We start from the raw sequence: 288,358 nt of genomic DNA on the forward strand, positions 1-288,358 counted from the left end.
TACCCACGAAAGCTCAGGACCTAATACATTTGCTAGTCTCTAAGGTGCCATAGGACTGCTCATTGTTTTTACAGGTACAGACTAACATGGCTACCCCCCTGAGACTTTTTCCCTTTCCTGTCAGCCCTAGTAAAATACCCTTTCACTTAGCCCTGAGAGTGGTTCCGGGTAAGAATGTTATATCGTGTATTTATGTAAATGTGTAACTGCTGAATTTTTTTAGTGGTTACATTTTTACACACAGAAGGGTGGGTGGGAGCTGGTGTTGCCTGCTCCCCCACTTCCCCACCCCGCTGCCTCTGATTGAGAGGCAGCAGCATGGAGGGCAAGTGGCTCCATGGGAGACAGTATGAACCTTTCAAGCTGGCTTCTGTGGGAGGCTGTGGAGAAGGGAGAGGACAGGCAGGTTCAAGGAGCTGGCATGCATGCAGAGCCAGTTGAAAAGACAGCTCCCCACGCATACCAGTTCCCACCTACCCACCTGCACTGCTGCCTCTGATAGAGAGGCAGCAGGGTGGGAGAGGCAGCAGGCTCTGCAGGAGCTGGCATATGCAGGGAGCCAGTTTGAAAGCTGACTTCCTGTGTATACTTCCTCCCGCCTTCTCCTCCCACCTCCGCGCTGCTGTCTCTATCAGAGGCAGCAATGTGGAGGGGCAGGCAGCTCCATGGGAGCCAGCATACGGAGAAAAGCCAGCTCCCCATAGACACTGGCTTCCATTTCCTGCCTCTTTGCTGCCTCTGATACAGAGGCAGACAGGGCAGGAGGGGGAGTAAGTATAACTGTTAGGATTAACTGATAAACCTGAGCTTATTGGTTAATAATTTAAATGAGTACATGCTAACATCCCTAGTTACAGGAACCACCAAGGCTGGATCCTAGAACAAGGCCTAATTGCAAAACACCCACAGCGCTTACCTGCTGGTCATGGTACACCTGGTATCTTAGAGATTTGGTGTGTTCCAGCACAAAGTATATAATAGTAATTCTAAGAGAAATGAGAGCTAGCCTTTGAGAAAGCAGTAGGGAGGTTTCCTAAAAGAAGTTTTTACCAAGCAAACATTAGGATTGCCAGAATAAACAAAGTTCTGACTGCAAAGCTGAGTCATATGGTTAAAAGTGTAACAGACAGAGTAGAATCTCAGAGTTATAAACACCTTGGCAATGGAGTTGGTTCGTAAATGTAAAATGTTTGTAACTCTGAACAAAATGTTGTGGTTCTTTCAACGGTTTACCACTGAACATTGATTGAATATACCTCAGAAACATTAGCGTGCAGAAGAAAAATGTCATTTCTAACTAGGGATATTGGTGGTTAGCCAGTTAACTGTTTAAACAATAAGATACTGCTTATCAGTTAAAAGTCCTGGTTAACTACAACAACATCCTCTCCATTTCCTGCGGGCTCAGCATTCAAAACTCGGACTGGCAGGAAAGCATGCAGGGAAGCTGTCTGACACCCACTGCTGCTGCCTCTGATACAGAGGCAGACGTGCAGGGCAGCAGGAGGGAGCTGGTCCATGCAGGGAGCTGGTTTTAAAACAGGGGCTGCTACTGCCTCTGCACTGGAAGCAGATTTTTAAACCGGCTCCCCTCAAAGACTTGCTCGTGCCTGGCATCCTGCACTGCTGCCTCTGATACAGAGGCAGCAACACAGGGCTTCAGGGGGCTCCGTGGGAGTGAAGCCGGGAAGCGCGCTGGCTACCTATTCTGCCCCCAGGGGTCAGTGAATAATCATGTAAACCCTAAGAATTGGTGCAGTTACATTATTATTATTAAACAATTTCTAACATCCCTATTTTTAACTATCTTAATTTAAATGAAACAAGCACAGAAATACTTTCTTTGTTGTGTCAAATCTTTGTTTTTAAACCTTCCCTTTATTATTTTAGTACTTTACATTTAACATAGTAGTGCGCTGTATTTGCTTGTTTTTCTTGGTTTCCGCTGCTACTTAATTGTGTACTTCTGGTTCCAGATTAGATTTGTGGTTGACTATCAGTTCATAACTCTAGTGTTTGTAACTTTGAGGTTCTACTGCACCACACTCCTATCCTCCTCCCTCTGCCCCCTCCCCTGCCATCTCTGTGTAGTGGAAATGCATTGTTCTCCTGATAAGGAGGGTTTAGCATTTGCAGAGCCACTGTATCCAAGTAAAGTAAATCCAGTAAATCCAAATTTAAATCAGTAAGGTTACTCTGAATTTACACAGGTATAAATGAGAATTTGGCCATTAAAGCTTTCTTTGGATATTTCAGTTACCATGATGATGAGCATCATGAAAAACATAGGCAAAAAGGAAAAGATTAAAACTGAAATACCCATCTGATAATAAAGTCTTTACAATTCAGAGCTTTCTATTCCTTTCTAATTTTTACTTTGCTTTCATCAAAATAAAGTAGCTATTTGAAAAAGTCAGCAGTTTCACAACTAACCTTGGATGAGCTAATCTTTGACCAGCATATCCAGAATAGACAGCCATGTTTCCAATAACTACTGCTGTCATTGTTCTTCATTTCAGTCTACTTGCTGGAATCTTATACTTAAACCAAGTGATTTCTGAAAAATCTGCAGCTAAGTGGTTTATAATGGCTACCTTACCCATCAATAGTAAATTTTTAGATATCAAAAATATAAGTGTGAGATTCATCTACTTCTTCTTGCTGTTAGCTTATCTAACATTGTTCAGCTTGTTCACACAGGGATATTTGAACTTTGCCACATATACGTCATCATAAATAACTATAGAGTTGGGTAGATTAATAAGATGGAGGAAAAAAGTCTTTCAAATGTTTAATACAAGCAATGACGACTTTGGATCAGTAATTTATTATAGTCCAGACTCCAAGAAGTGATTCTTTGAATTCCATTAATTTCAAGGGGGAGTTGCAGCTGCTCAGCACATGCTATACACTTATGATATTAAAACTCATGGTCATGGGGATAGGGATGGAATACTCTTTCAAAAGTATTTTAGCAGCAGCCTTGACAGGACTGTAATCACTTATAATCCTTTTGCACAGGGGCAGCCTGTGAGCCTAGGTGAACTAGGCAGTTGCCTAGAACGCCGCTGGCCCGGGCGCCCCGTGATGACGTCATGACCATTGACGGACGTGCGGGAGGGGGGGGACAATTGTGCCGTCCACCTGGGGCACCAGCTACCTCAGGCCACTCCTGCTTTTTCGCATGATACTATCACAAGTGCAGAATAAAAACACTAGACATTCTATTTATGCAACATCTCTTTCAAGCATTATCATTATTTTATTTGAAAGTGTGGGAAGGAATGTCTAACTCTACAATCCTGAAGAAGAAGAAGCAGTTTTGGCCACAATACTTATGTGTCTCACAAGATTTGTGTGGATTTCAGGAGATCAGTAGCAGGCATAACACTCACTGCCTTCTTCTCCGTATTTCTCAGATCCTCTGGCTATGTCTACGGTGGCGCGTTCTCACACAAAAACTCTTTTGTGGAAGAGTTCTTCTGAAAAAACTCTTCCACAAGAGCGTGTCTACACTGGCATGTGCTTTTGTGCAAGAGCATCCGTGCCAGTGTAGATACTCTCTTGCGCAAGAAAGCTCTGATGGCCATTTTAACCATAGGGCTTTCTTGTGCAAGAAATTCATGTTGCCTGTCTACACTAGCTTCTTGCGCAAGAACAGTTGCACAAAAGGGCTTAGTCCTGAGTGGGAGCGTCAGAGTTCTGGCACAAGAAGCCGTGATTTCATACATTAGAACATCAGTTTACTTGCGCAAGAACTCCCCGCCAGTGTAGACAGACAGCAAGTTTTTGCGCAAGAGAGGCCACTTTTGCATAAGATCATGCCAGTGTAAACACAGCCTCTCCGAACAGTTTTCTGTGGAATTTGACAGAGAGAATGGGGAATCCATTACTCACATTGCTTTTAGTAATCTAATAATCATTGCCAAGCCCGAATGCAGGGGAGAAACTAAGAATGCAAAAGCACCCCCCATGACCTCTCAAATAAGCATGCTCCGGCTGGTCAGGAGAAGGCAGGAGCCGCACGCTGCCTGAGATTCCCACCCCCATGCTCTGACGAGCCCAGGGAAGGCTGGGGCTGATTTCCCAGCTTACTTGGAGAATCATGGGGCATGCATTCACACTCTTGCGGTCCACGTTTACAAAAAAAGCATACACCCCCCACAGAAATTCCTGCGTACGGGCCTGATTGCAGTGAATATGGGCATTTTTTTTCCTTTTTAAATTTCAGTACTCTCTAGGATTTTTCTTTTAATTGTTGTTTTTGATGTTTTGTTTTGTTTAAGATTTGAGTTAAAGGCAGTTTTAAAGTCAAACACTAATATTTTCTAACGGCATTCATTGTCCTTTCTCAAACATAACTCTGCACCCCCTACTATATCCCTGCTCCAGGTCACAACCCCACCCCCACCCCAAGTCCTGGACCCCTCCTCACCTGTCCTCCAGGTCAGAATCCTTTCCCACACCCATACTCCCTCCCAGACACTACATCACCTTCTGCACCCCAATACTTTACCCCAGGTCACAACCCCCTCCTTCACACAAACTCCTTCCTGTATTGTCCCTGCCCTACTCCAAACCCAAGCTTCCTTCTGCACCCTATCTCCATCCCAGCCCCCATGCCTCCTCCAGTAATATCACAGAATATTAATGTCATGACCCCTTACTAAATTCTTGGAGTGCCCCCCATCAAAAATTATTGCTCACCCCGAGCTAGTCCCTTACTGCCATGTATCACCTCATGGGACTCAGGATAAGTCTACACTTAAAAAGCTAAAGTAGCACTTTAGTGAAGATACACCTAAGCTGACATGACAGGAGAGCTTCTTCCATCATCGTAATTAAGCTTCTGTCTTGAGCATTGTAGTTTTACTTACATTTGTAATAAGACCAGCCCTCAATATTGCTGTCAATTCAGAATTTCATCAAAAGTCATGTGTGATTTGGCATTTTTCTGAAAGCCTCAGCAACTGGAATCAAAACACTCACTAATAAATAACAACATTCATTAATAAAACATAGTAATAAAATAATAATATTATTGTGCCCTCTTTGCTTCAAAGGTCAAAAATGTGAGGTTAGTGCATCTACGGGTTCAGAAACCGGAAAGCACCCCACTATACATGGTTTCTTTTAATCCCACGATTTGCCAACGAGGCTCTTGACCAGGGGGTGGACAAAAGAGCCTCTGCAGGCCTGCCAAACGGGTTAATAGAACCATAGAGCTGGAAGAGATCTCAGGAGGTCATCAAGTCCAGCCCCCTGTTCAAGGCAGGACTAATCCCAACTAAATCAACCCAGCCAGAGCTTTGTCAAGCCCAGACTTAAACACCTCTAGGGATGGAGATTCCACCACCTCCCTAGGTAACCCATTCCAGTGCTTCACCACCCTCCTAGTGAATAGCTTTTTCTAATATCCAACCTAGACCTCCCCCACCATAACTTGAGACCACTGCTCCTTGTTCTGCCATCCATCACTACTGAGAACAGCCTCTCTCCACCCTCTGTGGAACCTCCCTTGGGGCAGTTGAAAGCTGCTATCAAATCCCCCCCCTTACTCTTCTCTTCTGCAGACTAAATAAGCCCAAATCCCTCAGGGTGTGTCTAGACTACATGCCTCCTTCGACGGAGGCATGTAGATTAGCCAGATCGGAAGAGGGAAATGAAGCCGCGATTAAAATAATCGCGGCTTCATTTAAATTTAAATGGCTGCCCCGATCTGCCGATCAGCTGTTTGTCGGCAGATCGGGAGAGTCTGGACGCGATGCCCCGACAAAGAAGCCTTTCTTCATCGACACAGGTAAACCTGGTTTCACGAGGCTTACCTGTGTCGATGAAGAAAGGCTTCTTTGTCGGGGCATCGCGTCCAGACTCTCCCGATCTGCCGACAAACAGCTGATCGGCAGATCGGGGCAGCCATTTAAATTTAAATGAAGCCGCGATTATTTTAATCGCGGCTTCATTTCCCTCTTCCGATCTGGCTAATCTACATGCCTCCGTCGAAGGAGGCATGTAGTCTAGACACACCCTCAGTCTCTCCTCATAGGTGATGCGCTCCAGCCCCCTTATCATTTTGGTCACCCTCCGCTGGACCCTCTCCAACGTGTCCACATATTTTCTATAGTGGGGGGAGCCCAGAATTGGACACAATACTCCAAATGTGGCCTCGCCAGAGCCAAATAAAGGGGAATAATCACTTCTCTGGATTTGCTGGCAGTGCTCCTTCTAATGCACCTAAAATGCCATTAGCGCACTTGGCTACAAGGGCACACTGTTGACTCATATACAGCTTCTCAGCCACTGTAATCCCCAGATCCTTTTCTGCAGAACTGCTGCTTAGGGTTGATGTGGCTTGTGGAGGCCCTGCCTCTCCCCTAACCCCAGATCAATCAGGACCTAGGGACCAGGGAGCACACAGAGCCTAGAGTCAACCCTGGTGGGTGATTCTAAGCATGGTGAGGACCGGGAGCGGGAGATTTCACAAGCAGCGAAGAGTCCTGTGGCACCTTATAGACTAACTGAAGTGTTGGAGCCTAAGCTTTCCTGGGCAAAGATCCACTTCGTCAGATGCATGTAGTGGAAATTTCCAGATGCAGGTATAAATATGCAGGCCAGAATCAGGCTGGAGATGACGAGGTGGATCCAATCAGGGAGGATGAGGCTCACTTCTAGTAGCTGATATGGAAGTGTGAATTCAAGAGAGCAGAAGCTGCTTTTGTAGTTAGCGAGCCATTCACAGTCTTTGTTTAATCCAGAGTTGATTGTGTCAAACTTGAAGATGAACTGTAGCTCAGCAGTTTCTCTTTGAAGTCTGGTCCTGAAGTTTTTTCGCTGCAGGATGGCTACCTTTAGACCTGCAATTGTGTGTCAGGGAGATTGAAGTGTTCCCCTACAGGTTTTTGTATGTTGCCATTCCTAATATCTGATTTGTGTCCATTGATTCTTTTACCTAGATTTCAGGGGTTTCCCATCCCCAGGACAATCAGAGCCTGGGAGCAGGGAAATATACAAAGTCTCCTCCCACAGACAGCGGTATGGGCACCTAGAGGGAACCACCAGCAGTTCGCAACAGCTGGGGAGAGGGGGACAAAGGGTGGGGAAGCACTGCAGAATCCTGGCCCCACCCCTTCCTTCTAGGACACCTGGGGCCACTTCAAAAAATTCTGCAGTGCCCCTCCCCGTCAAACATGATTGCCCACCCCTGCCCTTGGCCTGAACCATGATTTTAAGCGCTGCCGGGGGGAGCTGCAAACTTCAGGATGAATTCTCCTGCGCTCTCCACCCCTAGATGCAACTTTCCAGCCCGGCCCGCCAGCTACACTGCGTTGGCATTTTGCCCCTGCAGAGAGTCGTCTCTGTCCCCACCCCCCGCCGGGAGCTCGCCAGGGCCTGGCTGCCCTGCAGCAGCAGCAGCAGCAGCAGCGCGCGGCGCCTCCCCCCGCCGAGCACCCGGCTCCTCCCCGCGGGCGGCGCCGCTATAAAGCCGCGCCGCGCCTCGCCCCCTAGCCGGGCGTGGCGGACTCCGGGCGCCGCTTCCCCGTCGCTGCGGCCATGGCGCTGAACCCGGTGATCGGGAAGCTGGTGAGCAAGAGGGTGGTGCTGGCCAGCGCCTCCCCGCGCCGCCAGGAGATCCTCAGCAACGCGGTGAGTGCGGGGCCCGCTCGCTGCCAGGCCGGAGGGGGGCTGCGGGCGCTGAGCTCGCTCAGAGACAGGAGCTGCCCGCACGGCGCTTGCAAACCGGGGCTGGAGCCGCTGCTGCCCCCGAGGCGCCAGGATCCCGGGAGGTGCCAGAGGTGCAGCTTGGAGAGGCCGGCGGCAGCCTGCACAGCAGCTGGCCAGGCCCTCTTGTCGTCTTGCGGGGGAGACGCACCCGGCCAAGGCTCTTGCAAGGCGGCCCTCTCTCCGTTTGCCTTGCTCCCTGCGCCTGTCGCTGAAAGTGGCCCTGCAGCAGCCCAGCTCCTCTGTGCGCGCCCAAGAGTGAGGCTTCACAGTTTGCCAAGTGACCCTTCTCTCTCCTCCCCCCCCTCCCTCCTTTTCCTGTTGCTGTTTCCACATTTTTCAAGGGTCAGCACCTGTGCTTGTGGGTTGATAGGTAATGTAACGATCAGAACATACATGCCCCACCCAATGTTTCAGCATTGCCATTATTTATGGGAGAGGCGGGGAACCTGGTTTTGGTCGGGGCCACTGACCACAGAAAAATCAGTCAGGTAATCCACAAGTGAGATACAAAAAAAACCCCCAAGCCTCACTGATGTCCCAGCTGAGACACCTCATTCCCCTGCAAAAGCAACAAGGTGTCCTATGGCACTTTATAGACTAACAGATTTATTAGAGCATAAGCTTGTGTGGGCAAAGACCCACTTCGTCCAATGCATGTGGGTCTTTGTCCATGAAAGCTTATGCTCCAATAAATCTGTTAGTCTATAAGGTGCCATAGGACTCCTTGTCACTTTTGCAGATTCAGACTAATAGGGCTACCCTGCTGATACATAACCCCTTCCCATTGGGCTGGAGTGCCAGGGAAATGAGTAAGACTAAGGCTCAAGGTCTCAGGCCAGAAATTCCTCTGGGGTTCCTGGGTTAGTGGATTTTGTAGGCCCCACTACGCTCTTGAGGTAGGGCCAAAAATGAGGGATCTAGCATTTAAGTCAGGGCTGCCACTGAGTGGGATAGGGATGGGTATGGAATCTGGGTAGAAAGTAAGGAACAAGAGCAAGCTGGGAGTAGGTGTCGGGCCAGGAGGAAGGGGCAAAGTGCTGGTGGGTGTCTGGCCAGGGGGGCAGTTCCAGGCTGCTGGGGTGGGGGGGGGGGAGATTGGACTAGGGAAGAGGGACCAGGGTGCTGTGGGGGGAGGGTTTGGTCAGGAGAGGGGGTAGGAACAGTTCGTCCAGTGCTTGGGACTCTCCAGGGACAATGACCTCTGGGGCAGGAGCTGCAGGGAGCACTGGAAGAAGCACACATGTGGTGTCTTTAAGAAATCCAGCCACTCCGGATCCTGCACTGCCATCTTAAAACCCCTCCCTCTCACGTCCACAGAGCAGGGGAAAAGAAGGGAAGACAAGAAAGCACATGCGCTGTTGTTGGCATGGGAAGACCATGTGCTTCCTTGTCTTCCCTTCCTTCCCAGTGCTGCCTGCCTTCCTTCCTGCAGCATGGGGAGGAGAGGGAGAAGCTGGATTTGGCACAAAGCCAGAGGACTCCCCCGCCCCGGTCCCCTTCCCCTGCAGGAAGCCAGAGCTAGCTCCATTTTTGTGGGAGGCTGTCGTGCCAGTGTGGGCTCCTTGTTGGGGACAGGGGGGAGCAAGGAGAGGCTGGGAACACTGCCTTGTGGTCAACTGGCAGTGCCCCCACAATCGACCAGTTGATTGCGATCGACTGGTTGGTGACCACAGGCCTAGGCTTATCCAGTAGTTGAGTTGACTACTCGCATTCCACTGCTCCCTTGCTGCCTGCCCATAGCAAGCCCAGACTGCTCTGGAAGCAGCCCCTGTCTGCAGGGGTCTCAACTCCCTGCTGGGACCACCCGTGGACAGGGGTTGGTGGTGGTTGGGCAGACAGCCCGGCTCAGTTCTGGCTTGTGCTAGTTCTGAGACCAAACCCCGCTGCTGCTCTGCAATTTAAAATGCGGAGACAGGCAATCACTGGTGAAACAAGATTGAATGTGTAGTTTTGAGGCAGGAATTGAGGGGGATCCAGAAAACTAGACAGGTTGCTATCACAAAACTAATATGTATATTTCTAGCTACATTTGAATGTTTGTATCTAAGCATACATTTGATGGATGTGTTTCAGTTAAATGTTGTGTTGTTTTATAGCCCAAGTAAATGCCAATATATCCACCAAAGATTTCACCATATAGCTTTAATTTACCTAGAACCACAGGATTCAACAATGATAAATGTTACAGACAACCCTGAAGGGGAGAGTCATCATGCATTTGTGGTTAGGTTAAGTGCATAACCAATAAGAGTAAAATAAGTATTCAAAGTCTTCAAATTTTGTTTTCTGTGTATTTTTTTTTTTTTTTTTGCATTTGACTTGAGATGTATGCAAATGAAGAGTAAATTCAAAACAACTCCATGTAACAGGGTTCTTCCTTTTCAGATGAAATGCACACAATGGGAATTTAGCTTTGGTCTTCTGTTAATGTTGATTGCATGCTGCTGATGGAATGATTAAATTTTGAAATGTTTGCACTAGATTGTAATGTTTGCAATAGACTTGTAGTTCTGCAGTTTGTTTATATGTTACTAATATTTATCTTTATTTTTTTTCTCGTGAGGACACCTGGCATTTTTTAGTAGGCTAATTTTAAAAAAAATCTAGATTAGCTTCCTTTCTATTCTAATTTACTATTTGCATGAATAAATATAAATTACACAATACAGGAAATGAGACCTAAAAATTATAGTAATAAAAGAGCAAAATCCACTTAATATTTTTTTACAGGTTCTTTTCAAAACATCTGATCATGCTCACAATATTACCTTTCCTTTGTATATTACAGGGTCTCCGATTTGAGGTAGTTCCATCCTGGTTTAAAGAAACACTTGAGAAGTCATCTTTTGCCGCCCCTTATGAATATGCGATAGAAACAGCAAAGCAGAAGGCCCTTGAAGTGGCAAATAGAATGCATATAGTGAGTCTAATAGCTATTTCATAGTCAAATCTTGTATTTGTGGGGTATGGCGGTTTGACTATTATTACTGTTATATACATTTGTACAGTAGTAAGTATATAGATATCTTTGAATTCTTTAAGTAAACAGCCACATTTCTCCCTCCCCCCCCCCCCATATCCCTATTAGGGATTTAAAAAAGATTTTAAAAAGTGACTGTGTGCTGTTAGGATTTTTTAACAGTTACATGCACTGTAAGTGCAGTATAAGCCGGCTCCTGCCTGCAGCATGGGGCTGCAGCCTGCTCCCTGGGAGTGGGTTTGGCAGCCAGAGCCGGTTAGATGCCCTGGCTCCCAACTGCTAGCCATACTCCCAGGGAGCCAGCTGCCATGTACCAGTGAAGAGTTTAACTATAATGGATAAGCTGATAGCTGTTTAAATGGTTAAGCTCTTAGATCCTAAATTACTGTTGTGGCAACTACTTGTTGAGATGGACTAGATTTGCTAAAAGCAACTCCAGTGTCTACAGTTTATGGAAGGCAAAACAGTGGTTACAAACAGCTCCAACAGCAAACAGATGCTCTAAATTGAGGTATAACCACCAAGTACTGCCAAAAGCTACCTATCCCAATTGAGTCTGAGATAGTTAGACTTTGTACAGGATTTCCAGGCATTCAGAGATGCAATTCCATTTAGATCCTATGAGGAGATACAGAACTGTCGTTGGCATGCTAATGACAGAGTAACTCATAATGCCTTGCAGTCTGAGTGGCTTCAACTATTGACTGAACAAGAAGCCTCACTGAAGTGAGGAGTGTGGGTCTTCATAAATAAAACCAAAAATAAAATAGCTGCTGAGCACAAAGTCCTCTAACCTCTTTCTGAAAACAATGAGCTAAGATAACTTAATAGTTTAAAGCACAGCTGTGGCAGTGCTTCAGACTGAAAATGTGGCCATGGCACAAGTGCTGGGAGCAAACTCTCCCAGTGCTCCATGTAAACCACCTATGCAAGGGAAGTAGCTACAGTGCTGGGAGTAGTTGTAGTCTGGTTCACATTAGCATTTAATAGTGCTGTAACTTGCTGCACTTGGGGGGGGGGGGGAGAGTGTTTTTTCACACCCCTGACCCAGAAAGTTACAGTGCTGTAAAGTGTCAGTTTAGACTTGGCCTTGGTCTGCTTCTTCACTAGTACCATAGTCAGGCCGACAGCTTTGTGATCAAAGTTGTTGAAATCCAATGATACAGTAAAATCTGTGCTATCCGGCACTTAACTAGCCGGAAAACTTTAGAAACCAGCACATTTTGGAGCTGGGGAAAAAACTCATTAAAAGTGTGTGTGTGGGTGGGGGGGGGGGGGGGGGGCGGGCGAAGGCAACTGGCACTTTAAGCTGGGCCGCTCCTCAAAGCACCTCCCTGCCCCTGCCTGACGTGCGTGCAACAGGTACCTGGGGGAGGGGCAAACGGCTGCTCCAGCTGCCTGACTCCAGGCTGCATCCCAGCTCCCCTGTGGCTCGTGGCCAGGTGGCCTCCCCCCTTCCTGCGCGTGGCTCCCCTTCCCCCCAGTGCGCTCCTGGCCTTCTCCCTGGCAGGTCCAGCCCCCCTCTGCTTCCAGCACCCCTGTGGCTTGTGGCTGCCCTGGAAGCCTGTGCCTCCTGCCCCCATCCCCAGGTCAGCCCCCTCCCCCCTGCCATCTCCACCCCTGGCTTCTACGCCCCCCCCCCTTCCCACCAGGCTGCATCCTTCCTTTCTCTCCTTCTCCCCCCTTCTTGGTGGCTCATGGCCCCCCCCCCAGCATGCCACATCCCAGCCCCTGCACTGCTCCTGCCCCCTTCGTAGGCCCCACATGTCTCCTGCCCCCCTCACCCCTGCCACTCAGAATTTTTAGAAAACAGGAATGACCTAATCCCCAGGAGTGCCAGATAACAGTTTTTACTGTAGATGTATTGGCATTAGTATAGATATTAGCCTTCTGCCTAATGTGCTCTGCCACAACCAAGTTTGAAGCCCAACTGATTACGTTAACAAAAAAAACCCCCAACTTATCCTTTTTTTCTGCTGGTATGGACCTGCAAACATTTCCTTAATAACTTTCCTCTAGAAGGGAGGTAATAGGGACTAATCGTCTTTGGTGATCAATTCACGTATTCTGTCACATCAGTGCAATTGCCAAATGAGACTGCCAGAACAAATATTGAATTATTTCATATGCAAATGGTTACACAAATAATATCTATTTGTCACTTTCTTTTTCAGAATATGATGATATGATTTGAAATTCACTTCTTTAATAACAAGAATATAGCAGATTTTAAGTGTTGAATAGAATTAATTTTTCATGGTACTTCATATTTTTCTTAAGTTCATCCATAAGGATTTTGAATACTTGTCTATATAGGATTTAGTTAAGTAGCATATGGATGTAGCATACAGTTTAAAACTCATTTGGTAGCGCTGTCATTTTCTATTGTATCACATCTTACACTAGTTGACAATGGAGTTCCTTTGCTATATTAACTCTTACCTAATATATTATGAAGCTTCAGGGGGTAGCTGAGTTAGTCTGTACAGGATAAACTTAAACAACAAATGGTCTGGTAGCACTTTATAGACTAACAAAACGTGTTAGTCTATAAAGTGCTACCAAACCATTTGTTTGTTATCCTAATACAGGTATATTAAGTCTAGAGTGTTTTCATGAATAGAGAAGAATCTGCCTTAAGAAGCAGTAAGTGTATATCAACAGTTTATTCCATCACAAACAACGAATAATTTTAAGTCCTAACTGTGCTGCTTTGTAACATGAGAAACTATAGGTTTAGCATCTGAAATCATTCAAATTAAATGTAGGCATGCAAAAACACTCGAACAAAAAAAGAGTATGCTGTTTGAGAGCAGGGAGGGGGGGAGGAAGGAAAAGGCTGAGAGAATTCTATAAAACCAAACCTTAGAACTTCTGTTAATGGCTGGATGTGTTTAAATTCAGGTGTTTGAGGAGTATGTAATTACACTTAACTTAAGGAGCCATGTGCCTTTAAATAGTAACTCTCTAAAATGTCATTGTGGGACTTATGTTTAATCTGTCCCAATGATTTCCATAGCCAATATTCTTGGCTTTTAACAAAAATTGTTCTAAATTATTTGTTTTGTAACTAGCAGCCTTGAAACACAGCTTGTGCTTGGAGAATGGAGTTAATTATTTCCTGGCTGCACTTCATCACCAATATAAGTTTTGCAGGTGAAAACAATACCTTCAGTTATTTTACCCATAATCCTTGCTTTCTCTGTTTTTTCATTGTGGTAACTGGTCACAATTCTGTTAAGGATGCATAAATTTCACCTCCCTCTTACATAAATTTGGATTAGTACCTTTTTGAATGGTAAAGCTACAGTGTTTTTGGTTGAATAATCTTGATTTTTTCTTTGTGTTTTACTTTTTTGTCTTCTCATCTTTCCAGAAACATTTTAGAACTCCAGATATTGTTATAGGAGCAGACACTATTGTGGTAAGATTTCTTATGCACTTTAGCAGTAGCTTGAATCATATCTGACCAGTGTCTTAACTCTGGGGATGTAACTTCATAGACATTTAAAGATAGAAAAGACATCTAGTCCAGTGTTTTTCAACCAGTGGTACGACTACTCTTAGTGGTACTTGAGAGAAGTCAGGGTGGAGGGGGCTTACATCAACACAACTGAAATTTGGAGAACTGATTTTTTTTTTAAGTTTTACAGCATTTTATTATTTTTGTACTTTTTTATACCCAAAAATGTCATTGCTTGCCCACCTATGATTAAGTTGTTTAAACAAATGTGTTGCTGCAGTAGGAAAAAAGTGTCTGAGAACTGGAGGTACATTTTCCTTTTTAAAGGGGGTACTTTATTTAAAAAAAAAAAGTTGAGAAACTCTGATCTAGTCCATTCTCCTATCTATGAAGAATTGTCCCTACTACAATATGTTTTTGCAGGCTGGTTTGAAATGTCTCAAATGACAGGGTTTCCCTCCTTGCCTTTTTTCTAAGACCTACTCCATAATCCGTATTGGGATCTCTTAATACGTTATAAGACACTCATTTGACAGCTGTTAGTTTCAGGAAAGGTGCATTACTTAAGCAATTCCGTTTAAGACATTTTTAACAGCCAATAAAAATAGCACTTGAGGGCTATGTCTACACTGTAGGCTCCTTGCACAAGAACTTTTTGCGGAAGAGATCTTTCGTTAAAAAGTACTTGCGCAAGAGTGTGTCCACACTGCCATGTGCTTTTGCGCAAGAGAGCATCCACACTGTCTTAGATGCTCTTGTGCAAGAAAGCTGATTAACAGAATGGCAATGGCAATTATAGCACCTGTGCTTTTTCCAATAGGGGTTTCTTGCATAAGAAACCCCTGTTGTCCATCCACACACACCTTTTTTGCGCACAAGCTCTTGCGCAAAAAGGCTTATTCCTTGTAGAAAGAGGACTAACTCTTGCGCAAAAAGCCCTGTCTTCTGACGATCTATTGTACTTTTTCTTGTGCAAAACTGTGCTTGTTGTGTGGATGCCCTGAGTTTTTGTGCAAAATCAGCCGTTTTTGTGCAAAAACGCTGCAGTGTAGACATAGCCCCACTGAATGAATGAATTATGATATACTGAATTAGCCACTCACCTTTGCAGATCCTTCTGGCAGCCTCAGAGTGGAGGGGACACTTACACTGATGGTATGTGCTGTCTTAATAAATAGAAGGCTCATGTCTCCAAGGTTTTTAATACTATCTATCTCTCATTTAGTGCTTTTTATCCATGGGTCTCAAAGCTTTACGGAGGAGATCAGAATCATTATATGATACTTAACACAGTACTTTTTCAATAGACTGATATTGAATGGAATGATTTGAAAAGCCTGTGCAAAAGATTTCAAATTCAGCATATTAGGGATATTTTTCTCTTTCCATTTCAGACTTTGGGGAAACACATTCTGGAGAAACCAGTTGATAAACAAGATGCATATAAGATGTTATCAAGGTTTGTAGTTGTAAATAAGATTAACTTACGTAATTGGGCAACTCTACATAGAGGCAATATTTACTGCAGTAACTGGAACTGCGGAATTCTATAACACTCACACACAGATGTTTGTACAGTGTTTAGCACAGTGGGGGCTTGGTCCATGATTGGTACTCTTAGACAGTGAAATAATACAAGATTATAAATAAATATTACAAATTACTAATGTGTACAAGGGATGTGAAGTATGGTGTGTTTTGAACCTGTTGCTTTGAATTTCCTGACTTGTGTCCTTGCAAAGTCACAATCATAATTTTGCATTAGTATCATTTGGATAACATCTATGGCATTGGGATTGCAATTGTTTTATTACTGACTTCATAATAAATTTCAACAGCACAGGCATTTGGTAGACGTCCTTTGCCTCTCCTGAGATGTGTTGTGCCTGATGTGTGTGGTAGGAGAAAACTAATGAGGAATTCCTTTGTTTGTAACCATATTGTCCTCTCCTTTACACAAGCAATGTTTTTGATAGAAGTACTCTGAATTTACATTTGTGTAACCAATAGCAAAGTTTTGGCCTTGGTTTACTATCCTACCTTATTCCCCTGTCATAGATTGGGGTCCTTAAATCACCGCAGGCTTCAGTTTCTCTCCTTTGAATGTAGTTAATCCATTTGAGTTTAATGATACTCACTTCCCCATGTTTCAGACTCTTTCCATTCCTTAATGTATGTGAGCTTTCTTTTTTTCTATAGCTCATCATTTTTAATAAGTGCCAGTTATACAGTACTGTGGTCTGTTACCAGGCTAAGACACTTGAATTGATTGCCTTGTCACTTGATCTCAAAGGGTATGTCTAAACAACAGTGTTATTTTGGAATAATGTCTGTCATAAACTGACATTATCCTGAAATAACAGTACGTATCTACGCCACAAGTCTTTATTTTGAAATTGTCAAAGTGGAGGACTTCTTACTCCAATTCCTGGTAATCCTCATTTCAAGAGGAGTAAGGGAAATTGAAGGAAGTGTGTTCTTCCTTCCACTTCCTGCTGTGTAGACAGCGCCAAAAGCCAAATTAAGCTATTTTTGACTTAAGCTACGTCAATTGCGTAGCTTGAGTTGCATAGCTTTATTTGACTTTAGTTCTGCTACGTTGATATACCCTAAAGCTGCAAGTCTGTTAAGCCTGTTACCCTGTCCTGTGGGTTGAAGGAGGAAACAAGATTGTGTATCAATCTACAGGAATCATGTTTGCCTTCCAAGGGCAACTCAGTCACCTACTTTTTTTCCTTTAAAGGTTTGCAGTTCTGAGACCATGCCAACAAACATTTATGTAATGTAGTAGAAAAATATCATAAACAAATGTGTGCCAGTTTTGTCAGATGAAAGCTTTAGGTATCAGGCAAATATCAAGATAAGACATCAGGTAATAATTCATAAACTATGACATACTTGCATGAAAGGAGTACAGTTCTGGGTTATTTGGGTGGGACCAGTAAGTAGGAGGTTACGTGGCCATATTTCCTCAAGGCTGCTGTTTTACAATTTTTAAATAAAATGATGCCTTTGTTAAAGAATATGTGGAAAAGTCTGCTGATCATTCTTCTATTGTGTGGCAAACTGCCAGTACCAAAAGACTTATTGAATATGAGTTGATAGAGACAAACTAATTTAGGAAAAATTTATTGGACAGCATATGGCTTTCTGAAATCGGTTTTGTGGCTCTAAGTTAGATTTTGTGCTGATGAATTAGGTTTCTATGTTTGGTGAAGCCATAAAACAGAATGGTTCGTTAGAGTGAATGAGTAAGAACGGAATGTGACATTATCAGGACACCAAACATATACTGCCAAACTCATGAAGGAGATTGACTGACTGGAAAGGATCTCCTCGTTTGGTACGTAATTTTGCTTGAAATTATACGTTTGGTGACTTCCAGAAAATACTCTCTTGCACTTAAACTTACAAAAATATTTGTGTCAGAATTAATATAAACTTGTCTTATGTTACGTTACTCAGTCATTCCAAAATGTTTAAAACAAGCATGGATGTGCGATATATTTTCAGTTGTCCCCTGGAGCTGCAAAATAATAAAATAAATCCCTCTAATTTTACCTCCATAAAAATGAACAAATTTTAGGACACTGAACAGTCAGGACATGTTAATATTGTGGAGACCTGAAGTACTGAAAGTGTACCATTCCTCCTGCATTATTTTGTCTTTTAGTGCTTAACTTTTCTGAAAGAAAAATCAAAACGCAGTATCTGGTGTACAAGGATATGAGCCAGAGCTGGTATTTTTTCAGTGGTATCCTGTGGCTTATGTGTGGAACAGTTTGCAAACCTCTGAAATAGTAATGCAGTGTGCATTCATTAAGAAGAAAGTAGTAAAACTTTTGTAGTAACGTTTCATTTTGTGCTTATAGGTTAAGTGGAAAGGAACACAGTGTCTTTACGGGAGTGGCCATTGTTCACTGTAGCAGTAAAGGTAATTGTAGAAAACTGTACAGATAGCTATGTGACCAAATAGTACATTCTTACAGACATCTGTTATCTAATTCTATTATAATTATGAAAATGGAGATTAATACAAAATCTGTCATCCTGTCCCACACTGAATTCTCTATAATTAGATAAACTGTCCTACAAACAAAACACAATGCTATATATAAAGGATGAGAAAAGAATGGGCCACATGTTACAAATGTTAGTCATATCTCCTAATGCACTGCTGATAGGTGCTTAGATATTGCAGTGGTGTAACATTGAAATAGGGGACTACTCCAAGAGCACCTGATGTAATAACCAATGAAAGTACCTCTGTGCTCACTTCAGTGAACATTGGATCAGGGAGGGAGAGGGGGCTCAATCTGATTCATAGTCACTTTTTGGTGGGGCTTTATCCTGGTGAGAATGAAGGGGCTATTACTGTTCAAGTATGATGAAAACTATCACATGTGTGAGTCCTTCTTAGTTTTAGTATCTATGTGGTGGAGAGAATGGATTTCTAGAAAATTACTTTTCCATTGTTAATAGCAGTTCTAAAAATGCTGTTGGGTAAAATAATGGCTTGTTCATTAACTTTTAACAGTGCTGGCCTGAGTTCAAGATAGGGATGTTAAATACAGATTAATTAACTAATCAACTAGTTGATGGATTTTCCATTGACTAATCAATAAGCCAAAAAGCAGGAGAGCCCGAGGAGCTAACTCTGCCTCTTAAATGTATTAAGAGTCTAAGGACTCTTAGTACATTTAAAAGGCTCATGTGCAGCAGGGGGAACCCAACACAAGCTGGGCCACTTGGTTCCTGGCTTATACTGGGTACCCCCCACTGTGCTTCTGATTTTTTTTTTTTTTTTTTAAATGTATTAAGACCTGGAAGGCCTCTTTTAATACGTTTAAAAAGCAGAGTTGCAGCATCTGGGACTGGGTGCGAGCTGGAAATCAGCTGATTCCCAGTTCACACCTTGTCCTCGCTATTCCCCTGCTGCCTGTAGAGATTCCTCTCCCTCGGGCAGCTTCTATCCTGCAGCCAGATGGTAGGCCTCACTTGAGCCTCTGCCACGAAGTGACAGCAGGACAGGCAAGAAGCAGCAGCAGACCAAGGACTGAAGAATCAAGCAGCAAGGTTGTTCAGGAGGAGCCCCACCCCTCAGACTGACAGTCCTTTTAAAGTTCCTTAGGTGGGAAAAGCAGCAAGGGGGCTGAGTGCACTGTCTCTGTGCCATGTGCAAAATGTCCCATGCTGTGTGCAGTGTAGTGCACCCCTGAGGTAATTTCCGCTTTGGCGGGAAAAACCGGATGGAGCTGGTTTTCCAATGCACGGCACAATCCAAGATGGAGTTGTTTGGAACAAGATGGAGTCCAGCATAACAAAATGGAGTCCATTATAATATACGGATCCTTACACAGGAGAGGGATCACGTGAGGATAACCTGTTGTGTTCTCTCCCTCTGGGGCATCTGGTATTGGCTATTGTTGGTAGACAGGATACTGGGCTAGATGGTCTGACCCAGTATGGCTTTTCTTATGTTCTTATGTTATTTCATAGATGATTCAATCAAATGAGTTGATTTCTGACTAATAGATCTCTTCATCAAATTATGCTGACTGGTATGGTCTCATTATTTTCTTGTAATCCCCCACTGGGCCACCTGTTGTCTCTTCTGTTGTCCTTACACTGTAAAGTCTTTAAGGGAGGAACTGTCTTTATTCTGTGTCTGTAGAACCAGCACAATAGCACTCTGGTTCATGAGGATGGTGGTATAACAGCAGTTCTACACATGGTATAAAATCCCAGCCCCATGGAACTTGATGGCAAAACTCGGACTTCAGTCAAGTTAAGATTTCACTCAGGGAATGCCCAGAAGTATCAATTATCTGAAACTTGTGCAAACCTCTTCCTCTTCTTTCTCTTTGTATGTAGATCTCCTACAACTCATGTGAAAAACGGGCATATGCAGTTGTCAGAAAGTTGTCAAGGGGTTCAGATAAACAGTATTTAAAAAAAAAATACTTATTGACTCTTTTGAGTTTTACAAACAAGTAAACAGGAGTGATCCAATACTATTGACAGTGTGACAACGGATTCCATTTTTGTTTGAGGGGAGCCAAAGCCGCATTAGATAAATAAAAATATTCCCCAGAATACTGCAACTAACAGAACAGCTTCTGGCATGCACTATTTTTCAGTTGACAGATTATTAAAAAGCCTATTACTGAGTATTGTGTTCCTGAATGACTACGTTGTCATCTTATAAGCTATTGAAGATAAATTGACAATATCTTTGCGTTATTGATTTTGAGTGTTTTTTAACTATCTAGTTGAATCAATACATTTTCATGAGATGTGGATTTTTTTCCATCACTCATACTGTAATATTTGAATCAAACTCTTATTTCTGTTCTATACTGCAGTTCTCTAGCATATTTTGCCAGGAAACTTCCACTGCTGTCAGAATGTTAACGAGTGATCTGCAGTGCAGATAAGAGGAGAATATTGTCCTTGGTTTGGTAGAAAGGGGGAAGGAGACGTGATGCTCTATCATTGAGTGCAGACTGGTTTGTTACCAGTATATGTAGGGTAGTAGTATGCTGAAGATCCTTTAGCACAGTGGTCCCCAACCTTTAGAGGCTGCCGGGTGCCAGGGGGCGTGGCCGTTTGCCTGCCAGGAGCCAGAGGGCGGGGACACATGCACACCCGGGGGGCGGGCCCCCCATAGCTGCGTGCTCGGGGGTGCGGGCCCCTCCCCCGCAAGCACCACATGCCCGGGGCCGGTACCCCCCCCCCCAAGCGCCGCGCGCCCAGGGGGCGAGCAGCCAATTCATGGCACTCCCGGCACAGCGCATGCACCTCATGCCCGGGGCCAGGCCAGCCCCGAGCATTTGGCGGGCACACACAAATGGCGCCCGCAGGCACTGTGTTGGGGACCACTGCTTTAGCACAAGGCTACTCAACTTTGGAAGCCCCAGGGGCCACAATGATACTCTCTACACATACAGAGGGCTTCAACTTAAGTCTGGTTGCATATATGCAAATAGCTTCTTTCACACTGATGGGTACAAATACAAAGGTTAAACCTTAGCTGTGGCACCAGACCCAAGCATGACCAGTGTGAGCCAGTCAGCACCTTTCATGCTCTGCTCACAAGGCTAAACAGCCTGCACTTCCCACAATGCACCTGTGCTCCCAGTACCACCTCCTTGGGGGCTTGAAATGCCAACACCCTGTATCTGTTCCAGCCAGCCCATCTGCTTGCATCTTTCAGTGCTCACCCTGCCTGGGAGACACCTTGCCGTTGAGACCATGTTCAAAGGAACCCACCCATGGACCATGTGTTGAGGCCCATGTAAACCCAAACCGCGGGGCTGCAAATGAATGGGCTGCAGGCCGCATGTGGCCAGCAGGCTGCATGTTGAGTAGCCCTGCCTTAGAACAGTCCACATGGGCTCTAATTCCCCACACTAAAGCTTTTTTCCCTGCAGGCAAAATGCGCACAGAGTTTAGCATAACTCTGTATTGCAGGTTGCTTACAATCAGCTTCCCTCTACAGACTCAGAAGCCAAAAATGCTTGTCAGAGCATGTTACAGCTTTGCAGAGGAAATGTTAGGATAGTAGGGAATTGCTGCTGGATGACAGACTGCTGCTTCCAGCTATTGTATGTGTTATATTCATTGCTGCAGTTTTATGCTGTAACACATTGCTAGATATAATGGTAATTCACAGTGTTGGGGGAATGTCTCTGGCATATCTTTTACTCTGTTTTTGATTGCATGTCCACTAAATTTTATTTTGAGCTAGGCAGATATACTGCCAGTGCAGGCAATCTATGGTAGTCACTGACAGTTAATTTAGAGAGCATTCCTTAAAAGGGAATAAGGTCCTGCTATACCAATTTTATCCTACTACGATTTCTGTCTCTCTCTCTCTCCTCTCTTCTTCACTCCCCCCCCCCCCCCCCCCTTGGGCAGGTAGTCATGTGCTGTAACTCTGGAGAACCAGGGCTTGCCTATAATGACAGGAGGAGCTCTGGAGATTGACCTTCTGGTGTTTGATTTCGCACCGTGCTGTCCAACCAGTTCTGAAGTGCTACAGCGAACTAACCAATGCTCAACCGGCCAAATAAGCACAGGTGGCCAGTGGGTAGCATGTTGGACTCTGTGGCTTTAGTAAAGAACTGCTAAATCGAATGCTGAGGGCACTCCCGTCAACTGCAGTACTCCTCACAACTACAAGGAGTAAGGGAAATCAACAGGAGAGTTTCTCTGGTGGACCTCCCGTTGTGGGGGCCCCCCCAGGAAATTGATGTATTCCAGCTACACAATTGTTGTAGCTGGAATTGCATATTTTGCATTGATTTGTTTTTTGGTTTGTTTGTTTGTTTGTATTTTTTCCTCCACCAGTGTAGAGCTGACCTTAGCAATGTGACTTTTTACTTGCTTTGGCTTTCTTGAATTGATTTGTCACCTCAATTAGGAGTCAGCCCTTGTCTTGCACATACAGGAATCTGGACTTTTTACGGACTCAGGCCATGAATGAAGGCAAGGAAGTAGGTCAGATTTTTGAGACCTTTTAATTTTAAAAACATAACACTTTTTAAAAATAAAAGTCTGTATAGCAATTTTGTCTGATGGACAATGTCAGGTGTAGTGTATTCTAAAGGTAAAACGCTTATTTATTTTATCCTTGTATTGTTACTTTCATATTACAATTTTTGTTTACAGTGGGTTTTTTTGTTTTTTGTTTTGCAGAGACTCATCTGGAAACTGAAGTCACTGATTTCTATGAAGAGACAAAAGTTAAATTTGCTGAACTATCTGAAGAGCTTTTATGGGAATATATTCATAGTGGAGAGCCAATGTAAGTAGGCTGCTGAAGACAGGATACCATATGAGTACAGGCCAGAAGACACTGTTGGCCTCAAGTACAAAGAAAGAAGTATGCGCTCTGTGTGTGTTAATTGACAGTCTTTGATGCACTGTAGAAAACTAAATGGAAGTTGCATTCACAACATTGACTAGTATTTGAATTCCCAGAGAGGAAGCGCTGAACCCAATCTTTTTAAGTGCACTAGCAGTCTTTCAGTCAGTGCTTTTTTGGTGCTCTGCTCGAAGTAAATGAGGATAATCATGCAGTGGATCAGAGTTAGAGATTAATATAGTCCTTCTCCAAGGCTAGGTCTACACTACCGCTTTTTTTGTGTAGCTTTTTCTGATTCTTTTGTTGGAAGAGGCTTTTCCTACATTTGGCCTGTCTAGACTGGGCCGAATGTTGGGGGGGAGGGGGGAAGACCTGCTTTCGGAAGCCCCTACATCTTCCAAAAGAGTGCATTTGCTCTTCTGCTTTTTTTGCAGAAGAGCAAATGCGTTCCCTAGACACGGAACAGTTTTTCCAAGATTCTGGAAAAACTGTTCCGTCTAGATGTAGCCCAAGTCAGCATACGCTGAAGTAATTGGTGCAAGGTTTTATAAACATCAGCTGAATAATACAAAATAACCTAGTTGATTTAGAGAACGATCCTTCATATTTCTAAGTCAAGAATGTCCATTTCTTATTTCCCTCTTAAAAAAAATCTCTCAGAATCCCTCTTTGTGTGATATTCCGTTTATCCAAAGATGCTGACAAAGCTTCCTCCACAACACCGCTATGCTGCTCTTTGCAGAGCTGTCAATAAAGACATTACATTGTCTTGGAACCAGAAATACTTTTCAACCTCACACATGTGCATATGGCTCCCCTTGACTTCTGAGGCAACCTACTACGGACAACTAATGAAGAATGTTTTGGTCCAACATTGACATTAGTTGTTTTTTTAAATTCAACTATGTTTAACAGTGGTTAAAGTCAAGATCCTCAAGGGCATTCATATTCATGGCAAGATCCAATGTAGGTGAATTGATGTAGTCTGCTGTTCTTGCATCATTGACAATGTTAAAGGACTGTTTTAAAAAAGGTCTGTGATAGCCACATATCAGTGTATGCATCTAGTCTGAAATGTCAACAAGGTAGTTCACTGCTAGAGTTAGAAAAAGCCAGTGAAAATGTGTGTAAAGTGCAAATATTTACCAGTTCCTTGAATTTTAGCACTGGAAGAATTATTGGGAAACCAGTGGGAAGGAATTTTAACTGATTCTAGGTCACCTAACCTTTCATTCTCCAAATAGAAACAGTGACTAAGTATAACATGGGGCATTGTGGGCAGTTCCATACAGGCAAATGGTGAAGCAACAGTCTAAAAGCATTGTTGCACGTGTTGCTGATCAATGAATTTATGCTAAAGGTGAACCCTGGCAGTTGAAAATCATACAGCACCTCTTGCAGTAGTAGAGGACTAAAGTAAAATGCTAGAAAGGGGTTTTCTCCTGAATTCCCATGCTGACTCTATCAGATCTTTTCTAGAAAAATAATATGCTTGCTGTGGTTAGGCCAGTGTAGTTCATGCATCTTATCTCAGTGTACGTTCCAGCGTAATGACCCAGAGTGGCATATCACATTTCTCCCCTGGTCCTATTGGAATAGGGAGAAATCTAGTGATTGTGGGAATGGGGACAATTCAGAAATCTGAAGTTGCAGGCTATGAGGAGGTGTCTATTCTGTTTAGAATAAAGGACCAGATTGTACCAAGCTTACTCTTGTTGAGTACTAACTTACTATGCCAGAGATCCTGTGGACATGTTTACATGTCACTTTGAAACGAGCTTCCTAGTGTGGATCAACAGATTTGGCTAATGGGGACTCACACTACCTCTAAGGGCTGGGTCTACATTGCCGCTTTACTGCCCTGTAACTTTCACGTTCAGGAGTGTGAGAAAACACTCCCCTGAGTGCAGCAAATTACAGTGCTGTAAGACACAAGTGTAAACAGGCTCCCAAGGTTGGGAGTCACACTCTGCTACCCCCCTCATGGAGGTGGTTTACCTACAGCAATGGGAGAGCTCTCTCCCAGCTCTGGTGTCATGATCACATTGCCACGTTAAAGTGCTGCTGAGGCTAAACTTTAAACTTAGCAGTGTAGACAGTCTAAAAAGCGATATAGACAGCAGACTGAAATTGTGGCTTCAGCTAGAGCTGAGGCTTTGGAACTTGGCTCCGTAGCGTAAGCTTTAACTTCAAAGCACTGTTTACACTGCCATTTTTAGAGCACTAGCACAAACTTATCTGAGGACCTGGTCTGGGAGCGTTGCTCAAAAGTGCGGTGTAGACCCCAAGTGATAGAATAGTACTCAGTGTTTGATTAGCAAAATCCAACGTGACAGTTTTAAACCTTGAGTCTTCTGTGGATTTTGGAATCCTAAATTGTGATGTTTGAGTATAAAATGTAATTCCAATTGGCTAAACTTTTCCATTAGGTACATACAGCCAAAGATTTCAGTGGAAATTGGGTAACTTTCTTTGATCTATGGGGGTGACAATTCCATTTGGCCCAGTAGAATTTGAATGTGTCTGAGGCTATAATCCAAAAATAATTTGCAATAGTACCCGGTGAACATTGAATCTAGATCTCCAAAATCACTTGATTTAGGACTCGACTATTCATCTGACATTGCCCAGGTCAATTAATTAAAGTAAGTTTTTATTTTTCTTCCTTTAAATTATTTCTCTGGGGTGAGGCTAGGCATGAGGGGTTCAGTATGCAGGTTTCCTCAGGGGAGAGAGGACAACCCCAACCCTTTCATCACAGCACCTTTGCCTAGGTGAGAAGTACCTGTCCATGGCCACCAATTAGGGGACAGACACACACAAACACAGACAAAGTCTCTGAAGTATATAGTAGATAGCCATCCCTTCCTTCACCTATGCCTGATGCTGGCCCTATAGAACAATAGCTCTCCAGGTCCCCATCTCTGGCCCCTTGCTGTCCCCCCTGTGGTCATTCTGTAGTATAACTGTTTTTCCTACCAGACCCAGTCTTTTTCATTATAAAAAACTAGGGGGCTGTGCCCCTGCTAGCTATGCTCGCCAACCTCCCTCTCGCACGGGGTAGGGAACCCCGGCTCTCCTGGCCACTAGGGAGGGACAGGTTGTGGCTGCACCTGCCCAGGACCCTTCTCTTCCTGCCATGCCAGCCCAGGTCCCCTTTGTCTCTCCTCCCCATGCTTCCCCACCAGCCAGAGCCCCTTCTCCCTCCCCCCAACCTCTGCCAACCAGGGTCCTTTCTCTCCCCTCTACACCATCCTGGGCCCATTCTTCCTTCTGCCACACTATCTCAGGGCTTTCTCTCTCTCTCTCTCTCCCCCACACACAGCCACCATGGCTGGGGATAGTCTGGGCCGCAGCACTCACCCGGCCTTGTTCCAGCCCCCGCAAGTGGGGACAGGCTGTGCCGTGAGCCTAGCCCAGCTCGCCATGTGGGTCACACCAGGCCCAGTTTTGACCACTTGGAAGGGGAGGGCTGGGGCTGTAGGCAGCCCCAGCCCACCATGTGTGCTCTGGGAAGAGCCAGGCCGGGTGTGGGAGAGACTTGTTTCTGTGGGATGCAGAGTGATGTGATAACAGGAAAAAACAAAACTTTACCTTGCTTTTAAGTTATAAGAGGAAGCTTTGCATCAAATTTCTCACTTGGACTTGACTATCTACTGTTACAAGCGGAAGGAGCAGAGCATTTCTGTTGTGATTCAAAAGCTGAAGTGTTGAACCTCAAGTAGGTGTTTAGCTTTAGCTTTAAAACAGTTCAATCACTGCGGAGTTCTGCCATTTCTGTTTTTATGAAACCTATTCATATGCTGGGATAAACAATCACTCCTAGATAGTTACTCCTTTATTTGATCATCTCTTAAATGTCTGTTTTCCCCTCTCTTAGGGACAAAGCTGGTGGTTATGGAATCCAGGCCCTTGGTGGAATGTTAGTTGAATATGTTCATGGAGACTTCCTGAACGTGGTGGGATTTCCTCTGAATCATTTCTGCAAAAAGCTAGCAGAGTTGTATTATCCACCCCCCAAACATACCATACATCATGTAAAGCATGACTCTATCCCCTCTGTTGAGACTTTTGAGAACCTCAGCGATGGAGAGAGTGACTCGTCATATCCCAGACATCATAAAAGTGCTAACACATTAGAGAACAAGGGGATATCTCTTCCAGAAGCTATTTATACTTCAGTAAACAGTTGTAACATCAAACCTGTTTACCCAGCAGCTGTGGAAAATCTTGGTGGCATGATGGAATATCCAGCTACATTCCCATCAAAAATTATAGAACTTATGGATGGCTTCAAAGCTTCAAAGGTAACAAGAAAAACCCTCTTTGATCTAATATCTAATTCTTCAAATTTGTATTTTTAAACACCTGTCTATATTTTGGCAGTTCTAACAATAAAGGCAGCACGACTGCATATGGGGAACTGCTGCATGTACAAAAATTATTTAATACATTTAGTTTACCCATATTTAATATTCGCTCTGATTACGCAAGGTAGTGGCATCTTCCTGCAGCTGCACCAGTGATCCAGACCGTAATAAGTAGCACACATTCCATTGAGAGACTCCAAAACAGCAGAATTATTTGGGGGCATTTTGATCCTAACAGGTGCTGAACATCTGTATCTTTTATTGATTTCAGAAAATGGAGGGAACCAAAGGTGAGGGAGAGGAGGGCTAGGGATCAGGATGGGACAGCAGGATGTATACAAGAGGAAAGAGTGGATTATGTGACTGTTAAAATATTACATGTATTTGTAAAACTTTTTTGGGAAAAGACATAAGGCTATTCACAAAGTAACATTTATTTAATAGTAATCCAAAATATCTGAAACAGCAGGTAAATGGTGAGAAATATGTAACATGGAACGGTCTGTAGTGATTCCTCTCTGAAGTTAAGGCTTTGTTGAGATTTGCACTTGAAGTAAGATTAAAATCTTCCTTTTTCATTGTAATATTTGAATTTAATCTCCATATTTGGCATAGTAACACTTCAGAGGACAATTCAACTTTCTACGTAACAGTGTTCACAGAAGCTAACTTCTGTAGAGAAAACACTTCTCATTTAAAATGTATTTTAAAATAAAAAAGCCTGGGTTTATCAATTAATCCTGTCAACTACATCCTCCTCCTTTGCTGCTGCCTCTGATAGAGAGGCAGCAGCACAGAGGGACAGGGGAGGCAGCTGGGAGCTGGTATGGATGGGAAAGCCAACTTTTAAGTTGGCCCTCTGTGCATGCTGGCTCCAGAGCTGCCTGCTTCACCTCTTGTTGCCTCCCACAGAGGAAGCAGGGGTGGGGAAAGGCAGGAGACAGTGCGTAAGAGGAGCCAGATCACCCTAAGCACCAGTTCCTGCCTGCCCCTTCCCCACACTGCTGCCTCCATTAGAGGCAGCAGCACAGGGGTGGGGAGGCTGCCATGGAGCGGCCTCTGTCTGTGGCAGGCTTTGACTTACCTTGGACAGAAGCTGCTCTGTCTGGAGGAGCTCATACCCCTTCTGGATAGGGGCTGCTGCTGCTGCCACATGCTGAAGCCTCTGTATCAGAGGCAGCAGGCGGGAGCCATTCTGCGTGGGAAGCTTTAAACTGGCTCCCTCCTGTCACCTTGTGACAGGCAGCAATGTGGGGTGGCAGAGGGCTCCCCGGGAGTGGGGGCCGGGTGGACACTGGCTACTGGCTCCGCCCCTGGAGGTGATCAAATAGTCATGTAACCGCTAAAATTTCAGGTGATTACATGACTGTTCTGTTACACCATCTATCATCCCTATTAAGTAACATCTATTGTGCTGTACCTCAATCTTTTATTGTTACATTTATGGTCATTTCCTTTAGGACCTACCTTTTCTTGGTTGCTCAGATATTGTTTTATCTTTACTTTTCACTGAAATATTTGTCTAAATCTCTTGTCTGAATGAGGGCTGTAGCTGATGATCACAATGCAGTAACTTGTGTCTGGCCTTCATGAAGACATGTACATAAAAGCTAATACTCATGTGCTCCAGCAGTCAGCTGTGACTAGCAACTGATAAATGGATAGTTTTGAATCATTGCCAGGTTTCCCACTAAGAGTCAGAATAGTGCAGCTAAAGAAAAGGTGACATTAGAATAACTGGCATTTATTTCTTCATCTTGTTCTAATTAGAAACCGAGAACCATATGATCTCAACTTTGACACTGACCTTGTAACCTTGGTCAAATTTCATACTATGTCTCCTGACACTGCCTTGTCTGTAAAATGGAGAAAATAAAGTTGTGAAGCTAGTTATTATCCAAAGCATGTTAAAAACTGAAAGTGCAGTGAAAACTAACAGCTAAGCTGTAATTAAATTTATGACTTCCTTTTGACCTTCATGTGGGTTCAGAGTCTTCCCAGTGCAGGCTGCAGTAAATTACAAACAAGAAAAAAAACTAATAATCTTTTTATTAAAATTGTGTGTCCAAACTTTTTGCTTGGTTCTGCACTCAGTGAGCTCAATGGAAATTGGAGGTTAAATTTTGTTTGGCTTGATTCTGCTGTAGCTGTAGAGCACACAACACGTCTTGATTTGGGTGCTACCATAATATAAATATTGGCTTTTTTTACTAATGATATCATAGATTAGGATTGGAAAAGACCTCAGGAGGTCATCTAGTCCAACTTCCTGCTCAAAGCAAAACTAGCCAGGGCTTTGTCAAGCTTTGCCTTTAAAAAAAATTCAGAAAGATGGAGATTCTGCCATCTCCCTGGGTAACCCATTCCAGGGCTTCACAACCCTTCTAGTGAAATAGTTTTTCCTAATATCTAATCTAGGTCTCTTCCATTGCAATTTGAGACCATTGCCTCTTGTTCTGTCATCTGCCACCACTGAGAATAGCCTGGCTCCATCCCCTTTGGAATGCTGCGCCCCCTGCCCCCGTTCAGGTTGTTGAAGGCTGCCATCAAATCCCCCCCTCGCTCTTTTGAAGACTAAATAAGCCTCTGTTCGTAAGTCATGTGCTCCAGCCTCCAAGCATTTTCATTGCACGTGACTTGACTCTGTAATTTGTTCACACCTTTTCTGCAATGGGGGGGGGCCCGAAACTAGATGTCATATTCCAAATGTGGCCTCACCAGTGCCAAATAGAAGGGAATAATTACTTCCCTTGGTCTGCTGGTAGTGCTCCTATTAAAGCAGTTCAATATGCTGTTCGCCTTCTTTGCAACAAGGGCACACTGTTGACTCATATCCTGCTTCTTGTCCATTATAATCCCCAAGTATTTTTTCTATACAACTGCTCTTAGCTAGTCAGTCCCCAAACTGTAGCAATACATGGCATTCTTTCATCCTAAGTTTAAAGTCTCTGCATTTGTCCTTGTTGAACCTCATCAGATTTCTTTTGGCCCCAATCCTCCTTCAATTTGCCTAGGTCACTGTGGACCCTATCCCTACCTTCCAGCATATCTACCTCTCCTAGCTTAATGTCATCTGTGAACTTACTGCAGAGTACAAACCAACCCATTATTAAGATGTTGAACAAAATTGGTCCCAGAACCAATCCTCGAGGTACTTCACTTCATATTGCCTGCGTACTAGTTTTTGAGCCATTGATCACTATTCATTAAGCCTGGTGATCTAGCCAGCTTTCTAGTCATCTTATAGACGGTTCAACCCAGCCTTACTTCTTTAACTTGTCTGCAATAATACTATGGGAGTCTGTATCAAAAGCTTTGCTAAAGTCAAGGTATATCACATCCTCCACTCCCCTTTCCTTTCTACCCCACCCCCTCATTTACAGAGCCATGATATTCCAATGATGTAAATCAGCACTGAAAATTTAGAACTCAGAGGCCTTCAGCTGGTCACTTATCACATTCCACTATTGCAGATAAACTGTTTAAATACCTTCAGTGCTCATGAGACCTTCCCCTCCTGGTCAAATGTAATAGTAGTTTAATGTCATTTTTTGTAACAAATCAACATTTTGGACCATGGCAAACATTAATTTTTTGTAGCACCTTGGAGCCCCTCTCCATTGTATATACCAACTTCACTCCCAAAATAATAAACATTTTAAATATAAAATCACTGATCTAAAGAAACTGCAATCCCCATGTTTCATCCGCACTTCTCCATCTGATTTTTAAAAGAAACTGCAATCCCCATGTTTCATCCGCACTTCTCCATCTGATTTTTAAAAGAAACTGCAATCCCCATGTTTCATCCGTACTTCTCCATCTGATTTTTAAAAGAATTTAACTGCTATATAGATATTTTTCTTTTGTAATATTTTTTATAGTTCCTCACACACTGTTAATTGAAGAAACAGTATTGCAACCTCACCTTAGATATGAATCTGCACATGGTTTCATAATATGAAAAATTCCTCTCCAATAAAATTATACAGTATATGGTTGTAATTAGTGTATTCAACTAAAACAGCTGTATGTGCTTTTAGTTTTTTGGGTTTTGTTTTGTTTTTAGAAAATTAGTGTGGAATGAAATACAGCTATAAAACAACGTACATTCCAAGAAATTTATTTTCTTAGGAAAATCAACTTGAATAAGATTGCATTTTTTTCTCTGACCCTAATTCAGAAACATACTTAAGCACATGGCAGAGATTATGAAATATGCCTAAAGAAAGTCCTATGCTTAAGTTTCCTGATTAATAAGACTCTAAGACACCAAAACCTGAAGCATTTCAGGTTCTTTCAAGCTTTAACTAGTGAGGCTTTTTATTTTATTTTTTTTTCTTCACCTAACATTGTTACCATGGCAAAGAAGCTGACATCTCTGCTTTGATGCCAGGAACAAACTGTTCCAGAAGTAACAGGTCTAAACTGACACTTTTTCCAAGAGCAAATTCAACAGACACTTTTTAGTTCTTTATGGCATGGTTTTACGTTTATATTGAACTTAATTCATACCTCTGGAAAGCTTTCAAAAATATTTAAAAACAAAAGTACAATGTTGTGTTTTTGTAGCAGTAGTAAATTAAATTTAACTCACTAATGCATGTTTCCTATACACAGGCTTTGTTTGTGGCATCTAAACTGAAAGTGTTTGATCTTCTGAAAGATAAATGTGTACTGAAGGCTGCGGATGTTGCCAATAAGATAGAAGCCTCTGTGTGTGGAACAGAAAGACTGCTTGATGCTTGTGCTTCTCTTGGCTTACTGGAGAAAACCCATCAAGGTGACTTTTTTTATTGTAAAACAATTCATGTATAGCAGAACAAGGAGAGATGGAAGAAGGAACTTCAAATGTATTATTGTCCACTATATGAAAATCAGTTATTTCTACCAGTGAACTGGTAGTAATAGAAGTTTCCTGTACAGTGGAGTCTGGATTAACCAACACCCAGTAATCCGACACTCTGCTTTATCCGACCCTGCAGGGTCAGATACAGTGCGGGCCAGGAGAACGGCCCCGCTTGCTGCCCCGTCGCTCTCTAGGAGTAGCTGCTGCCGCTCCTGCTGGGGACGTCGCTGGCAGGAGCGGCATCAGCTGTTCACTTGCTGTCTAGGAGAAGCTGTTGCCGCTCCTGCCTGGAAGTGTCTCGGCAGGAGCAGTATCAGCTGCTCCTAAAGAGCAGTGGAACAGCTGATGCTGCTTTGCTGGAGATGCTTCGTCCCGGCAGGAGCGGCATCAGCTGTAACGTTGCTCTCTACAGTAGAGTCCCTATCATCTGACACATTCGGTAATCCGACCATATGTCAGTCCCGTTTAGGTCGGATGACAGGGACTCTACTGTATTTCTAGAACTTGGCAAATGAAACTGGTATTAATCTCATTTATTAAGGTACTGCTATTAAGATAGACCTAATGAAGATCAGGCTCCCACTGTCTAGAGTGGTACCCTCAAAGCATTTACAGTCAAAATAAACAAGACAGATGCAATGTAGTAAAAGAAGTCTAACACACAACAATGTGATGGCAGCAAACATGTTAGTTCCATGACATTTTTGGGGAGAAGTAGGTATGTTTAGTTTGATCTCCTCCTAAGTCAAATCAGAGCTCCCCAGGCCAGTAGCTCTTTGAGCTGAGGTGATCAGCTCAACGGGGAAGGGAAGGGGAATTTAAGGGATGAATAGGGTTGCCAGGTGTCCAGTTTTGAACCAGACAATCTTGTATTTGAGGTTTCTGTCCAGGAAATAAATTGAGAGAATACTGTGTATATATAAATGTCCGGTATTTTCTAATTAAGTTTTATTATGAGTATCTGTACCAGCCGGGCAGTATGCAACTTCGTAGATACGCTCACGCAGCGTAAACGTGTCTACCAGCCAGGCATTACGCAGGGGAGGAGAGGGGAGGGGCGGTGCCAGGGCTGGGGAGGGATGGAATCCCTAGGGCCAGACTTGCTCGTGCTTTGCCGGGACTGTGTGCAGGACGGGAAGCACCCCGGGATCCCCTCCCAGCCGGTCTGCCCCTGTGCGCGCGGGATGGGAAGCACCCCGGGATCCTCTCCCAGCCGGTCTGCCCCTGTGCGCGCGGGATGGGAAGCACCCCGGGATCCCCTCCCAGCCGGGGGGGGGGAAGGGGGTGGGTGGGTGTGTGTGTGTGTGTGTGTGTGTGTGTGTGTGTGTGTGTTAAAGCGATCTGCTCTGTTCCGCTTGGCTGCGAAGAGCTAAACTGAGCCAGTGGAAGCTGCGAGGCTCTGTGGCCACAGCACCAGTAAATAAACAAACTGTGGCGTCCAGTTAACGTGTTTCTCAAAGTGGTTTTGCGGAGTGATTTCAGAAACATGGCTCTGGATGTCCTGAGATCCCTACTGTGGCTTCTTCTGCCCTTAGTAGCTGGGGTTTCTGACTGGCTTCTCTCTGCATCTTTTCTCCCACGGCCATTTGCCCCCAGAATGAGGGAGGAGGGGTTTCTGCAGCACAGTCCATGAGGGTCCATGAGGATTTGGGGATGAGAGGTAGTCCTGGCAGTGTCATTTTACCGCCCTCACTCCCTTGGCCTCTGTGCAGAAGTTCCTGATTTCTCTGCTTCTGCCTCTGTTTCTGCCTGTGCTGTCTTCGTGTAGGCCAAACAATGGGGGGCAAATTTTGCTCTCCCTTTAATGAAGAATCACTGATTGCAGTAGGATAGCCATGAATGTGACAAAAGGAGAGTTTGAGGGTGGCATTGAAACTGGACAACAGAGAGTTAGCTGTTGCAAATTATATTTGGCAATGTTTTAAGATCTAAACAGATGATAGAACAATTAAGAAGCTCAGACTTTCCTTTTCAGACTTTCCTTTTCAATCTGCACTACGTAACTTTTAGCTTTCAGATAAACAACGGGTCCGAATATGATCACATCCAAACTGAATGCCATAAGAACTCTCAAAGGATGATTTCTATGACAAACACAAGCTATCTAGCTATTTTTCTTGTAGACCTGTTAGTGCATAAGAGAAAATGCTGCCAGATATTTTTTTTTTCCTGGTGTGAAAGAATTGTCACCCCTCCCACAAAAAATGGCTTTTCTCAAACTTCAAAATAAGAAAAGTGTATTTTGAGTACACTGGTCCTGGAAAACTTTGCTCTCAGTGGGGAACATTTCAGAAAATCATGAATTACTGGAAATGAGTAGTTACAATGAAATCTGTGCACCACGCTTAACTGCAACAGTTGCTGTTGCCTCACTGTAGTGTAATGGCATACCTTTAGATTGTAAAGCTTCCTGACAGGGATTGTTTCCCTTCTATGGGCTGGGCCCCACCCCCCACCCTCCCCAGCCATAAAACTAACAAGGCTGCCCCATTCCCAGAAGCAAATAAGGCAGGAGGACAAGAAGCCAAGGCAGCTGGACCGTAATCCTTGGGGGTGAAGCCCGGAGCAGCTTCTCCTGCTCATTGTGGGGAGTGCAGAATGGGAGAACCCCTAGGTGGCTTCCCCCATGCCCAGGAACCTGTGGAGCTGCTGGGCTCAGGGCAGGAGCTGCAAGCACATATGAGAGACAGAACTCTGATCCCCTCACATTTCACCGTTTTAGGTTGGTGGAAGCATTCCTGTTGAGGAAGCCCAGCAGTGTTGTATAGACCTGCACCTCTGCAGTAATTACTGCAGTAGCTGTAAATCAACCTAATATAAATTGACCTGGCTTTGTCTACACTTAAAATTTTAAAGCACAGCTGCAACAAAGCTGCCATGGCAGTGCTTTAATGCCACAGTGTGGCCACGGGAGGATTGTTGGGAGAGAGCTCTCCCAATATTCCAGGTAAATCACTTCCACCAGGGGAGTAGCTAACTGCACTGCAAGCAAGGCTCCTGGCTCTGCAGCCCAGTTTACACTGGAGCTTTACATTGGTGTAAGTTGCTGTGCTTAGTGAGGTTTTTTTCACATCCCTGAGACAAAGTTGCAGCACAGTAAAGTGGCAGTGTCGAGCTAGCCTCAGATTTGTAGTGTAGATATAACTTGTGCTTGTACAGTGACACTCCAGTTATGATTGGGGACTTTGAGTGTCGCCATACAATAAATACTCACTACTAATGTTACTTACTGGCTTTTAATATTCAGTTTTTAAAAAGGGAGCATTTTTTCGTTTCACAACTACCAAGATACGTTAAAGGCAAAGAGGTGGGCTTTTCTCAGTAACTACTTCTAGTTTGTCACATCTGTAACACGAAAAGCAAAAAAACTCAATGTATTTGGCATCTTAAACTGCAAGTTGCTGTTGTGTTAAACTTGCTGTGATGTAGGTATCCTGGTTCTGCAGATCAACTCTATAGTGTGTACAGACTCAACAAAACGAAAGGAAATTGATTTTTTTTTTTAAATTAAATAGGATGTGGATCAAATAGAGCCCTGCATCCGCAGATATGGATACAGATTTCCATGACTTATTTTTGCAGATGCAGGACTCTACAGATCAAGAGGCGGGTCTTCTGCTACTGTAAATCTATTGGAGTGAGTGGAACTTTGCCATGTGACCCCAAACATTTAACTAAAAATTGCACTTATTTGTATAACTAGCCACAAATTATATGGCTATTACAACACTGCAAAAAACTAATTAAAGGATTTTTCCTCCTTCCCCCCTCAAGGTTACAGTAATACAGAATCAGCAAACATGTATCTGGTGTCAGACACAGAATATTCACTTCATGGTTACATTATCCACTGTAATGACCGCCTTTGGCATCACTTTACACACCTGGAGACTGCTGTCAAAGAGGGGACCATGCAGGGCCATCGGGGTTTTGGAAAGACAACCGAGGACTTGTTTCAGGTAATGCAGATTCTGGCTCTTATTTTGTCTTAATTATCAAGAAATTGTAGGGCCCAGAAAAATTGATCAATGAGAATTGCAAACTGAGTGTCGTCATACAGATTAGTGTAATCTAGGAATCGAATAAACTATTAAATGTCTCAAATACCAATACATTCAACTTTTTAAGCCCTTAATCCTGCTACTATTAAAGTCAGTAGCTAAACTCTCATTGGCTTTAATGGTGTGCAGTATTGAGCCCTGAGGTGCTGAGGCACTTGGAATGTCAGTATAGTTACCCAAAAACCAAATTAATATCTACAGTATAGTACTTGCTCTTTCCTGAAAGCTTCTCATTCAAAAATTTCTTCAGTAGACATATAGAAATATTTTATTTTTAGAATGTCATTGAGACAAGATCTGAGTTTAACTTTGCTCCTGACTAGAATCTGCTTTTGATACCAAACCTTTTCTTCTTATCTAAGCATGTCTCTAAATCTGCCTTGCATTGATTCAAAAATTTTCAGAATTCATTATCCTTTGACTCTCTATTTGTCACATGTATTTCCATCTGATGAATAATTAGTGTCATGTGTATCATGCCATTTAGTAGCTTTGCAAGGATCATACAATTTACCCCTTTGCCAGTATTCTCTTTGCACTGCAAACATCCCATTCAGGCCTCTCTCTTGCTTGGTTTGCTTATTACAGAAGGGGGCTGTAGTTGAGGGAGGGGAGTGGAGGGAGGAGGCAGGAGATGCAGAGAATATGCACCAGCATGACTGACAGAGTTCTGGGAGCTAATATGAGTGTCTGTGTTGAAGAAGCTTAGGAGTATAGGGACCAGGAGTTCCTTTCTGTAAGGTACTAAGCACCACTTAGGAGGCATCTGACGAAGTGGGTCTTTGCCCACGAAAGCTTATGCTCCTACACTTCAGTTAGTCTATAAGGTGCCACAGGACTCTTCGTCGCTTTAGGAGGCATTGGACATCCTCAGTTTCCTGACCTCAGGGTTTCAAGAACCTAATTATATATACACACACCTTAAAATCAATAAACACCTTGATTTGCACTTTGAAATGAATGGGGAGTAGGAGGCAAAGTCTTTGGGTACAAGTGTAATGTTAACATGCTAAGAAAATGGGCTCATGCATTCTTTGCTGGCTGTAGAGTTCAAACAGTTTTCACTGTTGCCCTACGCAGAAGATATTAAAGCAATCTGTTCTAGAGGTTATAGCAGCATGCATATCTATAGCAAGGATCATGTGAATGGCAAATGGTTGCTTGATCTGTGGCTTGAAAGGTATACAAGTGGGAAACAGGCACAGTGTGTGGCCTCCTCATCTAGGCCTAGATTGTAATCTTCCTATTCAAAGTCTTCAGCTAGCTTGGCTCCAACCTAGTAAGAGCTGCCCTTGATGGGAGAATACTGATTTGAGGACACATAGCAACCCAGTGATGTGCTTGCATGATCTGGGAGATTAGAGTAAACTTCTTTCCTGTGCACCACATCAGCAGGGTCGATAAATGGATGTACTATTTCTAGACTCTCTAGATTTGAATGTCGGGAAACGGTGGCAGCTGTTTCCAGTAAGGTCCTTGCCTCTGTCATGTGCTTCCCATCTGACCTAGAACACTGTCCAGGTCCGACTCTGATAAAGGCATAGTGTTTGCTCAGGTTACATGCATATGATTGAAGGGTAAAACTGAGTCTATTTACTTTCATATCAGTCAGTTACTATGGTTTTGTATGTAAGTGTGCTTAGAGACAAGGTGACACTTTTAAAAATAATAAATTCACCCAAGAAACTTGGTGTTTTATAAGCATTCGCTAATTAATGCTGCCAGTGTCATTTTAAGTAAGTGTTCCTGTTTTACAGTTGCACAAACTGTCGCATACGTAGGATAAGTGACTCAATGAGCCAATAGCAATGCCAAGACAAGCTTTTGTGTCTCTGGTCTGTATCTACTAGGCATTTATTTATTTTTGTTTCATTTTCCTATAATAGTTTTCCCAAATTCCTCTTTTCTAAACTTCAGGGAATCAAGAATGTTGTAGCCAGACTTCTTCTACTTCAGGAAGTGATGTGATTTATTCCTTCTTAGAAAGTCCAGATTTCAGTTCCAGAATTCAGTTGCAAACTATCTTCCTGGTTTTCCAAACTCTTTGGGCTCTCACCACACACTCTAGCTGCCTTTTTCTCTTGCCTGATCAGTAATCTACTTCCGTGTTTTCTCTGTGTGTCATCAGTTGAGGGGGTGAGACACTTGCTTCAACTGTCTGGGACTCCATTTTTTTTTCTTCCCCTTCCCCTTCCCCTTCCCCTTCCCCTTCCCCTTCCCCTTCCCCTCAGAGTCAGTTAGCCTCTCTGAAATTATAAATTAATAAAAATATTCTCACTGGAGGACAGGAAAGCAATCTGCTGAGAAACCTTTTCTCTTCTCTACTCTCTTTTCTCCTTCTCTTCTCTTCTCTCTTCTCTTCTCTCTTCTCTTCTCTCTTCTCTTCTCTCTTCTCTTCTCTCTTCTCTTCTCTCTTCTCTTCTCTCTTCTCTTCTCTCTTCTCTTCTCTCTTCTCTTCTCTTCTCTCCATGAGTATTACATAATACCTCCTAAAACTCCAGCTGACAAAGAATTACAGATGTAAATAAACATCTGTGTGCAGTGAAAACAACTGGGAAACATAGCAGAAAAAAACCCACTTTAAAAGCAAAGATGCACTCTTTTTTCTCAAAACAAGATTATAGTAAAACAGACACCTAGCGATCTTGAATGCAGCATAATTATGTATATAAATGCACACATCACAGATGCAACTGGTTAAAGAAAGCATTTTCTGATGGATTGTCTCTCTTGCTGCCTCATCTCCAGCCAGTAAGAGTGCTCAGTCTGGATCCCCATCATTACAAAAGAGGGGGCAATTGGTGGGTCATTTTTTGGAAGATCGCTGGGGCTTGGTCCAAAATAATCAGCTTCTGGTGATCTTCCTAGAACAGCGTTTCTCAACCAGTGGTACGAGTACCCTTAGGGGTACTCGAGAGAAGTCTGGGGGATACATCAACACAACTGAAATTTGGAGAACTGAATTTGTGTTAAGTTTTACAGCGCTTCATTATTTTTGTATTTTTTTTTACACCAAAAATTTCATTGCCCACCTGACTACAATTAAGTTGTTTAAACAAATGTATTGCAATGGTTTAAAAAACTGTCAAACTGTAGGTACCGGGAGTACTTTATAAAAAAAAAGTTGAGAAACACTGTCCTAGAATGTGAGAAGACGACATGTTTGACCAGGATTTTGTCGTTTGAGGGATGTTTCCCATGAGGGTATGTTTCCCACAATGATGAAGGGGTGGAAAGGACTCATAGATGGCCGGCTGGCTGGTTCCTAGATTAAATTTATTAGAGAAACAGGATGGGTGAGGTAATTGTTTTATTGAACAAATTCTGTTAATGAGAGACCAACTTTTGAGCTATATAGAGATCTTGTTTAGAACTGGAAAAGGTATTCAAGAGTGTCACCGCTAAATAAAAGTGTAACCAGTTGCTTAGCATAAGTAGTTAACAACTGAAAGAAACCATTCAAAGTGAAGTAAATAGTTAACACCTCTGCAGTCACACAACAGAAAGGTGTCCGCTAGATTCTACAAATCATTGTCTCATAAAATTCTGAATTTAAGCTACAACTTATGTTTTTGAAGGTGCTATGCAGGTCCTTATTGAGGATGGGGACTGAGGTCTGATATGGAGTAACTGAAAAAGTATTCACCCATTGATGTTAGGGTGTTTCTGGATTTTACCAAAGGAACTCTCAGCATATTGTAGGGGTGGTCTGGTTTCACCACAGAGTTGCTATTTGGGCATATAGCGCACTGACTGAGCTAAACCACATGTTGTGATAGGCATGCGTAGGTGTATTGTGGGGGTATTGATCATTGTAGGAATGGAGCTATGCGTGCAGGTTTTGTATCTGTTGTTCTGGAAGGATCTGGTGCCTCTTTGAGTTGCTGGGTACTGGTCCATGGGGAGCTTGTTTCTGAAGTATAGCATGGGTTGTAATCGATGCTCTGTGTGGGTTCCAGTGAGCGGTGGTAGTTGGGAGGTGACAGCACCGCTGCAGCAACATTGGCAAATAGACACTGTCCTGAAGAGCTCTGAAGACCTTTATGTATCTTGAAGGCTTGTCTCTTTCAACTACCTTTTCTCTCTCATATTCTGGGACCAACACAGCTACAGCAACACTGCTATATAGCATCTTTCAGGTGCATAAATAAAATCTTTGTATTCTGTTTTTAAGGATTCCTGTTATCACAGTGGAGAGGCAAAGCAGTGTTTTATGACTGCCATGTACAGCATTTCCAAATTGACAGCAAAAGATGTGGCAAGAGCTTTTGACCTTTCTCAGTTTAAATCTGCCTGTGATTTGGGAGGTATGGCTAGTACACTAACTTGTATACAAGTAAATGAAAGATACGTACATCATCATTGTAAGAATCTAATTGCAATTATTGCTCTAACTAGTACATTTATTGCAGTTATTGGCTCAAGCTAAAATGAAGTTAAATGGAAGGACACTAGCTTCAAATATTGAGGAGTCCTGTGGCACCTTAAAGATTAACAGATTTGGGCATAAGTTTTCATAGGCAAAGACCTACTTGATCAGATACATTCTGACATGCATCTGTCGGAGTGGGTCTTTGTCCACAAAAGCTTGTGCACAAATAAATGCCTTTGTCTTTTAAGCTGCCACAGGACTCCTGGTTGCATTTTGCAGATACAGCCTAACATGGCTGCCCCGCTGATGGATTCTAATATTGTTCATTTACTTTGAGTATGGCTGGTAAGCTGGGATTTTCCCTGCCAAGAGCAGTAGGTATGGTTCAGTTGCTGGGACTGGAACTAGGAATTCCACTTCCAGCTCTGCCATAGCCTCAGTAAAGCCGTGTCTACACTCCACACTTATTTCAAAATAACAGAATGCGCATCTATACAGCAATCCTGTTTGAAATTATTTCAAAATAACCGGCTTCTTATTCTGACTACTGTAATTCTCATTTCACAAGGTGTAAGGGAAGTCGAAGGAAGAGTGTTCATCCTTTGACTTCCTACAGTGTAGACAGTACCTAAAGCAGAGTTACTTCAACTTCAGCTATGCAATTATCTTAATGTAGCTAAAGTAACATATCTTAGCTCAACTTTAGCTCGCAGTATAGATGTACCCTATGTGAGCTGCACATGTTAATCATGTCAGTTTTCAGGAATGATTAATGACATTTGGATGCCTCTATTTTTGGTGCAAATCTTGAGACATTTTAAAGGGGACTGTTTTACAGAGGTTTGGGATTAAGTGTTTTCTGAAGCCAAGGGCCTTTTGGGTGCCTTATATAGGAATCACTTATCACTCTTGAAAATATTTATTTCAGTCACTTGTAAAATGCTTACCCACCTGTGTAAAGAACTTGGAAAAGCACTAGGGAAACTGAGTAATTAAAATTATAATTGAGTTGAGGATTTAAAAAAATTCTGGTGAGACAATCTCTAATTGGATACAAATCTAAGATGGCCCCCACAAGTATCTGGTATTGTTTTTTAACTTAGCATTACAGTGTCCAAGTTCCAGGCCTCAAAGGGATCCAGCTGGAAAGCTGCCATTCTCCAGGAATGTCTGTAGGAATCAGCATGGAATTAATGCTGTTCCTAGCAGTGTCTTTGTACTCTGTGCTTGATTCTAGACAGAGAACATGCTGTTATGTAGGAAAAGATTGCTTAGAAGAGAGCTCCTGAGAGAACTGTGCTGCCTATGGGGTGGAAAGGTAGACAGCACATTGGGCCCAGTATATTGCACGGTTAGAACTGCTTTTACCAGTGACCCTCCACAGAGTTTGGGGCTCCTATCCCTTTCTTTGCATCCTTTGCCTTCCAACAGGAGAAACTTTCAAACTATTATTACTGCCAGGCAATTCATGTATAATGTGTAGCTGTTTTGTGTGTGTGTGTACACACACCCACCCACACACCACCACCACCACCACGAAGGAGGTCAGTGTCATTAATGGTTGGGAAACTAAGACACCGAGAGGGAAAGTAACTTGCCCTTATTTATCCAGCAGGCTAGTTACAATGCCAGGAACAGAACCTATATCTCTTTAGTCCTTCTCCAGACCTATGTCCACTAGGTGACACTAGCTCCAAAGTCCCTTGTAGTCTCTTGGCCATCCCCATCTTGTAAAAGTCTGCAGGTACAAAGGAAAAGTTTCACTTAGCTATTTTTTTACTTATTACAGGTTGCACTGGAACTCTGGCCCATGAACTAGCGCACAAATACCCAAATCTAAGCATAACTGTGTTTGACCTTCCTGATGTCATTGCAAATGTCTCCTGTTTTCAGCCTCCAGGAGAGCACACCACTCCAGTGAAGTTCACAGCAGGTAACTGCAACTACTAGGCTTTGATCCTGCCAGTCCTGCTTCACTGTGCAGTATAGAGCATACTGGTCTGCTCCAGCGAAGTGTGAGCAGAGGCTATATCTGGGGCAAACAAGGTTAAGTACAAGGCAGGGTCTTCCATATTGAGTGGAAGACTTGGGTCCTGGCATGTTCCTTCATTTCCTCATAAGATGGTAGAGTAAAAAGACAGGATTAGAGTGTAGAATAGGGGTAGCTGAGGAGACATGGCTTAAATGACACCAGTTAGAGCCTGGCAAGGACGTTCCTTCTGATGGCTTAAATGACACCAGTTAGAGCCTGGCAAGGACGTTCCTTCTGCATAGGCTGGGTTAGCATAATGGTGATGGTAACATCCTCAAGCACAATTCCATTTTGCTTCTTGACCCTAGCTTCTGCCTAGTTCATAAACTTTACAGTATTCTTGACCTGAATTGTCCTTCTCACCATTTCTTTAACTGTCAACATAAATATTATGCATGCGGCACAGTGCTACACCAGTGCTGAATGAAGTTGTTGTTCATTATCGTGTCCTTTTAACTATTGAAACTCACTTTACTTTGGTTCACCTGTTCTGAGTTCTGAATTCCAGCCAATGTAGGAAGTGACGTAGAGAAAAGATTTCTTCATGGCCCCCTGTTTATTTTAGGATGCAGGCTGTGATTCCTCTCCTCCTTTCTAAAATATGTTATGGACTTGCTAATTGGCGCAAAAGAACATTGGAAAACCAAACATACTTTAAATCTAACCTGACACTGAAATTCTTACCTTGCATGTTATGCATCCCTAAATTACATTCTTGCTATAAACAATCATAAATGGTTACCTAAATTTCTTTCACTTGGTTCGTTTTGTAGAATAATATCACACCAAATATATATTTTTCTAACAGGTGACTTTTTCAAAGATAATCTTCCAGAAGCAGATCTTTTCATCCTCTCTCTAATTCTACATGACTGCAGTGATGAAAAGATTCACATACTGTTAAGCAAAATATCAGCTATTTGCAAACCAGGTAACCATTTTTCATCTTGTGAGGTTTTTGTAGTGTTTACAGTATACTGCTTGATAGTAGAAGGATTTTATGTGCAGCTATTTACAGTGACTCCAATTAAAAGTGAATATATCCATCAGTTCCCCCCATTTTAAATAGAAACGTTTGCAAACTGTTACGGTGCAACATACACAGAAGCAGAAAAGCTATCAAGACTGTAATTATACAAAGGAACCATCAATTCACTTAAATTTACAAGTTAAATATATCTATATAAAAAATGCCTGTTTTGACAAAAGATGTCAACATGTAGTCAACTACACAATCAATAAGCCTGGTCTTATCAGTTAATCTTGTCGACTACATACTTTCCTCCTCCCCCCCCCCCCCTGCTGTCTCTATCAGGAACAGCAAGAGAGGGTGGGAGTAGAAGCTAGTGCCCATGAGGAACTGGCTTTAAACAGGCTCCCCAAGAGCCCCAGATCCACCTGCCCCCCTAGCCCCTACACTGCTGCCTCTGCTGCAGCACAGAGGGTGAGGGGGCAGGCTGGAGCTGAGATGCATGGGGAGCTGGCTTTCAACAGGATCCCCATGTGTGCCAGTTCCACAGACCTGTTTACCCCCACCCTTGCTGCCTCCTACAGGAGCCAGTGCCGGGGGAGGGGCGGGGGAAGCCAGCTTTTAATAGCCTGTTTCCTTCAGCACCAGCTCTGTGGTGCCTCCTGTTCCCCTTCCCTCCCCCCCTCCCCCCAAATCAGAGGCAGCAGGGGTAGGGGGCAGGGCAGGCTGCCACAAATCAGCCTCTGTCCACAGTGGCCTGGGCCTGCCATGGACAGAGGCTGGTCCACAGCAGCAGCCCCTATTGGAGGGGAAGGGGGGAAGGAGAAAGCTCTTATGGACAGAGGCTGCTCCACATCCCACAGAGCTGCCCCGGTCACAGGAGGGTCTGAACTCCCACAGAGCAACCTCTGTCCATGCGGAGCTCGGACCCCTCACGGACAGGGGCTGCTGCCATGCCTGTGAGGCAACAGTGCAGGGTGGCAGGCTGCTGGTCTGTGCAAAGTGTTGATTTTTAAACTGGCTGCCCTCGCGGATAGGCTCCTGCCTGGCAACCTGCACTGATGCCTGTAATAGAGGCAGCAAGATGGCAAGGGGATCCCTGGGCGATAAGATTTCATGTGGTTACATGACTAATTAATTAGGCAATAGCTATCACCCTCCATTTCCCTTAGTGTGTTGCTTTCCATCAGCTCTGAACTTGTAAACAATTCTGCATATGCTTATAGTAACTCAGTAAGTCTTAATGAAATTGAACACAATGAGATCCTGTGTTTAGAGTTAAATGTGCATAAATGTTTTCAGGATCCAGGGCCTCTGATGGTAACCTCTTTAAGAGATGGGCTGATGGGGTTTTTTTTTCCTCTGGTGTGAATAGTATTCAGCATATTCTGGGTATTTTTGAAATAAAAATAATGAAGTGTTCCAGAAATATGAACTTCATATATGTAGTACCATTCCCTACAAACAATATAAAAATACCAAGGAGAAGTGGGGACTGGTAGGAGGATTGAGGTGAAAAGTGATAACCAAATAACTGCATTTGCCAGTAACTTTTAATGAAGGATGGAGAACAGGTGACATGAAAAAAAGTCCTTGGAAGTGATGGACATAGAGAGCACTAAGAGTAGACCAGGGCCACTTGTTTGGAATGCTGTGTGGCTAAATGTTGCCACAAAGCCATGTCTCTGTTTGGCTGTTGACATAATGAGATCATTAGCTGATAATATGCTTTAAGTAGTAATGGTGATCTTTGCTGAATCACTTTGCTGAATCACTCCTGAAAACCAGAGAGAGAAGTGCCTGCTTTCTTTATTCTTTACTACCTTCCTCATCGATCAGGAAATGGTCACTGTAGTGATCTTGAACCCTTTTCTGTGAAATAGTATTACATCTGAGCTGTGTAAAATACTTTGACAATCCTGTTCAACACCCTCTTATTTTATACCTGTAGAGTAGTCTCTTGTTAGTTTGAGAGAATGGGCCTAGACAGTGGATAAAGGAAAAGGTTTCACAGAGAAATCAGAAAACTAAAGACAACTCTCCAGGCTTCTCTATCTTCTAACATCTCTCCACTTCAGGGGTGAGAAATGAAAGGGAAATGTTTGCCAAAGGCTCACGCCGCAAACTCACTAAGGGTATGACTAGACAGTGGAGCTATTTCAGGATACCGGTGGTACCCTGAAATAGCTATTCCATGTCCATGTCTTTGAAATGTGCCCGTTATTTAAAATTTTTCAAAATAACGGGCATGCTATTCTGGCATCCCTGTAGCCCTCATTTGAAATAGCGCTTATTTCAAAATTTGGCACTGTGTAGACGCACCCAATTTCAAAATTGGGTGCATCATATTTTGAGTTTAGGGTGCTGTGTAGACGTTTAACACATTAGGCATAGATACACTTTTTCACCATTTATAATAGCACTTGAATCAACAGCATTGCCATTTGGAAGCTAAGAATATTTTGTTTGTTTTGGAAACACAGGCAGTGCCTTGCTAGTGGCAGAAATTGTCCTTGATGAAGAGAAGACACACCCTCATAGAGCAGTATTACAGTCCCTCAGTATGACTGAAGGCAATCAGAGAAGTGGCTCAGAGTATAAGCAGCTACTGGAGAAATACGGATTCACCAATGTGCAAATTAAGATCACTGGAAACATCTTAGATGTGATTTTAGGCTTCAAGAGAACCTCTGCACATTAATTTGCACTGCAAGTAAGTGGAGCACTCAGCTTTTGTAACTTCACTTTCATACAACCATCAGCCAGATATAGTATGGATTGTTTTGTCAATTGTGTAAGTACCCTATGAACTATGTGGGCTTTTTTTTTTTTTTTTTGGGGGGGGGGGGGGAGAAGAGGGTTGATTTTTTTATTATTATTTTTTTTTTTTTAAGTCTAGTGTCCTAGTTCTCTGGAAAATGGTTGAAATCTGCAGGAACTTTCTTCCTTAAGCAACTTATTTGGTGGTTATGAATAATTGAATTTGCCTTTACAAAAATGCACTTTGTACAATTTTGACCATTTTGGGAGGCACTCTTTTTGCTCTTGGTCCCTTAGGCTACGTCTAGACTGCACTGTTAAATCAGAAAAAGATATGCAAGTTGCGGTATGCCAATTGCGTATCTTTTTCTGATTTACAGTAGACTTCCGATAATCCGGCACCTTTGAGACCAAGGGGGTGCCGGATTATGTGATATGTCGGAGTATCAGGAGGTACTCCGGCAGGGGAACTGTGACGGGTGGGGGGGAGGTCAGCAGGGAATGGCGCAGCATGGGGCGAACCCTCCAACAGGCCAGCTGGAGCTGCAAGTAGCAGCGGCGGACTTGGGGAAGCGGCAGGGCAGAGCAGCTGGGGTGCTGCCCAGCTGGTCCCACAGCACCACCCCTCACCTGAGCAGCGCTGCGGGACCAACCCGGCAGCAATCCAGCTGCTCTGCTCGCAGCTTCCCCAGGTCCGCTGCTGCTGAAACTGATGAGCAGCGGACTTGGAGAAGCCGTGGGCAGAGCAGCTGGGGTGCTGCTGGGCTGGTCCCGCAGCGCCATCCCTTGCCTCACCCCCTTCTTCTCCACTGCCACTTGTAGCCCCAGCTGGTCTGTAGCAGGCAGCTGCGCGGTGCTTTCCCCTGCCTCCCTGCAAAACGGTGGAGGGTTCGCCCCTCGTCATGCCTTTTCCCGCCCCCCAGCCAGCCACAGTGTGGGTCCAGGCAGACCCGTCATGGGTATAATCCCTTTTCCCTCCCCTTCCCTTTCCCGGCCCTTGAGCGTGAGTGGGGCTCACAGGAGCTCCAATTGTCCAGCTGGCTGGAGCACTTCTGGGTTCCAGTTGGTGCCGGACTATCAAGAATGCCGGACCACTGGATGCCGAACAATTGGAGTTTTATTGTACTTTCAAAAGGGGCGTTTTCGAAACTTGGCACAGCTACACGGTGCCAGATTGCGAAAGAAAGTGCTCTTTCAAGCCAACCCTTATTCCTTGTAGAATGAGGTTGACAAGGATGGTGAAAGAGCAGGCGCATTCCTTGGACGCAGCGTTGCTATTTCAGGATACCTCTGGTGTCCCAAAAAAGCAATGCTGTCTAGACATAGCCTTAGTGCTTTGCTCAAAGCAGAAGAGGAGAGAGAACCTTGACACGCATATTTTTGCAAACAGAAATTTTTAAAAAGTGGGATTTTTCAGAAGTGTCAGGATTATAGGCAAAACTGCCCCTTCATTACTTAGGTTTTTGTGAAACTCCCAACCAGAACTATCCTGTCACAAAGGTCTTTACTACTATTGACTCAAGATTCTATGGTGACAATTTCACTGCAGCCTCTGTTCAGGCTGTCCTGCAAGTGAACTGGCCACCAACATGCTCTTTCAAACTCAACCTGAATCATACCTCTCAAGTACAGCTGTTCTTGAGAGAAGAATCCACATGGTAAAAGGTTAGATCAAAGGTGGGGAACCTTTTTTGGTTGGGGGGGCCATTCACCCAGAGAAAAATCAGTCGGGGACTGCACACAAGTGAGAAGTACAAAAAAACCAAAACTCACTGAAGTGGCTCCTGACTGAGAGAGAAACATTTCCCCTCACATACCAGAGCCTAGGGCAACCTAGGCTAGTAGATTTTGTGTGCTCCAGCCCTATGGGCTCCCTAATTCTGGGGGGGAACCCTAGGCCTTGGGGGCTGGATCCAGGCAAACCGGGGGTCGCATCCGGCCCCTGGGCCTTAGGTTCCCCACCCTTGGGTTAGATGATTACATCATCTTTCTATCTGTTATTTCCTTATCAAAATACTAGTGCTCTCAGCATGGTGTTGAAAAGAGAAGAGGCACGTAGAAATACCAGATTTTAAGGTTTTAATTGAGGGGGATAAATATGTATTGTATGTCCTGATTATCAACTAATTTGTCACTCTGGTTTTCCCACTATTTCATGTGGTGTTTCTCCTGGTATCTAATAGCGACTAGTAAATAAAGCTATTGGTTTTTTAATCTCTGGGCATTTGTGAGTTTACTGGCTACAGCAGATTTCCAACCCCACTCAGGCAGGACACAAAAGGAGCGGCTGTACATACTTTTAGTCGCGGATCTCAGCAACTGTCAAATTCTTTTAGCAAGGACAAGAGCTTTGTCTGGCACAGTTTCTTGTAAGTTAATCTTATAACACAAATGTCTATCATTAACATAATTTTTTTTCTTTGAGCACTGAGCAGGATAAAGGTGCAGTGAGTTAAAATATCCGAGGGATATATTTAGAACAGTATGGTTCAACCATTCATGTTTATCATGAAAATTTGTCACATGCTACTTATGTTTTCCTACAATAGTAGTAGTAATTAATAATGACTATTTTTATTCACCTGTAATAGTTTCTTGCCCTAGGTGAGTAGAATTTGGTAAGACTATACTATTGAAAATGGAATAAACCAAAACCAAGTATCTGTTTTGGTACAAAAAGTAGTCTTTCTACTTTTAACTGGTCTATATTTAAAATAATAGCATTATTATGTCAATAGATGAAAGTTTGATTCTGTCTCACCAAGCAGTGACAGATTTACACAAGCTGTAGGACAGTCATATTTTATCATACTGTTAAATTAAAGCTCTGCTCTCCCATTATTGTGTACTCACTTATGATCTGCAAAGCTTTTATAGAACAGTCAGCTGAAACATAAACCCAGTGTCTTGAATGAGAAAAGCACAGCATTATGTCAAGTTGCAGTGGAGGAGGCCTAGGATGGATATTAGGAAAAACTATTTCAGTAGGAGGGTAGTAAAATACTGGAATGGGGTTCTCTAGGGAGTTGATGGAATCTCTGTCCCTAGAGGCTTTTAAATCCCAGCTTGACACAGCCCTGGCTGGGATGGTTTACTTTTTAGCAGGGAGTTGGACTCAGTGACCTTCTGAGGTCTCTTCCAAACCTATTTGATTGTATATATTTACTCTAATCTCTTTAGGCATTAACTTTAGCTTTGCAAAATTAGGAAGAAAAAAGTTTACCTTTTTGAAAATTTCAAATAAGGCGTTCATCTGAAGTAACTGTTGAAACAGAATTCTTTGTGAAAGGGGACAGCTAAAATAGTTTTCACTAACTGGCTTTGAATGTCTCACAAAGGGTAGCTAATGAGAGCTGCAGGAGCATGTGCTTTGCTCAACAGTGGGTGTTAGCTTGTCTCAGTCTAAAGCGTTCCAGAGAGATTGGCTGACATTCAGGAAAGATCAATGCTGAGATTGCCTTTTGTTCTTACTTTTAAAAAAAAGGGGGGGGGGGGGGGGATTTTTGTGCAAAAAGGAGCAGTCTACACAGTGCTTTTTGTGCAAAAACCTCTTGTGCAAAAGGGATCAGAGTAGGAAATGCAAATGAGTGTGACATATGAAAATGAGCACTCTATTTGCCTTTTCTCTTGCGGAAGAGGATTGTAGTATAGATGTAGCCAGAGTAGAGAGGGGAAAGACATTTGCAACATTTTTGCTTGCTGACAGGCCTTTTCCTTCCATTCCCAAGACTCCTACTGAGTTCAGTGGAAGTACAGCAAGTGCATTGAATTCAGGGCTGGGCTGGGCAGAGAGTTTAATATATTATAGACTTATGGGGAGAATGACAGACATTCTGAATACTAGATACTAGACCAATAATCTGATTTTTATAAAGGTACAAATATTAATAAATTGCTTCCCTATCCAAAATTTATTTCTGTTCACTATTGTTGCTATGACTGGGTCTTAAAATTTCCACTGTCTGAACAGTGGTTTTAGGTGACCCATTACAATTACCCAAATCTGTAATGAAGGATAATTTAGTATCATCCAGATGTCTGAACTGCTGCCAGTACTAAAACCCATTTGTTCACTATTTGCTGTTTAGTGGTCAGCTACTTCATACTAGTGAGGAATGCCCATATTAATATGAAGAACAACACTCACTAAAATGAATGGATGTAACTCTGTGTGTGATTCTTTAGACATGAGAGGATGTTCATATGAATTCAGTTTACTTATCAGAATCTCATCCACATATTCATTTGACTTCTTTACGGCTGTCTATATAAATGACATAAATCGGTTAATGGAATTATGTCTGAGAGGCCAAATAGATCACCAAATGAATGGAGAAAAGGTGCAAAGTATTGGTGGTGTCGGGTCACTGATGTAGTAGGTCAGGATTCACTGCCGTGTCTTGACAGGTCTGTGGCTCCGTTGATAACTAGAAGGCTGCTTGTGTGTGTGTTCAATGTGTGCGCCATGCTGACTTATTCAGCAGACCCTGGGAGAACCCCCAAAGACCACAAATCAGATAAGGATCAAAAGTTCCAAGCCAGGTTGATTAAGTGAAGTACAATAATAGTTGTCAGATTCTACAGATTCACTATGCACATGTACTCCTAACAATGGCCTCAGCCAACCAGTGGGAAACCCTGCTGCCCTCTGGCTGGACAAAGACTTATCTCCCCCCAGACATCCTGTTTATATACAGGTACTAACAAGTTACACATCACATCTGACATTGTCAACTTACCACCCTCTGATACTACTTAGATACTACCATTACCCTGTACCTTGTGGTTTGATTAGATTATCTCTATCCATCATACTGCCATTTTAGATCCTTTCCTGAACATGGGTCCATATCTGTGGGGAGTGTGGGTACCAAGGACTTATTTTTTTTTTAATGAGCTGGTGGTAACATGTGCTTTCAACTTGTGACCAGTATCCATTACTGTTTTACAGTCAGTGCCTAGTATCAATTATTCTCCTACACCTGAGCCTATTACCAGTTAGTGTTTTACATTCTCTTCCCTGTTCATGCTAAGCTCTGTGAGCCAGGGGCCGGCCTGCCTCTTGCTCATAGCTTAGCTTTGCTGTATATTAGCCATGTGTTATCAATTGTCAGCTAGGCTTCAGGCCTCAAACCAGGCCTGTGCGCTATGAGCTTATATTTTAGGGCTTCATTTTATTACATTTGGGATTAAAAGATCAGTGAACCCAGGGAAAGGAAATCAGAGAAAAGAGAGCTCAATTACTCGCTCTCTGAATAAGAATCCTTGGGGGTGAGAGTGATGTTTGGTAAGATACAGCAGAGGTTTGTGGTGTATATTTCCTCCCTCCTCCCCACCCCCCCAATTTGACTGAAGCTATTCTGAGAGATTTTTTTCCCAATATGACAGTTTTTTTTAATATCCTATTAACATATCCTCAATTGCCGTCAGTAGTCACTGGGAGATTTGTGCTGATTCTGGGAGACTCCAGGTCAAAGTCCTATGGTGGGCAGCTCTAACCTTAATACTTTCACTCAGAAATTAACCACTTTCTGTGCCTGAGAGATCAAAGGGGCTGTGGTTGTGGCATGGCTCAATATGAGCTCGAGCTCCAACCACAAGGGTTTAGGAAGTGTTATCTACAGGCTATGCTCCCCTTTCCCTTTGTTGGCTGCCAGGTCAGTTTTAATCAGCTTGTTGTTGTGCTGGAGGGGAGCTTCCAGGTTCTCATGGCATCCCTTACTGTCTATCAACCATGATGGAATGTTAGAAGAGGCACCACCTCCTCCCTGACATTGGCCATGTCTCCAGCTGCTTTATTTGGTACTAGGGATAGAGTTAAGGATGCCATTTCTGAGGCTAAATGTTGGGGTTGGTCTGCTACAGAACAGTTTTGTGGCTGCAGCCCAGGAAAGCTCACCCATACACTTGCAAACCTTGCCTGCTCAGAAGCTCTCTAGCAATAGCCGCATCCCTGGCCCTAAATCTAGTCCCATGGAAGTCAATGGGAATTTTGCCATGGTCCACTTGAAGTAAAATTAAATTGGTTGATACTAGGGGGAGCGCACATCATGTAACAGCAGTCCCCAGGAGCTAAATTCAAGGTTCATGGATCCAATAGCCCATCTAATGTAGTGGGGGATTTGGGGAAAGGGGAAGGGAGAGAAAACAAGGAGTACAAACTTGCACAGAATCATCCTATTAAAATAAATGAGGATTGGGAGCAATCTATAACAAGATTAGTTGCCATTCTTAGAAATGAGTACATAATCTGCAGTGGCCCTGACACACAAGTCATCAGCTACTTTTACTAGGTGCATTTATACTGTGAAACACAACTTACCTTTTTCCTCTTTTTTTCCCCATCCCCTTCCCTTCCACTACAGTCACTGTGTAATAGGCTTATTCCTATTTTCCCTTCCTCTTATGCTAATTTAAGTGGAAGCCCTTGTGTATTATTGCTGCTTTGCTGCAAGAACTCTTACAATTATAGGACTGTCCTTGTTTCTACCTCTACATTTCTGCCTGCAGCTTTCAAAACGTGCAGGGCATGATTCACTGCTGCATCACTCCTGTTTTATAATTATGTAAGTTCATTAATTTAATTTGAGTTAGCTCAATTCTACAATCACAAGGATGGTTACAGTAATTTCCTCCTGACCTTTGCCAAGAGGTCAAAGAACCTCACATAGTAATTTCTGCTTCTGCAAGGATCAGTATGACCAGCCTTCAAGTTAAATTCTGTCTAAGCCTTTCTCAAGAATGGTCTTCATTTCCACTGTAAAATGCTCCTTACCTGCAGACTTTTTTTTTTTTTTTTTTTTTTGCTCTATAGTGTACATTGGCATCCTTTCCAGACTGGCAGTGTTTGATTTCCCTTGCGTATGTTTTGTTCAGGTTATGTTCATGGCATTCAAATGTGATTTACTATAGTGTATTAAAGTTGCCTTGCTCTTCATGTTTTCCTTTCAATGTCTCTCAATGGTTCCTTCAACAGTTGTATTACAAAGCTGGCTCAATAGCCTAGAAGTGCTAGCCTTGTCTTGCTGTGTATAGCAACACTGGCAGTGTGGCCAGGAGCAGCAGTTTTGCTGAAGGAGGTGTGAGGGGGAAGCCATTCTACAACAGAACCTGTACATATTCAGGCTGTATGACCAAATGAGAATTCATATACTGGGTTTGTTTCTCAGTTATACACAGCCAGGTTCTCTGCTGGTAAGAATGTCACCTTCTTTGTATGCTCTGTAAGGCAGGTTGAGACATCCACAAAGAAGCCTCTTACAACAGCTTCACACCTGCCAGCAGGAGCCATAATGTCAGGAGTGCCTCTGAGGTAATTGTTGCAAGGGACAGAACACAGATATGAATTTGACTCTGTTGTCCTGCACCTTGTGCAGGCATTTACATCTGTAAAAAAGAAGTGTAAAATGTTTGGTTGGTCTGATTTGTTAGCATTTTACACCCATTTTGCACTGATGTAAATGATTTGACAGGACAGTGGAGAATAGCAAATAAAATAATCAGTTTGGTCAATGTTATCTTATGCAATGGAGAATAGCCTCACCATAGTCTCTTTCCTCTGTACTCACACCTGAGCCCTTCTATCCCCAGAGAAGCATTATGGAGGGGCTGCTTGCTATGTTTCGATAGTGCCTAGCTCAATGCTCCTGCAATATAAATATAAACGATTCAAAAGAAGATGGGACAGTGAGTGCCACTGAGGTGGCATTTCTCCTATTTCTTACTCTGGCTCTCTCCTCCCACCCCCGGCCAGGTCCACCAAATCTGAATCCAGATTTGTGAAAGGAAGTGGCACTGTGTTTTGTACAAGGAGCTAGTGTATACAGCATACATGTAGTCATTTTGATCTAGTAACTTGAGTACATCTGAAATGCAAAATTAGACCACCACCATTATATAATGCAATTTTGTAGAGCACCTGTATTTTTTGTATTTTATTGCAGATGAGCATTATGAGTTTGGTTTTGTATTGCTTTAAATTAGGCTGTGCCATTTTACAGGCTGAAATGGTATTGGATGATGGGAAGAAAAGGAAAGAGCTCAAGTTTGCTGCAGCCCTTGAACATGCTTGATCAGACAGAGGGAAAGGAGAGGAGTGGCTCTGAATATAGACTGGAACATCATTGCTTCACAAATACAGAAATTGAAAACTGATAGAAAATGTTAGATGTCTTCTGACTAAGAACTAAACAAATGTTACTTGGTAATAAAAATTAGAATACAACAGCAATCACATCTGATGGTTTTTATTATGATGATTTTCCCATCAGCAACTTATGCAAGAAACATGTAGCCTTGGAAGTTTTCTGAAACTACTTCAGTAATTGAGAGAGATTTTTATAACCATTCCAAAATGTGAGTGAGAATACCACTAGCTCTGTGGCTGCATTGTAGTTCTGTGGCTGCATTGAAGTGCTAGTACTTTGTAAAACTACTCCAAAATTGGAAGATGTATCGACAGTGATACATTTTTGGAATTGCTAATGAACCACTTTGTTTCTCTGAGACCACATAAGATGGCATTATTTCTGGACCAGAACTCATTGCTATTTCTTCACCCTCCTACTATCCCTTGGATGTTAGTGCAGCTCTCCATGTTACTGTCCTTTTACTGTAACTTTTACTCTAGTCCTCTATATGCTCCATTCCTTTTTGGACCATTATTCATCTTTCACTCGCCCACTTTGCCTCTGGCTTCAAGTTCTACCTGACTTCTTTAACTTTCTTCGGTGTCATTTGTCCTATTTTTTTTCATGCTCTGTTTTCATTTTTTTCACTGTATATTAGCTCTTCCCTTGCTCTGTCAAGGTAGGGCATTGGTGGAATGTGGAGAAAATGATTAGAACAGTGCTTATACTAATTCTTCCTTCATTAAGACTCCTCCTTTTATCTCCACATTTACTTTTTCCCCACTGTCCACTATTCCGGCTTCTTCTGGGCATCTTTGTTGCCTACCGAAGATAGAACGCCTCCAATTCTTATACTCTACATTCACCCACCATACCTCCTGACTTCTTTCCCCAGTTCACCTACAACCCATCCTAAGATCTCTCCTTCTCTGACCTTTCTCCTTGTTCATAACATTCTGGCACCAGCCCCAGGTGTTCGCTGTTGTCTTTTGCCCTTCACCTTTAGGGGTGAAATACCACTCCTGGATCCCCATTGTCTTATCCTAGGAGATCAGCTACTTCGTGGCAGTCAGAAGAAGCTCTATTCTACCTCTTTCTATTACTAATAAAGTTGATAGCAAAACACACAAACTCTAAACACAATTAGCTCATGATCTACTAGAAATGACAGGAGTGGAGATGGGTGAGATTCAGAGTTTAATGACTTGGAAAAGACGAAAATCAAGAGGAAAATAAATTGTTTTCCCAAACAAGTAAAAACATTAATCAAATGCAACAGTGGGGCGGCTTCTTAACAAACTGTAGTGTTTACAGAGAAACTATTCAACCTGAATAGTCTGCCCTTAACCAGAAATGTGGGTACTAAGTTAAAGGCTACATCTATACTGTACTCTTATTTCAAAATAAGCTATTCTGGAAGAAATACTCTGAAATAGCTTGTTTTGAAATGGCATGTCTACACTACGGAGAAGCCTCAAAATAATGTGGACCTGCTACCTTCATTTAGACACACGGGAGGCCCTGGGGAGTAATTAGTTTGACTGGTCCTTGGAGGAGCTGTTTCAAAATAGCATCAATGGAGTGTCCTTGCTACTGTTATTTCGGAATAGGTGATGTTCCTTGTGGAATGAGGTTTGCAGAAGTCAGAATAAGTTACCCTTTATTTTGAATTTTTTTTTAAATATTTTGGAATGGCCAGCTAGATGCTTGCATTGTTGGTTTGGAATAATGGTTGTTACTCTGAAATAATGCTGTGTCCTGTCTAACATTGCCTCTCTTAAGAATAGGTTCTAATGTCCATTGTAGTGTATGAGCAATTGCTGACAATAATGGTCACTGCATCTGACCATCTGTGGGCAAATTCATCACTGGAGTAACACTATTGATGTCACCTAGAATTATAGTTAATATCCCTCATGTTCTTAAAAAAGCACTCCAGGAAACAGTGTGCAGTATGTAAGTCACTTGTGGAAAGCTACATTGTATTACATGAACACATTGACTAGCTTTCCACTGCAGAAGCAACTTTTGTAGGATATCTGACTCTCACCAATATATTTTCATTGTTAGATGACTCAGCCTACTTCCAGTTTAAACCTCCCCTATATTTAAAGATGGAATATTTTCTATTTTTCAACTGTGAGGATGGATTCAGGGTGGGGGACAGGAGTCAGGACAAAGGGTTTGGAAGAGGGAGACTCAGTACAGGGTGGAGAGTTCAGGGGCGGGGGCGTTGCCACCAGCTTCTCTCCAGGGGTATGGGGGGGAGGGAGGATGCATGCATCCTGCACACGGGCTTCTCCGTGGGGCTGGCCCAGGTGGAGGGGGCCATGCAGACTGCCTAGTGATCTACTCCTGGGCTGGTCCCAGAGAACGCCGCCCACTGGCTTCTCCTTGGGGGCAGTGGAGCCCATGCAGGCCACCCACTAGTGCTCCCCAGGGTGACTGGGCCCATGCAGGCTGCCCACGGGCTCTCCCTGGAGCTAGCCCAAGGCAGTGAAGTGGCAGCTGCTCCCCAGGGCAAAAGAGTGAAATATATAAAGAAACAGGCTGATAAAAACTTTTAAATAGTGTGAACTTTACAAGCTTTGCAGGCAGTTAAGAGCCCCAGTTTGTAGCTCCTAAAGTGCATTAGGCAGGACATTTCCAAATAATAGAACTGACATATGCTATTCTCCAATTTTACAAGCCAGCACCGCTTTTAAATCCAAGTAATTGTGGTTGTTTATATATATCCCATATAACATTTTGCAGGAATTTATTACATAATAATAATAGAAGCATAGCCCGTGAATTTATCTGGGTCTCTGGTGCCCCAACAGTATGACTATTCCTAGGCCAGGCTCCACCAAAGCTTGCTGCCTGTTGCGCCGTGCATTCCCTTTGTATGTTCCCCCAACCTCACCTGGGCTATGTCTACACTCGCAGCTTCTTGCGTGAGTAATATGCAAATGAGGTTAAGCGTGGACTATTGCTGAGCCTCATTTGCATACCTAATGAGCCACCATTTTTTTCAGAAGAGGCTCTTGCGCAAGAAGGAGCGTCGACACTGCCCATTCTTGCACAAGAAAAACCCTCTTGCACAATGCCGTTACACCTATTACTTTTCAGGAAGAACGGCATTGCGCAAGAGGGTTTTTCTTGCACAAAAAGGGGCAGTGTAGACTTTCCTTGCACAAGAGCTTTTTCTGAAAAAAATGGTGGCTCATTTGGTATGCAAATGAGGCTCAGCAATATTCCATGCTTAGCCTCATTTGCATATTACTCACGCAAGAAGCCACAGGTGTAGACATAGCTCTGCTGTCCCTAGGTGACTTAAAATCCTCCAGGGCGTGCCCTTCCGCTTCCCACCGGCAGCATAGTAGGGCTAGAGCAGTTTCCTGCTGTTTGCTCCCCATGGCTGCTGGCACGTGTGTCCTGGCAGCCAGGGAAAGAGGGGGCAGTGTATTTGCTCCTACAGCTGGAACAGGGAACAGTGTACAGAGCCCACCCCTTTCCTTGGGCCACAGGGACATGCTGGCAGCCAAGAGGAGCGAGCAGCAGGAAGGCACTCTAGCTCTGCTGCACTACTGATGGTGACAACAGGGGCCCCCAGGGCATTTTAAATCACACAGGGATGTCAGGTAGGACTGGGGGAGGGAGCACATGGATGCAGCAGGTGGGCAGCAGTGTCCACAGACATCCCCTAAGAGCCACTGCCAGGGTGAGGTACCCCAGATAGGCGTAGAACCTTCCACCTATAGAGATTGCATCCTCTTCTCCCACACCCCCATCCTGCCCTTGAACTTCTTCCCAGAGCCTGCACTCAAGACACACACACCCTGGGGCAGGTCAGAGACAGCACCCAGACTCCATCTCAGAGCCTGCATTCTTCCCCTTCCTGCATATACATACCTTCCCAGAGCCTGCATGTCGGACCACCACCACCACACAACCATCACAGAGCCCCACCACTCACCCCTCCTGCATCCAAACTCCCAGAACCTGCATCCTCTTCATTCTCCCAACTCTCTGCTCCAGCACAGAGCCTTCACCTGGAACCCAAACTCCCTCCCAGTCAGAGCCCGCATCCCTCTCCCATCCAAACTTCCTTCCAGAGACTTAGACAGGGGAAGGGAAGAGAGTTTAAGAGGGGGAGAGGCACTGGGCATTTTGAACAGCATTTCCCGGCCCCATGCTGTATGAAAGATCAATAGAAAGGACAAGTAAAAATTATTAAAGGGAAAATAATGAAACTTGCTGTGCACAATATGCTGTCAAATGCACAGCTGAAAAAATAGTTGTCTTCTCTCAAGTATAATCTAATTTTACATGGTACTCTTAAAATAGTAGGTATAATGTCAGAAGTGTGGCTTTTATGTTTGTAATATCACTTTCAGTATTCAATAATGTGAAAACTGACAGCATATACAAGCAGCATAATTCTGCTGAAAAATTCCAGCACTGATCTATAGTACAAACCTATATTGGTACCAGGAGACATACCCAGCATTGCTTGGGTCTAGCAGGGCAGGGGCCTGGCAGCGTGGGGAGTTCAAGAGTCAGGGCAGAAGATTGGGTGTGTGTATGTGGAAGTGCTCAAGACAAGGCGTAGGGATACAAGACTCAGGGCAGGAGTGTGATGGGGTATGGTTCAGGGCAAGAGGCTGGGAGATGTAGGGGGCTCAGGATAGGAAGCAGGAGGCTTAGGCCATTGGGCTCAGAGGTCTGGGGGGATTCACTGAGGCTGTCTATGGAAGCAAAGACAACACTGTAGCTTCTGCCCCTACCCCCCAGCTCCTCCTAGAGGTTTTTGGTTGTGGTGTACCTTGGGAGGTTGGGGGTGAAGCTCTGTAGCCCAGCCCCAGCCTCCAGGAGCTCTTCTCTGGGGCAACAGGGCTGCTAAGTGGTGGCTCCATTCTGGTCTGCTGCTGCAGCTGAGGGTCCAGGGAGAAGTTTGGGATAAAAGGCTACTTACCTGGGCCATTTGCTAGCAACATGGAGAGCCACTCTCTTCCTGGTGTGGTTCCCTGTTTTCACTCTGCAGTATATCACTGTCCCTCCTATCAGCCCTCTCCCTTTCTGTGTGTCAGCAGGGTCTGAACCATTGCTTCCAATGCAGCCAGCTGAAAGGGGAAAGGAGTCCTGGGTGTGGGTATGTGAATCCAGTTCAGTCAGTGCTACAGGCCTGATGGATGGTCAACTGTTAGAATTTTGTGTATTGTAACTAATTTGGCTGTTGAAAGGTCACAAATCATGTTAATCTTAAATGTAGGAATTCTAAAATATAACCACCAGTGCTTGCAAGAGAGACACTGTCAATGTAAAGAGTCTCGGATGGACAAGGCTTCCCTTTCTAGACTCAAATGGATTGAAGGGGGGAAGGGAGCTTGAACCAGCAGGTTACATGCCACCAGCTGTAAGACTGGTTCAACTTGTTTACCCTCCCGCTCTAAGGATAGAACTAAAACAGACTCCACAAGGGTCTCTTTATTATTTTAAAATATTATTCCAGTGGAAGGGAATCTTTGGCTAACCTATGTGGTGGACCAAGAGCTGAAATCACTAGGTTTGGCCCAGAGCCAGACCCATCATGGAAGCAGCAGCAGGCAGCTAGCAGGGCGGCTGGCAGGAGCAGTTGGCTGGTTGGTGGGAGCGGCCAATGAGCACAGTGGCTGGTGAGAGTGGCAACAGGTGACCAGTAGGCAGCTGGCAGCCAGCAGGGCAGCTGGCGGGAGCAATAGTGAGTGGAGATAGAGGAGGTTTCTGTGGCACAGCCTCTGCCCGCAGTGGCTCTTACTACATTTAAAATGCAGAGCCATGGAAAGGGTGGCTCCCAGCTCAAGCCAGCTCCTGGAATTACCCCCCATTGTGACTCTGTATTGACTACATGATTAGCTAGATCACAACTCATTTTGTTAAGTTGTGGGTAACAGTTTACGACCATTCGCATTTACAACCAACAATGTCGTAAATGGCGGTGGTGTGTAACTCAGCGGGGTCCGACTTACGAACACACCGAGTTACGACCAACTGCTTGGTCCGTAAACGGTTCCTAAGTCGGACACAGGCTGTACACACAACTTCTGGTGACAGGGAAAGGCAGGGAGGATGCCCAACGGGAGTGGGTCTTTGTTTTTATTAAAAGTCTGCCCTATTGCAGGCAGTTGATCCGTGAATCGGCAGACGTGGGAGCTACAGCAATAGCCGGTGGAGGGTTCCTAGCCCGGTGAGGGGAGGTCCAGAAGCTTTGCCAGCCGCGCTGTCGCTCCGCCGGGGCAGCCGCACGTGCACGAGGGCGGCGGGAGCCGGGCGGATACTGGCGGCTTGTGACCTGCGACGCGGGGGGGGGGGGGCAGCCCCGCAGCAGGAGGCGCGAGCGGGGCCGGCGGGACTTGCCCGTTACCGGCTGCGGGGGCCGGGCAGGCACCTCCCGGCGAGCGCGCGCGACACGAGCTGGCGGGAAGGGGCGGGGCGGGGAGGCAGGACTGCGGGCGGCCAATGGCGCGGCGGGGGCAGGGCCGACGGGGCCGGCGGTTTAGCCCATGCGCGGGGAGAGCCCGGCCCTTTTTGTCTGAGCGGCTGCGGCGTCTTTTCCCCTCGGCAGCTCCCGGCTCGGCAGGAACATGGCGGACCAGGCCCTCTCCTTCGCCAAGGACTTCCTGGCGGGCGGCGTGGCCGCGGCCATCAGCAAAACGGCGGTGGCGCCCATCGAGCGGGTCAAGCTGCTGCTGCAGGTCAGCGGCGCGCGGGAGCCGGGCGGAGGGCGCGTGGCGGGGACCGCGGGGGGGAGGAGCGGCGGGCCTGGCGGTGGCGCGTGACCGCTCTGCCCGCAGCGCGCGCTCCTTAAGGGACGCGGGGAGTTCTGGTCCCGCTCGCGCCCCAGCGCGTCTGTCTCGCGCTGCAGCCGCCGCCACTGGCGTGGCTGCTCGCTCGGCCCAGCTGGTAGCCGGCTCCTAGAAGCGGGCGCAGGTCACGTGAGCAGAGGGCGCGCGGGAGCCTGTTCCGCTATGCGACGCCTTGCGAAGGAGGCGCGTGGAGGCGCTTCCCCCGCGTCACACGCTTCCTTCTACCAATCATGGCCCGCGCTCGCGGGTTGGGCGGGTCTCCCTGGCGTAGAATGACCGTCACGTGGCGGCGAGTGGCGTAGCGCGGGCCGCGGTCTGTGCTCGGCCCTTCATTCGGCGGCGGCCTTCCCAGGCCCCTCCCCCGAACCGTGAGGTCACGTCATCGCCATGGAAACTGCCCCCGGCCCGTTGGGGGCTTCCAACGTCACTGCCCGGCCTGGGGCTCGGCTCTGGGATGCTGGGGCCGGGCCCTTCCGCCGTAGCCCCGCCCCTTGTGCAGGAAGTGTCGGAGCTGCTGGCCTGAGGCCCTGGGAAACGGGCGGTGGAGCCGTTGCACTGGGGGGGGGGGGCTTCCTCTCTTTGGAGTTGGTCACTTACACGGCTCTACTGGTAGAGCTTGGAGCCTCTGACGGGATCCTGACTGGTTTGGCCAAGAAGCTTCAGCTGCCCCCTCCTCCCACTGCTGCGGAGCTCCTGCCCTTTGCCTTGGAGCTGCTTCCTCCAACCTCTGGTAGCTGCCTGCTTGCTGGGCAGGGGAGGGAGAAGAGGTGTCAAAGTGCCCTCCCCCCCCCCCCAATCCTATCTGCTCTGAGCAGAGTGAAGGGCATAACAGGGCTTGGGATGGAGTTTATTGGCTGCCTTTGAGAGTGGTGCAGGGTTAGGGCAGGGATAAGCCTGCCTTAACCCACTGCACCACTAAACAGGAGCCACCGGAGATAAGCAGTGCCCAGCTGGAGCCCACATCCTGAAACCCTGCGCTGTTCATGAACTCCGTCCTGCACCCCAAGTCCCAGCCCTAGCCTCAAGCACCCCGCATCCAAACACCCTCCCAGAGCCTGCACCTAGAAATCCTTCCAGCACCCTGCCCCAGGCCCAGCTCAGAGCCCCTCACCCTCCAAACCCCTTAATCCAAGACCAGAGCCTGCTGCCCTTGTCTGATGAAAGTGAGGGAGGGAGGATGGAGTGAGCAAGGGGCGGGGCCTCAAAAAGGACACGAAGGAGGCGGGGCTAGGGTGTTTGGGTTTGAGGTAGCTCATGGCTTGCACTTAAATTCAAAAAGTGATCTCGTGCTTAAAAAGGTTGGAGACCCCTGACTTACAGTAAATGTCTGGACTAAGGAGTAAATGGAGTGGCACAATCAGCGAGGGGGATGTTGCTCTTGTCTGACTCCTCCACTGGTCAGCCTAGGCAGGTGGCCCATTTGTAATGGTAGGTATGTAACAAATGCTGAACATTCCAGGCCTTCATGCATCCCAAGAAGGAAAGGATGTAGGCATTTTTCTCATGACAGTCAGCTGTTCAGTTTTTCTTTGTAAACAAGGCCCACCCTTTTTAGTTCCTGGGTAGTGTTGACCTGAAGGGACTTCTAAAATTATGTGCAAGCAGAATGCTTGTATTATAATTACACAAATAAATAGAAAGCTTCATGTATATTTACAATTATAACTACTTTTGAAAATGTAAAATTAATTTGTGATGGGTATATGTATGCGTATATAGTTAACTATATATGTATATGTATACCTAACTCTATATGTATACATATACCTAGGTATATGTATATAGCTAAATGATTATTGGGAACAGTTCAAACTTGGTGATTACCTTGATTTCTATTCTAGCATGAATAGATGCTGTCTGTACTCTTAATATTGGTTTCCACATGCAGTGTTTTTGTAAATGTGGTCAAAATAATAAATGGATTTTTTTTTTATAGGTGCAACATGCAAGTAGACAAATTGCTGCTGACAAACAGTACAAGGGTATCATTGATTGTGTAGTCCGTATCCCAAAGGAGCAAGGAATGCTGTCCTTTTGGCGTGGAAACTTGGCTAATGTCATCAGATATTTCCCCACTCAGGCTCTCAATTTTGCTTTCAAGGATAAGTATAAGCAGGTGTTCTTAGGAGGAGTGGACAAGCACACTCAATTTTGGAGGTATTTTGCTGGCAATCTGGCTTCTGGTGGTGCAGCTGGAGCCACTTCTCTCTGCTTTGTCTATCCTTTGGATTTTGCAAGAACCCGTTTGGCTGCTGATGTTGGAAAAGCTGGTGCTGACAGAGAATTCAGAGGTCTTGGGGATTGTCTAGTCAAAATTACCAAGTCTGATGGTCTGCGTGGCTTATATCAAGGATTCAATGTGTCTGTTCAGGGCATCATCATCTATAGAGCTGCCTACTTCGGAATCTATGATACTGCAAAAGGTAATTTATAGGGGTAGCTGGAAGATTGCACAGGCGAAAAAGTAAACTTTCTTAACTCTTGGGTGTTTGTTTGCAATATGAACGTATACACACACAAAGCTGCATTGAACTATATGTAGAATGAGTAGCTTAATCTTTTTTCATTTGCTTAGAGGCGATTCATATCTATCACATTGATACCAGTTATAGTTTCACTTAAACAAATTCATTGTGTTTACGGACTATTAAAGCAAATATTTACTTTAAAGGCTTGGAATATTTTCCCCCCTGCTTTCTGTGAAGTCCCTGGGCAATTGATGTTAATGTTCTTTAATTAAAGTTACAAAACAAAAGCACTTTATCTTTAAATTTCTGAACCTGTATATTGACTATTTTTGGAAGAGAGAACTATGGTCCTGGTGCAACATTTTGTGCAATGCTAGCCTTACAGTACGTGGAGTTGCTCATTATTGTAAAACTGTGAATAACAGGTAACTTTCAAAGTTGGTTGTGTGAGTTGCAGGGAAGGAGGGAGTTTGAACCCAGACACATATGTTTTGGTGTCTTTACTGCAGGCATGCTTCCGGATCCCAGAAACACTCATATTGTGATAAGCTGGATGATTGCACAAACAGTGACTTCTGTGGCAGGTGTTGTCTCTTATCCTTTTGATACAGTGCGGCGCCGAATGATGATGCAGTCAGGACGTAAAACAGGTAAGCTCTTGATATTTATTAATTTAAAACTTTGTTCTGCAGTTTAGCAGTGGTTTGTATAATTACCAGTGCCTTTGACTTGATGCAGATGCAAATACTGGTAATTTAAATTTCTTTTGAACTTTTTTGATAAACTTTTCTTAGAACAAGCTTTAATCCATCAGCGCTCATTTTATATCTTGAATAGCTGGTTGTCTCGGAGTAGTCCATTAGTCGACTACTTGATAAACCTAGGCTTGTTGGGTAGTTGAGTCGACTACTCACATTTCCTCCCTACCCCCAAAAGCCGGTTCTCTCCCTGTACTGTGTCCACAGGGTGGGTGGGGAAGAGGCAGAGGTGCCTAAGTAGTCCCAGGTCATGCCGGTTCCCAGACCTGCCCCCACTGCAGCTCTGTACCTTAAATGTAGTAGGCACCAGGCTGTCTGCACGCCCAGTTCTTACTACATTTAAACTGCAGAGCCGCAGCAGCTCCTTGTTGACTAATTATGTTCTCGTGTAATTATGTACTCGTGTAATCATGTATCGGCTATATGATTAGTCGTTTATTTGCTGCTTAATATCCTTAATTGTCATGATCGTTTTAAATCACAAGACATTAGCTTTTATTCATCTGTTACTTTCTAATATTTACAAAGTAGTTAGGTTCTCAAATTGAGAATACTGTATTTTATGTAAGGCAGTGTTGATCTTTATGGGTACTTTCCCATGTGGCATTACATTTGTCAATTACATCTTTCTTGTCAGTTACTGTCTCAATTAGGCTTTCATAAAATTGAAGCGTTCCCATTATAACATTGTAATTAAGAAAAATAGTGAAGCAAATTGTACTGAAAAACCGTTTTTCTTGTTTCTTCCACAGCTGATATAATGTACTCTGGAACAATTGATTGTTGGAGGAAGATTGCAAGGGATGAGGGAGGAAAAGCTTTTTTCAAAGGTGCATGGTCCAATGTTCTCCGAGGCATGGGTGGTGCTTTTGTGCTTGTGCTGTATGATGAATTCAAGAAAGTAATTTAAAAACAGCCTGACTAGAATTGGAAATCAAGTTGAGCATATCATGTAGAATAACTTTGCTATTATGGACCATTGACCTTCAAGAAATTCCTGTGTTGTATTATTTATCGGGGCCAGATCATGTTGGTAGATGGGAGACTAGAAACTTAAGGAAACTGATCTATTTCAAGATTGACTTTATGACAGACACTGAAATTGACAGTTCAGCATTCTGAATTGTCTATATTAGTGTTGGGATATCAATGGCAGTAGGGCCAGGTCCAAAATGGTTGATTCACAAGCAGTTTGGACAAATCAAGTTTTCTATATCTGCCCTCAGATCAGTCTGTAGTTTCACATCTTATCTTATAGGACCATAAAATTGTTTATTTAACAGCTCATGTCTATTCCACTTGTATTTAAGCACTCTGTACCATTTTGCACAACTGAACATCTAGCAATTGTTTTTTAAATTGGGGCATTCTGCTGTAAAACAATAAACATACTTACTGTGTTGAAACTAATATTTAAGCTTTGACTCTCCTGGGAAAATGTGCGAGCCTCTTTCCATAAAGTTCCAATTTCACTTGATACCTTCATTTGAATCAGTATGTTACAACATAGTACATACCTTGCCCTAAACAGGATTAGGTATGGTAAATGCAAGAAATTGTTGTTGCATTGACCTCATTTTTTAACTTTAAAAATGTGTTATAATACTATATAATCATTCCAGTTTAAATTATTTTTGTGATTTATTTCAAAATACCTGTTTGAGAAGTAGCTATTAATAGACAAAAGCGGCGTGGAGTCCTGTGGCACCTTATAGACTAACTGAAGTGTAGGAGCATAAGCTTTCGTGGGCAAAGACTCACTTCATCAGATGCACACATTAATAGACACACACATTCCCTCAGGAAAAGTTAAAGAAACCCCTATGTCCAACTCAGTTCCTATATTTTTGTGCCCCCTTCTCTTCTTCCTTCCTTCACTCCAGCCCCCGGAAGGAGGTAGTGGATCTCTCTTGAATTAGTTTTAATCAATAAATGCTTAATAGGAAGGTGACATTTAAATTGAGCTTGGATTTCTTTTGGGATATTTGTTGGGGAGGGAGAGGCTTGATATTCAGAATGGTGTAATAGCTCAAGTAAATGAATTAAATTCAACTAGTGCATTCTTAAGGCTGTGTCTATCCCATAGTGGCTTATGGTGTCATACTGCGGCATTCTAGGTGTGCTACCATAATACTCTGGAGCTAGATGCAGCTGGCAATGATAGAAGGGATTTTTCTATTGCTGTAGGAACACCACTTGGAAAAATTCTTCCATCGTTAGCATTGACCTTTGTTCTATTGACCTTACTCCATGACTGCATGGGGCTAGATTGGCATAACTGATTTCATGGGGGTGGGTTTTTCATGCCTCCATGGTACCATAGCAATGTTGCCCTAAATTTAAATGTGGCTCATGCCTCCAGCTTCAGCAGTTGTCTGAACCGGCTGTAAAAATGGGATCATCTTTGGGTTTGGCCGGGAGAGTCTATAAATGGAGACCTAATTTCCTTTGTGGAGTTGTGTATGGCCAATATAAGCAATCTGTGCTTTAATCATTCTCCTATTTCTGTAATAGGTAAGCCCGTATAACACTTTTATAGCTGTTCTGTCTCTGTTAAGCTCTATGGTAGGTGCAACAAAATGTATCCAGGTATTTTATGTAAATCTTGTCCTTCGCATAAGTTTTATCTTTCTTAGTTAATAGCAATAGCTTTTGGGGGAGAGATGGGATTTCTGCATTGATTTTAGTCAATTATACTTATCTATCAAAATTTAAGCCAGTTTGTTGCACAGGTATGACTCAGGGCTTAAGTTACATTTGTAACAAGTGAAAGAGAGCCTGCATAGTCTTTATTATTGGGGATGCGAGTATTTGAGGAGTAAAAGATCTACATTGCTATCGGGTGCCATGTTGAGTTGGCAGCTGTGGAAGACTAATTCAAACCTGGGTAGCATGGAATAATAAAGACAAAGCTGGGAAGTCAAGCTCTTACATTTTATGGTGCACATAAGTCTGGCGTGTGCTTTTTTTGGAGGGGGGGGGGTGTCAAAAAACCCTGCTTTGTGAAATAGAGAACATAGACAAAATAACATTTTTCTCCCCACCTCCCTCTGTTCTAAAATTTTCAACCTCTGTCCCTTCACAAATGGAAAAAATATGCTGGAGCATGATGGGAGGTCTTCTGAAATGTGAGTGCCTCTCCCCTGGGAAAAGATTGAAACCCATCAGTATAACATACTGGGCACCAGACACTTGAGCTACTTGGTCTGTGATTTGGCCACAGTAGGCGTGAGGTTCGCAGACATTTCTCAGAGTTAAAGCTGGATCAGCTACTCCTTGATTTAAAAGTTTTCATGTAATGTAATTTCCTCCCTTAGATACATGGTATGTTTTCCTGTAGCAGACATGGTTAATTATCATACTACTGCCAGCAATTATGTTCACTTTTTGTCTTCAATATAATTTATGCTAATATTTCTTATTAGTTTGTGCAGAATTGGCAGTTCTTGTGGTCTTATTTCTCAGTTGAAGCTGCTGTTTGTTGTCAAGACTGCTTGTTAAAGCAGTAAAATAAACAGGAACCCTCCTAGTTTTTTCCCTCTAGGATCCACTGGGACATGAAGGTAGAGAGAATACAGAAGGTACACTATGTACTTCACACCTCTATCTAGTGAGAGGGGGGCCAAAATCTGCCAATAAAGCGCACACTGTGACTGGTATAGTATTGAAACATTTATATATTTTTATGTATTTAACACATACACACATGAACTGGAGGAGGGAAACCAGTCTTTTTTTCAAGGGCGTGCTGATGGAATTTGTATCCCCTATATCTCTGCTGTAAATTACAGCTTGTGTCATTTTTCATGCTTTTTATGGTTCTCTATCATATTTAGCAACACAACTTTATTTGTGATTAAACAGTGTGGACGCATAGGTTCTAAACAATAAATGAGATATTAAAAACTTGTTTTCTGTATTACTGCAACAACCAGTTTCTATTCAAATGAATAAAACCACAGTTTAAATTCAAAGCATTTAACTGGAACTCCCAAAAGACTGACTGGCACTAACAGATATCGTTTGCATACCCTGAATAATACATTTGAAATTTTCTATGAAAACTATAGATTTGACTGCTATAGGCTGTGTCGTCGTGTCCCGTCCTGTCCCCCCTCCCAGTGGGTGCTATCAGGCTGGTGCACCCCTGGGGAAAGCGACTCCTACTCACCCTCTCAGGGTGGGTCTAGACTGGCAAGATTTTGCGCAAAATCTTGCTGCCTGTCTACACTGGCCGCGAGTATTTGCGCAAGAACACTGACTTTGTACTTTACAAAATCAGTAGTTCTTGCGCAAATACATTGACACTCCTGCTCAGGGATAAGCCCTCTTGCGCAAGTATTCTTGCGCAAGAGGGCCAGTGTAGACAGGCAAGTTAATTTCTCGCGCAAGAAAGCCCGATGGCTAAAATGGCAATCGGAGCTTTCTTGCGCAAGAGAGCGTCTACACTGGCACGGATGCTTTTGCGCAAAAGCATCTGTGCCAGTGTAGACGCTCTCTTGCACAAATACGGAAAAACTTTCCCGTTAAACGTATTTGAGCAAAATCATGCCAGTATAAACATAGCCTCAGCGCTTCCAGTCCATCACAAATGGTTTACTAGTAGTGCTCGTTCTTGGGAGGAGTGGAGGCAGGAAGAGGGGGGACACTCGGGGGAAGAGGTATGGTGGGTGCAGCACTCCACTGGGCTGTAGTCCAGCCCCTTCACTCCCCCTTCTTTGTCAGTCAAGGCTGTCTCCTCTCCAGCCACTGGTGCAGAGCTGCACAGGAAGTGGCCCTAGAGAGTCCAACACTGACTTCTCCAGTTTAGCAGATTCCCTTGTTTAGGACCTGTTGGGTCCCAAAGGTACCAGAACAGGAAGTTACGACCTGTAGACAATTTTTACAAGGCTGGCCTTTAAATGTGTATGTTTAGTACTTTTAATTTTTGTAAATATGTTGGATTGGTTGGTATATAACTTTATTTTTTACGTAAGTGTATGGGTCAACTCAGTTAAATTTAATTGGCATGGGACATGTCTAGGATCTGATTTTTTCAGGGTACATCTCAAGTTTCACTTACAGTAAGTGGATAGCAATACCTCCTACTTCACTGATCTGTTGTAAAGATGAATGAAATTGACATTTGTGCTTGAATCTAAGCGCTGCACATACTGAATGCTAAATTTAAAAAAAAAATGGAACAGCTATTGGTTCAATGAGCAACATCTGTCTTGTACACAAACTATGGTTTATGGGAAAAGACTATCACAATACACATGCACAAGGGATCAAGTTTAGAGTGCACAGGCAACCTTTATTCAGGCAGAATAGTAATAGAGATGTAGCCATGTTAGTCTAGTCTTGCTGAAACAAAAGACAGGACTATGCAGCACTTAAGACTAACAAGATGATTTAGTAGAGGGTGAGCTTTCGTGGGCCAGACCCACTTCCTCAGATGAGATTGTGAAAGAAAATTGGCATGACATGCCAGTTTTCTTCCACAATTTGATCAGGGAAGGCAATGAGTTATTTCCCTGACTGTGTCTCTTGGTGGTGGTCTTGTTTATGCATCCTGGTACTCTGTGTTCTGTGGTGTGCTCTGTGTAAATGGCTCTAGACCACTCGATGGTGTCAGACACCATTGAGCTGCCTCATAAGTCAAGCATGGCGCCGATCAACGCCACATACAGCACCATACTCACACGATCCCGGTGTGAATCTGTAACTTATACCCCTGGGTTCTCAGGGAGTTGGCTAGTGTGGTATATTTCTCCACCTTCTGAGAATGGGCTTCGTGAAAGGCCAGGGGTTGATCTAGTTCAGTGGTTCTCAATTCTCACTGCATCATGACTTCCTTCTGACAAAAAGAAAGTATTACACGACTCCATGGAGGGGGACTGAAGACTGAGCCTGCTTGATCCCAAAGCTGTAACCTTAGCCTTGGGCCATGGGCTTCAAACTTGTTGGGGTCAGGGCTGACACCAGTCTTGGTGACCCTGTTGAAATAGGCTTACATCCCACTTGGGGGTTAAAACCAACAGAGAACCCCAACCTAGTTATTGGGCTTAGCCAAGAGATTGTCAAAGATGTGAAACTTGGAAAAAAATATACAAGTGGAAACTAAGTCAAATTACTACATATATAAAAACTGAACACAAGCATGTAGGAAAAAAATTAGTAAGGCCAAGGCACACAGTAAGATAAAACTAGCTAGAAAATAAAGAGTAACAAGAAATCATTTTAGAAATGTATTAGAAACAAGAGAAATACTAAGCTCGTCTATGCTGGTATTTTACTGCCTTGCAACTTCCTTGCTTAGGGGTGAAAAAAACCTCCCGAGTGCAACAAATTACAGCACTGCTGCCGTGGCTATACTAAGCGTGGACATTGTCTAAGGATAGGGGTAGGTGCTTATGATTACTTATGATGCAAGGAGGACAAAAGCAGAAAATGCAACAATGGTCAAAGTACAGGTTGGGCCTCCTTTGTCCTGCACCATCAGGATGTAACTGGTCCCGAACAAGAGAATTTGCCAGACATGGGGAGGTCTGCCACTGGAACCCAAGCCCATGCAGCTGGTAGGCTGCCTCAGGAAGCACCCTGCTTGACCTTCCCCTCCAAACTGGCTGGGCTGCTTGGCTAGCTGCTGTTGGCTTCCTGAGCAGCACAGACTCTGGTTCCTGCAGGGGGCTGTGGCCCAGCCCCACACGCCCAGGGGCTGCTGCACAGGGCTGGCCCGAGCCATTTGTGCGCTCCAGGTTCCAGGAGCATAGCGCAGACCCCGGGAGTGCGACGCATGTGTGGTGCTGCCCCCAGGCGCCCAGCGCATACGTGGCGCCACCCTGGGCACGCGGAGCATGTGCGGTACTGCCCCTGCCCAGCCCGGCAGCCCCGCGTGGCACCCCTTACAACGGGGTGCCCTGGGCGGGTAGCCTGATTGGCCTGTACCTTGGGCCGGCTCTGCTGCTGCAGGACTCCAGTCCCCAGGTGCCTGAGGGGCTGCTATGTTGGCTCTGGCCCTGCATTTGTGGAGGCTGCCAGCAGGCTCCGCCACCACACTGCTGCAGGGCTTCAATCACAGCCCCCATTCCCAGGGGTTGCTGTGCAGCTTCGGCCCCATTCCAACATGGGCTGCCCAAAGACTCCAGCACCGGCCTTGTGCTGCTGCAGGTTTACACAGCGCTCCGGCCCGCATTCCTAGAAGCTGCTTCAGGGCTCCAATCCTAGTCCCTTGACTTGGGGGGCTGCTGTGGGCCTCTCGCCCTGCGCTCCTGGGGATTATCAGGAGACTCGGCCCCACACTGCTGCTGAGCTGCTAGGGATTCCAAATTACTGAAATGTTTTTTCTGACACATTCCAAGTAATTCACCCATGCAGACACGTAGCATGGAAAAACATCTGTCCAAATTTGACAAAATTATAGGAAACTGAAAACAGGGTCTTAGAAGTGTTAAGTAATATTTGTAGGTGAGAGAAAGGGAGTGAGTGTACAAAATGCACAGCATTGCCATGAGGATTGTAGGTGTTTAACTTGGGGAATCCACATGCTTCATTTTGCTTTTGGTAAGTTATGCGACTTCTTCAACAGTAGTTATTTCTTCAGTTTCATATTTTGTTAGTGGTGGATCCATCCCTTCCTTCTATTGTAGGAAGAAGAAACAATCTCCATTAGTTTCATGCATGAGATTGATTAGAGATTTACCACTTGAGACCCCAGTTTATTCATTTAACAGGTAAGGGTATTTCAAAATTTTTTCTTCCCTTTAATTTTTCTTTCGAATGCCACCTCTTGCAAGGAAAACAACAGTGGGCACACCTCTATTATAGTGCCTATGAACTCAAAGATATAAAGGATGCATCACTTTGATTCCTAAAAGTTTTTACTCAGAGAAAATTCCAGCTACAGTAAAACTCCAATGCTACAGTAAAATGCCAATGCTCTGGCACTCCTGATGGTCTGACACCATCAGGAACCTGGGGCAGCAGGACAATTGGAGCTGCTCTGCGCCTGGCTTCCCCAATTCAGCCGCTGCTGAAACTGACCAGCAGCTGAATTGTGAAAGCCGGGGGCAGAGCAGCTGGGGTGCTGCTGGGTTGGTCCTGCAGCGCTGCACCTCGGGGCTGCAGGACCAACCCGGCAGCACCCCAGCTGCTCTTGGGGATGCCTGGAGCAGAGCAGCCGGATGCTGCCGGGTTGATCTCGCAGCGCCGAGGGGCGGCGCTACAGGACCAACCCAGCAGCACCCCAGATGCTCTGCCCCAGGCGCCCCTATTCAGCCGCTGCTGAAACTGACCAGCGGCTGAGTCCGGGAAGCCCGGGGCAGAGCAGCTCTGCCCAGGCTTCCCGGAGTCAGCCGCTGATCAGTTTCAGCAGCAGCTGACTCAGGGACACCTGGGACAGAGCAGCTGGGGTGCTGCCGGACCCCTCATAGCCCCCCCAGACCCCTCATAGCCCCCCCTTTTGATAGTCCGGCATATCTGATAATCCGGCACCCCCTGGGTCCTAAAGGTGCCGGATTATTAGAAGTTTACTGTAACATGAATGGGAGTTCTGCAGTCCTTATGTAACCCTCACACCTATGTGGTGTGGTTCACTGTCCTATGAAGTGGCACTTAGACCATTTACAGCAAGAGATAACAATGAGAGAGCTCTACAACCTAATCTGAGAGCCAGCTCGTTTTATAGCTCAAGCTGTAGAGAATCCTACACTTAGGGTGTGTCTAGACGACAGGGTTTTTTTGAAAAAAGTGGCCTTTTTTTGAAAAAAAGGCCCCTGCATCTAGACTGCTGCCGCGTTCTTTCGAAAATAAATCGAAAGAACGCAGCAGTTTTTTCAACCACGGAAAACCTCATTTTACAAGGAAGAATGCCTTTTTTCAAAAGTGCTCTTTCGAAAAAAGGCACTATATAATGCAAACTGTGCTTTTTCAAAAGAGAGTATCCAGACTGCCTGGGTGCTCTCTTTCGAAAAAGCAGCTTGCTTTTTCGAAAGTACTGGGTGTAGTCTAGATGCTCTTTTTCGAAAGAGGCTTTTTCAAAAAAGCCTCTTTTGAAAAAGCCTCTTTCAAAAGAGGCTTGCAGTCTAAACATAGCCTGAGCTCCTGAGATCCCAGGTTTTGTGCGGTCTGCAGGCAGTAACACTTAAGCATATTAAGACTAATAAAGAAGCAATTCAGCAGTGCTATCAAAAGAATTATCTTTATGCTTTGGCCTTACTCACTTGACAGTGGCTAGACTGAAACAACATTTTACCAACACAAAATGCTGCACAATTTCAAACTCTCTTAAGGTATATGTACACTGCAGGACAAAGTCTAGTTAAGCTATGTTAATTGCGTAGCTGAAGTAGAAATAGCTTAACTGTACTTTTGACATTGTATACACAGCAGGAAGTCGAAGGAAAAACACTCTTACTTTGACTTCCCTTACTCCTTGTGAAGTGAGGGTTATAGAAGTTGGAGTGTTTGAAATTATTTCAAAATAATGGGCTTGCTGTGTAGACTCACACTGTTATTTCAGAATAACATGAGTTATTTCAAAATAAGCGTGAAGTATAGACATAGCCACAGTGTTTATAAATGGAAATGCAAACCTTGACTTTTTGTGTCAGACTTTTCAGACTGATAGATCTTTACAATCAACACATTTTATATATGAAAAATATACCTTTATATTTTTATCAAATACCTGAAGTTCGTAAAATTTGTTTTTTGGTTGTGGAACTGGAGGAAACATTTTTTTCAAATTGCAGCACCTTTGTGAACAAGAAGAAATAGTGTAAAAAAAAAGATGGATACAGGACATGGACAAACATTTTCTGTTCTCTTACATGTTTGATACATTTCTTATTCTCCTTTTTCAAGATACAAAGAATCAGTGGAGTAACATACATTAATTTTTTAGAATTAGATAACTTCTGTTCCCTCGTGACTAGTTTTAAAAAATAAAGTCACTTATACCATTGAAACAGGAACTTGATTAGAATAAAGAAACCATAATGTCTGATTCTCCAGTGCCATAAAAGTTGGGAAATCAGTCATGCCATTGCAATGTAAATGTAAAATGCTGCTAAATAGGAATGACTGCAATTTACATTATTTTACATTAGTGTAAATAACCACACAAGGCACAGGAAAATGAAGAATTAGGTCCCTTATTAAAGCTCGTCTGTTCCACTTTTAAACCTTCCCAAAATTTGCTTCAGTGCCATTCCACTGATCTAGCTTCTTGCTACAGTGTTAAAGAAATAGTACAAATAATATTTGACAGGAGTTAGATAGTCAAATGTAGTTAAAGACGTGTTATTGATTTCACTACTCCAAGAGTTTACTTATATAAATTAGACTGCAAGTTTTTTGGGACATAAAACGTTCAAAAAGACAATCTTTCTATGTAACTGCTCCAAAAACTGTTACAAGAACATATTAAATTGAAAAGTCAAGCACTCCGAGGTTAGGAAATGCCGGAATTTTGCCTGAACAAATGTAGTTCTGTCTTCTTGTGTTCCATGCATTACAATATAGTCTTTAATTACATAATCTGATATTATGTTGCAGAACTCCAGGTTCATGAAATTCACAGGATAAAGCTGCTTAGGTTTATACAGTGAAATTAGTCTATTATCTGTAGGTTCCCTTGATCATTTGTTGCAGAATTTGGTAAGTACAGTAAACTTCTGATAATCCGGCACCTTTAGGACCCAGGGGGTGCCGGATTATCAAATATGCCGGACTATCAGAAGGGGGGGCTATGAGGGGTCTGGAGTGGGGTGGGAGGGGATGCCACCCCAGACCCCTCATAGCCCCCCGTTATGATAGTCCGGCTCTGCCCCAGGCATCCCTGATTCAGCTGCTGCTGGTCAGTTTCAGCAGCAGCTGAATCGGGGATGCCTGCAATAGAGCAGCTGGGGTGCTGCCAGGTTGGTCCCGCAGCGCTGAGGGGCGGCGCTACGGCACCAACCCAGCAGCACTCCAGCTGCTCTTGGGGACGCCTGCAATAGAGCAGCTGGGGTACTGCCGGGTTGGTCCCGCAGCGCCGAAGGGCGGCGCTACAAGACCAACCCCGCAGCACCCCAGCTGCTCTGCCCCAGGCGTCGGGATTCAGCCGCTGATGAAACTGACCAGCGCCTGTCAGTTTGCTCTGCCCCAGGCGTCCCCAAGAGCAGCTGGGGTACTGCCAGGTTGGTCCCGCAGCCCCGAGGGGCAGCGCTACGAGACCAACCCGGCAGCACCCCAGCTGCTCTGCTCCGGGCTTCCACGATTCAGCTGCTGGTCAGTTTCAGCAGCAGCTGAATGGGGGAAGCCTGTCTGGCTGCACCAGCACTTCCGGGTTCCTGATGGTGCCGGACCATCAGGAGTCCTGGAGCATTGGATGCCGGACTGATGGAGTTTTACTGTATGCAGTAAATGAGGCAGGACTCACAGGAAGAGAAATGGTGGTCTCCCGATTGAGGCAACAGAATGATGCCCTGGAGAAGTGAATACTACCCCTGACTCTACCAGAGTTCATAAGAATTCCTGTGCTCACTTAAATCAAACTCTCCACATGCGGTCACTAAGGGTATGTCTACACAGCAGTGTTATGTTAGAATAACTGATGTTATTCCAAAATAACATAGTCCACGTCTACACACAAGCAGTTATTTTGACATAATTTCAAAATAATGTCCAGCCAGAGGACTTGTTACTCTGACTCCTGTAATCCTCATTGTACGAGGAGTAAGGGAAGTCTGAGGAAGAGTGGTCTTTCTCGGACTTTGTGCTATATAGACATCGCCAAAAGCCGAAATACGCTATTTCAACTTCAGCTACGCAATTGACATAGCTCGCGTTGTGTATCTTATTTCAGATTTAGCCCTGCTGTGGAGATGTGCCCTAACTGTGTATTCCACTTTAAGAGTTCCTGGATTGAAATCCTTGGTCTGATATTCAGAAGCACTGAGTGCTTACAACTGCAACCAAAGTCCATGAAAGCTACACTTTAAACACAAGGGCTATGTCTACACTGGGCCACTTATTCCGGAAACGCAGGCGCTTTTCTGGAATAACTTGCCAGCTGTCTACACTGGCCGCTTGCTTTTCCGTAAAAGCAATGACGATCTACTGTAAAATTGTCAGTGTTTTTCCGGAAAAACTATTTTGCTCCCATTCGGGCAAAAGTCCTTTTCTGGAAAAACTATTCCAGAAAGGGGCCAGCGTAGACAGCACATTAGTCTTTTCCGCAAAAAAGCCCCGATCGCGAAAATGATGATCGGGGCTTTTTTCCAGAAAAGCGCTTCTACATTGGCCATGGACGCTTTTCCGGAAAAAGTGCTTTTCCGGAAAAGCATCCTGCCAATGTAGACGCGCTTTTTCCGGAAATACTTATAACGGAAAACTGTTCCGTTTTAAGCATTTCTGGAAAAGGGTGCCAGTGTAGACGTAGCCAAGAAGTTCTATTTAACTCTGAGTTCTCTAAAAAATATTTGGTCCCAGTAGACTCAGATTGGACATCCAAAATTAGTGGTTAGTTGACCTTAATCTCTCAGTGCCTCTTCTTCCCATCTGTAAAATGGGAATAATATAGCCCCTTTAATCTCACAGGAGTATTGTGAAAATAAATGCATTAATGTTTGTGAAGCATTCTAATGAAGATGATATGGTAATGTGTACCATAGAAAAGCCTATTAAGATACCATCAGTTCTGTCCGCACCACAGGATTAGAATATAGTGCAGTAAAAAAGGCTTTGGGCCACAGACTGAATAATAACAAACTACTGACTATTTGTTCATTAAATGCACACCATTCTGTGCACTGAATGAGACAGCGGTTTTGTGGAAAAAATAGTATGTGATCATGTAATTAAAGACTGTGTCATAATGTATGTGCAGAAGGGAGATAAATGAAGGTATCACAAATTGCTATTTCCTATTTTATGAGTGTTTGACTTTGCATTAATGTGATTTAACAGTTTTTTGTGTTCAATTGCCTAGATTTTTTTTCAAAAGCCAGTAAAAAAAAATCGAAATTCCATCATGTGGCATCATATTGATCTTCATGGTTGTCAGCAGGGTTGGAACCTTTAAACCTCCACCATATAGACCTGCCATTTCAGTTCATGGATAAGTGATAACAGTAGTTATCCCCAGTGGACCAACAGTAGAGGGAGATAGGATACTTTGCCAATGAGGTTCACAGAGTTTCCTGACTGCAAAGGAATGGTAAGACTCAGGGAATTTGGGTTCCATTTCAGACTCTGAATGAGGATGCTTTAGTGCATGCGTTCCCAAACTGGGAGGCATGCCCATCTGGGGGCGGGGAGGGGGAGGGGCGTGAAGAAATTCCGGGGGGGGGGGGTGCAAGGCAACCCAGCCACACACACACCCATCAATCCCACCCCAAGTTTTGCTGCTATTTTTTTGGGGGGGGGGGGGAGCGTGAGGGTTTCTCAAAAATCAAAAAGGAGGCGTGATGCCAAAAAGTTTGGAAACCACTGCTTTAGTGGGTACAGACTCTTCTGCCCATCCCCAAGAGTTTTACATCTTTTCCCTCAAATCTATCTCTCTGAGGCTATGACTACACTTGCAGTCTATAGGCGAAATAAGCTATGCAATTTCCGCTATGCAAATTGCATGTTATTTTGAGTTTATTTCGAAATAAAGTGCTATTTCAAGTCATCCCTTAACCCTCATGAAATGAGGATTACCAGGATGCCAAAATAGCGCGCCCGTTCTTTCAAAAAATATTTTGAAATAACGGGTGGTTTGTGAAGATGAGGGTGAGCTATTTTGGGATACCTGTGGTATCCCAAAATAGCACTGCAGTGTAGACATACCTTGACAGTACTGGCTCTAACCCTCCACTGGCTACTCATTCCAGTCCCATTCTCTATCCCTATCCCAGTCTCCTTGTTCAGTCAAAGCTCAGTCTTCTCCAGCTCCCAGTCCCCTTGCTCAGCCATTGCCAGTCCATCCTTTCTTCATGCTCTAGTCCCTTGTTCCCAGTTGTCTCACTCAGTCCATCCCAGTTCCCACCCTCACTCCCAGTATGTCTCCTTGGGCCCCTCATCCAATCTCAGTGTTTTCCAGCTGTTTGTCCTAGTCTCATTGCCCTGTTAGTCCCAGTTTCCCCTCACCCATACTCCACCTGTCTTTCCCAGATTTCTCTCTTTGGCCACCAGGCCCAGTTTTTGCCCTGAAACCCTATTTGTTCCCCCAGACCTCTCATGCAGGGATTTACACTGGGTTCTTGATCCCTCTACATTTGAATCAGACTATTCCCTCCTCCATGTTGCCAGAGTGCTAGTGGGGGGGTCACTGAAGACGGAGGGACAGGGTTCCTGATCCCATTTCTGGTGTTTAGCCCCACCTCAGTCCGGAGCAGCCATTGAATCCTAATCTTGATCTGGAGCATGCTCCAGTCACTCTTTGGGGATAATGCATGGGCAATTCGGTCAGCATGAGGAGCTGTGAGAGGCTCAAGCATGCAGGGGACCGTAAATTCTTTAGAGATTTCAGCTGCTAAGCTCTGGCAAGACCTGACTGAGCATGTGCAAACCTACATTATTCAAGGGCTTATAACTTGGTCAGATTTTTTCAATTTTCACAGAAACAGCACAAGACACAACCCTGGCATAAAGGGTTTGTGTCTGCCAAATTTCAAATCCATGCTCCAAAGCATGGCTATATCAGCATTAGAGCTATCCAAGAAAATGTCATTGATTTTTTTTACAATGCGCAAATTAGCATATATTTCCTAGCCTAATTCTCTGAAATGACTGACTGTTTTTGGCTGACATTAAAAAGGAAGAAAATGAGTTAGTTAATTGACCATACTGCAGACTCCCAGCATGGAAAACTTCCAAACAAATGGTTTGGCAAAGTTATAAACAACTGAAAACAGGATTCTTAGCATGACAAATGGTGGGCAACCTTAATAAAAAGTGGTGGTACCAGTTCCCTCAAATATATTATATTATATTATATTATATTATATTATATTATATTATATTATATTATATTATATTATATTATATTATATTATATATAAATATCATCCTGCAAAAATAATCAGGCAAAATTTAGACATGTAAAGTGGTTCTGCAGGGTGGGATATATACATGTTTCACAAAAAGATTTACCTTTTGCATAGAAAAAATATAAGCAGTGCCACTAGGATTGTTCCAATTGCTATGAGAAGTAAAACAATTGGGTACATAAGGGCTGCACCATCTGTGTTACCTTAAAGAAAGATAGTCACAAAGATTATACATGTTTAGCACAGTAAAGATGAACACAGGTGACAAAGTCAAATCTCTGCTTAGATTACTCATAGCAATCAATGGCAGTATGAAAAGCCTTCTTGTGAAATCTGAACTACCTTGGTGAGTAAAGGACTAAGGAGCAGATAGAATATATAAATCCAACAACAGAAGCATAGATCAGTCAGGGCCATAGAGCTCAGGAGTTTATGAGGACTCCATCAGTAGACAAAGGGAGAAAAGTAATAAAGGAAATTCTCAACATCCTTACCAAAGTCAATGGGCTCACTCCATTCCCCCCATTTTTTGCTTATGAGACAAGCATCTCCCTTGGCTCTGATTTTCAAGGAGTATTTTTTTTTCACATTGTAATTCTCAAATGTGAAACTTGTTCCTTGTGCCTAAAAACAATGCTATTATTATTATTATTCATTACTTTTATTTTCATAGTGCCTAAGAACCAGGCAAGAATGCCACCCCACTGTGCTAGACACTGTACAACAAAGAATTAGACTAACTACTCTTTTTCATTGTACATGTAGAGTTGCTAACATGCAATGTTTTCATTTGTTGATCCAAGTTTACAAAGGGTGCATCTACACAGCAGCATTATTTCAGAATAAGTGACATTATTTCGAAATAACACAGTGCCTGTGTCTACACTGGCATGAATTTCTGGAACTGCTTAAAACGGAATACGATTCCGTTTTCAGTTTTTCCGGAAAAGGAGCGTCTACATTGGCAGGCTGCTTTTCCGGAAAAGCTCTTTTTCCGGAAAAGCGTCTGTGGCCAATGTAGACGCGCTTTTCCGGAAAAGAGCCCCGATCGCCATTTTCGCGATCGTGGCTTTTTTCCGGAAAAGACTACTGGGCTGACTACACTGGCCCTTTTCCGGAACAGTGTTCTGGAATAAGGACTTATGCCCGAGCAGGAGCAGAATAGTTTTTCCGGAATAGCGGCTGATTTTGTACAGTAGAGCGTCGTTGCTTTTCCGGAAATTCAAGGGCCCGTGTAGACAGCTCGCAGCTTATTCTGGAAAAGCGGCTGATTTTCCGGAATAAGTGGCCCAGTGTAGACACAGCCTGCATGTCTACACAGCAAGCCATTATTTCGACATAATGTCTAGATGGACAATTTCTTACTCCAACTCCTGTAACCCTCATTTCATGAAGTGTAAGGGAAGTCAAAGGAAGAGTGTTCTTCCTTCGACTCTCTGCTGTATAGATAGCTCCAAAAGCCAAATTGAGCTATTTTGACTTCAGCTGCACAGTTGATGTACCTGAACATGTGTAGCTTAATTTCACTTTTGCCCTGCAATGTAGATGTGCCCCAACCATATATTTGTGCCTACCTATGAAAGCAGAATATGGTTGACACACACTGTACCTCAAAATGGAATTCCGAAACCCTCATATTCATCATGCATATACGGTTGTGGTATGAATAGGTAAGATATCTCGTGAAAGGGCATGATTGACAGAAACTCATTGTTCTTTCCAAACATGTATAATATTACTGTATATGAAGTTATGAGATTTTGTTGTATGGTTGTTACTAAGATTATCAAATGATAACATATTAATTAATTGTGTAATTTAAAAATTAATTACAATCATGCTGTTAATAACAGAATACCTATTGTGCCACTGCCTGCTAGTATAACATAATTCTACTGCCCAGTCCTTTCCATTTAAGAACTGCTTAAATTTTGTCAGAGGAAGTTCAAGCTGCCTTACTGAGATCGCCAGGTAATCTGAATTGTCCCTGCAAATTTTTATGGAAGAATTTAAGCAAAATCTATGCAAGGACCTATTATACTGCTCCTGGAAGGACTTTTTGAAAATCTTTGCAAAACTAGGATAAGCCCATATGTTGGTATGGAAAGAGAATTGTTACCGTATGAGGCTCATTTTTGTTTTCCTCGGGGTTGGCCTGCAAAAGAAAGAAAAATATTTATTATTATTTTTTTTGTTACCCTGTAATAATGTCTTTCTTCCTTTTTTTTCCTTTTGGATAATTTACGTGCTTGCTTGTTTCAGAAGAAGGTGCAAATAGAATTTACAAAGCCTATATTATGGAATAAATGGCCTTTTATCATATACAGATTTCTTTGGTTGTAATCAGTGTCTGGCAAACCTGGAGTGTCTGCTCTAATAACTCCCCTTTGATGGGTTTCTTATTCAATGTTTGGGCTTCTTGCATTTTTCGTTTCCCTTCTTTGACTAAGCAATTGCATGATGCTGGTGCTGATTAAAGTCTTCCTCTTCCCCGCTTGCCCTGTTTGTGACATCACAAAGGAAGCAGAGGCAGAGGCTGAAACTAAGGCTGGTTCCTTGGGTGCATAAGTGGCTAATCTTGTTTGACTTTCGTTCTCTCTTCTATGATTTTATTTTGGGTCTCTGTTTGCAAGGAAACCATTATGGTCAGACAATCATAAGGCCAGTACTATACTAGAGGGGAAAGTCAACCTAAGATATGCAACTCCAGCTACAAGAATATCATGGATGGAGTCAATGCACCTTAGGTCAAATTTCTGCAGCATCCCCACTGTGGAAGGTTGATGGGAGAAACTCTCCCATAGACTTCTCTTACTCCTCAAAATGCAGTGAAGAACCAGGATTAACGAGAGTGCCATCAGTGGCTGATTTAGTGCAGGGCTACTCAACACGTGGCCCGCGGCGCATGTGGCCCGCAGGCTGTTTGTTTGTGGCCCGTGGGGCAATTTGGGTTTACACAGGGCTCAACACGTGGCCCACGGGGGGGGGAGATCCTTTGAACATGGCCTCCACAACGGTGAGCCGTCTCCCAGGCGGGGTGAGCATTGAAAGATGCAAGCAGACAGACTGGCTGGAACAGACAGGTATAGGTTGTCGGCATTTCTAGTCCCCAGGGAGGAGGTGCTGGGAGTGCAGGGGCATTTGTGTTCATTCTTGTCAATGTGAAAGAAGCTATTTGCATATATATTTATATATTTATGTATAAGCATCCACACTTGAATTGTAGCCCTTGGCATGTGCATTGTGTCCCCCAGGGCTTCCAAAGTTGAGTAGCCCTGATTTAGTGAGTTCTTACTAGACCTGTTAAATCAAAGCCTGGGAGATTGATCTTTGGGGTGTTGATCTCTGAGGATGTGGAAAGAAGCCCTTTCTAGAATCAGTTATACTGAAGTGTAGCATAACAAAACATGTCTTGTTTAGGTTTCTAGGATGCCATCATGTGGTCATCTTATTCCATTATTTCAAAGACAAAGTAACTTAAATCTGTTCATCCTTGTGCTGGAAAACAGCAACCTGAGATCCTTTTATATAACTTTGGAAAGGCCCAGTCATTACACCAATGGGATATTTATCTACACTGAGAAAACAAGAGCGATCTATCTGTATTGCTCAGGGTATGAAAATCCTGCACATTGAAGTTCTGTGATTAGTTTGACCTAAACCCTAATGCAAAATAGACATCACCTCTCAGAGAGGTAACAACTACAGTGATAGAAAATCCCCATCAGTTGCTGTAGGAAGCATCCTCACTATTGCAGCTCCATAGCCGTGCTGCTGTTGTGTCTATAATGTAGACATCCACAAGCCCTTTATATTTAAACTGTTACCTTCAGGCATCTTTGATTTTCTTCTTTCAGTCTAAGATCCCTAATTCCATAATTGACATTACTGGTTTAGCTTTTACTGACTGGCTTTATTGTTTAAAAGAGGTTCCCACCCCAGTAAGCAACTTCAGTCCTGAGCTATTCCCATTGAATCAATGACAGCTATACTTCCTCTCCCCAGGGCTGAGTTTGGTCTTAAGAATGTTGTATCTCAGCCTTGATTTCAACTTGCTCCTAGTCCCAGCTTGCTGCTACAACCCAGTGCATAACATCACACCAGTTCAACAGAGAAAGCTGTTTGGTTAATTATCACAAATCCCTGTCTGTTGGAACAAACTCTTACAATCAATTTATTTCAAATAATATATGGAGATATACCATCTCCTAGAACTGGAAGGGACCTTGAGAGGTCACCAAGTCCAGTCCCCTGCCCTCACAGCAGGGCCAAGACAGATTTGCCCCAGATTCCTAAATGGCCCTCTTTAGGATTGAATTCATAACTTTGGGTTTAAGCAGGTGAATGCTCAAACCACTAAGCTATCCCTCCCCCCAAGTGGAATAAAATTATAGTCATTACAAAGAGCTACTGCACAAGAATGTTAACTGAGCAAAGGGAAGAATTGCAAATGTCAAAGCTTGTCTATACCACGGCCTTTATAATGGAAACACATAGACACTCTTGAGTGTAATTGGTTCCCTGTACCTACAACATAATATGAAATCACACACAAAAGTCCTGTGCTAAGGAGGCATTAAGTTCAGAAAGCAAAGCACTCAAAAGTTAGCGAACATAAGAATAAAATTCTCCTTGCAAACTTAGTTTGTCTCCTTTCTAGTATGCATTATGGTACAGTCTTTAATTACTCAGCACCACAAGACCAGCACTGGAAAGGGCATGGACACTTTACCAGTGAGTTTCACAGATAGTTGCTGAAAGCAGAACAACGTTGAGACTCTGGGATCATGGGTTTCACTGCAAGCTCTGGAGGGGAGTCTCAGAAAGGACAAAGACTTTTCTGACCATTCCCCACAAGCTCACCCCATTCTGTCCTTCCCCCTCCAACCTCTGCCAGTCCTGTAGAGCCGACAACTGGCTGCTTATCCCCATCCAATTCTCCTCACTTAGTCAGTTCCAGTCTCCACTTTCAGACTTCTGATCATAATCCCAGGCACCCGTTGCTCAATAGGCCCTAATCTCACCCATCCAACCTTCCATTCTGAGTCTCCCCCATACCCAGTCCTAGTTCCCTGCCCTGCTCCCAGACTCTGCCATCTCCCTGCTCAACTGTTTCCAGTTGCTTGTCCTGACTTCCTGATCTGTCAGTCTCTCTCTGCAGCCTTTAGTCACAGCCCCACCTTCCACACTCACGTTTCCTATCCCTAATGGTTCTTCATTCCGCCCTTGTCTCACATGGTTCCTTGTCCCATTCTCTTTTGCCCCACTGGTCCCAGTTCTCCCCCTGCTCTCCGACTCATTGTCAGATCTGTCTCTTCTTCCCTACAACCTCCTTCTCTCTGATGCATTTGTTCCTAGTTGCCATCTCCTTACCCTGACAGTTCCAATCTCTTTCCACGCAATCTCATTCCCCCTCCTATTCTCTTTCCCTCACCTGTTTCCCTCACTGATTCTGAAACCAACTCTCCTTGCAAATCCCAGCTCCACCTTTCCTGGCTCCTTGTTCCAATCTACATTGCCACCAGGCCTTCCCTATAATACAGTTGCATCAGATGGCTTCCTCCTCCACACTGCCAGAGCTCTAGTGGGGATACATTGAGAGCATAGAAAAGTCCAGCTGTTAGTTCTAGTATTGAGTCCCACCTTGCCAGCACCTATTGAGAGCAGCCATAACCTTGCAGCCCTGGCCTGGACCATGCTCAGCAGCTCTGTGGGGACAGCACACTTGCAAAGTCTACTCAAAATTAAGAGCTGTGAGAGGGTCAAGTATGCTCAGTGAGTCTCTACTCAGAATGTACAAACTGATTTTTTTCCAAAGACTTCCCATCTGGTTATATCTGTGCAAATTTTCACTTGGATGATAAAAGGCACATCCCTGACAAAAACTTTATTTTTCTCTAATCTTCTTATTGAAATTTGTTGGACCATTTTGGCTAATAATGTATAGAACATTTCAACCCAAATAGTTATAAAGTTTGGCAAAGTTAGTAGTAACCAAAAGCAAGGTCTTAGACTGGGAATGCCGGGCAATCTTAATGATAGCTGGTACTGCACTATCAGCCTTGCCTGTAATGTTGTATGGGTCATCTTTACACTTCAAAAAGGCATATTTTGAGGTGGGGATGAGTTAAATTAGTGTATCAGTAGTATGGAAACATACGCTCTTAGGGTATGCCTACACTAGCCCCCTAGTTCGAACTAGGAGGCTAAGGTAGGCATTCGAAGTTGCAAATCAAGCCCAGGATTTAAATATCCCATGCTTGATTTGCATCTTCCCGGCTGGTTGCCATTTTTGAAATGTACAAGTCCAGACTAACTACCCACGTCTACACGTGGCAGGGACCCAGTATTTCGAAATAGCAAAAAATATTTTGAAATAGCATGTCAACACTGAGTGAACCCTGAACCGAAGTTAAGGCTGGCTGGAACCAGTGCCAGCAAGGCATCAGGTTAGGACTTAGTGTGTGGGGCTGCTGCCTGAGGCTAACTGAGCTCTGTGCTTAAAGGGACCCTACCCACACCCCAGACAGACAGTTCTCAGTTTTCCCTGCTTGATTGTCTACCTTGATGAGGGACAGCAAAGCAGTCTTGTCTTGGTCTGCCCTGAGTGCCCACACTCGGGACACCATAGCACTCGGCCACATGGAGCCAGAGCTGCCCCTGGGTATGCTGGTGCATCTCATGGGGTTGTTGCCATCAGCCCGGCTGCACTTGCTGCAGGCTGCCATCTGGGGGGGCCTATCAGTGGGCTGTCAGGATCCAGGAGGCCCTGCGGGAGAGCTTCCATCCCAAGGAGTCTGCAGAGCCACCCCGGTCCTCCCCATCGGGGGCTCGTGCCCCATTCCTCCCTGACATCTTTCCACTTACCCCTCCCTAAGCCCCCTTCCTGATGTCAAACAAAAGACACATATGTTCAAAAATAGAAACCTGGTTTATTGAACAAAACTGGGGGGAGGTATGAATCTCTGAGGAGACTAGGAAAAGGAGGTGGGAGAGGGATGGAGAGAGGGTGGGAGAGAGGAAACCTAGTAGGAGGGAGCTGGAAGGGAGAAGCAAGGGGAAGGAGTGGGAGGGGAAGCTCATGGCCCAGGATTGGGGGTCTCACCAGACCAACTTGATTTTCATGCAAACCTGCTCCTGGGTTCGCATGTGGCCTTTAGTGGCCAGGCTGGCAGCTATCCTGCCATAGATGGCCACATTCCTCCGTCTAGTGCAGAGATCATGGACATTGGGGGCATCCCCCCCAAACCTGAATAAGGTCCATGATCTGCACCCTGGACCAGGAAGGTGCCCAGCTTCTCCAGCCCCTGTCAGGCTCCTGGGAGCTGGCAGCTGCTCCTGGGGAGCAGTAGAGAGCTGGCTGCCAGTGGCTTGCTGGCTCATGTTTTGGGGCCACTGGGTTAGGGGCCCTGGTGGCCACCGCTGGCTCTGGGCTGGCAGGCTTGGAGCTGGCACAGGCACTGTGGCCAGGGTCTACCCCTTTAATGGCTCCGGGGCAGGGGAAGAGGAGAGTAAGTTTTCCTGGTTGTGCCCAGACTGGCCACCAGGGCTCCCTGGGAAGGTCTGGAGGCCCCCCATTTCCAATTAAGTGTCTATACAGCACTTAATTTGAAATAGCTATTTCAAATTTGGCATTACTCCTTGTAGAATGAGGTTTACCAAATTCGAATTTAGCGCTCTGCTATTTTGAATTAAATTCGAAATAGTGGTTTGCATGTATAGACGCTATTGAAGTTAATTCGAAATAAGGGCTGTTATTTCGAATTTACTTTGCAGTATAGACATACCCTAAGACTTTAACAGGGTTCAAAAAAGAGCTAGATAGATTCATAGAGGTTAAGTCTATCAATGGTTCTTAGCCAGGACAGGTAGGAATGGTGTCTCTAGCCTCTGTTTATCTGGAAATGGATTACAGAGGAGGGATCATGTGAGGATTACCTATTGTGTTCCCTCCCTCTCAGGAATCTTTGTATTGGCTACTGTTGCCAGACAGGATACTGGGCTAGAGGGACCATTGGTCTTTCCCAGTATGGCCGTTCTTATGTTCTTAGTTTCTTAAGTCAGTCATGTGGGCAAGGTTAGGAAATAAGGCAATGAACTATGCTACATGCAGGAATGCCTGGAACTAAAAAGGATTCATGTCAGACAAGGAAGAAGAGGAGATAGTAGTATAAGAGTGGGTTGTGATGTGTATCAGTTATAGGTTGATAAACAGAAAATATGTATTTGGGGTGAGAGTCATTGAAAAAATTACACTTACGTTAGTTTTCTTATTTCGAATGTCAATTTCATACTCAAAACATTGATCTATATCTCTTTCTTCATGGCTTAACTGGGGCCGTTTCCATTGCACGATACACCGTGGCTGGTCTTCAGAACAGTTTACGGTGATATTGACTGGAGGAGTTAACTTTTCTAGAAGAAAATCATCAGTATTACATTTGATAAAAAATCAGCTTTTGATAAAGAATCTGCTTCCATTTGGAATTCAACCTTTGCAACTGTAACAGTTAGAAACAGCTTGAACAAATGGAAGAAAAAAAGCTTTGTTCTGGAGCATAGCTCTGAAACAAATACAGGCCCTTCTCCCAGTGAAAATGGTCCATGCCACTTGTAGTATAAATAAGAATTAAACAGAATAACATTTTTTCCTTACCAATTTCATAGAGTTTGATGAACTCATCATAAAACTGAATCTCCAATTCATTGCTGTCCCCCTTCACCAGGAAGTAAACTGGATCCTTAATTATTGTCACATTTTGGAAACTGCATGAGATATGTCTTCCAAGCGCATCTTTTATGTAATGTGGACACTTTAGTGCATCTTTTTCACTGTAAATACCAAAATGTTTCAGTTAAACATAAAAAATGGCATCTGTCAAATTTGAATACAAAACTTCCTTCAGACAGTAAAAATTATTTACCTTGGGTACTGCAATGAAAGACAATATTGGGTATTGATTGGAGCTTTTCTGCCAGCATCCCAAGTGCAATTCATGAAGGAAATATTGTAAATCACACAGGAGAAATTTTCAACACGTGTTCCATTCTTGCCTGGAAACCAAGAAAAATTACATGTGTATTTATACATTGCTGGTTGGTTTTGCAAGATGAAGAATAAAGTGAGTTATGGTTTCAAGCAGGTACAAGTTTTCACATAGTAGGTCAGATGCAGAGAGATTCTGAGCATGTGCAACTTCTATTGATTTTAGGTAACTAAAGATTTAGGTGCCTAATTTTAGGCACTAAAGTTTGAAAACTTTTGGATTACATTTAAACAGTGATTATTCTTAGTTGTCATAATCACTACCGATAAGACTAGGGAACTTAGTTTGTATTGGGCAGCCACAACAAGGCTCATATTAGCCATAAATTGCTTAAGTGGGGACACCTAGTGTGCGTCTATACTGCAGCTGTAGCTCAAAATAAGCCACTCAGTTAGAGCTACACAAATTGCTTAGCTTATTTCGAGTCAATTTCAAAATAGATTATTTTGTAATTTGGCAATCTCTACACAGCTCCAAATTTCAGAATAACCTGCTATTCCAAAACATCCCTTGCTCTTTGTGGAATGAGGTTTACAGAGACGTCGGAATAGTGAGGCTGTTATATTTTGAAATAACGGGCTTGCTGTTAAGATGTGGGATAGCTATTCCAGGGTACCTCGGGTATTCCAAAATAGTGCTGCAGTGTAGACGTAGATGCAATGTGCTAAGAGTTTTATTTTTCTATGCACCATTTTAATCCTCAGATTTTCTAAGAGGCTCAAGGAAGTAAAACAACTATATCACACACAGATGTTTCCATCATGCAAAAGTAGAAATTAGTTCTGCCACAATGTCACTTGCACAGTTGGGACAACCACTGATTACAAATGGCATAATTGCAGTGAATTTGCAAAAGCATTTGCAATAGAGGAAATGAAATAATTAATGGCTTCTAGAATAAAATATATTCTGAGGGGATTCTTTTTCTCCAAATATTGTAGATAGACCAAACCTTTCACAAACACTAGTGCATTACCTGGGGGAATGAATCTGATTTCTTCTGAATATTCAGTGCCATTGTATGTTCCTTTAACTCCCAATTTTGCCCCCATATGTATAGGTCTGCTAAATATACAGGTTTTATTCGATGCCTGAAAAATAACATGCATTTGTATTAAGCCTTTGTTTTTCTTTCCCAAGAAAGTGGCTTTCCCATCAGCGTTACAGATGCACAGACACTGGGCTACTATATATATGACGAAAAAATCTCTAACCCCAAGAAAACAGTGCTATGATTCTCTAGGAGATCCATACTTTTGAAAAATGGAAACCAGAGACTGAGGAAGGTGAAATGTTGATAGTGCATTTTGGTAGGTGGGAAAGGCAGCTCTCATATGAATGTAAAAGGAAAGCAAGCCTGACTCTGAGGCTGTGTCTATATTGGCCCCTATTCCATAATAGGGATGCAAATGTAGCACTTTGGAATAGGCAAATCTGCAGGGGATTTAAATATCCCCCGCGGCATTTGCATTAACATGGCTGCCGCTTTTTTCCAGCTTGTAGATAAACCGGAGAAAAGCGCCAGTCTGGACGCGATCCTCCGGAAAATAAGCTCTTTTCCGGAGGTTCTCTTATTCCAACTTTCAAGTAATAAGACTTTCAAGTAGGAATAAGAGATCCTCCGGAAAACAGCTTATTTTCCGGAGGATCGTGTCCAGACTGGCGCTTTTCTCCGGCTTATCTATGATTGCCAAGTCAGCACTTTGAATATATGGCAACAGTGCCACAAGGATCAGTGCTGGAATTTGTAATGTGTGTCTGTATGGTACAGTCAGGGTGTTCGGTACAGATGGCAGAGACCGCTGGTATGTCAGCAGTACTGAGTATATGAGCGGTGCCGATGATCTGAGTGGTGCCAATGGTGCCGACAGTACCGATGAATGAGAAGGGACCATCAGGTGCAGTGGAACTAGTTGGTGCCATAGAGTCCAGTACCGATAAGGGTGTTTGTGCTGTAGTCGTTGGTACTGATGAAGTCATCAATATGGGTGGTGCCTGAGCTGGAACCGATGTGGATGACGGTACCGAGTTTTGTGTCGGTACAGTCTTAGGGCGATGGCTAAGACCTTTGCGTCAGTGCCGGCAGTGTGCGACAGTGCCTGGACACCTGAGATGCCCGGCACATCTTAAGTGCTGATGTGAGGCCTCCTCTTTTTGGGTGCCTTCTTGCACTGAGGTAAGCTTGGGAGTGAATGTACCTCCCTAGGTTGTGTTCCTGGGTCTGAATCTAGGTGTGTCTTCTTCTCCATAAGGATGAGTTTGAGGTGAAGATTCCTGTCCCTACAAGTTCTGGCCTTAAGTAAGGCACAGTGGGGACAATGTTGAATGGAGTGGTGCTCTCTAGACATCTGATACATTCTCAATGTCCGTCCGAGATAGGCATTGCGTCTCTACAGGAGGTGCAGTGTGTGAAACCCGGAGAGCCGGGCATGATGAAAAACTTCTTTTTTTTTGGTCACTATTACTGTCAAAACTGTTAACAACCTAACTAACTAAAACTTGCTAATGAAAACAAGGTGTGAACAAGGAATGAACAAGGCAGAGAATTGCAGAGGTCCATCTCAGGCTGAGGGCGGTTGAGAAGGAACTGGAGGGTGTGGGCTGCAAATGCGTGGTGCTGACTAGCACGGCATGCAACTTGATACTGAGTATGTGTGGCCCGACCGGGACTGCTGCAAAATCTCCAATCCAGGCACCGGGATGGCACTATGACCAAGCGTAGAGCATCCTTGGGGAACTCTCCAAGAACTTTCCTTCCTCTTTGAAAGCTCTCACTGAAAACACATTCACACCTATAGAGTGGTAGAAACGGTTATGAGGTACTTTTAAAATTACTATTGAAATCTGATACGTTCTTATACAGCCACCTTCCCTTAAGTCCCAAAACTCCTCTGTGAGGCCCTGAAAGATCCCAGCCCTGAAGCAGGGCAGGAGAGATCAAGACTTTGAAAGGAACCATGCTCCATTAGGATCTATCCACTCTTGACCAAAGAAAATGTGGCAATTTGTGTGGATTGTAGTCTGAAGGGGCTCTTCAGGAAAGGGTTGGGTGACAGTGTAGGGCTTCTGCTTGGATGCCCCTTCCCTTCAATGGATTCTCAGGGAGCTGTCTGTATCTGCAAATGTGACCAAATCTCCAGTGGCGTCTATGTGAGGGCAAAGCGAACTAGAAACCATAAAGGAGGAAATTTTACCAATGCATGTTTCCAAAGTTTCTGCTTGCCTGCATGGCTATTCCTGCACAGGGTATGGACCAGCTAAAGAAATGGTCTGAGGTAAATAGGATAAAATAAGGGCAAATGCAAAGTACCTGACACAGGAAGGAACATTCAGTTTCACACATACAAAATGGGAAGTGATTGTCTAGGAAGGAGTACTGCAGAAAGGAATCTAGGGTCATAGTGGATCACAAGCTCAATATGAGTCAACAATGTGACATGCCGCAAACCTCTGCCCAATCATTTTGGGATGTATTAGCAGTAGAGTTGTAAGTAAGACACCAGAAGTAATTCTTTCACTTTACTCTGCACTGATTAGGCCTCAATTGGAGTATTGTGTCCAGTTCTGGGTGCCACAGTTCAGGAAAGATGTGGACAGATAGGAGAAATCCAGAGTAACAAAAATGATTAAACATCTAGAAAACATGACCTATGAGGAAAGAATTAAATAATTTGGTTTTTTTGGTCTGGAAAAGAGAGGGATATGATGATAGATTCAGATACGTAAAAGGAGGAGAAAAAATATTCTCCTTAACTTCTAAGGATAGGACAAGAAGCAATGGGCTTAAACTGTAGCAGGGAAAGTTTAGGTTGGACATTAGAAAAAACTTCCTAAACTGTCAGTGTGACTAAGCACTGGAATAAAATTGCCTAGGAAGGTTGTAGAACCTCCATCCTTGGATATTTTTAAGAGCAGGTTAGACTCGAACCTCTAGAAGATTCTCACAGCTGTATAATTCTATGATTCTAAGTGATAAATATATATATTTGTCAATAGAGCAGGTATATAAAAGGAAAAGTACAGTTAATTATTTCTGTTAACAAGTAAATAGAAAACTTACCTCTTTCTCTATATAATCCTGGCTTGTTTCGATATAACAGTTGTAGTCAATATCAGTGATGCTGCTGTCCCAGGTCAGCTGTAGCTTTGTGTGACTGAATGTCAAGTTGGCAATGGGTGAGGATGATGGCATCACTGAAAGTTTTATGAATTAATATCAGAAAGGATGCAATATGATTTTTCCATGTTTTCAGGTGCAGAGGCTGGTATTTAGCAGGCCTACATGACAATACCTAGAGTGAGGTGAATTAAACCCAGTCCTAGATTATCTCAGTTATAAAGTATTATACATACTCTTTGTATTCACATAGTCAGCACACCATATCAGAAAGAACAGGACTCTCCAAATCATGGAAACAAGTCGGAAGGTGGCAGTCATCCTTTATTTTTCTTGGAAATAGGAATAAAACCTGTAAGAGAAAGAGACTGATACCAAAGCAGACTTAGGTTTCTGTTAAGCTGAATTTCTTTGAAGGACAGAATCAGAGACTTTCTCATTAGTCCCTAGAATCAGCTAAATACGGTAAATCACACATATGCACCAGCAAGAAGGTCCAGTGTTTAGGGCATTATGCTGACACTTGAAAGACTGGAGTGCAAGCTTCTGCTTTGTCACAGACTCACTGTGACTTTGGGCTGGATTTTTAGGCCCAAAGGGTCACAGCCATTGTTGTGTCCTGCCACTCGGTAGAATCCACACACCCAGGGCTAGACAACTAGGCTCTCTGTATAACGCATCAGAGAGCTAGCTGTGTAACAAAGGGGCCTATGAAAGAATGTATGACAGGAACTGAGCTGTCAAAGCAAGCCAATAGCAGATATGGGGAGGGATGTGTCCTGATCCTCATCCCTTTCCAGGAGTTAGATTTCAAAATTGAGGCTGGAGGGAGACACCTACCTTTGCCTGGGCTATGCAGCCACGTAACCTTCTCCTGGACGCAGGAACCAAGCCTTTCTTGCGGGAGTGGCAGGAGTTCCCTCCTATTTCTGTACAAAACAGAGGCAGTGGTAGCTCTATAACCTTTAGTCCTGTGCTTCAGACACACCAACTCATTTACAGGTACTCTGCTTGTGGCACATTTCATTTTTTTTAATCTATTTGCTATTTAAAATTCAAGTTAGAATCTTTTTTTTTACCTGTCAGAATTTGTTTCTACCAAAATCCATTTGGATGGATTTTCTGAAGGACATTTATGTGGACAAATACAATCTTGTGTTTTGTCATATTTTTGTTCTTATCTATCCACTTCCTCTTTTTTAGGACCATTCCAAACTTTCTTTGTTTTTGTTAAATAAAAAAACCTCCTTACTAGGTCTAGGTAACTTGATATTAGGAAGTTTTTGACTAGCTTCATTTTCTTTATTTTAATTTAAAAAAACCCTTTCTATGGTGCTATGTTATTAGTATGGCTCCTTCACCCATAGATGGTAAAATTAATTATATGGTTATTCATTGCTATTTCTCATTGACTCCACTAATGTACCTCCAACATTACAAATCCCCTTTTTCAGTTCTTTAGCACTTTCTCTTTCAAAATACTCTAGAGCCAAAACTTTTTATGCTTGGGCTTTTACCATACGTGATTGTTACATGCACAGGAAAAAATACATTTCCCCTAAATGTACCAATCAAGAACTTTACACACTTAAATCACTAGAATTCCTGAACAACTGTCCAAACATTGGCTATGTTTGTAAATCTTTGTGAAATCTCAACTCAGTTCAGCAGGCGCTCAGTTCTAATCACACTAAGTATTCACACATGGCAAATACATGTATTATTGCATTTAACTTTCTTGGACCACTTCGTAGGATGAGTGGGGAGGTGATCTCTCCTCAGGAGCTTCAAGAGTATCAGCTCCTCACCAGTCTCAGGATGTCTACTGAGAGAGAGAGACCATCCCCATAGAGGTCTCTTGCCTCCACCATTCTGCCCTGCCCCCATCTCCAGCTTTCTGATGCTTTTTGGCAGCACTTCTCTTGATGGGCTTACACGCTGCCTTCAGACCCTCCTTAAAAGGAACTTCAAATAAGGAAGTGAAAGTAGGAAGGTGGCTGCAGATGTGGTGAGACGTAATCTATGCATCTTCGTCACACGATCTCCCCCAGATAACTGTTTTACCCCAAATCCCTAATCCCGCCAAACTTTCCATCTGCTTTGTGTGTCACCCACACAAAGTAGGGTGTGGTAAGGTGACACCAATTTAGGCGGTTCCCTGAGCGGTAGTTCCTGTGCCAATGCTGTAGGGGATAGCTCCAAGGCAGAAGGCAGGAGCAACATGACAGTAGGTAGAGGGGCAACTGAAGTACCAGCACTTGAAAGGTTTCTGGACAAACCAGTCAGGAGCACCTGTCAGAGGCTCCAAGATCTCCTGGTAAATCCCAATGTACTGATTGGTGGCCACTGGGTTAAAACATGTCTTCTGGAATAGAGCAGGAGATCTGAGGTGTTTGTGTTACCTTGATGTCTGGGGCTGTATGAATGCACCATGAAGAACTGGCTGGAATCGACACATTTTAATGGAGGATCCGGAAGGACAATAGGAATCCCAATGTCCAGGCAGCCCGACAGAATTGCCAGGCCCCAGGGCAAGATATGAGGGTTGGCTCTGTATTTCCAGAAGGGGCAGGACCACTGGCAGAAGAGACAGGGCTGCTGTCACAGGCACCCTGGCCTGTAATCCATTAATACATTCCACTTTGAAACCACTGAGGTATCTTGTCTCCGTTACTTGTATTGGGAGGCTGTTACAGAACATGGCTTGTGTGGCATACATCCTTTCTGTACTCTCCACTGAAATATACAATCAATTCATGCTTGAATACAATATTCCTAGGACTGATTCACTCTATAGAGTGATATGGAACTTGCCAACCACACACACAGGTAGAAGAGACAACTTACGAACATTTACAAGAAATTATATTTTATAAGAAGAAAGAGACAGTAACATTTCTCCTGGATACACAAAGTAGCTGTCAGACAAAATAAAGCAACCCAACAGATGAGGGAAAATATTACTAATGTTTTTTCTGGCTCTGGCAGGTGGTGCTGGAAGTCAGATCACTCTCTGTACTCATATTGAGCTAAGTATACTTACCTTCAGATCATTAACCATAAATAATAAAGTGTCATCCAAATTTTGGAGAGGTCATCCCTCCAGGAGGGAGAAGAATATGTACTGGGAGATAGATGAACTCAGTCACATAGAGCTTTTCTTCCTGTTGAAAATGTTTGTGGTATGTCATAGGATCCCTGAAAAATAAAATTACAATACTCCCCCCCTCCCCAACAAACTAAAATGAAGCCAAAAACTAGCTTACCTCGTCCTTGCACAAGGCCTATGTTTCATTTAACTTAAGGCCCTGTTTCTGAGATGACAGGAATGCTTGAGTCTGAAGCTCTGGCAGTGCTGCAAGAATACGCTCTCATTATATAATATGTGGCTCCTGGAAAGTGTTGCAAGACATACAGTGAGCTAGTTCCTTAAGTCATTTCCTTCACAGTCACTGGAACATGTTTTATTTCCTTGTTTCACAGAACAGAAATAATTTCACACAAAAGAAACATTGAGGGCTTATCTACACTAGGAAATAAGCTCGAATGTACTGTGATCAAGTTCTGGACCCCAATATTTAGAAGGCAAGGGGCTGTGTCCCCACTACAGGGAAGATTAGATTCTCAGAGGTAGTGCATACACATTTATGGGGTCTGCCTCAGACTCAGAGGCCGTGTCCAGACTCAGGGTTTTTTTCGGGAAAAGTAGCCTTTTCCCGAAAAAACTTCCCCTGCGTCCAGACTCAAGCCGCGTTCTTTCGAAATTATTTCAAAAGAACGCGGCTTTTCTTTCGATGGCGGTAAACCTCATTTCACGAGGAAGAATGCCTTCCTTCGAAAGTTCCTCTTTCGAAAGAAGGCGTTCTTCAATGTAAAGAGGCCATCTTCGAAAGAGAGCATCCAGACTCGCTGGGTGCTCTCTTTCGAAAAAGCGGATTTCTCTTTCGAAAGATCCGCCTGCAGTCTAGACGCGATCTTTCGAAAGAGGCTTTTTCGAAAGATGCTTTCGAAAGAGCCTCTTTCAAAAGAAGCCTGCAGTCTAGACATAGCCAGAGTGAGGAAGTACTATGAGTGAGGAAGACTCAGAGTGAGGAAGGCCTAGGCTTCTAGTGTCTGTTGGGTCCAAAAAGCATCAGCAGATACTTACGGGGACTCTTTCTGTCTGAGTCCCAGAAGGTGCTTCCCTACTCTCTCCCCCCTCACGTGACATAAATGGGCCACAGTGGACATGCTATTTTTCATGTCCTGGTTGCCTGCATGGCTGCCACAGCACTACAAACATGGAGCTCTAGGTGCTGCAGATTATTGCAATGCTCTTGGCTCTCATGGTGCAGGACTTGGAGAGTGCCCACATGTTGTCCACCAGGAACAGGATGAGGAGCAGGAGGATGAGGACCAGGAAGACGAGGAGAAGAAAACTCGGCGTGGATCACTGGCCCTGCTCAGGCAACTCATGGTAATCATGTTATTCTGAAGGCCGCTCAATCCCCTGGACACAGTGGAACACTGCTGCTGGCATCAGGAGATGAACCCAGACTGGTGGGACCATGTCACGTTGCAGGGATGGGATGTCTACAGAAATTTCACACGTGCAAAGCCACATTCCTGGAGCTCTGCGAATGGCTCACCCCTGCCCTCAGGAGACAGAATACCCACATGAGATGCATTCTCACCGTGCAGAAGCATGGGGCCATTTCCCTATGGAATCTCCACAGTCAGGGCTGTGCTCATACAATTAGCCAACCATAGCCTGCTATGGAGGGTTGCGTCTCTGGGGAACCAGGACAACATCTTGGATGGCTTTGCTCTTATGGAACTCCCTAACTGCGGGGGTGCCATAGACCGAACACAAATCCTCATCATGGCCCTGAACACTGCCGCCGAGTACATCAACTGCAAGGGGTACTTCTCCATGGTGCTGCAGGCGCTCCTGGATCACAAGGGAAGCTTCACTGGCATCAGCGTGGATGGTTGAGAAGGGCGCATGATTCACTCATCTTTTGGAACTCTGCCTCTTCTGAAAGATGTGCACCAGCACTTTTCCCAGACTGACAATCAGAGTCTGAGAGGTGAACATGCCCATTGTGATCCTGGGTGCCCCAACCTACCCCTTGTTCCTTTGGCTCATGAAGACCTATATGGGCAGCCTGAACACCAGCAAGGAGAAATTCAATAACAGGCAGACCAGGTGCAGAATGATGGTGGAATGTGCATTTGGACATTTAAAGGGGAGGTGCAGGAGTTTCCTCACCTGCTTGGACCTGAGAAAATCACAGCATGGGGCAGTGTTAATCTGAGAGGCCATGAAGGGCAGTTTTATGGAAGGCCAGTGGTGAGACTCTTCCCTGTGAATCTCCACAAAGAGCTCCTGCATCCCCACCCTTTGTAATTCTTCCCCTTCCCTCCTCTGCTTTCCCCTCCCCTGCAGTTCAAGCAATAAAAAGATCAATTAACAGGAATGTTAATATTGGGAAAAAACAACAGGGAAGGGAATGGATTGGGAAGGGGGGAGCCGGGTTCAGGAATGGGATTGGGACTCCCACATGCCCTCGAGATGCCCAGGAGGCTCCAGCTGCCCTAGAGGTTGCCCCCATGTTGTGGGGTCCTGGCAACCTCTGGGAACCCTTGTGGTGGAAGGCACAGGGTACAGCAGGTTCTGGCCATTGGCTCACTCAAGGCAGATCACCACGCATTCCATCACCGAAGTGAGGGAGAACATGGTCTCCTGCTGACACATGAGCTGTTCCTGAGTGGCCTTTCTCGTCTCTTGGTCAGCCCTGCTCTCCTCTCACTTGGTAACAAAATTCTGCTGCTCTGTCTCGACTTCCTGTACCAGAGAGTGCAGGCAATCTATTTGCTCCCTCATGTGTCACTACTTGTGCGTTTCACCTTCACATCCCATACAGGTGGCAGATGCAGTGAGAGGTGTTAGATAGTCCAGCTTGCAGATGACCCAGCTGTCAAGAAAAGTTACAAGGGCAGGCATCACAAAAGATACTTTGTACGACAATGGCAATGTATTTCATGCAAGGCCAGGTCTTGGCTTTAAAATGGGCACCTTACAGCAGGTTCACAGATGTCCTCAGGGGAGCATTGGGACACACAGAATCCAGAGGCAAGTGTTCATGGTAAATGGACAGCCAGGTTATGCGATTGTGGGGAAAAGGAGGGTGGGGACAGAGAGTAGCTTCCCACTGTGTCCGGCACACATGATTTCTCAAGACAGTACAACTTTCCTGGCTAGGCCAGGAGCTTGCAGGTGGGAGGGGGAAAAGGGGCAGCTCAGTATCCGACTGTTTCTGGCACATGCTCGGTCTGGAACTCTCAGTCTCCTGGGAAAGCAAAAATGCAGGACAATGTAGCACTTTAAAGACTAACAAGATGGTTTATTAGATGATGAGCTTTCGTGGGCCAGACCCACTGGAGAGAGAACTTCTTTCCCTACCTTCAGGCTGAGAGAATAGGAAGGGGGCAGGAGTGGGTGGAGGTGAGGGATTTGTGTGTGAGCAGCAGACTTGGCTTCCCTAAGAGAGAGAGAGAGAGAGAGAGAGCGCGAGAGAGAGCGCGAGAGAGAGCGCTAATAGGTTCCTCTCCCTCTCTTCCCGGCAGGTTCCCATGCAAAATATCAGTCTTCTCCGTATCACCATGCTTGATCAGGAATGAATGCTGACTCAATGTGGCCATGAACCTCATCCTCATGCTGCACAGTTCCTATGCTGGGAAAGTGTCCTACCATGGAGGATGGAATAAGGCAGGCCGCCCCGGGAACCTTGTGAGAAGGATCAAAGGGTTCCTGTGTGAGAGCTTCCTGGAGCTGAATACTCCAGACTGGAGCTCGATCTGGATGCATGTGAACAATTTGTTCTGCGCCTCTCACACTGAATAGGCCAAGAGAGAGTGTGCCACCCTTACAGCTCATTGTCTGACCCTGCCTGTAGTTAGAGAAAGTTAGAGAACTCACTAGAACTGCCCTGCTCAAGGTTGTTGATGGTGTGGGAGAAGTTCTGGAAAGGGGGGGAGTAGATCAGCTCTAAGGTCAAGAGGATCTCTTGGTTCTCTGGCAGGCTGGTCTGGCTGGTCCCCTTCTCCTCTATCTATCGCCTTCTCTTCTTCCTACTCTTTGTGGCCCTGCGCCACCCCACCATCCCACAGATTGACACACTTACCAGTATATCCTTGAGGCTTATCCACACAGGTAAATCTGCACCTTTTATTATTTTGGTGCAGCTCTACTACCCTCCAGCGATAATAAAGACAAGCCCTTGGATGCAAGCCTGTCAGTGGTTACTGCCACCAATGCCCTACTGGGTGTTAGAAAAGAAATAGGTGACCTGGGGTGGATAGGGTAATCAGGGCACTTTTATTGCTGATACTTGTTCCATCTCAGATTCTCCTACCTGGGATGCGAGTGAGCAATGAATTTGCCCAAGTACATCTTTTTATCTTTGTCAGTATGTAAATACACTTATCAATTACATCACTCTTTAGGCCTTAAATTAGTAATGTGAAAACCCATCTTATATATAACCATAACCATGTGGTGAACACAATTATACCCACCCCTGTTTACTGTTTACCCTGTATTTTCATTTTCAAAAAGTCTCTAACCCTTATATTTATGTAGATTATTTTCAAAATGTGAAGCAGAAACAGGTGAGGCAATGCCTTCCAGAGTCTGTGGACAGCCTGAGGTAACAGAGCTGGTAACTATCTTATTTTAATACTTTCACAGCTGATTGGTGTATGCAGCAAAAGAGGGATGATTAGTTAGAAGATCTGCACAATCGACTCTGTGTGCTATGTCATGTTAGCATCAACCATGAGAGTAGCCTGGCTTATGAGCAGACCTAAGAAAAATACTTCTCTTAAGTAAAAACTTCAGAAAGTCTTAGCAATGTATGACATATTTTTGATTCTTTTGTTTTAAACTAATCTGAAAAAAACAATAGGCAAAACAGTATATGTTCATATCATTCAATGAATAGCTGGAATTCTTACAACATAAAGTCTTCCGGTAACAGTGTAAACAGCACTTGTGCAACTTCCAGGGTACTTGGAAACTTACACTGCACTTTTGACAGAACACACTTTTGAAGAGACCTTTTGAAGCAAAGCAAGTTTTTCCTTCCAATGAAGACTCAACTAAGTAAACAGCAGCATTCACATCTCTCTTCAAAGACTAAGTTTTACTGTGAAACAGAATTAATATATTGGGTATGACTTCCCCTCCACCCCCCATGCTTTACAAAATAGATTTATGGACACAAATATGCATAACTCAAAGATTAATGTCAGTACTGGGAAAATTAGTTGAAATTATAGTAAAAAATAAAATTGTCAGACATATGGATGAATATTATTTGTTGGGGGAAAGTCAACATGGTTTCTGTAAAAGGAAATCATGCCTTACTAATCTATTTGGGTATGTCTACACTACCCCACTAGTGCGAACTAGCGGGGTAATGTATGCATACCGAACGTGTAAATGAAACCCGGGATTTGAATTTCCCGGGCTTTATTTGCATAAGCCGGCCGGCGCCATTTTTAAATGCCGGCTTCTTCGAACCCCGTGCTGCGCGGCTACACGCGGCACGGGCTAGATAGTTCGGACTAGCAAGCCATTCCGAATTATCTGTACACCTCGTTCCACGAGGCGTACAGATAGTTCGGAATGGCTTGCTAGTCCGAACTATCTAGCCCGTGCCGCGTGTAGCTGCGCGGCACGGGGTTCGAACAAGCCGGCATTTAAAAATGGCGCCGGCCGGCTTATGCAAATAAAGCCCGGGAAATTCAAATCCCGGGCTTCATTTGCACGTTCGGTATGCATACATTACCCTGCTAGTTCGCACTAGCAGGGTAGTGTAGACATACCCTTTGAGTTCTTTGAAGGAGTCAACAAACATGTGGACAATGGGGATCTGGTGGATATAGTATACTTAGATTTCCAGAAAGCCTTGGACAAAGTTCTTCACCAAAGATTGTTAAGTAAAGTAAGTTGTCATGGGATAAGAGGGAAAGTCCTTTCATGGGTTGATAACTGGTTAAAAGACAGGAAACAAAGGATAAATGGTAAGAATAAATGGTAAGTTTTCTGAGTGGAGAAAGGTAACTAGTGGGGTCCTCCAAGGGTCTCTCCTGGGACCAATCCTATTCAACTTATTTATGAATGATCTAGAGCAGTGTTTCCCAATTTAATTTGACCATAGAACCTTTTTCAACTTGAAAGTATTTCAAGAAAACCCTATAATTACTAGGGTAAAATTTGTTGTGGAAAAAAAAAAAAAGACCCACTAAGTCCTGCCATGAAAAAGTCTCTGTCTCCTAAAGAGGAGGCGGAGGAGTGCCGAATTCTCGCAGGACCCTTACTTTCGCTTCAAATAGAATGTTAAGAATCATTAAAAAAGGGTTAGAGAATAAGACAGAGAATATCTTACATAAAACCATGGTACGCCCACATCTTGAATACTGCGTACAAATGCAGTCACCTCATCTCAAAAAAGATAGACTGGCATTGAAAAAGTTGCAGAAAAGGGCAACAAAAATGTTTAGAATGAGTCCTATATGAGGAGAGATTAAAAAGACTTGGACTTTTCAGCTTAGAAAGAGGAGCCTGATGGGGGATATGGAAGAGGTTTATAAAGTCATGACTGGTGTGGAAAAAGTGAATAAGAAAAAGTTATTTACTTATTCCCACAATATAAGAACTAGGGGTCACCAAATGAAATTAATAGGTAGCAGGCTTAAAACAATCAAAAAGAAGTTTTTCTTCACTCAGCACACAGTCAACCTTTGGAACTTCTTGCCAGGTGAAGTAGTGAAGACTAGGAATTTAACAGGGTTCAAAAAAGAGCTAGATAGATTCATGGAGGTTAGGTCCATCAATGGCTATTAGCCAGGATGTGTAGGAATGGTGTCCCTAAACTTTGTCTGGAAATGGGTGACAAGGGAGGGATTATGTGAGGATTACTTGTTATGTTCCCTCCCTCTGGGGCATCTGGTATCGGCCTCTGTCAGCAGACAGGATACTGCGCTAACTGGACTGTTTATGGATTGCTTTATGATTTCAAATGTGCAAATGAAAGTTTATTTTGTCTTTTAAGTATTAGCAGTGGTTGGTTTTAGGAAGTCACATGTCCACCCCAACTGGTAGGGCTGGATCATGTCATTGTCCATGGAACGGTGGTACCAAAAAAACAATAGGAAGCTAGGAGTTTCTTTGTCTTTGGCTGGGATGGCACACCCAGGAGATTAAATACTCCAGGGAAAAGGAGACTTCCCTGGTTTGAAGGCTTAGCTGGAATAAGAGCTAATTATCTAAGTCTTTTCTGTTGTTTTTAATTTGTAATCTACTTTGCTCTACCTGTTTTCACTTACAACCTCTTAAATCCTACTGCTTGTACTTAAGAAAATCACTTTTATTTACTATCAAGCCCAATGTAAATAGTTGTTACCTGGGGGAGCAGTCACTGTGTACACCCTCCTTTCATTGCTAAAGGGGGCTACATAATTCATTTGGAGTCCTGATCCCATTTAGGGAATGCTATCCCAGGAATCTGGACCCCAAACTGCATTTTCGAGTTTCAGTGTCTGTACTGCTTCTCAGAAGGGCAGCGATCTCAGCTCTGTGCTGTGGCTGGGGGAGACCAGGGAGCTGGTCCAACAGCACAAGGTAATGAGAAACCCCAGAGGGCAGGAAGGCAAGTGGCAGTGGCTTTACCACTACCCCAGGAAGCACCCTGAAGGGGGTGTTCTCTGTCCTCACCCCATCACACTGAGTATGTTCAAATACTAGCAGTATTGAACAGTCCACTCTGGCCTAAATGATCTCAAGCAATTTTGAGTGCCCAGCCTGAGATACTTTTTAAGATATTTCAGATAGTACAGAGAACTCCCTCCAAAAATCAGGCCCCTTGAGAATCTCTCAAGACCCAGACAAGTCACTTGTGCTTGAAATGTCAAATTAATCACCAAGAGACCTATTTCCTAGGGTTTTAAATATGCACTTCTCCAAAATTTAAGGTCATGTGTTTCCTTCCCTTCACTTTCCTGACTGCTGTGACCATGCACTCATGAGAGAGAAGATTTAGCCCGGAGCTGGTCTGTCACCTTCATGCAGCATAGTCAAGGACGCAGGGGACTTTGGAAAGCTACATGTGCAGTCTAGCACCATTCTGGATGCTGCTGGAGAATTAATTTCCTTTGTCTGTGTCCAGGTTTTCTTCCTCAGAGCTGAGCCAACATGATAGCAGTGGAGTGATAATTTGTACCATGCCTGTTGTGACCGGGAAGTCTTTACAACATTAATCCACCAAAGAGCATGCAAGTAAACACAGTGCCAACATGTTCCTCAGTTGAAAATCACCTTTTCTTTGATTACATTTAAGTATAAATCTCTGGGGGTTGATCAACTCACCGTTTCAGGACTTTGCCTCCCGGAGATGTTTGTTCAAACGCCCAGCTCTGGAACTGCCTTAATAGAGCTACTAATACTTAAAAGCTCCTCTTCCTCTAAGCTGTCTGCAATCTCCTTGGCTAGAGCCACAGAGACCTACGTGTGGCAACACCCAGGTCCTAGACATGCTGCCATCCCCTAGCAGCCTTAGCCCAGGCTTCCTGTACAATACACGGAGGGTATGTCTACACTACCCCGCTAGTTCGAACTAGCGGGGTAATGTATGCATACCGCACTTGCTAATGAAGCCCGGGATTTGAATTTCCCGGGCTTCATTAGCATAAGCGGGGAGCCGCCATTTTTAAATCCCCGCTGCTTCGAACCCCGTGTAGCGCGGCTACACGGGGCTCGAACTAGGTAGTTCGGACTAGGGTCCTATTCCGAACTACCGTTACTCCTCGTGAAACGAGGTGTACCGGTAGTTCGGAATAGGCACCCTAGTCCGAACTACCTAGTTCGAGCCCCGTGTAGCCGCGCTACACGGGGTTCGAAGCAGCGGGGATTTAAAAATGGCGGCTCCCCGCTTATGCTAATGAAGCCCGGGAAATTCAAATCCCGGGCTTCATTAGCAAGTGCGGTATGCATACATTACCTTCCTAGTTCGAACTAGGAGGGTAGTGTAGACATACCCGGGGAGAGTTAATCACCTAGGAAAGGGATCCCCACAAGCCTGCATGAGAGTGGGAAGTTGCCTAAGCTAGCTAGAAGTGAAAAGCAGAGGAAAGGGGTTGGGCTTATGGTTCAAAGGTCTGTAGGCAACTATAACCCCTTCAGTTGCCCCCACGGTGGCCTGCAGGCTGTCTGGGGGGACCAGGCTCCAGAGGCTGTTGCCCCCTCCAGTTGATCCCCTGCGGCCCACAGGTTGTCTAGGGAGGCCAGGATCTGGGGGCTGTCCCCAGACTCCAGCACCCCCCATACTGCACCCTGCAGGGTATTGAGATGGGCAAAGCTCTGGGGGCTACTGCAGTGGGGGCCTATAGGCTGTGGGGGGAGGAGGGTTCAGGTTCTGGAGATTATCACCCCCTCCACTGCTGGCTGTCTGGGGAGCAGGGGGCAAAGCTCCAGGGTCTGCCTCTGGTCTCCAGCAGCCCCACTGCAGCCTGAAGGCTGTCAGGGAGGCTAGGCTTTGGGGTCTGTCACCTCCTCCACCTTCCTTCCCCAGATACCTACGTGTGGCAACACCTGCAGAATATTTGGGGGGGGGGGGAGAGAGGGGATTGTATCCTCTTCCACTAGCCTTCCCCCTCAGCCAGTGGGCTACTGGGGACTAGGCTATGGGAAGCTACTCACTCCTCCAGATGTGGCCTATCGAGTGCTCCCCAGTCTGCAGATTCTCCATGGAGGTGGGGGAAAAGGCTCTGGGTTTAGGATAGGGGGGCTTCTAACCCAGTTTGAAGGTAGGCAAGTTGGCGGAGCCTCAGGCCTCCCACCCTCCCCCGCCACTCTCTTGGTGTTGCTGCTGCCCCCAGTTGTCACTTTCAGTATCACATCCCTCCTCTCTCTGCCCCCTCCCTTTCTGTGTTATCGGAAACAGTGCCATTCCTGGCACTTTACCTTTTCCAATCACCACCAAACCCTGACTGTGGTTGAAGTTAGGGTAAATGGAAGCTGCATACCAAATTTGATGGTCTTAGCTCTTACAGAGTAGGAGGAATTCTCATGCAAATGGACTCACAGACACTAATAGAAGGACTCACAGATAGATAGATGCACTGTAATATATATATATATAGAGAAAGAGAGAGAGAGAGAGAGAGAGAATAACATATGCAGGGATTTGAAGCTGGGTCCCACATATCCCAGCTGAGTGCCCTCACCTCAGGGGATTCTGGGTAGATGCACATATCCAGCTGAATTCTCAATTTGCTCACCCTTTGCTGTGTTTTGTGTGAGATCTGATCTCTCAAAACATCAACCAGATAAGACTGGTAAAAAAACAGAGAAAAAAAGAGAAACGTACTGTAAAAGAAAGAAAAGTCCAATTTTTTTCTCACTATAACAATGGAAACAACAATAATATTAATAATCAGTTGTGAGCAAGACTTCCCAGCAGGTGGAGATCTTTCTCCTGCAACTGGGAAAATCATGACCACATAATGCACACTGTACAGTGTAATGGGAAATTACAGATTTGTTTTCTTATTTGGTGAATTATTTTTCCTCAATTATAAGCTTCACAGGTAAGTGTAAGGGTATGTCTACACTACCCCCCTAGTTCGAACTTGGGGGGGGGGTAATGTAGTCATACGGAGTTGCAAATGAAGCCCGGGATTTGAATTTCCCGGGCTTCATTTGCATAAAGCCGGCCGGTGCCATTTTTAAATGCCGGCTAGTTCGGACTGCGTGCCATGCGGCTACACGCGGCACGAACTAGCTAGTTCAGATTAGGCTTCCTAATCTGTTCCACGAGGCATACAGCTAGTTCAGATTAGGAAGCCTAATCCGAACTAGCTAGTTCATGCCGCGTGTAGCCGCGCGGCACGCAGTCCGAACTAGCTGGAATTTAAAAATGGCGCCGGCCGGCTTTATGCAAATGAAGCCCGGGAAATTCAAATCCCGGGCTTCATTTGCAACTCCGTATGACTACATTACCCCCCCTAGTTCGAACTAGGGGGGTAGTGTAGACATACCCTAAGTTATTTCCCCTCTTCGTTTGTCTCCTTTCATAGGACCACTCGGCACTGTTTACTGGGACAAAAAAAAAAAAAGACTTAACCCAGTGGCACTGCAGAGGCAGGTAGAAACAGGGCCGGCCCACAACATTTTGGCACCTGAGGTAGGGAGCTCAAATGACACCCCCATGCCTCCTCACTTGGGCCAAAACTTTGATAGGTCTCAATTCTGTCTTTTTCCTGTTCTACTCTTCTCATGGTTCTGCTCTGCTACCTACTCCAATAAAGGAGAACTAACAACTTAAAATGCCTTGTTCAAAAATGTTAAGTAACACTTAACTTTCAAATGCCTGTACAGCAAATGTAACTCTTCTTGTCTGCATAGTAAACACTGGCATTTTTATCTGTTTGAATAATCAAAGTGGTGCTTTCTGTGCCTTCTTGGTTGCAAAGATTTGAACTGCTTCCTGAAGGTCCACAGTCTGGGCCAGCTCATGCTCTATTAAGATGGTTGCAAGGCCGACCAGCCTCTCCTGTGTCATTGTGGAGCGTAGAGGTGTTTTCATTAACTTCAGCTTGGAGAAGCTGTGTTCTCCACTGGCAACTGCTACAGGAAGTGTTAGAAGTATGCTCAGAGTGACAGAAGCATTGGAAAGATGGTGGTCATCTTATTTGTGCACATATATTCCAGTATTGCCTCTGGAGTTGATCCTGCTGAAATGTATTTTGAAAGGGCTTTCAGTTCATCACCTAAATCACTTGCATTAACATTGTGCATGTCATCATGTGTCAACGCTGTCTCTAGTGCCCTGCATTGCTGGTGTAGGTCTTCTTCAGGTACAGTGAGGAGTTTTGGAATATCATACAACATCCCAAATATACTGCTGTGTTCCTTGAGCAGCATGTAGTGTTCTTCAACTGACAGTATTACACAATCTAGCACCTGATAAAAGAATTCAACTTTGAATTGTTGTTTGGGGTCTCTTATGGGATTATTCTGTGTCTCATAATCAAAATGTCTTCTTCGGTGACTCTTGTATTCTTGAATGGGTGGGAAAATAGCTTCAGTGTGAAGATCCTATGCCATCTTCTGTGTACTCTTCAGAATGTTTTGAAATCTCTCATCTAAGTCAGACTGTAGGTATGACTTTGCTTTGTCCAGTTGTTCCATTGCTTCAGATATATCAAGGTTAACACCTTGGAGTCTCTTGCTTTCAACATTTATTTCAAACTAGCCAATTAGCTCATCAGAAGACGGGATTTTCAGGTCTTCTCTCCTGAGCTCTCTCGCTCCGTCTCTCTTTCTCTCTCTCTCTCTCACTCCTCCTACTGCATCCCCCCCTCAGCTCTCCTCCACCTCCTACCTCTCTCTCCATCTCTTTCTTTCTCTTCTCCCCCTCCTGCCTCTCACTCTCCCTTTCTCTTCTCCTCCTCCTCCTGCCTTTCTCTCCCCGCCGTCTCCTCCCGCCCCCCTTCCCCCTTCCCCCCCCCTTCCCCCTTCCCCTTCCTTCCCGCCGTGGTGCTTGGCTGAGTGCTGCCTGCTCAGCCGAGCTGCCGCAAGGGAGGGGGCCAGGGTGGTGACATACATGGCCAGGGGGTGGGTCCGTTTATGTCACCGCCCTCCTTTTCCCTCCCACTGTGGGGGAGCCCAAACGGCCCCTTGTGCTGCTGGCTCCCCCGGTGACCCAGCTGAGGGGTGCAGTACTCAGCTGAGTGCCACAGCAGGAGAGGAAGGGGGGTGGTGATGTACATGGCCCCGCCCCCTGGCTGTGTACGTCACCGCCCCTTCCCCTTCCCCTCCCTCTGTGGCAGCTAGGGTGAGTGTCGCACGCTCAGCCGGGTTGCCACAGGAGAGATGGGGCAGGGCGGTGACATACATGGCCAGGGGGCGGGGCTGTCTACGTCACTGCCCCCCCTTCCCCTTTCCCACAGCGGCCTGGCTGAGCATGCAAAGCTTAGCGCCGCAGTGGGAAGAGGAAGAGGGGGAGGTGACATACATGGCCCCGCCCCCTAGCCATGTACATCAGCACCCCACCCCCCTTCCCATCCCACCAGGCACTCAGCTGAGTCGCGGCAGGGGAGCAAGCAGCGGCAAGCAGCTGTTTGGGGTCCACGGTTCCCTTGCATGGGAAGCGCTGACCCCAAATGACTGCTTGTCGTCCGGGGCCCAGATAAGCGGTGCTCCCGCCAGGGCTAGGGTTGCCAGGTGTCCATTTTTCTACCAGACAGTCCAGTATTTGCACCCTCTGACCGGTAGAAAAATTCAGAAAATACCAGACCTGTGCAATGTCCGGTATTTTGTGAATTTCCGGTTGGGCGCCAGAGGGAAGCCTGACGGGGGCAGGGGAGTGACTAGGAGGCAGAGCGTGATTGGCTTTGGGAGCCTTGTGGTCATGCACAAAAGCTGGGTGGGGTGGGGTGGGGCAAAGCGGGGCCTGGGACTCCTAGCCACCCCCCCCCCCCCCCCCCCCCGCCCCCGGCCCAGCTTTTGCATGGGACCAGAAGCTCCCAGTGCCAATCATGGCCCGTTTCCCAGCTGGAAGTTTCTGGTTGCAAGCAGAAGCCGGGTGGGGGGAGTGCCTCCCAGGCCCGCCACTGTCCCCGCCCCCGCCCAGACTCTGCTGGCAAGTAAAGGGGGCACCTGCTGGGAGCGCGGCTAGAAGGACTCTTGCTGCGGCCTTTGGCTGCACCCCCTCTCACCAGGTCTGCTTCCCACTCCACTTCCTCTGTCCCCTCTCCCCCGTCCAGCACCACGGTCCCTGATCCACCCCTAGCTCTGCTTCCCGCCCCCTCTTCCTGCTGGCCAGCCCCATGGCCCCTCCACAGCCCCCAATCCATCCCCCAGCCCTGCTTCCCTCCCCCCTTCCGGCCAGCCGCACAGCTCTCCTGGACGGTCCCACGCCCTGGACAAGCAAGTCTGTTTTTAGCGGGGTCTACCTGACAACCCTAGCCGGGGCCCAGCTGAGCCCCAGTGGGGGAGCAAGCAGCGGCAAGCAGCCGTTTGGGGTCCACACTCCCCATGGATGGGGAGCGCGGACCCCAAACAGTCACTTGCCACCTGGGGCCCAGCTGAGCAGTGCTCCCGCTGGGGCCCAGCTGAGTGGCGCAGCGCTCGGTCGAGCCACCACGGAGGGAAGGGAAGCGGGGCGGGGTGCTGACACACACAGCCAGGGGGCGTGGCTGTGTACGTCAGCGTTACAGACTCAGGGTATGTCTACACTACCCCGCTAGTTCGAACTAGCGGGGTAATGTAGGCATACCGCACTTGCTAATGAAGCCCGGGAAATTCAAATCCCGGGCTTCATTAGCATAAGCGGGGAGCCGCCATTTTTAAATCCCCGCTGCTTCGTACCCCGTGTAGCGCGGCTACACGGGGCTCGAACTAGGTAGTTCGGACTAGGGTGCCTATTCCGAACTACCGGTACTCCTCGTTTCACGAGGAGTAACGGTAGTTCGGAATAGGCAACCTAGTCCGAACTACCTAGTTCGAGCCCCGTGTAGCCGCGCTACACGGGGTTCGAAGAAGTGGGGATTTAAAAATGGCGGCTCCCCGCTTATGCTAATGAAGCCCGGGAAATTCAAATCCCGGGCTTCATTAGCAAGTGCGGTATGCATACATTACCCTCCTAGTTCAAACTAGGAGGGTAGTGTAGACATACCCTCACAGACACTGGGCTACTATATATGGGTATGTCTACACTACAGAGTTAGTTCGAACTAACAGAGGTTAGTTCGAACTAACTTTGATAGGCGCTACACTAGCGCTCCACTAGTTCGAACTTAATTCGAACTAGCGGAGCGCTTAGTTCAAACTACGTAAACCTCATTTTACGAGGATTAAGCCTAGTTCGAACTAGCTAGTTCGAATTAAGGGCTGTGTAGCCACTTAATTCGAACTAGTGGGAGGCTAGCCCTCCCCAGGTTTCCCTGGTGGCCACTCTGGCCAACACCAGGGAAACTCTATGCCCCCCTCCTGGCCCCGGACCCCTTAAAGGGGCACGGGCTGGCTACGGTGCCCGTGCCAGGTGCAAGCCTGCCAGCACCCCGCCAGCAGACCTTACACCTGGCACGGCTCGAGCCAGCCACAGGATGCCCCCCAGCCCTCCCCCTCTTCCCGGGACCAGGCTGGCGGCTCCCGGGAGCTTGCCTGGGACCGCAAGAGGCGGGCACCCGCCTGGGCAAGTGCGGACATCGTGGACCTTGTCCACGATCTCCGCACTAGGCACAGGAAAGTGGCCGGCTTGGGCAGGAGAGCTGCCAGCCTCGCCACCCAGGTGCAGGTGTGCATGAAATTCAAGGGGGTCCACTGAGACCCCCGACCCTGAGCCCTGAGCATACAATGGCCGTCCTGGGTCAGACCAAAGGTCCATCTAGCCCAGTAGCCTGTCTGCCGACAGCGGCCAACCCTAGGGACCCTGGAGGGGATGGACTGAAGACAGTGACCAAGCTATTTGTCTCGTGCCATCCCTCTCCAGCCTTCCACAAACCTTGGCCAGGGACACCACTCCTACCCCCTGGCTAAGACCACTCCATGGACCCAACCTCCATGACTTGATCTCACTTCCCTTTAAACTCTGTTCTAGTTGTAGCCTTCACAGCCTCCTGCAGCAAGGAGTTCCACAGGTTGACTCTTTGCTTTGTGAAGAACAACTTTCTGTTACTAGTTTGAAGCCTGCTACCCATTCCTTTCCTTTGGTGTCCTCTAGTCCTTCTTTATGGGAACTAATGAAGAACTTTTCTGTATGCACCCTCTCCACCCAACTCCTGCTTTTAGAGACCTCTATCCTGTCCCCCCTCCGTCTCCTCTTTTCTAAGCTGAGAAGTCCCAGTCTCTTTAGCCTCTCTTCATAGGGGACCTGTTCCCAACCCCTGATCATTGTAGTTGCCCTCCTCTCTCCCAGCCTCTCTCTTCCCCTCTCCCACCTCCTTTTCCCAGTCTCCCCCAGTTTTGTTCAATAAAGACAGATTCCATTTTTGACCACAATTGTCCTTTATTTTGTACATCAAGAAGAGGGGCTAGGGAAGGGTAAGTGGAAGGAGGTGAGGGAGGAATGGGGTACGAGCCCCCGATGGGGAGGACTGGGCTGGCTCTGTGGGCTTCTGGGGGTGGAAGCTCTCCTGCAGCCCCCCAATTGCCCCCTCTCCTCAGATGGCAGCCTGCGGCAAGTGCAGCCGGGCTGATGGCCGAGTGGTGTGATGTGCCCAATGTGGGCACTCCGGGCACTCCAAGCCAGGACTGGTTTTCAAGCGGGGCACCCCTGAGAACTGTCTGTCCGGGGTGGGGGTCAGGTCCCTTTAAGCGTAGCCCTTGGCTAGCCTGAGACAGCATCTCCACGCTCTAAGTCCTCCTCTTATGCCCTGCCGGCACTGCTTCCGGCCATCCTTAAGCCCTGTTCAGAGTCCACTTAATGTGGACATGCTAGTTCGAATTAGCAAAAGCTAATTCGAACTAGTTTTTAGTTCTAGATGCGTTAGTTCGAATTAGCTTAGTTCGAATTAACTAATTCGAACTAAGTTAGTTCGAACTAACTCTGTAGTGTAGACGTACCCTATATGATAGTATGTCATGCCACAACACTAAGCCACACAGAAATTTGAAGTTATATATGTTTCTGGTGATTCCATTTCTCTCTTCCACTGTTCTCCCATGAACAGTTCCTGTCATAACATTATCCTCCATAATGACAACTATGGCATCATCTATCCTCCCAATTTGGTGTTTGATAGGCTTTATCGCCTCCACCCGACTTTTCCATTGTGTGGCACTCAGTGGTTTCAGTGTCAGAGAGGATGTTCTCAGATGTTGCTTCAAAATTTGCCATCGATGAGTTGATGCAGAGAAAAATACATGATGCTTTGAATTACATTAAAAAATTCAGCAGCCTCACTAGACTCTGATGCTGCATCACTGACCACCAAGTTCAATGAATGAGAACTGCATGGGACAAAAAAAGCTCAAGGGTTTAACTCTCAGATCCGTGTCTGCACTCCTCTGTTCTTTCCTCTCATGTTGGCACCATTATTGTACCCCTGACCTCTCATGTCAGCTATCGCAATTCCCATTTCTTCCAGCTTTTTAAGAAGCACATTTGTCATACCAGCTTCTGTAGAATCATCAATGCCAATAAATTCTAGAAAATGCTCTCTGACAGTCACCATTGCAGGGACGTTTTCACTAGGTTCTGTTGTTGTTACAAAACATACCATTAAAGTCATTTGTTTTGTATGGCTTATGTCAGGTGTACAGTCCAGAATAACAGAGTAATATCTTCAGATCTGCCACAATCTTCTGTTTGACTTTTGTTGCCAGTAACTGTATGATCTCATTTTGAGTTGCTTTTCCAAGGATGTGGTGTGTGTACATTTCTTGGGTGGTGACTCTTCTTAGATGCTCCTGGAGTACAGCATCAAACTCAGCCATCAGCTCCACAGTTTTAAGGAAGTTTCCATTCTTTGGCACATACAGCTTATCTGAAGTGCCACACAGTGGTAGGTTTTGTGTAGCAAGCATTCTCACAATGGCAATGAGCCTTTTCAGAACATTTTGCCAGTAAAGAGATTCTCATTGAATCTTCTCTTGATGCTGATCATCTATGGTGGATTTTAAGCTTAGTCTCATCTCAAGCACTTTCCACCTATGGAATGCTCTCTTGTGATTTGCTGCCTTTTCATGGCATGCCAAATGTCTAGCCAGATTTTTCCAGTCCTTTGTTCCTGTAGAACCCAATGTGGCTGGAACATTAGATTGGAAGAGTTTGCAACAAAAACAGTATTTAGCATTCTGGGGTTTTGAGTACATAAGCCATGGCCTCTCCACTTTGTCACTATTGGGGATTTCACGCCAGTAATGTGTTGGATGGAAACTTCCGATGCACTGTATTTACTTGCCCTGACCCAGTTTCTGGTTTAATCTTGTAGACAGGTAGATCTCTATGTTTTCCACCACCACGTAAGGCATTGCCTTCCATCTGTCAGTAATCTTGTGCTTTTCCAGCAATACCCAAATTTCATAGCAGCACTCTATCTCCGGGTTGGAGCCCCTGTGGGCACACTCAGCCATCATATTGATGTTTATTACAGTCTGCATTTTTCAAGGCAGCTGCAGTAGCCAAGCGAAAGGCATTCTGCAGCTTTTCTCTTAATCGGGAGACATACTGCAAGTGTATTCATAGCTTTCACCATCCCCTGATACTCCAAAGCATATGTCTATAGATGTCGGCTCTCGTCCAAACATCATGAAGTATGGGGTGACCCCTGCATTATTATTCCTTGTAGCATTGTAGGCATACACCAAAAATGCGACGTGCTGGCTCCAGGAAGCCTTCTGGTCCAGGCGTAAAGTCCCCAGAATATTTAGTAGAGACCGATTGAGCTGCTCAGGCTGAGGGTCACCATGGGGGTGGTAAGGTGTTGTTCTGGACTTCTTAACTCCGGACAATTGTAGCACTTTCTTCAAGAGGTGACTCTCAAAGTCCCAGCCCTAGTCAGAGTGTATCCGAGTTGGGAGATCATATACTGAAAAATATCTTTCCCACAAAACTCGAGCCACAGTAGTGGCCTTCTGGTCATGTGTGGGTATAATGGTCAGTGACTACTAAAATATTCCCCATATTTTTCCTGTCAACTTCTAAAGACAAGAAATTGATGGACAACAACTCCAAAGGCCTGCTGGTGATAATATTCTCCAGAGAGATAGCTCTTGTAGGCAGAATTTTCCTCTGAACACATTGGGCACAGTTCTCACATTTTTTCCGTACATCTTGAGCCATCTGGGGCCAGTAGAACCTACTATGGATAAGTTCAAGGGTTTTCTCCATTCCCAAATTCCCAAAATCATCATGCAGGGCTCTCATGGCCAGGGCTCTGTATTCTTTTGGTAGCACTAGTTGTGTTCATTGATTTTGCAAAGGATCTACGGTGATCTGGTGTAGCATCCCCCATATTAGTTCCAGTTTGCACTACCCCCACAACAGTAGCTTACCCTCATGGGTGGATGGGGCAACTGCACTAGGGCTTTGCCCCTCTCTTTTTGCAAGTAGTGTGTCACGAATATCAGCATCTTGCAACTGCTCTCTGCCACTCAGAAGCACTGAGCCTGAGCAATGGAGATTGGTCCAACATAATGTAGTTCACAGAGACAGAGAGTACACTCTCAGGTGGTAGGCTCTGGCCCAGTGTTTCTGCAACACACCCATGTGGACTCTCATGTACCTTGGACTTCTGATAACTGCCGTTGCAAATAGCTCTCACTCTGTCTTCAGGAATCTCACCAATTTCTGTGGGCTGCGAACACCGAGACAACGCATATGCATCTACATTGCTTCTCCCTGATCGGTATTGTATCCTGAACTCATAGTTGGCCAGGGCGGCCACCCATCATTGTCCAATAGCATCCAGCTTAGCACTTGTCAGTACATAAGTCAGTGGATTGTTGTCTGTCCATACTTGAAACTTAGCTCCATACAAATAATCCCAACATTTCTCAGTGATGGACCATTTCAAGGTCAGGAACTCCAACTTGTGGATGGGGTAATGAGTTTCACTATCAGACATCCCTCAGCTGGCAAAGACCACAGGTTTACAGTTGCCATCCACATCTTGGTATAAGACTGCTCCCAAACCCTCCAGACTGGCATCTATATGTAGGAGAAATGGCTTGCTTGGGTCAGCAAAAACTAAGACTAGAGCATGAGTTAGACAGCTAATGTATGACAGCTCTTGGAAATCCCTTTACATCCCTCATCTCATCGTGGCCCAAAGGGCTCTAAGGGGCCATATTGTCTTGGAGCGGGATGTCTTGGGGACCTCCCCTTATTCTTGGTCTTAGACTTCTTCTTGCTGGCCGGGTTTCCCCTAATAAGATCATTCAGAGGCTTTACAATGGTGACATAATTCTTCACAAACCTGCGATAGTAACCACTAAATCCAAGGACAGTCTTAAGCTCTCTGTAATTTCTGGGGTATGGCCAGGTAGTGAGTGCTTCTATTTAATCCGGATCTGTACCTTCTTGGTACACAATATGACCAACATACTTTACTGATGTGCTGCAGAATTGACACTTATCAATGGAAAGTTTCAGTCCATAGGCCTCAAACCTGTCAAGTACTTTAAGAAGGCTGTCTTCATGCTCCTCCAAGGTCCTTCCGAATACAATCAGATCATCCAAATAGACCAAGACTTGCAGTAAGTTCATATCTCCTACAACTTTCTCCATGAGGCGCTGGAATGTGGCAGGGGCCCCAGAGATCCCTTGAGGCATGTGTTCAAACTGATAAAACCCCAATGGGCAGATGAAGGCTGTCTTCTCCTTGTCCTCTGCTCCCAGGGGGATCTGGTAGCATCCGCTTCAAAGATCCAATACTGAGAACCACTGGCTTCCCAATAAACAATCTAATGCATCTTCTACTCAGGGCATTGTGTACTGGTCAACCACTGTACAGCTGTTCAGGATACGGTAGTCAATACACATCCGAATTTTCCCATTCTTTTTGCGGACTACCACAGTGGGTGAGGCAAAGGGGCTGCGGGACTTGATAATGATGCCATTCACAGCCAGCTCCTGAAGTTGATGTCACACATCATCCATCTCTGAGAGTACAATTTTTCTAGATCTCTCCCTGAAAGGTCGGGGATCATGTAGCCTGATGTTCAACCCCTTTGGCACACCCGACATACCACTCATGCAGTGAGAATACCTTGGGTCTTTCACAGAGCTTCTTCCTCAGGTGATCCTTCCACACCTTGGACAAGGGTGAATCTCCAAAGTCAAACCTCACTGGATCTATAGTTGGAACTTGAGTTTCACTCTGGGGATTCACAACTGATTCAGGCTCGAAGAGGTCTTCTATCTTTTGCCCTCGATTTACAACAATATCACAACTTGTTTCATTAGCAATCAGTACAGTGACCAAGTCCTGGGCTGCTGCTGGTAAGGTTATAACTCCACTGGGGACCAGGATCCCTTCAGGGAGCTCTCCTTCAGTTGGTTGTTCTACCGTGGCAAACACACCTTTATTGCCTTTCAGCCAGGTACTCATGACGAGTACTTTCTGCTCCATCCTTGCAGGCACTACTAAATGGTTCATGCTCGCATACCTCAGTGTCCCCCTCGGTAGCTCAGACATCTCCTTTTTAGCATCCTCAATTTTCCTATAGGATTCAGCCCAAAGGGCGTGGATCATCAGGGTGTCCAGATATTGGTCCCCAGCCTGTCGTCTGCAGTAATCTGCGAGCACCTTGAAGAGACTGGAGTTGGTCTCTATCAGCACAGACACATCAGAGACCCCTTTAGGGTCAGGGCTACTGTGTCCACTTCTTCTCTTACCCCTGCCACCTCCTCAGGGAATTCTAGGTGCACAATGACATACCCTTTGTAGGGATATTCATTCATTCTGAGGCCACACATGCCAAGGCCAGTCAATGGCTGGATGGGCAGGCGCCTGAGCATCTGTTAGAGGCCCTATCAGTCCTGAAAGGATCCCAGCTGAGACGTCTTTTCCGGGGGATCTCTCAAATCCTGTGGGCCTGGGTGGCCCCTGCCCCAGACCTTCTCGCAACTGATTCTCAGCATTCCATAAACTAAGCTGGGATTTTCCTCATTTTGGCAACTGGCAGCCCTGTGCCCATCTTGACCACACTAGTAGCAGAAGAACGGTCCTCTCCTCCTTCGCCTGGGTGGGATGGCAGCTCCAGGTGCTGACTTCTACATCACCACAGCCTGAGGTGCCTCATCCCTGCAAATCCTTGCTTGGTCAATGACTCTCTGCAATTCAGCCATCTGTTTTGTCAGGACCTGAACTTGTTGGGCAAGATCTTCTCTGATGTTCACCATCAGCACACCATCTGTTTGTCGGGGTGCGGTGCTGGCTGGTTCAGGCATCTGGGCCTCCCAAAACTCACTGGCAGCCTGCCTTTCTTCCTCTTCTCTGACCTCCTTTATCAGCTGGGAGTAAGGGGCAGAGGGTCTTCCTGTCGTTCTCTTAGCCAGAGGTGAAGTAGAATCAGGCAGTAATACTGAGTTCCTCTTACAATTTGAGCAAATCTGGTCTGGTTCATCTGCTCAGCAGTCACTGCTCCCTTAATGACAGCTCTCTGTAGCAGCCTCTCTGTATATAGGCCAAGACCTTCTCTCCCTGGTTCTGCTTAGCGTTGAGAAAGTTACAGTACTGTCTTCAGGGCCCTCTATACTCTCAAAGGTGTGAGTGAGGGCTTCTAGGCAGACCTCAGGGTTAGTACGCTTCAAGATGTGAATCACAGCTAAAGCTGGGCCCCTGAGATTCTCTACTAAACATCTTTGCTTTTCTCTGTCTGGCACAGGCCACTGCTCTAGCATTTCTGTGGTGTATTCTAGCTAGGGTTCAAACTCCTCTTCCCCAGGAAATAATCGTAACTTATAATAAGAGCTTGCCATGGCATGGGATAGCACACATTTTCCAATGTCTGTCCCAGGGCTTTTGCCCAGTCGTCATCTGAGGCTGTTGCCCCTGAACTAGAGGCTTCTGAGCCAGGGCCCAACAAACCAAACCATGATACAAACAGTAATTTCGTCAAATAGAAAACAAAATTATTTCCCACTGAGCAACTCACTCAACATGTGCTTCCGAGGGATATTGACCCAGTGATCCTGGACGAGCCCTCAAAATGTAACCCTTCTGCTGGGTAGTGCTGGCAGCAGCCAGGGCTGGGTTCAATATCTAGGGGTCCCCTTTCATCCATCTCACACAGAACTGGCTCGAGCCCCCACCTAGTAGCTTGGGAAATTCACGTACCCCAGGCGCCTGTGGGAGGCAATGCTTCCCCACTCGCAAGCATAGAGTCTGAGTGTGGAAAATAAACTTTTAATGAAAGAGAGAGAGAGAGAGAAGTCACATGGCATTAATTTGGGAAAATACCACAACAGAGCTCATAACATGCCCCCCCCCCCCGCACGAGTAACTCTCCCAGTTCAAATGGATTAAGCAATGTCTTTTGCCTCTCAGGGTCACTAGTCTAACAAGGTAAGGGTTCCATTCACTTACCCAACTTTCCTCATACCCCACTTCAAATGCCCCACTTACAGCTCTGTCCAGTCAGTGCAGACCCTGACACATCATCCTGATGACTCCACTCATTGAACCTGAGGCCATGCAACCTTTTTGCTGTTCCTGTAGTCCACCCATTCCGCCTGCCACCGATCCTACTGTCTACCCACGAGTCACTCCCACCAGCTGCAATGGGTCTGACTACAGGCCAAACCAGTGACTTCAGCTCTTAGTGATTTCAACTCTTTAGCCACCACCTAGGCTGGCAAAAGATTCCAGCTCCCACTGGACTAGCAAAAAGACTCCTCCTAGAGTCTGCTTTAGGTCTAGCCTTAATAAAAGGGGGAAAGAGGCAGGTTGAACCAGTCTTAAAGCTCACATCTATCTATCTATCTATCTATCTGCCTGCCTGCCTGCCTGCCTGCCTGCCTGGCTCACACCCTTTCCCCTCAGATCAGTTCACACAATTCTGGGATGGGGAGGCTTGTTCATCTGAGACCTCTTACAATGATGGTGTCTCTCCTGCAAGCACTGGTGTCATATTTTACTGTTCCCACATTTAGGGGTAGCATGATTTGTGACCCCCACAACAGCTCAAATTAGTTACAATACATCACATTCCATTCTATCAACTGATCCTCCATGAGCCCTGGCTGAATTGGATTTACATACCACACCTCAGATTCCTTCCCCATCCTGGCATGAGCTGTATTTACATATCAACAGTTAACAGTTAATTATCTTGCTGAGCTAAACAATTTGAGTGAGCACACCCACCCCAAGGGCAGCTCTCTTCTTTTAGCTGGCTAATAGCAAGCAGTAGTTTAGCCCCTGCTTACACTTCTATTTTCATTGTTTTTGGGGTACATTAAGTTTTTTACTTGCTGTGGCCTATGCAGTACAAGGAAATCTCTCAGGCTATTGCTCAAGTGGGTCCACAGTCCTGGATCATCTAGACTTAAGGAACTAAACTCAGCAGCAGCTGTTTCTTGTGCCTCCACCACGCTCTTCTCTGATCTACACTTTTCTTCAGGAATGTGCATGGTTACATCCATTTGAGATGGAGATATGGATGCTGCAGTAGCTGCCAGGTCACCTGCACTCTGACTAACTGGAAGATCAGGCATCTCCTCACCACTCACATCCTCACTGGGGCTGGAAGGCTCCCCGTGAACATTTGTGTCTATGTATCTCAGGAGAGCTCCTTCCGGCTTAGATAGAAAAGCTTCTTTTGCTTTCTTTCTTTTTCTGAATGCTGCCCCAGAGAAGTGTTTTCGTCTTTCACTCATGAGAGCTGTTCTCTGTAGCTATAGTGGCTCTCAACACTCAGTTGAAGGGGACAAATAAGCAGGCTGGTAGCAGGGCCTGAGTGAGGGAAGATATCAGCATCTTAAGGGCCTAACTGGCTCCTACTACTTCAGTTGACTGACTGTTCTCCTCAAGTGGGTTCAGGGAAGCAGCAGGAAACAGGAAGCTCCCTGAGAAGCTGGTGTTAATCAGACCAGGCTCCTGGGGGTGCTAGAGAGATACATACGAGACTCCTCCTCCCCCCTGCAGTTCCTGCTGCTTTCTGTTATTCCCTCTGGATATGTCTATACATGCAGCCTAATTCGAACTAGGGCTGCAAATGTAGGCATTCAGAATTGCAAATCAAGCTTCAGATTTAAATATCCCACATTTGATTTGCATCTTCCCGACCGGGTGCCATTTTTTGAAATTTACAAGCCCGAAGTAACTGCTCACATCTACATGTGGCAGTGAAACAGGCGTTCGAAATAAAGCCCTTGTTTGGGTTGATATTCATAAAGATGGACAAACCACATGTTCCTTTCACCTCTAGAAAATTTCCAACAGTTCCAAAGCAGGGAAGTCCTAGAGGTTTTCAAAGAAAAGGGTATAAGAGGATTGTTTTTTTAAAATACGGGCAAAATACTTTATTTTCCATAGAATTGTTTTAATACATTTCTGATTTTTTTTCTGACACATTTCAAGAATATTCACCATGCAGACATTTAGCATGGAAAAACATCTGTCCAAATTTGCCAACATGTATAGGAAACTGAAAACAGAGTCTTAATATTTATAGGCAAGAGAAAGAGAGTGAGTGTACAAAATGTACACCATTGCCTTAGGTTTGCAGGTGTTCAACTTGGGGAATCCAAGTGTTTCATTTTGTTTTTGGTAAGTAATGCGATTTCTTCAACAGTAGTTATTGCTTCGGTTTTATATTTTGTTAGTGGTGGACCCATCTATTCCTTGTATTGAAGGAAAAAGAAAAATCTCCATTAGTTTCATGCATGCGAGTGATTAGAGATTTACTGTTCAGGGCCTCCATTTATTCATTTAATGGTTAAAGTTATTCAATAATTTTTTCTTCCCTTTAATTTTTCTTTAGAACCCCACTTGTTCAAGGAAAACAACAGTGGGTACACCCTACTAGAATGCCTATTAACCCAGAGATATAAAGAAGATAAAAGACGGAACACTTTAATTCTTAAAAGTTTTTACTCAGAGAAAATTCCAGCTAACTTGAATGGAAGTTCTGCAGTCCTTACTCAAGCATACTTAGACTAATGAAGAAGCAAGTCAGCCATGCTAGAAAAAGAGTGATTTTTATGCTTTGATCCTACTCACTGGACATTGGCTAGGCTGAAATAACATTTTAACAGCACAAAACGCTGCACAATAGCAAACTCTCTTAGGCTATGTCTATACTGGACCTATTTTGGGCAAAAAATTTGCAAATGAGGCTAAGCATGGAATATTGCAGAGCCTCATTTGCATAATTAATGAGTGTCCGCTCATTTTTTTCCAGAAGAACAGCTCTTGTGCAAAAAGCGGGTACTCATTAATTATGCAATATTCCACACCATTTGCATATCTTTTTCCGACTTTTCTTTGTAGTGTAGACAGAATCTCTGATGACTCATAGCAATCAATGGCAGCATGAAAACCCTTGTGAACTCTGAACTTCCTTTCAGTCTAATGCTTTGCTCAGTAAAGGACTGAGGAGCAGATAGAATTTATAAATCCAACAACAGAAGCATAGATCAATCTGGGCCATGGAGCTCAGGAGTTTATGAGGACTCCATCAGGAGCCAAAAGGAGAAAAGTAAATTAAGGAAATACTCAACATCCTTACCAAAGTCAATGGGCTCACTCCATTCCCCCCATTTTTCGCTTATGAGACAAGCATCTCCCTTGGCTCTGATTTTCAAGGAGTATTTTTTTTTCACATTGTAATTCTGAAATATGAAACTTGTTCCTCGTGCCTAAAACAATTATGATATTATTACTAGTATTATTATTATTATTACTATTATTCATTAGATTTATTTTCATAGTGCCTAAGAAACAGGGAAGAACGCTGCCCCACTGTGCTAGACACTGTTCAAGAAAGTATAATTAGACTAACTAGTCTTTTTCATTGTACATGTAGAGTTGCTAACATGCAAGGTTTTCATTTGTTGATCCAAGTGAACAAAGGGTACATCTGCAAAGCAGCATTATTGCAGAATAAGTGACATTATTTCAAAATAACACAGTGCATGTCTACACAGCAAGCCATTATTTCGACATAATGTCGAGATGGAGGACTTCTTACTTGAATTGCTGTTCATGAGGAGTAAGAGAAGTGAAAAGAAGAGTGTTCTTCCTTCGACTCTCTGCTGTATAGACAGCGCCAAAAGCTGAATTAAGCTATTTCGACTACAGCAACGCAATTGATGTAGCTGAAGTTGTGTAGCTTAATTTCACTTTTGCCACGCAGTGTAGATGTGCCCAAAGCATATATTTGTGCCTGTTTATGGAAGCAGAATATGGTTGACACAACCTGTACCTCGAAATGGAATTCCGAAACCCCCTTATTCATCATGCATAAATTGTTGTGAGATGTATAGGAAGCATGGGAGGAAAGATATCTTGTGAAAGGGCATGACTGGCAGAAACTCATTGTTCTCTCCAAACTTGTATAACATTACTGTTTATGAAGTTATGACATTTGCTGTATGTTTGCTACTATGGCTATCAAGCGATCAAAAATTAATTAATTAATTGTGTGATTTAAAAATGAATCACAATCATGCTCTTAATAACAGAATACCTGTTGTGCCACTGCCTGCTAGCAAATTATAACAGAACTCTATTGCCCAATCCTTTTCATTTCAGATCGGCTTAAAATTTGTCAGGGGAAGTTCAAGCTGCATGACTGAGATCGCCAGGTAACCTGAACTGTCCCTACAAATTTTTATGGAAGAATTTGAGCAAAATCTATGGAAGGACCCATTACACTGCCCCTGAAAGAACTTTTTGAAAATCTTTGCAAAACCAATACAAGAATGTATGTTAGTATGGAAAAAGAATTGTTACCATATGAAGCTCATTTTTGTTTTCCTCAGAAGTGGCCTGCAAAAGAAAGAAAAATCTTTATTATTTTATTTTTGTTTTGTTACCCTGTAATAATGTCTTTCTTCCTTTCTTTTCCTTTTGGATTATTTATTTACTCACTTGTTTCAGAAGAAGGTGCAAATAGAATTTACAAAGCCTATATTCCACAATACATTTCCTCCTATCACATACAGATATCTTTGGTTGTAATCAGTGACTGGCAAACCTGGAGCGTCTGCTCTAGTAACTCCCCTGGGATGGGTTTCTTATTCAACGATTGTGCTTCTTGCATTTTTGGTTTCCCTGCTTTGGCTAAGCAACTGCACGATGCTGGTGCTGATTAAAAGTCTCCCTCCCCCTTGCCCTGTTTGTGACATCACAAAGGAAGCAGAGGCAGAGGCGGAAGCTAAGGCTGGTTCCTTGGGTGCATAAGTGGCTGATCTTGTTTGCCTTTCGTTCTCTCTTCTGTGAGCGAGGTCTGAGTGAATTCCCAATGACATGTATTGATGAATGGGGAAAAAGATTTCAGGAGCAAACTATGTTTGCGTAGACATGCCTGCTCTGCCTAGGTGCACAGCGGATAGAACGCCTTTGCCAAAATAATCCATTCTCTCTTGTTTTGAGTTACAAATCATTCTAGTGTTTGAGTGTAGGGGTGATGAAATGTTATCCATATTCTCTGAGTAAAGGCAGCAGAAAGGTGCTTAGCATGCCCTGATTGAGGAAGTCACTCTAAACTGACCCTTACTTGCTGAGCAGAGGATCAGGATGCCAAATCCTAGTGAGGAAAACAGTGGATGAGATCCTGGATTCTTATTGTGTGATGTGGGTTTTTCTGAAAAAGCTCTGGACAACATTTCACTCTGCTTATGAGCAACAACTGGCCTCCATAAATAGAGAAGTGATAGAGTCTGAGGGAGGCAGTAATACCCCACACTGCACTCAAGAATGAGGATCTGAATCTGATCAGGGAGAGTCATCCTGGAGGTGGTGTAGGACCAGCTGCAAGTGCCATGCAAGTACTGCCAGGCCATCTTGCAGTGGGCACATGACATCTCCTGCACAAGACTCCTAGGAAGAGAAAAGCTATTCCCTCAGGGTATGTCTACACTACAGCACTAATTAAAACTAACTTAATTCAAATTAGTTAATTCGAACTAAGCTAATTCGAACTAGTGCATCTAGACCTAAAAACTAGTTCGAATTAGCATTTTGGCAGGGCATTAGGTTAGGACTTAGAGCGTGGAGCTGCTGCCTCAGGCTAGCCGAGGGCTGTGCTTAAAGGGACCCGACCCCCACCCCGGACAGACAGTTCTCAGGGGTTCCCCGCTCGCTTGTCTAACTCGATGAGGGACAGCAAAGCAGTTCTGGCTTGGAGTGCCCTGAATGCCCACACTTGGCACATCACAGCACTCGGCCATCAGCCCAGCTGCACTTGCCGCAGGCTGCCATCCGAAGGGGGAGTCAATCGAGGGGCTTCACGAGAGCTTCCACCCCAAGGAGCCCGCAAAGCCAGCCCAGTCCTCCCCATCGGGGGCTCGTACCCCATTCCTCCCTCACCTACTTCCACTTACCCCTCCCTAGCCCCCCTTCCTCATGTACAAAATAAAGCACACGTGTGTTCAAAAATAGAAACTCTCTTTATTGAACAAAACTCGGGGAGACTGGGAAAAGGAGGGTTCCGGGGCCGGGAGGGGGGCAGAAGAGTTTCCCTGGTTTGGCCCAGAGTGGCTACCAGGGCAACCTGGGAAGAGCTAGCCTCCAACTAGTTAGAATTAAGTGGCTACACAGCCCTTAATTCAAACTATTTAATTCGAACTAGGCGTTACTCCTTGTAGAATGAGGTTTACCTAGTACGAATTAAGCGCTCCGCTAGTTCAATTTAAATTCAAACTAGCGCTTTGTATGTGTAGCCCCTATTAAAGTTAATTCGAACTAACAGTTGTTAGTTTGAATTAACTTTGTAGTGTAGACATACCCTTAGTGATTACCCTGGGCTAGATAGTCCAAGAGAATACTAGACCCTGGTCACAAAGGATGTGGGAAATGCTCCAAGATGAAGTACAAGCAATGCTGAAGATGAGGATGATTATAGAATCCAGAAGTAAATGGAGCAGCCCCATAGTTCTCGTTCCCAAACAAAAGAGTTTGGTTTGATTCTACATAAACGTCAGGAAGGTCAGTGCCATCACAAAATTCAATGCCTACCCAATGCCAAGTTATTAGAATGGCTGAAACCAGTGAAGCATCTGAGCACTATTGACCTGACAAAAAGTTACTGGCAGATTCTCTTACTCACTTTCACACAAGGGAAAATGGCTTTTCCCACTCCTTTTGGGCTCTTTGAATAAAGCACCAGGCCCCTTTTGACAACCACCTAACTGTTGCGACCTTCCAATAGCTTATAAAGAACCTAAATATCACCATTGGTGTTCTGCACCACACATCATCAATATCATTAACTATCCCCATCTGGAAAGATCATTTACCACATTTAAAGGAGGCGTTAGAAGCACAACATGGCCTTTTCTATAATTACATGAAGATCAATGCTCTAAAGTCTGATTTAGCAAGTTTAGTAAGGACCTGCTAAATCAAAAAAGGATGGCAGTCCCCATGACCTCAGTATTCTATGGGGTTGTGAAGAGTAAGGGAAGACCAGGGGAGGGTTTGTCCTGTTGACCTCCCGCAGTGGTATAGAGGAGGCTAACTAACTCCTCTGGGCCTGTTCCAAAGTAATGTGACTCACTAGAGAGGTTTGTTCAGCCTGGAGAGGGAGGAGATTAATTGAGGGAAACCTACCAGAGGAAGGGGCAGTGAATTGGAAGAAGATTACTTTAACCAATGGCTGTTGGCAACAGAGGAGAACTCCTGAGGCAACTTCAATCCTCAGATATTCCCACTAAATCAACGAGAGCTTTAGTTTCTCTTCCCATAGCCGAGTTTGGGCTTAGGAACATTACGTCTCAGCCTTGATTTCAACTGGCTCCTAGTCCCAGCTTGCTACTGCAACCCAGTCCACAGCATCACACCAGTTCAACAGAGAAGGCATTAAAAGGCTGATTGCTTAATTATCACAAATCCCTGTCTGTTGGAACAAACTCTTACAATACATTTATTTCAAGAGGAATAAAAATATAGTCCGTACAAACAGCTACTGTACAAGAATTTTAAATGAGCAAAGGGAAGAACAGAAAATGTCAAAGCTTGTCTATACCACGGCCTTTATAATGGAAACATATAGACACTCCTGAGTGTAATTGTTTCCCTGTACCTACAACATAATATGAAATCACACACAAAAGACCTGTGCTAAGGAGCATTACATTCACAGAGCCAAGCACTCAAAAGTTAGCGAACATAAGAATTAAAGTGTCTGTGCAAACTTAGTTTGTCCCCTTTCTAGTATGCATTATAATATAGTCTTTAATTACTGAGCACTACAAGACCAGCACTGGAAAGGGCATGGACACTTTACCAGTGAGTTTCACAGATAGTTGCTGAAAGCAGAACAACGTTGAGACTCTAGGATCATGGGTTTCACTGCAAGCTCTGGAGGGGAGTCTCAGAATGGACAAAGACTTTTCTGACCATTCCCCACAAGCTCGCCCCATTCTGCCCTTTCCCCTCCAACCACTGTTAGTCCTGTAGAGCCGACAACTGGCTGCTTGTCCCCGTCCAATTCTCCTCACTTAGTCAGTCCCAGTCTCCATGCTTCAGACTTCTGATCATAATCCCTTGCTCAATAGGCCCTAATCTCACCCATCCAAACTTCCACTCTGAGGGTGTGTCTAGACTACAGAGTTTTGTAGACAAAAGTGGACTTTTGTCGACAAAACTATACCTGCGTCTACACTACCGCTGAGTTCTGTCAACATAACGTCGACAGAACTCAGCAGTTTTGTCGACGCTGTTAAACCTCATTTTATGAGGCATAACGCCTTTTGTCGACAGAGTTCTGTCGACTGAAGGTGTTATTGCATGTAGGGTTGTGTCTAGACTCCAGGGTTTTGTCGACAAAGCAACTTGCTTTGTCGACAGAACTGAATGTAGTCTAGACGCTCTTTGTTGACAGAAGCTTTTTTGACAGTATCTGTCGACAAAACTTCTGTCGACAAAAGCCTGTAGTCTAGACGTACCCTGAGTCTCCTCAACACTCTCTCCTAGGTTCCTTCCCTGCTCCCAGACCCAGCCTTCTCCTTGCCCAACTGTTCCCTGTTCCTTGTCCTAATTTCCTGATCTGTCAGTCTCTCCCTGCAGCCTTAGTCACTCCCCCACACACCACAGTCATGTTCCCCATCCCTAATGGTTCCCAGTTCCAGTCTTCATTTCTCTGCTTCTGATCTAATCTCAGTGTCCTTATCTCACATGGTTCCTTCCCCCATTTTCTTTTGCCGCACAAGACCCAGTTCTCACCCTGCTTTCCAGCTCATTGTCAGATCTGTCATCTCCCCTACAACCTCTTTCTCTCTGCTGCATTGGTTCCTAGTCACCATCACCTTTCCCTGAGGCTGTGTCTATGCTGCATTACTCTTCCGGAAAAAGCTTTTTCTACTTCTTTTTTCAGAAGAGGCTTTTCCAACATTTGGCCCATCTACACTGCACCAATGGCCAGAAAAAAAACCCTCTTCTGAAACATCTGTTTTTCCTCAAAAAAGCACGACTGCTCTTCCAAAAAAAATTCAGAAGAGCAGAAGTGTTCCTCTAGTATCTTGGAAAAACCCTGCACTGTAGCCATATCCTGACAGTTCCAATCTCTTTTCATCCAGTCTCATTCTCCCTCCCATTCTCTTTCTTTTCCCCACCTGTTTCCCTCCCTGACTCTGAAACCAACTCTCCTTGCAAGTCCCAGCCCTTCCTTCCCTGGCTCCTTGTTCCAATCTACATCCCCCCAGGCCTTCCCTATGTTGCCTTAGGTTAGGTTCTGCATCTGAATCAGATGGCTTTCTCTTCCTTGCTGGCAGGGAACTATCAGGGTGTATTAAGAGCATAGGAAAGTCCAGCTCTTTGTTCCAGTATTCAGTCCCACCCTGCCTGCAGCTACTGAGAGCAGCCATAACCTCATAGACCTGGCCTGGATCATGCTCACCACCTCTGTGGGAACAACACACATGCATAGTCTACTCAAAATTAGGAGCTGTGAGAGGGTCAAATATGCTCTGTGAGGCTCTACTGATACAAACTAATTTTTTTTCAAAGATTTCTCATCTGGTTATATTTGTGCAGAGTTTCCCTTGGATGATAAAAGGCAAATCCCTGACAAAAAGAACACCCCTTGCCACATTCAAGAACCTGGGCCAAGTAATAGAAGCCTCAAATTTCCAAAGAAAAGGTTGTTAGATTTTTGTTTAATTATAGAAAAACTCGTTAGAAGTAACCAAAAAGAGGGTCTTAGACTGGGAATGCTGGGCAGCCTGAATAATAGCTGGTACTGTACTATCAGCCTTGTCTGTAATAGTGTATGGGTTGTCTTTGCACTGCACAATGACATATTTAGAGGTGGGGATGAGTTAAATTAGTGAATCTGTAATCTAGAGACGTGCACTCTTACGGTACATCTACACAGCAAAGTTATTTCAAAATAACTTTACTAGCATCTACAAAGCATCTACAAATTAATTTGAAATAGTGGAGGGCTTATTTAGAAATTTTTAAACCTCCTTCCATGAGGAATAGTGCCAATTTTGAAATTTCTATTTTGAAATAAGCTCTGTTCAGATGCTTATTTCGAAAGAGGGGGCCTTCAGCCCTTCCCAGGGTGCTCTGCTGGCCACCCTGGCCACAAGGTAACTTCTGACCTTATGCCCTTCTGGAACTGTTTCCAACCAGCCTTAAATGTGATTCAACATCCACTCAGTGTGGACACGCTATTTTGAAATAGAAAAATGCTATTTTGAAATGCATTTTGTGTGTAGATGCGTTATTTTGAAATAAGCTATTTTGAATTAACTATTTCGAAATTAGATATTTTGAAATAACACTGTAGTATAGACATACCCTTAGGGATAAAATCTGCAAGAAGTTGTCTTCACATACAAGCACAATGAACGGCATAGTATGCTGGGGAGTCACCTGTTCCAGTGGATTGCAAATTATAATGTCTAGTTTATGCTAATAGCTCTGTGAATGCATGCTGTTGAGTTGCAGTTCAGAAAAGTAATCCCTCCGTAAGGGTTAGCAATGATGTAAGAGCATGTGCAATGCTGGTGATAAACAAAAGTAGTTAAGAGACTGGACTCAGGCATTTGCAGGTGGTGAAAGAGTCATGGGGGCAAGATTAGCAATGAGGCAATGAACTATGCTACATGCAGGAATGGCTGGATCTAAAAAGGATGGATGTCAGATGAGGAAGGAGAGGAGATGGTAGTATAAAAGTGGGTTCTGATGTGTATCAGTTCTAGGTTGATAAACAGAAAATATGTATTTGTGGTGAGCATCATTGAAAAAATTACACTTACGTTAGTTTTCTTATTTCGAATGTCAATTTGATACTGAAAGCAAGGATCTATATCTCCTTCTGACCAACTTAGCTGGGGACGTTTCCATTGCACAATACACCGTGGCTGGTCTTCAGAACAGTTTACAGTGATATTGACTGGAGGAGTTAACTTTTCTAGAAGAAAATCATCAGTATTACATTTGATAAAGAATCTGCTTCCATTTGGAATTCAACCTTTGCAACTGTAACAGTTAGAAAGAGTTTGAAAAAATGGAAGAAAAAAAGCTTGTGTTCTGGAGCATAGCTCTGAAACAAACGCAGGCCCTTCTTCCAGTGAAAAATGGTTCATTCCACTTGTAGTAAAAATTAGAATTAAACCAAAAGACATTATTTCCTTACCAATTTCATAGAGTTTGATGGACTCATCATAAAATTGAATCTCCGATTCATTGCTGTCCCCCTTCACCAGGAAGTAAACTGGATCATAAATTATTGTCACATTTTGGAAAGTGCATGCGATATGTCTTCCAAATGCATCTTTTATGTAATGTGGACAATTTACTACACGTTCTTCCCTGCATATACCAAAATGTTTCAGTTAAACATAAAAAATGGCATCTGTAAAATCTGAATGGAAAGCTTCCTTGAGCCAATGAAAATTATTTACCTTGAGTACTGCAATGAAAGAAAATATTGGGTATCATCTGGAGCTTTCCTGCCAGCATCCCAAGTGCAATTCATGAAGGAAATATTGTAAATCACACAGGAGAAATTTTCAACACGTGTTCCAGTCTTGCCTGAAAACCAAGAAAAGTTGCATGTGTATTTTTACAAGATGAAGAAAAAAGTGAGTTACGAGTATAAGCAGGTACAACTCTTCACATAGTATGTCAGAAGCAGAGAGATTCTGAGCATGTGGAACTTCTATTGATTTTAGATAACTAAAGATTTAGGTGCCTAATTTTAGGTATTGAAGTTTGAAAACTTTTGCATCACATTTAAACTTAGTGGCTGTATCTACATTGGCACCATCTTGCGCAAAAGCGGCCTCTTTTGCGCAAAAACTTGCTGCCTGTCTACACTGGCCACGAGTTCTTGTGCAAAAACACTGAAGTTCTAATGTATGAAATCAGTGCTTCTTGCTCAAGAACTATGATGCTTCCACTCAGGAATAAGCCCTCTTGTACAACTATTCTTGCGCAAGAGGCCAGTATAGACAGGCAACGTGAATTTCTTGCGCAAGAAAGCCCTATGGTTAAAATGGCCATCAGAGCTTTCTTGCGCAAGAGAACATGTACACTGGCACGGATGGTCTTGTGCAAAAGCACATCTCTTGCGCAAAGGCATATGCCAGTGTAGACGCTCTCTTCTGGAAGAGTTTTTGCACAAGAACTCTTCCGCAAAAGAGTTCTTGCGCAAAATCATGCCAGTGTACACATAGCCAATGATTATTCCTAGTTGTCATAATGACTACCAATAAGACTAGGGAGCTCAGTTTGTATTAGTCAGCTACAACAATGCTCTTGTTAGCCATAAATTGCTTCCGTGGGGAGACCTAGGGTGCATATACACTGCAGCCGTAGCTTGAAATAAGCTACGCAATCTGAGCTATGCAAATTGCATAGCTTATTTCGAGTCAATACATTTCAAAATAACCCACTACTCTGAAACATCCCTTATTCCTCATGGAATAAGGGATGTCGGAATAGCAAGGCTGTTATATTTCAATATAATGGGATTGCTGTTAAGGTACAGTAGCTATTTTGGGATACCTCCTGGTATCATGAAATAGTGCTGCAGTATAGCCATAGCCATAATGTGCTCACTGTTTTATTTGCTATTCACCATTTTAATCCCCCCTTTTTCTAAGAGACTAAAAGAAGAACAACCATATCACACACAGATATTTCCATCCTGCAACTTACTCTGCAAAAGTGGAAACTTGTTCTGCCACAATGTCACTTACACAACTAGGGCAACCATTGGTTACAAATGGCATCATTGTAGTGGATTTGCAAAAGCATTTGTAATACAGAAAATTAAATAAATAATGACTTCTAGAAGCAAATGTATTCTGACAGGGTTTTTTCTCCAAAATTTTGTGGATAGACCAAAGCTTTCACAAACACTAGTGCATTACCTGGGGGAATGAATCTGATTTCTTCTGAATATTCAGTGCCATTGTATGTTCCTTTAACTCCCAATATTGCCCCCTTATGTATAGGTTTGCTAAATATACAAGTTTTCTCTGACACCTGAAAAATAACATGCATTTGTATTAAGCCTTTGTTTTTCTTTCCCAATTTAAGTGGTTCTTTTTATGGGAGAAGTCTAAGGATAAATCAGTTGAAACACGTAGGACGTCTCACAATGTGTAAAGTTAAGCATAGTTATAAGTCTTTCCAGTGGTAGCATCTTTTTTTGCTCAGTTCCAGCTGCATTAATTGCCTTTCATATTTCTTCAGGGAAGTCTAGGGGATCTACAAAGAGAGGTGCCATTGAATGCAAACAGTGACCTTCCTCTACTGCCCGCCAACCAGACTTTATGGAATTCCTTCAAGAAACAGTATAGACGTTCTTGCAGAGATCCAGTGATGGTAGAAACAAACTCTCTCCTCTTCTGGAAAGGTAACGGTAGAGCTGTATCCTGAGGAGTCCCTCCTAGAATGGTTCCTGGGAAAACGTTCTGACACTGAATATTTAACAGATGTACAGATCGACCCGTCAATTTGCGAAACTATCATATGCATTCTCAGAAGTGTTTCAAAACTTTGGTGTTTTCTCAAGAATTACACAGGGAGTCATTAAAGATGGTAGGCACATGATTCTCATCTCTATTATAAAATGTTTGCTGTCTATTGATTTGTGAAACAATATGCTTTAAAAAATAATGCATATAATTATTGAAACAATTTATATTCTGGAGCTTATCTTTACTGCCAGAAAGATTAACAATGTTGGCTTTGATTCACCACTGCACTACTGCAGTTTGACACCCCTCCCAATTACATCAGCAGAAACTGGAAACATATATGGCACTGAGGGCTTTCATTTTCAAATGAAAAACCCTCTAACCCCAAGAAAACAGTCCTATGATCCTCTAGGAGATCCATAGTCTTGAAAAATGGAAACCAGAGAACGAGGAAGCTGAAATGTTGAAAGTGCATTTTGGTAGATGGGGAAGACGGCTCTCATGTGAATGTGAAAGGGAAGCGGGCCTGACTCTCAGAGTTTTAAAGGTAAGGGTTTGTTTCTTCTTTTTTATTATTATTGTAAATGTAAGTTTCTTATCTTTATGCTGCATTCACAGTAAAAGCTATATTCCCTGTGGCCTACTCCCTTTTATGAGATCTGACCTCCTGCTGGGCAGAATCAATCTTACTGAAACTAGCTATTTTATTTGGCCCTCATTACCATCACACCTCATTTCCTCACAAGCTAGTGAGAGTTTCCATTTTGTAGATGGGGAACTGAGGCATGGAAAGACTTAGTTACTTGCCCAAGGTCACACAGGGAATTTGTGGAAGAACTGAGATGAGATTAGTGCTTTAGCCCCTGAAATGTAGGTTACTCACCTTGTGCCATAACTAGAGTTCTTCGAGATGGTGTCTCCGTGGATGCTCCACACTTGGTCTTGGTACCATCCCGGCACCTGGATGGGAGATTTTGCAGCAATCCCTGGTGAGCTACACATGTGCTGTACCAACCAGCGCATGCCATGCTATTGGGTACTGCTCATGCACAGCCCACACCCTCTGGTTTCTTCTCTACCCCAGAGGCTCCAGGTCTGAAGCAGGGGGGGAAGAGTGTGTTTGTGGAGCATCCATGGGGACACCATCTGGAAGAACTGCAGTTACTGCACGAAGTGAGTAACCTTCATTTTTTCTTTGAGAGGTCCCTGTGGACGCTCCATGCTTGGTGACTAACAAGCTATTTTGGCCCTTGGTGGTTGGCGCTTTGGAGTGTTTAGCACTGCTAAGCCCACTGCTGTGTCACCCACATAGGAAACTGCGTAGTGCTTGCCAAAAATAAGTTGTGATTCCCAAGTGGCTGCTTTGCAAATGTCCGTTAGTGGCATGTTGCGTAGCTACATTGTGGAAGAAGATACAGCCCTGGTAGAATGAGCTGTCAAGCGTAACAGTGACTGTAGGCCCTTGAGTGTGTACACAGTCTTTATACATTCTGTAATCCCGTGGTCACTAACCGGTCAATATCGATCGACTGGTCGATCGCGAGGCCTTGACCAGTCGATTGTGAGGCATTCGGGCCCTCCCACCCCCCATTTTCTCCCCACTCCCGAGAAGCCCCACTACCTACCTCCAGCGTAGTGCCAGCTTCCCGCGGGGTGGAAGGAAGTTCTGCTTGCAGCTTCACGCCACTTCCAGGGGTTCTGGAAGTGCGCTGGCTGCTCGCCTCCCACAGCTCTGTGGCATGCCAGGCATGCTGCAGGAGGGGGCGTTGGCCTCGGAGGAGGAGTGCGACGGCTTCCCTGAGCCACAGGAAAGGTGAGTCGAGTGCAGGGGTTTCCTTGCACTACGGGAGCAGGGGTCGGCCCCGGGGTTTGGCCCTGGGTCAGGTGCGCGCAGGGGTTAGGCTGCACCGCGGGAAGGGGAGTTGGCCCTAGGGCAGGCGCCCGCGGGGTTTGGCTGTGCAGCGGGAGGCATGCCCTGGCCTTGGAGGTGGCACGCGCTGGCTTCCCTCAGGGGGGTAGGGAGAGAATCCTGGGAGGAGGCGGATGCAGGGGACTCTCTGCCCCCACTGCCCCCCTCTCCCCACTCTCCACTCCCCTGTTCCCTCTCCCCACTCCCCAGCCTCAGAAATTTGTCCCCACTGGCACCCCATCCCCTCTCCCCTCCCAGCAACCTATCCCCTTTCCCCTGAGCCCAGCCGCAGAAACCTGTCCTCACTGGTACCCTGTCCCCTGCCCTCCTAGCACCCTCTCCCCACTCCCCTGTTCCCTCTCCTCACTCCCCAGCCTCAGAAACCTGTCCCTGCTGGCACTCTGTCCCCTGCCCTCCCAGCACCCTATTCCCTCTCCCCACTCCCCATCCCCCTGTTCCCTTTCCCCTCTCCCCGCTCCTCAGCCTCAGAAACCTGTCCCCACTGGCACCCTGTCCCCTGCCCTCCTGGCACCCTATCCCCTTTCCCCTGTCCCCTCTCCTGTCCCCAGCTGCAGAAATCTGTCCCCACTGGCATTCTGTCCCCTGCCAAAGCACCCACTAGCACCCTTCCCCAGTACTATATCCCCTGGTCCCACCAATACATTTGGGGCCACATTAGTGGAGCTTGCGGAGGGGGGGTTACCATAAAGTAACATAACCTTTATGGAAAAGTGTGAAAGGGAGCATGAGGCGAGGGGCTCAAAGGGCGGCCTGGTCAACAGTCGCAGCACTAGCCCGAGATCCCAGGTTGTATAATGTTGGGATGTGAAGGATGCAATTCTTTAAGAAATCTTTTGGTGATAGGGTAAGTAAACACGGAACGGCCATCACTTTTGTAATGGAAGGCTGTTGTGGCTGCTAGGTGTACTTCGAGCTAAAGGAGAGTGGTGATTATTTTAAGGTGAGTAAATAATCGAGGATAAAGGACAGGGGTGCTGAGGATGGGTCCTGCCCTTACAATGTATACCATCTGAGAGTCACTTCCATTTGTTAGTGTAGAAGGTGTGGATGGAGTCCTTATGGCTGTGGATGAGGTTTGCTTGGATCTGTTCCGGAAAGGCTAGTTCTCCCTGGGACAGCCACTGAGGAGCCATGCTGTTAGATGTAGCTTGTGTGGATCTGGGTAGGTTTGCCCTGTTTGCCCCAGAGTCATCAAATTGTGTTGGAGGGGAAGATTGATGAGTGTGCTCATTGACATTTTGAGAACAAAGGGATACCATATTTGTCTGGGCCAGGTGGGGTATTGTCTCCGCCTGTTGGCAGGATGATTGTGGAGCCGTCCGTCCTGATCTTCTAAACAACTCTGGTCAGAAGCGGTAGGGAGGGAAAGCATAGGCAAGATCCTGATCCCATTGGATGAGGAAGGCATCCCCCAGAGATCATGACCCCATGCCCACTTTTGAGCAGCGTTTGGTGTTGTGTGATGTTGCAAACAAATCTATTGATGGTCGGTCCCACCTGTGAAAAAAGGAGTGTGCTATCGTGATGTTGGGGAAAATGCCTGCTGAGAGCTTTGGCTGTCAAGTTGGAGATGCCTGATATGAGAGGTGGATATTGTGTCTGATAAAGAAGTTCCACAATTTTATGCCTTCCATGCAAAGGGAAGGAGATCTGGCTCCTCCTTGTCTGTTGATATAGAAAACACAGGCAATGTTGTCTGTGAGGACATGGACATGTTTGTTGGCAATAGAAGGCAGGAAATGCCTGCAAGCATTGTGTACGGTGCACAATTCTAGGAGATTTATGTATAAGGACATCTCTGGGATTGACCAGAGGCCTTGGGCAGTCTGATTTCAGAAATGAGCACCCCATCCAGTGAGAGAGGCATCAGTTGTAATCGTGCATGAGGGGGAAGGCTAGCGGAAGGGGATGCCCATGCAAAGGTTGTCTGATTCTGTCTACCAAAGGAGTGAGTGTGACATGGGGTGTTTCCGAGGTTTGTAAGCTCTGGAAAACCAAATCTGTAGGCAATGCATGTGAAGTCACGTATGCAGTACTACAAATGTTGTGGCAACTACGTGGCCAAGAAGCAGTAAGCAATCTCTGGCGGTGGTGTGAGCGGCAAGGTAAGTCATTGTGGCCAGAGTCTGAATTGTGGGGAATATTTCGTCAGGTAGATAGGCCCAAGCAGGCGTAGAATCTAGTTGTGCTCAAATGAACTCTATGTTTTGGAAAGGGTGAATGGAAGACTTTTCCCAGTTTATGTGGAGCCCTAGATTTTGAAAGCACTGAGTGATAGTTGCTGTCACACGTGCTGATTTCATCTGTGACAATACCTTGAGAAGGCAGTCATCAAGATAGGGGAAAATGATTATTCCCATAGGGTATGTCTACACTACCACCCTAGTTTGAACTAGGCTGGTAATGTAGGCAACCGGAGTTGCAAATGAAGCCCGGGATTTAAATTTCCCGGGCTTCATTTGCATATTGCCGGGCGCCGCCATTTTTATATGTCCGCTAGTGCGGACTCCATGCTCCGCGGCTACACGCGGCATGAACTAGGTAGTTCGGATTAGGCTTCCTATTCCGAACTACCGTTACTCCTCGTGGACTACCTAGTCCGTGCCGCGTGTAGCCGCGGGGCACGGAGTCCGCACTAGCGGACATTTAAAAATGGTGGCGCCCGGCAATATGCAAATGAAGCCTGGGAAATTCAATTCCCGGGATTCATTTGCAACTCCGGTTGCCTACATTACCATCCTAGTTCAAACTAGGGTGGTAGTGTAGACATACCCATAGAGTGAAAGTGAATGTGACTACGGCAAGTATGTGAAAGAATGAAAAGAATTAAAGAACTGGGGGCGTTTTTTGGTCTGGAAAAGAGAAGACTGAGAAGGGATATGATAAATTCAGATACTTAAAGGGTTGTTACAAGGAGAAAAAATGGTCTCCTTAACATCTGAGGATAGGAGAAGAAGCAATGGGCCTAAACAGTAGCAAGGAAGGTTTAGGTTGGACATTAGGAAAAACTTCCTAAACTGTCAGAGTGACTAAGCACTGGAATAAATTGCCTAGAAAGGTTGTAGAACCTCCATCCCTGGACATTTTAAGAGCAGGTTAAACATCCATCAGTAATGCTTTAGGTGGTGCTTAGTTCTGCCATGAGGGCAGAGGACTTGAACCTCTAGAAGATCCTCCCAGCCGTATAATTCTATGATTCTACGTGATAAATATATATATTTGTCAATAGATCAGGCGTATAAAAGGAAAAGTACAGTTAATTATTTCTGTTAACAAGTAAATAGAAAACTTACCTCTTTCTCTATATAATCCTGGCTTGTTTCCATATAACAGTTGTAGTCAATATCAGTGATGCTGCTGTCCCAGGTCAGCTGTAGCTTTGTGTGACTGAATGTCAAGTTGTCAATGGGTGAGGATGATGGCATCACTGAAAGTTTTATGAATTGATAACAGAGAGGATGCAGTATGATTTTTCCATGTTATTAGGTGCAGAGGCTATCACCTCTAATATCATTAGCTCACAGACATTTACCTTCCCCCTCCATCCCCCTTCTGTTCTGAAATTTGATTTGTCCTTTTCATATGTGTTCATTTTTTTTAATTGTATCCTTTGGTATATATGGTTGTGACAATTTTCTTCTACTATTTGATCTGAGGAAGTGGGTCTGGCCCACGAAAGCTCATCACCTAATAAACCATCTTGTTAGTCTTTAAAGTGCTACATAGTCCTGTTTTTTGATTCAGCTACACCAGACTAACACGGCTACATCTCTATCACTATTCTACATGACAATAGGCAGTGTAACTGCATGGGCAAATACCCCTACAGTGAGATGAATTAAACCCAGTCCTAGATTATCTCAGGGTATGTCTACACTACAGCGCTAATTCGAACTAACGCGTCTAGAACTAAAAACTAGTTCAAATTAGCATTTTGCTAATTCGAACTTGCAAGTCCACATTAAGTGGACCCTGAACCGGGCTTAAGGATGGCCGGAAGCAGTGCCGGCAGGGCATCAGAGGAGGACTTAGAGCGTGGAGATGCTGTCTCAGGCTAGCCAAGGGCTGTGCTTAAAGGGATCCGACCCCCACCCCGGACAGACAGTTCTCAGGGGTGCCCCGCTTGCAAAGCAGTCCTGGCTTGGAGTGCCCAGAGTGCCCACACTGGGCACATCACAGCACTCGGCCATCAGACCGGCTGCACTTCCCACAGGCTGCCATCTGGGGAGAAGGGGCAATTGGGGGGCTGCAGGAGAGCTTCCACACCCAGAAGCCCACAGAGCCAGCCCAGTCCTCCCCATCGGGGGCTCGTACCCCATTCCTCCCTCACCTCCTTCCACTTACCCTTGCCTAGCCCCTTTTCTTGATGTACACAATAAAGGACAATTGTGTTCAAAAATGGAATCTGTCTTTATTGAACAAAACTGGGGGAGACTGGGAAAAGGAGGTGGGAGAGGGGAAGAGAAAGGCTGGGAGAGGGGAGGGCAACTACAATGATCAGGGGTTGGGAACAGGTCCCATATGAAAAGAGGCTAAAGAGACTGGGACTTTTCAGCTTAGACAAGAGGAGACGGAGGGGGGACAGGATAGAGGTCTCTAAAAGCAGGAGTTGGGTGGAGAGGGTGCATACAGAAAAGTTCTTCATTAGTTCCCATAAAGAAGGACTAGAGGACACCAAAGGAAAGGAATGGGTAGCAGGCTTTAAACTAATAACAGAAAGTTCTTTTTCACAAAACAAAGAGTCAACCTGTGGAACTCCTTGCTGCAGGAGGCTGTGAAGGCTAGAACTAGAACAGAGTTTAAAGGGACATGAGATCAAGTCATGGAGGTTGGGTCCATGGAGTGCTATTAGCCAGGGGGTAGGAGTGGTGTCCCTGCCCAAGGTTTGTGGAAGGCTGGAGAGGGATGGCATGAGACAAATGGCTTGGTCACTGTCTTCGGTCCATCCCCTCCAAGGTATCTAGGGTTGGCCGCTGTCGGCAGACAGGCTACTGGGCTAGATGGACCTTTGGTCTGACCCAGGACGGCCATTGTAAGCTCAGGGCTCAGGGTTGGGGGTCTCAGTGGACCCCCTTGATTTTCATGCACACCTGCTCCTGGGTGGCCAGGCTGGCAGCTCTCCTGCCCTAGACGGCCACTTTCCTGTGCCTAGTGCGGAGATTGTGGACGAAGTCCATGATGTCTGCACTAGCCCAGGTGGGTGCCCGCCTCTGCGGTCCCGGGCAAGCTCCCGGGAGCCGCCAGCCTGGTCCCGGGAAGAGGGGGAGGGCTGGGGGGCATCGGGTGGCTGGCTTGATCTGTGCCAGGTGCAGGGTCTGCTGGCTGGGTGCTGGCAGGCTTGCACCTGGCACGGGCACCGTAGCCAGCCCGTGCCCCTTTAAGGGGTCCGGGGCCGGGAGGGAGGCAATAGAGTTTCCCTGGTGTTGGCCAGAGTGGCCACCAGGGAAACCTGGGGAGGGCTAGCCTCCCACTAGTTCGAATTAAGGGGCTACACACCCCTTAATTCGAACTAGCTAGTTCGAACTAGGCTTAATCCTCGTAAAATGAGGATTACCTAGTTTGAACTAAGCGCTCCGCTAGTTCGAATTAAGTTCGAACTAGCGGAGCGCTAGTGTAGCACCTATGAAAGTTAGTTCGAACTAACATCCGTTAGTTCGAACTAACTCTGTAGTGTAGACATACCTCCAGTTATAACGTATTATACTTACTCTTTGTATTCACAGAGTCATCACACCATATCGGAAAGAACAGGATGCTCCAAATCATGGAAAGAAATTGGAAAGTGGCCACCATCCTCTATTTTTCTTGGAAATAGGAATAAAACCTACAAGAGAAGAAACTGATGCCAAAGCAGACTTAGGTTTCTGTTAAGCTCAATTTCTTTGAAGGACAGAATCAGAGACTTTCTCATTAGTCCCTAGATTCAGCTAAATATGGTAAATCACACATATGTACCAGCAACAAGGTCCAGTGTTTAAGGCACTATGCTGGTTCTTGGGAGACTGGGGTGCAAGCTTCTGCTTTGTCACAGACTCACTGTGACTTTGGGCTGGCTTCTTAGGCCCACAGGGTCACAGCCATTGTGGTGCTCTGCAACTCGGTAGAATCCACAAACCCTGGGCTAGACAACTAGGCTCTCTGTACAGCGCATCAGAGAGCTAGCTCTGTAAGAAAGGGGCCTATGAAAGGCTGTATGACAGGAACTGAGCTGTCAATGCAAACCAATAGCAGATATGGATGAGACGGATGAGTCCTGATCCTCATCCCTTTCCAGGAGTTAGATTTCTAAATTGAGGCTGGAGGGAGACACCTACCTTTGCCTGGGCTATGCAGACACGTAACCTTCTCCTGGAGTCAGGAGCCAAACCTTTCTTGTGGGAGTGGCAGGAGTTCCCTGCTATTTCTGCACAAAACAGAGGCAGTGGTAGCTCTATAACCTATAGTCTTGGGGTTCAGACACTTAGGTGGGAAGCCTCAGTAGCAAGGACTATGCAAGGACTATCCTTCTTTTGTAAAACCTTCTGAGAGCTAGAGATTAAAGCCTTTATGTAAGAGTTATGGCAGGTCTTCCTTGCCAAGCCAGAGATCAGCATTCTTGGGTTCAATTTAGCAAGTCTGGTATTGACCCGTAAATCGAATGCCAAGGGCAGCTCCAACCAGTGACTGCATTCCTTGTAGTCGCGAGGAGTAAGGGAAGTCGACAGGAGCATTTGCTCCCATCAGCCTCCCTCTGTGTGGATGCTGCCAAGCTCAGCTTAAGTTAAGCCAACTGCAGCTATGTATTCTACGAAGCTGGAGGTGCTTACCTTCAGTTGACCTTCCGGGTCTAGAAGAGACCTGGCCTTAGGCATTATTATTCTTGATACCTTCTATTTTTTCCTATCCCTGTTTACTCATTTGCTGTCTACTTGAAACATTACTAGTCTTGTCTGTCTCTACTTATATGGCTCTAAATACATTTTCAGCAAGTCTCTGAATCTGTCAATTTCTTTGGAGAGGTGATCAGAACTGAACACAATGATGACATATTATTGGTTTATATAAATGCATTATAATATTTTCAGTATCATTTGCTTTCCCTTTACATGTATGACCTCATTTTGAACTCAGAAATGAGAAACTGACATAATCATTATTATTAGCCTTTCCAATGTGCATTATCTTGCATTGCTGCAATGAAATTCATCAGCCATTATGCTGCCTTGACAGTCCCATACTTGAGAGTTGGTTTCTGACCCTTCTCTCTTGTCTTGACTAACCTACAGCATTTAGTGCCCCTTACGAATGTGGTCACTTCACTGTCCATCATACACCTTAACCTTCCTGCCATTCATTCTTACTCTTGGATGTATACCCTCTCACCTTGCTGACTTATTACTCCTTAATTTATCAATTTGTTCAGCACCTTTTCTTTTAACAATTCAGCCACTTCCAGTACCTCTTCTTTTAACCTGTAAATAGTAAATGTCTCTTCACAATCCTTTTTTATAATGAATGACACAACGACATAATTTTGCTTCATTGTAATACAATTGTCCTCCTTAAACCCTCCCTTTATTACCTAATAGTTGAATGGATACACCAGTTCATTTACAGGTATTCTGCTTGTGACACATTTCAATTATTTCTTATTTTTTATTTTTTTAATCTATCAGCTATTTAAAATCCAAATTAGTCCACTTAATACTATCTTATTTTTCACCTGTAAGAATTTATGTTTCTACCAAAATCCATTTGGATGGATTTTCTGAAGGACATTTACGTGCACAAATAAAATCTTGTATTTTGCCATATTTTTGTTCTTATCTATCCGCTTCCTTTTTTTTTAAGGAACATTGCAAAACTTCCTTGTCTTTGTTAAATAAAAATCCTCCTTACTAGGTCTAGGTAACTTTGACATTAAGGAGTTTTTCAATAGCTTCCTTTTCTTTACTTTAATTTAAGAAACCCATTCTATGGTACTAAGTTTTTGGTATGGCTCCTTTACCCATGGATGGTAAAATTAATTATATGGTTATTCATTGCTATTTCTCATTGACTCCACTAATGTACCTCCAACATTATAAATCCCCCTTTTCAATTTTTTAGCACTTTCTCTTTCAAAATACTCTAGAGCCAAAACCTTTTATGCTTGGGCTTTTACCATATGTGATTGTTACATGCACAGGAAAAAATACATTTCCCCTAAATGTACCAATCAAGAACTTTACACACTTAAATCACTAGAATTCCTGAACAACTGTCCAAACATTGTCTATGTTTGTAAATCTTTGTGAAATCTCAACTCAGTTCAGCAGGTTCTCAGTTCTAATCACACTAAGTATTCACACATGGAAAATCCATGTATTGTTGCATTTAACTTTCTTGGACCACTTCGTAGGATGAGTGGGGAGGTGATCTCTCCTCAGGAGCTTCAAGTATCTCAGCTCCTCACCAGTCTCAGGATGTCTACTGAGTCAGGGACCATCCCCATAGAGGTCTCTTGCCTCCACCATTCTGCCCTGCCCCAATCTTCAGCTTTCTGATGGTTTTTGGCAGTACTTCTTTTGATGGGCTTCCCCACTGCCCACATACCCTCCTTAAAGGAACTTCAAAGTATAGCCTGGGAAGGAGTTTTGTAAAATTTGGATGGGTAAGGCTCGCCGATCTGATCAGGAAAAAAATCTAGGTTCATCCTCTATCCCAGGTCACAGTTCAGTGGAACCACAAGGTTCCCTCTCTTGAGGGTCTGCAGGTGACAGACAACAACCACAGTTTAACTCAAGGAATGAAATAGGAAACAGCTTTATTGCTAATGGAATAATGATTAGACTTACCACGGCAAAATCTACAGTTAGAACACAGATCACTTGAATTCCTTCCCAAGATGTCATTAACACAATCAACTCAAAAGTTATCTAAGTGTACTACTACTACTACTACTACTACTACTACTACTACTACTACTAATTACACACACAGGGACCCCAAGGCTGGATCGAGAAGGGTGGCTTCCCTTTCCCTGGAAGACCTGGGAGCAAGTGTTAGTAGGATTCCTAAAAGCAGACTTAAGCAAGATTAAAGAGAAAAGCAAGCAGTTGTAAAAGAGAAATAGATATAGATACTTAGTTCCTCTGACCTTATAAGATCTGCCGAGTGAGGACTGCTTCTCAGCTACACTGGTCCAGCAGCCCCAATCTGCCCAGATCCCTAGGTCTAAATACCCCTTTTGATGCCAAAGTGTCCGGATATACTGCCCCTTTGCCATAACTGGGCCTAACACCCCTAGATTACTGAAGGTACCATCTTTGATTGGAAGAAATCTTTGCGTATCTTATGAATATTTATTATAAGTGACACAGGAAACTGTACAGGAAGCTGCGGTCAACAAGCCTCCATCTGTTGTGATTGCCCAGTAAAGTTGAAATGTCCATTACTGCTAAGTTAGCAAATTTATATCAGAAATTCCGGGTAGGATTAGAAAAATACATTCTTGCACCAGCCAAAAAACTCTTGCTTCACCCCTTTATGGAAACATTTCACAAAGGGGGCATATAAATCACTACTGATGTCGATTGCCATCAGCCATCTTACAGAAACTGGATTCTGTAGGCCCCTTGTATTACCAGCATATTTAAATCTATATAAAGAAATATAGGATAAAACAATAAATTATTATTTAACTAAAACAAAGTCAATATAATTTTAGTAGGCCGAAATAAAGCAGATAATAGTTAGTAGGCTACAAAAGAATGGAAGTGAAAGTCAGGAAGACAGCTGCAGATGTGGTGTGATGTAACCTATGCATCTTCGTCATACACTCTCCCCCAGATAACTGTTTCACCCCAAATCCCTAATCCTTCCAACCGTTCCATCTACTTTGCATGTCACCCACACACAGCCCTAAAGCAAGGTCACACCAATTTAGGAGGGTCCCCGATCGGTAGCTACGGTGTCAATGCCACAGGGGACATCTCCAAGGCAGAGGGCAGGAGCAACATGACAGTAGGTAGAGGGGTAACTGAAGTACCAGTGCTTGATAGCTTCCTGGCCAAACCAGTCAGGATCACCTGTCAGAGGCTCCTAGATCTCCTGGTAGATCCCGATGTACTGGTTGGTGGCCACTGGGTTAAAACATGTCTCTTGGAACTGAGCAGGAGATCTGAGGTGTTTGTGATACCTTGATGTCTGGGGCTGTATGAATGCACCATGAAGAGCTGGCTGGAATAGACACATTTTAATGAAGGATCCAGAAAAACAATAAGAACCCCAATGTCCAGGTGGCCCATCAGAATTGCCAGGCCCCAGGGCAAGATATGAGGGTTGGCTCTGTGTTTCCAGAAGGGGCAGGGCCACTGGCAGAAGAGACAGGGCTGCTGTCACAGGCACCCTGGCCTGTAATCCATTAATACATTCCATTTTGAAACCACTGAGGTGTCTTGTCTCCACTACTTGTATTGGGAAGCTGTTACAGAACATGGCCAATTATCACCTCACCACATTGCAGGTATGTCTAGACTACATTGTTTTTTCGAAAAAAACTTCACCTGCAATTGTGTTCTTTCAAAATTAAATCGGAAGAATTCAGAGGGGTTGTCCAACATTGGTAAACCTCAAATTACAAGGAAGAATGCCTTATTTGAAAGAGCTCTTTTGGAAAAATGCATGTGTGGATACAGAACAGGGATATTTTTCGAAAGAAGAGACAATCGAAAAAAGCACAGGTGCCCTGGTGGTCATTCTGTGAATAGCAATCCAGGTTTTCTTTCAAGAGCGTTCATGCAGTCTGGACTCTCTATATCGAAAAAGCAGATTACTTTTTTTATCTAGTTTTGAGATGTGAATGCTCTCTTTTGAAAGAAGCTTGCAGTCTACACATACTCTGCTTGTGTAGCATACATCTTTTCTATACCCTTCAATGAAATATACAAACAATTCATGCTTTAATACAATATTCCTAGGACTGATTCACTCTATGGAATGATACGAAACTTGCCACCCACACACACATATAAGAGGCAACATACAAACATTTTCAATGAAATTATATTTTAAAAGAAGAAAGAGAACATTTCTCCTGGATACACAAAGTAGCTGTCAGACAAAATAAAGCAACCCAACTGATGAGGGAAAATATTACTAATGTCTCTAACCCTTATATTTGTGTAGATTATTTTCAAAATGTGAAGCAGAAACAGGTGAGGCAATGTCTTCCAGTCTGTGGACAGCCTGAGGCAACAGAGCTGGTGAACTACCTTTATTTTAACTCTTTCACAGCTGATTGACGTATGCAGCAAAAGAGGGATGATTAGTTTAGAATATCTGTGCATAATTGACTCTGTGCGCTATGTCATGTTAGCAGCAATCATGAGAGTATCCTGGCTTATGAGTAGACCTAAGAAAAATACTTCTCTTAAGTAAAAACTTCAGAAAGTCTTAGCAACGTATAACATATTTTTGATTTTTTTTGTTTTCAACTAATCTGAAAAAAGCAATAGGCAAAACAGTATATGTTCATATTGTTCAAAGCATAGCTGGAATTCTTACAACATAGTCATCCTGTAACAGTGTAAACAGCACTTGTGCAATTTCAGGATTCTTGGAAACTTACACTGCACTTTTGAAAGAAATGTTTTTGAACAGACCTTTTGAAGCAATGCAAGTTTTTCCATCCAAACAACGCAGACTCAGCTAAGTGAACAGCAGCATTCACATCTCTCTTCAAAGACTAAGTTTTACTGTGAAACAGAATTAATATATTGGGTCTGACGCTCCAACCCTCATGCTTTACGAAATGCATTTATGGACACAAATATGCATAACTCAAAGTTTAATGTCAGTACTGGGCAAATTAATTGAAAGTATAGTAAAAAATAAAATTGTCAGACACATGGTTGAACATAATTTATTGGGGGAAAGTCAACGTGGTTTCTATAAATCGAAATCATGCCTTACTAATCTACTAGAGTTCTTTGAAGGGGTCTATAAACATGTGGACAGGGGGGATCTAGTGGATATAGTATGCTTAGATTTCCAGAAAGCCTTGGACAAAGTTCTTCACCAAAGATTGTTAAGTAAAGTAAGTTGTCATGGGATAAGAGGGAAGGTCATTTCATGGATTGATAACTGGTTAAAAGACAGGAAACAAAGGATAGGAATAAATAGTAAGTTTTCTGAGTAGAGACCGGAAACTAGTGGGGTCCTCCAAGGGTCTCTGCTGGGACCCATCCTATTCAACTTATTTATGAATGATCTAGAGCAGAGTTTCCCAATTTAATTTGACAACCGAACCTTTTTCAGCTTGAAAGAATTTCAAGGAACCTCTAGGGTTGTCAAGATACAATTTGTTGAGTAAAAAAAAAAAAAAAAGACCTGCTTTTAAACAGCGGAGGGAGAGGGGGAGAATGATGAGTTATCATGGGACCCTTACTTTTGTTTCAAATAGAATGTTAAGAATAATCAAAAAAGGGATAGAGAATAAGGCAGAGAATATTTTACATAAAACCATGGTACGCCCACATCTTGAATACTGTGTACAGATGTGGTCACCTCATCTCAAAAAAGATAGACTGGCATTGGAAAACTTACAGAAAAGGGCAACAAAAATGTTTAAGGATTTGGAATGAGTCCCATATGAAGTGAGATTAAAATGACTTGGACTTTTCATCTTAGAAAAGAAAAGCCTAACGGGGGATATGATAGAGGTCTATAAAGTCATGATTGGTGTGGAAAAAGTGAATAAGAAAAAGTTATTTACTTATTCCCACAATATAAGAACTAGGGGGTCACCAAATGAAATTAATAGGTAGCAGGTTTAAAACAAACAAAAGGAAGTTTGTTCTTCACTCAGTGCACAGTCAACCTTCGGAACTCCTTGCCAGAGGACGTGGTGAAGATTAGGACTTTAAGGCTGTGTCTAGACTACATGCCTCTGTCGGCAAAGGCATGTAGATTAGACAGATCGGCAGAGGGAAATGAAGCCGCGATTTAAATAATCGCGGCTTCATTTAAATTTAAATGAGTGTATAGAGTTAGTAGAGATAAGGCTGAGATAGAGATGAGTGGAATTTGTCCTTGGGTCCATCAGTGTCTAGTGGGTCTTCCTGAAAAGATACTGTCTGTCAGGGAAGTAGGTGAGTTATTTCCTTGATCATGTCTCTTGTTGGTTGTCTTGTTCATGTATCCCGGTGCTGTCATGTATTGTCAGCATCCTGCGATGTGCTCTGTGTAAATGTCTCTGTACCATATGATGGTGTTGGATACCATGAGCTGCCTCATAAGTCAGCCAAGGCACCGACCAATGTCACATGCTCTTTGCACCAGCTTCTTGTGAGGAATCCCATTTACCCACAGCTCCCACCATCAGGGTGTGGAACTGCATTTTGCAGTCCTGGGTTCTCAGAGTGTTCTTCAGCATTGTGTATTTCTCCACCTTCTTAAATTGGGTCATGAAGAAGGCTGGGGATCTCCCTAGCTCAATGGTTCTCAAATCTTATTGGATCATGACCCCCGTCTGACAAAAAAAAAGTACTACTTGATCCCATGAAGCAGGGGAGACTCAAGACTGAGCCTGATTAGGCAAAGCTGAAGCCCAGGACATCTCTGGGTAGGGGGTATGTAACCTTAGCCCTGGGTGTTGGAGCATGGGCTTCAGACTTGTTGGGGCCAGGACTGACACTAGTTTCGGTGACCCCATTTAAATAGGCTTACAACCCACTTCGGAGATCAAACTCACAGTTTGAGAACTCTACCTTAATTATTGGGCTTAGCTAAGAGATCAAGCAATGATGTGAAACTTGAAAAAAAGTTATGCAAGATGAAATTAAGTCAAATGACCACATCTATAAAAACCCAACACAAGCATGTAGGGACAAAATTAGTAAGGCCAAGGCACACAATGAGATTAAACTAGCTAGAAGATAAGGAATAACAAGAAAGCATGGCATTTTACTGCCCTGCAACTTTCTTGGTTAGAAGTGAAAAAACACCCCCTTCCGCCACAGGGTTACAAGTGGCCATAATCTTGCTCTAAAGCATTGCCTTGGCAGCACTGCAATGTTGTAAGTGTGGACATAACCTAAGGATAGGGTCGGTGCATTTCTTAATGATGGAAGAAAGACAAAAACAGAAAATGTAACAATGGCAAAAGTATTAAACACCTTTTTTGTTTCAATTTTCTAGAGAGGTTGTGGAATCTCTATCACTGGAGATATTTAGGAGCTGGTTGGATAGACATCTATTAGGAATGATCTAGATGATGGTTGCTCCTGCCATGAGGGCAAGGGACTGGACTTGATGACCATTCAAGGTCCCTTCCAGTTATAGTATTCTAATATTCTATGATTTTACGAAGACCTAGGAGAGTTTGGCTGCCAGACTCTTTAAAAAGCCTCTACTTAGCGTATATGATCTGTGATTTTTCAACAGTTAATAACTTGGTCAAACTTGGGCTCATACTCATAAAGATGGATAAATCAAACATTCCTTTCACCTCTAGAGAATTTCCACCAGTTCCAAAGCAGGGAAGTCCTAGAGGTTCTCAATTAAAAGGTTGTAAGAGGGTTTTTTTTAATATGGGCAAAATAACATATTTTCCATAGAGTTGTTTTAATAAATTTCTGAATTATTTTTTCTGACACATGCCAAGAATATTCATGCATGAAGACATGTAGCATGGAAAACCATCTGTCCAAATTTGCCAAAATGTATACGAAATTGAAAACAGGGTCAGAGAAGTGTTAAGTAATATTTGTAGGCAAGAGAAAGGGAGTGAGTGTAGAATATGTACAACATTGCCTTGGGATTTGTAGGTGTTCAGCTTGGGGATTCCAATTGCTTCATTTTGCTTTTGGTAAGTTATGCAACTTCTTCAACAGTAGTTATTACTTCAATTTCATATTTTGTTAGTGGTGGATCCATCCATTCCTTGTATTGAAACAGGAAGAAAAATCTCCATTAGTTTCATGCATGAGAGTGATTAGAGATTTACCACTTGAGGCCCCCGCTTATTCAATTAATTGTTAAGGGTATTCAATAATTTTTTCTTCACTTTAATTTTTCTTTTGAACCCCACCTCTTGCAAGGAAAACAACAGTGGGTACATCCCTGTTACAATGCCTATTAACCCAAAGATATAAAAGAGATAAAGAATGGAACATTTGATTCTTAAAAGTTTTTTCTCAGAGAAAATTCCAGCTAACAAGAATGGGAGCTCCTCAGTCCTTACTCAAGCATACTTAGACTAACAAAGAAGCAACTCAGTAGTGTTAGCAAAAGAGTGATTTTTATGCTTTGGTCCTGCTCCCTTGACACTGGCGAGGCTCAAACATTTTAACGGCACAAAATGCTGCGCAATATCAAACAATCTTAATGTTTATAAATGGAAATGCAAACCTTGACCTTTTGTGACAGACTTTCCAGTCTGATAGATCCTTACAATAAGCACATTTTACATATGAAAAATGTACCTTTGTATTTTTATCAGATCCCTGAAGTTCGTAAAATTTATTGTTTGGTTGTGGAACAGGAGGAAACAATTTTTTCAAACTGCAGCACCTTTGCAAACAAGAAGAAATAGTGAGAAAAAAAAAGATGGGTATAGAACATGGACAAAAATTTTGTGTTCTCTTACATGTTTGAGACATTTCTTATTTTCCTTTTTCAAGGTAGAAAGAATCAGTGGAGTAGAATCAATTATTTTTTTAGAATTTAGATAACTACTGTTGCCGTGTCACTGGTTTGAAAAAATAAAGTCACTTCTACCATTGAAACAGGAACTTGATTAGAATAAGAAAACCATTAGGTCTGATTTTTTATTGCCATGAAATTTAGGAAATCAATCATACCATTGCAAGGTAAATGTAAAATGCTGCTAAATAGGAACGACTGCAATTTACATAATTTTACATTAGTGTAAATAACCACACAAGGCACAGGGAAATGGAGAATTAGGCCCCTTATTAAAGCTCTTCTGCTCCACTTGTAGACCTTCCACCCATAACTTGCACCAGTGCCATTCCACTGACCAGGCTTCTTGCTACAGTATTAAAGAAACAGTAGAGGTTCGACCTCTCTTGTCTGGCATCCTTGGGACCTGACCAGTCTCAGAAGAGGGAATTTTCTGGAAAACGGGAGGTCTACTGGCAAAAGCCGCTCAACCTGCTGCCCTTCCCCTCAACCAGCTCCTTCATTCCGGCTGGGCTGTCTGCTGGCTAGTCCCAATCCCATCTCTGTTGCTGCCCGGCTGGGCAGCTTCAGCCCCACTGCTGACTGTGTGTTGCCTGATTGGGACACCACAGCCCCGGCCCCTCTATTATCAGCCGGCTTCCCCTTCCAGGCTGCTGTGGCCACAGGCTGGGTGCAGGCATCCTCAGATATACTGGTGCTGCCCGGCTGCTGCAGCCCCACCACCTCTCAGGCTGACGTGGCCTGGCCAGACTTCCCGTCTTGGGCTGCTGTGATCCGGGCTGTGCTGCTGGGCAGCAGACAGTTCTGATCGTGCTGCGCCCAGGCTGCTGCAGCACCACTGGAAGCACATTTGCCCTCCTGCCCCAGGTCTATCTCATCCAGGAACATCCATGGTTATGGTGGACCACGGATGTTGCCACATGAGAGAATCCCAGATTTGGAAGATTCAACCTGTACAAATAATATTTGACAGGAGTTAATAGATAGGTACATGTAGTTAAAGACATGTTATTGATTTCACTACTCCAGGGGTTTACTTATATAATTTAGATTGCAGGCATTTTGGATCAGAAAACGTTAGAAAGGACAATCTTTGTATGCAACTGCTCCAAAAACTGTGTTAAAAGAACATTGCAAAGTCAAGCACGCCAAGATTCGGAAATGCCAGAATTAAAGGTGCCTGGACAAATTTAGTTCTGTCCTCTTGTGTTCCAAGCAATGTTTATTCACATAATCTGATATTATTTTGCAGAACTTCAGCTTCATTCAATTAACAGGATACATCTGCTTAGGATTGTGCAGTGAAATGAGTCTACAGTCTGTAGGTTCCCTGGATCATTTGTTGCAGAATTTGGAAAGTATGCAGGAAATGAGGCAGGGCTCACAGGAAGAGAAATGGTGGTCTCCTGATTGAGGCAATTGAATGATGCCCTGGAGAATTCTACCCCTGCCTCTGCCAGAGTTCCTAGGAATTTCTGTGCTCACTGAAATCAAACTCTCCACAAGTGGTCATTAACTGTGTGTTCCACTTTTTGAGTGCCTGGATTGAAATACTTGGTCTGATCTTCAGAAATGTTGAAGTGCTCACAACTGCAACTGAAGTCAAAGGAAGCTACACTTTGAACTCCAAAAGTTCTATATAATTCTGAATACTCTGCAAAATATTAGGTCCAGCAGTCTCAGATTAGGCATCCAAAATTAGTGGCGAGCGTTGACCTTAATCTCTCTGTGCCAGGATTTTCTTGGTAGCTGTGTAGAGCAGGGAGGGTAGCTGAGGGAGAGGAGTACTGAAGTCAGGGTGTCCCCTTGCCCCTGTACCCTATTTATGCAAAGGGGAGAGGGAGTCACAGAAGTCAGCAGAGCTGCTCCAAGATGAAGCATATGACTCCAAAGAGTGCAGAACAGGGGAAGGGGAAAGACAACAGAGCAGGAAAAATTTCCCTTAAAGAGACGGTGAGTCTTCTCTCAGAAACTTAGCCAGGCATACACACTCTCTATGTCACTGCCATGTTGTCTGGGTACATCAAGACTCCATTCCTCTTTCGACAAAGGGATGTAAATTAGACACTTTGAAATTGAAAATGAAGTCGGGATTTGAATTTCCCACACTTCATTTGCATAATCTTTCGAAAATAGGAGCCTTTTTCGGAAGATCCTGTAAACCTGAAAGATCCTGTAAAATGAGGTTTACAGGATCTTTCAAAAAAGGCTTCTATTTTCGAAAGAACCATGTCTAGACTGCGGTTTCACTTTCAAAAAAGAGCTTTTTCGAAAGAGTGCCATGACGCAATTATGCAAATAAAGTGTGGGAAATTCAAATCCTGGATTCATTTGCAATTTCCAAGTGTGTAATTTACATCCCTCTGTGGAAAGAGGGATGTAGTCTAGACATAGTCTAGAAGTGCTGCACGCATAATCACTGACACATTGTGCCACACGCTCTTCCATCTCTGTGCCACACACACTCAATCTGAATCACAAAATCTAGCTTTGACAATCAGCATCTCTCTTTCACTCTCTCTCTCACACACAAACTCTCTGTCTCTCTTTCTGTCTATATGTCTTTATCTCTCTTTCTCTCTCTTTCTGTAGCTTCAGACCCATCCTTTCCATGGGAGGCCCAGAACTTGTTTGCAACCATGGATCAAAATTCATGAAGTGGCTCTCATTATTGACCACTCCTGCATTAATGTGATTTAACAGATTTTTGTGTGTGTAATTGCCTAGATTTTTTTTAAAAAAAGCCAGTTAAAAAAATGAAATTCCATCACATGGCATCATATTGATACCTTCATGGTCGTCATCAAGGTTGGAACCTTTAAACCTCCACCACATACACCTGCCATTTCAGTTAATGGGTAACTGATATCGGTAGTCGATAGTCCCCAGGGAGCAATAGTAGAGGAAGATGGGACACTTTGCCAGTGGGGTTCACAGAGTTTGCTGAAAGCAAGGAACTGGTGAGACTCAGGGTATGTCTACACTAGCCACTCTAGTTCGAACTAGGGTGGCTAATGTAGTCATTCGAACTTGCAAATGAAGCCCGGGATTTAAATATCCCGGACTTTATTTGCATGTTCCCGGGCGCCACCATTTTTAAATGCCCAGTAGTTCAAACTCCCTGCCCACGGCTACACGCGGCACGGGCTAGGTAGTTCCAACTAAAGCCCCTAATTCGGATTACCTTTATCTCAGCCTAGGAGCAGCCATTATAGGGAATGAATCCTAACCTTGATCTGGAACATGCTCCAGTCATTTTGGGCATGTCTACGCTGCAGGGCAAAATTCGAATTAAGATATGCAACTTCAATTACATCAATTGTGTAGCTAAAGTCGAAATAACTTAATTTGGGTTTTGGCGCTGTCTACACAGCAGGAAGTCGAAGGAAGAACACTCTTTCTTCAACTTCCCTAACTCCTCCTGAAATGAGGGATAGAGGAGTCGGAGTAAGAAGTCCTCCAGCTCGACGTTATTTTGAAATAATGGCTTGCTGTGTAGAGGCGCATTTTGGTATTTTGAAATAACTTCAGTTATTTTGAAATAATGCTGCAGTGTATACATGCATTATCCTATGGGGATAATTCATGTGCAATTGGGTCAGTATAAGGAGCTCTGAGAGTCTCAAGCATCTTTAGAGATTTCAGCTAAGCTCTGGCAAGAACCAACTCCTCAATTATGTAAAGGCTTATAACTTAGTCAGAATTTTTCAATTTTCACAGAAACAGCAAAAGAAGCATTCCTGGCACAAAAGATACTGACAAGCCAAAGCATGGCCATATCAGCATTAGAACTATCCAAGAAAGTGTCACTGGATTTTTTTTTTTTTTACAATAAGCAAATCAGGATATATTTCCTTTCCTTATTCTCTGAAATGGCTAACCTGTTTTGGCTGACATTAAAAAGAAAGAAAATAAGTTAAATAATTGACCCTAATTGACCCTAATGCAGACTCCCAGAATGGAAAACTTCTAAACAAATGGTTTGGCAACATTATAAACAACTGAAAACAGTGTACTTCGAATGGGAAATGGTAAGCAACCTTAATTAAAAAACCGAGGTACCAGTTCTCCCCAAATATAATACAATTACTATATCAATATCACCCTGCAAACAAATCAGACAAAATTTAAACATGTAAAGTTGTGTTGCATGGTGGGATATATACACGTTTCACAAAAACTTTTACCTTTTGCATAGAAAAAATATGATCACTGCCATTAGGATTGTTCCAAATGCTATGAGAAGTAATACAATTGTATACATAAGAACTTCATCCTCTGGGTTACCTTAAAGAAAGATGGTTACAAAGATTATACATGTTTAGCACAGTAAAGATGAACACAGGTGACAAAGTCAAATTGCTGCTTAGAGTACGTCTAGACTACAGAGGTTTTCCGGGATACTGGAGGCATTCTGAAAAAGCTCTGCCATGTCCAAGGAACACATCTGCTTTCCTTTGCCTCCGGGGGCGAGTACCTTATCCACTCCATCACTGGAGGAACCCCCAACTACCTACATTCTGCCCCTCCTTATCCTTCCTTTCTTCCAAGGGTGCCTGGTCCATCCATCACCAAGATGCTTTTGGAAAAAATTTTCAGAAAAACAGATATGTTTTTTCGATATCCCTGTAAACCTCATTTTACAAGAAAGAAGGGATGTTCCAAAAGAGATTTTTTTTTCTGCCATTTGGTCCCGTGTAGACAGGAAAAATGTCAGAAAAGACACTTTCAGAAGAAAAACAGAAAAAGATATATAAATTGAGGTTCGCAATTTGCGTATCTTCTTCTGACTTCTCTTTGTAGTGTAGTCAGAGCCTCTGATGACTCATAGCAATCAATGGCAGCATGAAAACCCTTCTTGTGAACTCTGAACTTCCTTGCTGAGTAAAGGACTGAGGAGCAGATAGAATTTATAAATCCAACAACAGAAGCATAGATCATTCCAGGCCATGGAGCTCGGCAGTTTATGAGGACTCCGTCAGTAGACAAAAGGAGAAAAGTAAATAAAGGAAATGCTCAACATCCTTACCAAACTCAATGGTCTCACTCCATTCCCCCCATTTTTCGCTTATGAGACAAGCATCTCCCTTGGCTCTGATTTTCAAGGAGTATTTTTTTTTCACATTGTAATTCTGAAATGTGAAATGTGTTCCTCGTGCCTAAAAACAATGCTGCTATTATTATTATTATTATTACTATTATTTACATTTATTAACATAGTGCCTAAGAACCAGGCAAAAATGCCACCCCACTGTGATAGACATTATATAGCACAGAATAATTAGACTAACTACGCTTTTTCATTGTACATGTAGATGTTGATAACATGAAAGATTTAATTTATTGATCCAAGTTTACAATGGGTACATCTACACAACAGCGTTGTTTTGGAATAACTATTTCAAATGACGTTATTTCAAAATAATAAAGTGCACGTCTACACTGCAAGCCATTATTTCGACATAATGTCGAGCTGGAGGACTTCTTACTCCGACTCATGGTAACCCTCATTTCACGAGGAGTAAGGGAAGTTGAAGGAAAAGTGATCTTCCTTCGACTCTCTGCTGTATAGACAGTGCCAAAAGCTGAGTTAAGCTATTTCGACTTCAGCAATGCAATTAACATAGCTGAAGTTGTGTAGCTTAATACGACTTTTGCCGTGCAGTGTAGATGTGCCCAAAGCATATATTTATGCATGTTTATGTATGCAGAATATGGTTGTGACACATTGTACCTCAAAATGGAATTCTGAAACCCCCATATTCATCATGCATATATGGTTGTGATATGTATGCGAAGCAAGGGAGGTAAGATATCTCGTGAAAGGGCATGACTGGCAGAAACCCACTGTTCTTTCCAAACTTGTATAACATTACTGTGTATGAAGTTATGAGAGTTTGCTGTATGGTTGCTACTAGGGCTTATCAAGCAATTACTAATTAATTAAAAATTAATCCCAGTCATGCTCTTAACAGAATATCTGTTGTGCCACTGCCTGCTAGAAATTATAACAGAACTCTATTGTCCAATTCTTTTCATTTCAGATCATCTTAAACTTTGTCAGGGGAAGTTCAAGCTGCATGACTGATACCGTCAGGTATCCTGAACTGTCCCTACAAATTTTTATGGAAGAATTTGAGCAAAATCTATGCAAGGACCTATTACACTGCTCCTGGTAGGACTTTTTGAAAATCTTTGCAAAACCACAATAAGCCCATATGTTAGTATGGAAAGAGAATTGTTACCATAGGAAGCTCAGTTTTGTTTTCCTCAGGATTGGCCTGCAAAAGAAAGAAAAATCTTTATTATATTATTTTGGGTTTGTTATGCTGTAATAATGTTTTTCTTTTCTTTTCCTTTTGTAGAGGGGAGGCTTTATGCGCTGCCTATGAGTAGAAAGGAAGCCAAGATCAACGACATGAACCTTCTCCAACCTTGGAGGGTATGAGAGGTCCTGCTAATATCTCCAGAATTGGGGCCCAAATGTGTAGCGGTGAAGCTCCAGCAACAGTGTGAGCAGATGGACTCTTCCTGGCAAAAAAGGAAAGAAATCCTCCCGCTAATGGGTCCTTTGTTGTGGTGTTCTCCAACTGACTAGGGAGAACACAGTTGTTTCAACATCACTTAGGGTGTGTCTGAACTACACCCCTCTGTCGGCAGAAAGATGTAGATTAGGCACATTGAAAGTGCAAATGAAACTGGGATTTAAATATCCCACACTTGATTTGAATAATGGCGGCTGACGTTTTTTTTTTAAATGGGGCTTTATGAAAAAAAACTGGCAGTTTAGACAGGGATCTTTTGAAAATAAAACCCTTTTTCAAAAGATACTGTACTCCTAAAAAAATGAGGTTTACAGGATCTTTCGAAAAAGGGTTTTATTTTCGAAAGATCCCCATCTAAACTGAAGTTTTTTTGTTTTTTTAAAAAAAGCCCCGTTTTGAAAAAAAGCAATGGCCGCCATCATGCAAATGAAGCACAGGAAATTCAAATCCCAGCTTCATTTGCAATATTGACGTGCGTAATCTACATCCCTCTACCGACTGGAGGGTGTAGTTTTGACGTACCCATAGTGATTACCCTGGGCCAGATAGTCCAAGAGAATACTAGACTCTGGTCACAAAGAATGTATGAAATAGTCCGAGTTGAAGTGAAAGCAATGCTGAAAATGGAGATGATTATAGAATCCAGAAGTAAATGGAGCAGTTCTATAGTTCTTGTTCCCAAACAAGACAGTTTGGTTTGATTCTGCATCAACATCAGGAAGGTCAGTGCCATCACAAAATTTAATGCCTACCCAATGCCAAACTGCACAAGTTATTAGAATGGCTGGAACCAGAGAAGCACCTGAGCACTACTGACCTGACAAAAAGTTACTGGCAGATTCCATTATTCCCTTTCTCACAAGAGAAAATGGCTTTGCCCACCCCTTTTGGGCTCTTCATATAAAACACCAGGCCTTTTGACAACCACCTAACTGTTGCGACCTTCCAATAGCTGACGAATAATAACCTAAATATCACCATTGATGTTCTGCACCATACATCATCAATATCATTAACTATCCCCATCTGGAAAGATCATTTACCACATTTAAAGGAGGCGTTAGAAGCACAACGTGGACTTTTCTATAATTACATGAAGATCAATGCTCTAAAGTTTGATTTAGCAGGTCTAGTAAGAACCTGCTAACTCAAAAATGGATGGCAATCCCCATAACCTCAGTATTCTATGGGGTTGTGAAGAGTAAGGGAAGACCAGGGGAGAGTTTGTCCTGTTGACCTCCTGCAGTGGTATGGAGGAGGCTAACTAACTCCTCTGGGTCTGTTCCAAACTAATGTGACTCACTAGAAAGGTTTGTTCAGCCTGGATAGGGAGGAGATTAATAGAGAAAAACCTACCAAAGGAAGGGGCAGTGAATAAGAAAGAATGGTTACTTACCTCATAACTGATTCTTCGAGATGTGTTGCTCATGTCCATTCCAATTAGGTGTGTACGTGCAGTGTGCATGCGCCGTTGGAAGTTTTTCCCTCAGCAGTACCCTTACGGCCAGCAGGGGAGCCCCCTGGAGTGGCACTGGTATATCAGCCCATATATACCTCTGCTGGCCCCCTCACCCACTGAGTTCCTTCATACCGGAATACTCTGGAGAAAGGGCGGTGGGTGGGGATTTGGAATGGACATGAGCAACACATCATGAAGAATCACAGTTACAAGGTAAGTAACCGTTCTTTCTTCTTCAAGTGATTGCTCATGTGCATTCCAATTGGGTGATTCCAAAGCAAAACCTATGGAGGAGAGCCGGATGTTGAAGCTACAGAGGAGTGGAGGACTGCCCTGCCTAGGGCAGCGTCTTCGCTGGCTTGATGTGTTAGCACATAGTGATTGGCAAAGGCATGGACAGAGGACCATGTAGCAGCTCTTCAGATGTCCAAGATGGGAACCTGTGCCATGAACGCGGTGGAGGCTGCCACGGCTCTTGTGGAGTGCACTCTAAGGAGCGGAGCTGGTACCCCCGCCAGGGCATAGCACTCCTTGAAGCAAGCAGTTATTTAGGAGGAGATCTGCTGGGAGGATGTGGGTTGGCCCCTCACCCATCCTGCGATGGACACAAAGAGTTGTGGTGACTTCCTGAATGTTTTTGTCCTATCTAAATAAGAGGCTAATGCCCTATACACGTCCAAAGTGTGTAAAGCCTGTTCTTTCCCAGACACATGTGGTTTGGGGTAAAAGACCAGTAGGAAAATATCTTGGGAGGTCTGGAAAGAAGACACAACCTTGGGCAGAAAAGCTGGGTGGGGGCGAGCCTAACCTTGTCTTTGAAAAACACCATGTAGGGAGGATTCAAGGTAAGTGCCCTGAGTTCGGATACTCACCTGGCAGATGTGAGTGCCACCAGGAGAGACACCTTATAAGATAGGTATATGAGGGAACACGTTGCTAATGGTTCAAATGGGGGTCCCGTAAGTTTGGAAAAACACAGGTTTAGGTCCACTGGAGGATGGACTGGCAGACATGTGGGTAGAGCCTGCCCAACCCTTTCAGAAACCCGTTGACCATCGAATTTAGCAAACGGGGTTTTCCTCCCTTCCCCTAGGTGGAAGGCCAAGATGGCTACCAAATGAACCTTGATGGAGGAGGAAGAGAGGTCTTGGAGCCTGAGATCCAACAGGTAATCCAGGATCAGGGAGATTGTAGCCCGCCTTGGGTGCACCCCCTTCTGGGAAGCCCAGATGCAGAACTGCTTCCACTTAGCAAACTAAGTGGTCCTAGTGGAGATCTTCCTGCTACCCAGCAGGACTTCTTGAACCCATTCTGAGCACTGAAGCGCCTCAGCCATCAACCACGGAGCTTCCACACTGTCAAGTGCAGCGAGTGCAGGTCCGGGTGGCAAAGCCTGCCTGAGTCCTGAGATATCAGGTGCGGGAGCGGTGAGGGTATGTCTACACTAGCCCCCTAGTTTGAACTAGGGAGACTAATGTAGACATTTGAAGTTGCAAATGAAGCCCGGGATTTAAATATCCCAGGCTTCATTTGCATCTTCCCGGGCAACGCCATTTTTAAATCCCCCTTAGTCTGAACTCCGTGCCCGCAGCTACACACGGCACGGAGTAGGTAGTTCGAATTAGGATCTCTAATATTAGGATATTTAATTCCCGGGCTTCATTTGCAACTTCGAATGCCTACATTAGCCTCCCTAGTTCGAACTAGGGAGCTAGTGTAGACATACCCTGAGAGGGTCATGGGTCTCTCGCATGGCAGGTTGAGGAGGGTTGAAAACCACTGTTGCCTGGGCGATGCCAGGGTGATTAGAATCAGGAACGCCCTAAATTTCCGCACTCTGAAGAGGACCCTGTGGATTAGCGGGAATGGCGGGAAGGCATACAGCAGGGCCTGCAGCCAAGGAAGGAGGAGAACATCTACCAGAGAACCCTACCCCTGTCCCATGAGGGAGCAGAACCGAGGGCACTTCTTGTTCTGCCCTATGGCGAATAGATCTAGATTGGGAGACCCCCATGCACGGAAGATAGATTGAGCTACATCCCACCTCAAGGACCTTTCGTGTCCTGCAAAGGATCTGCTCAGCCTGTCCTCCAGGATGTTTTGGGAACTCAGGAGGTACGACGCCATCGGGTAGATATCCGCCCCGATGCAGAGGCCCCACAAGCGAATCGCTTCCAAGCACAGGTGAGGAGAACGAGCCCTGCCCTGCTTGTTTATATATGCCACTGCTGTAGTGTTGTCTTACAAGATGAGGACAGACTTGCCCCTGAGGTGGGAAAAGAAAACCACACAAGCCAGACAGACTGCCCAGAGCTCCCTGATGTTGATATGCAGGGAGATCTTATCCACAGACCACATACCTTGCATGTGTAGCTCTCCTAAATGGGCTCCCCAGCTGGTGTCCGATGCATCCGTGACAAGGCGAGTGGACGGCACTGGTCTGGAGAATGGGACACCCGCGCAGACCTCTGCTTGATGGGTCCACCAGTCCAACACAAGGAAAATGGGGGCAGGAACCGTCACCACTCTGTCGCAACAGTGGGCGGCCAGATTGTGGACTCACGATAGCCACATCTGTAGTGGGCGCATGCACAGTCTGGCATGCTACACTACATAAGTACAGGCGGTTATGAGGCCCAGGACGCACATGCAGGTCTGGGAAGTGGTAACTGGAAAATTCTGGAGAGCCCTGACTGCTGCCTCTATTGTGAGAAACTGGGTGCTGGGTAGAGAGGCTCTTGCTGACATAGAGTCCAGGGTAGCGCCCACAAACTCTATTATTGGGGTGGGAGTTAGAGTTGATTTGTCCAGGTTTAGCAAGAGGCCTAAGTCGTCGAACAGTGTGTGGACTATGGTGATGTGGGCTCCCACCTGAGTCTCTGAGCCCCCCCAGAGGAGCCAGTCGTCTAGATAGGGGAACACCTGGATGCCCCTTTTCCTGAGCGTGGTGGCCACAACCACTATGCATTTGGTGAAGATCTGAAGGGCCATGGAAATATCAAAGAGGAGGGTTGTGAATTAGTAGTGGTCCGGGGCCACAGTAAATCGGAGGAACCTGCGGTAGTGGGGGGGGGGGGCGATTGAAATGTGGGAGGAAGCATCTTTTAAGCTGAGGGCAGTGTACCAGTCTTCGGAGGCTAACAAGGGAATTATGGATGCCCTGAATTTTGCCATTTTGAATTTTGCTTTGGAGATGAAGGAGTTGAGGGCTCTGAGGTCCAGGATGGGACGGAGTCCCCCTTTGGCCTTTGGGACCAGAAAGTAATGGGAATAGAAAACCCTCTCCCCTGAAACTTGGGGGAAGACGCTCTACTGTCCCTATCGTAAGGAGATATTGGACCTCCTCTTGAAGCAGAGACTCATTATAGGGGTCCCTGAAAACAGATGGGGTAGGAGGTTGGGAAGGAGGGGGCAAGTGGAAAGGGATTACATAACCCCTTTCCACTATCTCCAGCACCCATCGGTCCGAAATAACAGACCACCAGGCTTGGATGAAGTGGGATAAACGGTGCTGGAAGAGTAGTGGGGAGACTGGTAAGGTGCCCTCAAAGGTCCAGTCAAAAACCCTGACGTGGGCCGGAGGGTTTGTTAGGGGGCCCCTGTTGTGGTCTGGGACTGGGTGAGGACAAGGCCTGTTGTTCCTGCCATTACCACTCCTGCTTCTATGGCAGGAGATGTTGGGGCATGGACCCTGAGGAGGTGCTCTAGGAACATTCCTAATGGTGAAGGTGCACTTCTGGGTAGCAGGAGCGTGCATGCGCAATGATTTTAAGACGGCTCAGGTATCTTTGAGTCCATGGAGCCTTTGGTCGGTTTGCTCTGAGAAGAGCGAGCGACCCTCAAAAGGAAGGTCTTGTATAGTATTCTGTAGCTCTGGGGGGACCCTAAAGCCCTGGAGCCAGGAACTGCGGCATAAGACCACTCCGGGGGCCATTACCCTGGCAGCGGCGTCTGCCACGTCGAGAGCCTTCTGGAGAGCTGCCCTGGAAATCGCTTTCCCCTCCTCATGGAGAGCTTTGAACTCTGCACTGGAGTCCCTTGGGGACAGCTCTGTGAACTTGTCCATCCAGGCCCAGGTGCTAAAAGGATACCGTGACAAGAGGACCTGTTGATTGGCAATGCAGTACTGGATACCATCAAACGCGTAGACCTTTCTGCCTAACAGATCAGTCTTCTTGGCTTCCCTGTTCTTAGGAGTGGTGGTGGGCTGACCTTGCCTCTCCCTCTGGTGCACCTCTTGTACCACAGGGAGCCTGGGGGAGGGTGGGAAAAAAGATGCTCACTGCCCTATTGGGGAACAAAGTACTTCCTTTAGGCCTGCTTATCAGTTGGGGGGGATGGATGCAGGGGTGTGCCACAAAGTTTTGGAAATCTTGGCCACGGTCTTACTGATCAGAAGAGCCACTCTGGAGGGGGCGTCCGCATGGAAGATATCTACTGTGGGGTCTGAGTCATTGGACACCTTAGCCGTCTGAACTCCCAAACTTTGGGCTAGACAGTGGAGGAGGTCCTGGTGAGCCCTGGCATCCATAGAGGCCATGGATGGTCTGGGGTCTCCTAAAGCCTTGTCAGGGGAAGAGGATGATGACCCCTTCTGGGCTTCTCCTACAGTGGCCCCCAAATGTACAGGATCTTGCGAGGTGCCAGCAGATGAGAACAGGGGAGCTGCGCTCTCCGAAGGAGCAGGTGATGGCTGGCCAGGGGTCAACAACTGGACAGAAGTTAGAGATCTGACCATGGGGGTCACCACAGGAAGGGCATGTGGTCCAGAGGAGACAGAGGCTGACCTGGATGGAATGTCTCCCTGGGCCTGGTGGTAAGCCCAGGGTGTCCAGAAAGGCCATTGGTCTGGAGGCTGTGGAGGCCACGACTGTTGGAGCACCGGCACTGGGACTGGCTGTGCCCACTGCTGCTGGTATGGACAAGGTGGACTACAGTGTTGGGAGCAGTGCCATGAATGAGAGCAGTGCTGTGAGTGGGACCAGGAGCCCCTAGAAGACCAGGGGGACTCTGCCTTGGAGTCGGACGAGTACTCTGAGGTGGACCAAGGAGGAGCCAATGTGGACGCCGGTGGAGCAGTCCCTTGCCTGGCCATAGATTCCGGCTTTCCGCAGTGCCGAGGCAGCGGCATGGCAATATAGGCATCCAGTGCGGAGGTAGGTGCCGAGGCGGTCTGTCCCAGTGGCGGTGCCAGTCTATAATACTGCATCTTGGGGTGGCACTGTGGGTGGAACCGCATCACTGGCTGGTGCCGCACGGGTGCCGGCATTGCTGGGAGGGGTGGGCAGTAGTCTCTAACCTCTGGTGCCATGGCCTCAGATGGCATGGCTCCGGCCTCCTTCCAGACCATCCCATGCGTCCTGGAAGAGGGTGGAGTAGGGGGAGACGAGGGATTGATTCCTAATTGCCATCTCCTTACCCTGAGGCTATGTCTACGCTGCACTGCTCTTTCAGAAAAAGCTTTTTCCTCTTCTTTTTTCAGAAGAGGCTTTTCCAACATTTAGCCCATCTACACTGCACCAATTGTCAGGGAAAATAACCCTTTTTCAGAACATCCCTTCTTCCTCGAAAAAGAACATCTGCTTTTCCAAAAAAATTCAGAAGAGCAGATGTGTTCCTCTGGTATCCTGGAAAAACCCTGGGCTGTGTCTACACTGGCATGAATTTCCGGAAATGCTTAAAACAGAATAGTTTTCGTTATAAGTATTTCCAGAAAAAGAGCATCTACACTGGCAGACTGCTTTTCTGGAAAAGCCCTTTTTCCGGAAAAGCGTCCGTGGCCGGTAGACGCGCTTTTCCGGAAAAGAGCCCCGATCATCATTTCCGAGATCGGGGCTTTTTTCCGGAAAAAACTACTGGGCTGTCTACACTGGCCCTTTTCCGGAACAGTGTTCCGGAATAAGGACTTATGCCCGAGTGGGAGCAGAATAGTTTTTCCGGAATAGCGGCTGATTTTGTACAGTAGAGCATCGTTGCTTTTCCGGAAATTCAAGGGCCAATGTAGACAGCTCGCAGCTTATTCCAGAAAAGTGGCTGATTTTCCAGAATAAGTGGCCCAGTGTAGACACAGCCTAGCAGTGTAGCTATACCCTGACAGTTCCAATCTCTTTTCATCCAGTTTCATTCCCCCTCCTATTCTCTTTCTTTCCCCCACCTGTTTCCCTCCCTGATTCTGAAACCAACTCTCCTTGCAAATCCCAGACGCCCCTCGCCTGGCTCCTTGTTCCAATCTACATCCCCCCCAGGCCTTCCCTATATTGCCTTATATTCGGTTCTGCATTTGAATCAGATGACTTCCTCCTCCCTGCTGGCAGGGCACTATCAGGGGTATACTGAGAGCATAGAAAAGTCCAGCTCTTAGTTCCAGTATTCAATCCCACCCTGCCTGCAGATACTGAGAGCAGCCATAACCTCATAGCCCTGGCCTGGATCATGCTCACCACCTCTGTGGGAACAACACACATACATAGTCTACTCAAAATTAGGAGCTATGAGAGGGTCAAATATGCTCTGTGAGGCTCTACTGATACAAACTAATTTTTTTTCAAAGATTTCTCATCTGGTTATATTTGTGCAGAGTTTCCCTTGGATGATAAAAGGCAAATCCCTGACAAAAAGGACACCTCTTGCCACATTCAGGATCCTGGGCCAAGTAACAGAAGCCTCACATTTCCAAAGAAAATGTTATTAGATTTTTTTAATGATAGAAAAACTGGTTAGAGGTTTTAACCAAAAAGAGCGTCTTAGACTGGGAATGCTGGGCAGCCTGAATAATAGCTGGTCCTATACTATCAGCCTTGTCTGTAATAATGTATGGGTTGTCTTTGCACTGCACAATGACAAATTCTGAGGTGGGGATGAGTTAAATTAGTGAATCTGTAATCTAGAGACATGCACTCTTAGGAATAAAAGCTACAAGACGTTGTCTTCACATCCAAGGATAATAAATGGCATAATAAGCTGGGGAGTCACCTGTTCCAGTGGATAGCAAATTGTAATGTCTAGTTATGCTAATAGCTCTGTGGATGAATGCTGTTGGGTTGGAGTTCAGAAAAGTAATCCCTCCGTAAGGGTTAGCAATGATGTAAGAGCATGTGCAATGCTGGTGACAAACAAAAGAGTGGACACAGGCATTTTCAGGTCCTGAAAGAGACTCATGGGGGCAAGATTAGCAAATGAACCATGCTACATGCAGGAATGGCTGGATCTAAAAAGGTTACATGTCCGATGAGGAAGGAGAGGAGACAGTAGTATAAAAGCGGGTTGTGATGTGTATCAGTTATAGGTTGATAAATAGAACATATGTATTTGTGGTGACAGTCATTGAAAAAATTACACTTACGTCAGTTTTCTTATTTCGAATGTCAATTTCATACTGAAAACAATGGTCTATATCTCCTTCTTCATGGCTTAGCTGGGGCCGTTTCCATTGCATGATACACCTTGACTCGTCTTCGGAACAGTTTACAGTGATATTGACTGGAGGAGTTAACTTTTCTAGAAGAAAATCATCAGTATTACATTTGATAAAGAAGCAGGTTTTGATAAAGAATCAGCTTCCATTTGGAATTCAACCTTTGCATCTGTAACAGTTAGAAACAGCTTGAAAAAAGAAAAGAAAAAAAGCTTGTGTTCTGGAGTATAGCTCTGAAACTAATACAGGCTCTTCTCCCAGTGAAAAATGGTTCATGCCATGAGAATTAAACAGAATGACATTTTTTCCTTACCAATTTCATAGAGTTTGATGGACTCATCATAAAACTGAATCTCCGATTCATTGCTGTCCCCCTTCACCAGGAAGTAAACTGGATCATTAATTATTGTCACATGTTGAAAACTGCATGCGATATATCTCCCAAGGGCATCTTTTATGTAATATGGACAATTTACTACACGTTCTTCCCTGCGTATACCAAAATGTTTCAGTTAAACATAAAAAAATGGCATTTGTAAAATCTGAATGGAAAACTTCCTTGAGTCAATGAAAATTTTTTACCTTGCATACTGTAATGAAAGAAAATATTGGGTATCATCTGGAGCTTTCCTGCCAGCATCCCAAGTGCAATTCATGAAGGAAATATTGTAAATCACACAGGAGAAATTTTCAACACGTGTTCCATTCTTGCCTGGAAACCAAGAAAAGTTACATGTGCATTTTTGCAACATGAAAAAAAAAAGTGAGTTATGGGTGCAAGCAGGTACAAGTCTTCATACAGTAGGTCAGATGCAGAGAAATTCTGATCATCTGCAATTTCAATTAATATTAGATAACTAAAAATTTAGGTGCCTAATTTTAGGCATTGAAGTTTGAAAACTTTTGCATCACATTTAAACATAGTGATTATTCTTAGTTTTCATAATGACTACCAATAAGATTAGGAGCTAAGTTTGTATTAGTCAGCCACAATGAGGCTCTTTTAAGCCAGAAATTGCATCAGTGGGGAGACCTAGGGTGCGTCTACGCTGCAGCCGTAGCTCGAAACAAGCGACTTAATTTCAGCTACGCAAATCACACAGCTTATTTGGAGTCAATACATTTCAAAATAACCTGCTATTCCGAAACATCTCTTATTCCTCGTGGAATAAGGGATGTCGGAATAGCAAGGCTGTTATATTTCAATATAATGGATTTGCTATTAAGACGTGGGATAGCTATTTTGGGATACCTCTTGGTTTCCCAAAATAATGCTGCAATGTAATTGGAACCATAAAGTGCTTGCTGTTTTATTTTGCTATGCACCATTTTAATCCCCACTTTTTCTAAGAGACTATTAGAAATAAAACAACTATATCACACACAGATGTTTCTATCTTGCAACTTACTCTGTAAGGCTGTGTCCAGACTCAGGGTTTTTTTCGGGAAAAGTAGCCTTTTTCCGAAAAAACTTCACCTGCGTCTAGACTGCAGCCGCGTTCTTTCGAAATTAAATCGAAAGAACGCGGCTTTTCTTTTGACGGCGGTAAACCTCATTTCACGAGGAAGAACGCCTTCTTTCGAAAGTGCTTCTTTCGAAAGAAGGCGTTCTTGAATGTAAATAGGGCTTCTTCGAAAGAGAGCATCCAGACTCACTGGGTGCTTTCTTTTGAAAAAGCGGCTTGCTCTTTTGAAAGTTCCGCATGCAGTCTAGACGCTCTCTTTCGAAAGAGGCTCTTTCGAAAGTATCTTTCGAAAGAGCCTCTTTCGAAAGAGGCTTGCAGTTTAGACATAGCCTAAAAGTGGAAACTTACTCTGCCACAGTGCCACAGTTAGGGCAACCATTGGTTACAAATGGCATCATTGCAGTGGATTTGCAAAAGCATTTTAATACAGGAAATGAAATAAACAATGACTTCTAGAAGCCAATATTCTGACAGGGTTTTTTCTCCAAAATTTTGTGGATAGACCAAAGCTTTCACAAACACTAGTGCATTACCTGGGGGAATGAATCTGATTTCTTCTGAATATTCAGTGCCATTGTATGTTCCTTTAACTCCCAATATTGCCCCCTTATGTATAGCGATAGCCTCACTTGTGCTAAATATGCAAGTTTTCTCTGACACCTGAAAAATAACATGCATTTGTATTAAGCCTTTGTTTTTCCTTCCCAATTTTAAGTGATTCAAATTATGGGAGACATCCAAGCATAAGTCAATTGAAACACGTAGGACTTCTCACAATGTGTAAAGTTAAGCAGAGATATAAGTCTTTTCAGAGGTGGCATCTTTGTTTGCTCAGTTCCAGCTGCATTAATTGCCTTTCATATTTCTGCAGGAAAATCTAGGGCATATACTAAGAGAGGTACCATTGAACGCTACCAGTGTCCTTCCTCCACTGCTCTCCATCCAGACTCTATGGAGTTCCTTCAAAAAAGACTATAGAAGCTTTTGCAGGGATCCAGTATGGTAGCAACAGGCTCTCCTCTCTTCTTGAAAGGTAACGGTAGAGCTGTATCCTGAGGAGTCTGTCCTTGGATGATTCCTGGGAAACGTTCTGAGCCTCAATATGTAACGGATGTGCAGATGGCCCCAAGAATTTGCTAAACTATGATATGCATTATCAGAAGTGTTCCAAAAGTTTTTTGTTTTCCCAAGAATTACATAGGGACTTATTAAAGGTGCTAGGCATATGATTTGTATCTCTATTGTAAAATGTTTGCTGTCTACAGATTTGTGCAAGAATATACTTTAAAATTAATATATATAATTATTGAAACAATTTATATTCTGGAGCTTATCTTTACTGCCAGAAAGATTAGCGGTGTTGTCTTTGATTCATCACTTCAACACTGCAATTTGACACCCCACTGAGTTATATTGCAGAAACTGGAAACACAGATGGCACTCAGGGCTATCATTTTCAAATGAAAAAATCTCTAACCCCAAGAAAACAGTGTGATGATCCTCTATGAGATCCATAGCCTTGAAAAATGAAACCAGAGAATGAGGAAGCTGAAATGTTGAAAGTGTATCTTGGTAGATGGGGAAGGCAGCTCTCATATGAATGGAAAAGGGAAGCAGGCCTGACTCACAGAGTTTTAAAGGTAAGGGTTCGTTTCTTCTTTTTTATTATTGTAAATATATGTCTCTTGTGTTTATGCTGCATTCACAGTGAAAGCTATATTCCCTGTGGCCTACTCCCCTTTATGAGATCTGACCTCCTGCTGGGCAGAATCAATCTTACTGGAACTAGCTATCTTATATGGCCCTCATTACCATCACACCTCATTTCCTCACAAGCTAGTGAATGTTCCCATTTTGTAGATGAGAAACTGAGGCATAGAATGACTTAGTTACTTGCCCAAAGTCACACAGCGAATCTGTGGCAGAGTAGAGATGAAGTTAATTCCTTAGTCCATGGACCTTCCTCCTTTTCAGAAAGCTCTGACTGAAAGCACATTCACAGTGATAGAGTTGTTAAAACTGTGATGGGGTACCTCTAAAATTACTATTTAAATCTGATATGTTCTTATATAGCCACTTTACCTTAAGTCCCAAAGCTTCTCTGTGGGCACCTGAAAGATCCCAGCTCTGAAGCAATGCAGGAAAGATCAGAGAAGCTTCATTAGCTTCTATCCATTCCTGACTAAACAAAATGTGGCAATTTGTGTAGATTGCAGCCATCAGAGGCTCTTCAGGAAAGGGCATTGTAAAAGCAAGGGCCTTCTGCTTGGACACCCCTTCTGTGCAATGGATACTCAGAGATATTAGAAAAAAAAACTGCCCCCCAGTAAAAAGTTTGGCCAGGCCACTCTTGCTATAGTGGGCTGCAGTAATCCTTGGGAGAAACCAGCTGCACCCTTCCTGTATACCATTGCCTTTAGAAAAGGGAAGATGTGAAAAGGGGAAATTAGCCTCAGACTCTCCCACCCATCACCTTGGCATGAGAACTGCGGTGCTTACCTGGTCACATGAAACCTGCACAGTTTCGGCCCAGCCCCTGTGACACAGACCCCCACTTGGTGACCATTGGGCCAAATATGGTAATATGGAAGCACGGGAAAGCGATGTGCAGACTTGGGGATAAATACCCATCGCACAGTTCGCTCGAGGAGGTCTTCGCAACACACGCACCACCATGCATGCACCTTCCCGTATACTTCAAAGTGCTTCCAGCCTGATCAGCGAACCAGCCACCTCCCCCGACTCTTGGGCGTAACCAAGGCCTTCGCAACTGAACCGATATCTTTGAAATGTTCCCTGTGTTGTGTACGTTGGTATGTACGATTTGATTTTCCTTGTTGTATAGCTTAGTGTTATAGTTGTTTGGTAGTACATAGAGTTTGTAGTTATCACTATTATTAATTAGTGTAGCTTGATATCTTTAGAGCAGAGACTATTCCCCTTGCTGTTCCCATCCTTATATTTCTGATATGTTCAACTAGAAATCGTAGAATAAATATAATAAATATTGTAAATTCATTACTGACATGGTCAATTAAAAAACTTAGAATAAATACTGTAAATTCATCACTGTGATAAATAAATATATTTTATTCACTAAAACAGTCCACCTGGTTCTGTCCTTCCCCCCTTGGGTATGCATCATCGGACCTGTGGTTCTCACGACAAGAGAGAATCTGTGTGTGTCTGTGGATGTGTCCAAATTACCAGTTGCTTCTATGTGAGGGCAAATCCCAACAGGAACCAGAAAGGAGAAAATGTTGCCAATGTATGTTTCCAGAGTTTGTCCTTCTCTGAGTGACTTATTGCTGCACAGGGAATAGACAAACTGGGGAAATAGTCTGAGGTAAATAGGAGGAAATTCAAATTTGATGTAGAAAGGAACATTAAGTAGCACTCATGAAATGGGAAATGACTGTCTGGAAAGGGGTACTGAAGAAAGGAATCTAGGATCATAGTGGACTACAAGCTCAATGAGTCAACAAAATGACATGTTGCAACCTTCCCTCCAATCAGTCTGAGATTTATTAGCATGAGAGTTGTAAGTGAGAAATGAGAAGTAATTCTTTCACTCTACTCTGCACTAATTAGCCCTCAGCTGGAGTATTGTGTCCAGCTCTGGGTGCCACATTTCAGGAAAGATGTGGACAGATAGGAAAAAGTTCAGAGAAGAGTAAGAAAAATGATTAAAGGTCTAGAAAACTTGACCTATGAGGAAAGAATGAAAGAAGTGGGTTGTTTAGTCTGGAAAAGAGAAGACTGAGAAGGGGTATGATTACAGTTTCAGATACCTAAAAGGCTGCTACAAGGAGGACAGAAAAAATATTCTTCTTCACCTTTGACTGCAGGATAAGAAACAATGGGCTTAAATTGCAGCAAGGTACATTTAGGTGAGACATTAGGTAAACCTTCCTTTTAAAGCGGTGAAGAACTTGAGAAAACTGCTGAGGGAGACTGTGGAATCTCCTTCCTTGGAGATTTTTAAGAGCAGGTTAGACAAACACCTATCAGTGATGCTTCAGGTGGTGCTTAGTTCTGCCATGAGTTCAGGAGAGTTGGCCCTCTCACGAATCTTTCCAGTTGTATGATTTTATGATTTGAAGTGATAAATATATATTTTTGTTACTAGAGCAAGAATATAAAAGGAAAAGTACAGTTAGTTATTTCTGTTAATAAGAAAATAGAAAACTTACCTCTTCCTCTCTGTAATCCTGACTTGTTTTTATATAACAGCTGTAGTCAATACCAGTGAGGCTGCTGTCCCAAGTCAGCACTTGGTTTGTGTGACTGAATGTCAAGTTGGCAATGGGTGAGGATGATGGCATCACTAAAAGTTTTATGAGTTAATATCAGAAAGGATGCAATATAATTTTTCCATTTTTCAGGTGCAGAGGCTAGTACTTAGCAAGCCTATCACAACAATAGGCAGTGTAACTGCATGGGCAAATACCCCTACAGTGAGATGAATTAAACCCAGTCCTAGATTATCTCAATTATAAAGTATTATACTTACACTCTGTATATACAAAGTCAGCACACCATATCGGAAAGAACAGGACGCACCAAATCATAGAAACAAATCGGAAAGTGGCCACCATCCTTTATTTTTCTTGGAAATAGGAATAAAACCTACAAGAGAAGAAACTGATGCCAAAGCAGACTTAGGTTTCTGTTAAGCTCAATTTCTCTGAAGGACAGAATCAGAGACTTTCTTCTTAGTCCCCAGATTCAGCTACATATGGTAAATCACACATATGCCCTGCAACAAGGTCCACTATTTAAGGCACTATGCTGGTTCTTGGGAGACTGGAGTGCAAGCTTCTGCTTTGTCACAGACTCACTGTGACTTTGGGCTGGCTTCGTAGGCCCAAAGGGTCACAGCCATTGTGGTGCCCTGCCACTCGGTAGAATCCACAAACCCTGGACTAGACAACTAGGCTCTCTGTACAGCGCATGAGAGAGCTAGCTGTGTAAGAAAGGGGCCTATGAAAGCCTGTATGACAGGAACTGAGCTGTCAAAGCAAGCCAATAGCAGATGTGGAAGAAAGGGATGAGTCCTGATCCTCACCCCTTTCCAGGAATTAGATGCCTAAATTGAGGCTTGAGGAAAGCACCTACCTTTGCCTGGGCTGTGCAGCCATGTAACCTTCTCCTGGACTCAGGAACCAAACCTTTCTTGTGGGAGTGGCAGGAGTTCCCTGCTATTTCTGCACAAAAAAGAGGCCGTGGTAGCTCTATAACCTATAGTCTTGGGGTTCAGACACTCAGGTGGGAAGCCTCAGTTCAGTTCTTCCCTCTGCCAGCTGTGGAGAAGGGGTTTGACATGGGGTTTCCCATCTCTCATGGGAATCACTGGATCCCTAATCCCTGGACTGTATAGCCCAGGGGTGTCCAAACTTTTTTCAAAGAGGGCCAGATTTGATGAAGTGAACATGCGTGAGGGCCGACCATTTTGCCTGACATTCTTTGAACCATTAAAATTAAATGCAAATTAACTATTTTATGCAAAGTTTATTGCAAACGGCATACTTTTCATTTCGTCACATGGATGACAAATCTAAACAGGTGTTAAATCACTCTGCCTTTCATATCTGAAGGCCAGATGAAAAAAAAATCCAGGAAGCTGAAATATATGTCAGGAACATTGTAAAGTACATTACATATTATTGGTAATAAAGGTTGTCTGTCAACTTTTAAGTTCAAAAAATATGAACAGGAACATAACACCAAGTATACATGTTGTGTCCAAATATATTTATAACTGATTTAGACCAACTGACATTAACTGAGATTTTACAACGTATTCATCTCAATACATATGGATTTGTTGGGGGCCATAAAAGATAGATATTGCCAAATTACCCGTGGGGCCGTATTAAACCGGAACAAGGGCCGCAATTGGCCTGCAGGCCGGACTTTGGACATGCCTGGTATAGCCTGTCACAAACTCTCTCACTAAGGCTATGTCTAGACTGCAGGCTTCTTTCGAAAGAGGCTCTTTCGAAAGCATCTTTCGAAAGAGCCTCTTTTGAAAGAGAGCGTCTAGACTGCACGGAGAAATTTCGAAAAAGCGGCTTGCTTTTTCGAAAGAAAGCATCCAGTGAGTCTGGATGCTCTCTTTTGAAGAAGCCCTATTTACATTGAAGAACGCCTTCTTTCGAAAGAGGAACTTTCGAAAGAAGGCGTTCTTCCTCGTGAAATGAGGTTTACCGCCATCGAAAGAAAAGCCGCGTTCTTTCAAATTAATTTTGAAAGAACGCGGCTTGAGTCTGGACGCAGGGGAAGTTTTTTCAAAAAAAGGCTACTTTTTTTGAAAAAAACCCTGAGTCTGGACACAGCCTAAGTGTGTCATGTTATTGGATTCTAAGGGTCACTGTTGCACCCATGGGGGTGGGGGGTAGGAGGTGTTTGCCCCAAAAGTCTGTACAAAGGGGGCCATGTGAAGTGTCATCTGAAAGTTTCTGTTCCACTGACTCTGTATATGCTATTAATGTACTTGTATAATGTCTATCAATGGAGTTATAAACATGTACTCTTTATACATGCTGGAAAATTCTCTGTCTGAGGCTGAGCAGTGGGCAAGGAATGCTGAGCCAATGGCTATGCTAATTAACAAGGGGACAATACGGCTCTAGGTGCCAATACACACCTCAGGAATGTGACTGCAGACCAGCCAGAATAATGGTTGCTGACTTGGGACACAAGGATAGGTCAATGGACCATGTGACCTGCAGTAACCTGCTCGGGCTAGGAAGAAGCCAGAGGAGGTATATAAGTGCTATGTGGCACCCTCCATCTTGATCTTCAGTTTGGCTCCTGATCCCAGATGCAGCATTGCAGGGAACCATGAGCCGGAAAGAACTGTGGACCCATCCTAACATAGGATGTACACCAAAGACTTTAAAGCCAGAAGTTATAACATCTCTGCTACGGTCCTGTATTGAGACTTGGTGATTCAATGCATGTAATGTATTATCCTTTAACAACCTTACTCTCATGCTTTTCTTTCTTTTAGTAATAAACTTTTAGATTTTAGATTCTAAATGATTGGCTCAGTGTGCTCTTGTGGGTAAGATCCAGAGTGTAAATTGATCGGGACCTGTGTCTGGTTTCTTGGGACCGAAAGAACCCGTTCGGAGTAAGTGAGATTGGGTTCTTTAACCCCTCACCTGTGTGCTAGGCCTGTGGCTGATTGGGGCACAGGAAGAGCTGGTGTATCAGATGGGATTTGCTCATGAGGCTTCTGGCTGGCCAGACTGGCAGCTGAAGTGCTCGGTGCGACTGGTTTGTGGCCTATTTGGGAAGGGCCTCCAGTCAGGGACAGTAAGGAGCCCCGAGTTTGAGCAATTCTCCCTGAGCGGACGCCCGCAGCTGTGCCCAGACCCGGCCCGGTCCATCACAAAGTCAATTTCATTTTTTAATTATGTGATGCAAACTGGAACAGCTGCAACAGGGAAGATTGAGAAAGGCCCAGTAAAGACTATCCCACAGTTTAATGGTTGTGGCATGCAACTGAAGGGGAAAGCCCAAGTTGAAAGCAGTTCTTCTCTTGGGGAAAGTCTACACTGCACAGCTATTTTGGGATACCGGCAGTTATTTCGCCATCCCGGGAAACCTTCTTGCATGGGGGATAGGGGTGGCTCGAAATAGTGCATTATTTTGAAATTTGGTGCTGTACAGATGTGCCTAATTTCAAAAAATGAGATACACAATTTGCATAGCACAAATTGCATAACTTATTTCAAGTTTAGGGTGCTGTGTAGACACACCATTGGGGAAGAACTGAACTAGGGTCTGGCACAAGTCAGAAAAGTTTTCTAACCAGTGGGTCATAAAGAAGGCCACTTCCTCTCCCAGGTTTTCCATACAGCTGAAGGCATGTCTCTGGGACTGGGCCCTGCAGGTAAGCTAGGTGAGCACTGCCTAGTTTCACCCAGTTTGAGGTTTATACAGGCATGAGGTAAATGGTGGCCATTGGTACGGAGGCACCAATGTACACATCCCAAGACAGAAATGTGGACACCTTTGGGACTTTAATGACAGAAATGTTGGCACTGGACAACAGTTCGCACCTCTAGGTTTAGGTGGGAGTTGAGTAGTTGTTTTGAGGATGTGATGCCTGGATTTAGGACTTAGTCATCTAAAGTGGGAATAGAATGCCTACTGCAGGCCACCTACCCAGGTGGAAGAGGTGGATAAGGCTTTTTTTAAACAACTAACAAAATCATCCAAAGCCCAAGATTTGGTGGTGATGGGGGACTTCAACTATCCAGATATAGGCTGGGAAAATAACACAGTGGGGCACAGACTATCCAATAAGTTCTTGGACTGCATTGGAGACAACTTTTTATTTCAGAAGGTTGAAAAAGCTACTGGGGGGAAGCTGTTCTAGATTTGATTTTAACAAATAGGGAGGAACTGGTTGAGAATTTGAAAGTGGAAAGCAGCTTGGGTGAAAGTGATCATGAAATCATAGAGTTCACAATTCTAAGGAAGGGTAAAAGGGAGAACAGCAAAATAGAGACAATGGATTTCAGGAAGGCGGATTTTGGTAAGCTCAGAGAGCTGATAGGTAAGATCCCCTGGGAATCAAGACTGAGGGGAAAAACAACTGAGGAGAGTTGGCAGTTTTTCAAAGGGACATTGTTAAGGGCCCAAAAGCAAGCTATTCCGCTGCGTAGGAAAGATAGAAAATATGGCAAAAGACTGCCTTGGCTTAACCACGAGATCTTGCATGATCTAAAAATAAAAAAGGAGTCATATAAAAATGGAAAGTAGGACAAGTTACAAAGGATGAAAATAGGCAAACAGCACAGGAATGCAGGGGCAAGATTAGAAAGGCAAAGGCACAAAATGTGCTCAAACTAGCTACAGGAATAAAGGGAAACAAGAAGACTTTTTATAAATAAATTAGAAGCAAGAGGAAGACAAAGGACAGGGTGGCCCACTGCTCAGTGTGGAGGAAGAAACAGTAACAGGAAACTTGGAAATGGCAGAGATGCTTAATGACTTCTTTGTTTCGGTCTTCACTGAGAAATCTGAAGGAATGCCTAACATAGTGAATGCTAGTGGGAAAGGGGTAGGTTTAGAAGGTAAAATTAAAAAAGTACAAGTTAAAAATCACCTAGAAAAGTTAGATGCCTGCAAGTCATCAGCCCTGATGAAATGCATCCTAGAATACTCAAGGAGTTGATAGAGGAGGTATCTGAGCCTCTAGCTATCATCTTTGGAAACTCATGGGAGACAGGGGGGATTCCAGAAGACTGGAAAAGGGCAAATATAGTGCCCATCTATAAAAAAGAGAAACAAGAACAACCCAGGAAACTACAGACCAGTTAGTTTAACTTCTGTGCCAGGGAAGATAATGGAGCAAGTAATCAAGGAAATCATCTGCAAACACTCGGAATGTAGTACGGTGATAGGGAACAGCCAGCATGGATTTGTAAAGAACAAATCATGTCAAACCAATCTGATAGCTTTCTTTAATAGGATAACGAGTCTTGTGGATAAGGGAGAAGCGGTGGATGTGGTATACCTAGACTTTAGTAAGGTGTTTGATACGGTCTCACATGATATTCTTATCAATAAACTAGGGAAATACAACTTAGATGGGGCTACTATAAGGTGGGTGCATAACTGTCTGAATAACCGTACTCAGAGAGTAGTTATTAATGGTTCTCAATCATGCTGGAAAGGTATAACAAGTGGAGTTCAGCATGGGTCTGTTTTGGGCCTGGCTTTGTTCAATATCTTCATCAACAATTTATAGATTGGCATAGAAAGTACACTTATTAAGTTTGCAGATGACATCAAGCTGGGAGGGGTTGAGACTACCTGGGAGGATAGTCTCATAATTCAAAATGATCTGGACAAATTGGAGAAATGATCTGAGGTAAACAGGATGAAGTTTAATAAAGAGAAATGCAAAGTGCTCCACTTAGGAAGGAACAATCAGTTTCACACATACAGAATGGGAAGTGACTGTCTAGGAAGGAGTACGGCAGAAAAGGATCTAGGGGTTATAGTGGACCACAAGCTAAATATGAGTCAACAGTGTGATGCTGTTGCAAAAAAAAGCAAACACGATTCTGGGATGCATTAACAGGTATGTTGTGAGCAAGACACGAGAAGTCGTTCTTCCACTCTACTCTGTTCTGGTTAGGCCTCAATTGGAGTATTGTGTCCAGCTCTGGGCGCCGCATTTCAAGGAAGAGGTGAAGAAATTGGAGAGGGTCCAGAGAAAAGCAACAAGAATGATTAAAGGTCTAGAGAACATGACCTGTGAAGGAAGGCTGAAAGAATTGGATTTGTTTAGTTTAGAAAAGAGAAGATTGATGGGGGACGTGATAGCAGTTTTCAGGTATCTAAAAGGGTGTCATGAGGAGGAGGGAGAAAATTTGTTCATCTTGGCCTCTGAGGATAGAACAAGAAGCAATGGGCTTAAACTTCAGCAAGGAAGGTTAGGTTGGACATTAGGAAAAAGTTCCTAACTGTCAGGGTAGTCAAACAGTGGAATAAATTGCCCAGGGAGGTTGTGGAATTTCCATCTCTGGAGATATTTAAGAGTAGGTTAGATAAATGTCTATCAGGGATGGTCTAGTCAGTATTCGGTCCAGCCAGGGGGGCAGGGGACTGGACTCGATGACCTCTTGAGGTCTCTTCCAGTCCTAGTATTCTGTGATTCTATTAAATGCATTATAAATATTTTCAGTTCATTTGCTTTCCATTTACATGGATATCCTTCATTTTAACTCACAAATGAGGAACTGAGATGATCATTATTATTAGTCCTTCCAATGTGCATTATCTTGCATTGCTTCAATTAAATTCTTCTACTCCTATGCTCCCCTCAATGTCCCTGACAATCCTATCCTTGACAGTTGATTTATAACTCTTCTCTATTGTCCTAACTAACCTACAGCATTTATTGCCACTTTCAACTATGGTCACTTCACTGTTCATCATCTTTTCCAGAATACTTTAAAACTTTTTAAAGAAGACTAGCCCTAGTGTGTAACTGTAACTTTCCAGACAATATTTTCCTGCTTTTTTTCTTATCTCTTGGTTTTAGATCCAGGAATACTCAATCCTCACCTTGAACACTTCAGTGTCTTGAAGAGTCTTTTGCAAGGGACCTTGTCAGAGCCTTTTTGAAAGTCCAGGGCTGTGTCCAGACTCAGGGGTTTTTTCGGGAAAAGTAGCCTTTTCCCGAAAAAACTTCCCCTGCGTCCAGACTCAAGCCGCGTTCTTTCGAAATAATTTCGAAAGAACGCGGCTTTTCTTTCGATGGCGGTAAACCTCGTTTCACGAGGAAGAACGCCTTCTTTCGAAAGTTCCTCTTTCGAAAGAAGGCGTTCTTCAATGTAAATAGGGCTTCCTCGAAAGAGAGCATCCAGACTCGCTGGGTGCTCTCTTTCGAAAAAGTGGATTGCTCTTTCGAAAGATCCGCCTGCAGTCTAGACGCGATCTTTCGAAAGAGGCTCAGATGTTTTACGCATTCTGCTTCATCTCCATTAGTTCTGATGACATGTTGAAAACATAGTAAATCAAAGAGGCATTATTTTCCATTTCAGAAGCTTGTCCTTTGAACATATCATCTGGAGATAGGTATATCTGAAGTCCTTTTTACATTTCAATTGTAACTAATTTTACCTGAGACTGAAGTGAGACTTTCCAATTTATATTTCCTTGTTTCTCTCTGAGTACTATTACTGAAAAAGTGGTATCATTTAGTATTATAATAATTAATGAGAGATTGCATACTCCTTAGCCTTCCTGCCATGCATTCTTATTCTTGCTTGTATGCCCTCTCACTTTGATGACTTGTCTGCTCCTTAATTTTTCAATTTGTTTAGCACCTTTTCTTTGAAGTCCCCAGCCACTTCCAGTACTTCATCTTTTTACTTGTAAAGAGTAAATGTCTCTTCATGAGCCTTTTTGATGAAGAATGACACAAAGACATAATTTTGCTTCTTTGCAATGTCCTTTTCCTCCTTAATCCCTCCTTTTACTCCATGACAGTTGAGTGGATATACCAATTCATTTAAAGGCATCCTCCCTGTGACACATTTCAATTATTTCTTTTAATTTTTTTTTCCTATCTGCTATTTAAAATCCAAGTTAGCCCACTTAATACTATCCTATTTTTTACCCCTCATCGTTTGAATGGATTTTCTGAAGGAAGTTTTTGGGGAGAAATAAAATCTTGTATTTTGCCAATTTTTTATCTTCCTGCTTTGTTTGTTGTTGTTGTTTTGGGGTTTTTTGTTTGTTTTTGTTTAGGACCCTTCCAAATCTTCTTTTTCTTTGTTAAATAAAAAACCGAGCTCTAAGGGTTTTCACATTTTCACTTTTTACATGAGGGACTTTTTGACTAGCTTCCTTTTTTTAATTAAAACCCCCCTTTCTACAGTGCTATATTTTTGGAATGGCTCCCCAACTTATGGATAATAACATTATTTATATGGCTATGCATTGCTATTTCTCATCAACTTCGCTGATATACCTCTAACATTATAAATCCTCCTTTTCAGTTCTTTAGCACTTTCTCTTACAAAATACTCTTGAGCCAAAAATTTGTATGCTTGGGCTTTTATCTTATATGACTGTTATACACACAAGAAGCTAATACATTGCCCCAAATGTACCAATTAGGAACTTTATATACACAAATCTCTACAATTCCTGAACAACTGTCTAAACACGGGCTATTTTTGTAAATCTTTTTGAAATTTAAGGAGCAAAGTATCTGAAGCAATTCAGTTCAGCAGGTTCTCAGTTCTAATCACACCAGGTATTCACACAAGGAAAAGCCATGTATTGCTGCATGAGGGGAGTGACTCAGCTCCTCACTGATCTCAGGGTGTCTGCTGAGATAGGGACCATGCCCATAGAGGTCTTTTGCCTCCACCTTTCCGCCCTGCCTCCATCTTCAACTTTCTGATGGTTTTTGGCAGCACGTCTCTTGATGGGCTTCCCCTCTGCCCTAAACGCTCCTTAAAGGGAACTTCAAAGAATGGAAGTGAAAGTTAGGAAGGCGGCTGCAGATGTGGTGTGATGTACCCTATGCATCTTCGTCACACACTCTCCCCCAGATAACTGTTTCACCCCAAATCTGTAATCCTTCCAAGCATTCCAGCTGCTTTGCGTGTCACCCACACAACGTAAGGTGTGGTAAGGTCACACCAGTTTAGGAGATTTCCCACATGGTAGCTCCTGTGCCAATGCCAATCTCTGGATTGCAATGTGGTTGAAAAAAAAGTGATGTGAGCAAGTCTTTCCTACACTGTTGATTTCCAGCCTCTAGAAAATCCCTTGGGGGCCACTTGGCTTCAGCATAATTTTTTATCACAACCTTTACATAGATCCTGCCCGATGCAAAAACAAGCCACAGGGTTATCTCCAAAAGCACCTCTTGCGCTGTGAGCTGCTTAGCAGCAGCCAGGATCAGAATGCATATATGTAGATCCCTGAAAATCCCCTGCTAAAGACAAAGAACGTGGTGGCAAAATCTTCCCTTTCTACACCTTCCACAGCCAGCCCAGGTAAACCAATTATGTCTTCCCTCTATATCTCTCCAAGCTATACTCAGGACTGTTGGCTTGTCTCTGCAATCAAACCTCCTACCTAATCCCTTTTCTTTATACAATTTTCCTTACTTTAGGTTTTCAAATTTACAAGAAGAGATTTCTTTAGTACAAATCAGAATTCACTATTAAAAAAATCACTAGGTATTTCCCAACAAAAATCTGGAGCTACTCAGTATCTGTTATATTACTAATACTCAGTCTAACAGTTACATTATTTTAAATTCCTAATAGATAATAGAATCAGGGCTAGAAGAGTCCAGCCCCCTGTCCAAAGCAGGACCAATCCCAATTAAATCATACTAGCCCAGACTTTGTCAAGCTGAGACTTAAAAACCTCCAGGGATGGAGAGTCCACCACCTCCCTAGGTAACCCATTCCAGTGCTTCACCACCCTCCTGGTGAAATAGTTTTTCCTAATATCCAACCTGGACCTCTCCCACTGCAACTTGAGACCATTGCTCCTTGTTCTGCCATCCATCATTACTGAGAACAGCCTGTCTCCATCCTCTTTGGAACCTCCCTTCAGGAAGCTAAAGGCTGCTATCAAATCCCCCTCCTTTCTCCACTCTTCTCTGCAGACTAAATAACCCCAAATCCCTCAGCCTCTCCTTGTAGGTCATGTGCTCCAGCCCCCTAATTATATTTGTTGCCCTCCACTAGACCCTCTCCAATATGTCCACATCTTTTCTGTAGTGGGGACTGAAGAATTGGATGCAACACTCCAAATGTGGCCTCACCAGTGCTGAATATAGGGGAATAATCACTTCTCTAAATTTGCTGGAAATGCTCTTCCTAAAGCACCCTAATATTCAATTAGCCTTCTTAGCTACAAGGGCACTCTGTTGACTCACATCCAGCTTCACATCCACTGTAATCCCCAGGCCCTTTTTTGATGAACTGCTACTTAGCCGTTCAGTCCCCAGCCTATAACAATGGTTGGGATTCTTTCATCTCAAGTGCAGAACTCTGCCCTTTCCTTGTTGAACATCAGATTTCTTTTGGCCCAGTCCTGCAATTTGTCTAGATTGCTCTGGTTCCTATCCTTGCCCTCCATTGTATCTACCTCTCCCCCTAGCTTACTGTCCTTTGCAAACTTGCTGAGGGTGCAATCCATCCCCTCATCCAGGTCATTAATAAAGATGACGAACAAAACCAGCCCTAGAGATGACCCTTGGGGCATGCTGCTTGGTACGGAACTCCAGCCAGACATTGAGCCATTGATCACTACCAGTTGAGCCTGACAATCTAGCCAACTTGCTATCTGTCTTACAGTCCATTCATCCAATCCATATTTCCTTAACTTTCTGGCAAAAATACTGTGGGAGACCGCATCGAAAGCTTTGCTATTTCGAAATAGCTTATTTTGTCTTTTGGCATTGTCTACACAGCACCAAGGCTATGTTTAGACTGCAGGCTTCCTTCGGAAGAAGTTTCTTCTGAAGATCTCTTCCAAAAAAGAGTGTCCACACAGCAAAAGCACATTGAAAAAGCAATCTACTTTTTCAAAAGATAGCATCCACACTGAAAGGATGCTATCTTGCATTTAAGCTGTGATTACTAGGGATGGAGTGGCCACCAGGGCATCTGTGCTTTTTCCTCTTTCGTCTTCTTTCAGAAGAACTCCCTCTTCCCTGTCCACACACATCTTTTTCTGAAAGAGCTCTTACAAATGTCAGAAAAAAACCTCTGTTCTTTTGATTATTTTTGTTGAAAGAACACAATTGCAGTGTGGACGTAAGTGAAGTTTTTTCAGAAAAATGGCTGTTTTCCCGAAAAACTCTGTAGTGTAGACATAGCCCAAATCTTAAAATAAAGCCCTATTTTGAGCCATCCCTTACTCCTCATATAATGTGGTTTACAGAGATGGCGAAATATTGAACCCGCTCTATATTCTGAAATATATTTTCACAAAACTTGAGGAATGTCCACATTGTAATTGTGTTCTTCCACAATAAAATCGAAAGAACAGAGGGTTTTTTTCCGGCATTGGTAATCCTCATTCTACAAGGAAGAAGCCTCTTAGAAGTGCATGGGGAAGAGGGAGTTCTTTCAGAAGAAAAGGAAAGAGGAAAAAGCACAGGTGCCCTGGTTGCCATTCCACTCATCGTAATCACAGTTTACGTGAGAGAGAGAGAGTATATTCAGTCTGGATGCTCTCTTTTGAAAAAGAAGATCACTTCTTTGATGCACTTTTGCAATGTGGATGTTCTCTTTTGGAATACATTTTTTTCAGAAGATCTCTTTCAAAAAAAGCTTCTTCGGAAAGAAGCCTGCAGTCTAGATGCAGCCTGAGTGAGGAAAAACTTCCTTTTGCTTGTGCTAAACCTGTTGATTATTAATTTCATTTGGTGACCCCCTAGGTCTTTTTTTGTGAGAATAAGTAAATCACTTTTCTTTGTTCACTTTTTTCATACCAGTCATGATTTTATAGACTTGTATCATATCCCCTCTTCGGGTATGTCTACACTAGCCACCCTAGTTCGAACTAGGGTGGCTAATGTAGTCATTCAAACTTGCAAATGAAGCCTGGGATTTAAATATCCCGGGTTTTATTTGCATGTTCCCGGGCGCCGCCATTTTTAAATGCCCCATAGTTCGAACTCCCTGCCCACGGCTACACGCAGCACAGCTAGGTAGTTTGAACTAAAGCCCCTAATTCGGACTACTGTTACTCCTCATTGCAGGAGGAATAACAGTAGTCTGAATTAGGGGCTTTAGTGTGAACTACCTAGGCAGTGCTGCGTGTAGCCGCGAGAAGGGAGTTCGAACTACTGGGCATTTAAAAATGGCAGAGCCCGGAAACATGCAAATAAAGCCCGGGATATTTAAATCCCAGGCTTCATTTGCAAGTTCGAATGACTACATTAGCCGCCCTAGTTCGAACTAGGGTGGCTAGTGTAGACATACCTTTAGACTCCTCTTTTCTAAGCTGAAAAGTCCAAGTCTTTTTAATCTCTCTTCATATGGGACCCATTCCAAAATCCTAATAATTTTTGTTGAAACTTTCTGAACCTTTTCCAATGCCAATATCTTTTTAAAGATGAAGTGACCACATTTGTACACAGTATTCAAGACGTGGGCGTACCATGATTTTATACAGACGCAATTGTTAGAAAAAAAACTGCCCCCCAGTAAAAAGTTTGTCCAGGCTGCTCTTGCTATAGTGGGCTGCAGTACTCCTTGGGAGAAACCGGCCGCACCCTTCCTGCATACCATTGCCTTTAGAAAAAGGACAGGTGTGAAAAGGGGAAAATAGCCTCAGACTCTCCCACCCGTCACGTTGGCCTGAGAACTGCGGGGCTTACCTGGTCGCATGAAAACTGCACAGTTTCGGCCCAACCCTTGTGACACAGACCTGCACTTGGTGACTGTTGGGCCGAATATGGTAATACGCAAGCGCGGGAAAGCGATGTGCAGACTTGGGGATAAATACTCATCGCACAGTTCGCTCGAGGAGGTCTTCGCAACACATGTACCACTATGCATGTGTCTTCCCACATACTTCAAAGCGCTGCCGGCCTGATCAACTGACCAGCCACCTCCTCCAACTCTTGGGCATAACCAAGGCCTTCGCAACCAAACTGATATCTTTGAAATGTTCTGTGTGCTGTGTAAGTTGGTATGTATGATTTGATTTTCTTTGTTGTATAAGCTTAGTGTTGTAGTTGTTTGGGAGTACATAGAGTTTGTAGTTATCACTGTTATTTAATTAGTGTAGCTGGATATATGTAGAATAGAGACTATTCCCCTTGCCGTTCCCATCCTTATATTTCTGACACGTTTAACTAGAAATCGTAGAATACATATATTAAATACTGTAAATTCATTATTGACATGGTCTATTAAAAATTTTAGAATAAATACTATAAATTCATCACTGTAATAAATAAATATCTTTTATTTACTAAAATCGTCCACCTGGTTCTGTCCTTCCCCCCTTGGGTATGCATCATCAGACCTGTGGTTCTCGCGACAGCAATAAGATATTTTCTGTCTTATTCTCTATCCCTTTTTAATAACTCCCAACATTCTATTTGCTTTTTTGACTGACGCTGCACACTGAGTGGATGTTTTCAGAGAACTACCCACAATGACTCCAAGATCTTTCTCTTGAGTAGTTGTAGCTAAATTAGTCCCCATCATATTGTATGTATAGTTGGGATTATGTTTTCCAGTGTGCATTATTTTATATTTATCAACATTACATTTAATTTGACATTTTGTTGCCCAATCACTTAGTTTGATGAGATCTTTTTGAAGCTCTTCACAGTCTGCTTTGGTCTTAACTATCTTGAGAAGTTTGGTATCATCACCCTGGCCTGTAATTCATTATTACATTCCATTTTGAAACCACTACTTGTGTTGGGAGGTTGTTACAGAACATGGCCAATTATCACCTCACCACACTGTTTGTATGGCATAAATCCTTCCCATACACTCCATTGAAATATAGAATCAATGCATACTTTAATACAATATTCCTAGGACTGATTCACTCTATGGAGTGATATGGAACTTGCCAACTACATACACATGTAGAAGAGACAACATACAAACATTTTCAATGAAATTATATTTTAAAAGAAGAAAGAGACAGCAACATTTTTCCTGGATACACAAAGTAGTGTCAGACAAAATCAAGCAACCCGACTGATGAGGGAAAATATTACTAATGTTTTTCCTGGCTCTGGCAGGTGGTGCTGGAAACCTGATCACTCCCTGTACTCATATTTAGCTATGTGTACTTACCTTCAGATCATTAACCATAAATAATAATGTGTCATCCAAATTTTGGTTAGGGTCATCCCTCAGGGAGGGAGAAGAATATGCAAAAATGTTTGTGTTATGTTAAAGGATCCTTGAGAAACAAAAATAACAAGAAACCCCTCCCCACACACAAACTAAAATGAAGCCAAATACTAGCTTACCTCCTCCTTGAACAAGGCCCTTTACGTTAGGGCCTTGCATCTGAGATGACTGAAATGCTTGAGTCTGAAGCTGTGGCACAGCTGCCACAATACTCTCTCATTCTTTAATATGCGGCTCCTGGGAAGTGTTGCAAAACAGTCAGCGAGTAAGGTCCTTGTGTCATTTCCTTCACAGTCTCTGGAACTTCTTTAATTTCTTTGTTTTGCAGAACAGAAATAATATAACACACACACACACACACACAAATTAAGTAAATTAATAAGACTTCCTCTTCTCATTTTACGTGGTCCACTTGTGCTTTTGGCTCTACCTCTGGCTGTGAATATACATGCAGAATCATAGAATCATAGAGCTGGAAGAGACCTAAGAAGGTCATCAAGTCCAGCCCCCTGCCCAAGGCAGGAACAATCCCAACGAAATCAACCCAGTCAGGGCTCTGTCAAGCTGAGATTTAAAAACCTCGATGTCTTACCTGCTATCTAAGGGTATGTCTACCCCTCCCCGCTAGTTCGAACTAGCGGGGTAATGTAGGCATACCGCACTTGCAAATGAAGCCCGAGATTTGAATTTCCCGGGCTTCATTTGCATAAGCGGGGCGCCGCCATTTTTAAATCCCCGCTCGTTCGAACCCTGTGCCGCGCGGCTACACGCGGCATGAACTAGGTAGTTCGAACTAGGCTTCCTAGTTCAAACTACCGTTACTCCTCATTCCACGAGGAGTAACGTTAGTTCGGACTAGGAAGCCTAGTTCGAACTACCTAGTTCATGCCGCGTGTAGCTGCGCGGCACGGGGTTCGAACGAGCGGGGATTTAAAAATGGCGGAGCCCCGCTTATGCAAATGAAGCCCGGGAAATTCAAATCCCGGGCTTCATTTGCAAGTGCGGTATGCCTACATTACCCTCCTAGTTCGAACTAGGAAGGTAGTGTAGACATACCCTAACAAATTCAGAGAAACTATTAGGAATAGCTCTCCAGACAGTTACCTAGTAACTGTACACATCCGCTTCGGGATGTCCACCAGTATCTAATCACCTGGAGATTGTCTGTCTCAGAGGTGTGTCGCAGAAATAAAATAGGGGGCAGTCCCCTTTCTACACTACATGAACGTTGGAGGGGCAGTCCCTCCAAGGTTTTTATGCCTTCTTACAAAGTCAGCCGGCGCAAGGGCGATGGTGGTGGTGCTAGCTACCTCAAGCCTTTGGTCCCTTAAGGCCTCAGGCGAGGAACAGCTAGGCATCCCTCAGTGGATGATCTGACGCTTGGTGACCTCAAGCCTTTTGCTAGTGGAAAGCCTAGGGCGAGGACCAACCAAGGTGATCCCACGAATCACGGGTTGAGTGCGACGGCGGTAGATTCACCTTCTGCGAATCGTCTGGCCTCGACCTCTCTTCTTGCACTTCGGAGCGACAGGATCAGGCGATGGTGGACTCTGTTTCTACCCTACACTAGTCTAAATAAAACCTAAAACTAAATCATGACGCACCCGCTGAATAGATACGATGATGGCTGAATTGCTCGAACCGACAGACCCGAAGACGATATATCTAACCTATGCTAATCCTAAACTAATCTAAGCCTAACCTATAGGGAATATTGGTGAGACTACAGGCCTTCCGCCCAGTTTAATCAAAATAGAATTAAATCAATACATTAATTCGTCAGTACCTAGGACTAAGACTGGATGCATATACAGGCATACAAGAACAGACCTATGCTAACCTAGACCCGACGCTCGAGAGACCCGACGCAACAGAAACTGCTGCGTGGCAGCGACTTAAATAGTCTGGGTTCATGAATATGCATGAGTTCCAAAGGTTTAACCTGATTGGTCCTTCAATGATGCTCTTTTGTCATATTTTAAATCTATTGGTGGATGCATGTGACTCATACATATTCATAGATGTTCAAATCCTAACAGGTATGCATATTACTATATTCAAACCCTAAAAAACATACCTGTGGGATGTGTAGTACGTGACATAGCTTGAGTTCTTTATGGATGCCAAGAGAACTTTACTATTTCAAAATGGAGTTGGGGAAGCCATTTTGAAATAAAACCATATTACACATATATTAGCTATTTTACATGTATTAACAATGAATATACACAACAGTCCTTTGATATTCACAAGCCTTATACAGGATAGATACATTTCAGACTCATTGGGTGGTTACAGTTACATTTAAGCATGTTGTTACATAACTGTTTGTTACATTCATAACACATGGACCTAGATGTTACATATTAATTCTGCATTACAGAGGCATGGAGAGTCCACCATCTCCCTCGGTAACCCATTCCAGTGCTTCACCACTCTCATAGTGAAATAGTTTTTCCTAATATTCAACCTAGCCCTCTTTCACAGAATCTCTTTTGTTTACTAGATCCCCCAAAGTTCCTTTACATGAAATAAAGCAACTTTCTTCTGCTTACAGCAGTGTTTCCCAATTTTATTTGGCTGAGGAACCCTTTTCAGCTTTTCAAAATTTCAAGGAACCGCTAGGTTTGTCAAGCAAAAAAAGGGGGGGGGGCCCAGGGGAAGAGAAAGGGACCCACCAATTCATTAAATTCACATTCCTTCCCCAAGACCCTCGCCCATCTCCCTTCTGTGAGGCCTTATCCGCTCTGTTCCCCTCCTCTCCATCACTTTCTATACCCAGCCCTTATACCTGTCTCAATCTAGTGAGAGTGAGGTGTGGGGTGGGAATGAGGGATTTGGGTGTGGGAAGGGGTGAGAAGTACAAGCTCTGGGAGGGAATTTAGATGCAGAAGGGGCTGTTGACTCAGGGAGGGGGCTCTAGGCTGGGAAGTGTTGGGTTCAAGTGGAAAGTTGGGGTGCTGAGCAAGCCAGGGCTTGTTGATGTGAGGGTGCAGGAGTTTGGGCTGGATAGGTGAGGGACTCAGGGCAAGAAGGTTGTGAGTATGATGGGCTCAGGACACAGATTTGTGATGTGTGGATGGTGGAGGAATGTTGTGGCAGAAGACTGAGGATGTGGGGATGCAGGAGTGTGGGGATGTAAGAGGCTTAAGACAGGGGGTTCCAGTGTATGATAGGCTCAGATTTGGGGTCAGGTGGTGCAGGAGTGTTATGATGCTACAGTGAAATGGGGTTTGATCCCAATTGGGGGCTTGTTGGCCAGGCTTCATTTTTAAATAAAATATTATGTCAAACTCAAAAGGTTTTAGCATTGTCTTTATATGTGAGAGGGGTGAGGAACCTGTTTTGAGTCAAAGGTCACTGACCCACAGAAAAGTCAGTTGGGGCCACACAAGTGAGATGCAAAAAAACAACAAAAAAAGCTTCTCCAAAAACCCCCAAGCCTCACTAATGTGGTCCCAAATGTGCTGGTGGGCGTAGGGGACAGAGTGCTAGTGGGTGCTGGGGAGAGGGTGCTGCTGGGTGGAAGGATGCTGGCTCAGGTGGCAGGGTGCTGGGGCAAGGTGCTGGGCCAGGGCCAGGGCCAGGGCCAGGGTGGTGCTGAGTCCTGGGGTGTGAGGCAAGGTGCTGGGGCCAGGGCGGTGCTAGGGTGGATGGCAGGGCTGCCAAGGAGCGGGATAGGGATGGGGTGCAGGATCTGGGAGGGAGCTGGGGTACGGAAGGGAACAAGGTCTGGGTGGTAGGTAGGGTGCAGAAGCAGGCTGGATGTAGGGTGTCTGGCTACGAGGGAGGGTGCGAGGAGGGGACTTGGGTAGGAGTTGGATCTCCCTGATCTGGTACCCTCTAGACCTGACTGGTCCCAGATGAGGAATTTTTGGACCAGGGGAGGTCATTTCAGGGCTCCTGGTCCCCCTCCCCTTCCCCACTAGGCTTCTTTGCACCTCTATCCCCTGCAACCAAACTAAGCTGCCCACCCCTGCTGGTTCCCTGCACTTCCCCCAAAACCATCCCTCACAATCCAAGGGAGTGCAGCACCAGTTCCCTGAGCCCTTCACAGCCCAGCTGAGCTGCCCGTCTGTTCTGTATGCCCTCCCCCATCCACCTCAGCCCAGCTGAGCCCTGCACTGGTTCCCTGCATGCCTCCCCCACAGCACAGCTGATCCCCATTTCCCTGCACCTCCTCCAAGCCCCACAATACTGCTGAGCTAAGAGCTGATTCCCTGTCCCTTCCTCCCCTTGAGTCTAGCCTCAGTTCCCGGCACCTCCCTCCTCCTGCAGCCAAACTGAGCTCTGAGCTCCACACACACACACCCCACCACCCAGCTCCCCAGACCTCCCCACTCTGCAACCCAGCTGAGCTCAATTTCCCTGCACCTTCCCCCAAACCATGTAGACATGCTGAGCCAGTGCTGTTCCCTGCCCCTGCCTTCCTCCCTCCCCTCGGCTGTGTCTACACTGGCACGATCTTGCACCAAAGTGGCCGCTCTTGCGCAAAAATTTGCTGCCTGTCTACACTGGCCGTGTGTTCTTGCGCAAGTACACTAATGTTCTCATGTATGAAATCAGGGCTTCTTCCACAAGAACTACGATGCTCCCACTCAGGAATAAGGCCTTTTGAGCAACTATTCTTGCGCAAGAGGCCAGTGTAGATGCTCAAGAAATTCATGTTGCCTAAGAAAGCCCTATGGCTAAAATGGCCATCGGCACTTTCTTGGGCAAGAGAGTGTCCACACTGCCATAGATGCTCTTGTGCAAAAGCTCAGCTCGCACATGGAAGAGTGGATGTGTTCTTGCTAGTTCGAACTAGCGGAGCGCTAGTGTAGCGCCTATCAAAGTTAATTCAAACTAACGTCCGTTAGTTCGAATTAACTTTGTAGTGTAGACATACCCATAATGATTTTCAAAAGTTTGTATGTCCGCTGAAGCTGTATGGAAAGTCATGGGACAAAAAAAAGGCACTTTTACCAGCATAGGGTATCCCCCATTCCAAATGTGTAGCAAACAACGGTGTTGTGAGCGTTTCTCATAGAAAAGGTTGAAAGAATAATCTATAATAGAAAGTTTTAGGCAATCGAAATATAGGGGTTGCTTCCAGCTCCTCCTAGATCATGATTACCCACGTACCGTTGCAACGTAGTCACTTCTGGGTGCAGCTTCCCCAGCAATAGTTTCTAGTGAGGAAGTGAAACAATGAAACTGCCACAAGAGGAACATTAACAAGAAAATAAAATTTAGCATCTGGCTAGGCACAGGCTGCTCCAGACTATCTGCCGCCATGGACAAAATTTCAGTTTGCCAGCCTCACTACATACAGACCTGAAGATTTGGCCCCTTTGCCATGATGAGGAGGACTGGCTGAGCCACGTCTGCTGTCCTAGGCACCTGATTAGTTTGCCTAAACTAAAGGCGGCCCTGTGGCCAGAATGAAAGCCCCTACATTTGCAAAAGAAGCTGCACCTTGTGTCTTTAAATTACCACAAGGAGTTTAATACTTGGTTTGTCCTTGGTTTTATCTCTTCTTAAAGAAAGTACCCCTGAGTAGAACAGCTCCCTCAAGTGAATAACTCCACTGAAGGAGTTTGGGGGGATATTATTCGGATAAATTAACTAATGCGTGTGCTGCACTCCCTATATGGAAGTATAATAAAAGTGCTAAGTTTTATACATTGCTATTCTTGTTATTGATGTGATAGAAAACGGCAGGCATCTATGTAGCAGATACTTGCATTTCAATCTTTGTTCCGCTCAACAGAGTGAGTAGCACCTTTGTGATTTTTTTTTCCTGGAATGCTAGCGTCTGTACCTGTGAAGAGGCATTGAATCTCTAGAGCCAACACTGACTTCTGGTCAACAGCAGTCTAAAAATCCAGCTGCTATAAGTATGTCCTTGGGACTTCTCCACACACACAAATCTGCTTCTTTTATTATTTTAATGCAAATTGTTAGCAAAAAAACTGCCTTCCCAGTAAAAAGTTTGGCCAGGCCGCTTTTGCTATAGTGGGCTGCAGTACTCCTTGGGAGAAACTGGCTGCACCCTTCCTGCATACCATTGCCTTTAGAAAAAGGGAAGGTGTGAAAAGGGGAAAATAGCCTCAGACTCTCCCACCCGTCACCTTGGCATGAGAACTGCAGTGCTTACCTGGTCGCATGAAACCTGCACAGTTTCGGCCCAAACTGTGCATGTGTCTTCCCGTATACTTCAAAGCGCTGCCGGCCTGATCAACTGATCACCCACCTCCCCCGACTCTCAGGCATAACCAAGGCCTTTGCAACCGAACCGATATCTTTGAAATGTTCCGTGTGCTGTGTGAGTTGGTATGTATGATTTGATTTTCTTTGTTGTATAAGCTTAGTGTTGTAGTTGTTTGGGAGTACATAGAGTTTGTAGTTATTGTTATTTAATTAGTGTAGCTGGATATTTTTAGAATAGAGACTATTCCCCTTGCCATTCCCATCCTTATATCTCTGACATGTTTAACTAGAAATTGTAGAATAAATATAATAAATACTGTAAATTCATTATTGACACAGTCTATTAAAAATCTTAGAATAAAAACTACAAATTCATCACTGTGATAAATAAATAAATTTTGTTTGCTAAAACTGTCCACCTCTTTCTATCTTTCCCTCCTTGGGTATGCATCATTGGACCTGTGGTTCTTGCGACACAAATCTGTGTCAAAGTTTGGTATAAAAGTGGCCTGCTTTGGTTTTGCTAGACAGTCTAACACACTTTTGTTCCAGCTTTCACTGAAATAACAAATGACATGAATTAAAACTGATGTAGTTATTTCAGTGCAAGTTTGTATGCAGATGAGTCCCCACAGGATGCTGCAAGAGAAAGCCACAAGAGATCTTGGTTTCAAATTCAAAGTAATGAGACTATCTTTCAGAATTTCAGAGTTGAGACATACAGGCAAGTTACCAACAGTTACTATAGTGCTATTATGTCACCATGCCTCCAGGACAACATTACTTCAGGAGGACCTTGCTTGAACTTTGCCTGTTTCCAGGTCTCACTAGGTCAGTGGAAGAAAAAAATTGTGGCTCCTGATGGAAGCAGTACAGAACCCGGAACCGTTCAGGTCAGCCGCTCTGCATAAGGTAGCTCAGCAGGTCTGTGCCATTCTGCTCACGGCCCCCAGTGCACTGAGACATATCCTGTACGTGCATGGATGGGTCACTTTGCACTCAGCGTCCCAGCCAGCATGTGCTAGCACAGGGGTCTCCAAACTTTTCAGCCCGAGGGCCGCATTAACTATCAAACAGCAGTTCGGGGGCCGACTACACACTTGAGGTCCAAATAAAAAACAATCAAAACATGGATGTTGTTTTTAATTATTTATTTAATATTATTTTATTCAGTTATTATTTAATAACACATTGATACACTACACATGAACACCTGTATTAGTGTGAATGGTGAAATTGTTTCCTGGATGCCAAAATAGCAGACATTTCTGGCTTTAGATTTGTTGTCCCTAACATCAACAGTGACCTGAGATTATCATCGGACAAGTTTGTTCTCAAATTGTTCTTCACGTATTTCATTCTTGAAAATGTTTGTTCACACAGGTATGTTGTTCCAAAGATTGAAAGGTACCTTGATGCAAAAGTTTTGACATCTAGAAAGAAGTAGAAAAAGTAAACAGCGAATAAGGTTTTGCAATGTAATGATCGGTTGGAAAACATAACGCACTACTGCGTGCCTCTATTTTAATTCGGTAAAAACATAACGTCCACGTAAGCGGCGGCTGATCTTGGCAGGATACACGTAAATTTCCGTAATTTTTTTTCCGTAGACAAAAAGGTCTCCACGGGCCGGATGCGGCCCGCGGGCCGTAGTTTGGAGACCCCTGTGCTAGCAGCTGGCTGCTGAGCACACTATAGCGGCGGCAGAGCCTGGCTGTGACTCCAGTGGTGGCAGCAAGGACTCTGGCAGTGGCGAGGACTCCGGGTTTGGTGGTGGTGAGGGCTCCAGGTTCAGTGGCCTTAGGTAAGAGCGGGTTGGTTGCTAGCTTTGGGGATGGGAGGAGCTTGGGTTCGGTGCTTGGCTCGGGGGAAGGGGAGGAGCTTGTGTGAGAGACAGGGGAGTGCCTGGCTCGGGGGTAGGGGTACTAGGATAGAGCTGTGGTCACCAACCTGTGGTCCCACAAATTCCACTAACCCTGGAACCCCAGAAGAGTTAATCTGACCTGGGGTTGGATTGCCACGGGAGTGAGGTGTTTCAGTTGGGGCCACATTACTGAGGCTTGGGGAGAAGGTTTGGAGGGGTTGTTATTTTGCATCTCACTTGGGTGGCCCTGAGTAACTTTTCTGAGGGTCAGTGGCCTCGGACTCAAAACAGATTTCCCGCCCCTCTCATAAATAAAGATGATGCTGAAACATTTTGACATAATATTTTATTTAAAAATGAAGCCTGGCCAACAAGCCCCCAATTGGAGCCAACCCCCCATCTAGCTGCAGCAACATAACACTCCTGAACTGCCCTAGAACCCTAATCTGAGCCCATCATACACTGAGCCTCTTACATCTCCAAACTCCTGCACCCCCACATCCCCAGTCTTGTTCCTACACCATCCACACCACAAATCTGTATCATGAGCCCACCATGTTCCCAACCTCCCTGCCCTGAGCCCCTCACACATCCAACCCAAACTCCTGCACTCTCATATCCACAAGCCTGCAGCTTGCTCAGCACTCCAACCCTCCTCCTGACAAAAACTCTCCAGCCTGGAGCCCTGTTCCTGAGCTAGCAGCCCCTTCTCTTCTTTCTCCTGCACCCAAATTCTCTCCCAGAGCTTGCACCTCTCACCCCTTCCCACACCCAAATCATTCATTCTCACCAAGGAGACCGCACCTCCTGTTTCAGACCAGTGGGTATGTCTAGACTACATGCCTCTGCCGACAGAGGCATGTAAATTAGACTACCCGACATAGTCAGTGAAGCAGGGATTTAAATATCCCCACTTCATTAAAATGAAAATGGCTGCCACGCTATGCCGGCTTAGCTGATCGTCGGCACAGAGCAGCAGTCAAGATGCGGATTGGTCGACAGGGAACACTTTTGTCGACTGCTCCCTTATGCCTCATGAAATTAAGTTTACAGGAGCAGTTGGCAAAGGTATTCCCTGTTGACTGATCTGCATCTTGACTGCTGCACTGTAAAATGTAAAAATAAGCGCAAATATGAAGACGAACACAGAACATTCTTAACAGATTGGGAAAGTCCATATTTTTTCATTGAACATAATTGCAAACCACTTTGTCTGATATGCCAGACTTCGTTAGCGCATATCAAGTGTTCAAATATCCAGCACCATGTCATAACACACCATGCTAACATCGATCGGGAATTTCCAAAAGGTACTGAACTACGCACTCACAAACTAAAAACTTTTAGAAGTCAAATAGAAAAACAGACTGGAGTGTTCTGTAAATTTTCCAAGCACTCTCAGACAGTTATACTTGCCTCATGTCAAGTCGCTTAGAACATTGCCTGTGCTAAAAAAATCTTACAATTAATGCGAGTTTGTTAAGTTTAAGTTTGTTAAAAAATGCCTTCTAGATGTTGTTTCCATCTTGTCTCCAGAAAATGAGAATCTGAAAAGAATGGTTTCAGACCTTCAACTTTCATGCCACACAACTGAACACAGAATATCTGACATAAATGAGGCACTTGAATCATTTTTGTATTCACTTCTTCAGAAATGCGAGTACCTCAGAATCGCGCTGAACGAGTCTTGTGATGTACAGGACAAACCTCAGTTGGTAATATTTGTACGGACTGTGTCAGAGGATTGTGCAATCAATGAAGAACTCCTGGATATCATTCCATTAAAAGACAGAACCTGTGGCATTGAAGTGAAAGAAACACCGATGGAAGTGTTTGCAAAAGCGGATCTGCCTTTACAGAAACTTGCAGCAATAGCAATGGATGGGCACCATCTATGATTGGATCTGTGAATGGACTTGTGGGGTTATGTAGAGCTGATGACAGGTTCCTTGAGTTCTGGACATTTCACTACATCATCCATCGGGAACAACTGGTCTCTAAAAGCCTAAATTTAGACCACATAATGAAACCTGTGCTAGAAATTGTCAATTATATTTGCACACATGCTCTTAACCACAGACAATTAAAAAATATTATTGCTGAGCTTGACCAAGATCTTCCAGAAGACCTGCCACTACACTGTATTGTAAGGTGGTTTTCAAAAGGCAAAGTGCTGCTTCATTTTTTTTGAACTTTTGGACGTCGTGAAACTGTTCATGTAAGAGAAATATAAGGAGTATCCCGAGCTCTCAGATCCACATTGGGTTTTAGATTTGGCATTTCTGGTGGACATGCTGCATCATCTGGATAGACTCTACCTGGGCCTACAAGGAAAATTGAAGACGCTTCCTGACCTGGTCCAAAGAGTCATTTATCAACAAACTCAAAGTGTTCAAGGCACAACTTCGAAGGGGGGAACTGACACATTTTTCCTTATTGTTAAATGTAGGCCTACAAGCAGCTAAAGCCTTGAAAAAAAGAACCGCACAGTATGCAACATTGGTGGAAAAACTTTAGGGCTTTAAACTTTAAAATAAGGCATAAGGGAGCTTTTGGAAAAAGCTTTATTTTCCAAAAGATCAGCGTCTAGACTGGTGCTTTTTTCTGGCAAAGCTCCGTTCCAGAAAAAAGCGGCAGCCATTTTATGCTAATGAAGCAGGGGAGATTTAAATCCCCGCTTCATTAGCAATTGCGATACGTCTAATTTGCATCCCTTTTCCGAAAAAGGGATGCAATCTAGATGTAGCCTAGGAGAGTTTCATGGAAAGATTCTATGATCTACAATTGAAAGGGCCACAGATTACATTCCTGGTTGACCCTTTTACTGCGGAGGCTGACTGTTTGAAAGCCCCGTTAGTCGCGGATGAAGTAGCTTCTCAGATTGAGATGACTGAACTGTCAGAAGACAATGGATTGAAATCTTTTCTAAAGGAAAGCACATTTGAGTTCTGGAGAACTGTACCAATGGAAAACTACCCCAATATTAAATGTGCTGTGCTCAGACTACGGTCAATGTTTGGATCAACGTACCCTTGTGAGTCAGTTTTTTTTCTACATTGAAATCAAAGCATCGAGCTATTCTAACTGGCACACATGTCAGGGAATTAATTCGAGTGGCCTCAACTGAATACAAACCCAATTTGGAGAAGATTGTTGAAAACAAGGATTGCCGAAAGCCCCACTGAATCAAAAATCATAACATGCAAGGCAAGAAATAACATTATGGTTTTCTCTTTCCTTGCTGATCAATCTGTTAAGAACCCATCTATTGACATTCTTTTAAGACTGGTTGCGCTTGTGCTTACATAAAATTGCTTCACTTTTAATTCAAACTTCTACTCTCAAATAAGAGGTATTAGCATGGGCACCAAAATGGGACTTTCTTATTTTCTTATGCCTGTCTATTTGTGTGATTTGCAGAGAAGATGTTTTTTCAATAGTTTTGTGGCAGCAAACCCAGTCTCTTCCTGAAGCATATTGAAATTTGTGGAGTTGTAACTTGCTCTCATGAAGATCTCAACAAATTTATTTTGGCATGCTCAGAGTTCCACCCAGCCTCAGAACTTTGAAACCCTTTGGAATTAATGTTGTAAGCATCTTCTGGAACAAAAATTTGAAATAAAAATTTGTCAACTTTAACACTGTAATGTAATTTTTATTGCTATATTTTGTGTACTATGTCATGGCTCCTTCCCCACTCTGGCATGATAAATGCAGAAGTGGGGGCCAGCAAGTGTACCCCAAAGCCTTATCTACCAGGCTTTGGTATAAAACTTCCCCCAAAATCTTAAAAACCTAGATCTTGGGAATAAAACTTTCGCTGCCACCACCCAAATGTTGCTAAAGAAACCAAGGGAAAGATCATTTGGGAAATCTCACCCCTAAAATAAAATCAGGGCACACCATTAACCAATGCCAGGTTAATAAAAAGAAAAGAAAGAACTTTTATTATTACAACAACATTCCTGTTGCAAGCATAATGACTAGATAGGAAGGTAACAAAATATACTCATGGAGAAACTCCATGGGCCTAGAACTTAGTTACAAAGAAAAGCCAAAACATCTTTTAAGCAGTGCCAGATCTCAGATCCCCTACCCAATCCTTAAAACAATAAAGCCTAACGAAACTACCTAAACCCGTGGTCCCCAACACGGTGCCCACGGGTGCCATGGCGCCCGCGGGGGCATTTGCATGCACCCGCCAGGTGCTCGGGGCTGGCCAGGCCCCGGGCACATGGCACGGCGCTTGCGGGGAGCGTCGGCCCCGGGCGCGCGGCGCTTGCGGGGGACGGGGGGGAAGCGCCGGCCCCGGGTGCGCGGTGTTTGCGGGGGGGAGGAGGGGAAGCGCCGGCCCCGGCCCCGGGCGCGCGGCGCTTGCAGGGGGGGAGGGGGAGAAGTGCCGGCCCCGGCCCCGGGCGCACAGCGCTTGCGGGGGGGGGGGGGAGCGGCAGCCCCGGGCGCGCGGCTATGGGAGTGCCCCGGCCCCGGGCGCGTGGCTATGGGGGGGGCCGCCCCCGGGCATGCAGCTATGGGGGGGCGCCCCCGGCATGCGGCTATGGGGAGGCGCCCCCGGGCGTGCGGCTATGGGGGGACGCCCCCGGGCGCGCAAGTGTCCCCACCCCCTGGCGCCCGGCGGGCGAACGGCCATGCCCCCTGCCGCCCGACAACCTCAAAAGGTTGGGGACCACTGACCTAAACTTTACCCTACTTACAGAAAATGAAGAATGGTGTCTTGGAGAGAGAGAGAGAGAGAGACATGCTTGTCCCTCTCTGTAGCTTCAGAGGACACCCAGAGAGACAAAAGGGAGAAAGGAAAAAAAACCAAATTCCTTTGTCCCAGTTTGAAAGTCCCACCTACATGCCTATTGGTCACTCCACCTGGCTAGGTGTAGTTAACCCCTTAATCCCCAGGCTGCTGGCTAACCCTCATAATCATGACATACTATATATATATTTATATATCCACAGCTATTTTGGCTCTTAGCTTCTAACTTGGGGTAGCCAACCCACAGCTCTGTGCATGGGTTTTTTTAAATTTGTATTTATTTATTTATTTGTTTGTTTTTGCTCAACAATTTCCCCCCCTGCTCTTGCACTGTATTCACTCCTGTTTTGGCTCTTCGTCTGTAACGGGTTGGCCACCCCTGCACTAGGTTATAGCTCCAAAACAGTATCCGACAGTTTTGCATTTCCCATGACATGTGGCAAATCTGCCACCAGTCAGCTATTCCTCTATTGGCTGGGAGTCAAGCAGCAGGAGGGCTGGCAGCTGGGAGCTCTGCTGGGCCAGGAGCCCAGCGCAGTTAACAACAGTGCAGCAGGGGAGATGGGGACAGGGCCATGTGAGCTGAGGAGCCAAGTCTGGGGAGCTGGGGTCTCAGCAGCCTGGCATGGGGACCAGGGCTATGGCAGAGCAGCAGGGGAGTGAAAGAACTGGGGCAGCCCAGCAGGGGAACTGGGGCTATGGCAACTTGAGCTGGGGAGCCGAGGCTGGGGCTGAGGCCTTGAGAGAGCCCAGCAGGGGAGCTGAGGCCAGGGCTGTGGTAGCCTGGCAGAGGAACTGGGTTGGGGTCACAGAAGCTTGGCAGGAGCCATTGACAGGGTGTCCAGCCAGGGCCAGAAATGGAGCCAGCAGTGGCCTGGGAGCTGATGGAAAGGGATCTCTCCTAGTCCAATAAATTTCCTCGTTTGGGATTGGACAGATTCAGAGAGAGCTGGACCAGGGAGGTCGGACCTGCAGTAGAAGTGTTAGTGAGAGGTATCATTATGTGTGTGTTTGTGAACACAGAATTGTACGCGTTTCACAGCAGGTGTCAGATCTTCCAATGTGTTGACACAGAGCCTAGTACATCTGCCTCTGTAGTAAGGTGTTGCTATGTACCAGCATATGTCCACTGTTCCTCAGAAGTAAAAATGTATATTAATTGAGGAACAATCTTTTCTTCTTTGTGAACCCACATACTTGTTTCACCATGCTATTCATGCAAAACGAAAGAGGAAGTTGCTAAAATGTAGTCTGACTCATTTAAACTCAGGAAAAAAGAGAGAGATATTTTTAAAGGAAACTCTGGATCCAATCTCACTATGCATCAGAGCAACTGACTGTGCAAATAAGGAGCTAAGTTGCTTTGTGAAGAAGGATGAAGTAACTTTGGCCTGGTCTTATATTACAGGCTTAGGCTGACATAGGCTGTTTTGCATTGACCTGGCTGTGGAAGTGATTTCACTTAAATTTTGACCCCTGCTGACGTAATTACCTCTCTATGGCAATTTATTAACAGCACTTCCCTGAGCAGGATAGAGTTATGATTAATATAATCAGATTAATGCAGTGCCAGTGTAGATACTGCATTACTTTTGACTATTTGTGAGGCTGCTGAACTAGAGTGACCAAATGTCCCAATTTTATAGGCACGGTCTCAATATTTGGTGCCAGTTTTCTTTTATAAGTACCTATGCCTCCATCAACCTCATTCCAATTTTTCACACATGCTATCCTGGTCACTCTAGCTTGACTCACACATGCTTTGGGGGAAAATTGAAATTATGTCTACAGTTCCAAAACAGCCCAGGACTACAACAGAGGTCTAAAGCTGCCTGTCGGAGGGTACGTCTACACTACAGCGCTAATTCGAACTAACTTAGTTCGAATTAGTTAATTCGAACTAAGCTAATTCGAACTAGCACATCTAGAACTAAAAACTAGTTCGAATTAGCATTTTGCTAATTCGAACTAGCACGTCCACACTGATTGGACGCAGGGGGGCATTTAAGAGCAGCTGAAACCGGTTCTGGCAGGGCATCAGGTCAGTAGTTGCTTTGTGTGGCTGCTGTCTGAGGCTATCTGAGGCTCGAGCTTAAAGGGACCCCCCTGGACAGCTGGTTCTCAGCTTTTCCTGCTTGCTTGCCAACCTCGCCGAGGGACAGCAAAGCGTTGGTCTCTGTGCCCGTCTGTGTCCGTGCTTCCCTTCGGGGGGGGCCGCTGCAGGTGGCAACATGGAGCCACGGCTCGCCCTGCACCTTCTGGTGCACGTTCTGGACTTGCTGCTGCAAGCCTGCCAGCAATGGCTCAAGGCTGCCTGGCACCACCTGGTGAATGTCAGCCCCCTGCCTCTCCGCCTGGCCGCCCTGGGGGCCGTGGAGGAGCCGCGGCGGCACCCCGGCACCGGCGTGCCCCGCCGCGTCTGGCGTCTGGACACCAGCATCGACTGGTGGGACTGCATCGTCCTGGAGCACTGGGAAGACCGACAGTGGACCCAGAACTTCAGGATGAGGAGGGACACCTTCCTGGAGCTCTGCGAGTGGCTCGCCCCTGCCCTGCGCAGAAGGGACACTCGCATGAGACCCGCCATCCCCCTCCAGAAGCGGGTGGCCATCGCCCTCTGGAAGCTCTCCACGCCGGACAGCTACCGATCCGTCGGGAACCAGTTCGGCGTGGGGAGATCCACCGTCGGAGCTGTGCTCATGCAGGTATGGCACTCGTCGGCCACCGAGCCGGGGGGGAGGGGGGCTGCGAGGAGGGGATGGGCCGCCCCAGGGACAAAGGGGGGGCGGGAGGAGGCAAAAGCGCCCCGCACCGGAGGGGTTGGGCTGTCCTGGCCATACTACACGCTGCCAGGGGGGTTGCTTCTGGGAGTGGGGCGCAGGGCACTGCCAGGGCACGCACGCTCCCAGCCACCCAGGCGCCCCACTGATTGGCGCTTTGCTGTGTCTCTCTCCGCAGGTGGTCAAGGCCATCAACTGGGTGCTGCTCCGCAGGGTGGTCCGCCTCGCCGACCCAAGTGATCTTGGGTATAAAAAGATTGGAGATGATAAGGTAAACAGTTTTTAATTTTCAAATTTTATACAAGGAAAATATTTGCCTTTTGACGTGTAGGGGTACCAGTTTGGTTGGTGGGGAGACCAAAGAACGATGTAGAAGGCAATGAAACTTTTTAAAAACTTTCTAGTACGCTTGTGGGAATGTTTGGGACTATTCTATCATGAGAGTAGGTAATGGTTACTGGTGCTGGGGTATATATAAGGCAGCACGCATCCGTACGTAATAGTAGTAGTAAATAAATGTTTGCAATAACTTATCAAAGTAACTTGTGTCAATTAAATTTATTCTAATTGGGAAAATTAGTTTTATAGATTTTTTAAATTAATATATTATGGCTGCAATTAAGAAAAGGAAGACTACATTAGGTATGGCTTCACTGTCATAGAAAAAAAATGGGATCAATCATCCTCAATGCATAGTATACCACACAGTTCTTAACAATGACACCTTGTGACCTACTCGTCTTGAGCGACACTTGACAAAGAATTACAGTGCTTTGACAGAGAAACCAAAAGATAGCTTTTTGCTGCTAAACTTCAACATTTGTAACACATGAAGCTTGACACTACTGGAACTTTTCATCAAATATCTGCCAAAGTGGAAGAAGCGTCTTATGAACTGTCATTGCTCATCACAAAAGCCAAGAAAGCACACATAATTGGAGAAACTCTTGTGCAGCTTTGCTTGTTAAAAGCAGCTGATATTGTACTTGGTGTGAAAAGCAAGAAAAAACTATCAGAAATTTTACTTTCTGACAGTTCCGTGAAATGTCCCATCAATGAATTGGTGAAACATCTTAAACTTCAAGTTGTGAAGGCAGCTTTGGCTTTTCCTTTTTTTGCAGTTCAGTGCAATGATACCACTGATGTAGCACAGTGCTGTCAGTTGCTTGTCTACTTTCGATTCATTAACAATAGAACTGTGAAAGAAGAACTGCTTTTTTTGAAGGAATTGATGATCACATCAAAGGCTTCTGATATTATGAAAACAACTGACGATTTTTTTAAAGAAAATAGGCTTTCCTGGGGAAAACTGGTTGGTGTACACACAGACGGTGCTCTAGCAATGCTTGGCTTTCACTCTGGATTTGTGACATTGGTGGAAGAAAAAAATCCAGCCGTAACCACAATTCACTGTGTCATACACAGACAAGTGTTGGCTGCTAAAACCCTTCCAGATGATCTACATGACTTTGGCCATCAAAATTGTCAATTTTGTGAAGAACAGTGCTTTAAATATGATACTTTTTGATGCTCTTTGCACGGATTTGGGAGCAGGTCATAAAACTCTTTAGTCTCACACAGAGGTACGATGGCTTTCCAAAGGTAACATGCTTTCAACATTATTCAAACTGAAAGACAAAGTGGAAATTTTCCTCAAGCAACAGAAGAAAGAAGAGTTATATCATGCATTTACAGACCAAACATTTCAACTTTCACTGGCCTAATTCGTGGACATTTTTTGAACCTTTGAACAACCTCAATTTGAAGCTGCAAGCATTATAATGCACCACAATGCCATCAAAGCATATGCAAAAAAAATCCAACTTTGGAAATATCGAACACAAGCTCAGATGCCTAACTTTTTGTCTTTTCCGACATTTTCATCATTCACTGAAAATGAATGTTTCCAAGAAGTTTGTAAAGAGGATGTGAAGAACAAAATTGTGTTTCATCTGGACTGCCAACATTTCTGGAAACCCCCATTCATAAATTAGTATGAAATTGATTCAACATTGACGTCAATTCATTGCCAGAAGTGTTGCAAGAACAAGCACTCAAAATAAAATATGATTCAAGTGCGAAAGATAATTTTCAAGACACAAGCTTGGAGGAATTTAGGATAAAATATTTCCCAATGTATTCAAAAGTTGGAGAAGAAGCGCTACGTATTACAGGCAGTCCCCGGGTTACATCAATCCGACTTACGTCGGATCCCTAGTTACAAACGGGGGGATGGGGGCGCAGCTTGTGTGGGGTGCCTCCCCCACTGTCACCGCCTCCGGTAGCGTGGGGGGGCGCTTCCCCCCAGCAGACCAGGGAGACGCAGAGCTAGCGCCCTCCCCCCCCAGCAGACCAGGAAGACGCGGAGCGGCTTTTCTCGCCGCGGAGGACGCGGGTCTGCTGGGGGGAACAAGACACCAGCCAAAAGGGGGCACCCCAGAGCGGAAAAATTAATTTCCTAGGGAACAGCAGGAGCAGGAGGCAGTGAGACCCATTGTGTTACAGTCCCCACCTTGGGAGCAACAGCTCTTTCCCTCTTCAGCACTAGAGCTTCAAGTATCTTGTTAGCGTCACGTGAAATTAACAAGTCCCTTCCAGCCTGGCAGAGGTGAAGCTGAAAAATTACCCAGTGGTGTGGGTGGGCAAGAATGGGGAGGAGCAGGACAGAAGGGAAGAGGGGATAAGCCTCAACCCCACGCCCTGGCTGGAGCGGAGCAGGGTAAGCCCCGAGGGGATGGGTCTGGTTGCAAAGTGGGTGAGTGGACAATGAGGACCCACTTGTGGCTAAACTCCTGTTCCCAACACAGAATTTTTCTTTAAAATTAATCCTGTGGATAAATTCACACAAACACTTCACAGGAAGGGATTTCCATTTTCTGCTCAGCAGAATACAACAACAGCTTTGATTGTATCAATATTTCACTGTGCTCTCCAATGACTATTGATTACACTTAATACCCATTTCACTGAACCATCTGTAGCAAATTCTATTTGGAACATTAATATGCATTGAATACACTTTTTTAGTTATAAAAAGGAAGATTTGGATATAGCATGAAACACTGAAACTTATGATCAATTTTTAATTAAAATATCAACCAAAAAAACCTTCATATAAAAACAGTATGTGTTTTTCTTAGAATAAGAAAGTTGTATGAGAATCAGGGTCTTTTCCACCTAACTCCAGCTCCCCGTCCCCCGACAAATATGCACCAGTTCCAACTTACATGCAAATTCAACTTAAGAACAAACCTACAGTCCCTATCTTGTACGTAACCCAGGGACTGCCTGTATTCTTCCATTTTCGTCAACATATCTCTGTGAAAAAAGATTTTCAAGCTTAGTCACATTAAAAACAAAATGAAGAAATCAACTGGATGTCGAAAATGATTTATGTTGCACACTTTCATCTTTCGTACTTAGGATTTCCCAACTCATGAAGAAAATGCAGCATCATCCTTCACATTTTTTCTGCAATTATGTTAAATTACATTTTTGTGCCAAGAAAAACTATTTGTGAAGATTTTTAATTTTAAATAATTTTCATACCAAGTTTGTGTGTTTGTTTTTAATTTTAAATTACAAATTGATTTTTTTTTTGTTAAAAGGGAGGTAGGATGATGGTAAAGAAGAGGTAGGAGGGAGTGAGGTTTTCTCAAAAGTCAAAAGGGGGGCGAGATGCCAAAAAAATTGGGAACAACTGCTATAAAGTCATCCTGTAACCGGGTAAACAGCACTTGTTCAACTTCCAGGGTTCTTGGAAACTTACACTGCACTTTTCACAGAACGTGCTTTTGAAGAGACCTTTTGAAGAAATGCAAGTTTTTCTTTCTGAACAATGCAGACTCAGCTAAGTGAACAGTAGCATTCACATCTCTCTTTAAAGACTGAGTTTTATTGTAAAACTGGATTAATATGTTGGGCATATTCAAAAATAGTAGTATTGGACAGTCCACTGTGGCCCATTAGGGGTGGGAGATCTTTTTGGGTCGAGTCTGACCCACAGAAAAATCAGTTGGGGGTTGCACACAAGTGAGAAGAACCCCCAGAAAAGTCATCTGTGCTTGAAATGTCAAATTAATCTCCAAGGGTATGTCTACACTACCCCGCTAGTTCGAACTAGGAGGGTAATGTAGGCATACCGCACTTGCAAATGAAGCCCGGGATTTAAATTTCCCGGGCTTCATTTGCATAAGCGGGGCGCCGCCATTTTTAAAACCCCGCTGGTTCGAACCCTGTGCAGCGCGGCTACACGGGGCACGAACTAGGTAGTTCGAACTAGGCTTCCTAGTTAGAACTACCGTTACTCCTCGTGGAATGAGAAGTAACGGTAGTTCGAACTAGGAAGCCTAGTTCGAACTACCTAGTTTGTGCCCCGTGTAGCCGCGCTGCACGGGGTTCGAACCAGCGGGGTTTTAAAAATGGCGGCGCCCGGCTTATGCAAATGAAGCCCGGGAAATTCAAATCCCGAGCTTCATTTGCAAGTGTGGTATGCCTACATTACCCTCCTAGTTCGAACTAGGAGGGTAGTGTAGACATACCCCAAGAGACCTATTTCCTAGGGTTTTAAATATGCAGTTCTCCAAAATTTAAGATCATGTGTTTCCTTCCTTTCCCTTTTCTGAATGCTGTGAGCATACACTCATGAGAGAGAAGATTTAGCCAGGAGCTTGTCCGTCACCTTCATGCAGCATATTCCAGGACACGGGGGACTTTGGAAACCTACATGTGCAGTACAGCACCATTCCAGATGCTTCTAGAAAGTTAACTTCCCTTCTCTGTGTTTAGGATTCCACCCTTAGAGCTGACCCAGTGGAGTGATAATTTGTACCATGCCTGTTGTGACTGGAAAGTCTTTACAACATTAATCTACCCAGGAGCACGCAAGTAAACACAGTGCCAACATATTTCTCAATTGAAAATCAACTTTTCTTTGATTACATTTTAGTTCTCTGGGGGTTGATCAACTCACCGTTTCAGGACTTTGCAACCAGGAGATGTTTGTTCAAACGCCCAGCTCTGGAACTGCCTTAACAAAGCTATTTAAAAGCTCTTTTTATTTTATACTTTCTGCAATCTTCTAGGCTAGAGCCACACAGATTTGTGTGTGGTAATACCCATCTCCTAGGCATATTGCCAACCTGTAGCAGCCTCAGCCCAGGCTTCCTGTACAATACTGGGGCGGGGGGGGGGGAGGGAAGTCCTGTAAGATGGGGTTCTCGGAAGCCTGCATAATGAGAGGGAAGCTGCGTAAGCTAGGCAGAAGTGAAAAGCAGAGGAAAGGGGTAAAGTTCAAATTCACAAAGGTCCTTAGACACCTAACTCTGTTTGATGTAGTCCTTAGGCTGATGGGCTGGAGGGAAGCACCTATCTTGGCTCAGTATTATGAGCTGTGCATGTTCTTTCTGGGGTTATGTGCCTAAGGCAAGTCAATCCTTCCTTGAAAAAAAAAGAGAGATTTCTCCCCCATACACTCTTCCTATGGTAGCCAATAGCCCAGTGAGTGGAGCACACCCCTGGAATGTGGGAGACCCAAATTCAAATTCCTGCTCTGCCAGCAGGGCTGGATTAAGGCATGGGCTAGCCGAGCAGCTGCCCGGGGCGCTAACCTATGGGGGGCACCTGACTCCTGGATCGTGGGCTGCAGCAGTTCCCAGCGGCCACCCTGCAGCGGCTGCCTGGGGCGGGGGCCACATTAACCCCTGCAGCGCTGGCCAGCAGTGCAGCCGCGGGGCCCTGCATGGCCAGGCTCAGCCTGCCCCGGGCAGCCTTAGGCTTCACACCAGCAGCGGTAGCCGGGCTGGGCCGGGCCAGACTGGGCACGTGCATCCTGCTGCGGTCAGCTCCGTGCGCCCTCTCCCACACGCCGGCGCGGGGGCGGGGCCGCACATGCACCCTCCCCCAACCTGGGGCGCAATTAAACTGTCTGCCCAGGGTGCAGGAATGCCTCGGTCTGGCTCTGTTTGCCAGATTGTGAGCAGGAATTTAAATCTAGTCTTTTAATTCAGGAGGGGTATTGGCTATGTGAGGGGTGGCTCCTCTCATTTTTTCCTGTTTAATCTCTTCCACTTGGTAAACAATAATTAAATACAAGGAGATGTACCTGGCGCTGCTCGGGTTTTTCACTGAAGTAAATTTTGTTGGAAAAATAAAGGAAAAATAGACATGCTTTATTTCAATGTGTGTATTTTTTCAAAAATGAAGGAAATGAAGGCTGAAGTGAGAGCTCAGGGGTGAGGAGGGTGGGGCTAAGTTGTTTAGGGCAGAGGGTTGGCAGGCATGAGGGGGCTGAAGGCAGGGGGTTCAGGGGCAGGGGGAGAGACCTGGGGGTGCTCAGGGGAGAAAGAAGGGGTGCAGAAGTCAAGGCAAATGGGAGGTATAGGACTCAGGGCAGGGGCTCAAGACAGAGTATTGTGAGGTGTGGGGGGGCTTACTGGGGCCATCCTTGGCACTGAGGGTGGCGCTGCTCCAGCTGCAACTCCTCCCAGAGGGCTGGGGCAATGTTCCCCTGCCTGCGCGCCTCCTCCAGTTGCCCCTCATGTGGTCTGCAAGCTGTCTGGAGGGATCAGGATATGGAGGATGCCAACCTCTCCAGGGGGCTGCCAACAGCCTGCAGGATGTCTGGAAAGGATGAGGTTCTGGGTGCCAGAGGGTGCCCCATGGCCTGCAGGCTGTCTGGCGAGGCCAGGCTCCAATTGCTGTCCCCATCTAGTGCCCCTACCCCTATGGCCTGCCGGCTGTTGAGGTGGGGACAAGGCTCTGGGGGCTGCCCTTGGCCTTCAGCAGCTCCCCTATGGCCTGTAAGCTGTGTGTGTGTGGGGGGGGGGGGGAGGAATGAGGCTCTGGGGATTGGCACCCCCCCATCTTTGTCTGGGTAGATGCCTGCAGACTACCTGGGGGTTGTGGGCAGGATCTGGGCACTAAGTTAGTTCTAATTAGCGCTGTAGTGTAGACATACCCTCTGAGAGCAAGGAGACAGTCAGTGCCTCTGATTTCTCTTACCATTAACTAGGTTTCAATACTGTGAGGGGTCTTAGTAGACATTTCAATTAAAATTAATCAGTTGCAAGAAGGGAAGCCAGTGCATGATAAGTGATGAACAACTAGCATTATGTACTTTAAAGAAAATAAATTTGCTTAATTCAACAAATATAAAAAGTAGCATCGCCCCATTGTTTTGGATGCCACTGCAGAAGACAGGAAAAGACTGCAAAAGAATTATCAGCCTCTTGTAACTTGAAGAATCAATTCACTATTTTTTCTCTTTTTTTTCTCCCTCCCTCTACCTTTCTGTGCCTCTCTCCTCCAACCCCCCCCCCCCCCCACCAGCCTTCCCTTGTTTATTCTTGGATCTGGACTTTTAATACTCCAGTCATCTGGAGAAATGGGATGTACCCACGAAAGCCCATGACACCATCCACATGTTTTGTTAGTTTTTAACGGGTTGCTAGACTATTAGTTGTTTTTTTAAGTTTTTCCAGTGAGGGTATGTCTACACTACAGCGCTAATTCGAACTAACTTAATTTGAATTAGTTAATTCGAACTAAGTTAATTCGAATTAGTGCATCTAGACTTAAAAACTAGTTCGAATTAGCATTTTGCTTATTCGAACTAGCATGTCCACACTGAGTGGACCCTGAACTGAGGTTAAGGATGGCCGGAAGCAGTGCCGGCAGGGCATCAGGTTAGGACTTAGAGCGTGGAGCAGCTGTCTCAGGCTAGCCGAGGGCTGTGCTTAAAGAGACCCAACCCCCACCCCGGACAGACAGTTCTCAGGGGTTCCCCGCTTGCAAAGCAGTCCTGGCTTGGAGTGCCCTGAGTGCCCACACTCGGCACATCACAGCACTCGGCCATCAGCCCGGCTGCACTTGCCGCAGGCTGCCATACAGGGGGTGTCAATCGGGGGGCTTCAGGAGAGTTTCCACCCTGAGGAGTCCGCAGAGCCAGCCCAGTCCTCCCCATCGGGGGCTCGTACCTCATTCCTCCCTCACCTCCTTCCACTTACCCCTCCCTAGCCCCCCTTCCTGTTGTACAAAATAAAGGACAATTGTGTTCAAAAATGGAATCTGTCTTTATTGAACAAAACTGGGGGAGACTGGGAAAAGGAGGTGGGAGAGGGGAAGAGAGAGGGTGGGAGAGGGAAGGGCAACTAAAATGATCAGGGGTTTGGAACAGGTCCCATATGAAGAGAGGCTAAAGAGACTGGGACTTCTCAGCTTAGAAAAGAGGGGACTAAGGGGGGATATGATAGAGGTCTATAAAAGCACGAGTGGTGTGGAGAGGGTGCATAAAGAAAAGTTCTTCATTAGTTACCATAATAGAAGGACTAGAGGACACCAAATGAAATGAATGAGTAGCAGGCTTCAAACAAACAACAGAAAGTTCTTCTTCACAAAGCAAATAGTCAACCTGTGGAACTCCTTGCTGCAGGAGACTGTGAAGGCTAGAACTACAACAGAGTTTAAAGAGAAGTGAGATAAAGTCATGGAGGTTGGGTCCATGGAGTGGTATTAGCCAGGACGTAGGAATGGTGTCCCTGGCCTCTGTTTGTGGAAGGCTGGAGATGGATGGCACGAGACAAATGGCATGGTTATTGTCTTTGGTTCTTCCCCTCCAGGGTATCTAGTGTTGGCCGCTGTCAGCAGACAGGCTACTGGGCTAGATGGACCTTTGGTCTGACCCAGTACAGCCATTCTATGCTCAGGGCTCAGGGTCGGGGGTCTCACTGGACCACCCTGATTTTCATGCCAACCTGCTTCTGGGTGGCCAGGCTGGCAGCTATCCTGCCCTAGATGGATACTTTCCTGTGCCTAGTGCGGAGGTCGTGGATGATGTCCACGATGTCCGCACGAGACCAGGCGGGTGCCCGCCTCTTGCAGACCTGGGCAGGCTCCTGGGAGCTGCCAGCCTAGTCCTGGGAAGAGGGGGAGGGCTGGGTGGCAGCGGGTGGCTGGCTCGAGCCGTGCCAGGTGCAAGGTCTGCTGGCTGGGTGCTGGCAGGCTTGCACCTGGCACGGGCACCGTAGCCAGCCCATGCCCCTTTAAGGGCTCCGGGGTCAGGAGGGGGGCAGACGAGTTTCCCTGGTGGTGCCCAGAGTGGCTACCAGAGAAAGCTGGGGAGGGCTAGCCTCCCACTAGTTCGAATTAAGTGGCTACACAGTCCTTAATTCGATCTACTTAATTCGAACTAGGCGTTACTCCTCGTAGAATGAGGTTTACCGAGTTCGAATTAAGCGCTCCGCTAGTTCGAATTAAGTTCGAACTAGCGGTTTGTATGTGTAGCGCCTATCAAAGTTAATTCGAACTAACGTCTGTTAGTTTGAATTAACTTTGTAGTGTTGACATACCCTTACAGACTAAGTTGGCTACCCCTCTGAAGCTGCAAAATAAAAGAATGTATATATACAGGAAAGAAGTATTGTCTGTTTTTTTGTTAAATGAGAAAAAAGAAACTTACTATAAATGTAATAAAAGTCCAATTTTTGTTTCACGATGGCAATTAAAACAACAATAATATTAATAAACAGCTTTGTTTGAAACAAGTGATTGCTGTGAGTAAGACTTCCTACTAGATGGAAGTTTGTCTCCGACAACTGAGAAAATCATGACCACAGAATGCACACAGTACAGTGTAATGGGGAAATACAGATTTTTTTTCCTCATTTGGCACATTATTGTTCTTGAATCATAAACTTCATGGGTAAGTGTAAATCCTATACATTTTAATGGAACTATGCCACATGCGAAGTCTTCTTCCTCCCCATAACAGTCATGTGGTCCCTAGAGGCAAATGGTGCCAGCAGCCGACTGCTTTGAATCATTTGGGGCTAGGGCAGAAGGGAGTTTTTCACTTATTCCTTCTTTTTTGTCTGACTGTGTGTGCAGGGCGGGTGAGAGAAGGGAATCTTTCTTGTTTGCATCTCCCAGTTTAAGGAGAGCTGGTCGTATCTCCCTGTTCACTCCCTGAGCCTTGAGGACTGGATCCAGGTAAGCCGGGGGCCACATTCAGACCCCATGCCTTAGATTCCACCTCTAGTGTAATAGGTGTCAGATTAGCGAAAGACCTGTGGCAGTGCATTTGGAAAGTAGTTTAGCACCAATAGTAGTATAAGTAATCTTTATTGTGACTTCCCAACAAGGTCCTCACAGGGTTTATGAGGGGAACAATTTAGCTTTGGGAACTGGAAGCACAGTAAATAAGCCCCAGGAACCTAGAGTAGGAAGGATCCTTTTAAAATGTATCACAATGGTTGAGAATGAGTGGCAGCATTAACAGTGCCTGGGCTGGGGTTTTGTAGTACCACTGTGAGAATTAAGGCATGTGGTTTTCATGATTTCATAAGGTGAAAGGGTTTACAAGTCAGTTAAAAGGATACATTTCTGTATCCCTAGTGCAAGCTAAAATAAAATGAAGCCATATTGAAAGAAGACTCACAAAAGGAAGTATAGGAATGAAGTAGAAAGTAAAAGAGAATGGTGTTTTGCCAAAAAAAGAGGTTTGCTAAATGAATAAACAATCTTGGTTCAAAACCCAATTATTTACAATGGGCCCATTCCTAAATGTCTTGCTCTGGCAAAGGAACTGGAAGTTTTCTCTGAGTTAGGACTTCTGATATGTGATAATGGTCTCAAGTTGAGGGGGGAGAGGTCCAGGTTGGATATTACGAAAAACTATTTCACTAGGAGGGTGGTGAAGCACTGGAATGGGTTATCTAGGGAAGTAGTGGAGTCTCCATACCTACAGGTATTTAAGTCTCGGCTGGACAAAGCCCTGGCTGGTTGATTTAGTTGGGATTAGTCCTGCCTAGAGCAGGGGGCTGAACTTGATGACCTTCTGAGGTCTCTTCCAACTCTATGGTGCTATGATTCTATGATTTTATGATATGGCATCCATAGTATAATACAGACAAAAACATGAACATGTCATAAAAGCACTCCTTGTCCTCCAACACAGTCCTATTCCTTCGTTCCTTACTCACATGTAATCTAAGTGCTACAGAGACAGGAGAAATATCTAACTATCAGCTACTTGTCACACTTAAGAGAGGAAGAAAGCTCCTGGGGCTAGACAATGGCTTAGGACATGGATTCCCAAACTGGGGTGTGTGCCTCCCTGGGGGTGTGTGAAGAAATTCCGGGGGAGGGGGGGCATGAGGTGACCCAGCCTCCTCCCTCCATCAAGTTTTGCTGCCTCGCTCAGGTCCTTTTTTTTTTCTTTGCTCAACAAGTTTTTCTGCTATTTTTTGGGGGGGAGGGGAGGCGTGAGGGTTTTTCAAAAATCAAAAAGGGGTGTGTGATGCCAAAAAGTTTGGGAACCACTGGCTTAGGAGGTCTGGATTTAATTCTTGACTATGCCATGAATGAGAGGTGTGACTGACGCTTGGATACACATTCCCCTCTAGCATTAATCTAGCTAGCATGACTCAAAATAGCAGTGAAGATGCAGCAGCAGGAATTGTATGGGCAGGAAAATGATATGACCCTGTGCTCTAAGTATGCATGTAGGCTGTGTCTACATTGGCACCCTTTTCCGAAAAAGGGATGCTAATGAGACAAGTCGGAATTGCAAATGCCACGGGGGATTTAAATAAAGCCTTTTCCGGAAGATCCCTTATTCCTGATTTTAAGAAGAATAAGGGATCTTCCGGAAAAGGCTTTATTTTCTGAAAGATCCCGTCTAGACTGGAGCTTTTCTCCAGCAAAGCCCTGAGCCGGAAAAAAGCGGCAGCCATGTTCATGCAAATGCCGGGGGGGATATTTAAATCCCCCGCGGCATTTGCAATTCCGACTTGTCTCATTAGCATTCCTTTTCCGGAAAAGGGTGCCAATGTAGACACAGCCGAAAAGTCCATGCTGAAAACCATATTGCTGCATCTTCCCACTACTTTTAGCTGCACTGGTTTGGACAATTGTAGAATGAGCATGTCTCCCTGTGCTGTAGTCAACCCCATCCCTTCCAGTGCGGACAGACCTTGAGCAACTCAGTTAATCTCCCTGCTTTAGTTCTTTATCGCTGCAATGGGAATAGTCATGAAGCTGACAGGTGGAATTGACCTGGACCTCTAGAGCTAAGTGTATGAGCCTCTGGCTAGTTATTAGCTAAGATTGTGAGCATGTTCATTCTCTCTGTGAGTATGTCTACACAGCAGTGTTATTTTGGAATAACTGACATTATTTCGAAATAACATAGTGCGCGTCTACACAGCAAGTCATTATTTTGAAATAATGTCAAGATGGAGGACTTCTTACTTTGACTCCTGTAAACCTCATTTCATGAGGAGTAAGGGAAGTCGAAGGTAGAGTTTTCTTCATTTGACTTCCTGCTGTGTAGAAAGCACCAAAAGCTGAATTAAGCTATTTCGATGCCAGCTATGCTATAGATATAGCTGAAGTTATGTATCATAATTCGACTTTTGCCCTGCAGTGTAGACATGCCCTGTAGGTTATAATAGCACACTATTTCTCCCACTCTTTTTTTCTTATCTAGTTAAATTATAAACCACGTAGGGCTGGAATTGCTATTTGCTATGTTTATGCAAACCCTAGCTGTTTGGGGCCCCAATGTTAACTAGGACCTGTTGGTAAATTTGCAATATAAATAATATTAGCAATAATACTGAGCTGGCACTATTAGCTAGCCTTTCACTGGATCCCCCAAATTACTACACAATCTGGAAGCAGATATATGTAGTAGTGTGTCTTGTCTCTCCTGCTTCATTCCCATCTCACCTGCTACCGTGGAAATCTGTCACCAGTCTTCCTGAGACTTCTTGGTCAAAAAGGTAGAGACAGAAATTACTTCAAGTGCTCAGAAAAGCCTACAGACTTTCTCAACTAATCTAAAGTTCTGAGATGACTGGGATGGCAGTCACTGTGCCACCAGTTGGCACTGGTGAGCCCTCAGTTGGAGTACTGCATCCAGTTTTGGGCATCCCACTTTCAGAAAGATGTGAACAACCGGGGAAAGGCCAAAAGAGAGCAAACAACAATATGAGATTTAGAAAACATGACCTATGGGGAAAAGTTATTAGAATTGCGCACGTTTAGGGTATGTCTACACTACAATGTTAGTTCAAACTAACGGACATTAGTTTGAACTAACATTCATAGCCGCTACACTAGTGCTCCGCTAGTTCGAATTTGAATTGAACTAGCGGAGCGCTTAGTTCGAACTAGGAAAACCTCATTTTACGAGGCTTAAGCCTAGTTCGAACTTACTAGTTCGAATTAAGGGGTGTGTAGCCCCTTAATTCGAACTAGTGGGAGGCTAGCCCTCCCCAGGTTTCCCTGGTGGCCACTCTGGCCAACACCAGGGAAACACTATGCCCCCCTCCGGGCCCCGGACCCCTTAAAGGGGCACGGGCTGGCCACGGTGCCCGTGCCAGGTGCAAGCCTGCCAGCACCCAGCCAGCAGACCCTGCACCTGGCACGGCACAAAGCCACCCACCCGATGTCCCCCAGCCCACCCCCTCTCCCGGGAGCTTGCCCTGGACCGCAAGAGGCGGGCATCTGCCTGGGCTAGTGCGGACATCGTGGACCTCGTCCACAATCTCCGCACTAGGCACAGGAAAGTGGCTGTCTAGGGCAGAAGAGCTGCCAGCCTGGCCACCCAGGAGCAGGTGTGCATGAAAATCAAGGGAGTCCACTGAGACCCCCGACCCTGAGCCCTGAGCTTACAATGGCCGTCCTGGGTCAGACCAAAGGTCCATCTAGCCCAGTAGCCTGTCTGCCGACAGCGGCCAACCCTAGGGACCCTGGAGGAGATGGACCAAAGACAGTGACCAAGCCATTTGTCTCATGCCATCCCTCTCCAGCCTTCCACAAACTTTGGGCAGGGACACCACTCCTACCCCCTGGCTAAGACTACTCCATGGACCCAACCTCCATGACTTGATCTAACTTCCCTTTAAACTCTGTTCTAGTTGTAGCCTTCACAGCCTCCTGCAGCAAGGAGTTCCACAGGTTAACTATTTGCTTTGTCAAGAACAACAACTTTCTCTGACTAGTTTCAAGCCTGCTACCCATTCCTTTCCTTTGGTGTCCTCTAGTCCTTCTTTAGGGGAACTCATGAAGAACTTTTCTGAATGCACCTTCTCCACCCAACCCCTGCTTTTAGAGACCTCTATCCTGTCCCCCCTCCGTCTCCTCTTTTCTAAGCTGAACAGTCCCAGTCTCTTTAGCCTCTCTTCATATGGGACCTGTTCCCAACCCCTGATCATGTTAGTTGCCCTCCCCTCTCCCAGCCTTTCTCTTCCCCTCTCCCACCTCCTTTTCCCAGTCTCCCCCAGTTTTGTTCAATAAAGACAGAGTCAATGTTGGAAGAAACGTTATCTTTATTTTGTACATCAATAAGAAGGGGGGCTAGGGAAGGATAAGTGGAAGGAGGTGAGGGAGGAATGGGGTACGAGCCCCCGATGGGGAGGACTGGGCTGGCTCTGCGGGTTTCTGGGGGTGGAAGCTCTCCTGCAGCCCCCCGATTGTCCCCTCTTCCCAGATGGCAGCCTGCGGCAAGTGCAGCCGGGCTGATGGCCGAGTGGTGTGATGTGCCCAGTGTGGGTACTCCGGGCACTCCAAGCCAGGACTGGTTTTCAAGCGGGGCACCCCTTAGAACTGACTGTCCGGGGTGGGGGTCAGGACCCTTTAAGCACAGCCCTCGGCTAGCCTGAGACAGCATCTCCACGCTCTAAGTCCTCCTCTGATGCCCTGCCGGCACTGCTTCCGGCCATCCTTAAGCCCTGTTCAGAGTCCACTCAATGTGGACTTGCTAGTTCAAATTAGCAAAACGCTAATTCGAACTAGTTTTTAGTTCTAGACGCGTTAGTTCGAATTAGCTTAGTTCGAATTAACTAATTCAAACTAAGTTAGTTCGAACTAGCTCTGTAGTGTAGACATACCCTTAGTCTCAAGAGAAGGCTGAGGGGATACATGATAACAATCTTCAAATCAGTAAAAGGTTTTTATAAAGAGAATGGTGACCAATTGTTCTACATCCACTAAGGGTAGGACAAGAAATAATAGACTTAGGACATAGCCAGGGAAATTTAGATTGGATATTAGGAAAATTTTATAACTATAAGGGCAGGTCTACACTTAACAGCTGTGCCACTGTAGCACTTTAGTGAAGATGTTACTATGCTGACAGGAGAGCTTCTCTTTTCCCATCAGTGTAGTTAATTCTCTGGGGGTATGTCTACACTACCCCGCTAGTTCGAACTAGCGGGGTAATGTATGCATACCGAACGTGCTAATGAAGCCCGGGATTTGAATTTCCCGGGCTTCATTAGCATAAAGCCGGCTCCGCCATTTTTAAAAGCCGGCTAGTGCGAACCCCGTTCTGCGCGGCTACACGCGGCACGGGCTAGATAGTTCGAACTACGTAGCCATTCCGATCTATCTGTACACCTCGTTCCACAGATAGATCGGATAGATCGGAATGGCTACATAGTTCGAACTATCTAGTCCGTGGCGCGTGTAGCCGCGCGGCACGGGGTTCGCACTAGCCGGCTTTTAAAAATGGCGGAGCCGGCTTTATTCTAATGAAGCCCGGGAAATTCAAATCCCGGGCTTCATTAGCACGTTCGGTATGCATACATTACCCCGCTAGTTCGAACTAGCGGGGTAGTGTATACATACCCTGGGAGATGAGATAACACTGTCTACATCAGGGTTTAGGGGGCATAACTAAATTGCTCAGGGGTGTGGGGTTTTCATTCCATTAGCTATACCCATGTAAGTTTGTAGTGTAGGCCTTGCCTTAGAATAGGTTAGCACTAGAACAGTTATGTAGGAAGGACAAGGAACAGGTTAAATAAACAATACTGATGATCTGAATATGCTTTGTCCTGCAGGCAGATGGACAAGTTGGTCTCTTGAATCCCTTCCAGCTCAACATTTCTGATCCTATAATTAGGGCAATGAATAGAGAAGTCACTGAGCAGTTACATACTACAGCAGAGCAAATCAAATAATCACATCTGTGGACTTCCTTTATACAGAAAAAAAAAATTCCCCTACCCGGGGCTTTCCTTTCCTAGTGCTGAAATCCATTTTCAAGTGGAAAACCCCAATGTATGAAAACAAAGAAATCAAACAAACAATTGAAAACTTGACTGTCCCATCTTCTGGAAGATTCTTCTCAATCTGTTTAGGTTGCACCAAGACTCTCTTTCTGGTGCAAGAAGGCAGAATTTATATAGCCCCTTCTCTGACATACCGTATCTCAATTGAGGATTCCTACAAGTGCTAGGAAACTATATTTCTCAATAATTTCTCCTCACTAAGGGAAGAAGGAGTCCAGACCACTTTACTCTGGGAATTTTAGTCTTAGGACTTCATTAGGTTGGGTTTCTCTCCAAAATGGCATACAGCCGCTTCAAGATATCATTTTCTCTCTTAGGAATTGTTGCCTACTCCACAGGTGTGTCTTTTCCAAAAATGCCTAGAGCAGCCTAAGAATGTTGTGACACATATCTAATTTCCAGCTCAAACTGAAGATAACTACTAGGGTTTGCCAGATGGTTTAATTAAAAATTCCAAACACACACACACCCAAAAAAGGGGAGAAGGAATTTTGTTGAGAAAAAAAAGGAGACCAAAGTTTTTAAGCAAAAAAAAAAAAAAAAAGGACACTGAGAGTTAAAACAGCATGGCCCCTTTAAGAAAAGCCTTTGAAGCTTTTTGCCAGTGGCCATCTTGTTTTCCTGATTGAGTCAGAACACAGCTTCCTTGCAGGACCAGGTAAGTGGGAGCGCTGGGAGGCTCGGTGGGAGGAGCCCGGGGGGGGGGGGGGAGGGTGGAAGGCCCAGGGCTGGGCCTGGTAGCTTAGCATGTATAGGATTGCCAGGTGTCCAGTATTTTCGTCTCCTGGCAGGGGAAAAAATCAGAAAATATTGGACATTTTAGCTGTCCGGTATTTTCTGATTTTTTTTACTGGACAGGAGGCGAAAATACCGGTCTGTCTGGGTCAATACCAGACACCTGGCAGCCCTAATAACTACAACTGAGGCCAGACCTCTCTCATCAGGTTTCGTGTAATGATTTATTTTTAAATAGAGTAACTTAGGGACTCCTTTAGGTGTTGCATCACAAGGACACCCCTGTTCGATCTGTTCGATGTAAACGTGACCATAGGTGGGGAGGGGCTGACTGTTTTTGTTTTTAATTGGAGTTAAGAATTCTAAAACTATCACAGCTCCTTTTTGTTGACCACTGGCTTCTTATAGGAATGGCTAATTGAATGTCTTGCTCTAGTATGTATTAGACAGAAGAGAGGTGGGACAGAGCTTCAAATGGATAGCTTGTATCAAAGGGTTGTAGCAGCAGACATTTATTGGATCAGACCGAGGCTGACCTTTTATTGGCAGAAAAATAAAAACACATACTAAAAGAATCAGTGACATTCTTACAATTCTGTGCTGCAACAGCTGACCTTCTTGGAGAAAAAGGCTAGCTACTGAGGTTGAAAATTTGGGGAAGGATGGTAGTGAATAATTTTTAAGAAACAGCATTGTGTAATATTTTGACCATCTGTAGCATATACATGCTCCGGGAGGTAGTTCAACAGTAATCTACAGAGTAAGCAAGTATGTTTTGAGGCCATATTGGATTCTTTCTAGAGACACATAATTGGAGACAAGGGAGCTCCACAGCTTGCTGTCCCACCCAGTATTTAGCATGGGGAACATGCCCAGGGACCTTAAAGCACCAGTGAGTACAATGGAGAATTCAGACAAGCTGGAGCCTATCAGTGACCTTTGTTCCTGTCTCACCTCCATCTGACTGGACTCAGACTGGGTTTTACATTCCACACCAATTCTCATGAAAGCCAATGAAAAGACTCCTGTCACAGCTCAATTCCCCAACCTGACACTATACGTGCAGAGATGGGGAGCCGGCTAACTGAATAAACTCTACAAAACCTTGTCTGTGATTCCCAGAAACAAATTTATTCAATCTGTCCCCCTCTGAGATTCAAAAACAAACAAACAAACAAACAAACAAACAAACAAACAAACAAAAAACCCAAGACTGGCTCCTTGCTGCCACCACTCAAGTGATTTTAAAATATCAGGAAAGAGATCACTTAGGAATCTCCTCCCTAAGGTAAAGCTCTCCCCCCTGCCTCAACCTCTGTTTTGCTTGGCGTTGGGAAAACAGAGGGAAACCACAGACAACAGTAGGCTCTGCCCTTGTGATGAAGCACTTAATCCTAAGGACACAACAATCAACCAATAACAATTAATTAGAATAAAAATAAAACACTTTTATTATTAAAACAAAACTATTGTTGCAAGCATAATAAATTGGCTAGGTGGTAAATTGCCACAATTTGATATATATACTCAGGGAAAATCCCTGGGCTGTAATCCTTAGTGACAAAAGAGAAAAACAATTAGGCAGCTCAGACATGATTTCTAAATCCCTAAACAAGGAAAACAATAAACCCTGATAGACTATCCCCTACTTGTACATTTCAAGAAGTACATTCTTGGAGAGAGAAAGTGTCTCCCATCTTCCTCAATAGCTGGGAGAAACTGCTCTGATCTGAAACAAAGGAGAGTGAGAGAGAGAGAGAGAGAACCCCCCTCCCGCCCTTTTCCAGTTTGAAATTCCTACCTGCCTTGTTATTGGCTGATTGCCTGGCCCCGCCCCCCCCCCCCCCCGCCAGCCAACACCTTTGCTAGGTATCTGAGTTAACCCTTTAGTCACCAGGTGCTGCTCAGGACTCCTCATCATGACAACTCCCAATGGCTTAAAGCAGAGTTTGATCAGGTCCATGGAGCCCAATCCTTCTCCAAGTGAAATCAGTGGGAATTTTGTTATTGACTTTAATGGGAATTGGGTTGAGCTGTAGAATCCCCTTTTTTTACTCACGCCTCTCCTGCACAGTCACTTTGTGATTATTTAAAGAAACTCATTCTTGTAGGCCTTGGGACTAGAGAGGGATGGCTGGAGCAAGGGAAAGCCCACATCTGAATGCATAAAGGTATGTTTTTGCTGAACAACCAGCAGTGTGTAGGAGAAAAATGGTTCCTGATTTAGGTATCTACATCACTACCTTGTGAAAAATCAAGTTGTCATGTCTGGAGTGGGAAATGTATTTGTATTTGGTTATTATATGAATATTTTATTTTTCTTTCTACCATCTCAGCATCTGATTGCATTACATGTGCTAAATTACATGGCCCAGAGAAGACAGCATAAATAGCACCACTCCTTGTACTTCCCCAATGAAGAGAAAAACATCCCCAGGGATGATCCAAAGTTAAGCGATTGGCTAAAAAGATCTTCCTGGACCCCAGCCTTTGATGCCACCTAGGGAGGCCGATTCCCCACCATGGACGCTTCATGAAAAGTGTCCTTCCCTTGGTCTCCAAGAGTTCTAGGAAAAACGGGATGCATCAGCCATCACAGGATGTCTGCAGATAAACAATCTCTCCTAAGGGATGTCTATCCTGCAGCCATGGAATGTGATTGTAACTCATGTAGGCACATCCAAGAGAGCTTAATCTAGCTCACTCAGGTATCAAAACAGCTAGCCTGCAGCACTGAGTGAGTCTTACAATAAATGAGGTAGCCAGCCTGCACTGAGCTTCACACTGCTATGGTGCCATTCCTTCAGTACTCTAGCTATGTCTGCATGAACTGCAGACACACCCTGTGATTTCATTATAGACCCACTCTTAACTAGTCAGGCCTGAGACTTCATAGATCAATAGTTACTGGGAACAGAGAAACCATGAAGTATGCAGAGCATCAGTAACACCAACCCTTAATTTTTCCTCCATGGATCTTTAAGTGCTTTACAAAAGAGGTGAGGATAGTTGTTTCCTTTTTTACAGATAGGGAAGTTGGCACACAGAGGCTCCGTCTAAACTACACCCCTCTGTCAGCAGAGAGATGTAAATTAGATGTATCAAAAGTGCAAATGGAACCGGGCTTTAAATATCCTGTGCTTCATTTGCATAATGGCGGTCGCCACTTTTTTCCAAAATGAGGCTTTTCAGAAAAACCCAGCAGTTTAGAAGGATCAAAAAGTGGATCAAAAAGAAGAGTACAGGATCTTTCGAAATGGGGCATTTCTGTCAAAAATGCCCCTTCTAAACTTTTTTTCCCGAAAAGCCCCGTTTCAAAAAAAGAGGGGGCTGCCATTATGCAAATGAAGTGTGGGATATTTAAATCCTGTCTTCATTTGCACTTTCGATACATCTAATTTACATCCTTCTGCCGACAGAGAGGTGTAGTTTAGACATGGCAAGAGAGATTAAGTAGTTTGGCTGAGCTCACCCAGGAGGCCCGTAGGGGTGTATCTACACAGCAAAGTTATTTTGGAATAATGGCCGTGTCTACATGTGAGTGTCTACACAGCAATTCTGTTATTTTGAAATAATTTTGAAATAACGGACATTATTCCAATTTCTGTAAACCTAATTCTATGAAGAATAATGCCTATTCTGAAATAGCTATTTCGAAATAAGGCATGTGTAGATGCTCCACTTCTGCTATTTCGAAATAGCTCGTCACTAGGACCATTCTAAGTTATTCTTCCTGGGGCTCTAAACGGAGGTAGCACGTCTACATTAGGGAAGCCTGCCTCAGACTAATTTTGAAGCTTCCCTACAGTATAGACGTGCTATTTTGAAATAAGCTATTTCAGAATTACTATTCCAGAATAGTTAATTCCAATATAACTGCGCAGTGTAGACATAGCCTAGCAGAGCTGCAAATAGAGTCCAGCTTTTCTGAATCTCACTCAAAGTGCCCTCTGCTTTAGGCCACACTATAATATCAGCTCACTCACCCAATTCACTAGGAAGGTGGATTGCTGCCTTCCTCTCTGAACTTTCTTTAAGGCTACCCCAATCTGAACAATTTCCAGCAGTCCAACCTAGGATTGTGGTGTGGTATCCACCTTGCTGAATTCATACTAAGAATTTACTAAATGCTATCAGTTCAATGGCAGCCAGAAACTCCTTTTCTATGGAAGGCTGATAATGTATGCATTGCAGCTTAGTTGTGTGTTTATTGTGTTAAAAAACCAGAATTAATATGTCTCAGAAAAGTTTTGAAAATTAAGTTGAGGATCCAAATTCAGCATGTTGTTGAGATAAGCACAGATAATTTTCTCCTAAAATCCATGCTGTGGTCAGTTTCTGTAAATCAGTTTCAAATATGTAGGCTGAAATATAGTTTCTACTGCTAAATCACTCCAGTGAGTAATCAGTATCCACTTCCTCTCCTACCTTTCCCTCATTGTTGTCTTTAGAGTTGGACATACCGGATGAGCTGTCTCACAGCAGTGAAACATTTCATTTTTGACTGTCTGGAACTTTGTAACTTCATTTTCATTTCAATAACATTTTAACGATGTGATTTTTCCCATCTTACCGTGCTTTTCTTTGAAGCAAAACAAAGAAAGATACTACTTCTTGCACAAATTTATGGTAGGAAAAGAAATTGATCTGGGAGAAAATGTAATGTCAGAAAAGTCACACCTGGTTTCTTTTCTCATAGTACAAATTATGTGAACTGGAGCTTTGCAATACTTTGAGTATGTCTACACTACAAACATTATAGTGGTAGAGCTGCAGTTATGTAACTATAGTGCAGACTCTTGTTCCAGTGAGAGAAAGGGGTTTTTCATTCCTGGAATGAATCTGTCCCCTTGGGTATGTCTACACTACAAAGTTAATTCGAACTAACAGACGTTAGTTTGAATTAACTTTGATAGGCGCTATACTAGCGCTCCGCTAGTTCGAACTTAATTCAAACTAGCGGAGCGCTTAATTCGAACTAGGTAAACCTCATTTTACGAGGACTAACGCCTAGTTCGAATTAGCTAGTTCGAATTAAGGGCTGTGTAGACCCTTAATTCAAACTAGTGGGAGGCTAGCCCTCCCTAGCTTTCCCTGGTGGCCACTCTGGGCACCACCAGGGAAACTCGTATGCCCCCCTCCTGGCCCCGGAGCCCTTAAAGGGGCACGGGCTAGCTACAGTGCAAGCCTGCTAGCACCCAGCCAGCAGACCCTGCACCTGGCACGGCTCGAGCCGGCCACCCGCTGCCACCCAGCCCTCCGCCTCTTCCCGGGACCAGGCTGGCGGCTCCCAGGAGCCTGCCCGGGTCCACAAGAGGCGGGCGCCCTCCTGGTCTAGTGCGGAGATCGTGGACCTCATCCACGACCTCCGCACTAGGCACAGGAAAGTGGCCATCTAGGGCAGGAGAGCTGCCAGCCTGGCCACCCAGGAGCAGGTGTGCATGAAAATCAAGGTGGTCCACTGAGACCCCCGACCCTGATCCCTGAGCTTAGAATGGCCATACTGGGTCAGACCAAAGGTCCATCTAGCCCAGTAGCCTGTCTGTCAACAGCAGCCAACACTAGGGACCCTGGAGAGGATGGACCGAAGACAATGACCAAGCCATTTGTCTCGTGCCATCCATCTCCAGCCTTCCACAAACAGAGGCCAGGGACACCATTCCTACGTCCTGGCTAATAGCACTCCATGGACCCAACCTCCATGACTTTATCTCACTTCTCTTTAAACTCTGTTATAGTTGTAGCGTTCACATTCTCCTGCAGCAAGGAGTTCCACAGGTTGACCATTTGCTTTGTGAAGAAGAACTTTCTGTTATTAGTTTGAAGCCTGCTACCCATTCATTTCATTTGGTGTCCTCTAGTCCTTCTATTATGGGAACTAATGAAGAACTTTTCTTTATGCACCCTCTCCACACCACTCATGCTTTTATAGACCTCTATCATATCCCCCCTCAGTCTCATCTTTTCTAAGCTGAGAAGTCCCAGTCTCTTTAGCCTTTCTTTATATGGGACCTGTTCCAAACCCCTGATATTGTACTTGCCCTCCCCTCTCCCACCCTCTCTCTTCCCCTCTCCCACCTCCTTTTCCCAGTCTCCCCGAGTTTTGTTCAATAAAGAGAGTTTCTATTTTTGAAGACATGTCCTTTATTTTGTACATCAGGAAGGTGGGCTAGAGAGGGGTAAGTGGAAGGAGGTGAGGGAGGAATGAGGTACGAGCTCCCGATGGGGGAGGACTGGGGTGGCTCTGCGGGCTTCTCGGGGTGGAAGCTCTCCTGAAGCCTCTTGATTGCCCCCCCCCCTCCAGATGGCAGCCTGCGGCAAGTGCAGCCGGGCTGATGGCCGAGTGCTGTGATGTGCCGAGTGTGGGCATTCAGGGCACTCCAAGCCAGGACTGCTTTGCTGTCCCTCATCAAGTTAGACAAGCGAGTGGGGAACCCCTGAGAACTGTCTGTCCAGGGTGGGGGTCGGGTCCCTTTAAGTACAGCCCTCGGCTAGCCTGAGACATCAGCTCCATGCTCTAAGTCCTAATCTGATGCCCTGCTGGCACTGCTTCCAGCCATCCTTAACCTCGGTTCAGGGTCCACTCAATGTGGACATTCTAGTTCAAATTAACAAAACGCTAATTCAAACTAGTTTTTAGGTCTAGATGCACTAGTTCGAATTATCTTAGTTCGAATTAACTAATTCAAATTTAGTTAGTTCAAATTAGTGCTGTAGTGTAGACATACTCCTTGAGAGGTGATAGCTCATCTGGAACTTAGATCGCTTTAACTACATTTCTCTGGGTGGGAATTTTTCACACCCCTGAACATTATAGTTAGGTTGACTTAAGTTGTAGGTGTAGTGCGGGCGTTAGTTTCCTACCATTCTTCATTGAATTACAACATGTGAGCTGCACAGTACCAGTAAATGTCTTATTAGCTCATTGGGTATCATTAGTTACACAAGTCCTGGACCACCAAGGTACTTACATGTCAACTCCAATCACATGAGTAGTTCCAATGAAGTATCTTGCTGACCTGATATATTAAGATGGAAGACAGAACAGTGCTAAATTACTTAGATTTAAGCATTGCTGGAACATTTTCAGTTCGTGAACTCCCAGCCAAACATAAGTTTCATTTCTTTTTTCTCTTATCTAAAAATATTTGAAGAAAAAGAAACCCACTGAGAGAAAAACAGTCATGGAGAGTCAGCAATGATAACATTGAGCAATAGCAGAGCAGAAAACAGAAAGGAAAGTAATACAAACATTCATATATAGTTTTTAATTCAATGTACAATTCATGTTTTGTGATGCACTGAAAAATGTACAACAATCATAGGATACATTTTACTTTTCACTCCTTTTTTCTTGGCCCAGCTTTCAGGCTAGCAGAGTCCATGGAAATGCATGTAATCTGGATTAGAAGCAGTCAGTCTGCATCTAGACAGGGTAAAGTTGTTTGCACCTTTTGGCTGTGTCTAGACTGCATCCCTTTTCCGTAAAAGGGATGCAAATTAGACACATCGCAATTGCAAATGAAGCGGGGATTTAAATCTCCCCCGCTTCATTAGCATAAAAATGGCTGCCGCTTTTTTCCGGCTCGGAGTTTTGCCGGAAAAAAGCACCAGTTTAGACGCGGATCTTTAAAATGAGGGATAAGGGATCTTTCGGAAAAGGCTTTATTTTCCGAAAGATCCGCGTCTAGACTGGCGCTTTTTTCCAGCAAAGCTCCAAGCCGGAAAAAAGCGGCAGCCATTTTTATGCTAATGAAGTTGGGGAGATTTAAATCCCAGCTCCATTTGCAATTGCGATATGTCTAATTTGCATCCCTTTTACGGAAAAGGGTTGCAGTCTAGACACAGCCTTTCTGTTTTAAAGAGCAGCCTGCTTAGTTGTTCTCAGTTTTTGTATTCTTGTATGTTGTGATTCTAAGAAATAAAGTAGTGTTAAGTTGCAAATTTCAAGCAAAAGTATTTGATGCTTTTAGCAATCTTCTCCATTTGTGTGCTATGAAAATAACCTACAAAATCGTTCATTTTATTAATAAATAAAAATTGATAAGAACACTTTCCCATGTGCCTAATAGAGAACTGAAATTCTATTTAAACTTACATTGTTAGTACTTGATCTATGATTATGGACCATATTCTCTTTTAAACACATGTAGCTCCATTGAACTAAATAAGGCTGCACAAGTGTAATGTAATTTACATTTATGATTCTGTTCCACTGAATATAATTGCTAAAAGATGAATACTGGAAAGAGATCATTTTGGAGTGTCGGGACAAACGCGTCCTAAGTCCATGGCATGAACTGGAAAAAACAAAACAAAACCAAAAAAAAAAATCCTCTTTAGTGAAGCAAGTGGAATCACAGTGACATGAGAAAAAGAGCACAACATCCACCTCGAATCCATACATTTAATTGTACTCTGTACAGTTAGCTCAAAGTAATTGTTTTCTAATTTGATACTATGGTAAATTATGAAATCATATAAATTACAATGGGGGTGTTATCCTTGGGTGGGCTAGACTTTACTGTCCTCTTCCAGTGTCTGAAAGAAACCCCCATTTCCACAGCAGTACTGGAAATCCAGAGTTCAGTCTGTAAGGAATTTCAGTGAGGATTGCCCAGTGTCAGCCTCCCTACATTCAAGTTCCAAAAGAAACTAAAGAAACTAATTTAATTAAATAACTATAAAATCTTATGAAGAAACAAATAATCTAATTCTTACACAGAACACAGATATTTTATAACCCACAGATAATCTCCATAGTTACAGTAAACATAAGTAAAGAGAAAACTAAAAGTGAAATTTGAACAGTTCAGTCCACACAAACACAGTAAGAAAAGAGATCCCAAAAGCTTAGATTTAGTTCACCAAAGTCTCAGTTCCTGCCTCTGATCATCAACTCTGCGCCATATGCTAAGTCTGAATTCTCTCTCCACTTGCTTGTAGGGAATCTTCAGTTGCAGTCCAGGCAGACTCATAGACTCATAGACGTTAAGTTCAGAAGGGACCATTATGATCATCTAGTCGGACCCCCTGCACAGTGCAGGCCACAGAATTTCACCCACCCCTCCTAAAATAATCCTCTCACCTATAGCAGACTCTTCCTCTGCTATGATCACTGCTAGGCAGCCAGCTCACTGATTAACTAGTCAGTTAGCTCACAAGTGACCAAACAGACTTAAAGAAACCCCGCTACAAAAAAACAACAAAAAAACCCCAAAACAACAACAACAACAAAAACTGAGAATAACAAAATAGATGTGACTCTCTCCCCATTGCTACATTTACAGAAGAGCTGAAGGATCACACTGACTAAGAAAGTGAACTAGAACAGTTTGACTAAAATCTAAACAACATTTAAAGCAGATAATTAACACAGAAGTTATTTTCCCTCCCAGGTTCTCCTAGATCTAAGTAGCATTGCCCATGAGCCCTGGTAGAGGGTTAACAACTTCACTACCTGCTGCAAAGTGCTGCAGAGTGAGGAACAGCAGCCTGTTTTCAGCTCCTGGATCAGCTTCTCCCAGCTCACACAAGACCCTTAGAAAAGCATCTGCCCTGCCAGCTTGCTCATGAAGTCTGCCCTCAAAAGACTGGACCCAACTCCAGAAGCTTCTGGGTGGAGTGCTGAATCTGTCCAGCAACAGTAACACTTAACTCACTCCTACTTCCCTCACAGTCCCCTGTATCATTCGTTACACACCTACTAATGTCTTCAGCAAATGAAGAAGGGGTACTTCAGACAACAACCTCCTTCTCTGCACAGTCCAGAGTCATCCTCAGAGAAGATCCAGCATGTGTACTGAATGAGGCAGGGTCCTGTGAAAAAAGACGATGTGATCGTGTAATTAAACACTGTCCTAAAGTATGTATTCCAGGGATTGAAAGTACATCAGAAGTGCATAGGCAACCTTAATTCTGGCATTTCCTATCTTTTCAGTACTTGACTTGCAACCTTATCATTCTTTAATGCAGTTTTAAAATAAACTCGCCTAAGTTTTCACAATAAATAAATAAATAATAATAAATAATCCTCATGTGGCACTATCGGCACCTCTGACATGGTTCCTCATGAATCTTCAGATCTGCAGCACAGTTCTCTACCACATCAGCTAATGGACTTAAAAGCAAGAGGAGATTTTATTTGTGTATGTGGCCCTGTCACTAAAGGGGGATGGAGATACTACTTCGCCAACCATTTTCACAGCTGTTTACCAGATAACACAGGAAAATTGACACCAGGTGACAATAGGTTGGGTACAGGTTGGACATCCCTGGTCTGGTACCATTGGGACCTGACCGGTCCTGAAGGAAGGAGTTTGCCAAACCAAGGGTTGTCGGCTCCCCTGCTTACAGATTCTGGACTCTCCCAGGATCTCTCAGTATATATCACCAGGCTTCCCCGTCCTTGGGCCACCAGGCTCCCAGCTCCCCGACCAGCCCTGAGTCTGCTGGGGCTCTGCTGCCCAAGGCTGCCAGACTCTGCTGCCCTTGGGCCACCAGGGCCACAAGAACTAGAGGACACCAAATGAAATTAATGGGTAGCAGGTTTAAAACTAATAAAAGGAAGTTCTTCTTCACACAGCGTGTAGTCAACCTGTGGAACTCCTTGCCAGAGGAGGCGGTGAAGGCTAGGACTATAATAGAGTTTAAAGAGAAGCTGGATAAATTCATGGAGGTTAGGTCCATAAAAGGCTATTAGCCAGGGGATAAAATGGTGTCCTTGGCCTCTGTTTGTCAGAGGCTGGAGAGGGATGGCAGGAGACAAATCGCTTGATCATTGTCTTCGGTCAACCCTCTCTGGGGTACCTGGTGCTGGCCACTGTCGGTAGACAGGATACTGGGCTAGATGGACCTTTGGTCTGACCCAGTATGGCCGTTCTTATGTTCTTATGTTATGTTTATGTTCTTTGCTGCCCCAGGGCCACTGGGGTCCCACTGTTCTGGACCACTGGGGCTCCGCTCCTCAGATCCATGGCCAGCTGTGGAGCAACTGGCACTCCGCAGTCCTGACGCTGCCCTAGGGTGCCAAGACTCCACTGCCCCAACCTGGGGCTCTCTGTCTAGGGGCTGTCTGGTCCAGCAACATCCATGGTCCTGCCAGACCACAGATGTTGCCAGACCAAAGACTCCTGGACCAGAGAGGTTCAACTGTACTAGATTCTGGAGCAGATTATGATTTAGTGTTGCAAGTTGTTCTGGCCCTATCTCCTTCCCTTTGCTCTAATTGATATTTTGTCATCAAATCCTGACCTTCCCCTCCTTGCTCTTATCTTCCCCCAGTCCCTGGCTCCTGTCATCTTAAACTTCTCTTTGTTCCTATCTCCTTTCTTGTATTTTTTTTTGTATCCATCTATTCCAAATGCCCACTCCCAGCTCCTTCTTCTATCCTTACTCTTCCACAGCTTCTATTTGCCCTTTCCCACCTTGCTTCTCTTCTTGCAATCCCCCCTCCGCTGCCAACTCCTAATCCCTCTAAATTTGAATCAGGTACTTTCCTTCTTTCTCTGCATGCTCAGGGGACACTGAAAACACAGGATGGGAGAGCTTCCTGCTCTCACTTCTGGCGCCTGGCACCACAGTTGCTTCCTAGCAGCCAGAAGCTTCAATTACAGAGAAAGTCCTGCTTGGCTTTTGTAGCTGTGTGAATCTTCAGAGAATTTAGCTGCCAAACAAGTCACTGAGCATGTGTAAACAGATTTTGCAGAGTCTTATAGTTTATTAAATTTAGCAGTTTTTTTTACAGAAGTGGCAAAAAGCAGTCTTGATATCAGGCCAATCCCTCCTCCCATCAAATTTTAAATCCCTAATCCAAAATATGGAAATGTTAGAGATTCTCATAAAACAGGGGAAAGTGTTTTATGATCATGGACAATACAATATATATTTCCTTAATCTGATATTCAGACACTTCTGAATCCTATTAGCATAACCTTTCTCCCAATATATCAGGCATACACAATGAAAATATCTGTTTGAACAGTTATAAATGGCTATGTACGCAGCCTACCACCCAGGCCCTCAAGAGGAAGCCCTAAACAGTTGTCAGTCAAAGGTCAGTATTCTAACACAATTTTATTACATTTAAAAATATATTTTAAACAATATAATGAACATGATTAACAAGACGAAAGCTCAACAATTCTAGGAAGATCTGATATGAAAAATGAAATTGATAGCAAGTTTCCTTTCCTCAAGATGCGGCTAGTCATTCTTTCCCCATCCTTTAGGGCTGAGGCTTTTCTGCTGATCTATTTCCTTTTTATTTGCTGCATACAGCAGGATGAATACATGTCTATTCACAGGAAAGCAATGGAGGCTGAGGTAAGTCCTGTACAATCTTTCCTAAAATAAGGGCTTTTATTTTTGAAACTATGGTAGGGATTGATTGATTAAATTTCATTTAAGGCTTCATTTAAGGTTTAAGACAAGAGCTGATAGCAAGGTATGAAGTGGTTTGAAAACTTTCTCGTCTAAGGAAGTCAAGGAAAGAGATGTGACTGTTGGGGTCTCAAAGAAGATGAAACTCAAAGCAGTCTGAAGACCTTGGATAAAGTTCTAGGATGTATCCACACGCCTTGAGGGTTGGTTTTAAATTTAATCCCATGCTAGTAGTGAGAGATGGCAATCACTGATATATGCAGTTTTGTCTTGGGAAGAGGGAAGTCTCTCACATTAGTTTCTCAGGTTGTCAATACATAGCCTGAAAACAAGACTTCTTCAGGAGTGGGACATCTCATGGAGCTGCCTGGGCCAAAACAGAAGCCATAGACAGGTTCTGAGGCTGTAAAATGTACTGCAATAATGTGAAGTAAAACTTTGGAAATATGCGTGACTAAGAGCTGCTATTTTCAATTGTACAAGCCCACATCTATAAATGTAAGTTTACTTGTACTGGGTATTTTACTGTTCCAAAATATTTCATATAATTACATATCATAATATAATACCACTGCAAGTAGTGTTAGAAAAACCTTTGTCCTCAACTTTAAATACAGCCTAAGCACTAGTCATGTTCTATTTACATAGATATTGTAGTGACACCATCATTTAAATTGCTTTGAAATGTGCATTTAAAACAGCAATAAAATATCTGCTTCACCTTTTAAAGATTGCATTTAGTTTCAAAATCTGGCAGTTGAAACATCCAGGTTATTTTTTTAGTGAAATCCTACTTTTTCAGTAAAAACATTTTAAAATGCTGCTTTTTAAAATGTTACCCTGTTTTCCTAATTTCTGAGTGCCCTCTAGCAAAATAATCAGAAATCCTCCACACAGTATACTGTCTCTCTATTTTACCCTCACGGCCAGCCATAGCTTAAAACAGGGGTGAGCAATCATTTTCAATGGGGAAGCATTCCAAGAATTTGGTAAGTGATGAAGGGCTGCTCTTTTCTATTATATTAATGGTGGGGATGAGGGATATGGGAATGAGTCTGAGTACAGTGGGGGATTCTGACCTGAGGCAGGGATTTATCGTGCAGGGTCTGGATGTGGAGGGGGTTGTGACCTGAGGGAGGGGTTTATTGTGCCGGATCTGGGTGCAGGAGAGAGTTGTGACTTGAGAGAGGAGTTTATCGTGCAGGGTCTGGGTGCAGGAGGCACTTACCTTACGTTGGGGTATGGAGAACTACATGCAGGCTCTGGCCTGGAGGCACTTACCTTACGTGACTCCCAGCTAGAAGCCCAGCAGGACCTTTGGGTAGGCTCCTTGGCTGCCATGGCCCCACATGCTGCTCAAAGCCCATGGCTTAAGAGTCGTATCTTATATATAGGTATTGCACTTTTAAAACAAAGAACCCTTCATCAGAATAACTGATATAAACCATGTAAAGGTATGTTGTCAACTGCTGAGTTCTGTTACTTGCGTATTGTGACTCAGACTGCCTGCTTTCTCAGTTCACCAGATGATTTTTGCACAAAATCTCAAACTTTTGAGCTGCTCTAATTAGTGCTGGGCACTGAAACACCCGGGCAGTGCTGGAAAGTGGCAGATGTAGAATGTAAAGGTGGCATGCAGTGGTTTGCCCTACCCACCACCAACCCCACTTGCACTAACTATAACTTAATTAGGACTGAGAATTGGTACCAGTGTTCCCTGTAAGCTGAGTGCTTGGACGGTCACCCAGGAGAGATTCAGGTACCGTCTAGCTGATTAGCAGAGTTCCCATAGCCGGCAGCATGTGTTTCTACTTGTGGTATATATCTGTGTATGTCTCAGTGCACATAACAAAATTTATTCTACCCCTGAATGGAAAAAAATGGAGGGACACTAATTGAGACTATTTTTTTATGACAAAATCCAGAATGACATTTTGTGTCCATGATATACAGGCAGTCCCCGGGTTACATGGATCCGACTTACATCGGATCCCTACTTACAAACAGGGAGAGGCAACCCCGCACTAGCTGCTTCCCCGCAGCAGACCAGGGAAACGCAAAGCTAGCACCCCCCTCCAGCAGACCAGGGAGACGCGGAGCGGCTTTTCTAAGCAGACACCTCAGCTTGAGAATAAAGGACTGAGGGAAGTGAGGTGTGGGAGAATAAAACTGAGCTCTGGAGTAATGTTTGGCTAGAGTTTCCCCTACAATATGTACCAGTTCCGATTTACATAAAAATTCAACTTAAGAACAAACCTACAGTCCCTATCTTGTACGTAACCCGGGGACTGCCTGTATGTCTTCTCCGAGAAACCACTTAAAATGTTAAAAAATTTGTTTTCACAGATTTTGTCATGCCCTAGCAGTCTTTTCAACCTTGAACAGAACTGAAGTATTTTAGTTTTAAATTCAACTGAAGTGCAAAGCATTTGTAGGGGCACATGCTCCAGTTAATGCATCAAGCATGCTTCTGCTTAGCCTTAACCTGGTACAAGATGATTTCTGTTTGCCTGGCAAATGGACACCCATCAATAACTGGTAAGTTGTGTGACATTTAAAATGATACTAAAGGGTCATTACTAGGACTGAAATTTTCTAGCTGCACAAAATTGAACGCCATTATACCTCTCCTTCTCCACCAATTCCCTGAGGCTCTGCTCCATCCCACCCTTTCCCAAAGGGCCACCCTGTGCTCATTCCCCCTCCTTCTGTCACTCACTCTCTCCCATCCTCACTTATTTGATCATTTTCACTAGTTGGGGCAGGAGATTATGAGGAGGCATGGGCTGAGGGAGGGGGGATGAGTACTCCAAATTGGAGTACTCCAAAAATTAGAGTTTCAGGGTGCAGGCGGGGGGGTCAGGCTGGGGCAGATAGTTGGAGTGTGGGAGAGGATGAGGGCTCTGGCTGGGGTGCAGCTCTTTGGTGGGTCTGGGGATGAGGGGTTTGTGTGCAGGAGGGGGCTCAAGGTGGGGTAGGAGGTTGGGGCATGGGAGGGGTTTCAGGATGCAGGCTCTGGGAGGGAGTTTGGGAATGGGAAGGGCATGGGAAGGAGACAGAGGGTTGGGCACAGAAGGGGTTGAGGAAGAGAATGGGTTTCAGGGGTACTGGGTGGTGCTGATCTTGAGATATTCCCCAGAAATGGTGATATGTCCCTTGGCTCCAAAGTGAAGGTACAGCGAAGTGACTCTTTGTGCTGCCTCTGCCCACAGGCACCACCCCCACAGCTTATATTGGTTGTGGTTCCCAGCCAATGGGAACTGCGGAGCTGGAGTTTGGGGAAGGGACAGCACGGGAGGCTCCCTTGGCCATTCTATGGTGCAGTCAGCTTATCTGGTAGAGTGGCCTTGCTTGATGAAGGTGATTTTGAGTGTGCTCGGATGCAAATCCCAGACTTCCTTTTGGGAGCACATTCTGTGGTGTCTGAGGGCCTGACTGTAGATAAACATTTTCTTAATGCGTTTGGAGTGGTTATTGGATCTGTGAAGTGTGGTGATCTGTGGGTTTCCTATACCCACAGTTTGATTGCTGAAACGGATTGTGGTATCCGTGTCCCTCTATCAGGGTAAATACGGTTTTGGAGGCCTCGCCGCCCAGAGATGCCAGGGGTGGATTGTCCAGGGGAGGGAAAGGGGGGTCGGGGGACCTGGGCCCAGCCCGGGGCCCATTACGCAGGACTATGGCTCCTGCCCGCTCGGCAGGGAATCCGGCCGATACAGGCCGCGCTGCTCTCCCAGTCCTGTTCCAGTCTCAGTTTCCCTCTCTCCTGCCACCAGCCTTTAATCCTAGTCCACTGTCTCCCTTTTCCAAATCTATTCTGCCCTGCCACCTCCCATCCACAGCTTTGGCTCTCTCAACACATCTGAACTTGAATCAGGCAGTTTCCTCCTCCAGGATGCTTGGGCCCAGCAAGTGGGGTATAGACAGCACAGGAGAGACAAGCTCCCGGGTCTTAGTCCTAGTTCGACCTCACCCTGCCTTCAGCCAGTCTAGAGCTGCAGTTGTAGTTTGTTGTAGTTTTTTCAGCGCAGACACATTTTTGGGGGACTTTAGCTGCTAAAAATCTAAGAACTCAACTGAACCTGCACAAACTGCAGTTTTTCAAAGACTTATACATTGGCCTGTTTGGGGTGGACAGCAAGGGTACGTCTAAACTACATGCCTCTGTCGGCAGAGGCATGTAGATTTGTTTGTTCAGAAAAGGCAAATGAAGCTGCGATTTAAATGATCGCGGCTTCATTTACATTTACATGGCTGCCGCGCTGAGCCGACAAACAGCTGATCAGCTGTTTGTCCGCTCAGCGCGCTAGTCTGGACGTTCCCCCTGTCGACATCAAAGCCCTTTGTCGGCAGCCCCGGTAAACCTCATTCCACGAGGAATAACGGGGCTGCCGACAAAGGGCTTTGATGTCAACAGGGGGAACGTCCAGACTAGCGCGCGAGCCGACAAACAGCTGATTAGCTGTTTGTCGGCTCAGCGCGGCAGCCATGTAAATGTAAATGAAGCCGCGATCATTTAAATCGCGGATTCATTTGCCTTTGCCTATCTGTCTAATCTACATGCCTCTGCCAACAGAGGCATGTAGTCTAGACACAGCCCAAAAGAACAAGGACAGCAAAAGGCAAATCTGTGACACAAAGGCCACCCTGCCTGCCATATATCAAGTCCCTGCTCCATAATATGGCAGTTCTATGATATTTCAAATAAAAGGTCTCAAGACCTTTTAAAGTGGATCAAATAATAAATGTTTTGCTATGTTGGTCCTAGAAAGGGCACAATGCTTTTGGCTGGACATTTTCAGACATATTCAGGTTTTGGTAAACCCAGGATTTTAAACATTTCAGCACAAACAATTAAAGTTTGATAAAGTTAGCAGCAACTGAAAATAAGATCTTAGCGTAAGAAATTCTGGCCCACCTCAAGATCCTGGATGTTCTTAGAATAAGAAATGTTGGGCATCTGAACCACCTATAATGTAATACTAATTACTGTTCATCTTACTGCATCTATAGCTTCTATTATGGCACCTAGTGATCTGCACATTGTTAAAAATGACTTTGGAGTTATTCTTTCCTGGAACAGTAACATTACAGAAGAAATGGAGACATATTCTGTGAAATATGTTTTGATGTGTAAGTTCGATACAGCTAAGGAAATTCTAGTAAGTCACTTAGTATACTTTATACATAGTCTTGGTAAAATGAGATAATGCATTATTTAATGGCTGTAATTTGCAGACCTTTTTGTTATTAATAACACTAGCTGGCTATTGCACAGAGTTTTTTTTCATTAAAATGCAGTTCTACGATTTCTTCCAGGAAAGACTTCAAGAAAATAAAAGGATTATAAGACTTGGGCTACACTCTGGTTTCTATGCTAAAGTTAAAACACAGCTTCTTTCAAAAGAAACAGAAGACGTTATAAAGGAGAGCAACTGGACTGAATTTGTTTACAAGGCACCTCCAGGTCAGCTAGATTTCTGCATAGTGCTTAAAAATAACTGATTAACAAAGTAGAGATGCAACAATCCTGGCTAATAGCTTTCTTGTGCTGGCTGTTGTTTATGCATTTCTGTAAAATACTAAGGGGGACTATGATAGAAGTCTATAAAATCATGACTGGTATAATTAAGGAAGTGTTAATCATTAATTAAGAACCAGTGCTTATGCAATGAAATAAGTAGGCAGCAGGTTTAAAACAAACAAACAAAAAATAAAAACAAAAAAAAAAAGGAAGGAAGCATCAGTGAGTATTGGGGGGGGAACTTGGGTTTTTTTTTTTTTTTTTTTTTTTTTGCTTCTTACTCGTGTGGTTCCCAACTGATTTTTTTCTGTGGGTCAGTGACCTCCGACCCAGAAAGTGCTCCCCACCCCTGCCATGAATAAAGAAAACACTGATACCTTTTGGGTTGGACATAATATGGGTATGTCTACACTACACAGTTAATTCGAACTAGCAGACGTTAGTTCGAATTAACTTTGATAGGCGCTACGCATGCGAACCAATAGTTCGAACTTAATTAGAACTAGCGGTGCGCTTAATTTGAACTAGGTAAACCTCATTCCATGAGGACTAACGCCTAGTTTGAATTAACTAGTTCGAATTAAGGGCTGTGTAGCCACTATATTCGAACTAGTAGGAGGCTAGTCCTTCCCAGCTTTCCCTGGTGGCCACTCTGGGCACCACCAGGGAAACTCTTCTGCCCCCCTCCCGTCCCCGGAGCCCTTAAAGGGGCACGGGCTGGCCACGGTGCCCGTGCCAGGTGCAAGCCTGCCAGCACCCAGCCAGCAGACCCTGCACCTGGCACGGCTCGAGCCAGCCACCTGCTGCCACCCAGCCCTCCGCCTCTTCCTGGGACCAGGATGGCGGCTCCCGGGAATCTGCCCAGGTCCGCAAGAGGCGGGCGTCCGCCTGGTCTAGTGTGGACATCGTGGACCTCATCCATGACCTCCGCACTAGTCACAGGAAAGTGGCCGTCTAGGGCAGGATAGCTGCCAGCCTGGCCACCCAGGAGCAGGTATGCATGAAAATCAAGGCGGTCCACTGAGACCCCCGACCCTGAGCCCTGAGCTTAGAATGGCTGTACTGGGTCAGACCAAAGGTCCATCTAGCTCAGTATCCTGTCTGTCGACAGCAGCCAACACTAGGTACCCTGGAGAGAATGGACCGAAGACAATGACCAAGCCATTTGTCTCGTGCCATTCATTTCCAGCCTTCCACAAACAGAAGGCAGGGACACCATTTCTACCCCCTGGCTAATAGCACTCCATGGACCCAACCTCCATGACTTTATCTCACTTCTCTTTAAACTTTGTTATAGTTGTAGCCTTCACAGCCTCCTGCAGCAAGGAGTTCCACAGGTTGACTATTTGCTTTGGGAAGAAGAACTTTCTGTTGTTAGTTTGAAGCCTGCTACCCATTCATTTCATTTGGTGTCCTTTAGTCCTTATATTATGGGAACTAACGAAGAACTTTTCTTTATGCACCCTCTCCACACCACTCATGCTTTTATAGACCTCTATCATATCCCCCCTCAATCTCCTCTTTTCTAAGCTGAAAAGTCTCAGTCTCTTTAGCCTCTCTTCATATGGGACCTGTTCCAAACCCCTGATCATGTTAGTTGCCCTCCCCTTTCCTACCTTCTCTCTTCCCCTCTCCCACCTCCTTTTCCCAGTCTCCCCGAGTTTTGTTCAATAAAGAGAGTTTCTATTTTTGAACACATGTGTCCTTTATTTTGTACATCAGGAAGTGGGGCTAGGGAGGGGTAAGTGGAAGGAGGTGAGGGAGGATGGGGCACGAGCCCCCATTGGGGAAGACTGGGCTGGCTTTGCGGGCTCCTCAGGGTGGAAGCTCTCCTGAAACCCCTTAATTGAACCCCCCCCTCCCAAGATGGCAGCCTGCGGCAAGTGCAACCGGGCTGATGGCCGAGTGCTGTCATGTGCTGAGTGTGGGCACTCAGGGCACTCCAAGCCAGGACTGCTTTGCAAGCAGGGAACCCCTGAGAACTGTCTGTCTGGGGTGGGAGTCGGGTCCCTTTAAGCACAGCCCTCGGCTAGCCTGAGACAGCAGCTCCATGTTCTAAGTCCTAAACTCATGCCCTACCGGCACTGCTTCCGGCCATCCTTAACCTCAGTTCAGGGTCCCCACAGTGTGGTCATGCTAGTTTGAATTAGCAAAACGCTAATTCGAACTAGTTTTTAAGTCTGGATTCGCTAATTCGAATTAGCTTAGTTTGAATTAACTAAGTTAATTCGAATTAGAGCTGTAGTGTAGACATACCCTATTTTACTTTATTTAAAATGAAGCTTGACAAACTAACATGAGAACGTTAAAATGCTTCATCTTTTTAATAATTTAAATTAAACCGTTCTGAATATCTGCAGATGTTTCAGAAAATAAAGTCACCTTTCCCAGTAGGGTAGTTCTCAACCCCACCCCTTCCTCCCAAGGCCCTGCACCTTCCAGGCTGGCCTATGGCCACTTCCAAAATTTGTGAAGTGGCCCCTCTTCCAAAATTATTGCCCTCCTCTGATTTAGATGATGGCATAGAGAGTATGATTATTATGTTTGCAGATGATACCAAGGATAGGGTCAAAATTCAAAATGAACTGGACAAACTAGAAAAATGGTCTGATGTAAATACGATGAAGTTAAGGACAAAGGCAAAGTACTCCACTTAGGAAGGAACAATCAGTTTCACACATACAGAATGGGAAGCGACTGTCTAGGAACAGGAGCAGCCCTAGACTAGCTGCCGGCAACTGGCGTCCTAGGTGAAGTGCACAATCGGCGCCCCCACCTCCAAACCCCTCAACGCCGTTTAACTTTGGTGCCCTTGGCGACCGCTTAGTTCGCCTCTATGGACGGGCCACCACTGTTTAGGAAGGAGTACTGCTGAAAGGGATATAAGGGTCATAGTGGACCACAAGCTAAATATGAGTCAACAGTGTGACACTGTTGCAAAAAGAGCAAACATGATTCTGGGATGCATTAACAGGAGTGTTGTGAGCAAGACAGTAGAAGTAATTCTTCTGCTCTACTCTGCACCAATTAGGCCTCAGTTGGAGTATTGTGTCCAGTTTCGGGCACCACATTTAAAGAAAAATGTGGAGAAATTGGAGAAGGTTCCGAGAAATGATTAGAGGTCTAGAAAACATGACCTATGATGGAAGACTGAAACGATTGGGCTTATTTATTTTAGAAAAGAGAAGACTGAGAGGGGACATGATAGCGGTTTTCAAATACCTAAAAGGGTGTTACAAGGAGGAGGAAGGAAAAATTGTTCTTCTTGGCCTCTGATGATAGGTCAAGAAGTAATGGGCTTAACTGCAGCCAGGGAGATTTAGGTTGGACATTAGGAAAAACTTCCTAACTGTCAGGGTGATTAAAAATTGGAATAAATTGTGGAATCTCTGTCTCTGGAGATATTTAAGATCAGGTTAGGCAGACATCTATCAATGATGATCTAGACAGTGCTTGGTCCTGCCATGAGGACAGGGGACTGGCATCAATGACCTCTCAAGGTCCCTTCCAGTTCTAGTGTTCTATGATTCTATGTTTCTCTAGCAATTGCATGGATTATGGAAGTCCCAAAGCAAATGGTAGGTGGGGAATCCCAGGATGACTCCTTTAGCTATTGCAGCAGCTTAATATTGAATATTTCTGCAAATTTCACAAAAGGGGCATCTAATAGGAATGGAAATGTTCCCACTGTCCTATCAGACACACTTTATTCAAGAAACTCAGATCCATTTCACCCCCCCTCTCTCCACTGGATAGTTTCTGAAACCAATGACTTGAAGAATCAATGTAAAACAACAAGTTAGCATCCTTTTCACTTTTTTCTTTCTTTCTCTTTTTGTTGCAGTATATATTCAAAATCTCTCATGCATCATATATAACCTTTTCAATTTCAATTGTACCTGGGACATTAAAACAGAAGCCCCTGAGGATGCTCAGTATTTTCTTTCCTACAGGTAAGGGTCCTGTTTAAACAAGTACAAAATATTATTCAAATTTCATCTGCATTTTACATTGCTTCTATTTGCTTCCCACAGGTACAGTGGAAAAGAATTTCAGTGCCAACTATATTTAATAAATGCAAAACACAAAAACATTGGATGTCACATGAAAGAAGTGTATTTTAATTCCTCTAATCCTATCAGATTGAATATAAATGTAAGGGTAAGAAGCAACAGTTCGGAAAACCGTTCCTATTACAAAAGATTTACACCTCGAAGATTAGGTAGGTGTTTTTATTATTGCTTTGTATTGTGAAACCTTCATCTGCTTGTGATTTCCCTGGAGTAGAGAGGGGGCTAAGGGGACAGAAAGAAACATGAATCAATACACTCTAAGGAATATATTCTGCTTTTATAATGAATTGACGTTTGTGGGAGTTTGACATGAAGATCAAAGAATTTTTTATAGAAATTACAATATGTAAGTAGGGCTGTTCAAAAAATGTTAATGATTGTTTTGTGAAAATAAAACTCAGTTGTTTCAAAATCATTTCTGTATTGCACAGTTTGAAAAGCAGTTCTCTCTCTCTCAATATATATAAAAAAATTTAATGTGGGATGACATCACGTCACTCTGACGTCCCACAGGCTCCACCCTCCTTGCCCTGGACACTGTTCAGGGATAGAATCATAGAATCATAGGACTGGAAGGGACCTCGGGAGGTCATCGAGTCCAGCCCCCTGCCCTCAAGGCAGGATCAAGCTCCGTCTACACCATCCCTGACAGATGTCTATCTAACCTGTTCTTAAATATCTCCAGAGAGGGAGATTCCACCACCTCACTTGGCAATTTATTCCAATATTTGACCACCCTGACAGTTAGGAATTTTTTCCTAATGTCCAATCTAAACCTCCCCTGCTGCACTTTAAGCCCATTACTCCTTGTCCTGTCCTCAGAAACCAAGAGGAACAAATTTTCTCCTTCCTCCTTGTGACACCCTTTTAGATATTTGAAAGCCGCTATCATGTCCCCCCTTAATCTTCTTTTTTCCAAACTAAACAAGCCCAGTTCATGAAGCCTGGCTTCATAGGTCATGTTCTCTAAACCCTTAATCATTCTTGTCGCTCTTCTCTGTACCCTTTCCAATTTCTCCACATCTTTCTTGAAATGTGGCGCCCAGAACTGGACACAGTACTCCAGCTGAGGCCTAACTAGTGCAGAGTAGAGCGGCAGAATGACTTCACGAGTTTTGCTTACAACACACCTGTTGATACAACCTAGAATCATATTTGCTTTTTTTGCAACAGCATCACACTGTTGACTCATATTCAACTTGTGGTCCACTATGACCCCTAGATCCCTTTCTGCCATGCTCCTTCCTAGACAGTCGCTTCCCATCTTGTATGTATGGAACTGATTGTTCCTTCCTAAGTGGAGCACTTTGCATTTCTCTTTATTAAACCTCATCCTGTTTACTTCTGACCATTTCTCTAACTTGCTAAGGTCATTCTGAATTATGTCCCTATCCTCCAAAGAAGTCGCAACCCCACCCAGTTTGGTATCATCTGCAAACTTAATAAGCGTACTCTCTATCCCAATATCTACATCATTGATGAAGATATTGAACAGTATGGGTCCCAAAACAGACCCTTGAGGAACTCCACTTGTTATCCCTTTCCAGCAGGATTTAGAACCGTTAACAACCACTCTCTGACTACGGTTATCCAGCCAATTATGCACCCACCTTATCGTGGCCCTATCTAAGTTATATTTGCCTAGTTTATCAATAAGAATATCATGCGAGACCGTATCAAATGCCTTACTAAAGTCTAGGTATATGACATCCACCGCTTCTCCCTTATCCACAAGGCTCATTATCTTATCAAAGAAAGCTATCTGATTAGTTTGGCATGACTTGTTCTTCACAAACCCATGCTGGCTATTCCCTATCACTTTATTACCTTCCAAGTGTTTGCATATGATTTCCTTAATTACCTGCTCCATTATCTTCCCTGGGACAGACGTTAAACTGACCGGTCTATAGTTTCCTGGGTTGTTCTTATTCCCCTTTTTATAGATGGGCACAATATTTGCCCTTTTCCAGTCTTCTGGAATCTCCCCTGTCTGCCATGATTTTTCAAAGATCATAGCTAAAGGCTCAGATACCTCCTCTATCAGCTCCTTGAGTATCCTGGGATGCATTTCATCAGGACCTGGTGACTTGCTGACATCTAACTTTCCTAAGTGATTTTTAACTTGTTCTTTGTGTATCCTATCTTCTAAACTTACCCTCTCTCTGCTTGTATTCACTATGTTAGGCACACCTCCAGACTTCTCGGTGAAGACCGAAACAAAGAAGTCATTGAGCATCTCCGCCATTTCCAGGTTTCCTGTTACTGCTTCTCCCTCCTCACTAAGCAGTGGGCCTACCCTGTCCTTGGTCTTCCTCTTGCTTTTAATGTATTTATAAAAGGTCTTCTTGTTTCCCTTTATGCCTGTAGCTAATTTGATCTCATTTTGTGTCTTTGCCTTTCTAATCTTGCCCCTGCATTCCCGTGTTGCTTGCCTATATTCATCCTTTGTTATTTGTCCTAGTTTCCATTTTTTATGAGACTCCTTTTTTATTTTGAGATTGTGCAAGATCTCCTTGTTAAGCCAAGCTGGTCTTTTGCCATATTTTCTATCTTTCCTACACAGCGGAATTGTTTGCTTTTGGGCCCTTAACAATGTCCCTTTGAAATACTTCAACTCTCCTCAGTTGTTTTTCCCTTCAGTCTTGCTTCCCATGGGATCTTACCTACAAGTTCTCTGAGCTTATCAAAATCTGCCTTCCTGAAATCCATTACCTCAATTGTGCTGGTCTCCCTTCTACCTTTCCTTAAGATCATGAACTCTATTATTTCGTGATCACTGTCCCCTATACTGTCTTCCACTTTCAAGTTCTCAACTAGTTCCTCCCTATTTGTTAAAACCAAATCCAGAACAGCTTCTCCTCTGGTAGCTTTTTCAACCTTCTGAAACAGAAAGTTGTCTCCAGTGCAGTCCAGAAACTTATTGGATAGCCTGTGCCTCGCTGTGTTAGTTTCCCAACATATGTCTGGATAGTTGAAGTCCCCCATCACCACCAAATCTTGGGCTTTGGATAGTTTTGTTAATTGTTTAAAAAAGGCCTCATCCACCTCTTCCACCTGGCTAGGTGGCCTGTAGTAGACTCCTAGCATGATATCACCCTCGTTTTTTACCCCTTTTAGCTTAACCCAGAGACTCTCTACACAGCTATCTCCTACATTCATCTCCACTTCAGTCCAAGTGTGTACATTTTTAATATACAAGGCAACCCCTCCTCCCTTTTTTCCCTGTCTGTCCTTCCTGAGCAAGCCGTACCCTTCCATACCAACATTCCAATCATGCGTCCCATCCCACCAGGTTTCTGTAATACCAATGATATCATAGTTGTATTTATTGGTTAGCAATTCCAGTTCTTCCTGCTTATTACCCATACTTCTCGCATTTGTATATAGGCATCTAAGATACTGATTTGATCTTGCCTCCCTGTTGTGCCCTGACCCTCCTTTCTCCTTGCCATTATAGGCCGTAGTCCCCCCCATTTCCAACCCATCTCCCAGTCCCGCGGACAGGACTGCAGACAGGGGACTGCAGACAGGGAAGTTGAAGAGGGAGAGCAAAGCACTGAGGGTACGTCTTAACTACATGGATCCATTGACAGCCATATAGATTAGTGTACTTGAAAAAGGGACATGAAGGGGTGATTTAAATAATCACCGCTTCATTTACATCAAAATGGCCACCGCACTGTGCTGATCGGCTGTTTGGCAGCACAGCGCGGTAGTCTGGACGCTCCACGGTCGACAACGGAAGCTTTTGTCGACCGCCCTGGTAAACCTCATTCCACGAGGCATAATGGGGCGGTCAACAAAGGCTTCCGTTGTGAACCGGAGCATCCAGACTACTGCGCTGTGCTGCCAAACAGCTGATCGGCACAGCGCAGCAGCCATTTTGATGTAAATGAAGTGGCGATTATTTAAATCATTGCTTCATTTCCCTATGTCTAGAAAGCTAATCTACATGTCTCCGTCGACGGAGCCATGTAGTCTAGACATAACCTGAGTGACGAAAAACTTCTTTTTATTTGTTTTAAACCTGCTGCCTATTAATTCCATTTGGTAACCCCTAGTTCTTATATTGTGGGAATAAGTAAATAACTTTTTCTTATTCACTTTTTCCACACCAGTCATGATTTTATAGACCTCTATCATATCCCCTCTAAGGGTACGTCTAGACTACATGCCTCTGGCGACAGAGGCATGTAGATTAGACTACCCAGCATGGGAAAATGAAGCAGCGATTTAAATAATCGCCACTTCATTTAAATTTAAATGGCTGCCGTGCTGAGCCGATCAGCTGTTTGTCAGCTCAGCGCGGTAGTCTGGACACTCCGCAGTCGACATCAAAGGCATTTGTCGACCTCCCAGGTATGCCTCATCCCAGATGCGTGCATCTGACCAAGTGGGTCTTTGCCCACGAAAGCTTATGCTCCAACACTTCAGTTAGTCTATAAGGTGCCACAGGACTCCTCGCAGCTTTTGCAGATTCAGACTAACACGACTACCCCTCTGATACCTGATTTACATCAATGGGATTTACTGGCATCATCCCAGATGTAAACTGTAAATGAGTCATTATGTGGCGATTTGAACTTATTTCTGTTGTGAATTCTTTGTTCAGGCCTTAGGAGAACTTGTGCAGTAATACATTTTGGTTTAATTTTCAGCTGCAGTAGACTATTGTGATGACCTAGACAAAATGTGAATAGTAGACTTTACTTGGACTGAGACTGCCAAACAGAAAGTCTAGTCTGTATCCCATTCACATGTCTGCTTGCTGAAAGAAGGTGAAATATTCTGTTTTTGTATATTGTCAGAAAAACTGAACCCTCCAATCAATGTGTCTCTATCCCTTGAAGACAGAAGCATTAAAATTAACTGGAAACCACCGCCTACTATTGGTTCAGCAGAAAAAAATTGCTTTACATACCAAGTGAAAATTACAGATCTAAAGGTAATATAAGGCAATACACTTTACCAATATAATTACAGCTCTATAGCTACTAATTCCCCTGTCAGGTTAAACAGACACAAATCTTGTTTGAAATTTGCACCGGAGCACTGCTGCAAGTGACCTAGCAGTTATCATTGATTCCTCTTGGTAGAACTGGTCAAAAAATGAAAACCTGTTTTCATGAAGATGTAAAAAGTTGTCTTCATTTTGAAATGAACCACTTTTTCATTTATTTTTTATTTTTACTGAAAAATACTATGAAATGATTACTGACATTATTCATTTACTAAAAAGCAGAGCTTTTGGTAAAAGAAAAATGTTGATTACCATCTCGATGGTTTCAATTTTAAAAAAATTATAGGTTCTCATTCTTTGGTGAAAAATGAAAAAAATAATCATCAATGCTAACACATTTCCATGAGAAATTTTTATTGAAAAGACCAGCTTGAGTCTGAATCTTTTCATTGAAAAATTTTGTTCAATGCTACTTCTGAGTCATTGCTGAGCAAAGCTATCTCAGCAAATACTGGTGTTAGAGAGGCTGTCTTTTACATGAGATATTAAAATGAAGGCTAAGTTGTCACTTAATAGCTTATGACAAGTTTTACAAGACAATGGGTAGGTCCTGATCAAATGAAAGGTTTTTTAATTCGACTGTGTTCCTTTTTTCTAAATGTCATCTACAGTTTCAGTATCCCTGAAGCTGATGAGTAGAAGTAACTGATCCCCATTGGTAATGGCATAGACATTTTGAGTGCATGAGTGTATGAAGGGTGTTATATGTAGGGTCCTAACAAATTCATGGTACATTTTGGTTAATTTCATAGTCACTGGATTTAAAAAAAAATTCATGATTTCAACTATTTAAATCTGAAATTTCACAGTGTTGTAATTGTATTGTGTAATTGTGTCCGGACCTAAAAAAGAGTTGTGGGGGGAGAGTCACAAGGATATTGAAGGGGAGGATTGCAGGACTGCTACCCTTACTTCTGCTCTATTGCTGGCAGCAGTGTTGCCTTCAGAGATGAGAAGCTGGATAATGCTGCTGGCTGGGAACCCAGCTCTGAAGGAAGGGCCACCACCAGCAGAAGCACAGAAATAAGGCAGGCATGGTATGATAGCAGGCACCTCATATGCCTCCCCAACACCACTGAAGTCAGTCTGCCTTGCAAAGTTAAAATGGTTCCTTGACCTCACTGGCATAGGTTATCACAACCTCCTCACAGAGCTCGCTGTCTCTTAGTTTATTCCTTTGTATCTTTCTTCCTCTATTGGTTGTCCTTGTCAGTAACAGTCCCCTCCCTGCCTTTTTGTTCCGGCCTCTTGTAAAGCATGCATCCTCATGCATGCATGATAGCTGGCCAGATTTTTCACAAATAACTCATTATTTTAGCTGCTTCCATTTTTCAGTGTCCAACATGAGAGCCTTTGGTGAGCCCCGACTTTTGAAGTTGCAAAACACCCACTTTGAGGCCCCTTTTAAGGTTAGTTACCCCCAAAACTGTAGCATCCAGAATTTCTAGTATTTTTAAAATGTACACTATTTCTTTAGGGAAACAAGCACAATTTGAGGACAAAACCAAGCCAAAACAGAGAATCTAAACCACCCAAAACCAAAACTAAACACTAACAAAAACAGCTTAAACTTAATGTATGTTTCAGGCTTACTCTAATAGAAAATTAAAAAGGAGTCTTTGGTCTTTGTATATCAAAGCTTCTCATCTCATCAATTCCTAAGCTTTGTCCTTTTGTTTTGGAATCAGACTTTTCATATTCCCCTATGAGCAATCAGATTGTTATTTACCATAAACACTGTAACTAAAAATATATTCATATTAGCTCTGAAAGGGAGACAATGATATCTGAGTATCAGAGGGGTAGCCGTGTTAGTCTGAATCTGCAAAAGCGACGAGGAGTCCTGTGGCACCTTATAGACTAACCGAAGTGTAGGAGCATAAGCTTTCGTGGGCAAAGACCCACTTCGTCTCATGCATCTGACGAAGTGGGTCTTTGCCCACGAAAGCTTATGCTCCTACACTTCGGTTAGTCTATAAGGTGCCACAGGACTCCTCGTCGCTTTTAATGATATCTGAGGTCTCCAGTATTGTATGTTTCTGAGTTGTATTGTTAAATCACTAAAACAAACATTGTGCTAGCCTGTAGATGTTTCTGAAGAGGAATATGTGCATCCAGTTCGTGACCCAGAAAAACAATACATTGTTCAAGTCAGAGTAAAGAAAATAAAATGTATAAGTAACAAGATTTGGAGTGAATGGAGTGAACCCATTATTATCAATAATAGTAAGTTACCGAGCTTCTATCAATATATATATATATATATATATTAGGGTATGTCTACACTACCCCACTAGTTCGAACTAGCGGGGTAATGTAGGCATACCACACTTGCAAATGAAGCCCGGGATTTGAATTTCCCGGGCTTAATTTGCATAAGCGGGGCGCCGCCATTTTTAAATCCCCGCTGGTTCGAACCCCGTGCAGCGCGGCTACACGGGCACGAACTAGGTAGTTCGAACTAGGCTTCCTAGTTCGAACTACCGTTACTCCTCATTCCACAAGGAATAACGGTAGTTCGAACTAGGAAGCCTAGTTCGAACTACCTAGTTCGTGCCGCGTGTAGCCGCGCGGCACAGGGTTCGAACGAGCGGGGATTTAAAAATGGCGGCGCCCCGCTTATGCAAATGAAGCCCGGGAAATTCAAATCCCGGGCTTCATTTGCAAGTGCGGTATGCCTACATTACCCTGCTAGTTCGAACTAGGAGGGTAGTGTAGACATACCCTGAGAGTGTCTGTCGGTGTGTCTGTCTGTGAATCCATGTGTTGAAGAACTCCTCCTAAACGGTGAGAGCTAGGGCCACGAAATTTGGTTTGCAACTTCCTCTTCTCCTAACTTAAAGCAAGATCAGGGGTTGGTCGTGCCAGGAATAGGGGATGTACCTAGAATTTGATTGCTTTTCATAACATGGAAAGGAAGAGGGGAGAAAGAGATTCACACTCAGCACTGAGGGCAGTGAGTGCAGGGGAGAGCTATCCTGCAGAGTAACCAATGGGGATAGTCGCACCACCAAAAGAGCAGCAACTGGGGATGAGGCTCCTCCATCTTGCCTGACACTGGTAAGTGTCCTCCCTGCCAAAAACCCCTCCCAGGATCTGCACGGTCCCTTCGTTCTCTTCCTCCCAGGATAGACACAGGCAACGGTAAGTCTGTTAGTGATTCATAATAAAAAGGGAAGAGCCTTACGTGCGAAAAGGCAATGCCATAATAAATAGTAATAGAGGACCATGTCTTGAGGGCCTGCCAAACTACACATAGATCAGGAGAAGGGGTACAAAGATGGAGTGAAGTGCCTAAGAGCCCTACTCACGGACTAGGATCACTGTGCACTGGATACTGTACAAACAAAGGACAGAGAGACAGTCCTTGCCCCGAGATCTAACACTCCCCTAGTCCTGAGGCCAGTGTGGGCCAGGATGTTCCCTTGCCTGACTGCTAATTGTCCCAAGAGAGAAAGCTTTAACTGGGGTTAGCACAGGCTAGGACCATCCCTGGTATGACTCCTTTCCTCCAGCCTACAGCATGGAGATATCTTAGGGCACGTCTACATTGCATGGTTATTTTGGGATACCAGAAGAATCCCAAATAGCTACTCAGCATCTACACAAGCCGCCCATTATTTCAAAACATTTTTCAAAATAACAAGCACGCTATTTCACCATCTTGGTAAACCTCGTTGCATGAGGGTTAAGGGATGGCTCAAAATAGCACATTATTTTGAAATTTGGTGCAGAGCAGCTCCAATTGTGTATCTTATTTTGAGTTTAGGATGCTGTATAAATGCACGCTTAGGGTACACTACACGGCACACTTATTTCATAACAAGCTATTCTGTAAGAAATACTCTGAAATAGCTTATTTCGAAATAGAACGTCTCAAATAGAAAGGCTCAAAATTAGTCAGGGTATGTCTACACTATAGACATAGTTCAAACTAGGGGGGTAATGTAGTCATTCGGAGTTGCAAATGAAGCCCGGGATTTGAATTTCCCGGGCTTCATTTGCATGATGCTGGCCAGCGCCATTTTTAAATGCCGACTAGTTCGGACCCCGTGCCGCACAGCTACACGCACCACGGACTAGCTAGCTCGGATTAGGCTTCCTATTCCGAACTAGCTGTACACCTCATGAAATGATTACCATTTAACAATTATATATTCCTTCCTTCTCTATTCCTTCACTTTACTAAAACTAACTTTCACTCTTTTTTTAAGACTATAAAAATAATAAAATGAACACCTGGCAAATGCTCATACTAGTTTTGTTTCTGTCCACTATCTTCACTGGAGGATTGTTGAAGTTTCTGTGCAGAAGGTAAGATACATTTTTCAGGACATGGTCAGATGGGGAGGGAGAGGGCGATGCTTTGATGTATCAATGTTCAATCAAAACCAGATCTTCTTTTTCATAGTGGCAGGGGTTCGTTGTACTTAGAATAATCAGGTCATTGTGAATTAGGGAGCCTATTGTTCTGAAGTCTAATCTGATGAGAGTCATTAACAGCTACTGATTTCACTGGGGATACTGGGAATCTGTGCATACTGCTCCTTAAAAACTATAGCAGGAAGCCTGGCTGGGGGCAGGAGGGAGCCTGGGAATGTGCTAGGTAGAAGTTCAATAGGGGTATAGTGGGAGCAGGTAGACAAGCTTTTGGGACAATATTGTTTTTCCTTTACTACCAGTCGCTTGATCAGTGCTGGAAGAAGCTGACCTTTTTCTGTGATGCTTTATGCCCTTGTCGGATAACAGACAGCATTCAGCATCTTTTAGCAGTCACAGGTGGTAGAATCAAGCCTCCGGTGACTTGCCTAAGGCCATACTGCAAGTCCGGGGACACAGCCAGGATTAGAATTCACACATTCTTCACAAAAAATCTCAAACATGGCAGGGAAAAAATTGGTTGAGCAAAAAAAAAAGGGGGGAGGGAACCAAATTTGTTGAGCAAAAAAATGTTTGCCTTTAAATTCCCATGCTGCCCACTTCCTCCTCTCTTCCCCTCCCCTCACCTCTGCCCCTGCCATATACATCAGAGGAAAAATACTGGTATTTTCTGTTGTTTTTACCAGACAGAAGAGGCAATTAATGGACTGTCTGGGCGAAAACTGGATACCTGGCAACCCTACTTTTGCCTGATGCCTCCTCCCTATGTATGCTGTGGGTTTACTTAACGTGTTGCATGCTCTCTTCTACACGTGCTCACAAACAAGGAAAAAAATAGTCTGGCAGGAACAATCTGCTTTTGCAGACATTTAGCAGAAATAACCACCCTGTTTCCATCACTCTCTTATAGGTATAAATGCATTGATACTGTTGTCATGCCTATCCCACAGCCTTCAGAGAGAATCAGAACCTGGCTAGAGTTGTACTCTGTTCAGCGTAAGGTACAGTGCATGCTGATCTTGAACTCCAGTACAGTGCTCCGTATGTTGTACCTAGAGGGTCGGTATAGTAAGGCTGAAAAAAATTTAGTCAGCTGGGCATATAGTAGCAAAGAAATACTTCTGACTATTTGTGTGTCTCTAGCCCATGAAGCTGCTGGGATGGAATTGCCCACACCTTTGATCAAGTGTTTGTCAACTTTTGAACTGGAGAAAAATGGGGACCGTCGTTTACATTGGAGCCAATTTGGTGCTACCGATGAGCTTGGCAAGTGTGCCTTGGGGCACTGCCTGTCTGGGTGTGAGTTGAGTATAGGGTAGAGTGTGTGTTCCCACTGTTCCCCTTTTGAAACACCATTGAAAGATATTAGAATGAGGATCTCCTCTTCCCTATCCGCTAACAACACCTGCCCTCGGCAACTCCACAGAACCCTCATTCTCCTGTCTGAGTCCATTCCAGAGAGGTTCTTATACCACGTTCATCACTGTCCTGTCGGAGCACCTTCCACTAGGGGATTGTGCAAGACTACTAACATCAATCATGTGTTTGTTTTCTCATCTTCTCCCCAGAAGGGGCAGTGTGTGGAGTGGGGTCCTTAATTTGGGATTTTTAAAAATAATATATATATTTCCATGAAGCTGTATATTTATGTTCAAGATGGCAAGGTCAAAAAAGCCCCTGCTGCTTAGACCTTAAAGTGATGAGATTTGTGATGGTCCTTGGTTTCTGTGGGATTTCGTTCCATAGTCTTGTGCAGCCTCTCAGACAGCTTTGTCCGTTTCTGGCTCTTGAGGAATTACTGGGGGAAAGGTCTCACCACAAATTCTTTCAGGAGACAAAAACCTCAACCAGAAGTCAGGTGAAGATGAGCCTTTTTCTCTCAAGATACAATCTTGGTCTCTACTTCCTTCTGAGATTGGCCAAAAGCACATGCCATCTTTTCTCAGCTAATACGTCACTTTCTTATTGCTTTCCTCAAGAAAATGTTGCAAATTAAACTGACATTTCTGTACAGAAGTTTGCTGTGGGTTGCTTAACTGCAAAGGACCAAGCTGTAGTGGTCACGTCTATGTTAAGCACAGCTCTAGAATCTATAAGAGGGTTTTTTCAGAAGGGCAAGACCTTTTTTTTTTTACTTTGACAACCTTGTTTTTTCATTATGTGAATGGAAGATCAGAAGAAGCAGTCACTAATTATGAATATAATTAATATGGCAGGAGTATGGCCTGGGTCCCCAACCTCCCGACATACCAGCTATCAGAGATCTGAGCACACCAGTCAAAGGTAGGTCTAAGGAATCATAACAAATGGCCGGGGGCAATGTTCCCTCTAATTTTTTCACCTATGTGCAAAATACATTTTGTTTAATGCACCAAGGCTCTTGCAGATGTACACCACCAACAGAAACACATGCTACCATATGTGGGAGGCTCTGGGCATTCTGCTAATCAGCGGGGCGGCATTTGAATCTCTCCTGGGTGGCCACCCAAGTGCTCATTTTAGAGGGAACAGTGGCAGGGTTGAATGTTGATGGTGCTGATAGAAGAAGGAGATTGGTATATGGAATAAAGTGTACTTGGCAAATTCTGGACATGAAATTAATGATTCTTTATAGAGATGGGAGTGGGGCAGAATATAGAGGTTATTTGTGCCAAGCAACCTGGAGTGACTTGGCCAGAAACAGTCTGCCTTATCCACAACCGAAATAAGATCCCGAAATAAGATCCTGAAATAAGATTATAATTATTATCTTGGGTCCAGAGTGTGACTGTGCCAAAAGCGCAGGCTTACACCGTTACACTCCCCCAGGAACAGACCACAGACCATATTGAGATTCAGACAGTGGGCGGACTGGGGCAGGTGTGGGCTGAAAAACTAGCCATATAGTCTCTGTTTCCCACTTTCTCCAGCAATCTAGTAATTTATCACGGCCCTCTACATGGCACACAATGTAACAGAATTCAGAATCTGATCTCATTTCCAACACCACTGAGTGAACGTAATTGTGTGTAATAAGATTTTACTCAACAGAAATACATTTCCGAGATCATGTTGATCCCTCAGGAAAAGAACCAGCACAAGCGGATTAACTAATGAAGATTCCTTAAGCCTCTGGAAAACTGTCTACATGTACTAGCATATATATCTTGAGGAATGATTATCCTCTTTGCTATGTGAGTGATTATCTTTACTATCCTGGATTATCATACAGCAATACTTCAGCTGAACCCAAATAGGCCTGAGCCAAGAATCAGTCTGAGACCCATAATTTGACAGATCTCAAAAAGCTTCTACTAGTGATATTATGAAATTTCTGAAATGTGTATTTGGGTCACAAGAGCAGACATGGGCGACAATTTGCAGTTTGTCTTGTACTAATCTTAACCACAATGCTATTTCAGCTATGTAACAGAGGATTAAAGCTCGTTCAGGTGAAAAAACATGAGGTGCTTTTTGGATATAAATTAAACTGGGATTTGGGATTAGAGTTGAAGGTCAAATCATTTCATAGCACTGTAATTACATGAGATTGTGGCCAGAAGAACAAGATTTTGCAAGATGAGCTATTCTGACAAGACTAATGGATAGTTGCTAAATACCCGACAGACTCCTGGGCAAGCTGCATTGTGGGAGTTGATTGTGTTTATAACATTCCTGAGATCACAGCCTCTAACGCCTGTATTGAACATTGAGACATTTATAATCTCAAAACATTGTATCATATTGCTGATCAGCAGACATCAGTAAAGAAAACAGCCTTCTATAAAGATGTCAGATCTTTTAATGCTAAAGAAGAGATGGCGTTTGGACATTGTAATGGTCTGGCCTGTCCCTTTAGGAGCCAAAGACTTGGAGCTGGCCAGTTCCAGATATATAGCTTACGGGCCACACATGAGAGAAAAAGAGAAAACATGAAGTTTTGTCAAGCCTATTGTTAGGTCCTAGAAAAATAGGCCTAGTGCAGTTATGCTAAAGCAAATGTAACAAAGGTTTCTGGGTAGTTCCTGGGCAGAACTGGAGATAGGTTCAAGCAGGGACGCACCCTACACGCTTGCTCAAGTTGCAAAATGAGATAAGCAAGAAGCTGCATTTTTGTACCTGCTGTGATGAGGAACAGTTTGTTTTGAGAACTGATAAGGAGACTCCCTGTTTCTGCTCTTCCCGTTTGTTCCAAACTCCCTGTTTATGTTCTCCTTTGGCCATAACAAACTGTCTCCTTGTTGCCCAGTACCTGTCTTTGGGCTGATAAGAAATTGCTGATGCATTATGAATTGCATAAGGCCATGATGTATAGTTGGCTAGGTGTGCATGGTATTAGAGGTTTCTAACTGATAAAGGGGGGGTTGGTTGCTTGGGCGAATAGTCTATGACGTGACGGAACTGTCTATATAAGCCTACCTGTTAATGAAATCGGGGCTGGTTCACTTTGGAGACGGGCCGCTCTCTATTGTAAGTGCGCACTATTCAATAAAGAGCTTGTGATTGGATCTTGCTGGTGTTGCCTGTCTCTTTGCGGTCAGACAACGAACAGAGGCCGTCCGGGTTCGAGTCCCCGACACTATCTATAAAAGAGCAACAGGAAGGGGTGAAGTCAGAGAGAGAGACTTTGACCAAACAGAAAGAAGGGACTTCAAAGCTCTCCAGGGAGGAAGAGACCCTAAACAAACAGGAGAAAGAGGACAGAGTTCTCCGACAGGAGAAAGGCCTGAGACCTTACAGATGAAGAATCTGTTGCTGAAAGAGACTTTAACTCATTTCAAGTGTTCCTTTTGTATTACTTTATTAAAAGGCAGGGTACTGCCATGAATTAGAGAGTGTGGCTTCTTTTTGACTGAACAGTTAAAATGACCTCATAGTTAACTCCTGAAAAGGGCAAAAAAGTGAGACAAGCTGAAGCAGAGACTTATGTAAGCAGGGTTAGAAAGAGGGAGGGAAACAGACTTCAGAACCAGACTGTATTTACATGAACACACACACTGCCTTTGTAAGGCCAACAGGCAGAACTAAACATGGGTTCTCTGGAGCTTAGTGCATGAGCCTCTACAGCTTGAGCTAAAAGCTGGCTGTCTCTCAGCTAAGGCTGTAGAGCAAACTCATGCTTTCTCTGTGTAAGTGGTCTAAGTGCCATGAGATGGGGTAGTGAACCACACTCTGCAGGTGTGTGGGTTACACCGAGGTATTCAGCAGGCAGAGCTGTAATGACCATCATAGCCTGGTGTTGGGTTACAAATGACTTTAGGACTGAACGTAGGGGTAGTGAGACCTTGCTATCAGTATTATCTTTACTGTATGAGTAAAGGGACAGCAGAACTGCACTTAGGCTGTCCTGAGTGTGAGGGAGTCACCCTCAACTGAAAGGAATGTGCTAAATGAGGGGCTCCAATGCCAGATCCCTGTGAAAGTAAGAGAGGGTGGGGACACTGCCAGGATGTGTGGATGCTACTGCAGAGTCCCAGGCACAATTTAATCTGCCCCTCCCTACTGTTCATAGACAGAGCTAATAGGAAGAGTCCATAGACAGGCTCCATTAGAGTTTTTTGTTAAGTGCTCACTAGAGCCAGAATCACTTGTTGTAGGTGAATGGTTCTGCCCAGCCTGCTTCAGCAGCCAAGCTCCCACATTAGAGATGTCAGTCCTGGAAAGCCAAGGGCTGACGCTCCCTCAAGAGACTTACCTGCAGAGGTCGCGACAGGGAAGCAGTTGGCAGCAGAAGGTGACTGTACGTAGAACAGCAGCAGCTGGAAAGGCAGCTAGCAGAGTGAAACGGAAGCTGGTGGGGTGGTGGCTGGCAGAGCACAGTGGCAGCTGATGAAGCAGAATGGCAAGGCAGCTGGTGAACAGAACAGCAGCTGGCCAGTGGCGCTGCAGCCAGTGAAGCGGTGCCTGGTGGAGCAGCCAGTGAAACAGGGAGCAGCTGGGAGGACGGCCAGTGGAGCAGTGGTTGGCCAGCAGGGCAATGACACTTGACTAAGTGCTCAAATGGAGGAGCAAGCAAGGTGCTGGTGATCTCACACAGATGCATCTGTGATCTCTAGGGCCAGATAATTCGTCATCCCCAACAGCCCCTGCAGCTGCTTATGGGGGCATGGTAGACTCTCACGATGGTCATTATCGGTCCGGGCAGGCCAGGGTGATGTATTTTTTGGATAAGTAGATACAGAAGAATCAGGGCCCATTCCAGGTACGTGGGTCAACCTGGGATGAGATTAAAAAGGAAATGGGGGCAGAGTTAAAGGATCCATAGGGATGGGGGCTGGCTGAGGAGCCCACCCTCCTTGGTAAATAGATAGTGGAAGGAGGTGTGCGCCCATTGGGACAGGATGCCTTCCAGGGAAAGGAGGCACTTAAGTCCCTTAAGAGATTTGAGGTAAAGGCAGTATTATGAGACGCTGAAAGTTATCTTTCAAATTTGGTGCTACTTTGGTGAAGGCTACTGGAGGATTGTAAATTATTCAGGGTTGTTAAAGGTGATTTAGTACAACAGAGTTTGGAGTCAAACGCAGAGTTAAAAGACCACCTTAAGAGACAAGAATTGGGAATAGATTCTTAGGGGAGTGGAGAAAAAAGTTTCAAAGTGAAAAAATGGAGGGTTTACAGAAGTATGTAACGACCCCCACTCTTCTCTCAAAGGCAGGATAAAAACCTGAGAGTGAGGGTTCCCAACTGTCTCAACCTAGAGTCCTACTCCCAGGTTTCTTAATTTGCTGCTGTTAGTCTATACTTTCAGCTGACCTCAGAAGGTTAGCTGATTGCGTTCCATGCCTCTTTCCCCCCCCTTTCCACCCCTGCAGTTTTATGGAGGGTACTTTGGATACTTATGTGAAAACAATTTTTTTTGACAAAGCATGACAGAGGTCTTCTGTATTCTTTTGGAATTTTTTGGAGTTAAAGATTTGTGGTGATCATGGAGACAAATGTTTTACTGCCCTTTGGAATAATCTCAGGGTAAAGACAGCACAGTTTAAGGCAGCTGTATGGCAGAAATTGTACTTGGTGGCTAAGCTGTATAAAGTATCTTAAAGAATTAAATGTAGGCAATATGAAGTTCCTTAAAGAACAAAATGTAGGTATAAGTAATTTAAAGAAAATGGGTGAAGTGAAGTCACTTTTGCAGAAATGAATACCAAAGGGGAGTGATTATATGACATCCCTAAAGCTTGGTACAACAGAGAAACCATTTTAAACATGGTTTGTTGTACAAGAGGAGAAACTGAGGAACATCACCTCATGAATTTTATAAATGAACGGTAGGATAATTCACTAGCCTAACTATAGAACAAAACAAGGACAATGCAGGGGTAATTCTTTTGTTTTCCCTGCAATTAGCAAGGAAATTAGCAAAAGGAAGTGGAATTGTTAAACAATAATCTATCCCCTCCAGGAAGCTGGGCAATTATTTTTTTGTTTTTCAACTAATCTGCGAAAAAGGTGGCACCAGCTGAAGGGCAGCCCATAATAACATGGATTTATTGTTGTCACAAAGACTGTATTTTGTGTTTTGTGTTGTGTGGTTAGTCTTGTCGCTAGCATTGTTGTGTTTCAATGAACAGGAAACCTCAAGACACTCATTTCTTTATTGTTTTGTCTTTATGGTCCCCACTTTTCTATTGTTAATCTATATGTTTTCTCTGGTTCTTAAATTGTTTCTGTCTGCTGTATGATTAATTTTGGTAGATGTAAATTCATTAAGGTGGTTGGATATAATAATTGGTCAGAGTTACAGTATCTTAGGATTGGTTAGTAAAATTTCAGTAAAATGATTGATTTCAGGTATAGTTGAGAAAATTACTATATAAATTGACAGCAAACAGGAATTTAGTAGGGAAAAAAGGAAAACTGGAATCATAATTAGATGCTTGTGTAGTCTCAGTCAAGTCAGTGAGGAGGGGCCTGTAAGTAAGGTGCTTACCATGAAGAATAAATATTTTGAAATCTAGTCCTCAAGTGTCAGAGATTTCTTAAGAGTATCTGTAGTGCTCACAGCATAGAAGATGCATATTCCCCTACATTTATGCAGATACATCAATCCCATTGATGATATTGGGCACTGGATGCAAAGAAATTTTTAACATTATAAAGCTCTATGAAATATTAGGAATTCACTTTCATCTCTTGGGACCTGATTCAGGAAGACACTTAAGTACATGCCTAACTTGAAGTTAATCTGAAACCCACAGAGGCTCATGATCCTAGATATGTGTTAGTCTCTAAGGTGCCACAGGACTATTTGTTGTTTTTAAAAACATGGTTACACCTCTGAGATTTTTAAAGTTAATACTTAGCTTATGAGGCTTCCTGAAGAGGAGTCCCGGTGATATAAACATAGCCAGAAAAGCAGGGTGCTTGGGGGTAGAAACTTAGAATAGTGAAACTTTCTGAGGTAGAAGAGTTACTTCCTTGTACTCTGATAACTACACAACTGCCAGTAAAGCAGCCTCCAAGCCTGAGCATGAATAGACCTGAACTAGAGAGATTGCAAATGACAGTTGTGATTCACTGCTGCCACCTACTGGATATTTGACTTGTGTTACCGTTATTTTTAAAGCTTTTGTATTTGCTTTAATCAATGGCCTATCTTAGGATGACCATATTTCCCTATGTTGAATAGGGGATATCTGGTAAAATGACCCAAATTCAAGGGCAATCAATTGTACAAATGTTCAAATTAACATCAAGTTGTTAGAGTCCCTGCATAGCTGGAATCTTTTTATTTACCTTCTTATCTTTAAGGTTTGCAAGGGGAGAAGTGACATAACACACATACACACTCTCAAACACTTGTCTCACCTGGGGATGGGGTGACTGACTAACGTGACACAATTTTCCCTGCCCAGTACTCTCCATACATGACTGGGCCCCCAGTATGGACCCGCCTTTCTGGTACCTGGTACCATGTCTTTTTGAGGTAATGTATATGGAGGGGAAGGTGCAGTTCCACAGCCTCTCTCCACTCAGATTTCTATCAGGATTGACACCAGAGCATGGCCAGCAGCAGACTTCCAGCCCTGTGTGAGAGGGAAAGGATGGGAGCTGCTTCCAGCTGCAGGGAAGTGCAGGTAGGAGGGAGGGATGACCTGACCTATGTATTGGAGTTGGAGAAGTTATCTCTTCTTTAATTCCCACCCCCAGCTTCACTGTGGCTCCTTCCTGCCTGCACGGTGTTGAAAGACAGCCACCACTGCAAGCACCCAGTGCTGGCTGGAAACAGAGCAGGGGCGTGGGGAAGTGCTTGCTGGCCAAGAGCCGGCATGTAGCAGAGGCTGCACTGTTGGATCAGCAGTGCCCAACCCCCAGCCTTGCACACCCACACCCATCATTGCCACTGACCCCCCAACTCTCTGCTGGTGGGTGGGCAGCTGGCGAGCAATGATCAGGGAAAGAAGAGAGACAGAAAAAGTAGGGACAGCTGCAGGAGGCCTTCAATATAGGACTGTCCTTTTAAAAACAGGACATCTGCTCAAAACGTACAAAAGTTGTATTGCAATACACTGGTATAGTTAAAGTGAAACAGCCTCCACCCTTTTGTGGTTGTGTGTCATATTGGTGTAAAGGTGTTTTATACATCTTATACTGGGATAGCTTAGGGTGTGTCTACACAGAAGCGTTATTTCAGAATTACGACCATTATTCTGAAATAACAGTGTGAGCGTCTACACAGCAATTCTGTTATTTTGAAATAAATTTGAAATAACAGACGGCTTATTCTGATTTCTGTAAACCTCATTCCACGAGGAATAACGCCTATTCCAAAATTTCTATTTTGAAACAAAAGTATGCTCCACTGATGCTATTTTGAAATAGCTCCTCCCCAGGGCCATTCAGAATAATTACTCCCCAATGCTTCCTGGGGCTCTAAATTGAGGTAGCATGTCCACATTAGGGGAGCCTGCCTCAGACTATTTGAGGCTTCCCTGTAGTGTAGACATGCTATTTCAAAATAAGCTATTTCAGAGTATTTCTTCCAGAATAGCTTATTTCGAAATAAGTGTGTAGTGTAGACATACCCTTATTGTACTTCCAGAAAGGTAATAAACAGTCCTAGTACAAGGAACCTTGTCAGTGTAACTGTACGCACTAGGGGTAGTACACATATGACTGCATTGCTGCAGAATAACATAGGCATATCAATACAAAAACTATGTATAAGCCAGGATTAAATGTCCTTATAAAACTAAATTAATTTTCACAGTATTCAATTGATTTCTGTGAATTTTTACATTTTTAATACTTGATAGGCTGGCTCTTTGGAAAATTTGGGATAAGTTATTCAGTTGCATCTAACAATTGTAAGCAGGTTCTGAACCACTGCTTCAAATGCAGCCAGCTGCCCTGAAAGGTATTCAACTGTTGATATGTAACTATAGCTCATGCTGGAATTGGAAAGGAATCTGAGGTGTGATTATGTAAATCCAGTTCAATCAGTGCTATAGGCCTGATGGATGGTCAATTGTTAGAATGGAATGTTGTGTATTGTAACTAATTTGGCTGTTGTGGAGTCACAAACCATATTAATCCTAAATGTAGGAATTGTAAAATATGACCACTAGTGCTTGCAGGAGAGAGACTGTCATTGTAAAGAGTCTCAGATGGACAAGCCTCCCCCTTCCAGACTCAAGTGGACTGAATTGAGGGGAAGGAGCTTGAACCAGCCATCTACATGCCCTCCAGGTATGAGCTGAAAGACTGGTTCAACCTGTTTCCTTCCCTTCTTCCCCCCTGTTCTAAGGGCAGACTTAAATAGACTACATAAGGAGTCCCTTTATTATTTTGAAATATTATTCCAGGGGAAGCTGGGATCTTTTGACCTGCCTAGGTGGTGGGCCAAGAGCTGAAATCACAGAGAAACTGACAAAGAGCTGAAATCACTAGGTTTGGCCCAGAGCCAGACCCATCGCGGAAGCTGCAGCTGGTGGCCAGCAGGGCGGCTGGCAGGAGCAGCGGTGAGTAGCCAGTGGAATGGGTGAGATGCCACCTATCTCCACCCCAGGGTGGGAGGTGAGCTCTGAAAATCACCTAGAGCTCTGGTCTGCCCTGACAAAGGGAAGCAACTCTGAGTGGGGTACGGAGAAAGGTTGGGCATGCGAATGGGACATGTACATTGCTGGACTTGTGAACCTCAGAGGCAAAGGACATTGCTCAATCTGCTTGAGCTGGGACATTTACTTGTAGTTTGCTTATGAAATCCATCTGTGGTGTTTTCCTAAGTTAATGCCACGTTATTTCTCTTCCTCTTTCATTAAAAGTTTCTTTTCTATACTCAGACTCTGTGTTTGTGATTGAGGAAGCATTGGCTCTCAGAGGCACCTCAGGTGTGTGAATTTCCCAAGTTACTGGGTCGGGGCTCGAGTCAGTTCTATGTGAGATGGATGAAAAGGAACCCCTAGATATTGAACCTGTCCCTGGCTGCTGCTGGTGCTACCTGGTAGAAGGGTTACACAATATTGTAATTAACATTGGTCAAGGTATCATGTAGAAAACTTGTAGAACACTAGCCTGCGCTATGACAGATACTCTTTTTTGACAATCTTAGCCGAAAAGCCAAGGCCAGGACTTTCACGGCAAAACTTTTCAAAAGCCTGTAACCATTTGTAGTGGTTTAAAGACTGCAAATGATGGAGAAGATAGGTAAGGCTTGCCCATCCTGGCAATGGAATTTGTGTTAGCATACACAACTGAAAACAAATTACAAGATGCTAAATATGTGTCTGAGGCTGTAGAAAAATATATGCTATTATATTGTATTATTCAAGAAATAGTATCCAATTAAAATTATTGTGCACACAAAGTAAATGGTGTTAACTCTCACATTCCCCTTGTCTCTCTTGTATCCTGGGACCAACACAGCTACACTAACACTGCATGTTACAATGCAACTGTATCACATGCTTTGTGCACAGGCCTGTAGCGAGGGCAAAGTGGGAACCATGCTGATCCAGCAAGAGCATGTGGGAACCATGCTGATCCAGCTGGGCCACGGGGGGGGGGACACTCTTTACCTCCCCGCCCAGCTGGGCCACGGGTCGCTTTTTGGCTCCCCTGTCTGGGCCAGCCACAGTGGGGGGCCACTCTTCACCATGTCACCCCCCCGGGACAAAGGAGACTTTTTTCTTCCACCCCAGTGCCTAAGAAGACCTTCTTGTCTCTCTTTAAAAAGCATGTTTGTCTCTGTGACTAGATTTCAAACACTAGGTGTCAGTCAATCACCTCACAAAAGCTGCTGATTGTCACAGCTTCGTTTATTTCCCCAAATTAGTTAGCACTCTTGTATGGTGCACTAAGGTACAATCCACAACATACCAACTAGTCAAGCAACGTTACATCATTACTAAATACTGTGAGCCCTAAGCCGGGCCCAGGGGTGTCAGCAGTGCAAAAACCATGGGAGGTTGCAAGCTGCCTGTCATAGAGGTTGCAGGCTGCAGTCACAGAGGACTTATTAGGTTCTGAAGGAAGGGGCATATGGGAACCTCCTCCAAAGGTTGCCTTGGATAGGCTACAGGAAGCCCTCGTTGTTCATGGTTTCACTGTTTGCGATTTTGTGCTGCACCACACTAGCCCAAGCACATGATACAGCATGCTGATGCTTTGTCAGTGCGTTCTAGTAAAAAAATTATATCCACTGAATTACAGTAGTATTAACACATACTCTTAATTATGGCACCAAAAAAAAAAAAAAAAAAGCAAGTGATGTGTGCAGTGATCAAGAAGCTAAAAAAAGATAATTCAGAAAGCTGAATTATTGGCTAAGCTTATGAGTGGGGGTAGTGTGGCTTCAATAGCTAGAATGTGTGGCATTAAGAAGTCTACAGTGCATTTATATGTATGCTGATCATATGGCCCAGAAAATTCGGGACAGTCCTGAATTTTAATATCCTGTCCCAGGTGCCCCGTGTAGCTCTGATATGTCCCGGAAAAAGTTCCTAGGCTCCAAGCGCAGCAACAAGCAGCTGTGCAGCTGATTCTCCTCCTCCACCACCTCCCCGAGCTGGAGGAGGAGTCAGGTGCACTTCCCAGGCTCTCCCTGCAGCTGGGAATCCAGCTAATGGAAGCAGTGGGAGGTGTTGCCTAAGGTGCGCATGTAACACAAGTGGCTGGCTGGGCTGGGGACTGAGGTGGACAAGCAGCAGGGGAGGGATGAAGAGTGGCTCAGCTGGCTGGGCGGAGGGGGAGTGGCATGGCAAAGAGTGGCCCCCCACTGGAGCTGGCCCGAGTGGAGGAGGCAAAGAGCAGCCCACGGCCCAGCTGGGGGGGGGGGTAAAGAGTGGCCCTCCCCCTGTGGCCCAGCTGGGTGTGGGGGGGGTGAAGAATGCCCCCCCCAATGGTCCAACTGGGTGGGGGGAGGAGGCCGAAGAGCAGCCCACAGCCCAGCTGGGGTTTGGGGAAAAGGGGGTGCCAGGAAGCCCAGTATGGTGGGCAGCAGCAGGAGGCCTGAAATGATCTCCCCTTATCTGGAAAACTCCCTCATTTGGGACCAGTCAGGTCCAGAGGGTGCCGGACCCGGGAGATCCAACCCCTCCCTCTCAAGTCTGCTCCTGGATCCTCCCTTTTGGCCAGACACCTAACCCCAGTCTGCTCCTGCATCCTCCCTCCTGGCCAGATTCTACACCCGCCCTCCTGGCAAGGCATCTACCCCCAGTTTGCTCCTGCACACTGCCCCTTGGCCAGACATCCTCTCTCCTGGCCAGGCACCGTACCCCCAGTCCACTCTCCCCCCTGGCCACACACTATACCCTCCCTTGCTCTTGCTCCCTCCCCCTAGCCAGACACCCTACTCCCAGCCTGCATCTGCACCCTATCTCCCACCCAGACCTCGCAACCTCTCCCTCTTCTGCTCCCACCTCTCTCCCAGATCCTGCACCCCATCCCTACCCCGCTCTCTGGCAGCCCTGTCACAGATATGTAACCCCTCATTTTTGTCCCCACCCTGGAACCTAAGGGGGGGGGGGTCCTTAAAATCTACCAGAAAAGTAAATATGACCTATGGGAAGCCCTGCATCTCAGTCCTCCCTGTCCCTTCCCCTCCCCCTTGGGGCTGGAATGCCAGAGGAGCGAGGTGTCAGTTAGGGGACACCTCGGTGAGGGTTGGGAGGTTTGGGAGTTCTTTTGCTTCTCGCTTGTGTGGTCCCCAACTGATTTTTCTGTGAATCAATGGCCCCCGACCCAAAAAATATTCCCCACCCCTACCATAAATAAAGAAAACATTGACACTTTTTGTGTTAGACATAAATTAATACTTTATTTTATTTAAAATGAAGCTTGATAAACTAACATGAGAAAGTTAAAATGCTTAATCTGTTTAAAAATTTAAATTAAACTCTTCTCCCTAGCTGCAGCACTAGCAAAATGGCTCAGGTGTAATGATGTAATTAACGGTGAGTTTCCATTAGCAACTGGTGGTCCATGGAAAAGTTTACATTGAGCCATGGGGTCCACAGTGAAGAATCACTGAAATAGAGGAACCCATGGCCTCTCCCCTGCAAGAGACCTCCCCAGGCTCCCTTTTGCTCCAGAAGAGCCCACAGAACAGTGTATGGGACCTTGAGTTTGGACCCTGGGTTAGTGCAATTGCAGTATAGTTGCATGGGTGTTTCTATGGGGCCCAAACCCATCCCTATTGGTAGAGGATGATGGGAGGAGTTCTTAGAGGGGTCACATGACACCCTTTACCTCCATTCATGTTTTCATCTTGATCCCGGAAGTACTACCCCAGGGGTGGGGCTGAAGGGATCAGGGCCATGGCTAGCGGTTTCAGGAGGCATGGCTAAGCTATCCCTATTTTTGGTTCAGAAAATATGGTCACCATAATTATATGAAGAAAAAGGAGGAAAACGTAGGGTACATTATTGCTGCAAGTGCACCAGTTTGTGTCACATGTGAGTCGTGATCCCAGAATGGAAAACATGGAAAAGACATTAAGTATTTGGATAGAAGACATGGCACAGAAATGAGTACCTGTGACTGGCCGCTGTAATTCAAGACAAGGCTTTGAGCCTATGGAAGCATTTTGCGCAAGCATCAGGTAGTGAAGGGTGTGAGGGAGGGAAAGATATGTCAGTGCAGTTTCATTCACTGCAAGCAAGGGGTGGTTTGAGAAATTAAGAGAGAGGCACAGTTTACATAATGTGAAGTTTACGGAGGAATTGGTGTAATCGGACCATAAAGCAGTGAGGGATTATCCCTCACAGCTTCTTAAAATTATCAAGGAAAAAGGTTACTTGCCCTGACAAGTTTTCAATGCATACAAAACTGCCTTGTTTTGGAAAAGGAGGCCTGCAAGAACATACTTTTTCTGAGGAGGAAAGGACAATTTTGAGCTTCAGGGTAACAAAAGACAGGCTCACCCTTCTCCTCTGTGCTAATACCTGAGGAGACTACCTGGTGGAACCTATATTGCTCTACCATGTATTGAACCCCAGGGAATTAAAGGGAAAGAATAAGCCCAGCCTCTCATTGTTTGGATGTCAAACAGAAGGGCCTGGGTCACAGCTTATGTATTTTTGTACTGGTTCCACAACTGTTTCATCTGTGAGGTAAAAGAATACATAGGATCCAAAGGGCAGCCCTTCCAAGTGCTACTCATCTTGGATAATGTGCCAGGCCGCCCATAAACCACTCTGCAATTTGCCCATCCTGACATGGAAGTGGATTTCCTGCAAACCCAACCTTATTAACCCTCCATCCTTGAAGAATAGTAAGATACATGGGGAGCGAGTTCAAAGAACTTAGCATTCAGTTAAGGATTTTATTATTTTTGTGTTCAAGTTTGGTTGGAAATTCATTGTTTTGAGTTGAAGTTGTTTGTTGACTGTGAAATAGTAGGTAGTAAAATGCTAGTTAGCATTATGTTATGGGAAATGTGGCATTGCAAACACTCTGCCCCCAGTATTCGCAGATTTCACCACTTGTGGTGGTCTCAAGAACACATCCCCCACAAATGAAGAGGCCTTCTTGTAGTTGGTTTCCCAACTCCTTATCCAAGACAGAATCTGACTTGATGAGCCAGATACAGAGGTCAGCTTCAGGGCAATGATGTCAGGGTGCATTGGCTATGGACAGTGCAACCCAGAGCCATAGCAAGGAAGTAAATTCTTCCCTAGATAACTCACCATCAACCATGCAAGACACTTTAAGGAATGATACATTCTAAAAGCATCCCTTATGGACAACCCATGCATGGAACTGAACTGAGTAAATTCCTGACCACTCCTGCAATTGGCAGGGAACCTACCCCCGTAAAGTGTGTGAATGTGTCCATGTTGAGCAACCTCAAAAGGATTGGAACCTGCCCCAAACACATCTATTGCCCTTATGAGGGCTGTTGGAACTCTTTCTCTGTACACTTCTCCATAGGAGAGGGATAGTAATGCTACTCAAATGTACATGAGTGAAGAATCCTGGTTTGGTGAGGTTTTGCATCCACTGTGCACAGATATAAATGACTACACATAAAGTTTAAATTGTACCTTCTCCCAGGATGTTATACATACATTTCTTCCCATGTTCTTCAGCTACATTTTGATTTATAAATCCCAATACATCTTCAAGAATCTCAGTTATAGACACTTGGCATATGTTGGGCTGTGCTTTTTCCTAGAAGCAGACTTGTACCTGGGCATAGTTTCCATTTCATCCCATGTGCTTCTACCATGATGTGACCGTTTACATCTAATATTACTTTAGGTGATTCAAATATGTGATTTATAATTATTGTCTCTCATATGTACATCTCATATCACTACATGTGTTCTCTGATTATGCAAAGAGGCACTCTATTACAATGCAGACACACCTGTAGGAGCAATCACACTACATTTTCGGGACCCAGTCATTAGGTCTGGAAAAGCTGCGCTTCTCATGTGGTGCATGTGGTGACTCCCTGATGCCTGGAGGTGCCACAAGATGAAATGGCTCCTGGGGTAAACTAGAGCAGCCCGAGACATCATTGGGGATTTCCAAAATACAGCAGTGTGGCAGTGTGGCAGCCAGCCCCTTCCAGGTGCAGTGCCAAAATGGCCTCTGCAGAAGAGGCTGACAGTGGAAGAATAAATATAGCAGCCCAATATTATGTGAGGCTTTTTCTACACTAGGGAATTCCTCAGCTTTTTCTATAAACCAGCTCTAGAGGTATGTCTACAGAGCCATTTGACACTCACAGCCATCTTGTGTCTCTTGGCGGGGGCTGGTGCTGTAGGGCTGTTCGTTCCTAGACTGCTAAGCATGCGCTGCAGCCACTGCTCTAGGATCCTCCCCCTTGGCAATCACATGGAGCTTGGGTTCCAGACCAACCCAGCCCAGAAGTTTACACTGCTATTAAACAGCTCTGCCAGCCCAAGTCAGCTGGTACAGGTCAGCAGTGGCTGTCAAATTGCAGTGTAGTAGGCAACTCCTAAGTCTGCTCTGTAGCATCAGAGCTGCACAAACATTCGAGGACTGATTTTTCCCAAGCCCTGAAACTCGTGGAGTCTTTTATACCAATGCAAAGTGTGTGTTAAATGTTACATAATCAGAATGGTTGCACTTTTCACCAACAAGCCTTCCTACATTTTTCTCTTGGTGGGAACGAGTCTTTTAGCTGGGCTACAATTTGGCCCCCTGATGTTTGTGAAACTACACTCTCAAATGTATTGCTGCATTAACACATTTTTCACATTATTTTGTTCCCTCTCATTGCTGAGTTTTAATAATGTTGTCCTTCTGATGGGAGGAAATAGCATTGAATTGGTTTCCTGTCCCTTCACATGTCTCTCTAAAGCTATTCTTCCTTCCCTCCTCCCCATTATTCTGAATTCTTACTGCTCTGGTGATGCATCACAAATGTTTGCACTGAAAGCCCTTTAGATTAAACAAAACTCTGCTTTATCAATATTTTTTACTACAGCAGTGTCTACAGGCCCTAACCCGAGGCTCTTTTATGCTACGTACAGTACATGGTGAGACACTGTCTTACATGAGATCTTATATAAACAGAAAAAACAAACAAAAGTCATGAAGCAAAATAGGTACACTGAGGCTATGTCTTCACTGCCGGGGGGGTTTTCTGGCAGAAGATATGCAAATCACACTCTCATTTGCATATCTTCTGCCGATCCTTTTTGCAGAAGAGGTTTTGCTGCTAAAACGCCCCATGTAGATGGGGCCATTTGTCGGAAAAAAAAACCTTTTTCACAAGAGGTTTTTTTACAAACCTGTGTATCTCATACTCACTTGCTTTAAAGGGACCTTGAATAAACATTCGCAAGATGCTGCTGGCTGCTATTGAAAACTGTTCATAACTGGCATAAAACAAATTCCATTTCAAACTTCAGCTAAGCTGAATACAGACAAGAAGGTGGCATTTTGCCTCACAAGAATTCACCATCACTGAACATCTGCTTTTTACAAACAAAAGATGTTTCAGTTTAATCCTAAACTGAAACAAGATTCTCTGTACATTGTGACAGGTGTTACAATTTTCTGGACAAACCTTATTGAATTAAAGTAACCCTTATCGCAGGGGCGGGGAACCTTTTTTGGATCAGGGGCTGCTGACCCACAGAAAAATTAGTTGGGGGCTGCACACAAGTGAGTAACAAGAAAAATAAAAACAAACCCTCACTGTTGCAGCCCCCAACTGAGAAGGAGAAAGACTCTCCTCACATTTCCCTTGCACACCAGAGCCTAGGGGGCCTTTGCTAGTAGATTGTGTGTGTTCCAGCCCACAGTGGGATGGGGTGCGGGATGTAGTGCCAGTTCAGGCTCCCCAGTGCTGGGGGCAGCCCTGAGCCTCGGGGGCTGGATTCGGGCAAGCCAGGGGCTGTATCCAGCCCCCAGGTGTGAGGTTCCCCATCCCTGCCTTATTAGATTATGTAAGTATTTTAGGAGCTCATTGGTTTTAAAATGCAAATGTTTAGGTGCTAGTGTAGGATTCTACATAACTTGTCTAGGAAACATGACTAATGCAAAGCTTGAGTAATATTATGAGCTTTAAAGAGCTGTTTTAAATGATGGACTGAGATAAGAATGAACTGTCTGCTGAGTAAGTTTCCTAGGAAATATTTAGGAGGAAGAGAATGCAGAGGCACTTACTCTGGACCTGATTTTGTGGAGCTTTGCCCTGGAGCAGGGACCTTTGTCTATGAATGATCTGTTCCTAATAGCAGAAGGCCCAAGTTGCATAAAGGAATAATGTGATGGCGGCAGATCAGGTGCCAACTCATGCCATAGCCCCTGGTCAAGTCACTTGTTTATTAGTATAGATCAATGTGACTGTTAAATGCATAAGAGTGTATTCAGTCTTAACACTTCATGGAAACAAATAGGCTACGTCTAGACTGCAGGTCTCTTTTGAAAGAGGTTTTTTCGAAAGATACTTTTGAAAAAGCTTCTAGACTACAATCAATACTTTCAAAAAAGGAAGCTGCTTTTTCAAAAGAGAACAGCCAGGCAGTCTGGATGCTCTCTTTCGAAAAAACACAGTTTGCATTACATAGCACCTTTTTTCGAAAGAGCCCTTTCGAAAAAAGGGGTTATTCCTTGTGAAATGAGGAGTACCGCCGTTGAAAGAAAAGCTGCGTTCTTTTGATTTAATTTCAAAAGAACACGGCTGTAGACTAGACTCAGGTGAAGCTTTTTCGAAAAAAGGCTACTTTTTTTGAAAAACTCTGCAGTCTAGACACAGCCATAGAGTGTTACATGCACTGTTTTCACTTATCTTTATTCTGTTATAATGTAATAGCAAACATTTACCTATGTATAACCAGGGCTCACTGAACCACGGCGAGCCCTGCTCGCCAGCTGCACTGTCCAGCGATCTGCGCATGCACAGATCGTTCAGTGCACGCGCAGATCACCCAAACCCGGCTCTTCTGGGTTGCAATCTACTCGCCACGGGCGAGTAGATTGCATTATTTGTTGAGCCCTGTGTATAACCCTGTAACTAAACCCATCAATAAGAAAGCAGCTTTGTGGAATGCAACTGAAGACCTTTACCAGAAAAGTGCTAATTTCAAAGCAAGCGGTCATCATGTACAATGATTGGCAAAGACACTAAATGCATTCCTTGCTCCCTGTCATGAAAGGACAGGTCTACACTGGCAGTGACACTGGCAGCTTGTTTTCTGTGAGAAGAAGCTATCGAAATGGATTCAGAGATGATCTTTCATCTCTGGACAGTTTGGATGTGAACAGGGGAGAATAACTGAATGAGAAGGTGGAGATCCCCAGAGTTATTCTGGGTAGCCCCGAGAGACTTTTTGGAAGCTGGCAGTTTATTATATCTCTGCTACCTTTTAGAATTATTGATTGTGCCTCATTGGTACATATATTTAATCTCTCACTAACTCTCATTTCCTTTTCTGATCTAATAAAACTTTAGTTAACTATAGAATGGGCTACCAACAATGAATGACTTTGGCATAAGATGCAGAGTCCCAATTAATCTGGATAAGTGGCCTTTTAGAACTGGGAGCAACCGTGATTTTTGGTTTGGGTGATCTTTTATCACAACATTCAGTTTGTCTGGATGCTAAGATAGACTGAAGACTCTAAGAAGATTGTCTGTTACTCCATGATAGGACTGGTATACTGATCAAGAAGTTCACGTTTGTTATCAGCTTAGTGAAATCTAATTACAGAGCATAGCAACAGTTTGGGGTGTCTGCTCTGTTTGCTGACAATCTGCCCTGAGGTAGGCCCTCACACTTGTGAGCAACTCCAGACAGTCTGACAAGTAACTCACAGATTCATGCGGGTTTTTGTTCTGAGTTAAGACGGTTGTGAACACGTAACCACAGGAAAACCTCTTGGTGGGGTTTGAAGGAAACTGTATAGCCTGGAAACACTGTGGTCAGGAAGGAGAGATTTACTGGTCTGTGCTCAAGAGACGATGACTAGGAGAAACCAAGAATAGATGCACTTGCTGGCCCAAGAGGGGTAAATATAGGTGAAGTTACACTGAATTGTGGCATACAGTACCTAACTCATTCATTTGGAATGTGAAGCACTGCAGTCAGCCTGATTCTAATGGTGGAACTCAAACTTTAAAATTAATCAGATAGTTCTCAAATGCACAGATAAAAAATGGGGCCTTGCTGGCTAGACAGCAGTAGTTCTGAAAAGGATCTCTAGGGGAGAACGGGGTCTGTAGTAGATCACAAACTGAATATAAGCTAACAAAAATGAGTTGCAGAAATGATCAATGTTAATTATCCTGGGCTATATTAATGGAAGTGTTATGTGGAAGATATGGTAGGACATTGTTCTGCTTTCTCTGGCAATGAAAAAGCCTCAGCTGAAGTACTGTGCCCAGTTTTGAAGAAAAATAGGGACAAACTGGGAAATCCAGAGGTGGTCAACAAAACAATAGGTGGTTTAGAAAATGTGATATATGAGAAAAAGTTAAAAACTATTGGGTCTGATTCATTTTGAGAAAAGAAGTAGAAGTCTTTAAATATGTTAAAGACTATTATGAAGAGGATGATCATCAATTCTTCTCTGTGTCCAGTGAAAATAAGACAAGAAGTAATGAGCTTAATTTGCAGCAAGAAATATTTAGGTTAGATATTAGGAAAAACTTTAACTATAAGGATAGTGAAGTACTAGAATTAATTATCTAGAGAGAAACAACTAGGGAGTCCTGTGGCACCTTAGAAACTAACATCTGATTAAGTGGGTTTTATTTGCAAAATCTTATGCTCTATTAAATCTGGCTGTAAAGTGCCACAGGACTCCTCGTTGTTTTTGCGGAGACAGACGAACACGGCTCCCTCTCTGAGAGTTATCTAGGGAGGTTTTAGAATCCCCGTTTGGACATTTTTAAGAACAGGTTAGACAAACACTTCTTGGAGGTGGCCTCAGCAAAGGGAGATGGATTAAATGGTATTGTGGACCCTTCCAAATCTACATTTCTAAGATCCAATTCTTGGATGCATCCTGAAGATACAAGTAAAGGTAAAAGAATTAGACTCCCAAATGAACTTGGAGGACCTGTTATATAAAACTGAGCATTTAAAACTGAATTTGGCATCTTACCAGTGAAGAAAAAAATCTCCCAAAGATACAGTATGTGTCTTGAATTTGAGCTGCAGTTTCAGCTGGTTAGTAAGGTTCCTATTGAGAAGCATTGTGGAAAGTTATGATGATGATGTTTGAGTCACTAACATGATGACTAAGAGACCTCAGTGACCCACAAACCAACCCTTAGAACCCCAAGAAAAGGAAATTATATTTTTCTTCTTGTGGTATTAAGGGCTAAATGAGAGAATATTTTACAAGGGAAGAAAAGGTATGAAAATACTCATCTAAGAAGAAACCAAATGAGAAAAAAAACGAACAGTTCGTAGCCAATATGTGTTTATTGCACATAATTTCAAAAGAGTTCTTTTAGCATGTAGCTCATTCTTGTGGTTACACAAATGCTAAAGGATGTGTGCAGTTTGCTCCCTCATTGAAACATGACTTTGGAACATGTCCTAATATAGTCGATACAAAATACCATGTTAACATTGCAATATAAAGCCCTGCACAGTCTTGCATCCATTGATGTCAGTGACAAAGCTCCCATTAACTACCTTGAAACAAAAAACAGGACTGTGTAGCACTTTAAAGACTAACAAGATGGTTTAATAGGTGATAAGGTTTCGTGGGCCAGACCCACTTCCTCAGATCAAATAGTGGAAGAAAATTGTCACAACCATATATACCAAAGGATACAATTTTAAAAAATGAACACATATGAAAAGGACAAATCACATTTCAGAACAGAAGGGAGATGGGGGGGGGGGGAAAGAGAGGAGGTAGATGTCTGTGAGCTAATGATATTAGAGGTGATAATTGGGGAAGCTATCTTTGTAATGGGTAAGATAATTAGCGTCTTTATTCAAATTTGAGTGTAAAGTGTCGAATTTAAGCATGAATGACAGTTCAGAAGATTCTCTTTGCTTAAATTCGACACTTTACACTCAAATTTGTAAAGTGCAATTAGTGAAACTACCCAGGAGACCATCTTGGTTACAACAATCTTGTGGCCCATTCAGATGAAGATGAGCCACTTATAGGGACCACTCACTAGAATACATCGCCCATTGCTGGTGTAGACTAATTTATGCAGAGGAAAGTTGGGATCTGTGGAGACTGGAGATAGACTCCCTGCTCTTTCTGAGTGTAAGGAGATGGGTATTAGGAGGGCAAAGGCTAACTGGAAGAATAAAAAAACAATTCTGGATGAACATTGAGATTTTCTTCCTTCTTTGCCCTGTCTGTCAAGAAATATGATCTAACTCACATGGCACATCAGGGCCTGCTCTTTTGTATGTTTGATAAAAGCAGTGAAAGTGAAGGCTATGAAATGAATGCAACTAGCTCTTCACTATGCGTTCTGGTATCCATGTAGGGAATGGGATCTACTGTCTGTTTACAACAAATCTATGAAGAGTCCTTCAGACTGTGAACCAGATCAGATATACATGTACTAGAACAGTAATGGTGTCTTACTGCATAAGCAAAGTAAGGGCAAAGTAGGTAAACATATTTGCCTAAAAGCTTCTCTCTGAATAGTGAGGTGAGGTTGAACTAATCTATTTTAATAATGAGAAAGCCTAGATAATACATTTAAATGTAACTTAATGTTCTTAATGTTATCTGCACCATACCCACTTGATGGAAGAGATAATGGGACAAGAGATAAAAGAACAGAAAAATACATCTTGTTTTGTTATTTTTCTTCCTATAAATATGCTGTCTCAGGTGACACTAAATTATGTATTCTCATGCTACCCTGCTAAATTAACTCCATCAGCAGCAACCCTGCACCATTTGTCAGTTGCTGCTGGGCACTTTGCCTCTAGATGGACGGATACTGCCAAACTGATGGCGTCATACAAATTAACAGCCCTACTGCTTTTTATATCCCAACTAGGAGTGATTGGATGTAGGAGTAAAAGCCAAGGGCATGGTAGCCCTCAAGGAAGCTGTGCAGCTAGAGAAGCGATGATGGAGATGGCTCTGCTCCTTGTGCGTCTAGTCCATCATAGGCAGGCTGTCCAGGCTACACCCTTTTCTCCTCCTTTGAGGGAAGAATGAGAAGAGAGGTGACCTTTCCCATTTGTGTATAGGGACCTGTATTTCTGAGTAGGCAGCAGGTAATGGAAAAGAGACAAACAAAAGCTGAGTTTCGTCAGTGTTGCACCTTGTGCCATCATTTACACTCCTGTAAAATGGATGTAAAGTGAGGACATTCTGATCTGATAGCATTTTACACTCACTTTGCACAGATATAATTGATTGTATAAGGTTTAAGGCAGTGGAGAAACAGACCCATTATTTCCATGTTTGCTAATGCTGCATGTGCTGATCCAAGCAGACACTGTCACCAAAGTGGTGAGCCAAGTGAAAGTCTATGCTGGAAGCTCCTTGGTAAATACAGTATCATGGCAGCTTCTGTGCTTATTGTATCTCCATTATCGTATGTTCAACTGTGCTCTCTTGACACCCTTTAAACAGTACCTAGGATCTGACATGGAAATCTGTTTTTTTCACCAGAGCAAGAGGCTTTGACACTGACTCTGACTCACATGCAGCTAGTTATCCTGTCTAAAGAAATTCCCAGTACTGGTTGAACCTATGTGGTCCAGCAATATCTGTGGTCCGACAGGACCATGGATGTTGCTTGACCAGACAGCCCCTGGACCAGAGAGTCTTGGCACCCCAAGGCAGCCTCAGGGCTGCGGAGTGCTGGCGGTGCCACAGCTGGCCATGGAACTCCAATGGCCCCAGAGCAGTGCAGCCCCAGTGGCTTCCGAACAGCGGAGCTCTGGCAGCTGAGCAGTCTGGCAGTATTGGCGCAGTAGAGCCCCAGTAGCCTCAGGGCTGGCCGGGGACCTGGGAGCCCAGTGACCCAGGGGTAGGGGAGCCTGGCAATTTGCAGACAGATTCTGGGAGAACTTAGAGTCTGTCAGCAGAGGGGCCGACCTCCCTTTGTTTGACAAACTCCCTCCTTTGGGACCAATCAGGTCCTGAGGGTGCTGGCCCAAGGAGGTCCAACCTTTATAAGGGAGTCTAGAGGTGGGGTGGCATGGCCATAATTTTGCTTCACTTTGGTGACCCGGATTTGCTAGAATTTTTCATGGTGCCATTGGATCTGAGTTCAAGTTAGAGCAGCCCTGAACCTTAAGCAGCCATAGAACAGGGAAGGTGTAAAGGAAGCGCAGTATCAAAAACCTTTAGCCTATGTCCATGGGTGCTGGAGCAGAGCCAGGCCAGAACATCTAGCCCAGGGAGCAGGTCTGCTGAGAGAGCAAGTGTCATTTTTCATTTTTCAGGCTCACTTTTCAGATCAGCACTATAGTGAGGCATAGGGAGAAGTGGAGAGAAATGAATATATCTTGCAAAGATGTTCCTTTAACAAAGCACAAGCCGTCCCTAATTGATGTGATCTTTCCATAATCCCCTCCACACACCTTGACCCTCCAGCCTCTGCTCCCCTTTCTAGGTTACTTGTTGCAAAAACAGCAGGGAAAAAAACCCCAACCCCTTTCTTCCCCTTTAGCTTTAATTTAATAAAAGCCACCACCCTCCACTCCTTATATGCCTCCTGGTCATGGCGGCACAAATTTAATATTGTTACCAGAAATGGACTAAGCTTAATTCCAAACACATGGCTGACTGTACTGTTGCATATTAGCAAAGATTCAAGATTTCTATGGTTTGTTGAAAAACAAAATTTGAAATTGAATAAACTGTAGAGCAGTGTTAAGGTGGGCCCCGTTTCCTTTTTCCGTCAACTTGCTAAAGATGACATGCCAAAAGCTCATACATATTGAGGATTGTCAAGCAAATGAACAGGCTGGTTTTGGCACAAGCCAATGTCTGTAGGTATTTCCTCCTGCTCTTTTAAATGGAGTTTCCCCTCTAAATATTGTATTATCTATTGTATTATCTAATATTGCTCATACCTCCCCTCCAGTCAGTCTTGCATGGTTGCAAGCCACGCCAGTCCTTTCAGAAGATGTGTCCTTATAACGTACAACTTGGCAATGCACCACAAATATTGGGTTCAATTCATTTTTGCTCTGGAGTAATTTTGGGCTTCCCCTCTCAGAAAATACACTGTGCCATTTCCATGGCAGCTCAGTGTTTAGGGGGTGACAAAGGTGAGGTAGGTGGCAGAACGGAGGAAGGGAAAGGGTAAGCAAGAGGAAAAAGAGAATGGCGTGAGGCTAGGTGGGAAGAAACCTGGCCAAGGGACGACTGTGCCTCAGAGATCAGTCCCAGGAAGGCCACTGAAACAGGAGTACAATGTAGGGCAGCTCTCAGAGCTACTCTAACATGTACCTAAGGATGCACTGACCCCTTGCTGAAACCAGACTAAAGGGGGGTCTAAGCAACCGCCACTCCAGTCACAGTGCAGGGATGAATCTGCCCCATAGTTTCTGTGAGCTTCTCTTCACTTCAGAATTATTCAGGGCTCCCACTCAAATGTAACCTCGACCATAGTCCTCTCCACACACGCAAAAGCCTGTTGTTCAACTGGTGGTGATGGTGTTTAAAGCTGAGCAACTAGCCTCTCAGTGGGAATAGGCAATGCCTACCTGCTGTTCACACTCCAGCTTCTAACACAGGTACCCTGGAGCCTATCTAAGTATCTTGAATGCTACTAGCTCTTCAAGGCCTTCCCACAATTCCTTGTGGCCATATTTTCTTGCCATTTACATACTCCTCTTCTTACATAACTACATGAGAAGTATTTATTAAGCTTTTGTTTCCAAAGATTATGGTCTTAAGTGTGATCTTCCCTGAGTCATGCCCATTTCTTTGAGGTCTTGTTTGCATATGTCCTTAAAATGCAATTTTGGGCACCCTTTGGATCTTTTTTTCCAAATGCCAGTTTGCCATAGAAGATGTCATTTGGGATGCACCCATCATTGATTCAGCACACATGCCCAAACTAGCAGAGGCATTTCAGTTTGAGAAGTTTTTGCAAGCTGGGCTGTTTGAACACCTCAGTGTTGGTGACAAAGGCTATATATATGAAATATGTTGAGTCTCTTTTTCTGTTGGGAGTATAAGGTCCCTGCTTCACTCCCATACAGATGTGTGATGATAACACATGCAAGATGTACCCAGATCTCTGTCAGTTTGTTGTTTTGCCAGACTGCTTTGCTCAGTCTAGACACTGTTGTGGCAGCTTTTCCAATGCAGATGTTGAGTTCAGTTTCAAGTGAAAGGTTGACTGTGATAGTGGACCTCAGGTTTGCAAACTTGTTTGCCACTTCAAGTTGATAGTTGTTGATCTTGATGGAGGGTACTTTCTCAACTCCTTTCTACTTGATGATAGTCTTTTTTAGGCTTATAATAAGCCTGGGCTGTGTCCAGACTGCATCCCTTTTCCGTAAAAGGGATGCAAATTAGACACATCGCAATTGCAATTGAAGCGGGGATTTAAATCCCCCCTGCTTCATTTGCATAAACATGGCTGCTGCTTTTTTCCAGCTCAGAGCTTTGCCGGAAAAAAGTGCCAGTCTAGACAGAGATCTTTCGGAAAATAAAGCCTTTTCCAAAAGATCCCTTATTCCTTTTTTTAAGAGGAATAAGGGATCTTTCGGAAAAGGCTTTATTTTTCGAAAGATCCCCGTCTAGACTGGCGCTTTTTTCCGGCAAAGCTCTGAGCCGGAAAAAAGCGGCAGCCATGTTTATGCAAATGAAGCAGGGAGGATTTAAATCCCCGCTTCAATTGCAATTGCGATGTGTCTAATTTGCATCCCTTTTACGGAAAAGGGATGCAGTCTAGACACAGCCCTGGAGTCTTGGCAAGCTTTTGAAAATACTGTCCATTAGGCTTTAAAGATGAGATTTTGAGAGGGTAGTCACTGCTGCATTGTCAGTAAAGAGGAAGTGTTGGAAAAGGGTATCTTGAGCCTTGGTTTTAGATCTGTGTCTTACAAGACTGAACTGCTTTCCATCAGATCTTGTGTGCAGGTAGCTTTCCTCAGCTGAGGAACCAAAAGCTTGTTTCAGAAGCAGAGAGAAAAAAATCCCAAACAGAGTTGGGACAAGTACACAGCCTTGCTTACTTCTGCTACGAATCTAGAAAGCCTCAGAGACTGAGCCTCCATACGGGACTGTGCTGTACATGTTTTCATGGAAGGACTGAATCATGCATACGAGCTGGGGGGTAGACATCCGGCCTTTTTTAAAAGTGAATAGTGCACTTCTAGGGTATGTCTTCACTGTCGAGTTATTTCAGGATACTGCCAAAGAACAGTTTTCAAACATTTGTTCAAATCCTGAATGGCTGTTCTGCTTGAACCCATTCATGTTCCTTTTAGTCTCTGTTTGCAGGCAGATTTTTGTTTGTCTGAATGGGGAATGCTTGGCTTTGCTCAATCCAAATACCTGTATCTGCAGACAAACAATGGAATGTGTGCATAATAGTTATGTTATGTTATGTTATGTTATGTTTTATGTTATGTTATGTTATGTTATGTTATGTTATGTTATGTTATGTTATGTTATCTTTAAAAAGTCAACCATTTAGGGTATGTCTACACAGCAGCATTATTTTGGAATAACTGACATTATCTCGAAAAAACATAGTGCACGTCTACTCAGGAAACTGTAATCTGTCAACAACTGAAAAAAGGTGTTAAAATCTAGTAGATCTATGGAACACAGTCCTTTTATAATATTCAGACACATTCTGTGGAACAAAAATTTGCTAACTACTATTTTCGTAGAAGTCGCTGCCCTAGAATGTGAGGGCTTGAAGATATTTACTAATAGAAAACAACTGCCATTCTTGTCTCATTTTATCTCCTTATCTCTTTTGGTTATATGAGTTCAGTTTGTTTCATTGTTTTATCAGGTAGAAATGATTAAAATTCAGCCAGGGTTCTAGGCAGCAAAGATAAGATTGCCTTAAATACAATGAAAGATAATTATTTCATATCACATGAAAGAGAAAAGCTGAATTTTTACGGTGTCACCTGGGGCTTTTATCATCAAGCTTGCTGCATATACTAATCTTTTTCTGGCATGTTAAGCTGTACTATTGTGGTACTGATCAGAGAACCCAGATTCGTAAATCACTATGTTATCTCTCTGTATCAGCAAGGGAGAGCTGTGCTAAGGCTTGAATTATATGTTAGCTGTATGCCACACCAGTCTGGGTGCTTCACCAGCAAGCTCTGGATCTTAACCTTGCCTTGCAGGTAACATTCGGCGAACCCCAGTTCCTGAGTTCCCCAGGGACAGGTCTCTGCAGTGTCCTGTCCCTCTCGCTCAACATTACCAGAAATTATTAAGTTTATGGTCTCCAAAGAGACATTGTCTACATCATTGTGTAGGTTCACTGAGGACACTGTCCGGTTGACACTGAATTGTAAGGTCGAAGTAAGATGCGCAACTCCAGCTACATAAATTACATATCTGAAATCGATGTATCGTACATTACATTTCCATGGCATCAACACAGAGGGGGCCCGATGGGAGCAAACATCCCCATTGGCTTCCCTTACTTCTTAAGAGGAGCAGGACTACTGGTTCCAACAGGGGCACCCTCTGCATTGGTTTTAGTGGGACTATACTATACAAATCAAATCCCAGAAGATAGACTACGGCAGCGTCAATCTTTTGTGTAGTGCAGACGTACCATCTGTGCCTTAAACACAGCACTGAGATGGTAAAAATATAGTAAAAATAAGAATAAGTTTATTAATAAAGAACAGAGATTTAAGTGACACTAAGCAGTGATAACAGAAACAAACAAAAAACATTACAGATAAAATAAAACCTTTATGTCCAAGAGATAGCTTTAGCACATTTCAATCTTTGGTTAACCAGCTTACTTATTGGCATCAAGCTATCTCCAGCACTTCTAGTAGCAGGAACCAACATTTACAGAGGCAGAAGGTGCTGTTCCCTAAGGGTATGTCTATGCTGCAGGTTTTTTTCTGAAAAAGATACGCAAATTGCGAACTGCAGGACCAAATTACACAGGACCAAATTTCAGAAAAACCTCCTCTTTTGGAACATCCCTTATTCCTCCTACAATAAGGGATGCCAAAAGAAAGCATTACAGCTATGCTTCCTCATTAAATATTCCAATGAAATATAAGTAACCCCTTTTCCTCCAGGCAGGGTTTACTTTGCATATGATGATCATATCTTTTGGCCAAGATGGTGTTGACTTTATGGTTCATCTGCACACTGGCATAGTATTTTCTTGCTTCACCTCTCATTAGGATATTTATACAGTGCATGCCAGTCTCCCTCAGAGAATGTTTTCAGTATACAGGATAGCTCATACAGTGCTCTAGGCCAGGGGTGGGCATGATATGGCCCACAGGCCAGATGCGGCCTACCAAGCCATTGATCAAGCCTGCGGCCACCTTGGCAGGGTGAATGGGGGCGAGAGACTTTGTGCACTCCCCATCCCAGGCCCTGATTGGCTTGGGGTCAGGGTAGCATAAAAAGTCTCCCACTTCCCTCCCACCAGGGTTGCCAGATGTCCGGTTCTCTACCGGACAGTCCGGTATTTGCACCGTCTGTCTGGTAGAAAAATTCAGAGAATACCGGACATGTGCAATGTTAGGTATTTTCTGAATTCCTGGCTGGGCGCCGGACGGAACCCTGGCGGGGGCGCAGGAATAACTGGGAGGCAGGGCCACGATTGGTGCTAGGAGCCTCTGGTTGCGTGCAAAAGCTGGGGGCAGTGGAGGTGGGGGCTGGGACTCCAAGCCACTCCCCCACCCATCTTCTGCACACAACCAGAGGCTCCCAGCGCCAATCGTGGCCCCGTCTCCCAGGTGGGAGCCTCTGGCTGCATGCAGAAGCCAGGCGGGGGGAGTGGCTCCCAATGAAATTAATAAATGGCCAAGATGGGCTTTTTGTTTTGTTTGTTAATTTTTCCAGTCAAACTTTCCAAGTAGTCTTCAAGTTTTAAAAATATACAAAATTGCAAAAATTAAAAAAAATCTGTAATTTTGTTATTCTATAACTTCAGTAGTTCCTCAACTTCTGAACATTTTCAAAATGGCAAAGTTAGTGTTTCATTTCTCCTTTTGCTGCTCCACAACTTTTTAAAAAACTGGGCTCTGTTTCTGAAAATACGCATGAGTATTACAAATAGTTCCATCAAAATCAATACAATTAATCATGGTAGTAAAAGTTAGCACCTGTGTATGTAAAAGCAGGATCAAGGTTCAAGAAATTATTCACTATGCAATTAGTGGGAAAAGATGGGAGGAAGACGAGAGAAAGGGAAAAATTAGATATGTTAATTTACAAAACTGCAATTTTGTAAACTAAACCAAAAATTTAAAATTTAAACTGAAAATGAAACAAAAGTGTGTTTAATTTCATTTCATAATCCTCTGTAGAAAAAAATAATTGAAAGTGACATTTTCCTCTGAAAAATGTCATTTTAAACAACATCTCATTTTTCATCAGGAAAATTTTTCTGTTGAAAAATGTCGACCAACTCTACACTGTAATTAATAGTGATAGTGTTAACATCTTAGTTCAATTGATAAAATTAGTTAGTCACTAAAACACTCAGAATTGTCAGTGATGTCTTTGTCTGAAAAGATGGTAACAAGGATGACTCATTTTTTCCTTTAACTTTACTTACAAATTAAGTTAAACTTTCGGATAATAAGAACCAAGGTGGATTTTTTGAGAGAACTAGATTACTTCCATATCTTTGGGAGACCACCAATGTTCAAATATAATTATACAGTTTGAAAACAATGCTTCATCTTGCCTCAGTTAAGTACTGAAACATTTTAGAACATATGCTACCAACACCTGGGGCAGTATTAGAGAAATCTTAAATAGTATATTTTAAGTCTCCTAAATTTAGCATTTCACTGGAGCTGAAGAATTAAACCAAAAACTATACTGTACTCTTGAGTTCACAAATATGACAAATAATAATTTTCAAAAGTCTCAATGTTTCAGTTCTGATTAATCTCTCTTTCCTCCCCCAGATATTTTCTAGGTCCCTGCTGCTGATAGTACTTACTGGCATTGATAATCCTGACCTAGTGAAACCAATGAACAACTTTTTTCTTGTGTGAAGTAGGATTTGTAGGATCAGGCTACTTAAAATTAAGGGCATCATGGAAAAAATAATGTCATTTTGCAAGTAATTTCTTGTACTCCTATTGATTCAACTGATGAATTTATTGACATTAAATTGTCCTTTTTACAAGTTTTAAACACCTGGAACGTTAGGGTATGTCTACACTACAGTGTTATTTCGAAATAGCACATTTCGAAATAACACGTCTACACACAAAATGCATTTCGAAATAGCATTTTGCAATTTCGAAATTGCGCATCCACTCTGAGTGTACTCTGAATCTCATTTAAGGCTGGCCGGAACCAGTTCCGGCAGGGCACCAGGTCAGGACTTAATGTGTGGGGCTGCTGCCTGAGGCTATCGAGGCCTGTGCTTAAAGGAACCCTCCATCTCCCCGGACAGCCAGTTCTCAGGTTTCCCTCCTTGCTTGTGTAACCCCCTTTTTTCCTCCCCAGGTTACTCGGGAGCAGGTCACACTCACAGGTGTGCCTGAGTGCCTGATGGTTTTAAGAAAAAAGGAGAGCCTGAACACCCCAGTGGTGATGTTGTTTAGATGAAGAAACCCTATCCACATCCTTGCTGCAGTCCCTTGCTCATAAGGAACACACAATGGCGGTGCCTCCACCTGGCTGGCCCTGTAACACACTTAGGGTATGTCTACACTACAGCACTAATTCGAACTAACTTAATTCGAATTAGTTAATTCGAACTAAGCTAATTCAAATTAGTTCATTTAGACCTAAAAACTAATTCAAATTAGCATTTTGCTAATTTGAAATAGCATGTCCTCATTGAGTGGACCCTGAACCGAAGTTAAAGCTGGCTGGAACCAGTGCCAGCAGGGCATCAGGTTAAGACTTAGAGTGAGGAGCTGCTGCCTCAGGCTATCCGAGGGCTGTTAGTTCGAATTAACTTTGTAGTGTAGACATAACCTTACCGGTGTGCCTTAAGAACCTCTAGGAATAAACTTATTCCAACAATAAACTGGATCTAACTCCAGAACAATAATTACAAATCATAAATAATATATATCTAATAGATTGCATTAGAATGAACAACCTTTACTTAACTTAAAGAAACAGGATTTAACAAATTAACAGTGAATAACATCAATTAACAAAGTACACAGAAGTAAAAGGAACTTATCTAGCTGCTATTTGCACTGCCAATATTTATCCCACCCCAGAGTGTGCACACCCCTGGACTCAGAGTCCCAGACTCTCGCTTGCGTGGGTGCGCTTGAAGAACTGCAGCTGTAGTGGAGATTCTTTGTAGGCAGTGTGTATGAGGGTCCAAGCTAGGCAGCAGCTCTGTTCCAGGAAGCACTTCCCCAAAAAGGCCCAATTACTTACAGTCTCATGCTCTGCCTATCAGAAGTACCTGCTAGATCCCAGTTTCAAAGGCACCCAGTCCCAATCTGTAGCTGCACTCTAACAGCTCCTGGACTGGATCAAACTCCTCCACAGCAGCCTGGCTCCCCTTCTGTTCCAAAAACCAAGGGCAGAGTCCCAGACTGCTTGTCCTCTCTTCTCCTCTCTGACTCCCCTCTCCCATATAAAAGTCATTTCCTTCCTGTTTTTCCCAAGGGCTCATGCGAAATGTAGTCTGTGTGGCTAGATTGTAGCACACAGATTCTTTCCAGAAAATAAGCAGAGGCACCTTTAGTAAGGAGACTATTCTTGTATTCCTTGATGAGAGACAGTAAAGTGTTTTGTGTCTGCGTACTCTGGTTGCCTTCACTTGGGACACCACAGCACTCTGCAACATGGAGCTGGAGCCACCCCTGGGCACTCTGGTGCTTCCCTTGGACACGTTGCTGGGAGCCTGGCTGCACTTTCTTCAGGCTGCCATCCAGGAGGTACATTGGGGGTGCTGTCAGTATCCAGGAGGCCCTGAGGGGGAGTTTCCACCCTCAGGAGCACTAAGACCCTTGTCTGCCCCACTGGGGGCTTGTGCCTCATTCCACCCTCAAGTCTTTCCACTTACCCCTTCCTGCTGTCAAATAAAATACATGTATTTTCATGAACATAAACTCTCTTTATTTAACAAAACGGGGCGGGAAAGAGAGGGAATGAAGCTCTGGTAAAACTGGGGAAAGGAGGCAGGAGAGGAGAGGAGAGAGGGGAGGGGGAAATCTGGGAGGAGGGAGCTGGAAGGGGGAAGCAAGGGGAAGAAGCGAAATAAGCACTCTGCTATTTCAAATTTATTTTGAAATAGCGGTTTGTCTGTGTAGGGTTGTTATTTCAAAATAACTTTGCTGTGTAGTGATTAGTTTGGATATTTTATTTATATTGATTCACACACACACAGTACTTCCTTTTCCAAGGAAAAAGCAAATACACAACTACAAAATGGGGAATGCCTGCTTAGATCTGATGCAGCTGTGAAAAAAATCCAGTATCATAACATGAGTTAACACATGGGCGATAATTGTCCCAGCCCTCTTGCCATTGGTGGAGCCTCAGTTGGAGTCCTGTGTCTAATTCTGCATGCCACAGTTTGGGTATGTCTACACAGCAAAGTTATTTCGAAATAAATTTGAAATAGTGGAGTGTGTATTTCAAATTTGGTAAACCTCATTCCATGAGGAATAATGCCAAATTCAAAATAGCTATTTCAAAGTAAATGCTGTGTAGACACAACTTTCGAAATAGGGGGCCTCCAGCCCTTCCCAGGGTGCCTTGGTGGCTACTCCAGCCTCAAACAAGAACACTCCTCTCTCTTCCCTCCCTCCCCAGAGCCCTGAAAGGGGTTGACTCTGGCCACAGTGTCTGTGCCAGCTCCAAGCCTGCTGGCCCAGAGCCAGCAGTCACTGCCCCAGACCCAGTAGCCCCAAAACATGAGCCAGCAAGCCACAGGCAGCCAGCCCTCCACCGCTCACCAGGAGCAGTCTGCCAGCTCCCAGGAGCCTGCTAGGGCCCAGAGAAGGCGGGTGCCTTTCTGGTCCAGGGTGAAGATCATGGATCTTATTCAGGTTTGGGGGGGATACCCCCAACATCCATGATCTCCACACTAGATGGAGGAATGCAGTTGTGTATAGCAGGATAGCTGCCAGCCTGGCCACCAAAGGCCACATGAGAACTCAGGAGCAGGTTCGCATGAAAATCAAGTTGGTGCGGCAAGACCCCCAACACTAAGCCCTGAGCTTCCCCTCCCCCTTCTTCCCCTTTTTTCCCCCTTCCAGCTCCCTCCTCGCAGATTTCCCCCTCCTCTCTCCCACCGTCTCTTCTCCCCTCTCCCACCTCCTTTCCCCAGTCTCACCAGAGTTTCATTCCCGCTGCCCTAGTTTTGTTAAATAAAGAGAGTGTGTGTTCATGAAAATACATGTATTTTATTTGACATCATGAAGGGGGATTAGGGAGGGGTAAGTGTAAGGATATGAGGGAGGAATGAGACCAGGGAGGCTCTTAGTGCTCCTCAGGGTAGAAGCTCTCCCACAGGGCGTCCATACTGACAGTCCCCAATGGACGTCCCAGATGGCAGCATGCAGAAAGTGCAGCCAGGCTCACAGCAACAGGTCCAAGAGAGGCACCAGAGTGCTGTGGTGTTCCGAGGGAGGGCAACCAGGGCATACAGAGACAAAATGCTTTGCTGTCTCTCATCGAGGTAGTCAAGCAAGCAGGGAAAGCTGAGAACCAGCTGTCTGGAGGGCTGATGGGGGGGGGGTCTCTTTAAGCACAGGCCTCAGTTTGCCTCAGGCAGCAGCCACGCAAAGTAACTCCTGACCTGATGCCCTGCCGGATCTGGTTCCGGCCGGCCTTAATTGCGATTCAGTGTATGGACGCGCTATTTCAAAATACCAAAAAAACTATTTCAAAATGCATTTTGTGTGTAGATGAGTTATTTTGAAATAATGTATTTTGAATTAACTATTTTGAAATAAGATATTTCGAAATAACGCTGTTGTGTAGGCATACCCTTTATGAATATGTGGATAAATTGGAAAGAATCCTGAGGAGGGCAATACAAATTGTAAACAATTTAGAAACTTGTACCAGAAAAAAAGATTAAAAAAACTGAACAGATTTAGTCTTGACACAAAGATACTGAGTGGAAAACTCATAACTGTCGTCAGCATTCAGTGGTGTTGGAGGCTGTTCTAAAGAGGACAGCAATCTCCATGTCCCTGTTCACTAAAGTCAGGAAAAGAAGTAATGGACTTAATCTGCAGCCAGGGAGATTTAAATTGGATATTAAAAAAAAGTTACTAATGATAAGATATAAATAATTAAGCTCTGGCATAGGCTTCCAGGGGATATTGTGGAAACCCTGTCATTGGTGGGTCATTTAAGGACAGGTGGACAGACACACCTGCCAGAAATGGTCAAGGTTTACTTGGTCCTGCCTCAGTGCAGAAAAATGAAACTTGATAACCCTGTGAGCTAGAACCACCATATTTTGTATGCAGCTTCCTCGTATCATAACTTAAATCAAGGTCAGGCTTTGATTGTTCCATGGAAATAGGAAGTGCTGGGAATGGGACACAGGTGAGTAGATTCTATAATTTGTTGAGCCCTATTCATTAGAATGTAGAGAATAGGGATTTTAATCTGCTTGAAATCCAATTTTCACCACAATCTTAATTATAAAGCTGGTATGACAACTCCATCATTTCAAAAACTTCATGGCTGAAATCCTGGCCCTACTGAAGTCAGTAGTAAGGCTGCCATTGACTAAACTGGAGCCAGGATTTCACCACGAACATTTGAAGTGAATTGTTGGCTTGAAGGATAAGAAATGCCTTGGTTACCGGAGCTGCTGTTGCAACTGGAATGACTTCTGTTCTTGCCACTGAAAGTGTAGAAAACACAAAGACTCTTGGGCTTTTGCTCCATGAGGCAGGCAGGACAGTTTATGCCACAATTTGTTTCAGTAACATACTTTGAGCAAGAAGTCAAATTAAGTGTCCCTCAGCAAAACCATCTATTTTCTTGTAATATGAGAAAATGAATATACAAAGTTACTTCAAGTGAAACATAGCATGGAAAAAATCTTTTAGTTCTCTTATCTTAGTTTCAATATCTCTAATTTAACTGACTAGGCAGAGGCTGCTCCGGAAAAGCTCTTAAACATATACATATGCATATATATACTTGATGAGTTCATCTAGAAGTAGGGCCCACAGAAGGAAGAAAAGCCCACTGGAAATTCCAAACTGAGCTTTCATGGAGTTTCCTTCCCATCATGGGTGCAGCAATATGTAACTGAGCTTCCAAACAACCAATCAGATAAGCAAATTCCTCCACATGTGGCTTTGGTGTCCTTTTCCCTTGTACGCTTTCACTTCCTTTCTCCTGATAGCTATCCCTTACTCCATCACCATCACATGCAACCACAGTTTACTTTGGGTATGTCTACACTACAGCGCTATTTTGAATTAACTTAATTCGAAATAGTTAATTCGAATTAAGCTAATTCGAAATAACGCATCTAGACACAAAATCTAATTCAAAATAGCGTTTTGCTATTTCAAAATAGCGCGTCCACACTGATTGGACGCTGGATTGCATTTAAGGGCAGCTGAAACTGGTTCCAGCAGGGCATCAGGTCAGTAGTTGCTTTGCGTGGCTGCTGTCTGAGGCTATCTGAGGCTCGTGCTTAAAGGGACCCGCATGGACAGCCAGTTCTCAGCTTTCCCACTTGCTTGCCTACCTCGCTGAGGGACAGCAAAACATTTTTCTCTCTGTCTGCTTTGGTTGCCCTGACTCAGGACATCACAGCACTCGGCACCATGGAGCCAGAGCTGCCCCTGGGCTCTCTGGTGCTCATGTTGAATGTGTTGCTGCAAGCCTGGCAGCAATTGCTGGAGGCTGCCTGGCACCATCTGCTGCAGTCCAGCCCCCTGGCCCTCCTCCTTCCCCCTCCCCCGAGGGCCATGGAGGAGAAGCACTAGCGCCCGGACGCCAGCGTGCCCTGCCGCATCTGGGCAGGGCTTCCCCAACTGCAGAGGGAGGGGGGTGGGGTGGAGGTGCGGGGGGCAATCAACGGGACGCACATCCCCATCCGTGCCCCAGAACACCAAGCCTTCCTAAGGGGTACTTCTCGGTCATCCTGCAAGACGTGTCTGAACACTGGGACCAGTTCACGGATATCCATGTGGGCTCATCTGGCAAGGCAGATGACACACGGGTTTACCGCAACTCCTCCATGTGCCAGAGGCTGCACGCCGGGACTTTCTTCCCCGACTGCCACATCAGGGTCGTGGACATGGACATGCTAGTGTGCCTACTGGGGGATGCGGCCTACCCCCTACAGCTCTGGCTCATAAAGCCCTACACGGGACACCTGAACCCCTCCCAGCAGGCCTTCAATGCCAGGCTCAGCAGGGCCCACACTATGGTCAAGGGGGCCTTAGGCCGACTGAAGACCTGATTTAGATGCCTCCTCACCCACCATGACCTCTCCAAACACAATATTCTGCATGTGGTGGCAGCATGCTGTGTGCTCCACAATTTATGTGAGAGGAAGGGGGAGGCTTTCCTGCCAGCCTGGATGGCAGAGGCTGACCCCCTGGCTGGCCAGTACGCACAGCCCCTCATGGCTGCCAGCAGGGAGGCCCTTCGGGGGGCTGTCCGCATACGGGAAGCCCTGTGGGAGAGCTTCCAGGAGGACAAGGAATGAAGTCCCTCTGGTGTGCCCCACTGGGGCCTTGTGCCTTAAATTCCACCCCCACCTTCTTCCGCTTTCCCCTCTCTAAGCCCCCTTCCTGATCTACAATAAAAACACCTGTGTTGCCACAAAAAAAGTCTCTTAACGTAACTAGAGTGGGGGGAGGGGGAAATGAGGGCAGGGGAGGGGAGGAGGGAAACCTGGGAGGAGGGAGCTGGAAGGGGGAGGAAAAGGGAGGAAGTGGGAGGGGAAGCTCAGGGTTGGGGGTCTTGCCGGCCCTCTTGTCTCGAAGCATTGCGGGTGCGGGGGACTTGGCGTCCCCGGTGGGGAGTGGGTATGGAGGGTGGGGCAGGAGGGACAGGGGGTGGAAGAAGCAGGAGGGGAAGCAGGGGTCAGAGGAGGAGCGGTAGCTGGGGTGGCAGCAGCGTCATTCCACCAAGGTCTGCAGGTGCTCGCGGAGGGCAACGGCCCTGATCCTGCAGCTCCCGCAAACTCTCCTGCCGCAGCTGCAGGTCTTCTTGCACCCAGTGATCCTGGCTGTGAACCTGCCTTCCCTGTAACCACAGGTGCTGCCGCGCAAGGATGGCAGGTCTCTGCACCATCATGTCCTGCTATCCCCGGGAGTTA

At 44.4% G+C, this 288,358-nt stretch overlaps 5 protein-coding genes and 1 long non-coding RNA gene across 34 annotated transcripts; 3 read left to right on the forward strand and 3 right to left on the reverse strand.

Moving 5' to 3' along the window:
* Nucleotides 1-7,470: 7,470 nt before the first annotated feature.
* On the forward strand, nt 7,471-54,678 carry ASMTL (acetylserotonin O-methyltransferase like). Of its 3 annotated transcripts, none has more exons than XM_075915796.2 (14): nt 7,471-7,644; nt 10,511-10,642; nt 14,079-14,126; nt 15,560-15,624; nt 18,038-18,099; nt 22,866-22,974; nt 26,915-27,341; nt 32,025-32,187; nt 36,028-36,212; nt 40,489-40,621; nt 42,476-42,619; nt 43,527-43,649; nt 46,172-46,401; nt 54,432-54,678. In XM_075915796.2, the coding sequence occupies exons 1-13, from the start codon at nt 7,552-7,554 to the stop codon at nt 46,387-46,389; spliced, it is 1,902 nt and encodes a 633-aa protein (XP_075771911.2). In that variant the 5' UTR covers nt 7,471-7,551; the 3' UTR covers nt 46,390-46,401; nt 54,432-54,678. The 3 variants fall into 3 exon arrangements, with proteins under 3 accessions (XP_075771911.2, XP_075771910.2, XP_075771915.2); XM_075915795.2 differs by having other exon boundaries at nt 7,472-7,644; nt 54,449-54,678; XM_075915800.2 differs by lacking the exon at nt 7,471-7,644 and adding an exon at nt 15,277-15,320 and having other exon boundaries at nt 10,626-10,642; nt 54,449-54,678.
* A 6,425-nt stretch (nt 54,679-61,103) lies between these two features.
* SLC25A6 (solute carrier family 25 member 6) lies at nt 61,104-66,040 on the forward strand. Its single transcript, XM_075915898.2, has 4 exons — nt 61,104-61,293; nt 63,341-63,827; nt 64,382-64,522; nt 65,383-66,040. The coding sequence occupies exons 1-4, from the start codon at nt 61,183-61,185 to the stop codon at nt 65,538-65,540; spliced, it is 897 nt and encodes a 298-aa protein (XP_075772013.1). The 5' UTR covers nt 61,104-61,182; the 3' UTR covers nt 65,541-66,040.
* Nucleotides 66,041-68,461: 2,421 nt separating this feature from the next.
* LOC102458090 (granulocyte-macrophage colony-stimulating factor receptor subunit alpha-like) lies at nt 68,462-145,177 on the reverse strand. 15 transcript variants are annotated; one of them, XM_075915842.2, is made up of 15 exons: nt 104,207-104,352; nt 96,060-96,185; nt 95,837-95,957; nt 93,634-93,722; nt 93,030-93,161; nt 92,737-92,870; nt 89,653-89,767; nt 88,554-88,683; nt 88,286-88,461; nt 87,890-88,044; nt 81,749-81,784; nt 80,124-80,253; nt 79,733-79,832; nt 74,301-74,367; nt 68,462-72,252 (listed from the first exon to the last, which is right to left on the reverse strand). In XM_075915842.2, exons 5-15 carry the CDS (start codon nt 93,112-93,114, stop codon nt 72,181-72,183), a joined length of 1,200 nt encoding a protein of 399 aa, XP_075771957.2. In that variant the 5' UTR covers nt 93,115-93,161; nt 93,634-93,722; nt 95,837-95,957; nt 96,060-96,185; nt 104,207-104,352; the 3' UTR covers nt 68,462-72,180. The 15 variants fall into 15 exon arrangements, 14 of the variants coding, with proteins under 14 accessions (XP_075771957.2, XP_014435370.3, XP_075771992.2 ...); XM_014579884.4 differs by having other exon boundaries at nt 93,030-93,145; nt 104,207-104,350; XM_075915877.2 differs by lacking the exon at nt 93,030-93,161 and having other exon boundaries at nt 92,737-92,968.
* A 3,717-nt stretch (nt 145,178-148,894) lies between these two features.
* LOC102457838 (granulocyte-macrophage colony-stimulating factor receptor subunit alpha-like) lies at nt 148,895-185,550 on the reverse strand. 5 transcript variants are annotated; one of them, XM_025177831.3, is made up of 13 exons: nt 185,393-185,550; nt 171,994-172,082; nt 171,389-171,504; nt 171,069-171,202; nt 167,409-167,535; nt 165,992-166,121; nt 165,723-165,898; nt 165,338-165,492; nt 156,237-156,272; nt 155,021-155,150; nt 154,179-154,278; nt 149,772-149,859; nt 148,895-149,229 (listed from the first exon to the last, which is right to left on the reverse strand). In XM_025177831.3, the coding sequence occupies exons 3-13, from the start codon at nt 171,471-171,473 to the stop codon at nt 149,161-149,163; spliced, it is 1,230 nt and encodes a 409-aa protein (XP_025033616.3). In that variant the 5' UTR covers nt 171,474-171,504; nt 171,994-172,082; nt 185,393-185,550; the 3' UTR covers nt 148,895-149,160. The 5 variants fall into 5 exon arrangements, with proteins under 5 accessions (XP_025033616.3, XP_025033617.3, XP_075771943.2 ...); XM_025177832.3 differs by having other exon boundaries at nt 171,389-171,519; XM_075915828.2 differs by having other exon boundaries at nt 171,389-171,519; nt 171,994-172,178; nt 185,393-185,547.
* A 30,829-nt stretch (nt 185,551-216,379) lies between these two features.
* On the reverse strand, nt 216,380-227,400 carry LOC142824204 (uncharacterized). The gene is made up of 3 exons (XR_012899148.1): nt 227,149-227,400; nt 224,660-224,707; nt 216,380-216,774 (listed from the first exon to the last, which is right to left on the reverse strand). It is a non-coding gene; the product is annotated as an uncharacterized LOC142824204 (long non-coding RNA).
* Nucleotides 227,401-229,856: 2,456 nt separating this feature from the next.
* LOC102457584 (interleukin-5 receptor subunit alpha-like) lies at nt 229,857-253,553 on the forward strand. 9 transcript variants are annotated; one of them, XM_075915923.2, is made up of 13 exons: nt 229,857-230,012; nt 232,416-232,607; nt 235,083-235,231; nt 235,371-235,536; nt 239,438-239,546; nt 239,628-239,815; nt 243,124-243,228; nt 244,475-244,611; nt 246,768-246,912; nt 248,901-249,000; nt 249,977-250,067; nt 251,283-251,349; nt 252,083-253,553. In XM_075915923.2, exons 2-13 carry the CDS (start codon nt 232,511-232,513, stop codon nt 252,157-252,159), a joined length of 1,431 nt encoding a protein of 476 aa, XP_075772038.2. In that variant the 5' UTR covers nt 229,857-230,012; nt 232,416-232,510; the 3' UTR covers nt 252,160-253,553. The 9 variants fall into 9 exon arrangements, with proteins under 9 accessions (XP_075772038.2, XP_075772059.2, XP_075772073.2 ...); XM_075915944.2 differs by having other exon boundaries at nt 252,097-253,553; XM_075915958.2 differs by having other exon boundaries at nt 248,976-249,000.
* The last annotated feature ends 34,805 nt before the right edge of the window (nt 253,554-288,358 follow it).

This window comes from Pelodiscus sinensis, chromosome 1, assembly GCF_052426305.1.
Source record: "Pelodiscus sinensis isolate ZL-2025 chromosome 1, ASM5242630v1, whole genome shotgun sequence".
In the NCBI taxonomy this organism is placed as follows: Eukaryota; Metazoa; Chordata; order Testudines; family Trionychidae; genus Pelodiscus; species Pelodiscus sinensis.

What these genes read in the sequence shown, in the direction of transcription:
- ASMTL (XM_075915796.2), top strand. Translation starts at nt 7,552, where the DNA reads ATGGCGCTGAACCCGGTGATCGGGAAGCTGGTGAGCAAGAGGGTGGTG. An exon ending in TGGCAAATAGAATGCATATA is followed by an intron (nt 10,643 to 14,078) that starts GTGAGTCTAATA and finishes TCATCTTTCCAG; the next exon opens with AAACATTTTAGAACTCCAGA. An exon ending in TGTTCACTGTAGCAGTAAAG is followed by an intron (nt 18,100 to 22,865) that starts GTAATTGTAGAA and finishes TTTGTTTTGCAG; the next exon opens with AGACTCATCTGGAAACTGAA.
- LOC102458090 (XM_089775356.1), bottom strand. Translation starts at nt 140,118, where the DNA reads ATGGTGGCCACTTTCCAATTTCTTTCCATGATTTGGAGCATCCTGTTC. An exon ending in TGACTCTGTGAATACAAAGA is followed by an intron (nt 137,753 to 140,033) that starts GTAAGTATAATA and finishes TAAAACTTTCAG; the next exon opens with TGATGCCATCATCCTCACCC. An exon ending in AGGATTATATAGAGAAAGAG is followed by an intron (nt 131,959 to 137,618) that starts GTAAGTTTTCTA and finishes GTTATTTTTCAG; the next exon opens with GTGTCAGAGAAAACTTGTAT.
- SLC25A6 (XM_075915898.2), top strand. Translation starts at nt 61,183, where the DNA reads ATGGCGGACCAGGCCCTCTCCTTCGCCAAGGACTTCCTGGCGGGCGGC. An exon ending in GGGTCAAGCTGCTGCTGCAG is followed by an intron (nt 61,294 to 63,340) that starts GTCAGCGGCGCG and finishes TTTTTTTTATAG; the next exon opens with GTGCAACATGCAAGTAGACA. An exon ending in GCAGTCAGGACGTAAAACAG is followed by an intron (nt 64,523 to 65,382) that starts GTAAGCTCTTGA and finishes TTTCTTCCACAG; the next exon opens with CTGATATAATGTACTCTGGA.
- LOC102457584 (XM_075915923.2), top strand. Translation starts at nt 232,511, where the DNA reads ATGCTCCAGTTAATGCATCAAGCATGCTTCTGCTTAGCCTTAACCTGG. An exon ending in ATTTACACCTCGAAGATTAG is followed by an intron (nt 239,816 to 243,123) that starts GTAGGTGTTTTT and finishes TTGCCATTATAG; the next exon opens with GCCGTAGTCCCCCCCATTTC. An exon ending in ACCCATTATTATCAATAATA is followed by an intron (nt 246,913 to 248,900) that starts GTAAGTTACCGA and finishes TCTTTTTTTAAG; the next exon opens with ACTATAAAAATAATAAAATG.
- LOC102457838 (XM_025177831.3), bottom strand. Translation starts at nt 171,473, where the DNA reads ATGGTGGCCACTTTCCGATTTGTTTCTATGATTTGGTGCGTCCTGTTC. An exon ending in AGGATTACAGAGAGGAAGAG is followed by an intron (nt 167,536 to 171,068) that starts GTAAGTTTTCTA and finishes GTTATTTTTCAG; the next exon opens with GTGTCAGAGAAAACTTGCAT. An exon ending in GATCTGATAAAAATACAAAG is followed by an intron (nt 149,230 to 149,771) that starts GTACATTTTTCA and finishes TTTCAATACAAG; the next exon opens with GAATGGATGGATCCACCACT.